At 45.4% G+C, this 287,500-nt stretch overlaps 4 protein-coding genes across 9 annotated transcripts in view; 3 read left to right on the plus strand and 1 right to left on the minus strand.

The window, feature by feature from the left end:
* Positions 1-21,572: 21,572 nt before the first annotated feature.
* On the minus strand, positions 21,573-126,586 carry LOC119436257 (RUN and FYVE domain-containing protein 2-like). 4 transcript variants are annotated; one of them, XM_037703051.2, is made up of 17 exons: positions 126,394-126,509; positions 121,352-121,494; positions 113,461-113,631; positions 110,965-111,082; positions 101,452-101,556; positions 94,797-94,920; positions 88,372-88,436; positions 83,556-83,627; positions 75,249-75,420; positions 71,922-72,038; positions 64,650-64,775; positions 63,904-64,001; positions 36,735-36,821; positions 34,867-34,996; positions 27,833-27,927; positions 24,642-24,768; positions 21,573-22,445 (listed from the first exon to the last, which is right to left on the minus strand). In XM_037703051.2, exons 2-17 carry the CDS (start codon positions 121,485-121,487, stop codon positions 22,305-22,307), a joined length of 1,884 nt encoding a protein of 627 aa, XP_037558979.1. In that variant the 5' UTR covers positions 121,488-121,494; positions 126,394-126,509; the 3' UTR covers positions 21,573-22,304. The 4 variants fall into 4 exon arrangements, with proteins under 4 accessions (XP_037558979.1, XP_049512502.1, XP_037558977.1 ...); XM_049656545.1 differs by lacking the exon at positions 126,394-126,509 and adding an exon at positions 124,480-125,169 and having other exon boundaries at positions 71,922-71,996; XM_037703049.2 differs by lacking the exon at positions 126,394-126,509 and adding an exon at positions 124,480-125,033.
* Positions 126,587-126,710: 124 nt separating this feature from the next.
* LOC119436258 (pancreatic triacylglycerol lipase) lies at positions 126,711-140,473 on the plus strand. Its single transcript, XM_037703052.2, has 5 exons — positions 126,711-127,452; positions 130,721-130,987; positions 137,026-137,272; positions 138,198-138,392; positions 140,077-140,473. Exons 1-5 carry the CDS (start codon positions 127,267-127,269, stop codon positions 140,319-140,321), a joined length of 1,140 nt encoding a protein of 379 aa, XP_037558980.1. The 5' UTR covers positions 126,711-127,266; the 3' UTR covers positions 140,322-140,473.
* A 65,955-nt stretch (positions 140,474-206,428) lies between these two features.
* On the plus strand, positions 206,429-222,972 carry LOC119436259 (phospholipase A1-like). The gene is made up of 6 exons (XM_037703053.2): positions 206,429-206,579; positions 213,497-213,687; positions 218,622-218,933; positions 219,330-219,582; positions 221,152-221,346; positions 222,554-222,972. The coding sequence occupies exons 1-6, from the start codon at positions 206,444-206,446 to the stop codon at positions 222,781-222,783; spliced, it is 1,317 nt and encodes a 438-aa protein (XP_037558981.2). The 5' UTR covers positions 206,429-206,443; the 3' UTR covers positions 222,784-222,972.
* Positions 222,973-261,158: 38,186 nt separating this feature from the next.
* LOC119436260 (phospholipase A1-like) overlaps positions 261,159-287,500 on the plus strand; it is a 32,459-nt gene continuing 6,117 nt past the window's right edge. Inside the window, exons 1-5 of one of the 3 annotated variants that reach the window (XM_049656607.1) lie at positions 261,159-261,366; positions 264,570-264,693; positions 265,043-265,082; positions 274,760-274,872; positions 280,482-280,808. In XM_049656607.1, coding sequence (XP_049512564.1) covers positions 264,607-264,693; positions 265,043-265,082; positions 274,760-274,872; positions 280,482-280,808 — 567 coding nt within the window. In that variant the 5' untranslated portion in view covers positions 261,159-261,366; positions 264,570-264,606. The remainder of the gene's footprint in view (positions 261,367-264,569; positions 264,694-265,042; positions 265,083-274,759; positions 274,873-280,481; positions 280,809-287,500) is intronic. The other 2 variants (XM_037703054.2, XM_037703056.2) reach the window with 2 other exon arrangements.

Below are 287,500 nucleotides of genomic sequence, written 5' to 3' on the forward strand. Positions count from 1 at the left end.
AGACGAACAAGCAATCGAAGGGATTGTGGTTCGCGCCGTCTGCTAGCAGCCTTCCCGGTTCGACAGACGACGCGCGGCATGCCCGGCGGCACGTGTTTTTTCTACGCGGCTTCAAAACATGTCTTCGTGCGAAGCTTTCCGTCCGCTTTGTCGACCAGTAATGTCGTACCATTCATGCAGCTGATTTCTAGTGTTTCAGTTCACCTCTGGGCGTGACGATGACGAGCCAAGAAGAACAAGAATACGCTTTATTCATAAAGGAACTCTGGTTTCGTTTCGGCGGCCTTTTTTGTTTCTGCCAGGTTTAGCTCTACATTTGCCGCTGCTTGGACGCACAGTCACTGACTGCTCGGTCTGCGGGTCGGTCAGACAGGTGAAAAAGTTATCGTTATCTGACAATTTATCAAGCGTATAGAAGCATTACTTAGAAAATCTGTGCTGATGCGATGGCTACAGCGGTGCATGCTGTTCTGTGATCGTAGCTAAAAAACCGATATCGTCGATATAACGGCGCAGCTAGCGCTGAAAATGATAACTTTGCGCGCTGTCAACGGCATGTTCTCGGCAGAAACTCTATAGGTTCCTTTGAAGTGGTACGTAGTTAGACGTTCTCGCTTTTTTGTCAACAATGGCCCTATCGCCGTCTTATTACGACTGCGCATTATCTACACGTGTGCTGAAGGAGCTAAGGAGGGCTAGTTGGTTACGAGTATTATATATGTATCTCGCTGTGTCCCGCTTAATTTCGCGCCATAAAACCTTGTTTCATAATACCTCTATATGTGCATGCGAGTACTGAAATAGTTCTGGTTGCTTGAGTCAATGTTAGAGAAAGAAATATCTTGGGGAATCATTCCGTGTCGGTCCCTTACACAGCTAATCGCCGCCTGATAAGTGGCACTGTACGTTCATTTTCTTTTTGTTCACGGATGGTCTCTGCCTTGTTACAGTTTGGGAAGTGGCATCCATTCCTCTGATGCTTGTGCACAGCTGACTCGGCAAGGGTTCCTGCAAGGCAGTCGTTACATGCGTTCACCTTTAACGCTTGAATTTGAGCAGCCAACGGCTGAACAGCCGACGATGGTTTGCTAGGCACCTGCAACCGGGTAATCTTCGAGTGGGACAAAGCCGGACTGCAAGCGCAAGTGGCTCAGTCAGCTAAGGCGTTACGCTGCTGAGCACGAGCTCGCGGGATCGAATCCCGGCCGCGGCGGCCGCATTTCGATGGATGCGAAAACGTCCGTGTGCTTGCGTTGTAGTACATGTTAAGGAACCCCAGGTGGTCAAAATTAATCCGGAGCCCTCCACTACGGCGTGCCTTATAATCAGAACTGGTTTTTGGCACGTAAAACCCCAGAAAAAAAAGAACGGGCTGCACGCGCATCAATTGATTTCAACGGCGAAGCGGTGGCGGCGGCTGCGCTGACTCGAACCGGAAACAGCTAGCAGACGAAACAAGCAATCGCAGGGAATTGTGGGGCGCGCCGTCTGCTAGCAGCTTCCGGTTCGACAGACGACGCGGCGGCATGCCCGGCGCACGTGTTTTTCTACGCGGTTTCAACTGCAGTCGTGCGAAGCTTTCCGTCCGCTTTGTCGACCAGTAATGTCGTACCATTCATGCAGCTGATTTCTAGGTTTCAGTTCACTCTGGGCGTGACGATGACGAGCCAAGAAAGACAAGAATACGCTTTTATTCATAAAGGAACTCTGGTTTTCGTTTCGGCGGCCTTTTTTGTTTCTGCCAGGTTTAGCTCTACATTTGCCGCTGCTTGGACGCACCGTCACTGACTGCTCGGTCTGCGGGTCGGTCAGACAGGTGAAAAAGTTATCGTTATCTGACAATTTATCAAGCGTATAGAAGCATTACTTAGAAAATCTGGTGCTGAGGCGATGGCTACAGCGGTGCATGCTGTTCTGTGATCGTAGCTAAAAACCGATATCGTCGATATAACGGCGCAGCTAGCGCTGAAAATGATAACTTTGCGCGCTGTCAACGGCATTTCTCGGCAGAAACTCTATAGGTTCCTTTGAAGTGGTACGTAGTTAGACGTTCTCGCTTTTTTGTCAACAATGGCCCTATCACCGTCTTATTACGACTGCGCATTATCTACACGTGTGCTGAAGGAGCTAAGGAGGGCTAGTTGGTTACGGAGTATTATATATGTATCTCGCTGCGTCCCGCTTAAATTCGCACCGTGAAACCTCGTTCATCATAATTCTATATGTGCATGCGAGTACTGAAATAGTTTCTGGTTACCTGAGTCAATGTTAGAGAAGAAATACTTTGGGGAATCACCCGCCGTGGTTGCTCAGCGGCTATGGTGTTGGGCTCCTGAGCACGAGGTCGCGGGAATCGAATCCCGGCCACGGCGGCCGCATTTCGATGGGGCAAAATGCGAAAGCGCCCGTGTGATTTAGATTTAGATCTTAGATTTAGGTGCACGTTAAAGAACCCCAGGTGGTCCAAATTTCTGTAGTCCCCCCCCTACGGCGTGCCTCATAATCAGATCGTTGTTTATGGCACGTAAAACCCCAGGAAGAAGAACGGACTGCAAGCGCATCAATGGAATTCACCGGCGAAACGGTGGCGGCGGCTGCGCTGACTCGAACCGGAAGCAGCTAGCAGACGGCGCATCCCACAATCCCTCGCTATTTTACGGGTGGATAGCAAAATGACGATGTCGTCAGCTAGCGACTTCCGGTTCGCGGGTTAGCGCTTCTGTTGCTTTGTTCAGCCTTGTGAGCAGTTTCTACAGTGCGATTTCCCGCTGTTCGCGAAGAAAACACGCTTCAGCAACGTGATTATGGTTGGCTGCTCGGCATTACGATGTGCGAACTCTTCCGTGAAAAGAAAAAAAAAAGTGTTTCGTTTTCCATGGAATGAAGCGCACAAATGTAAATGGGCAGTTGCCGTCAAACGAGCCACCGTGAACGGCGAGCTGTGGGTACCGAACGTAGGAGCCAGAATATGTGAAGATCATTTCGCCACAGGCAAGCGTTTTGGCGAATAACTTCGTCTACTAACGTTCTAGTACAAATACCCCCTTTTTAACAATCAGTTAAATACGCACAGGTGCACCCAGCAAGGATCCTCAGCACGTTGATTATGTGCCGCCTTCATTCCGGTACAACGAAAAGGCAACTGAGGCTGCACGAAAGTGGGAGGAGAGGTAACGTCAAAATAATTCGTGCACTTTTGAGATACTTAAATCAGTGCTTTCTCTCTGCAGTTATACACGACATGCGTCTCTTGACAAAAAAACGGGAGACTGCGAAGGCACAGCAGCCGACGACATGGCGCGCGCTGGGCACCGCTGCAGACAAAACAGCGGACGAAGCGATCGACTGTACCGTTTGTTATGGGAAGTGTTACCAACAGCCACTTATTAGGTTGACTTACCACTGATTAAAAACTACTTCTAAGTTAACGAACGTTTATATCCGCTCGACAAACGTTTGCGCTTGATAAACGTTATGACTATTTGGCACGACACAAACACGTTAGGGCATGAAATGCCTGCCACATAAAAATACACGAGTCTAACGACAAGCGACGCGATGGAGATGGCTGTCGCGTTCACTCGTCGCCTACAAGTCGTACCGCATACGAGCGACGAGACGAGCGACGACTTTGAGCGACGTCTCCCCGGTGTTGCCGGTATGAAGGCAGCAAATACTCGCCGAAACTGGCGTTACACGTGCTTTATTAATTTAAGTTGATGTGTTTTAGTGTAAAGAGTAGCATTAATATTTCTAAAGGTATTGCACTACGTTATTATCCTTACACGTATCAAAATCTAGTTGTTTGCTCTTTCCGTGCGACAATCGGTAGTACGTACTTGACTGATGTATATCCAGTTCTGACTTCGCGCTATTGGCTAGTCGCTCATAGCACTTCCGAGCGACGAATTCTAGATTTCCAGAACCGAGCGATCGAGAGAAAAGAACAAGCGATCTGTTCGCGCGACGGCCCGTTTCGTCACTCGAAGCCGTCGCTCGTCGCCGTCGCGCACAAAATCGCTCTCATGCGGTTTGGGCTTAAGAGCGCCAAAATAAGTACGAAGGAGCGATAGCTCACACCTAGGTTTTGGAACTGCCCAGCGGTGGTTATAGCGTGGTTTTTCACCAAAGTTCCGCAGTATATAAAAGACAAAGCGCGTGAAGCATGGGCATGAAGTGACGGCGGCATAGACGTCGTCGTGGTCTCGAACCGGAAGTTGTAGCAGAATACGCCGTACCCCACAATCCCTTGCGACAACCGAGATTTTGCTATCCACCTAATCTCCTCGGATTTCTCCCCGGGCCGGCGCGGTGCGCACGGCACGCTGAACCCTCCAGTGGCTCGCTGCAGCCGCATTAGAATCAATTCGTGCGCTTGTTTATTCGGCTCTTTGAAGCGTTATATGAAAATTTATCCATTGTGAAACTGTCGTGACGAAAGTACGCTTCGGTAAGAACGGCGTGACAATTTTTTTTTTTTTGAAGACGCTTCGATAAAAACAAGCCGAAGCGCTCCGAAAAAATGAGCACCAAGCAGTGGCTGAGCGGTTTGCTTCACCGTCGCCACTTGGGCTCTTCGTAACGCGGATGTGTATTGAGCGCATATAATGTAATCAGCATAGAATATACACCAGAATTTGTTTCATAATTGTGGCTCTTAAAAAGCTCAAAGAAGGTAACCAAGAAGACATGTGATAGTTTATTTAAAGCAAATTCGCGTGGGCCAAAAGTCTTTGTAGCAATGTCACTGTGCAAAATACGTGCTGTGTTTGTGAAATAAGCAATATAGAACTTAACGGACGCGCCTATATTCCGTAACGATGAAACGACGAGAAATTGTATTCCATCACCTCTGGGACTACTACCGTAAGTATCTAATAAAAGAGAGAAAAGAGGCTGATTGCTCACAGGGAAACTTCTAAGACTATGCCAATTGATAATCAACTTACAGCATTCAAGTTGTAAAATTTTCAGAGTTCAGGGAGATTATGAAACGCGCGTGGCTTGTACGTTATGAGCATCCGCGAATAACACATGCCAGATACGTATAATTAACTTCGCTTTCTTGCGTACGGCTATTTACTTCACGACTGCTGCCAAGATATCATTGAGCGGTTGTTAATTGACTTTTCGCTTAATCAACTCACGTTCATAAGCCTATATGCAGGCAAGAGGATACTTTTTTGGTTTAATTCAACAATTCGCACTTTTTCGCACGATTAAAATAGCTACCAGTGTTTTATAACTGACGCGACTAAACTACAGAATGATCTAGGCGGCGCCGAAGGTTGCGGACCGGTACGGTAGGTGGTTCGAAAAAAAGTGACACGTTAACTGCGAAGTATTTCAAATCGTATTGCCGAATGGTGGCTTGCTGGGCTAGCTGGTTCATTGCAACTTGTGTAACAGTGCGAAAAATAACAAGGAAGGGACGACGATAGAGACAGGGTGAAAAGAGCGCTGACTTCCAATTGTTTATTCTACTGACGTTGCTAGGCATATGTACACATACAAAGCGTCAGTAAGAAACGAAAATCAAGGAGATAAGGAAAGAAACATCAGTCAGCATGAACGGCACAAGGTGATATCAACATGGACCCAATCACCAACCATCTAAAAACCGTAGTTCTTCCTTAGTCAATGTTAGTGATGGCAAGCTCACACACCTTTCTCCCGCACGAGCAATCTTAACCGCCTCAATTATTTCTCTGACGCACTGATCTTTGTGTCGAGATACAATCCCTTTTTTCTTGAACTTAGGCTTGCATGGCTTGGTACGACGACGCGTAGTCTTATCACCACATTTACGGCAGTGTAACCCAAGTTGGCCCTGATTACCGTCACTTACATTCTTGCTGTGCTCTCTTAGTCTGGTGTTTATGCATCTGCCAGTCTGTCCAATGTATTCGCGTCCGCAAGCCAACGGCACGCGCTATACGACACCCTCGTCACAAGAGACAAAACGATCCTGGTGTTGAATCTTGCATGATTTCTTCTCTTTGAAATTGTACGGGTTTGTTTTCTTGCAAAGGATTGAAAGTTTTAAAAAAAATTATGGGGTTTTACGTGCCAAAACCAGTTCTGATTATGAGGCACGCCGTAGTGGGGGACTCCGGAAATTTGGACCACCTGGGGTTCTTTAACGTGCACCTAAATCTAAGTACACGGGTGTTTTCGCATTTCGCCCCCATCGAAATGCGGCCGCCGTGGCCGGGATTCGATCCCGCGACCTCGTGCTCAGCAGCCCAACACCATAGCCACTGAGCAACCACGGCGGGTAATTGAAAGTTTTAGCGGAGCTGAAAACACAACAGCAACGCCTACGCGTTTTCTAATCTTCTTTAGATTGTGGGAAGTTTGGTGGATGTACGGAATAACGGTTCTTTTCCTGCGCACGTCCGAACCTGCCACATCTGTCTTCTCAGATTGCCAAACTGCTCTCTTATTTTGCAACAAGCCCTCAGCCACGGAGACCACCAGGGGTTCCGGGTATCCCGCGTGAGACAGCCGTCTATTTTGAAGTGCTAGGCTTTCTTGGAGCATATGTTCACAAGACTTTGTTAGAGCATTAGTAAAGCAGTACTTACCAATGCTAAGCTTCACAAGCTTTGAATGGGCAGATACAGCCGGCAATAAATGCTTTTTTTGCTCTCGGTTCATAACCCCAACATACGTGACCATTAAAAAAAATTTAGTCGTAGCTCTAAAAACCTAATCGAATTCTTCTCCGGCAGTTAATGCGTCAAAATTAAGGGGGTTAAGTTGCGCTTGAAAATACCAAGCACGTTTCCAACTGAGTCGTAAAAATCCGCATTGGCGTTGTCAATGATGATTAGAAAGTCGTTCACAAATCTAAAAACTTTGATTACACTAGTTCCATCGAGGCATGTGTTGATCTTCCTGTCGTGCATAGCTAAAAACAGGTCGCTGAGGAGAGTGGACGACTTTCTAATCATCATTGACAACGCCAATGCGGACTTTTACGACTCAGTTGGAAACGTGCTTGGTAATTTCAAACGCAACTTAACCCCCTTAATTTTGACGCATGAACTGCCTGAGAAGAATTCGATTAGGTTTTTAGATCTACGACTAAAGTTTTTTTTTTTTTTTTTTTTTATGATCACGTATGTTGGGGTTATGAACCGAGAGCAAAAAAAGCTTTATTGCCGGCTGTATCTGCCCATTCAAAGCTCGTGAAGCGTAGCATTGTTAAGTACTGCTTTACTAATGCTCTAACAAAGTCTTGTGAACATATGCTCCAAGAAAGCCTAGCACTTCAAAACAGACGGCTGTCTCACGCGGGATACCCGGAACCCCTGGTGATTCCGTGGCTGAGGGATTGTTGCAAAATATGAGCAGTTCGGCAATCTGAGAAGAAAGATGTGGCAGGTTCGGACGTGCGCAGGAAAATAGCCGTTATTCCGTACATCCACCAAACTTCCCGCAATCTAAAGAAGATTGGAAAACGCGTAGGCGTTGCTGTTGTGTTTTCAGCTCCGCAAAAATTTCAATCCTTTGCAAGAAAACAAACCCGTACAATTTCAAAGAGAAGAAATCATGCAAGATTCAACACCAGGATCGTTTTGTCTCTTGTGACGAGGGTGTCGTATACCGCGTGCCGTTGGCTTGCGGACGCGAATACATTGGACAGACTGGCAGATGCATAAACACCTGACTAAGAGAGCACAGCAAGAATGTAAGTGACGGTAATCAGGGCCAGCTTGGGTTACACTGCCGTAAATGTGGTGATAAGACTACGCGTCGTCGTACCAAGCCATGCAAGCCTAAGTTCAAGAAAATCGGGATTGTATCTCGACACAAAGATCAGTGCGTCAGAGAAATAATTGAGGCGGTTAAGATTGCTCGTGCGGGAGAAAGGACGTGTGTGAGCATGCCATCACTAACACTCACTAAGGAAGAACTACGGTTTTTAGATGGTTGGTGTTTGGGTCCATGTTGGTATCACCTTGTGCCATTCCTGCTGACTGATGTTTCTTTCCTTATCTTCTTGATTTTCCTTTCTTGCTGACGCTTCGTATGTGTACATATGCCTAGCATCGTCAGTACAATAAACAGTTGGAAGTCAGCGCTCTTTTCACTCTGTCTCTATCGTCGTCCCTTTCTTGTTATTTTTCGCGCTGTTACACAAGTTATTTCAACTCGGCGCTCACTCACACGCACACATATAGATACGCACACGCGCATGCGCAGACACACACACACACACACACACACACACACACACACACACACACACACACACACACATATATATATATATATATATATATATATATATATATATATACATTTACAGAATAGGAGTTACAGCTATTAACTCATAAATTGCATACACTTGGAAAGTAACGCACGCGCGAAAACACAAAAAAATTTTGTCACGGCGCGAAGAGTCAACAAAAAGTTCCGCGACTCACTTAAAAAAAAGAAAAACTATATGCATAGTTAGAGGTGATCTGTATTGAACTGCACGAAGAGTCCAGATATACAAAGGGCATTAAAATATCCATGCAACTTCACCTACCAATATAAGGAAAGCTGAAACAATCACCTCGCAAAGAACGATGTGCTTGGAAGGGGCGAAATCCTTTCTCCCAATGTTATGGAGCCACTGCTTCCGGCGCACGACATTCCGTTCTTCCCGGGGGATAGAAAATAATGCTAGCCCTTTCTTTGACCTGCTGCTGCATCGCGCGCAGCAGCAAGGCATTTCCACGGAGAACGAAGCCCAGATTCCTACGGAAACACGGGAAAACTTATGAAACGCACGTTCGGAGCGGCAGGGCGACCACCGCTTAGGAGGCGCATGGCGGGCGGAACTTAAAGCGCGCGAAAGAAAGTTTCGCGCCGTTTTCGTGACGTCAGGGTCATCTGACAGGGTCGTATCGCGCGCCGCAGCCATTCAGCGTGGCAGATGCACTGGCTCCGCGAAAAAGGGGGAGAAAAAGAGAAGGTTAACAGCGCCGGCGAGGGTGTCGCGGTGTAGATCAAAGAGTGCCGCTACTTTCCAACATCAAGGAGCTTTAGCCGATTAACGTGGCACTTTTTTCGAACCACCTACCGGTCCGGTCCGCAACCTTCGGCGCCGCCTAGATCATTCTGTAGTTTAGTGGCGTCAGTTATAAAACACCGGTAGCGATTTTCATCGTGCGAAAAAGCACGAATAAGAATTATTTAGTTGAATTAAACTAAACAATTATCATCTTTCCTGCGTATATGCTTATGAACGTGAGTTGATTAAGCGAAAGTAAAGTCAATTAACAACCGCTCAATGATATCTTGGCAGCCGTCGTGAATAGCCGTACGCAAGAAAGCGAAGTTAATTATACGTATCTGGCATGTGTTATTCGCGGATGCTCATAACGTACAAGCCACGCGCGTTTCATAATCTCCCTGAACTCTGAAATTTTTACATCTTGAATGCTGTAAGTTGATTATCAATTGCCATAGTCTTAGAAGTTTCCCTGTGAGCAATCAGCCTCTTTTCTCTCTTTTATTAGAGACTTACGGTAGTAGTCCCAGAGGTGATGGAATTTTCGTCGTTTCATCGTTACGGAATATAGGCGCGTCCGTTAAGTTCTGTATTGCTTATTTCACAAACACAGCACGTATTTTGCACAGCGACATTGCTACAAAGGCTTTTGGCCCACTTGAATTTGCTTTAAATAAACTATCACATGTCTTCTTGGTTACCTCCTTTGAGCATTTTAAGAGCCACGATTATGAAAGAAATTCTGGTGTATATTCTATGCTGATTACATTATATGCGCTCAATACACATCCGAGTTACGAACAGCCCAAGTGGCGACGGAGAAGCAAACCGCTCAGCCACTGCTTGTACTCATTTTCTCGGAGCGCTTCCGGTTGTTTTTATCGAAGCGTCTTCAAAAAAAAAATTGTCACGCCGTTCTATCGGAAGCGTACTTTCGTCACGACAGTTTCACAAGGGATAAATTACTATATAACGCTTCAAAGGGCCTAATAAACAAGCGCACGCATTGATTTTAATGCGGCTGCAGCGAGCCACTGGAGGGTTCAGCGTGCCGTGCGCACCGCGCAAGCGCGCGCGGAGGAGAGTGGCGCACTTTTACTCTGCCAACAACCGCGCTCGTCGCTCGCTCGCACCGTCGCTTATCTCCACACGGCTCTGACCTTTATGCGCCGTGCATTCGCCGCTCAGTTTCCGTTGAAGCGATAGACCGCACGTACCTTCGCCCGTTGCGGCGGCGTATGCGCTTGCTGCCAGCGTTTTGACAGTCGTTGTCTGCAGTCATTCAGTGTGATCTATTCATGTTTGTTTGTGCGCGCTCACACCACGCTTGTTCAATCAGTTAGTAATAGTCGGGCACATTTTCCAACGCACGCTACACATGCAATGCTGCCCGGGTCGGCAGTGCAGCGCTATAGGTGTGTCCCTTCGCACGCGCTGCCCACGGGAAGCGCTTCTCATCAACACCACCGTTTCACACGCGCCTTCTCGTGGTCATCGAGTCTCTCTTCATGTCGGTCTACTTACGCCGCAGCACACCTGCTTACTTAACATGTTTACTACAATTCATATTGCTACCAAAGCCGCTCACCTTACTTCGTATGACATTGCTGTGTTGCTATCGCATTCATTGCTTCGCCCTTAGGGCGAAACTGTGACATTTTTTTCTTTATTTTTTGCTCGCGAAAGCAAGTCGACGATGGCGGACCTAGAGAGTCCACGTTGAAACTTTCAGGCCGGGCCATTATGGCCGGGCGCGCGTCGCCGCCGGCAACTGCGGCTGCGCAGATGACTTTCAACATGGCTCTGAGGCGGAAAAAAAGAAAATATAAAGAAGTGAAAAGCGCGCGCTATCATCGTCCAATAGGCGATACAGGATAACACAGGAGAGAGCGAAGCGGCATTTGTCAAAGGATGGCGGTACTTTTCTTATATAGGGATTTTAGCTACAGTGTACTAGAAGGGGGCAGTGGGCTTACTCTCCGGCGGAGGCTATGCGATGCGGCCGCTCCCCGAATGTCACAGCACGGCCGGGCTCGACTGGCGCGCGCGCTCGCTTCTTACGGCCTTCTCACCCGTCGGGGAAACAATGGGAGAGTTTCTCAGCACGTTTCGCCACCCGTCGACGGTAGGGGCGCTGCGACCCTGACCCTTCCTCCCCTGCTCCGCGTACATGCGCTTGCCTTCGCGCTTGCACGATCGTTTTCCCGCGCATTTTATTCGGTGCTTTGTCAGTGTTGTTCATCATCATCATTATCAGCCTATATTTATGCCCACTGCCGGACGAAGGCCTCTCCCTGCGATCTCCAATTACCCCTGTCTTGCGTTAGCGTATTTCAACTTGCGCCTGCGAATTTCCTAACTTCATCATCCCACCTGGTTTTCTGCCGGCCTCGATTGCGCTTCCCTTCTCTTGGAATCCATTCTGTAACCCTAATGGTCCACCGGTTATCCATCCTTCGCATTACATGGCCTGCCCAGCTCCATTTCTTCCGCTTAATGTCAACTAGAACATCGGCAATCCCCGTTTGTTCTCTGATCCACACCGCTCTCTTCCTGTCTCTTAACGTTACTCCTACGATTTTTCGTTCCATCGCTCTTTGTGCGGTCCTTAACTTGTTCTCGAGCTTCTTTGTTAACCTCCAAGTTTCTTCCCCATATGTAAGCACCGGTAGAATGCAATGATTGTACACTTTTCTTTTCAACGACACTGGTAAGCTCCCAGTCAGGATTTGGCATTGCCTGCCGTAGCCGTATGCACAGCAACCCAATTTTATTCTTCTGTAAATTTCTTTCTCATGATCAGGGTCCCCTGTGAGTAATTGACCTAGATAAACGTACTCCTTTACAGACTCTAGAGGCTGACTGGCGATCCTGAATTCTTGTTCCCTTGCCAGGCTATTGAACATTATCTTTGTCTTCTGCATATTCATCTTCAACCCAGTTCTTACACTTTCTCGATTAAGGTCCTCAATCATTTGTTGTAATTCGTCTCCATTGTTGCTGAATAGGACAATGTCATCTGCAAACCGAAGGTTGCTGAGATATTCGCCGTTGATCCTCACTCCTGCGTTGTTCAGTATGAAGTAATTTGTGGGCTCCTGAAGACGGTCGCACAGCCTTTAGTACACGCGGCCACAGCCAAGACTTGGCACCGTTCATTGCACATCGGTAAATAACTGCTGTGTGATGGTGTATTGCTGTCTTCCGTATTGCAAGTCCCGTTCCGGGAAAACACCCGGTGTTTCTTTTCACCAGTTCCCAAGCAATGAGTTTCTAGCCCGAGTTTCTAGCGCTTTTGGACAAGATATTTGGACAAGGTAGCATCAACTAACGAAGGGGAATTATAAGATGGACATAACAAAGATCGTAGCCTTCTCCTCCGCATACGCTACTAGGCAAATACATAATTTCACTATAACTCTTTTTTCCTCACGCAGCAACTCTTTTAAGTAGTATTTTTTTTTTTCGCGCACAATAGTGGACTGGAACCAACTAAAAAATGACGTCGTCTCTGCGCCAACATTAACTTCTTTTTTATCATGTTTACAGTAACATTATTTTGTTTGTGCCATGTTTGCAGTCACAGTGTTTTACTTCTGTAGTGTAAAGTTGCGTGTGCCCAACCTGTACGCTTTGTATTTGTTCAAACAACAGTTTTCTTTATTAACCTGTGCATTTTCTGTACATACCAATGTATTCGTTATGCTTGTACCAACCTGCTAAAATCACCGCATGGTGATTGCAGTATTTATAAAATAAATAAATAATAGCGGTTTTTTTTTCGATAAAGACTCCGAACACCTGCCTCGAAGGAATGTACTAGAAGTACTCGAAAGAGCAGTCCAGCCCTATTTACAACGCGCTCCCATCTTGAGCTGCCCTGAAGATGTTGACGACAGTCATGCGATACGATCCGCTAATCTGAGAAGTTTCTGAGAATACTCCTTGTAAATCAGTCAAACCAACTGACTGACCAAAACGACAAGCCTTCGGCCTATATACTCAAGCCGCCAAGGAAGCACTTTAGATTGTAATTGTGAATAAGACACATTTATGAGCTACTGTGTCCGCAAGGGTTTTCGCCGGAAAGTATGGCAACCATTGTAAGTGTATACGAGGAATAAATATTTATTTTCATTCCTCAAAATGCATTTGATGGCGGAGAGTTGTTGTCCCGGCGCATGCATCTCTAGTGGATTTAAAGAAGCTCGATGTATTAATACAGTTACACTGCATCCATTTATAAGAAGCCTAGATGAACCATTTACGCGTCCTCTACAATTAGGCGACTTGTTCTTGAATTCACGGTGAGGTAAGAAGCGCGCCCGACCCAATCTTCCAGCGTTGCGCGCGCTGCACAGATCGGCTGGGAGCAGCTGAGCAGGGTGGGGTCGCAGCGCCCCCCTCCAAGCAGCGGCGATAGGCATGAACTAGCCCCGATGCGAAGGCCGTAAGAAGCGAGCGCGCGCGCCAGTCGAGCCCGGCCGTGGTCACAGATATGAGCTTCTCCGATAGCCCGAGCGGCGGCGCTGGCGTCAGTTTCAATGGAGCGTGGGTGCGACGGCGCAGCTGCCCAGTGCCCGCCCAGTGCCCGATCATATTCGTTGGAGTTGCAGAGCTGCGTTGTTTTTGTTTTTTTTTTTTGTTTATTTGTTGTTGTTTTTTGTGGACGTCTTTTTTTCGCACATAGCCTTCAAGAGATTAGTATGCCTTGCAGTAACTGAGCCATGCCGCGGCATCGACAAAATCACTGTTACGCGCCTGGGTGCCAAACAGGCTATGCTTATGTGAAGGATGGGCCGAAGTTGTCCTTGTTTGGCGTCCCGAAGGATAAAGATAGGCGGAAAGAGTGGGAAAAAAACCTCCACAGAGCTGACAAGCCCCTGGACGACACGAGCGCAGTATGCGAGCTCCATTTCGAGCCACGTTTTGTGCTCATGTCCACCGCAGTTCCTGATCACTGAATTGTCTTTCTTTTTATGGTCTAGTTAGGTCAGTTAGCGAAGGAAACTGCGAGGAAGGTACACTGGGCTCCTTACTGGAAGTTGACTATCTCGAAGCATCATGTGACCGAAATGAGTGCAGTCACACTGCTGCTAGCGCTACTGCCACAGAGGCCACACAAAACGTGGTGCCCCAGCATTGCACGGGCCTGCGGGTTTCAAACGACCATAACCAGCACGTGGCCAGAAGCGACTCGAGACTCACTTAACACATTGCGGGCTATGTTGCGCGGGAGTATATTGTCAATTCCAGCACAAAATGCCAAGAATGCATAAAGCTGCTTACTATGACGCCACCAGGCGAAAGTTTTCATGCCCGGCTAACAAACTTCTGTGACCGAGGAGGCCTCCTTTATCCCTCCAGTCAGCTGTACGGCTTCGTGAAAAAGCTAGAGGATCTTTTCACAGAATGCTTCTGTCAGAGTGAGCCACACTCTGACAGCGTTATGGACATGCTGGCAGTTGTTAAGAGTAAGCTTCCCCTCGAATTTGGCTGCAATGTGCACACTCTTAGCCTCACAGCTAAAATAATTAGTTTTTACATTGTCACACGTCTGCATTTTTATGTGAAAGAAATTAACTGTGACAAGGCAGGAAAGCGGCAGAGGACCAAGCTGCTGAAGTTGAACCATTGCTTATGAGTTGAAGTGCATGAAACAATGGCTTGCTGTACTTGCAAATAAAAGCTTTGTGTCAGCAACAGCCCTGTTATTTTCATTTTGCTTACCCTTATATAGCTGTACATAAGCACAGGCCTGAGCCTAATTGTCAAGTGAACTAGTTTTCACTTTTTGTTCAGGCCTCCCTCCATTTCTTTATGGAAAACATCAACCTGATTTGACTTAATAAATGTGTGCCAGCGTAATGATGGTTAATAATAAACGCAGAAGGCTACTGTGAAGCAAGGAACAACTAAAGTGCAACAATGAAATATTTAAGCCATATATACAAATTCATTTTGGCTAAGCAAAGGCACAAACCTGGTTAGCATGCCTGATGTTTTTTTTTTTTTTTTTTTTTTTTTTTAAAGCCCAGCTGGGTAGTATGTGCGCACTGTTTTCTGTCTGACAAAATTTTACATTAGGTCGACACGGCATGAAACCGTATATTTGGTCACCGTCCCTTTCATTCAAAATTTTCTTTCAATTTTTTTTACGATTGCCCGATAATTCGGAAAATTTGAAGGCCCCTTCCACATAAGCCCAAGAGTAGCCGTCTTCCTTTTCCACAAGGTTATTATGGCAAATATCATGTGGCCTAAACAAATATAGTGCTTGCTAAAGATATGTAAGGACTGTCAAGTATGCCAAAATTAAAAACAAATAAGAGTGTGAACTGCTTCGAACTGAAACCGTCAGAAACGCAAGAAAAATCAAAGCTTCTGCAAGCAAAGCTTCCATTGAAGTTGCCAGTGGCGCCACCTCTTGAATGCGACGCTGACTGCGTCAGAGCAGCGGCAGAGTAAGCCCACTGCCCCCTTCTAGTACACTGTATTTTAGCCGATACGCGGCAGCAGCGCCGCTTCCACCACTGGCGGCTGCCGGTTATCCCACCGGAAATGATTCACAAACAAAACAATGCCTCCATGACGTCCCTGATGAGGTCAGAAGGTAGAGGGAAAGTACGCTTTTGTTTTTATTCACACATTCGGTACTGGAAAAGGACTGACCTCCACGCAGTGCGAAAGTGACAATCAACAGAAGCAATTTTCATTCATAACGGAAATTTGTACATATACATAATGCGTGAAAAAAGATTCCAGAAGATCCAAACCAACGCGAAAATTATTAACCACTACGGCTGCGTCTTTCTTTCTTCTTTTTTTTAACCTTGACTGTGCATGTCGACAAAGAGTGAACAAAATGTATAGCCCAAAAAGACGCACTCAATCTCTTCATTACAAGTACTTCACCGCCAACAGATGGGCTGCCATCATGACGAATGAGTCGAGCGACACGTGCTCTTATGTCAGTCCACTCAGGCTTGCACAGAACTGGTTTACTCATGCAAAAATGAATACCTGTTCGGAAAATAGAGTGAAATACTTGTGCTTACCCGCTCGTCATTAGAAAACCTGAAAAACTTCGCAGAACTAGAACTTCCGGTGTTCGAACATCACAGAGCCACGCAATATACATGTGATGCCCCGATTTAGCCATCTTAATTCGTCTAATGCTTGGTCGACCTGGTTTCGTGCGTCTTCCGTTCGTTGCACGCCTGATCAAGCTTCTCTGTCTTGTCTTTCCCATCTTCACACTTGGGACGACAACCGAAGCAGACGACCAAGCGCGAGAACACGCTGCGGTGGCTCAGTCAGCAAAGGCGTGCTGCTGAGCACGAGATCGCGGGATCGAATCCCGGACGCGGCGGCCGCATTTCCATGGAGGCGAGATGCAAAAACGCCTGTGTGCTCGCGTTGTAGTGCACGTTAAAGAACCCCAGGTGGTCAAAATTAATCCGGAGCCCTCCACTACAGCGTGCCTCATAATCAGAACTGGTTTTGGCACGTAAAACCCCAGAAAGAAGAAGACCAAGCGCGATCTGACGTGTGATATCGCTGAGCGATTGGCAAGGGATTCTAGCCACTTTAGCAAGGGTGAGCGGAGGCAAGCTCGACGGACGCACGATAGCGACCACTTCCCGCGCTTCGCCCGATTTAGAATTCACAAAAAAAGAGAAATAAGAAAAATAACTTAGGATGTCCTGCAACCGCTAGGAGCGCACATGTTCCTTGAAACCGAAACTAGTTTTACTTTCCGGGGCCTACCTCAATCTTCACGCTGGCTATGGACAAGGAAACACTACTGTTCTCAAATACACGCACATTCCCCGGTGAAATACTCAGGTTTCACATACTGAGGATTTTACATACTCAGTGCTCCCATTCCTGCGCCAGATTACGCCATACGAGATTTCCTGCGCCATCCTGATAAAAATACACGATTTTGCGCCGAAGTGTGCCAAAATTAGCGACTGCGCATTACATGTGTGGCCGCAGTGGCCCGCAGACGTGCACAGCGCGCATGACTAAAGCAGCTTCATAAATCGAACTTCACGCGACCGATAATTCGGGCTCGATGGGGACCGCCTAAAAGTCCAAATAATTGGGAGTCGGAAATATCCAAATTCGCCAGAAAAGAACTGAATTTATTCCGCCAGTGGCTAAAAAAAGTACCTTATCCTCGTTTGACCACTTTCGGGGATACATTCACTTTCGCGGGATTTCACGTCATATAGCGTCAGCGTCGACCTACTTAGTAGTGTGCCAGGAACGCTGTCATCCGTCGACTTGTCCAGTGCTAGTCGCGCGAAATGTCGCGAAAGTGAAAGTATACCGGAAAGGGATCGTCCAAAAATAAAGCCGAAGTTTGTCAACGCGGTTCTGCGCGCACGTACACTTGCCTACGATCTGGTCAGTCCATATCTCAACCAAATTGATATGCTGTCGCCACAAATAGACCAAAGTACAATTGATTCATGCACCAAATCTTCAACCTTTGGCAACAGCGAGGACCGCGATTTTGTAGCGATGCCTTTTCCGCTGCCACTCCTTGCGCTTCGTCAGTGGTATAAGACCGGCGCACCGCCTGTGCTATATGGCATCAACCGGCAGAGAACGGTGGGCGGTATAAGGGCAGCATATAGAATCGAGCGGAATGCATCGCTACAAAATCGCCGCGCAGGAGTCGGCCGCGCTATCATAGCCGAGGGACGGCGATTTTTTTTTAACAGTCACTGTCTTCGTCGGCGGGAGACATCGAGGGTGTAGTCGGCGCCGCTTAAACAGCTTAAGTCGCCGCGACTGTGTCGCTAGTTAACACGTCAATGAATAAACGCTGGACGCGCGGAGCCAACCCGAATGCACTCCCAAATGGCTTGCCGGAGTTCGCTTGCCCGATGGTTTGGGCGCGGTCGGTGCTGGATTAAGTAGGCTTCGGTGGTTTCGGTGTCCAGGAGGTGTCGGCGACATGGCCGAGCACCATGCTGCGGCGATGCCAGCGACGTATCAGCGCCAAAATATTGCTATTTCCGCTCAACTCGGCGGTCAAATTAGCGCGCAGTCGTGCAGGCGAAGTCCGAATTATATAGAATGGCGTACCTTAAGGTGTCCGAAATTTCGGTTGTACTTATACTTTAAATTTATGGGCCAGTGATGGTGCCTCAAAGTAGTCCGAATAATCGAGCTTGTTCGAATTACTGGTGTCAAAATAATCGGTCGACACCAGTTGTGAATCGGCCAGTTGCTGAACAGAGGCTGCAGCTTTACGAGGAAAAACAGACCATTGAAAAGTACCTGGTGTCGTCTGAAGCAATGACCGAGTGTTACGAGGGGCTCATCAAGGCTGGCCTGGTTCAGAAAAGAATTAATGACATTGAGTCTGGCCAGGTGTTTCTGACTGATGCTAGAGCCTTGTCAGTAGCGCACCCAGGATCTCTGCCAGGGGGGGGGGGGGGGGGGGGGGGTTGACAGTTTGCCAATACCATCTAAACAGCACTACTTCGAATTTCTTCACGGGAAATTGTCAAAAAATGCGCTTTTTGCGAGTGTGCTGACGGTTGCGTCTTACATCTTAGTTGCAGTACTCAAATGCGCAAGGAACGAAGAGGGGTTAAACAAAAGTTGTCGCAGTTTCACCTGAAAGGCGAAGCATCAATTGCGATAGCAAATTTGTAGAGAGCTATACGGAGTAATGATATTAGCTTTATCAGCTGTATAAACTTGGACATGCAGCAGCACCGGCAACACGCAGAACTATTGTCGACGCCTTCGGCGTTTTGCCCGCGTTCGCTCAAAATGCGTGCGGCGTTGGTGACTGTTGCCGGAGCCTCTGATATAAATAGGCACTTGGTGCCGCAGCTAAACGTCGCCTCCCCCTCCCCCACGGCCTCTCGCGCGTCGGAAGAAGGCGGGTTTGCTCTACATATATGGTGATTGTAAAGGAGGAAAGAGACGCTTACTTCTGCAGCCCTTAAGCGAGCACGGCGCAGAACGCGCGTTTGTTCTCCGCCGTGCGTTCACTCCCCGTGAAAGCGCGCGTCCCTCGCGCTCTTTCACTCGCACATACAGCGTTCGGCGCGCGGCGACGATTTCATCTCCATTGACGTCATACGGAACCTCACGGCGACGGCGACGGCAGAATTCTGCTTTTGAGTGTCCATATAATTGCTATCGCAATAAAAGGGGAGGGGGTTAAGTCGGCCTCAGGGGGGGGGGGGTTACAACCCCCCCCCCCCCCCCCCGGTCGGTGCGCCACTGAGCCTTGTTGAAAACAAAGTGTCAGCTGTCAATGAAAAAATCATACAATGTAAGAGGCAATATCTGAGCAGCTTCACTCAACTTGAAATAAACTAATTACAGCACACTGTGTGAACAGATTTGCTGTCTTCATTTAAATTGAAAGGAAACTCACATATTTAGAGGCAGAGCAACATTGTTTTACAGCAAGCAAATACTTTCTGGAATAACGCTTGTCAATTTTAAGTGTTTGAAATAGCTTAGGACGTGTCCAGCAGCTGGAATTTATTAGCGCCAATATGCTCCGAAATCTGTATCTGGATGCTCCAAAATAATGATTTTGCTGCTCCAAAAATTGCTCCAAAGCTCAGTTTGTCAGTGGCACCACTGCATACTTCACATACATTCTCAGGTTTTATGTTCCCGAGTCTTTCTTCAAAACTAATTTTGCTCTGTGATTCTCCGACTTCAAAACAGGCCCAACTCGCGTCACCTTGCACTGCCTCATTTGTGGTTTTGCCGTGGGCTCCCAAAGCCAACCGGCCTACTGATCTTTGGTTAACTTCCAACCCCGACTAGATGTCCAATTTTAACTATAGAATGGCATTTGCGAACGTTAGCGCGGGAACCCTTACTCCTTTCCAGATTCCATGCACCATGATACTTATTGTGGCCCCACAGTTCTCTGTTTCATTATTGCTACATTCCGCTTCTCCTTTATTTTCAGGTTATCTTGGTGGGTGCTTGAGTAAGTCTTTCCTTCGTTTATGTATACGCCGAGGTATTTATATTGCTTGACTATGGGTATGACTTGCTGTTGAATTGACACCACGTAATTACTTGTCTCTTCATTAAAGATAATTCCCGATTTCTTTGTGCTCAACTTAAGGCCTAGATTTGTCGGTGCGTTGCCACAGATATTCGCAAGTGTCTGTAAATCTCTTGTATTGTCCACTAGTAGCCCTATCAGTCTAGGGATATTCTGCTGCACCATTAGTCCATTACACATGTACGATAAATCAAACCCTAATTCGCTGTTTTCCAGTCGTATTTTTATGCCCTTAGCATAAAGCGTGAAAAACAATGGAGACAGAGGAGATCCTTGCTTCAGTTCTTTGTGAATTCCCACCACTTCATTACCTTTTCGACCTTACCATATATCTTGTACTTGGTTGTCTCTATATATCTCCCTCAGCAGTTCGACCAAATCGTGATCTATGCCTTCGTGCTTAAGAATATCCCATAACAATTCACTGTCTACGTTGTCTTAGGCTCCTTTAAGATTATCCCATAACAACTCACTGTCTATGTTGTCTTAGGCTCCTTCAATATCTAGAAATGCTATCCATAGAGGTCTATTCTGATCTACTGAAATCTCTATGCACTGAGTTAGTACAAACATATTGTTACGGCACAACCAAGAGTGGCGCCAGTCAGAAGAAGACGATTTAACGTGTAGAGGTATAGAATCGGTCTCGCCAGCCATGTTGTTTATGTATCGTTGCCTCTCTTGTAAATATTGTAAATACACCTTTATATGCGACTTCCGCCACGTAACAATATTATCTTCTAAACGTCTGCCTGGCCTGAACACATTCTGTAGTTCCCCCAGTACATCATTTTTCTCCACCCACTTCGACAGTTCTGATTTTATGGCTTGCATTGCCATTTTATATATCACCGACATTACTGTAACTGGCCTGTACGAGCTTGTCTTATCCTTATCACATTTGCCTTTGTAGATGAGGTCCATCTTGCTTTCACGCCATCCAACCGGCGTTGAATGCTGCGCCTGTTCAGCGCTGAACATACACCTCACAACCTCGGCCAGGTGCGCCTGTTCAGCGCTGAATAGGCACAGCAGCGCCGCCTGGCCGACGTTGCGAGATGTATGTCCTATGACACGGGCTCAAACGTGGTGTTGGTTCACTAGGTGTGCCCAGAGCCATTAGAAAAAATTCAAAACAACTTGTTCTTTCAGTGACTCTATAGGTGTGCCATGCCCCGACAGCCGCTCAGCCGGTTCCGCCGCGAGGCATCACGTTGGATCGACTGCACTACAGATGTTATATTGACTCATTTTCACTCACTATAATTTACCAATTGATTCGATTTCACTTGGTTTGTATGCCCTGTACTGAACACACGCACTTGTTCCACATGAACTCTCTGCCTTTGCTAAAATAGATTGTCTCCCTATTCTTGTTCCTCATCGTATACTGTTATCTGATCCGCACTACCCGTTCGCTTTAGCTCGCCATCGTCGACCACCACAAGACGAGAAGGACAACTGCACAGAGAACAGGCAAAGAAAAACAAACACTCGCAAATGAAAGGTCTTTATTCATTATAACAGTTCATTCAAAACTTCTTATAAACCAACATGTCAGCAAAGGCAACGGCACTGATTATTTTATCCTCCAAAAAGCGGGTCCCACAGACAAACTACGGGCAAAATAATAGCACGTCTGTATAGCTTTCACAACTTTACATTTCAAATATATACTGTCATATATAATTTTTCATGCAGTTCCTAAGCTCGCGCACTGCAATGTTTTCTCGAAATTAGCAGCGGCGTTATATATGAAATATAGAAATACCTACACCTCTGTGTGTCGTCCTAAAACATGTACCAGACACCACCATTCTTTCCCGGTACCATTTAGTACGAGGCGCCTTGTGCAGTGTGTGTATGAGCGGTAACTCCTATTGTGCCACAGTAGCGCTCGCGTTTCAGGAGTCGCAGCAATGTTTAAAAACTCTAAATGGGTGCGGCGGCGCAGTCCAAGCGCTACATCACAACGCGTTGTTTTCATTCGCTGGCGGCACCGCAATACACGTATATATGGGTGGGCCTTCACACAGTAGCCCAGTTTGTACCTGTGGCGTAATACTCCAGGGCCAGAACTGTCACCTGCACGACTTCCGAGGGGACAGCGCAAGACGAGAAGGCAGAGATGGAATGAATTCCCAGAGAGGGGAGGGGGGGAACTTGCCCCAAAAGGACAGCCACGGACGCAGCACATGCCCCGTAGTGAGGCCTGAATGCAGAACTTCAGGAGGTGGCTGAATATCGCTGCAGCAGCACAGTCTGACAGGTGTCGCACACGCGCACAGGCTTCGCCGATGACGGAAGTGGCATCGTGTTGTCCGAGCAGGCGTTGCAAAAGATCTCCCCGCAACTACGGCAATGGTGCTGCATGCAAGACATCATAACAGTTTGCAATGAGGACACTGATGAACAGAAGGAGCAGGAAACGTTAGAGACAGAGGAAAGTTGCAGCAGAACGCGCTTCCTGTTTCGGCACCCCGTTGGGCCAAAAGCATTTTGAATCCATGCAGCAAGACTGGCCAATGGTACACGAGTGAAAGTACACATATGAAAGCAGCCTTCATGGCCGAGAAGCGAAAGCACAACCTCATGTTCAGCAGCAGAACGCCATACTGTCACAAACCGACCGCGACGGGCACCGAAAAATGTAACAATACGTTCCGTCGCCAAAATACAGAAAAGCATTCGCTGTGACACAGTGCCAGCTATCAATAGTTGACTCTAGAACCTGACTGCTTCTTAACTGCTAAGCTGTTTAAGCCAGCCGTAATTTGCGGTGCTTATCAAGAAACTCCTAGAAATAAACGAAAACAAACTTTCTTGCCAAGGCGGGATTTGAAACCGTGTACCCCCGGTCCCAAAGCGAGCATCGTAACCACTAGGCTATACAGCCACGCTTGCAGAACATGCATTTATGGGAAGCATATGATTGCGTTCGAACGTAGCCGTCTTCGTCCACAGCTGGTGCGTTTGTATGCTCGTGCTCTGCGAGGTGAAGAGGTTTTGCACACTATGAGACCGGGAGCTACAGCGCACGCTCGCGCTGAGAGAGAGAGACGCATTCACGGAGTGGGTCTCCTGGCACGCGGTGTCGGCATCGGAACGCGGTGTCGGTGTTGCAAGCTGCGCTATGCAATGCGCATTGATGGCCATTAGTCCGAGACGCACGAACAGAAATTATCATCATGAGTAATAAGATGCAAAGTTTGCGCGCACTTCCGGAAAATGCTGGGCTACGATCGCCCAGCTTCGCTGTTTCAAGCGTTGCGCGGCCGAGTGCAAAGTTAAGCATTTTTCTTTCTGCTAATACGAAGGCAGCATTAACAGAAACAAAGGGCAAGCAGCTCTTTAAAATATGACAAAGACACGCACAACTAAGCAGTATCCTAAGTCGCTATAACGTAAAGCTATTTCAAACTTTTCCATTTCTGCAATCATCCCTCCAAGATTGGTCTAAATCTTTACGGGCCACCCCAACTTCGCCTGTTTGGCTCGTGACGTCAGGAAAACCGTGAAAGCTCCTCATCTGATATGACGTGTACGAACTGATTATGCATGATTAGACTGAACAAAAGAAAAATAATTACTTGCGATTCTACGCTTTTTTTTCACCATCAGCACCTCCGCAATTGATCAAAAGTTTTCGGGCAGCGCCCACTTCGCCTGCCTGTCACGCAACGTCACAAAACCGCGAAAAGTCATTGCGTCAAAGTGACGTGTATGCATTAAAGATGCACTAATATGCCGAGCAAAAATTTTTTTCGTGATAACCGGAGAGAAACTCTCCAAAACGAATAGAATATGGCTGCCCACCGATTGCTTTCTCACCGGCTACTCGGAGCTGCCAGGGAGAATGGATTTATTTGCGTATAATAAAATGTTTGCGTGGCAGTATAATGTTGTCGAGCCCTTTTGGCACGTATACGATATAGCTCTGCCAACTCTTCTTTGCTGAGGATCCATTTTAGCGGCATTTTAAACCTAACCGTTGCATGCCGCCGCGATTTTCACCCATCCCACAAGCTAAGCAAGGAGAAACGGACCAATGGCAGACACCGGCACCACCCTCCTCATCAGGTTATCTACTTTCACTGCGCTAGCTCGGCCCTAACGAAACCCTCTCCACTTCTGGGTGCTCCTCGCCTCTTGTAAGTCAATCAGGTCAGAAAAACATGTCAAAGTAGGCAATGCTCTTCGCTTTGAAAGCAAACAAAAGTGACCTCCTATAAATGAGGAGAGCGTTTCATTGGCCTGTTCAAATAACGCTGCGAGTCGCTGCCCGATAATTGCGTCGGCGATTACGTAAATTTGACGTCAGAACATTGGAAAAAAAAATAGATCGGAATGGTTTTTGTGTTATAGAGTCCTTGCATCGGGACATCATATTTATTACCTGCGCGGTCGGTTTGCTTGCTTCAAGGGCTGACATTGTTTCAATTTTCAACTAGGTGGGTAAAATGAATCGCACTTGCGAACACGTGAAAAAAAAAAAGAAGAAGTTGACAAAAGAAACATTGCAGGCACTACGCGAGCTGAAGTCTTTTACCAAACTATGCTCACTTTTCGCCTGGCAACTGAGAATGGCTTGCTGCACTGACGACAGCAGGAGGCGTCCTTATCACTAGTCCAGACAGCTTCCTTTAAGGACAAGTTGTTTTCCTTCAAGTCAGCCACTTGCAGCTTGGACCTGTGTTTCCAAGAGAACGCTATGCAGTCTGCCAGGACCATAAACAACTATGAAGCACTTTGCACAATGACCACCCAGATAGCGCAAAATACGGTATGCCATAGGAAGCCAAGGTCTGGGAACGTGTCACTCAAACACCGTATGATTTAAGTTAAAGGCCAACTGCAACAAAATTTTGGGCTGCGTAAAGAGCAGCCCAAATGACCGAGCAGCCACCGTTCAAGAATTTTGTGTTTGAAATAGGAGTGCATGCGTCATTAAAAGCTCGTAAAAGTAGATGTTTCTGATACCGAAACTCAGAAACTCCGGTATTACAGTTTGCCAGGAGTGACGCGTGACTCAGCGCGGCACTTCGGCTTGAACTCCGAGATTAGGCACAGCCCGCGGATGCAGCAGCGCGCTGAAAATTCACGGAGGTGGCGCGCTACGACTTTTGTCATATCCGCAAACCACCAGATGAACGCTATGTCAGTTTAGGTGGTATTTATAGGCTGCTAATAAGGAAGTTGGACAACTACCAGCCTTGCACCTTTGCCAAGATTGCTTCTGTAGTCCCCATACACTACTCATCTATAACCAAATTAGCCAAAGTGAAATTCCGTTGCAGTTGGCCTTTTAGGGCCCTTGCTGATTGCATTCAATGTCCCAAAATTTTCACAGAGGGCCATGAGGGCCGTCGTATATTGTAAACCGATTTACACCCTAAAGGGTGTTTTCTGTCTATAACTCCCGCTTTGCAACGTTGCGAGTGTAAAACTGCGTTATAGACCGATTTACACCCTGAAGGGTGTAAATCGGTCTACCGGGTACCAAGTTGTGGAATAATTCTGACCACCTGGGGTATTTTCACGTGCAGCTAAATCTAAGCACACAGCCGCTTTTGCATTCTGCTCCAGTATGGAATGTGGCCGCCGATGACGGGAATCGAACTCTCGCCATCGTGCCACAGCCGCCAGCCATACTACGGCCGGTAGTAATTAGAGGCTGCTCACTTCGCTCTGCTGTGAATCAAAATTTTCGGCAATACACGTTTCTATGACAAGGATTAAGCTTAATATGAGCGCATCATGCGGCACAGAAAATAAAACGTACCACACAACACAGTGGTGCTGTCTATGTGCATTTACGCATGACCAACTTGTAGCAATTACTGCAGGACGCCGTAGGCTCATACGCACTGGCATGGTTCGTATGAGCCCACCAGGGCTCCTTAATGTCAATGTTGCAAGTAAGTGCAGCTCGTTTACTTTCTGCGCCTCCTGCATGATCGAGCATTGAACATGGAATGAAACACAGTTATTGATGCAACTGAAACGCCGCTATACTAACTGGCAGCGGCGGCCTCGGCTAAACTATTTGCCAGAAGCATTATTTTGCAATTTCGCAACTTACGTTTACGTGCTCATAGGACGACGTCATCGTCTCCCCACACCCCTTTTGAAAAAAAAAAAATAATAATTATGCAGGTCCGATGCACTGTGGGAATCAGCGTAAGCGAAGCTGTGACAAGCTGGCAAGACAAAACGGTGCCTCACGATAAACGAGCAGCATATTTCGGAAACGAACGCATCCTGTAATCGTCATCAGCAACGGCGGTGAATACCACGCAGAAAGGTACACAGCAAAAAAAATTTGCATCCTTAAGGGCATGGAGGAAGGAAAAAGAAGGAGGGAACATACCGCAATGTAATTTTCGCCGACTGTGGTGGCCGAACACGTGGTGATGGTGGTGAAGCATGGAGGAAACGTCAGAGCATGCGGTAGGTTCTAGTACTCCCGGTTGATTTTTTTTTTCAATACTGATTCAAAACCATTTGAAAGTCTTGAAATAAACAAAAACAAAAGAGAGGAAAAGAAAACAAAACAAGGAAAAATCTTTTTCCTTCCTGCATGTGAGCCGCTGCCGGCCGACCGCGCACCGAATAAAAACTACCGGTAACTAAACGACTCGGCAAATCTCGATTCTCTGTGATCTGGACGCAAGAGGTCACGTGTTGGGCCACCACTGCTGGCTACACGAAGCGTTCGCTTGCCATGGCTGGCTGCGTAACGTAATGCTCCCTCCTATATTTTCCTTCCTCCATGCTTAAGGGTGCTGGTTTGTCCCATGGCCAACACCTCTACCCTTAAGGGGTAAGGTCGAATCGTTCATGGGTACAAACAACGTTTTATTTTTTTTACGATTTCATGTCGCAAATAAACACGATAGCTGCGACAGACGAAACGAAAACTGCGGAAAATTAATAACTACCGCTGTCAAGACCTCTTGCCACATATTTCGGTGTTCATCAGATAGAATAATTAAAACAGTTTACAATGGTTCTTTCATCGCAGGCGTATTTTGAGCTCGCTTTCGTGTACAGTAACAATATTTTACAACCTTAAAAATGGGGCATACCAACACCCTTAATGGCATAAAAATTTTTGCTACCTAGAGGTTATTGGGGGACGATATTCTCGAGATCATTTTGGGTGATACTAGCACTTTTGCGAGATATCTCGTTACTCGGCACCTCATGCGTCGAAGTAGACGGCCGAAGAGTTCATGGCAATGTGCAATGATAGTGAGCTCGGCACAGCTCCAGAAACGCGCATCCGGTGGCGATTAGAGCGAAACCTCACGAAAGTGACCACGACAGCAACCACTTCTACTCGGCGAGACAGTCGAAAGCGACGATGACACGCAAGAACACGAGAAGGTATGCCAAAAAAAGGCATCGCTTAAAAAAAAAAAGCGACAGGGAATAACATGCACATGTTACGCCCTTTGAGTAAGTGATCGACATAATCATCTTTCTTTTTTCCTAAACAATACTAATGGCTGCAAGAATGAAAAAGAAAGCTAGAAAGCAGGAAATTTGAGGCAGCCACGTTTGTTCTGCGACTACTGCAATTATTATATCGTTTCGGGAGGCTACTTAGAGGGTCGACCCTATTTCGCGTGTCTTGAAGTGAAAGGCAAACGCTATCCCATAACTGCAATTGAAGTACACATATGTACACTGTGATGGTTGTTTATCTCATGTTCGCCAAACAAGGCATGCATAGCGAAACCGGGTCTTACTCGCTCAGCTGGCAGCCTAGCTCTTCTAATGTGAGCTCGTGTTCGGCGCACTTTCTTTCCAGTTCAGAGAACTCCACTTTCAGCCTTTCGTGATCCTGAAAGAAAAAAAAAGAAGCCCGTCCAGCTTATGAGTGCAGTCCAACGTGAGCCTTTTAATGAGATACAAATGTAGGCAAATACACACTGGTCCCACCATGTCAGCATTCTACTTCTGCACATCAAGTACCATATTTGAAGGAGCCGACAGCAAAGTTCATACATACGCCGATTACCTCTGGGCGGCACACTAACACTGAAACCCGCCATGCAGACATATAGCACAACTCAAGCAGACATAACACTACATTCGGTTACTGATGGAATACTGAGTATAACATCGAATTTACGTGAACTATGAGACATTAATAAAAAGCGCGTAGCACAGCACACGACCAATCAGATGAAATAAAGTGAATAAAAAACGTTGTTTTAACACAAATGTTCTTGGCGCCAGCGAAAATATAACGTGAATAACTGTGTTTAATGAAACTCGAGCCTCGGTGCACGTGACCTAAGGTACACTTTGCGCCATCATCAAGATAACTGAGAGATGAAGGAAACAAGGGTATATGCACTACTGCAATATTGTTGTTTTAAGTACCTTGTGCCTCGCGCTCCGCTAATCACATTTCATTTGGCGCCAATAGCACGTACGTCGCGACAACCATTCGATTACGTTAAAGAAAAAAAAGAAAAAAAAAAAACTTGTCACTTAACAACACGACAACGTAGACGACGTCAAAGATGATGTAAACATTATCACATAAATTAATTTGTGGGGTTTAACGTCTCGAAACTGCACAGTGGGTTATGAGGGAAACCGTGGTGGAGGGCTGCAGATTAATTTTGACCCCCTGAGGTTCTTTTCGTGCACTTGAATCAGAGTACTACACGAGCATGTTTGCAATTCGCCTCCATCGAAATCTGCCTGCCACGACCGAGAATAAAACATGCGAAACTATCCAGTAAAACGTGTACACAACTTAGAACGGCAAGAACGAATATTAAAGTGAAATGACAATACAATTCTTAACAGGTTTATAGTTCTTTTTCTTTCTGGGTTTTTACGTGCCAAAACCAGTTCTGATTATGAGGCATGCCGCAGTGGAGGGCTCCGGATTAATTTTGACCACCTGGGATTCTTTAACGTGTACTACAACGCAAGCACACGGGCGTTCTTGCATTTTTGCCTCCATCGAAATGCGGTCACCGCGGCCGGGATTCGATCCCGCAACCTTGTGCTCAGCAGCGCAACGCCTTAGCCACTGAGCCACCGCGGCGGGTAGGTTTACAGTTGTGGGCGCTGTAGTTTATGAGAGGCTCACATGACCTAGGGTACTCGTGACATGCAGTATGCGCCCTATGTCAGCACGAAAACAATCCTGAACAAAACGACAAGTTGTGGTGCACTAAAACAGAATGAAGGGAGAACATATACACACAAACAGCACCGGTTGGTAATTGAATGCTTATTTCGCATGTCCAGGAATTTGGGCCATCGACTACTTGCGCCATCTGTCGGTAGCGGGTGCGGAGCAGTCGCGTCCCTCAATAGGTAACCATAAGAAGCCAACAAACAATAACACCAAGGACAACATAGGGGAAATTACTTGTACTTATTAATTGAATGAAAGAAATGATAAATTAATGGAAAATGAAAATGGATGAAAAAACAACTGTCCACACAGGTGGGGAACGAACCTACCGTCTTCGCATTACGCGTGTGATGCTCTTACCATTGAGCTACCGCGGAGCCGTTTTCCCATCCACATTCTGGGGTATTTATGTTTTTACAACTAGAACTAAACCAGGGAGTGTTAGCCAGCGCCACCACTCACAAACCATAGGGCGGATGTGGAACATCCTTCCTGCCGCAGGCGTCACGAGCACGTGATCATTTTGGGTGATGGCAACTGGTCAATAAACCCACATATGCTACCTGAAGGCATCATTGTTGCCGGATTCGAGCCCTCGTTATTTAGTGAACGAGAAGAAAGGGAACCGAGGGGCCCGATTTTTAATAAGCATATCATAAGAAGCCAACAACAAGAACACCAAGGACAGCATAGGGGAAATTACTTGTACTCATTAATTGAATGAAAGAAATGATAAATTAATGGAAAATGAAAATGGATGAAAAAACAACTGTCCACAGGTGGGGAACAAACCCACCGTCTTCGCATTACGTGTGCGATGCTCTCACCATTGAGCTACCACGGAGCCGTTTTCCCATCCACTTTCTGGGATATTTATGTTTTTACAACTAGAACTAAACCTGGGAGTGTTAGCCAGCGCCACCACTCACAAACCATAGGGCGGATGACTGCCCCAAAAGCTTTGCGTCAACAAACATGGCGGCACCCATCAAAGCGACGGCTCTGACCGAGCACCAAACTGTGCTCGATTTGTGGTAACTCATGAAGTTCGTAAGCTAGGAGAAGTGACTGCGGTTATTGCTTTCTCTTAGCTAACGTGTGTAATGAAGATTGATTCATTAGACGCCTCTGAATCCAAATTCCATTGTCGATTTCATGGCTCATAGGCCTAACGTGAATTAGCTTGGCTGGTAAAGGCTCGTAAAGTTGGTTACTCAAAATTAAGCGCAACAAATCATTTGCTGCTAATAGAATAACCTTTAAATTGTAATTAAACGCAAGAACACGAAAAGTCAAAATTACTCTTATCATAAAATGGTATAGTTAATTTTACTATTTACAGTTAAACCTGCTTATAACGAACCTCCATATAACGAATTCCTGGATATAACGAAGTTTTTCTATTCCCCGCCATTACTCCATAGAAGCACATGTATTTGAGACCTCTACGTAACGAAGTGGCAGCAGGAGACCCCCTCGATATAACGAATTTCCCCCTCCGACAGCCTAGAGATTTCGCCCCAAATATTGTCATTTTTGCGCGAGCGGCAACCGGAAGCACCTTGTCCGCCGCGACGGAATGCGAAGCGAGCGCACGTGTGCGTGCGTGCGTGTGCGAGGCGGGCCTGCATCCCTCGACCTGGCGGCGGGCGTGACCTTTCCCCCTCCCTTCATTCAAACCTGATCCTGCCGCTTGCTGCAGCTGGCCTAGCCCGCCAAGCCGGCACTCTCTCCTTTTCCAGTTGATGTTGCCGATGCGCTGGTACACGCTGTGACACATCACACTCGATGAGCGCGGACGCGCGCTGTCAAACGCTGGCGGCGTGTGGAAGTGCCGCTGGAGAAGCGAGCGAAGTGACCATCGTGCTGTTGTTTATCGCTTCAACGCAAACTGAGCGCCGAGAACACACAGCACGCACAAAGCTACGAGCAGCCGACACACCTACACTGTTAGACTCTGCCCCAACGCAGATCGCTTTCAAGATACGGGCCGCGCGACCGCGCGCCGCCGCGCAGTACGCAGTTGGTGCCAGAGTACAGTACAACGCCGCCCCGCTATCCCTCCCCCCTCGCTCGCTCGCTGGTGCCTCGAGCGCACGTGCTCGAGCGCAACGAAAGAAGGCGCGCTTCCTCCCTGCTTTTCTTGCGCGCGCGAGATTAGACGCGGTCGTCGGTCCCCTCGCATGTTTTCACTCGCACATACAGCATACGGCGCGCGGCGACTGCGTTATCGCCCTTGGAGTTTATACGGGATATCTATGAGCCAAAACCAATTTTAGGGCCACAACGCGTCATAGACACCATCTTTATGTAGCAAATACGGATCTCAAGGGCCATACTTTTTATGGCGGAAACCGAAAATACGTCATAGTTGTCGCCCCCGGCACTTTGGGCGGCCAATGCTATCGTCAAGCCACTAAGCCAAAGCGACATGAAAAGTCGAAATGGCCGCTCGGGCCGGCGCGGGGTGGCAGTTCGCAACGTATGATGCGGGAACGGTCCCACAGTTGCGACGCAACAGCGGGGTTACCAATGCATTGGGTTCTATGGGAGCTGTGTCGGGACCGGCCGAAAACGAACAGCCGGGAAAACGCAGCTCCCGGGAACGTAACAGCGGGGTTCTACTGTAACACTGTACGACGCTACAACGCGATCGTGACGCTCGCTCTTTGTTTCCGATGCCTCGCGCTTGTGCGAAACGACACGCGTCCACGCATCCGGTACCTGGTGAGACATTCCAAGGATGAGTGCTTCGACGAAAACGGAAAACGGGTGTGCGTTACAATTGAAGGCGCGTTAGAATCGAGTAAATACGGTAAGCGCTTCTTTTTCGAATTTTCATGCCGAACTTGCATATAACGAAATCCTCTTTATAACGAAGTTTTCGGGAATTTGTCAATTTCGTTATATCCAGGTTTAACTGTATAATAATTTTCCTTTGACACCGTAGTGGCGCCGCAAGCGCAAGACACTATTCGCAAACGCAAAGCCCCATTCGAAAACTTTTCACTCCTGTATGCCCCAACGCTAACACCCGCAAAGCTCTTTGGAGCCCCTAACTTTTGGGGCCCCTATTCTAAAACTTTCTATTGTAAACAAGGCTCCCATGGGGGAGCCAGGCGTCTTCTAAATTAAATACACTTTACCTTGTTCGACGCATTGTGTATTATTTACCCGGTATATTTTTTTCCCGTTTTTAAATAATTACAGCTGTCAGACAGCGCTCGTATGGTGCCTATTTTAAAGGCAAACTGCAACGAAATTTCACTTTGGTTAAACTGGTTATAAATGAGTATAGTACATACTGGAAGCAGTTCTGGCAGACCTATGGAGATGGTCATTTTCTTATTTTCCTATTAGCAGCATTTACATAGCACCTAAGCAGAAGACCCGTGCACCTGGTGGTCAGCGGATATGACGTAAATCGCATCACGTCGCCTCCGATATTTTCAGCGCGTCGCAGGCATGCAGCCGCGGGCACCGCGTAATCTGCCGAGGAGCCGCGAATTTTCTGGGTCGTGCGTCACTTCAGGCGAGCAGTAATGACGGCAGCTTTTTTTTTTAGTGCGATAGCAATTATGTGAACACTTCAAGCGGATTTATGCCGTCGCTGTCGCCATCGGCGTCGCCGTGAGGTTCCGTATGAAGTCCAAGGGCGATAAAATCGTCGCCGCGCGCCGTATGCTGTATGTGCGAGTGAAAGCGCACGAGAGATGCACGCTTTCACGGAGAGCGAACGCACGGCGGAGAGCAAACGTGACCGTCGCGCGAAAGGCTGCGGGGGGATGGGAGGGAGGAGGCGGGCGGGGGCGACGTTGTGCTGCGGCACCAACGGCGCAAGCGAACTAGCGACTCCGTCCCGCACGCGAAAGGAGGAAAGCGGGAAGGCAGCGCAGGAGGGAGGGGGGGGGGGAGTCTTCTACTCTGCTCGCAAGTGTGTACTTGTACTTTGCCCGGCTGCGGCGGTTGCCTGCACTGTATTTTGAAAGCGATCTGTAGATGGCTCATAGCTTTGTATGTGCTGTGCATTCGCCGCTCAGTTACCGTCGAAGCGATATACCGCATGAACATTCGCTCGCTGCTTCTGCTGCGCTTGCTCACGTCAGCGTTTTCACAACGGTTGTCTGCGGTCTTTGAGTGGGATTTATTCATGTTTGCTTGTGGGCGCTGACACCATGCTTGTTAATTCAGTTAGTAAGCGAATGTGTCAAAGTTTATACAGCCGATAAAACTACTATCCTTACTCCATATAGCTCTCTACTAATTTGCTATCGCAATTGATGCTGCGCCTTTCGAGCGAAACTGTGACTTTTTTTTTTTAGTTTCTCCAGCAAAAACGCGTATGTTAGGCGAGCTTCTTGTGGCGCATCCACTCCTGTTCAAAACGCAAAGCTTTACGCGCAGGCTCCTTTAAATATATATTATTATTATTATTATTAAGCTGTCCAACATTTTGTTGCAGTTCGCCTTCAACTCTCGCCCGCTATTCATATCTAAGGTGACCCAGATCGAGTGAAACACATACTCATGAAAGTGTCGTGACTTACTTATGCACTGGAAATTGCCTAATAGAATGAAATAAGTTCTAAATGTAAAAGACTCAATTGCTCTAAAGAAATGTACGACTGGCATGCAACACAGCTGAATCACAAGGTACAATAAATGAAGCCGCAGCGTGCTTTTTTAACGAAGGCACGCCAAGTCGCAGAAAAAATCCTCCCACAGTTGGTTGAGCGACTGGAGTACCAGATTTCCCTCTTTTATTAATAGCTGTTGTCATGCTCTCGTTATATGATGGTGGAAGGATGCAACACAAATGTCTGGCAGCGCTGGAAGCTCGCGATCCCGAACCACCAGACCCCTTGATTCTTAAGATATCCACGCTTTCTTTTGCGTTGCGCTATCTGGTTGCCTGCTCGCGCTGGCGCTGATTGGCAGTCTCCCCTATCCATCTTGCCTGAGCTTTAGGCGCACTTAGTACACGTCGCAACACATGCCGGCTGTAAAATAAACTATACTTCAAATCGTAGAGCTTCTGAACATTACTAGAGGAGAATCTGATGTTGCAGCTGCTCACGTCGTGGGAATCTGGCTTAGTAATTTTTTTTTTTTTTTTTTTTACCTGACTAGAATACAGAGAGAAGAAAATTCGTACACAGCGGTCGTCTCGTGAACCATGTTCATATCCTTGTGTTGTTGCTCTATCATTTTTATTTCTTCCCCGTACGAGTTATACGCAGATTTTTCCATAATTTGGCACAGATTCGTTAAGAACACACATTCAACTTATTTTGTTGTCCTCTGCAGTTCAGTTGTGCTGCACGCTGGCATCGGAATGTTACCAGTTACAAGTTTTACGTTGACGTTTTACATTTATTCGATATGATCACGCATTCCAGCGCATAAATGTGCTTCTACGCTTTTGGGCGTGTGTGCAGATAAATGTAGAAGACATCGGAGCTGTGAAACACACCATGATTAATAATTCCTGATATTCTAAACAACTATTTTGTATGTAATGTTCTGAAAGTAGTCTAATCATCAACGTAACAATGAAGATCGTTTTACTATACAGGGTCCCAGTTAGCAGTCAGAGAGGCACAGGAGGAGGAGACAGACCTGTGCCATCTGCTGGTAGGCGTCAATGCCACGCTGCAGCTTCGCGGCGTCCTCCTGCTGCTCAGCCACCGTGGCCTGGAGCGACACCCGCCATTCGCGCTCAATCTTCAGGTCGGATTCCAACAGCGACCTGGAGGCGAACGAGAGCAATGCATCTACGCACGTTTTCGACAAAAGTCTAAACGCTTGAAAAACAACTGTTAAGCATGTTCTGACGCACTTGCAACTGTGGCAGCGTGGAAATAAAAATTATTTAGCCTTTTTCGAGCTTAGCATGCAACATATATTGTGACCAAGTGAGAATAATATGAAACTTCCTGCCCCCAGCTACAGCGCTCCTTTCTGTTGCCCTTCGACAACCATTGGTTTGTGTTATATCCTCAGTTTCAGTTTCAGATTGCTTTGACGGCTAGCTAACTACAACTCACGGAAACACTCAAGTTTGCTTTCGATAAGCTTTCGATGGTTGTTGGGAGCCAGACATATACAGACACTACCGAAAGAGCGCCGAGGTTCGCATATACAAGCTATCACCTATAAGTAAACTTCTTATACACGACGATTGGACCCACCCTAGGGTCAACAATATTGCCTGCAGGTATCAAGCAGTGAGCACACAATGTATTCTGTTTGTTATCATTGGGAAAGGAGGAACTCCCGCATTTATCTCTTCTTCATCACCGGCATTTTAGGACGCACAGAACGAAGTAACACTTTCATTGAGGGAAAAAAAAAGAAAACGAAAGAAAACATTGTTTTGTGTCAATTTTGTCGTCCATAAGAAAGTAATCCATGTAACCAAAATAACCCATTTTAATTTGTGCGGTACATCTTTCGCGATTGAACGATAACAATGGATTGTGTGCAATGCCGACATGTTCATTTCGGTCTTATACCACGCTTAAGCAGTTTGTCTCATTCATGAATCAAAACATCACGATAGAACTAATATTACTGACAGAGACTTCTGTCCGATTTTTCTACGTAATGATTTTTTTAAACATTGTACTACATGAGAGCGGATGACTTCAAATAGAAAAAAGGCCGCAGCCATTGCACATCGTTGAAAATTTTGTTTAAACGCATCTTGAAAGCTCGCTAGCTGAGTTCAATGAGGGATAGGCCATGAGAGGTGTTGTGCGTTCACGGTAAATAGGTGCTCAGATCCAAAACAGTGCATGCACGTTTATGCCAGGTCATACTAACAAGGTGAGAACGCCTTGACAAAATTTTTTGCAACCTCAGAATAGAAAATGATGCACGTAGATGATCAGGTCACCAAAATCATCACTTTGATGGACTTATCATCTCATGGTATCATGATCTGCATTATCCTCTGTTAAACCAGCAGTAGCCTTTGCCACATTGGCCAATGAGAACAATATCAGCATATGAACAACTGAGAGCGACACTTTAGCAGCGAATGTCAGCTGCATCATTCACAGGCATAAACAGGATTTGCAAATTATGTGGTAGGTTTAAAAAAATTAGGGGGGAAAAGAACAAAAAGAATGTCTGCTGTTGTTAACAACCTAACCACCTTTGATCAAAATCCATTGCTGCATCACTGGTACACTGACAATCGAAGAATGATACACTGATGATACAAATGACAATAAGACGACCACACTACAAGTCCAGTCCTAAATCTACTGCCCCCCTTGTCCAATATTCAATGCATTATCCACCCTTCTCTTTTTCTCTTGTCATCTTAAAAAAAGTAGAGCCATATCTGTGTAGGGAACATATAGTAAGAAAAGGCGTACACACTACTGCGTGAACATAGTGTGTAAGTGGTTCATACCTGTAATTGAAAAGCCATCGTGGTATACATCACAAGTAGCACCAGGCAAAGATGAATTAGTTACCTTTTTTGATCTTTGTCAATGAGCTGCTGTCCTAGGCTTCTTGTTGTTTCTTCGAAAGCCTGCTTTTGTTTCTCTATCGACTGCGTTCTGAAACAAATTATTAGTCAAACAGTTATGCAACACATAAAGAAAGGTGCAAGAATGCCACTGAGCATGTTCTATGCACAAAAGGTACTCCAGTGTTAATAATACATTGCCCAGCACTGCGTCCTATCCGATGCTATGGCACCTTGGCTTACAGCAACCATATGGCGCTGTTGCAGCAATACTGCTCCTACAAGTGCCAGCAAAAAACAACCACTGATGCTGAACAAAGTGTGGACACAAGCTATGGCACTGTCAACACGCACTTCAAAAGTCATGTTAACAAGAAAACCTCTACCCCGTCTTTCACATTATGTATCGTTGGTTTCCTAAAAAAAATTGTTTCAAGTACACGTGCATTGACATTCAACGAAAAGGTGAATCAATCAATAAAAACGGAGTAAAATAAGAATAGTAGATGCCCACACATTGGTGTCAAGGCTATGACAAGAGAGACCGGTGACAGCAAAAGGTTCTTCCTGCACGGGTGTATACCTCCTACAGATAATTACGCGGTATTCGATGTTAAGGCTTTAAATTCGTTGCAAAAAAAAAAACTAATAAAAGAATGCTACCGAAACTGCACAACCGGCATTGGCGCCACTGTGTTTTTTGATCTGGCGGAGATTTGCAGCTCCTAACTTTACAAAAGCATAATTATTAAATACCGTAAAGTTTTAATTACGAACTTCAGCGATCATATCTGCACTATACAGTGCTGAAGCCGATCGTTATCCAAGGCAAATTCATTATTGCAATAGCAATTATGCGAACACTCGAGGCGCAATAATGACGCCGCCGTTGCCACGCTGTCCCGCTCGGTGGCGCATGCGTGGCTCATGCGCGGAGTGCTAGAAGGCCTTCAGAGATGCGGAATGCACTTGGCAGCGAAGCGAAGTCGACGCACATGTCAACGCTACGCCCAATCGCATCTGTGGCGGAGCCAGGGCAGCGTTCTGCCTTCCGCTGCTGGCATGAGCGTTGTGTGTACGCCACTGCGTTCCTGCTGAGCTTCTGTGCACATGCGCTGCTATGAGGGGAACCGGCAGTAAATACCAAGCTAACGTCAAGTCACTAGGCGCACACTAACTCCGACGGTTTCCTGTCGGTCTCAGCTCGTGCACCATCGAGGTGCGACACCACTGGCGACGCTCACCATCACGACAGCTGCCAGGGCACTTCTACCCAGCAGCAGTTCCCTTGCGTGCTGCGTCGCGCCAACGCTAAACCTTGATATCGCTGTCAGTACTTCGCCCTTCAGGCAATACTACCGATTTTTCTTTTTTTAATTGTACATGTTTTAAAAATCGACACCAAACTCTCGAGTTGCGGATTCCCCCCCCCTTCTTTTAAACAATGCTTCACACCAGAGCACTGCACTGGCCTAGGCATGAGTCACCGTTCAAAGCCCGAGCCTGGCCCGGATCCGTGGCTCCAAGCCCAGGTCCGGGAAAGGAAGGTGACTTCGCGCTCCGCTTGCGATCTCCACGCATCGCGTTCGACAGTAAGACTTGGCTGAGATCTTCACAGCAGCGTATGCTACCCACGAACTATGTTATTTCACCAAGCCCGAGGGGTGGTTCAGAGCCCCTTTAATGCCTTTTCGTTAAGAGTAATATATATATATATATCACCCGCCCCTAAATGATGTTTATTATGCAGCATGTAATGGTAGTTTTGGCCCCACAAGATGGACAGCGAAACGGCAGGTCAAACAGCAATCTAAACCTTCGGTCGCCACAAAGAAACCTTCTCCCAACATGGCCTACCAGCCGCAGCCAGCTTTGTCTCACCGAAGCTGTAGAATTGCGGTTCAACAGATATGGTTCCATCAAGAAACCCAAGTCCGATTTTTCCGAAGGCGTACAAAAGAGAGAGAGAGTGTGCATGTTTGGTACTACTAAAAAGCGGTCACGTACTGGAAAAGGAACAGTACTGGAATACTGGCTCAGGTGGTATATCGAAATACGTCAAAGTAACACTGCAGTGACAACGCATTGGATGCTTTATTGTCGTAGACGCTGTGGCTGCTTGGTGGCTATGGCATTGCGCTGCTAGTCACGAGGTCTCGGGATCTAATCCCGGCGGCCGCATTTCGATAGGAGCGAAATGCAAAAACGTCCATGTACCGTACATTGGGTGCACGTTAAACAACCCAAGGTGGTCAAAATTATTCCGGAGTCCCCCACTACGGCGTGCCTCACAATCTTATCGTAGCTTTGCCACGTAAACACGTTTTTCTGCTAAGCAAGTGTACAGCTTACATGAAAAAGTTGATCAAAAGCTAAGTCCGGGTTATATATTTCTGGCAGGGAGTTTTATTTAAAAATCTTGCGTATACTTTATGTTAACACTATGCGGATTAGTATACACAACTGTTAAATGTATTTTGATAATAAATAGTTCGTGCAGCAAGAAAAAAAGTGTAAAATCATATTAGATGTACAGCAAGCGAAAGGAGCTTAAATATAAAACGTGCATATTCCGACTTCTAGGTCAATTAGTCACAGATCAGGAGAAGGAAATTTTCAGAAGAATAAAATTGGGTTGGAGTGCACACAGCAGGCATCCCCAAATCCTGACTGGGAGCTTACCAATGTCATTGAAAAAAAAAAAGTGTACAATCATTGCATTCTATGTGTACAATCATTGCATTCTATGTGTACAATCATTGCATTCTAAGTGTACATATGGCGCAGAAACTTGGAGGATAACAAAGAAGCTCGAGAACAAGCTAAGAACCGCACAAAGAGCGATGGGATGAAACATGCTAGGCCTAACGTTAAGAGACAATAATACCCCTGACACACGGGCAAAAGTAAAGTCCTTTGCAGGAAACCCCTTTTGTTACTCTGAAGGACCCTTTCAAAAAGATTTTGCACCGATGACACACGGCATCACACTAACTTCTTTAGGTGGTTCCACAGATAAATGCCGCCAAAAAAAGAAAAACAAAAAACAAAAACAAAACGCGTTGCTTTTTCAAGCAGCAAGAGAGAAAACATTTACAAAAAGCTGCCCATACAGATTACATTTAGTGATTGTAGAACCTAAAAACACTTTTTTTCCATTTTTTTATTCCTTATAATGCCCATATTCGGAATTCAACATGATGGCGCTAGCGACGTGGTGCGAGCGTTTGAGAGTATAGGTAGAGTAAATCTTTACTGTTTGACAAATCACATTACCGCTAAAGATTAATACATTTTCCAAGGTAAAAAAAAATACTTACGGGGCACCGTAGTTATATAACACGTTTTCGTCTATTGATGAGTTGTGCACGCTGTATGCAAGAGTACACCTTTCCACTCGAAAAGTAGATGACCGATCTTCTTTCCCGCAAAGGAACTTTGCCTGGAGGGAGATACTCCTTTGTCGTGTGTCACTGCGCTTGAACGCCTTTCTGGTAGATGTCCCCTTACCTAAAGGACTTTAGAGCTGCCCGTGTGTCAGAGGTATAAGAGAGCGGTGTGGATCAGAGAACAAACGGGGATAGCCGATATTCTAATTGACATTAAGAGAAATAAATGGAGCTGGGCAGGCCATGTAATGCGTAGGATGGATAACCGGTGGACCATTAGGGTTACAGAATTGATACCAAGAGAAGGGAAGCGCAGTCGAGGACAACAGAAAATTAGGTGGGGTGATGAAGTTTGAAAATTTGCAGGCGCAAGCTGGAATCAGCTAGCGCAAGACAGGGGTAATTGGAGATCACAGGGAGAGGCCTTCATCCTGCAGTGGACATAAATACAGGCTGATTATGATGATGATATTCCGACTTGTGCACGAAAATAATGAAGGAGGCAATGGTCGTGCACAGTATGATTAAGCTATCCCAATATCATCAGGCTGTCACAGTTAAGAGCATTTTCTCCGTTATTTCATTTGAAATTGAAGGCAGCAAATTTCCTTAACACCAAAGTTACGTGCGGGTGAGCTGCCACACAGCCGAACCTACGACGAAGCACTTCTCATCCACTAATTTAGTGCCACGAACAACATTGCTCATGCAGTCAAGGTGGAAGCCATAGATGAGTACTGCACTGACCACTAAACTGCCTTCCATTTGTGCAATAAATAAAAAAAAACAGTAAAATGGGGCAATTGCTATAAAATAATCGTATTGAAAGTGGTAACAGTGCAATTGCGAAAGCAGTAGCAGTCAAATCGTATCAAGAGTGGCTATTAGTATCCCCCTTTTTTTCTTTAGAGAGAGGAAAGATTGTTTTTTGTTGAAACAGAAAGAAGAAATTAAACTTCTACCGCTTTTTTTTTGTTCCTTAAGGTAATCAAGAGCATTTTGTCCAACTCATCCCTTTAGTTTTGCACAAAATGCCTTGGGACTATGCAGAACGCCCGCATGCAGCGCAAAGGCCCGACCTAGGCCCATCAAAGAATGGACTCGGGCCGGGCCGGGCCCGGGGCCGCAAGCCCGAGGCCGGCGCAGGTGCGAGGGCATCAGGCCACGGCCCACCGAGAACGCTTTACGTGGCCCGTGCAGTGCTTTAATACACACCCTCTTAGGCTCAGCTCATTCACACTAGGCCGACAAGACACCGATTTTGGTCTGTTGGCGACAGCAGTTTACAGGATGGAAAACACTGTGGCTAACGGTTTAAAGAAAGGAAAAAGCTGTCGCCAACAGTCGGCTGACCAAAATCGGTGTCGTGTCGGCCTGGTGTGAATGAACCTTTAGACCAATGCAAGTGGAGTTCATGACAACATATGCCATGAGTAACTTAATATTCGACAGTTTCTACCACGCTATTACATGATTTCAATTTGCCACCATCAAGATTTGTAAGTATGCAACGGCACAAGGGTCACGTGAGCACACGCACAAAAAAGGAAAAAAAAAGGAAAAAAAAGGAAAAAAAAGAAACGCAAGAACAATAAGAAAAAAGTCCAGCGACAACCAACTGCTCAACCTCCAAACACCTCTGTACGACAGCTTAGGTCGAACGATAATAAATAAACGTTGGTAAGCGCCCAAGTAAGGGCGCTTACCAACGGTGCGTCTTGCATGATGCCTTAGTGGCTCACACACATGATGTCAGGTCTTTCTTCGATGCTGTAGTGGCCTCAAGACATGGTTCCTAACCACGAGGGGGCTCGGCCAGACAGAAGGTGGTGAAAAGTTCACATAATAACGACAAATGAAAGAAACAATCGAAAAGCAAAGATTGCATAACATAATGGCAACATAACATATGGGGCATACTTCACAAAATCATATTAGAATATACCACGGTCGGCACCCCTAGCAGCTTAATATTCAGGACGTTTCAATGAACTTATGCAGAGCTGCCATAATAGACCTGTAACTGGTACCAAACTGCTACGGACCAAAGGACAATATAGGCTTGATGTGGATAAAGTTAAACCAAGATTACTAGTCAGACCGCAGGAAATAAAAAAGAAGAAAAAAAAACTGAAAAAAAAACAAGATTAATTGTTTCTAACTCGTTCCATAAAAAAAAGGAAATAAAGGTAGTTATTGAGGAACCAGACCAAAGAAGGTAAAAATTTAGATGCGCAAGCTTCATAATGTCAGCTGACACGGTCGTGAAAGGCACTTCTTTGCCTACACCCCCAGGGTTCAGCCATGTCGCTGCCGTCGTCGGCTGTCTTGCCAAGTACAAGCTGTCGCTTAATGAAGGAGCGAGTTGTGCGTCTGATAGCGGTTTTCAAACGGCGAAAATCCACGCAGCAGCCCGATTTTCTATCCACTATGCGATGTACGCGAAACTACTGAACATTGTTTTATACGCTGCAGAGATGCCATCATATTTTGGGATGCACTTCAACAAGCTCTTCAAGAAGACTCTGACCTAAATCCGCATTCAGTGCGATATCCTGTGTAAACTAGTGCTGATAACATATCATTTGATATGTTTTTACTTATAGGAATACATAGCTTGTGTAAAAAAAGTGTTGGACCATAACACCGAACCTATAATTCCCTCAGCAACTCATTTCAAATTAATTGCCCAACTAAAGTATGTATACTATCAAATTAGGTCACAGACGCATGGACGGAAAGACAGACGAACACCCTTACCAGCTTTCCTCATGCAAGTGGATTCTTGGCGTGGGTCGCGTCGCAAAGCAACAATTTAGCAAAAAAAAGTCGCAGTTTCTCCCAAAAGGCGAATCATCGATTGCAATAGCAAATTAGTAGACAGCTATACGAAGTAAGGATAGTAGTTTTATCGGCCGTATAAAGTTGTAAATGTTCGCTTAATAACTAAATAAACAAGCACGGTGTCACGCGCGCACAAGTAAACATGAACACATCTCACTCGATGACCGCGGGAGCTCGTCAAAACGCTGGAGCGAGAAAGCGCGCCAGCGGCAGCGAGCAAATTGACCTTCGCGCTGGCTCTCGCTTCAACGCGAACTAAACGTCGAAAGCGCGCATACGAAGCTACCGGCACTCGATCGCTTTGAAGGCTCCCGCGGACGCACACTTCAGCCGCGTCGCAGACCGCTTTCAAGATAGCTCCGTGAGCAGCAGCCGCGTAAGCAGCGTCGCAGATCGCTTTCAAGATAGCTCCGTGAGCAGCAGCCGCGTAAGCAGAACGCACCCTCGCCCCCCCCCCCCCCCCCCCCCTCCCGTCTCTGTCGTCTCTTCCCCGTGCCTCGCGCGTGAACGAAGACCGTGCGCTTCCGGCCGCCTTCCTCTCTCGCGTGGGCGAGATTAAGCTGCTGTTGCCGGCTCACCCTCGCACGTTTTCACTCGCACACATAACGCACGTCGCGCGGCGACGATTTTATCGCCGTTGGGCTTTATACGGAACATCACTACGACGGCGACGGCAAAAAATGCGCTTGGAGTGTCCATATATCGCAATAAAATGAGAGAGCACGCCGTGCTAGCTAGATAAAAGTCACACCTGAAAAAGAAGCCAATGCCGCCGCGCCGCCGTTTATTTGCAACCATATTTGATGAACCACGGTTGTACAGTTTCAGTGGGACAAATGTGGCTGCGGTTGGGAGGCCGTGATGAGCGACGCTTTCTTTGTGGCGTCCGCAAGTTTAGACGCTGTGTTCGGTGGCGCCACTGTGTCACGTTTCTTTTAAGTTCGCGCCATGGCTGAGGACGGTTGCGGGACGCGTTCGTCGCCAAAATCCACTGCGCGTCTCGTATCGTGTCGTGGCGCGCCAATTTGTCCAGCCGGCTCACCGAAGCTTCGCTTACACCGCTTTCCACAGTGCGTGGGATATGCACGATTTCCTTCGCTAAGAGCGACATTGCGGTAATGGCGATATTAAGAGCCCTAGCATCTGAGTAAGCCAGCACACTATAAACTTTTTTAACATATCCTCAAATATGTTAATCGGTTTACCGCCAGACGAGCACTCTTAGGATGCTATTACGAGCACTCTTATTAGATTAACCCTTAAAGAGACACTAAAAAGAAAAATGATTTTAGCTGTGTTAGTAAGTTAGCCTTCCGTAGTAACTCTTACCGCGAGGAAGCGATTGGTAAGCCAGAAAAGACGCAAAAAAACGAAAGACCGGTGGCGACGCCGCCTTGAAATCCTCGCACCAGCTGGCCATGACGTCACCAACTTTGACGGCGTCTGCCTGGGCCTAGTTAGATTGTAATCGGTAAAAATGAATTACAATGCATTCTAAAGAGACAAAGACTGAACTTAGGAAGTTTCAATAACTTTTACTCAACCACAACGGCCGAAATGCGAAATACACTGCAATCCGTGACGTCACACTGGCGTATCGACCCTGAAATTTCGGCGAGAAATTCAAAAATTCGAATTTGGCCGTCATTAATCCTCCAATAATCAAACTATTACCACGCAATCAACAAAAGTAGCGTTTGTCATGAATACTATCTATGTATAAACAGAGTCAGCATTTCTCTTTAGTGTCCCTTCAAGAAAGGGTGTTCAGTGTAACTCCACTCTATATACGAAAAGCTTGCACCTTTTAACACTACGCGCCCGGTACTTCCAGGTCACGAATGGCATGCGTGTTGCACGCGTGACAGGAAAGCAGCGAGCGCAGCACTTACAAGAAAGGAAACACAAGCAAGACGGATGACGATTATTGTTTGGGGACAAGATACACCCCAAAGGGTGCAAACTTTCCTTAGAATATCATTACTTGTTGCTGGGATATGCTTTTATCGACGTTTAAGACGCGAACTATAAAGGAGGGGAAAAGAATGACAGGCGCAGAAAAGAGCGTCCTCCAGGGCCGCTATTTTGTAGCGATGCCTTTAAAGTAATAATGCCTTTTCGCGCTTATCGCGCTTTGTCATTGGTCAGAGCGACGGTCCGCTCACGATATCAAGGTTGATAACGCGAGCGGACCGTCGCTCTGACCACTGACAAAGCCCGATAAGCGCGAAAAGGCATTATGACATTAAAGCCATCGCTACAAAATACCGGCCCAGAGCACAGTTTCGCACGAAAGGGCCGTTTTTTGACCAAGAGGCCAGATAAATACCAGATCCCACGTACGGCGAAACCGAGTGAAGTCGCCAACGAAGAACTTGTCTTCGATACGCGGTTCGATCTATCTGCCATCTATCTTGCATTGCCGACAGCGTTCGCATCATTAGGTATATGCTTGCAGCAAGCCAGAAAGAGCCGCGTCTTGCTCCTAGATTTGACCGGTGTGCGAGTGAATCGGTGCTTTCTTTTTTTTTTTTTTTGCCGTGAGCGGTGGATGATAAGACTAGTATACTAGTCTTATCATCGACCGCTGACGGCCGGCTGATCCCGTTGATAACGCGAGCGGACCGTCGCTCTGACCACTGCCAAAGCGCGATAAGTGCGAAAAGGCATTAGCACCGGAAAGGCATCGCTACAAAATACCGGCCCTGGGCCGCGATATTGTAGCGATGCCTTCCGCTCGATTATATGCCACTCTTATCATCCACCGTTCACGGCCGGCTGATCGCTTTGATAACGCGGGCGGGGCGTCGCTCTGACCACCGACAAAGCGAGAAAAGTGCTCAGAGGAATATCGTCGGAGAAGGAATTGCTACAAAATCGCGGCCCTGGGCCACGGTGTAAGGAGTATATATCTTACACCGTGCCCTGGGCCGGTATTTTGTAGCGATGCCTTTCCGATGCTAATGCCTTTTCGCGCTTGTCGCGCTTTGTCAGTGGTCATAGCGACGGTCCGCTCGCGTTATCAACGGGATCAGCCGGCCGTGGGCGGTGGATGATAAGACTAGTATAGAAGTTAAAAAAAAATTATAGTATAGTATACTTTTAGTATAGAAGTCATAAGGCATCGCTACAAAATACCGGCCCCGGTGCATCGCGATACGGCGAGCATGTCTGTTGACCTGAGGAATTCAGCGCGTACATATATAAAAAAAGGTCGGTCAACCGACCGAAACTGTTGGTTAAATAAACCTAAGATAACCGCGAAGTTGCGCTTCTCATTTTTATATATAGTAACAGCATTTTTAAATGGGCCCAGCGTATTTAGAAAGATGAGAAGCACAACTTCGCGGTTATATTTGGTTTATATACACAACAGTTTCGGTCGGTGGACCGACCTTTCTCAATAGTATATATATATATATATATATATATATATATATATATATATATATATATATATATATATATACGCACACTATTCACAATTCTAACACAAATTTTGAGGACGCTTAAGCTGCGCCTTCAGAGTGGAACGCGATAGCATTCAAAGATCCTTGACTGTTTCTCACGTCTTCCCGGCAACTGCAGCTTATGTAACCGTAACGTTTACCGGGAAACGTTGGCGGTGAACGCTATGCACGAAGGCGCGCTTTTTGGTAGAAACGCGGCCTCTTTCGTGGGCCGGCCTTCTTTTATTGTTTGCACCTTTAATATTTCAGCCTGAGACGATTTAGTATAAAAGGCATGCGCTGTCAGTGTTTTGTTTCATGACAACTGTTTGTGGGCTGTCACTCTGAAAAATCCGAGGGATAACTTTGTAAAGAATGCAAGACAAAGTGTGAGCAACTTTGGTGGTAAAATATATTTGGAGGGCCTGCGTGGTTAGGGATTATTTTCTCGGCCGCGGGCGGCATTGCCGACGCCGTATTTTCTGCGACACGGCGCCCGAAACGCTATCGTGTTAAAATCCGCTACAGCGCACGAACGCTGTATAAACGCAAGCTACATTTTAAGTTAAGAAGCAGCTGTATTAGATCGGCACCACGATCGCGACATGCGTGAAATCTTTGAAGTTTTCTGTATAAAATAATATGATGGCAGTTGCGTAAGTCAACCATCGATGACTTTACACGAAAAAGAATTCGCTCTTTTCAACTTGTGTACCCGCCGTTAATATGCCGCCTTAATTTTTGCCACACATACACTTTCAAAATGTTGCTGCTGTTATCTTGGACGTGCCGATATTGCCACGTGTCTACGATACGGTGTTTGATAATCCTCTCACTTTCTCGGTTCTTATATACGTGGTGATAATTTTTCAGTTTTACGTTATAAGATCGCCTGATGCAGATAACATAATTCTAGTCCTTGAGCTGCATTATTCAGAGGCCGACACTAGTTTCACGAGAAATCGAAACACAGAATAAACTAATTAACAAAGATTTAATAGTTAACTTTTTACTTAATTAGGTTATGGCACTTATAGCAATTTGCAAATTGTAGCTGGTGAGTTTGCAAGGCGTATCTGCTTGGAATTAATTTGCAGAATGACACCAATTTGCAGATATGCGTTATCAAACTCGCCATAAAAATGAACTGTTGTTCCATTTACTTTTTAAACAAAACACTTTTTTATGCACTGAAGTCCAAAAGTAACTGGAACGCCCATGTATTTCGTCCCACACTCGTGGAAATATCTCGAAAGTGGTGCCATCCTGGAGACTCAAGTGTCGTCTTGCAAACTCACCGGCTACAATTCGTAAATTGCAATGTGTGACATAAAGTAATTATTTAACAAGTTAATTGGTGATCTTTTTAATTAGATGGATATGTGTTTCGATTTCTTGTGCTAGTATGTCCACCTTTTAGAATAATCCAGCTCAACAACAAGAATAATGCTTTCTGCCACAGGCGATCTTTAAAGATTCCAGAAAACTTCAAAATGATTTATTTCGGCAATATGGTAGTACATGTATAGCATGCACAAAATGCCGGGAGCACAGACTAAAAGCCCCAAAGGCTTGACGGGGTCTGTACCCAATAATTGCACTTTGACAGGGACAAAAGGAAATGTTCGTATGCGACAAGCATACAATGACAAACCTATACATGCGAAATACATATTTCATATATATACATATTTCACATGTATAGGTTTGTCATTGTATGCTTGTCGCATACGAACATTTCCTTTTGTCTCTGTCAAAGTGCAATTATTCGGTACAGACCCCGTCAAGCCTTTGGGGCTTTAGTCTGTGCCCCCGGCATTTTGTACATGCTATACATGTACTACCATATAATACCATATATAATACTGAGTGTCTAGAAAATACCACTAAAAAGGAAACACTAAAAAGGAAATACTTTACTTTTCTGCATGACATCAAAATTGATCAAAACTTGGAGAGATACTTCGCAGTACAAAATCAAAACTTAGCAGTAGCAGCACTATAGAAAACAATGCTGGTGGTTTAAAAGAGTAGGCAATGTATATGCGATCATTTGTCAGCCATAGTACGAGTCCGTGGCGAAAACCAAAATACGTTTCTGCGCGTATCACCCCCGTATAGGTTCTCTGAGCAATAAAATTCAGTTGGTATCGTCAGCACCTGTGTTTGTACTTCTGTTAACCACAACCATATATCATTGCACTTCAGCACTTTGCGCTGCATCCACCGTCCTGAACTATCAACTCGTCAAAATCGCTATCCTATAATTAAAAGTTTATTTATGTGTTTGTGAAGTTTATACTTGCTTTGTGTCCACACGGCTATAGACACTACAGCTGTACTAGGGCGGTTTGCGTAGTTTTCTCTGCAGTTTTTGTTCGGATCTTTTACGGCAGCAGTGTCTGCCGGTAAAAAGGTGTTTGCTGCTCTGCGCGAGGCTGCAAATTCGTTTCCCGGCCCTGGCTTGGCCGTATTCCAAGATGGAAGGAACCCTAAAATGATCATGTAGTTTAATATACTATTATGATATCAGTGGACATTAAAGACCCTCATCATCATCAGCCTATATTTATGTCCACTGCAGGACGAAGGCCTCTTCCTGCGATCTCCAATTACCCCTGTCTTGCACTAGCTGATTTCAACTTGCGCCTGCGAATTTCCTAACTTCATCACTCCACCTAGTTTTCTGCCATCCTCGACTGCGCTTCCCTTCTCTTGGTATCCATTCTGCAACTCTAATGGTCCACCGGTTATCCATCCTACGCATTACATGGCCTGCCCAGCTCCACGTTTTCCACTTAATGTAGACTAAAATATAGGCTATCCCCATTTGTTCTCCGATCCACACCACTCTCTTCCGGTCTCTTAACGTTTCGCCCAACATTTTTCGTTGCATCGCTCTTTGTGCGGTCCTTAACTTGTTCTCGAGCTTCTTTGTTAACCTCCAAGTTTCTGCCCCATATGTTAGCACTGCTAGAATGCAATGATTGTACACTTTTCTTTTCAACGACAGTGGTAATCTCCCAGTCAGGATTTGGTAATGCCTGCCATATGCACTCCAGCCCAATTTTATCCTTCTATAAATTTTTTTGTCATGATCAGGGTCCCCTGTGAGTAATTGACCTAGATAAACGTACTCCTTTAAAGACTCTAGAGGCTGACTGGCGATCCTGAATTCTTGTTTCCTTGCCAGGCTATTGAACATTATCTTTGTCTTCTGCATATTAATCTTCAACTCCCCTCTTGCACTTTCTCGGTTAAGGTCCTCAATCATTTGCTGTAATTCGTCCCCATTGTTGCTCAATAGGACAATCTCATCTGCAAATTGAAGGTTGCTGAGATATTCGCCGTTGATTCTCACTCCTAAGCCTTCCCAGTCTGAGAGCTTGAATAATACTTCGAAGCATGCAGTGAATAGCATTGGAGAGATTGCGTCTCTTTGCCTGACCCCTTTCTTGAAAGGTAACTTTCTACTTTTTTCGTGGAGAACTAAGGTTGCTGTGCAATCCTTGCAGATATTTGCCAATATATTCACGTATGCATCCTGCACTCTTTGGTTACGTAATGCCTCTATGACTGCTGGTATCTCTACTGAATCGAATGCTTTTTCATAATATCCCTTCCTGAAGCCAGCCTGTTCTCTTGGTTGGCTGAAGTCAAGTGTTGCCCTGATTCTATATGAAATTACCTTGGTGAATATTTTATACAATACTGAGAGCAAGCTAATGGGTCTATAATTCTTCAATTCTTTAACTTCTCCCTTCTTCTGGATGAGTGTAATGTTAGCGTTCTTCCAGCTTTCTGGTATGCTTGAAGTCATGAGGCATTGCGTATAAAGGGCCGCAAGCTTTTCAAGTATGATGTCTTCTCCATCCTTGATTAAATCGACTGTTATTCCATCTTCTCCAGCAGCTCTTCCCCTGGTCATGTCTTTTAAGGCCCTTCTAACTTCATCGCTAGTTATAGAAGGAGCCTCTGTATCGTGTTCGTCACTACTTCGAATGAAAGTAGCTTGGCTGCTCTGGGAACTGTACAGGTCAGTATAGAATTCTTCCACTGCTTTTACTATGTCAACGAAATTGCTGATGATATTGCCCTGCTTATCTTTCAGTGCATACATTTTTCCTTGTCCTATGACAAGTTTTCTTCTCACTGACTTCATACTGCATCCATATTTTACTGCTTCCTCAATCTTTTCCACGTTATAATTTCTGATATCCCTTACTTTCTTCTTGTTGATCAGTTTTGACAGTTCAGCGAATTCTATCTGAACTCTCGAGTTTGAGACTTTCATGTTTTGCCGTTTCTTTATTAGGTCCTTTGTTACTTGGGAGAGCTTACCTACTGGTTGCCTTGGTGCCCTACCACCCACTTCAATTGTTGCTTCTGAGATCAACCTAGTTACGGTTTCATTACCTCTATGTTTTCTTTATTTTCCTGTTCTAAAGCTGCATATTTGTTTGCGAGCACCAGCCTGAATTGGTCTGCTTTTACCCTTACTGCATCTAGGTTGGCCTGTTTCTTCTTGACTAATTTTATTCTTTCTTTCTTCAAATTGAGAGAAATCCTAGACCTATGGTCACTGCACTTTACCCTACCTAACACTTCTACATCCTACACTATGCTGGGATCATCAGAGAGTATGAAAACAATTTCATTCCTTGTTTCTCCATTAGGGCTTTTCCAGGTCCACTTCCTGTTGCTGCGCTTCCTGAAGAAGGTATTCATTATTCGGAGCCTATTCTTTTCCGCAAATTCTACCAACATCTCTCCTCTAGTGTTCCTAGAATCGATGCCGTAGTTGCCAATTGCTTGCTCACCAGCCTGCATTTTCCCCACTTTTGGATTGAAGTCGCCCATGACTACAGTATACTGAGTTTGCACCTTTCTCATTGCTAATTCAAAATCTTCATAAAACTGTTCTATTTCTTTATCATCGTGACTGAAGGTTGGGGCGTAGGCTTGTACAACCTTCATTCTACACCTCCTATTCAGATTAATTACAACTGCTAACCTCTCATTAATGCTGTAGAATTCATCAATGTTGCCCACTATGTCCTTATGAACTAAAAATCCTCCTCCGAATTCTCTCCTATCTGGAAGACCTCTGTAGCAGAGGACGTGGCCATTAGTCAGCACTGTATAAGCCTCACCAGTTCTTCTCACCTCACTAAGGCCAATTATATCCCAGGCAATACCTGATAGCTTGGCTCTCAGGTGGTCAAAATTATCTTGGAGCCCGGCCCTACGACGCCTGCCAGATGACAGGTGTTGCTTTTGGGACGATATGGCAATTTTTTTAAAGCAGCTATGTAGCTTGAAACTCACTTTACTGTAACATGGAAGTGGCTTCAGAGATACAAGCAGACAATTTACTATTAACCTAACGGAACAAACAATTTATTTGACGAACCTGTGCCTGTAAAACAAAATCAAGACTCAGCGGGGTCGATCATGGCAAGCACAATGGCCGGTCGTCGAACCAAACGCTCCGGTTTTGCATCGCACATCATCATCATCATCGGACATTCTCATCAACACAGTGCTGGGATTGCCAGGTTACCGCCGTGTATAGTTGGTTGAGTGATAAACGGCATTGTCGCATGTAAGACACAGTGCGGGTTGGAAGTTGACATGATGCTCAATTATAGTGGTGCCTCGATCAATAGCAATAATGAGCGTGACAAAGTTAATAAAAATAAGTAAAAATAATTATAAAACTGGGATCCTTTAATTTTTTTTAGTTCCTATGTTCTTGCGTTTTGTATGCTTCTGTTTCAGCAAATGATTTGAAAAGGCCATTACACAGGTTTACATGGTGTAAGCATGGCAGGTTCTGCGTTCAATACACGATAATTTCAGACTTCATTATGCAGTATACAGTTAAACCTCATTTTAAGTTAACAGCGAAGCTAAAAACTTCGTTGGATGGAAAATTTTGCAAATCCGAAGTTTCCATGTTTTACCAGAGCAGAGAGGCACAACGAAAGCAGTGTTGCCGTAGGGCGAGCAGGAGACCTCTGGTGTTTATGGCGCGACAGGATGTATTTAATCGTGATGGTTTGCTTGGTACGAAGCAATTAATAATAATCTCGGACTGCACAGTATGTTTCTAGCGCAAGAAAACGCGTCACGCCAGAATGCAGCGTGTCCCAACCCGCGGCAACAGCGCTTGTCAATGTTCTAAAACAAAATCCAGATATAAACACAGCAGGGCAAGCATGCAACTACGCTTCATGTTAGAAAAAAGTTAGGCGTGCAGACACGGACACAAGGAGAGGGAAACGGACAACGCAAACACCGACTATCAATTGAAAGGTTGCACAGTGACTGGAAAGAAGGTAGACACAAAACTTATCTGCGCATACTTGGGAATGACAACGCTACCTGTCAGAGCTATCTGAGCGTGTTCACTAGAGGCAGCGCTAACCGTCAATCAGGAACTCGCTTGGGCCTACGCGAAAGACTACGGTTTAGACAGGATATTTCATATTTATGCAAGATAATCGAAGGCTGGCTAACACACCCAATTCCACTATTATTGTCTGAATAAAATTGTATCGTCATCAAATTTTTTAGAGCATTTATAATAGCGACAGTGCAATGAAAGCTCAGACATGTTTCTGCGGTTAACGTCATACGCCTGCTGATACGCCTAACTTTTCATTGCGATATCAATTATATGGACACTCCAGGTGCATTTCCGCCAACGCCTTGATGTTCCGTATAAAGTCCAAGTGCGATAACATCGTGGCTGCGCGCGTATGCTGTGGGTGCGAGTGAAAGCGTGCAAGTGTGAGCCGAGAAGGATGGTAACTCGATCTCACGCGCGCAAGGGAGGAAGGCGGGGAGCCAAGCGTGCCTTCTTCTATCGCGCACGCACAAGGCAGCATGAGGCGTTCTACTCTTGTGGCGACTGCATATAGCACGGCCGCGCGGGCCCTATCTTGAAAGCCATCTGCAGTGGGTACAAGGTCTAATGGCTTCCGCTAAGGGCTGATGGCTCCGTAAGCGCTATGTTCTCGTCGCTTAGTTCATGCTCAAGCAAGAGGCAGCATGAAGGGAAATTCGCTTGCTGATGCTGCCGCTCTTCCTCACGCCAGCGTATTGGCAGAGAGTGGCCACGGTCATCGAGTGAGCCTTGTTCATGTTTGCCTGTGCGCGCGTGACACCATGCTCGTTAATTTAGTCAGTAAATGCATGTTTACAGGCTGTATGGCCGATAAACCTATTTTTACTTCATATAGCTGTCTAATAATTTGCCATCATAATCGATGCTGCGCCTTTCGGGTGAAACTGCGACATTTTTATTCTAACGTGAATCCCTACCAACTAGCTCAACTTTAACTATGCTTGCCATGTATGGCTGTGTAATTTAGTTTGTGCGTAGTAATGTTGCAACCAGTTCGTGCATTACTAGAAAACAGTCAACGTTTGCTAGTCCCAACGCTACGCCTAAAGTCCTAGCGTTAGGACTAGCAATCGAGGGCCGTTTTCACCCCGGGAACTGCGTTGGTATCTAGTGATTTCTATAGGCGTCCGTCACGGTAGCATGATTAACAAAAAACAAGCAGATTTTTTTCTTTTTTTTTTTTTTACATTGGGTACTTAATATTGCACATATGAACAAAATCCAACGCTATATGAACAATACCCAGAGCTACTGAATTGTGCTCATGTACAGCTCGGCCACATGGAGTAACTAACTGTTTATGAAGCATTCGACAGAGAGAGAGATAAACACAAAAACGGGGAGGTTAACCAGCGGATATGTCCAGTACCAAAATTTTTACAGAGATCATATGCTACTAAGTAGTTTGCTAGCATGACATTCCAGGTTGGCCAACTAATGGCACTGTTTACAAGGGCACCAGCGGTGGAAATAATGGCCCAGTGCCATGTATTTAACTAGCAACATACAAAATTGTAATCGGTGGGATTGATTGTGCAATCATTGCCTGTACTTTTACAAAACTTTGTTCCTAAATGCTTACAGACACGTTTAGTCACCAGATGTGTTTGCAAAGCCTTCACATTCTTTTTTTTTACTGCGTCAACATAAAAAGCTCATGCTTACAAAAATTTGGTTGAACAATGTTTTCAACTGCAGGTAACCCTGTTATATCTAGGTTTCACTGTACTTGTGACTAGGAATGTGTATGCCTTATAAATTTAGGCACCATGGCTCACAACCTTCAGACCTACCCTCAGACTAAATGGCCTTTTGTAGGATAACACCAGACAAAGGATTATCTAAAAACCTTAGCAATTAGTGCAGACTTCAAGAAGGAGACAATCGATGTACTTGTAACGATAAGCCAGAAGTTTGTAAACATGTTGTGCCAATGTTTAGCAATAGAGCAATTTTAAATGGCTTAAAGGCACTGTGCCTTGAAGATAACTTAAAATTGCTCCACCTGATTTAACAGAATACAGAGAACAGAAAATAAAAAGACTAAGCATGCAAGATAGCAACCATTACAGCATGCACAACAAAGCACTACTGAATTGCACCCAGACCTAGGAATGACTGCTCCTCTTGAAGTAGACGAATGATGGCATGCTGACACATTGATTGTTTGCACTTTGAGATTTGTGAATTGCCATACACCAGTAAAACCTCTGCCTACAGATGCACATGTGACACCAGCTACCACAAGTGATTATCAAGACATTGCTAACATTGTTCATGTGCTCGTGTAGCTGATATTCAAGCAATGACTTGTCTGACCAATGTATCACACATGATAAGGTAATACAGTATACACACCCCTTTAACGCATGGGACATACTGTTTTTAATGCTTCACTTTGCACTGCTCTTATATATTTCTACAGGATTTGTTAGAGCGCAGTCTTGAGAAATTTTTAAACCTGAAAACAGCACATTCACATCCACTTTCGATCCAAGTGTTTTTTGATTGTGTGACAATTTACGAGAGTAAGACGAGGTATGGCACAATCAGTATGTCAGTGTGCTGTGGGTTGATCTACTTCAAAAGGAATTATTCTTCCTAAATCAAGATGCTACATGTGCAGTGCAGTAGTGCTTTGTTGTGAATGAAGTTGCTATATTGCTTGCTTGCTTTTTGTGTGCATGTGTTATGTAACCATGCTAACTGTTTTACCTTCACAAAACTTAGTTGGAAGTTGGTACTGACAGTAAAAACGTTGCCCCACTGTAATGCCTTCAGATGCTGTAGGTAATAAAATAAATAATCTGTATCTCTCCTCTCCTGTCCCTCAAGCCACATAATTATGGATTATGAACTAGCCTACTTCCAATCTTTACTAAAAACACTCTCCTGCCCATGCAAGCCGTATTGCTTACATCCAGGCCACATCAGTTGCAGACTCTGACAACGCAACAGAGGGGAGGGGCTTACGCTGCGTATATAAGGACCAATGGTCGCAGCTGGTCAAGCAGCTGACATGCAAGCATGCGGAGATGGCAACATGACTCAGTACAGCGCAGGCTACCTGACAACTGAATGCATGTCTGCCAGCCCATTTGCTGACACAAGGGCTGAAAAACTGTTGTGTCACCCGACAGGGCAAGCTTTCGAGTTCACAAACCAGTCTGCGCTTTGTTTTGCTGATGCAGGGTGAAACAAGGTGTCGGTGACAGATGTGAATGCCTAATAGCACAAGCTTGCGTGTTCCCCTTTAACTTTATAGCGGAGTATGTGAACCTTTTCAGCAATCCAAGCAAGAGCAAGGCACTGCAGCATGGAAGGAAGCAGCCTTCACTCAGTTCTTCCAATAAAGTGACTTATTACAACAAGCTTTATTCTGTTTGCTTTTCTTGTCTTTTTAGCAGTTGGCCCAGATATGATGAACTACTGATTATAATGACTGCTTTTTGTGGAATTATTGTGTGCTATAAATGGGTTTGACTATACGTCACTTGGAAGGAGCTTTAATACTGGTTATTTATTGTATCGAGTTCTAGCACATACATAGACAAACTGTTTCTTGTCTAGAAATGGCAACAATTTCTGTTCTTTAATTTATATGAATTAAATGTCTACATTGTGCTTGTGAAGTGACCAGAGCAACCTCAAACTGGAACCTGAACTATTCTGTCTGCCATGTTGTAGAAATGTGCATTTGAACTAAGAACGATGTCACAATGCTCAGTGGCATGTAACTGTACTTCCTGCTCAGTATAAAATCATGTAATTTAGTGGGAGAGCCACATTACTGTTGCAGTACAATTCCAATGCTCCATGACTGGGCAATGTACTGCATGAGACGCAGTCAAAGGAAGCTGCATGATCAAGTGCTCATTTGTTCTGGCAGTCTGTATTGTCTGGCCTATCTATGTAATTTCACACTAATTATTGCACTAATATGAGATTTTCACAAGTGGCATAAGCTCTCCATCTAGATTGAACCTTGGGCCTGGCATGATCACTTGCCACATTCCGAAAGCAAGTCATCCAAGGAGAAAAATTCGAAAATGTGGCAGGGATTGGCTTGTGCTTCAAGGTTTCAGATAAGCACCTATGTGCCCCCCCCCCCCCCCCCCTTACTAACAGGATGCTGAGTTTGTGGTCTTTATTTAAGGATCTTGCATGCAGATGATCATGCAATATAGTACCAGCTCTGACAGCAGTGTAAGCCGTCAAGGGCAGTGACCGTGTAATCTGACTTTAAACGCCCCCACAAACAAATGGGGGAAAATAAAAGCTCCAGGGTCACCTTAAGCAAAATTACTTATTGATAACACTGGCTCTCCTCAAAGCATTAAGAATTAATATGAACAATAACATGTTACATTAAGCATAGCTTAGGAGATCAAAACTTCTTGCTTTTTAGGTAATTCCTCGTTAACTCAGAATTTGTGCATGGATATAAGCTGCTGACAGGTGCCATGCTGGTTTTCAGAGCAAAGCACACAGAAGCGCAATGCAGCTTTGTTTATTGGCTTTTCCTATGTACAGTAGAAACATCCACTGCAGCAAATGGATACTTCAGAAACCAGGAAAGTGCAGAACTTGTACACACACAGTTTTAGCAGACACACATTTTGAAACATTTCTTGTTCTGATGCTGTTAGCACACCTCACATACATACATACATACATAATGTTCTTGGTCAAATTTCATTCACACATTCAGCAGGAAATAAAAATGGCTCTTTTTTACATATGAAACAAAAGCAGTAGATTTGCACTGTTATCTACTACATTGAACAGAACCTACATTCACGTTTGCATCGAAGCTAGAATTGTATGCACAGCACTCATACATGACAATGACAGCAACAAATTTACATTATAACTTATACTCTTCATGAATGAGGGAAACAAGAATAAAATTGCAAACTAGAGACAAAAAGAAACACTGTCATGGAAAGGACGAACAATAAAACAAGGCAAACCTTTACACACTGTACAAAGTGCCAACCAGCTAAACAAGTAATACAAACATTCACAGCAGCTACTGTCATTGAACGATCACCCAGCTGTCAACTGCAACGATTGCACCACCACTTGAGGCACAGACGACATGTGATAAAGCTGCTACCATCATAGTGCATTTTCTATACCATGTGCTAGCGCCTTGAAGTTTTTTTTTTATTTTGTTTTTTTAAACAGGCACAATATGGATCACCAAGTGAACAGTACACAAGGGACTCCATATCACTATGGCCAGAGTCCTTCAATACTTTTCTGGTCACGAAACTTCTCCGTAACGCTATGGGAGAGCTTCATATGGGGACCAAAGCTCCCGCGCGGTGGCGCTACGAGTCTGGTGAAGGCGGCTTGGACGGCGGCGGCCGCATTTGCAGTGCGTTGGAGCGCGAGCCTACTGGTTTGTTTGTTGTGTGGTATAGCTTTCTACACTCATCACGGACGGCAATATATGTGAACTACCATGCCTCTGACGTGCTGCGTACCTGGTTGCCGCTCTGGCTATCGGAGTTGTACGGAAAAAGCTTCGCTGTTCTGCCTCCCAAGCGACCGCGAACAACGCGACAGGTGGAAGCGAGCCATTCCACGACAGGAGACGGGCGCTTTCAACTTCGAGTCGAAGGCCGTTCGTGTGTGCGAGAAACATTTCGACACCACGGACATTATTCGAGCCGATGAGTTCAGAATAAGTGGACAATCTGTGCTTCTGCAGCGCGAGAAGCCTAAGCTCCGCGTCGGTGCCATACCCCGGATATTTGAAAACCTGCCGGCGTATCTTACGAAGCCCAAGCCACGGTCGCGCTCACAGCGAGAAAATCCGCCTGCAAAACGTCGTCGCGTTTCGTCGCCGAACAACGATGGCACTGCAGCTTCTGTGAGCTCCAGCACAGAGCCCTGCGATCCTGAAGCAGCCGGAGATGATGGTAAGCCTCCATTCGCGTTGCCTTGTTTTCTTGTTTCACTATGTTGAGAGCCTGTATTGCCTGTGTCAGAGTGAAGGACTCTGCCTGTGTGCTGCGTGATGTCGCATTATATTGATCCATATTTATTCGTTTGACAGGTGGAGCGATAAACACTGGAAGCTGCACAGAGACGGCATGCCAGACAGAGGGAAATGTCTGCTCCATCTCAGAGCTCCACGCAGTTAAAGACCAGCTTCGAAGCACTAAGCAGCAACTTCGTTTGTGCCAAGTGAAGATTGCGAAATTGACGGCGCAAGCGAATAGGAGCAGAAGATCGCACCAAGACGTTCAGAAGCTTTCGGCTCGCGAGAAGCTCATTTTTGACCACTGGCTCATGAAAGCCAACGCGAAGTCTGCAACAGCTGCGCGGTAAGTTCCAAATACCCCATCACACAGTAACATTGCTATTGGATTGCCCCTTTTGCGTTTCAAAATGTTATCTCAAGGTGTAACCTTCATTTATTCATCATGTATTTGTATCTGTTGTACCGCAAAACAATATGCTATTGAGGCAGACATTGGTTTGGCCGTTTTGTTTTGTGTAGTGTTATTTCTAATTTCGGGAAAAATTGCAGGTTTGTTTGGGCAAATATACTGTCTTCAGTTTTTATAACACCATTCTCATTATTTTTTGCTTTGCATGAATAGTTTCCAACAAGCTCATTGTGGAAAACAAATATGCAATTCATTCTCTCCAGGTACAAAAAGGAGTGGATTTATGACTGCTTGCTGCTAAAGATAAAGTCAACAGCAGTCTACACTTTTCTTCACGAAAATGAATTTCTGCCCCTTCCAAATCCCCGCACCCTCTATGGCTACCTCAGAAATCTGAAAGCTGATTTTGGCTTCGACAGCACTTTGTTCACGGTTCTGTGTGAAAAGCTAAAATCAGTTCCAGAAAGAGAGCGTCGAGGTAAGAAGCAGTACTCATTTTTATAATTGTATTATATTCAGCAGCGCAATTGAGACAAGATGTTAACCTACCCAAAACTTTCCAGGGGTGCTCATGTTCGATGAAATGAGCGTTAGAAAAAGCGTTCACATTCGCGAGTCGGACATGGCACTGCTGGGCAAGGTGGATTTCGCCGAACACACACGACCAGGTGACCATAGCAAAGACGGCGACCACGTGCTGGTCTTTCTGTTTCGGCCTTTTCTAGGAGGGTGGTCGCAAACCGTGGGCACATTTTGTGCTTCTGGTGCTGCCCCAGGATCAATCGTGGCGAAGCTCCTTTTGCAGTGCATTGTTCACCTTACAAACGCTGGTGTTGTTGTTGACGCAGTGACGTGCGACAACTCCACATCAAACCAATCAGCCTTGAGATCTCTGGGTACGTCTTTTCAAATTTTATTTAGCTGTGGTTAGTGATGTAGTAGAAAAACAAGTGTACTATTAAACTGTTTTCTCTCAAGGTGTCAACGGGGACATGCACAAGCTTCAAACGTGTTTCGAAAACCCATGTGAGCCCTCAAAGCAAGTCCACGTGGTAATTGATCCACCGCACATATTTAAGTGCATCAGAAACAACTTGCTGAAAGTGGGCAAGTTTTTGGTAAGTAAAAAAAAGTTGCATATGAATATATGCATAAACTATTCAGTTTTAAAAAAAAATGTCACTTGTCCTTATGTTGCAGCTCCCTCAAGGACAGGAGGTGTTCCACTGTCACTACAAGGACTTACTGGACTATGAAGAAGGACAGGCTGGACTCCGGGCTGTACCGAAGTTAACGAAAGCCCATATTTTCCCCAACGCGTTCCAAAAGATGAGCGTGAAGTTGGCTGTCCAGGCAAGTCATGCACGCAGCTATGCTCAGTGCAAAGTGTATTTCAAAAACATCTGCTCAAACATTTTGGGAAGTAAACTTAAAACCCTTCTTTTCCACACATTTTACAGCTGTTCAGTGAGAGTACTGCTTCGGCCATGGAGTTTTATAGCGAGCAGGAAGACTGCAAGAAGCTCCATGGGTCGGCTGCAACATCGCAATTCACAAGAACATTGAACAAGCTGTTCGACTGCCTGAACTCTCGCAGGCCAGACCATGTTCGATTCAACGAAGCACAACACATTGCTGTGAGATTATTACATGTGTTATGAAGTGTTCTTCGTGTACTATAGATGAAGCATAATTTTATTCCAGGTGTTGAAGGACAGCATTGCATGGCTGGACAACTGGGAGAAATACATCAAGACATTACCGACCGAGAGGCAAGTCTGCTTTCTGAGTAAGCAGACATGTGGAGCCCTCAGACTGACACTGCATAGCTCAGTTGCACTCATCGAGAACTTGCTGTTGTCTGGATTTCGTTACGTTCTCGTTGGGAACTTCGGACAAGATCCTCTAGAGGTAAACATGATTACTTTTATGTGTATAAATGTGCTATGAATTTCTCATTGTTGCGATAAATTGATGTTTTCTTTCTAGAGGTTTTTCGGCATCGTCAGGCATGTTGCTGGTGATGGAGGGCAGCCGACTGTGCAACATTTTTGTTCATCTATCGGATGCTCTCTGTGAACAACCTAGTTCGACCGCCAAAACGGGCCTCGGTCGAGGGAGATGGACCCCAGCTGTTGCTCAAGCTCCAGGGCCTCTTTGACAAGGGAAAACCTGCCTCCAGTCAGGTGAAGCGCCCCTTGCTTTTATTTATTACGTCTAGTTTCTTTTTTTTCAGGAGCAGTTTCACTACACAAATGACCAAATAACCAAATGAAACATAATGTGTTTTTGCATTTATGAATCTCGGCTTATACATTGAAAGATTTGAAACTTGGAATGTATTTTGCAGGTTGACATGTTGGCGGTCCTCTTTGATGACGTTCTTGAGGAGCCGGGAGAGGCAGTGAACAATGCATCCGTGCCTGACGTTACGCTCTCCACCAAAGAGTGCATTCTTGATTATCTTGCCGGTTATGTGGTAAAGAAGTTTTCAACGATAAGCTGCACTGACTGCGTGGGAACACTCAAGAGCCAGACACGAGAGCCAACTGACCTACTCCAGAAGAAGTCTAGAGGATTCCTGCAAGTGCCCTCATCCCAGCTCCTCAGCCTGTTGCGCATTGTGGAAGGACATGTTGAAGAACTGACTGTGGACACAGTTGCATGTGCCGATGTGTATGCGAACATTGTTGAGCAAGTTTTGCTCGACAGCCGCATTGCTTCTGCTGGTGTGGGCTGTAGGTTGCACTATGTGGGTACCACAGCAGAGGTTGTTCATTTTTTCTTGAGGTGCCGCCTGCACTTTTACACCAGGGAAAAAAACAAGCTGACACGAGCGACGCGGCGAGCAAACTGCCCAGCAAGTGGTGGCAACAAGCCTAGTCGGTAGCAGATGTTCTGTTTGTCATGCTATGCAAAGCCCAACTGTTGTGTTTTGTGTTTGATAGTGACACATATTTGTGTGACGTTGTTTATTTCCTTTATCCGCCATGCTATTGCCGTAAACTTGTATGAATAAACACTTGCACCACAGCCGCGGCGCGTTTTCTAGTCATTTGCGTGCGCTTGGCAGCTGCCTGCGACGATCAGCAAGTGGTCAGTCAGGTTACTGTCATCTGTGTGGCGGAACCAAAATCCACGGCGGCGACATTTTGATTATCCAATCAGGTATTTTGAATTTGGAAAGCGGAGCATGGCTAGCTTTGCCTGCATTTCTTTTCTAAATTTTTTTTTAGTGTCCCCGCCGCGGTGGCTCAGGGGCTAAGGCGCTGTGCTGATGATGATCAGCCCAAGTACGCGGGTTCCCAGCCGCTTTTCTGATGGAGGCGAAAAGAGAAAATGCCTGTGTTTTAGAGAGTCCCGCGCATGTTAAAGATACCTGGATGGTTAAAATTATTCCGGAGAGCTACACTACGGCGCGCGCCCGATTGCCTGCATAGCGTCAGCGCGTTAAACCTCATAACCAATCAATCAATTAACTTGTCGTTTTGGTGGGAGGAGTGTGTCAGGCACTGACCGTACGAGTTTTTTTGTTGACACCCTATACCTATGTGGACAGTCAGGAAAGTCGCTCAAGTGTGTAGCATTTACTCCTACCCCCCTACGCGCGCCCATTATGCTGCTTCCATTTCGTGAGCGTTTTTCTTCATGATGTTGACGCTCACTTTCCAAACCTAGATTATTTTTTTACATTATTAGCGCGCTATAAAATCGCGCAGACACAGCGCTAACCCATCGTGCTGTACGTTTGCACACCTATTTACTCAGCGCAGCATGTCGCCCAGGGCTGTATATACCGATTTAAATCTGGTGCTAGTTAACTCAAATGCAGGAAACTGCAAAGACTAGTCAAAAATCGAAAACGCCAGATGTCCGCCTTCTCAAAGCGAGAACGTAGCGGCCGTGACTACCGCAACGAACGAACGCTGCAACATATACGACTCAGTAACACGCGTGGCCTTGCCTCTATTTCACAGCTAAGCTACGCGTCAACTGAATAAAAAAAAAACACGCGCACTTCGCTCGCGTCGCTCGCGTTTTTACAGGTGGAAATGAAGAGCAGATGAAAAAATTAGGCGCGTTGCCGACGGAGAAACAGCCGGCACGCAAGCGTCGCCGGCCGACCGCGAAGCCTTCACGCTAACAGGGGCGATCCTAGCGGCAGTTTTTGTCCCTGAATGAAACTTCGGCCGGAGTTTCGTGACCAGAAAAGTATTGAAGGACTCTGCTATGGCTAACAAAATACATTTTGCTGGCCACCCATAGTGACATGAACTTCAGGAAAACAAGTAAGCAACTTTGACAGTGCGCAGGTCAAACATCAAAGCAATTACCAGTAAAGTGAAAACAAATAAAGTGCTAGCTATATCTGTTCATGTATACTGGATGTGTATATATATATATATATATATATATATATATATATATATATATATATGGCACATACTGTCAACAGCACTCAAAGCTGCCAGGGTATACAAGCAGCAATCACATGGTTAGTAAAATGCAAGCACAAGTGCCTTTTCGGTCGACTGAAGACACAAATTTATCAAGATACTGTTCTCAAGAGGTTATTCGAGGGCATGATGCCAGATAGCAGCATCAAATAAGCAAAAAAAAAAAAAAAAAAGCCCACAGCCACCCATTGATTTCTCACAGAAAGGCTGCAACTTACTTCGTCTCAGCATCTTTTAGGCTTGCAGTCAATTGTGCCACCTTTTGCTCCAGCTTTGCAGCTTGCTCTGTCTTTGCTTTTAGTGAGGACTCACAATCCTAGATAAAAAAAATTTAAAGAACAAAGCATTTGCCATTTAACTCAATATTTGGTGACATGTCGTTCAATTTAAATCAGAAGTGAAATTGTTGATTGCACACAGATACTAGATTAAACTTTTATAGTACTAGAAGCAGTAGTTTGAACAGGGGTGCGATTGGAGATCTTTGTTCGTTTCGCGTTCTGTTCAGTTGCTGCAACGTCACAAAGTGGCAGTATGCAAAATTTGTGACAATGGGAGGGAGAGAGCAGCCAATCGGCAAGTGGGGAACTCCCCGGTCGTTGAGAGCGTCATTTTGGCGACGTCAAAATGACGACACACTCCTGTCAATCATTTTGATTACGAGCACGTCGTCTGCTAGGAGCAGAATGCGATGAGAGATGTGAAGTTCAAGTGATCATCCGCTCGCTACGAGACTGGCTTCGCATGGCACATCTTGTGGATTGGATTGGATCCAAACAGTGACTGCGGCTGTGGAATGGTTTATCGCTTGCTGATTGGCTGCTCTCTCCCTCCTGTTCTAAAAAGCCACTTTGTGACGTCGCAGCAACTGAACAGAACGCGAAACGAACAAAGATCTCCGATCGCGCCCCAGCTTGTAATAATGTCTTCCTTCATCCCTTAAAATAACCTAAGCTTTGCTTACCTGAAGCTTGTTGAACATTTGGAGGTTAATAGCTTTGATGTCCTCCAGTTGCCTGCGTAGGCTCACTATGCTGTCCTGCTTTTCATGGATGTCTTTTTCAAGCAATTTCAATGCCATCTCTGCTTCCTGAAAAAAAAAAAAAAAAAACACACATCTTAAGTGGCAAAAAAAAAAAAAAAACGGAAAGAAAGAAAAAGACCAATGATTGTATTAAATTAATATGTGATGTGCAATCAATGCCAGGAGTTATTTGAATAAATACTGCAAATGTATAGTGCATATGGCGCTCATGGAGCACATGTTTGGTTTGCATTTAAATCCATAATTAGTCCGTGTAAACTTGTCTTCTACGGTTAAGCCCCTTCATACCAAAAACGGTTAGTATTTTGAATTTTTGGCAACAGCGTAAGTAAGCATATCTTTGAATGTTCTGTGCAAAAGTATAGGATACAAGTATATGCCTCTATTGTAATGTATATCCACTGGAAAATTAGGCACCCCATGGTGTGTCATTGCTCTGTATGCATGACGCACTGGCAGAGCTTGAAGAGGCCCCACTTACATTCTGCACATAGATTACGGTTGCCACCTGGCCAATTTTTCACCTCCTCACTGTACCAGCTGTTGGTTTGTCCCCCACATCGGCATGCCATTCAGTTCTCGCTGAATCTGCACATTATAAGCTGTACTGCAAGCACTCTTTCGGACTTTAACCCTTTGCGGTCCGTTGTCGGGCAGGGCCCGACAACACAACATGGCCGTAGCGGTCCGCTGTCGGGCACCGCCCGACAAGGGTGTTCGGGGTTAAATTTCGCGGTTTTTCTCAATGCGATTCATGCACATTCTTTGTATACACGATGCGCCATCTCTTGAGGGATAAATAAACTTTGTTTGTTGAAGTTTACTTCTCTTTGCACTAGGGTGCAGCACACTGTTCAGCACGGCTTCTGAATATCAGAGCGTTCTCACTTGCACGTGGAACAGCATGTTCGCGCGCAATAAACACGATGCATCATCTCTTGAGGGATAAGTAAACTTTGTTTGTTGAAGTTTACTTCTCTTTGCACTAGGGTGCAGCACAATGTTCAGCACGGCTTCTGGATACCAGAGCGTCCTCACTTGCGCACGGTACAGCACGTTCGCGCGGTTCGCTGAAGCATGAACACTTTTTCAGTGCGTGCGTTTTACGGTGGCACATTTAGTGAAAGCTTCTAGAGGTTTCCATTGTCAATAGCTTTATTTTGAGGTGCACACAGCTGCAGAATCATGCTGAGAAAGAACAGCGACACCTGCAGTACCGCCGCAACCTCTTCCAACAGCTGGTGGGTGACGTGGGGGCTATAGCCAAAAAATGGGGCCCGTCTGCGCGGAAGGAGTGCGAGTAAAGGCTAGATGGGAGGAGCCAATTCATCTACAAGCTCCCAGGTGGAAATAGCAAAGACTGTGCTGTTTGTAGCGATCGAAAAACAAACACGGAGGCAGGAGGGAAACTGTGTTTTTCTGCAAAACCTGCAGTAACAACCCTGGCCTGCACCCAGAAAAATGCTTCGAGCGGTATCACACGTTGCTCAAATATCAGTAAAGGAGTTGCCTGCAGAATGCAAAAGAAAAAATAAATATCCTATGAGTTTTTCGTCCACAGTTTGTGGTTTTTATCGCGGCGCTATAAACTGGCAAAATAGTTTCGGACCGGGACAGGTGGGTAAAAGTTTCGGACCGCAAAGGGTTAATATATGTAACAAGCAACGAAATTGTCGGAAGCAGATTCATTCCTAATTCCTTGAACTTTCACCATAGTGTTATTCAAAGTTACAAGACTGAAAGATTCATCCTTTCACTTTTATTTTAAATGCGTAAGCATTTCAATGCTTACCCAACAAGAAAACTGTCCGTGCGTCCACCCGTCCTTCCCGTAAGACAATCAGATCACTTTCAAGATAGGGTCTGCAGCAGCGAGCGATGTACTTTCGCGCTGCCTGTCGCTTCAACACGAACGAGGCGGCGAGAACACAGCGCTCACGAAGCTCTCAGCACATGCCGCACTCTAGCTCTTTCGCAGATCGCTTTCAAAATATGGACCTGCGCGTCTCTCAACGCTAAGTGAGCGGCGAAAAAAGCACTTCGAGCTATCAGCAGTCGGCCCTCTCTGTCAGCATCGCACATCCAGGGGTTGGACTGCCCAAAGTCGCTTTGGAGCAGCTTGGAGCAGTGTAATTTAATTTTGATGCAATTTGGAACAGATAAAATTTCATTTAGAAGCAGTTTGGAGCAGGCCAATCCGAATTTTGGTAAAATAATGGAATATCGCAGTGCACTTCGAAACCACCACGAAACACAGAATAAACCAACACGAAGTAAGTAGTAGAAGTGCGCTTTGTAGCTATAGCTTACTAGAAAAAGCTTACTAGAGTGGGTCGAGCGGCGGCACGAGGCATGCTTTCCTGTAAAGCGGAAAACACCAGTGGCACTACGATCGAACTACATATTCGCGCGCCGACACTCATGATGATCGCGGAAAATGTTCTCAAATTATGCCGTCCAATCTACGCAGTAACATAATTTCTGGGTCACCATATGTCACTGCAGACCCAGAGAGCTGAAATAAACTCTGGGCTGATGCAACTTAAAACTATTTCAATCTGTTTTCATTGCGATAATAATTATATGGACACTCCAGGTACATTTCTGTTGTCGTCGCTGTGATGTTCCGTATGAAGTCCAGGGGCGATAACACTGTTGCCGCGCACCGTATACTGTATGTGCAAGTGAAAGTGTGCGAGGGAGAGCCGACGATGACAGCTCCATCTCAAACACGCCAGGGAGGAAAGCAAAGAGGAAGCGCGCCGTCTTTTGTCGCGCACAAGGCACCGTGGAAAAGGAGGGGGGGGCTTCAACCACGGCAGCTGCTGCATGGCGCGGTCGCATGGGGAAAGAGTGCGAGTGCTGATAGCTTCATGTGCGCTGTGTTTCCACCGGTTAGTTCGCGTTGAAGTGAAAGCTAGCACGAAGGTCGATTCGCTCGCTGCTGCTGCCGCGCTTCCTCACTCTAGCGTTTTCACAGAGAGTTTCTGCGGTCATCAAGTTAGATGTGTTCGTTTTCTTGTGCACACGTGACAGCATGCTTGTTAACTTAGTTGGTAAGCAAATGTTTAGAAGTTTATACGAGCGATAAAACTACTAACCCTACTTCGTATAGCTAGCTGTCTACTAATTTGCTATCGCAATCAGTACTTCGCCTTTCGGGAGAAAATGCGACTTATTATTCCAAATCTGCCATTAGCGCTTCGTGATAGGTCAAAATGGCCAAGGACTCGTCCATATGGGCACAAAAACAGATTGGCATAGTTTTACGTTATTCCTGCCCTGGGGACACAGACGCCCACCCGCTGAACCTGCTGCAGCGCGCGCCTCCCCAACATCTAGTTTGCTCGCAGCATCCTCAGCCTACTTTTCGTTGTTTTGCGCCTCAGCTAGGGAATGCCATGCTGCTCGGCCCACTCAACCGTACTCTAGCACACTCTAAACACAGCCGCCCTGCCGTTCTGACAGCAGTGACAACAGCTAGGAGTGGCCACGCGTGTGCCTCCCACTTGCCAGAAGCGCTGAAAAGTCCAGTGTTATAACGTGAAAATTATGAGAAACTGTGCAGGAGGCGCCGTCGCGTGGTGTGCAGAATGTGAATGGCTGCACTCTTTTTCGGAGAACAAATCGACTCGCCGTTCATGGCCACTGCTGGAGCACATATGCCGAAGCCGTTATGGCAGTGTGGCGCAATTTCGGTCAATTTTCCGTGTTTCGCGCAGGAATTTGCGTTAGTATCAAAAAGGCGCAATTGACGCAGGAGTCGCAATCCTGCACATCGCTTTCAAGATACGGCCCCCATCGCCGCGCCAGATATAGCCGCCACCGGAGCACGGTTGATCACAGTTCATAAAGGTTCGACGGGGGTGGATAATACGCTAAAGAGCAATAACGGCTTATACTGATCAGAACTTCATCAGCGCACCTGGTGCCACCACCTGCAGTAGAATCAACCAACAAGAATAATAAATGTTGCATACAGTTCATTCATTTCCTACATCTCCCCCGTCATTTCACCCGATGTCCAGATCTGCTGCGGGCTATCTATAACACGAGTGAACATTGCTTCTACTCTCCTCTTCTACGTCGTCCCGTGCAGGTCTCACTTAACCCTTTAAGGCACACTGTACAAAATTGTGTACACCAAGATTGTGCTTCAGCTGCAAAAGCATTGATGAAAGGAAGTATATTTAAAATGTGTAGCAGATATCTTGAAACACTTCTTATTGGAATTGTGTTGCAAGCTTGAATAAAAAAACCAAATGTTTTTAGTAAAACGAATGAGAAGGTAGACGGTTAGGTATTTTTGCTCGCCGTGAGTATGTCATTGCATGTAGTGGGCTCACTTTCATTGTTTTACGCAATGTTTTCCACCAGGTATAATTTTAAAGAGGCTGGAAAGGTGCTTTTTAACCCTGCTAGACATGGAATAGTTGATGCTCCCATATCTGATGTTTCTGTAGCGAGTTTTCAATTGGAGTCCCACATTTTGTAAGCTTGACTAAACTCACTAAAGAATTTTAAATTCTCATTCTATTCTGCAGCTGTACACTTTTTAAAATTCTGAAGATGTAAGTAATTCGGTGACATTAAGTTTTAAATCAACAGAATTATTTGGCACCCGAAAGGGTTTGTTCAGTGTTGCAACCACGCTTCTCTGTTTCATGATTCTTTCGCGATCGTTCTCGCAATTATATGAAACATACCAGCGTATGGCCACTGAACACCACATCGTTACTACGAAATGCTCACGCATCTTTCAGATAACTCCCACAGGAGATTTTTCTTCTGAACTTTATCCTACGAGTCCAAGTGCAACCTCAGCATCTCTCAGACACGTTTTGCTGGCAATCACCCATTGTTGGCAGCTATTTCATTAGCTGGCATTACTCAGTATATCGCTACTTTAATCAGTTTTCATTTTGTTTGTATCTTTGCATACAGTATGTTTCACAAAATGCGCCCCCCATTCTCGGTGCCAATTATTTTTTTTCTTGGAAAAGGAGGCAACCACAGCATAGATACAGCAGAACCCCGCTGTTACATTCCCGGGTGCTGCGTTTTTCCCGGCTGTTACATTGTTTTCGGCCGGTCCCGGTACAGCTCCCATAGGACCCAATACATTGGTAACACCACTGTTGCGTCGCAACTGTGGGACCATTCCCACATCATGTGTTGCGAACTGCCACTCCGCGCCGGCCCGAGCGGCCATGTTGACTTTTCATGTCGCTTGCCTCGGTGGCTTGACGACGGGATTGACCGCCCAACGTGCCGAGGGCGTGTTATGACCTATTTTCGGTTTCCACCAGCAAAAGCATGGCCTTTGAGATCTGTATTTGCTATCTAAAGATGGTGTCTATGACGTGTTGGGGCCTTAAAATTGGGTTTGGCGCATAGCTGTTCCGTATAAAGTTCAAGAGTGATAATGCTGCGCGGCGTATGCTGCACGTGCGAGTGAAGGCGTGCGAGGGTCAGCCGATGATTGCGGCTCAATCTTGCACGCGCGAAGCATAAAGGCGAGGTGGAAGCGAGCTCCTTGTGTCGCCCGCGAGGCACAGGGGGATGGGGTTACTCCAGCGCCGTATCTTGAAAGCGATCTGCGACGTGGAAAAAGTGCGCGCCCCATAGAGTTAATATAACCAACTCTAGAGGAAAAGCACCCCATAGTGCCCATGTGTTGAAATCGGGAACTGCAAGGGCGCTGCCATGTTGATACCCTATGCAGGCGCACAGGCGCAGACGACGAGATGCGACTGAGATGAGGCGCGCAATCAACACGAACCCGAGCCTCCGTCAGTAAGATAGCACCATCTAGTTAAGGCGCCTGCAAACGCAGCTTTCTAGACAACGTAAATTTTACATCAAAATTTTCTAAATAGCCATATGATCTTTTTGAAAAATATACGGAATGAACTTCAAACATTGTCCATGCCAACATGCTATGTGTAAGTGCTTGCTTTTGCATAATATTTTGAATAAATTTAGCGCTACAAAAATTAGTCGTAGCAACATGACGGCACCTTTGCGGTTCCCGCTTTTTTCGCCCAGCTTTTCCTCTAGAATGAGTATATTAACTCAATGGCACACCTGTGCGACGTTGTACTCTGGCATCAACTGCGTACTGCGCCGCCATGCGCGATTGCACGGGCCCATATCTTGAAAGCGATCTGCGTTGGGGGCAGAGTTTAGGCAGTGTAGGTGCGTCGGTGGCTCGTAGCTTTGTGTGTGCTGTGTGTTCTCGGCGCTCAGTTTGCGTTGAAGCGATAGACAGCACAAAGTCACTTCGCTCGCTGGTGCTGCGGTGCTTCCTCACGCCAGTGTTTTGATAGTGAGTGTCCGCGCTCATCGAGTGTGATGTGTTCATGTTTGCGTGTACGCGCTGACACCATGCTTGTTAATGTAGTTAATAAGCGAATGTTTACAAGTTTACAGGGACGATAAAACTACTATCCTTACTTTATATCGCAGTCTACCAATTTGCTATCACAATCGATGCGTCGGCTTTCGGGTGAAACTGCGACTTTTTTTTCAAACGTACGAATTCAAATAAAACTGTGTGCAGTTCACCACTACTCTCATTTCTGATTTTTCTTTCCTTTTTCTCGACTCTTGCGTTTCTCGGCTCTTATGTTTTTTTTGTTGTTTTTTTATGGTCCCGTGAGAAACATACCAGCGGGTTGTTTTAAAGGCAGTAGCCCCACCCTGTAGTCGGAGCTGCTGAGTATTTTAAGCTCTTTTATGGATGGGTAATTAAAAATGCATTCAAACTATGACATGCACAATAAGTGGCCCTGTCGTCTTTTAAGTACTGTGGGTGCACATCTTGGCAGCCATTGCTGAAGATGATGATGCAGGGAGGCATGTGATGCATGGTCAAAGCATTCTGCACATGCCCAAACTGTTTGGCTGGCAGAGCTCAGCTGAGTTTCAAGTTATCCATAGTAAAATATTTAGCACGCACAATTGACAAGGACACAGTGAAGGTGGACACATGAGTGCTTCACTGTGTCCCTGTCTATTGTGCGCGCTAAATATTTCACTATGAATACGTACCAACTCGCCCAACTATCAGTTCTGCTGCCGTTCAAGTTATCAATATCAACAGCCTAATTTATGTCCACTGCATTTATGTCCACTGCTGCCATGCATGTTGTGCCACAATGCCCCAAATCAACAAGTCCAGAATATTACCTGTCTCCTGTCCACTTCCTCAGACAACTGCCTCCGGACCTCTGTGTACAGCGAGTCCAGACCAGCTTGATTTGCCTGCAGTGTCTCTCTCTCAGCACACATATCAGCCTTTGCATTCTGTTCACATAAAGACAGAGTAAAAGATGGAAGAGACAATCGATCCTCGTGGTTTTCACTAATTGCAGTGACTTGTTCACAGTAACATAGCCTCAATAAACACACAATGTGCACATTTATAGCCACTGTACTTCTGCCTTCCATGTGTTACATCATTAAGGCTCATTCACACCGGCAACTGACAGCGGTCGCACGACCAGTTGCAAATGGTCGTTTTTCTCGAAAAGCAACCATTTTGGGCCAGTCGCTTGCTGCTTTATTTTTCAGTCACACGACCGTGGTCGCAAAGCTCCTCGACCAATCAGCGCCGCGCCGAAAGTGATGTTATGTGTTTTCATGCGGCGGCGTCCTCCTGCGTCACGCCAAATGCGATGTTCACGCCATGGCAGACTACAGGCCTGTAATTAGTGTGTTGCCTTGTGATGTTGGGACGCAGCAGTTGCAGCAACGTGTTGAATGTACGCGGTGGCATTCGCTCGAAGCTAAACAGCAGCAAAAGAAAGCAAAACAAACACAAAGCCCTTTTTCCAGCTGCTGTTCTTTGGATGAGCACGCCACCCAAAGGTGAACAGTGGGTGAACAGCTTCGCTTAATTATTATGCACCGATTCCCACGCAACACGAACTGGAAATTACAACTTACTCTTGATAATACTCCTCGTTCGGGCTGGAGGTGGCTTGCGTGGCCGGCCACTTCTCGCGAGGGGAGGCACGGGCGCACCCACCAGCGTTGCGTTTTCTTCAGTGGCTTCCACGCTGCCACAGCTGACACCACGGCAAAACACATCAGCACATGGACGATGTCTTTCCTTTCGCTCGAATCAAAATCAATGCCTGTTGCCGGAATGCGAAACCAGTGAGCTTAGTGCCACCGAAGTGCGCGTGAACTGGGTAGATTCCTAGAGTTCTCGCTGAGAACGTTAATCTCCGGGATTGCAGCTTGCAAGTCGCACTCTGCCGGGCTTGCCGGTGTGAGCATTGGTTGCCATCAGTCGCTTTTTGATCGCCAGTCGCAAATGGTTGCGCGATCACCTCAAGTTGCCGGTGTGATTGAGCCTTTACAGTTCAATGTTCAAGACAAATGCTAAAAAGAAAATTACAAGTACTGTTCTCTGCATAATCACAGAAAAGGAAGCGGGTAGGTGGTGAAAGGTCCATCCCCCGATCAAAGACCAATAAGTTTAACGAAAAAAAGTGTGGCCCTCATATGAGAATATACAACATTTTTCAACATTAAGCTTACCGTGTGTGATGAAGAGAACATTCATTAACATTTTTTTAGTTATGTTGGACTTATCTTTCAGAAGCTTCTTAGCTAACTCAATGTCCTGACTTACCGTATAGACTCGTGTAAGGGCCGCACCCCCAACTTGGCAGCCCAATATTTGGGAAAAAAATGACCAACAGAGAAGCAATTGCGTTCAGTGCCCCCATGCTGTGTGTTTACATGGGCGAATTTTCACGTGCTGCGTACTTCCGTGAGCCGCTACTATATGGCGATAGCTGCGCATTGACCTCTGATGCAATGGTTCACCCGGGGATCCTGGGAGTGCACAATTTTGACCAAAAGGCGCGGTCCCGTGCTAGGGCCGCACCTAGTCAAAATTGTGAAAAAAAAAAAAATAGTGCAGCCCTTCCCCAAGTCTACACGGTATATCAACCTGCTTTAAAGCTGAACTAGCGTATACTGACCTATGAGAAAAAATCCAAGGACACCTAAGCACTTATGAGTTGTGAATGCAAAAGCATTAGTGACCAATTGAACGCTGCTGAGCGGTCCTTCAAGTTTGGCACTGCGAGTAATGTACCATAGTGGTACGTGCTGCCCAAGCCAGCAAGCAGCAGCAGCCTGTGGTGCCAACACAGCATGCCACCGACATCCTGCATGACGAGAGACCGAGGAACAGCAGTTGCCAGCAAGGCTGGCAGGTGCTCGCAGCAGCTAAGCCCAGTGGGGGTACGAGTGAGAGAAATATGAACCACGTGCCGGCTTCCGAGAGCGAGAGTGACGTGGCGTTGCAGTGATGCCCTCTCCCGTCCCACAACACCTGGCATGCTACCACAGCAGCAGGTGTCCCCTCCCTTTTGCTCGCTCTGCTCCGTTGAAGCACGCTCCTGACATGGCGTCACAGCAAATGGGTCTTTGGGTGCCGGTTCGCTGCTACAGATTACAGACGCCAGCTTTTTTGCTCAAATTGAATTCTGGGGTTGTACGTGCCAAAACCAGGATTTTATTATGAGGCACGCCGTAGTGGGGGACTCCGGATTAATTTTGACCACCTGGGCATCTTTAACATGCTCCCAATGCATGGGACATTGAACCACGTTCAATGCGTAAAATGTGCGTTTTCTACTGCTATGGCACTCATTACATCACAAACCCGAAGATGGATGAGCAAAAGAAGCTAGAAGGTGCGTCATGGGAAGATGATGCAACCACGGACAAGTATGAATTAGATAATATTGAAATAGGTCTCAAACAAAAAGGAATGCAACCATAAAAAGTACTTTTTTTTCCAAGCCTTGGATTAAAAAATAAAAGGAGCGAACAAAGGCCATGTAGACAGTTTTAGCAGAAGTGGACGGCTGCCGCCATCATGGACTGCTTATAATATGGAAGCTGTGGGACTACACTGCTGCACTGAAGGGCCATATGAGCATGCAGCAGTCAGCTGGCATGTTTGCTTATCGTGGATGGGCACTGCTGTGGTGGATTGGCGCACTGGACTTATACACCCAAGAAAAACATTATTGCAAATGAACTCTTTTGTACAATAGCCTCATTACGTTTCATTGTGCTAATTTGTCCCCTCACTAATTGCAGACCTGTGCCCTTTGCCACCAAGAGGTTGCCTTTTCCGCATAACTTAGTCATCCAGTAGCTGAGACTACCTCATGCGCTAAATTCTGCCATGGTCGGAGCATGTAGCACAATCCTATAGGGCTCACATTCAAAGCTTAGATAGTAACAAATGCAAAGAATCGTAGCTGCTTCCGCACTTCCAACAATATATTTGATTTTTTTTAAATATTTGTATCACTTAATAATTGAAAAATTGTAAATACTTATTTTACAACTTGAATATAATTGTTTAATATATTTTATTCGACTGGTATTCAAAATTTTTCGAATATTTGACCACCCCCTAAAAAGGGTCTAATCTTTTCCTGATGGGGGAAAGATCCTAAGCATGGTAAAGGTGCAACCAACCTGAAGCTTGCGCTGATGGTCTTCGACAATTGAGTCCTGGTGCTCTCTGAGGACGCGATTCTCTTCCTCCAAAGTGAGTATCTGATTTTTGCTTATAGCCAAGTCTTCTTTCATCAGTGCATTGGTTGTCTGTAGCTGCTCCACTTTTTGCTGGAGGTTTGTTACCGTAGCACTGAAACAATACAGACAAACAAAACCATAAGCGAAACTAAGATTGTAGCAGAACTGCCAAAGATAATCAGCAGCAAAATCCATCAATGATCCAAAACCAGCAATGCATTCCCTCCATGGACACAAAATTCATTACATAACATTCTGCTTGCATCTGAAATTTCATTTTTGCATTTTCCTTTTAAGCAACATAAGCATTTACTCAAAATTTTAATATCTGTGCCAAAATTTGTGCAAGCTAAATACAGTGGAATCTAGTTGATATGATTCTGTATAATACTTTTGGGATAATATGTTTCATTTTTCTTATCCCAATAATGCAATTTGGTTGGATAATACCTTGTATGATACGATTTTCTAATGATACGCTTTATTTTCTGGTGCCCATGAAGATCGTATCAACGAGCTTCCACTGCAACTATTCACACTTGAGCACCAAGCTACAAATAAAAAAGAGGTGCAATTGTGTGTTGAAAGCATATCATATCATCCTGTATGTTTGTAAAATTCATATTTCATTTGATTTAGTAGCCCACAGGAGTTCCATGGGACATGGGAGCTGAGAAAAAGCAGAACTTTCTCACAGCTAAGGCTTGCAACGTGGAATTGAGGGAGGTGCATTTTGCAATATGCAACTGCATTTCTCAATACCATGCCTAAGCTTTGATGAAATTAAGTTTTTTCAGTAGCACCCTTGTACACCCGGCCACAAAATATTTCGGACCATAAAATCTGAGAAAAAGCTGAATATCTCCGCAGCCTCACAACACAGCGTGGTATTTTTAGATTGGGCCTCGACTAGAATGTGTTAACATTGTCGTGTACAGTTTTATTGGCTACTGTAATTACAGGCTGATTGGGAATTGAAAGTTTTCTGAGATTCCCTGGTGCGTAAACTTTTGTGGCCGGGTGTACACATGGGAGATGATGTTGGCTTCAGAACAATGCAATATAAAGAAGCAGAACCATAAGCTTCTGTTGCAGCAGAAGATACAGAAATGGTAGTTATCGCCTAAACGAGCCTGTTCCCACTAAGTATGACCGATTGGAAATGGCCAGCAGATATGTTATTTTGATCACGAAGTGCACAAATTAGAGCTGCTCAAACTGCTGGACATGTCAAAATCATCAGCACTGCAGTGCTCTGAGATGCAAAACCTTATGACACAGAGTGGTTTCTGTGTATGGCATGTGCAGCTAAGAGAAACCTGAAGCAACCTGCTGTCATCAACCACTGTAACAGCTGCAGTGTTGTGTCTTCCTTCAGAGAGGACACAGCATACTGTGACATGTTTATGTCACGTGTAGCTCCTTGCTCCCAAAAACTGAATACAAGTAGGAATTGTAAAAAGGTATTTGAGGTACACTACACACACACAGTGCTTTTCAATCTTTCTAATAGAGGGCAATTAAAATTTGGTGACCTTACTATTATTGTTTTTGCAGCGAGCTTGAAATAAAAGGTGACTTATGCAATTATCTACATCGTAAAACAATTGCTGCAATAAATGTCTTAATTATGCATTTTAGAGGTCAATTGTGTTTGACAAATTGAAGCCTGTCCTTGACATTATCTAAGCAGGCAATGAGAGTTTAACCCTTTGAGGGTCGAATTCTTTTTTGCCAAGTGCGACCCCCCAGGGTCGATTTTTTTATTGCTGATTTAAATTCTTCAAAAGAACCTATTTCAAAAAAATATGGTTGCAATTTTTTCAAAGTGACAGTGAAGTGAGGAAAAAATCATTTGTGTTGTAAAAAACACAATGTTTTTTCATGAATAAGAAGATAAGCTGACTGAAACATAGTTGAGTGCACGTCCGGAATCCGAAACAAGTGAGAAGCCTTCGTCTTATCGCCACCAAGATACGATAGAGCTTTTGTGGTCTCCAAAAAAGGAAACGCAAGAACGGCAGCATCGCTTGTGTATATACGCGGCTGCCTGGGAACAGGTGTAATCGTGCCGCGGTGGGCGATAAACGATCGAGTAACAAGCGGTCACCCTTTGAGAGATTTGAAACCAGATAGCCATCAGTTTAGCGCGTGCAACAAGCGGGATCCGCCGCAGGAGAAAACCCTAACTTGCCGCTGGTGCCGCGCGCGCGCACGCTCCCGGATGCGCGAGCAATAGCTGACGCGCCGTTGCCATAAAAAACGGAGAGGCATTGGCGCAAGTAAAAAATTTCATGTCTTCCTGTCGAGTGGCAGCACATACCAAGCGAAAGAAATGATCGAAAGAGGCGCACTTTTTAAATTTACAAGCGATACCGTACATGTACGCCATTGACCATTTTGAGGGTGTTCACGGAGGCCGTACTTGTACGGTATTGACCCTGAAAGGGTTAAAGAATGGAGCTATCAAGGAAGCTATACTACCAATGAGGTCGTATAGCTTCCTGATGTAGGAATCAGAATATACCGTAAAATTCCGAGCAAGCGCCCCCCCTCGAGCAAGTCGAAATTACCGGAAAAGTTAGGGGGGGCGCTATCCCGGAACGGCACCAAAATTCAAGATGGCCACGACAAAATTTTCCCGAAAAAAAAAAGAAGCGCAGTGGGAATAGCATTAAAACTTTATTGAACATGAACTTTATTAAGCCAAAGATTTGTTAGTGGTGTTTATCACTCTCAAAACCACCGTTACTCAAAACCACCGAAAGAACTACAGAAAGAGCGCATCGACGCTGCACCGGCGCGTTGCCGCGACCGGCGACACGAACATTGGTTATTGGTTATGCAGCTTCTATTCCAGGCAAAATTATATCCGCTATAGAGTAAAGTGACGCGTAATGTTCACTTTATTAAAAACCATATGTCCACGGTGAAACGTTTAGCGCTAATGAGAGTTCCGATACAAGTGAAGCTCAGCTGCAGTCCATGGGTACCGACGGCGGACAGCGAACCGCGGCTCGGCCATGCTCGTATCGCAGCTGGTGGCGCCGCAAATATCAGCATGTTTACTTCATCGTGAGAAATTATTGCGAGGAGAGGGTAAAGCGGCCACGGCGGTAACAAAACATTGCTGCTTGGGAGCGTCGGCGGTTCGTGCTGAAGCGCCGTCTGCTACAGATTCGAAGTGAACTGAAAAAGGCCTAGCGACGATATCGGTGGCGAGTGATTAGCAGCGGTGAAGCTGCCGGCGATGCCAGAGCGTAGCCGCGACCACTCCTCTGTCGCCGAATTGTCACGTCGCTGTGCCGCAGGGAACTCCTCTGCGCCGTGCGAGAGGCAGATCTCGCCGTCGGCCGGCGGTCCGTGAACTACAGACCGCCAGCTGCAGTTCGCCCGGATGCACTCGTGTGCCCACTGGGGCGCGCGGGTACGACTATGATTCGATAAATGGCTCATCGGGGCGCCCCAATGCGCATCGGTGCGATTTGCCATTATTTTCGTGAACTGGATGTGGCAGGCCAGTGTTGGTGCGGAAGCGGGGGGGGGGGGGGGGGGGCGCTTTCCCGGAACGGCGCGGAAATTCGAAATTGGCAGTGAATTTAGGGGGGGGCTCTTGCACGGGTGGGGGCGCTTGCTCGGAATTTTACGGTAGGATATAGGAATCTCGATGATAGAAATTTATCTCTCAGAACGGCGAAAAAAATTTGAGTCACCCAAAAACATAAAAAATTAGAAAACTAAAAGTAACGAAATGCAAGTACACCTGAAATTTCTTTATTTGGGGCAGAAGAAATCTCAGATGTCTTTTTACATTTTCTTCTTTGCATGATCCACCAGAAGGCATCTTTTGAAAGCATAAAAACGGTTGCAGGTGTTGTCGCTGACCACGTCGGCACCCATAACATGCCTTAGAACGTCAAGTGCGAGTAGTGTATAGGCTGTTAGTGGTGGTTGCTAGTCGTTGCACATGTTTTCATCGTCGTCTTCATCATCGCTGGACAATGCAAGCTCCGACACAACTTCATCTACATTGTCTTCAAAGGTGTGCACACCGCAAGTGACAAGGTCGTTATTAGCAGTGATGAAGTCTTCCAAGCAGCACTCAGAATTCAGCTGATCCCATTTTGCGATTGTCGGTTGGCTGGCGCTGGAGAGGCCACCACAGGACTGAAAAAGCCACACTTGTGAAAACAATTGGCTACTGCGTGGCCTGTCCAAAGCCATGGCTACGAAGTGTATGATGTCCAACGAGCTTATCTGTAAGTTGCCGTCTTTGTGGTAAATTTTTGCGAGAAGACAGTAGCCCAGAAGGGGTTCGAATATGGTGCTTGGCGTTCTGCATAATACCAGCGTCAAGCGGCTGCAGAAACACGAACTTGATGTTCTGGAGAGCCACCTGCTTCAGATGAGCGGCACACAGGCAGGAACCAGGATGATCATTCTATTCTTACCAGACATCTTTCTGTCAAGTAGGGAAAAGAATTCCTAGAACAGGACTGCTGTCATCCACGCCTTTTTGTTGGCCTTATAAACCCAAGGCAAATGACGTTCTCGTTTGAAGCCACCGGGGCTTCCCGTACTTCCCTATTACTGTAAGTTGAAGTTTTTCGATCCGTCAGCATTGCCACAGAAGAAGCCCACTATACTTTCCTTGTTTTTTTTGTCTACCCTAGTTTGTCTGCTCCTTAAAACACAAGCTCTTCTCAGGCTGCATGTTGAAGACCCACCTTACCAACATTAAAAAAAATCTCGAGGCTTGTATACGGCTATAAACGAAGGCCATCCAATCACTGATGATGGATTGGTCGGCCTTCTGTGCCTCACTGCTTACGCCAGGCCGTGTCTTGCTTTAAAAGGGTCCTGAACCACTCCTCGAGCTTGGTGAAAAAACACAGACCGGGTATAGCATACACTTCTGTGAACATCTCAGCCAAATTTTGCAGTTGTGCGCGGCAGGTAGAGCTCGCAAGTGGAACGCAAAGTCACCTTTCTCTCAAATGCTCTCGTTTCAACAGAAACCAGCTCCTCACTCTCTTCTGAACGCTTCATTTTGTAATATAGCAGATTCCCATACACAGCTGCTATTGGCCAATAGCTGACGTCAATCAAGAAGGGTGTTTGCATCAGTGTGCTTCTTACTATTGTTACTGTGTATATTTATTGACTCCGTTTAATAAACAGGCTGAAGTAAGCGAAAATCTGCTTTCGAATTTCGATAATCATTACGCTTTTCCGGAAGAAGCCCACTATTGTCTGCTGTGCTCCACCGCGCTGCCCGTGTAGGAATAAAACTTTGGCCACCTTGCTTATCAGTGCCGTAGCCGTCGGGTCTCACTAATTTCGACTAGTTTTGAACATTCAACTAGCCTTGAACCATGTGAAGCTTAAGGTCAGACCACACTCACACCTGCCAGTGCGAGCTCACTCCTGGCCGCTCCTGGTTAGATGCCTTGGCAGACTTTGCTTCGTCTGAGTTATTGATAGCGCTTCAAAATGCGCAAGTTGGATGTGGCTGCTATCCGTCGGTCAAGTTGGTGCCAGGAAGCTGGTCTTCACAATGTACCACTGCCAGACTAGAGCCTATGAGTGCGAGTGCGCACTCAAGTTCTGTCGTGCAGAAAGCAAAAGCTGCAAATACGCACTACAGTTACATGTAGCTGCAGTCTGCCGCATAGCGTAGATACGGCAGCTGCCACGGGGTGCCACAACGAGTCCGCTGACTAAGCGCACTGCAGCTCGCTAAGGACAACCGCGTCTGGCTGCTTTTGGAGTGTCGTAAGCGGCAAAATTTAAGGTAGTGCTGTCTACGTGAACATCCAAAATCAAACTCTAACTGCACCCCATGGTGATGCTCAGTAGGCGGAGCGTTGCAAGCCCGCCCTGCTCTGCCATAGCCTTCGCAGTGCAAGGCATTCAAGAACGAACGGGAGCACAGCAAACAGGATCATAGGCGACCTTTGATTGCCAGTAACTTCACTTCTTCTGAACGCATTGATGAACTTTTTGTGGCAAAGTATTTCTATTTTAATTTCAAATGCATTTGTCGACTTCGATAAAAAGTGGTTCAGGGCCCGTTTACGGCAGTGGAGCCACCCACCCGAGGCCTGAAAACCCTCAATGCTTATATAAAGAAAGCACGATCTCGTTGGCTTTCTCGTGCACAACCTCGCCATCTCTATTTACACTGAACACACTCGCATCTTTGAACCATGCCATAGAAATGTCTTAAGCTTGACATGCTGTGCTGTTTTGGCTTCCTTCGTGTAAATGTTAAAGCACTGCACATTTTTCATAATTTGGTAGCGTTGCTTGACAATCGAGCTCAGTGTCGATGTAGTGAGGTAGCTCCTTTGCTATGTTCAAGTGCTTTCTCTTCGAGTCTTCATCCACCTTTCTCAGAATATTGAGCTTCTCTTTGAAGGAAAGGGCTTTCCGCTCCTGAGAAGACATCTTTGTTGAGTCCAACTTGCAATAATATCTCCATACGTGTAGAAGCAGCTGAAGCAACGAGTTCGCTTACGCACACGCCAACTCATCACTGCACTGCCACACCAGAGCACACTGGCCAAGCCACCACCGAGACAGCTCAAGAGGTGTTGAGACAGAGTGTGAGAGGGGATGGGAAGAGAGAGAGAGTGTGCGAATCCATGTACGCACACACGGAGAAAGCAAAAGCTATTTTTTTTTTTTTTGGGGGGGGGGGGGACACGTGGGGGCGAAGTGAAGGCGGAGTGACATAGGTCGCGCTGGAAACAGGAATGCGACTGGTGCATCGGTGCCGCCGCTCTGACAGTCTGACAACAGCCAGTGCCTGGCTTTACCGACTTGCTGGCAACTCACGCTTTATCAAGCCAGTTTGAGCCAATCGGGGCTTCCTCTCCGGCTCCATCGGGGATCAACACGGCAGCTTGGTTGTTTGTATCATTTGCTATGGCATGAAAAGTGGTTTGCAACATCCGAAATTTAGCACACTGTAAGCTAATGGGCTTGGGCCGGGACTTTTGAAAAATTTGTCTCATCCCGAAATTCGTATTAGGGGTGATCGTATCACCGAAATTCTACTGTATTTCACTTGGCAGACTTGATATAACCCAAACTGGTTGGGAAAAAGAGCTTTCACGATTGTCTCACGACTCCTGCCTTTCATTATGCTGCCTCCATTACCACTGGCATGGATCTGAAACCGACGCCTTTCCGGGGCAATCGCTCTACCATTTGAGCTAACCAGGGGGCTAGCAGATTGCAGAGCAAAGACGAATTAGAGCAACAGCGCCGAAAAGGAGTTGGTCCCGTGTTCGATACCAGGACCACGATGAATGTTTCTTTTACTGCAAAGCTTTATTTTCTGAGAAAGCCGTATGGGTTTGTTTCCTTTGTAGCTTTGGCTACTGTCAAGTGGATGACAAGTTTTCCCCCTTCGTGGAGCCATCTTGGTGCACAGTGGGATAGCCACATGGCCATGCGACCACCATAACCACCACAGCAAGCTTCTTCCTCCCTTTCTCCCCCTGCTTGTTGCTTCAACATGTTTTCCAGCATGTGCTGTTGCATACAGTATGTGCTGTTGCAACCTTTGCATGAACACAAGCATAAACTTTAACGTTCACATGTGATGTCTTGACCTTCCAGGTGATGGCATGCAAGAAACTAGAAAAATTGTGTGCATCATAAAACCCATTCAGTCATATGCAAAGCTTCAGCCTAAGTGAACTTTCCTAATTTGCAGAACAATGCTAACCCATTAGTGACGTCTTCTATCAGTGCTGAAATCAGCACATATCTGCCATGAACATTTTTTTTTTTTTCGAAAAGCATATCCTCCTTCCCCCCCCCCCCCCCCGTCAGGTGCGCCACTGCCTTCATCCACAATCTCCCAAGTCCTCCACTGCGGTGTGCCTCATAACCAGATTGTGGTATTGGCACGTAAAACCCCAGAATTATTAAGCTTTCAATAATGCAGAAAACGTTGGTACACGCAAAGGTCCTTCCTTCTAGCTTCTTTTTTTGTTGGTGTCTATTAAGAATACAAACTAATGTTGTAATATTTCTTGACCTGCTACTTCCACATTCATTTCATAGATGATTCTATAGAATAAGTAACATTCTAAAATATCCCACTGTGCATAAGGACAGCAGCTATCAAAAGAAACAATACATATCTAAAACAATATGTCTGAAAATCAGCTCATTTTTCCACATTCAGGTGAGCTGGGGCAAAAAATTGATGACAAAATGTACAACACTTACTTTAGGTGACGGTTCAGCTCCTCGATATAATTTTTTTGGTCCAACACAGCAGTCATGCTTGCAGGTTCCACCCTAGTGAGGAAAAAGCGAACAGGTTAACAAACACTGCACGTGCACAAGGATGCTCATAAGAGAACTTACAAGCAGAATTCGAAACAGTGAATACAGTAGACCTTACAGTAATTCTACCCTGGTTAATTCGATTTCTCGGTTAATTCAATCCTGACCGAACGTCCCAGCCGTCTCCCATGCATTTCTATGGGCCCAAACTTTCATTATTTTCGTTTTAAAATTGGTCTTTGCCAGATAATTCGAACTTGACCAACCAGCACACACGTACCTAACCCCTATGATGACACCCCCCCCCCTTAGTGGCAGCGTCTGTCTCGACGAAGCTGTAAGGGGCCCTGAAACACTTTTTGAACATACTAAGAAAGCGTTGCTGATCTATTAATGAGGCTCCTGTGAACATGTGAGCCAAATATTATTGCACTGCATGCAGCAGTGAACTTACAGTCAAAAGCAGTGAAAAATCACTAGCTCTCGCTTCTGCAATGCTGTCATGTAGTGTCATTGAAAGCAACTGGATCCACTTTGGACACATAGAAAATGGGCATGCGTTTGATTGAGGGGCATGTTAGAATCGGGCAAATACATACTGACAAATGAATTAGTAGTGTGTTCTACGTTTTTTCTGCTTCATGTTTAATTTGATCCACCGGATAATTCGATCAATTTCGGCAGTGCGGTCAAGGTCGACTTACTGGAAGTCGATTGTACTACCACTATGATGATTTGAAAAGACGTGTCAACATATGGTAGCAAACAATGCTGTTAAACAGCATGACAGAAGTGGACATATAGGCTTTTTTTTGCAATATACAGTAATCCCTCGTTATAACGGAGTCAGCGGGACGGCCAAAAAATTCGTTATAACCCGTAATTCTATATAAGCGACCACTCGAAAAAAGCTAAAGCAGTCAAGCTTTAATTGCACCATAACTGCGAGGAAGTCAAAATACAATGTATTCAGTGAAGCAAAACTTTATTCAGGTGCAAAAAAGGCAGTGAGCTTTGGCTGCTTCAAGCTCTTACCGGGCGCAAGCAACCCCTGCTCTAATTTGACCAAGCATTGCATGAGGCCATGGTCGTTGCCCATGCATTCAACCTTATTTCACACCAGGCGTAGGTACTCCTGCGTCTGCACCATAGTTGCCACTTCACTGGGTTTTCGTCCGCCGGCTCTACGTCCTCGTCGGGGCCACCAACAGTGTCAATTATCTCCGCATCCGTTGCTGGGGCGACCACGGGAGAAGCAAGCGTCAGCATATGCGAATGTCTCAAAGTCACCTTCTACCTCTTGGCCAGCCCTTTTATGAACAGCCTCACACAGATCGCTGCAAGTAAGGTCATCGTCAGGCTGGTCATAGTCAGGGTTGCTCACGAAGGCACGGGAAAAGCCGGCGTGCGCAAAGCCGTTGGCAACCTTCGAAGGTGTGAGTTCAGCAAATGGATCGTAACAAGCAAATCAATGTTGTACCTCTTACTGACGTCGTACGCTGTGAGCATGCGCTGTGAGAGAGCCTTGCAGTACAGCTTCCGGGTGGTCTCAATGATGCCCTGATCTATCGGTTGCAGTGCCGCGGTTGTGTTTGCAGGCAAAAATTCCACAGCGATCGCCTTGATGTTGTCGATCTTCCCATGGCTCGGACTATTGTCAATTATGAAAAGCACTTGCCGATTCTTTGCGTCGAACCGTCTATCTGAAGGCGCACGTAGTCTTAAAAATAGCAGAAGTCATCCATGCTCGCTTGTTACCTCTGTAGATCCATTCCTTGGAAATAGCTGTATTTCGGAAGTACCACGGCTTCTCCGCCTTCCCCAGTACCAACAAGGGAAGCTTGTCCTGACCTGTTGCATTGGCACCAAATAGCACCGTGACACGCTCCTTGCTATTTTCCTCCGGATGAGGATCCGCCAGCTGTAGTGAACGTGCAATTCGGTAGCATCTTGTAGGAAAACGCAGCCTCATCTATGTTGTAGATGTCTTTGTCTTCATACTTTTCAAGTAGAGTTTGGAGCAGATGTTGGTGCCATACGTCTACAGTGTCACAGTTGTTGGGACTGGGGGTAGTGTTTAGGCCGGTGATCCTTCAGCCAAAGGGATGAGTACGTCCGGAAGTAAGGGTGAGAAAAAAAAGGGTTTATTCTACATATTTACAGTGACTCCAAATATGGAAGCCCACTCCATGGGGGAGCCCTTTGAAAGTCTCAGCTCACTACATGTCTGAGCACATATCAGAACACGTCAGGACACACCACTGCACCCAAGGTGTCCGCTCATAAAACAGTCGTCTTCCCTAGTTGACCCTACTAGGGAATCGGATGACCTTGGTGTGGCCAATCAGAGGGGTCGTATTGTTCACAGAACTCTGCCTCTAATGTTGCACCTTCGAAGGAAAGACGAGGCAATCTGGAAACAGGGGATTCACACTCCTTCCACGAAAGTTGTTGACTTGGTTTCTTGCTCTCCGTGACGTTCGTCTTGCCAGGGTCGGGAGAGTGAATTTCGTGCTGGTCCCCGCTTCCACGAAGGGTGGCGGTTGGGGTCGCTTCTAAGTGAGCTTCTTTGTCATCACGTCACAGCCGGTGTCACGCCGTGTCGTCAGGTAGGTGGCCGCTGATGAAGGGGGTGGCATCGGGGGAAGCACCCAAAGAATGCACCCTGCCTATTCGGGATGCAACACAGTTCATGGCTGCGCTTTCACCAACGATCGACTTCCGAGGTCACGCCGCGTTGTTTCTTGAACCGCTCAAGCCAGCCATTGCTGCACTTGACATCTTTATGGCCCATCTGGCGGGCGAGAGCTTCAACTTTTGCATACGCGAGGCACACCTAACGAAGCACTCCGAATAACACCCAATCACATGGCCTGCAGCATGGTTCCAAATGCACACGCCGTCGGCACCAAAGTGACTGAACGCGGCGGGTGACGCAGAAGGCAGAAGCTTCAAAATGTCATCAGGGCCTCTCGCTTTTCTCGTCAGTGCGCGCTGGTGATGGCGATGGTTGCAATGACGGGCTTGGCATCGGCTTCACGTGAAGTGGAAGAAAGACGATCGGAGTCGTGGAGACCAAGAAGCAGGAACCGCGGAAGGGCACCTGTTGGTGGAAGATTGTGCTCGGGAGCGCAGGCCGGAAAAGGGCAGCTTTGGAGGAGCAGCGACGTCGAAACTAGCAGCGAGGAGGCGAGGAATTGACATGAAGGTGAGTGAGAGGAGTGACTGGCGTTCATACGGCTTACAGACTGAAGAGTAAATGAGGAGGGAAAGGCAGTGGCCGCTTTTATGGGGGGTGCGGAGGTCACGAAAGACTACGAGAGTATCGCACTGGAAAGCGCCGCAAATGTCGTGGCTCGAGTCTGAGGTTGTGTTTGTTGCGCTCAAAAAACAATTAGCCACTCATTGTGGGTACGCAGCACAATCGTGAAAACTGAACAGTTTTGCAGTAGGGGCTTTGCATGATCACTAGGCAATTTTTTCCCAAGGTGTGCAGCCGTGAAGTTCGCAAAACGACAGTTTTTCGGCGCACCGTTGCCGATGACACTGTGCTAATTTTACAGTTCGAGTGTCGGTGTTCGCGCACCGTCGCGTCCGTGCCATTCACAAATGTCTAGGAACAAAATTCAATGACTCTACCACGCATTTAGACCATTTGTATAAAGTCCGATGGCACAAATCGAGCATAACCGGCTCAAGAAAATTGCCAGGGATGCACCAGCTTGCGTTGACCCGCTTTGTTAACAGCCTGACTCGCCGCTGGTGACGCTCGGATGTTATGTGATTTCGGCAAGTTATCGGTCGATTTGCACCATCAGAAGTGCAACGAAACTAGGGGCGGTGTTTTATTGCGACGCAGGCCGATTATGGCGAGCGGCGAGCAAATTTCTAGACTGGCTTCCCCAAAGTCGTCTTCCCGATTTGTTAACGTAGCTCCTCGCGTCGAACATGGCACTTATAATTGGAGGGACACTTCTTTTGTGCTTTTCGGCACATTTCAGTGCCAGAAGTGCTCTTTATAGCAGTAAAACTTTGCTCATCAAGCGCACCCCATGGAATGCTACGGCGCGAGTCTGCCCGTGGTCTTTTGGCCACTTTTCTGCATTCTAGAGACTGCGGTTTTGTGGCATCGCAAAGCGTGAGGAAAACTATATTTTCGTGTGGATTCTATCACGGGGGACATCAGCGATGCGATTGCGACTGAGATTAATGGTTTGGGTGTGCTGGCTCATGGAATTTGACAGCTTCCGTTCGCTCCGCAGTAAACAGCTCGGAGCACTCGGCACTCACTTGGTGCCAGTTAGTAGGCGGTCATCGGTCGTGGGTTTGGTACATTTGTGGCCTGCTCTGTGCCTGCATGAGACTAATTCGTTGGCGGTATTAATTTGACATTGCATGCAAAAACGGTCGCCGCCGCCAAGGGGCGGCGATGCCTCTGCTCGCCACTTGGCTCTAAGGGGGTCAAGCTCTTTGTGCGCTTCGAGTAATGTGGCTTAAAATGCATGCGTTTGGGTCGGGACCGGAATAAATTTCAAATAAAGCGATATTTCGAGTAAAGCGATTTCACTATAACGAGGAATTACTGTACAAGTAATTGCAACAACCTACAATTGGTTGAATAAGACAACGATGAAGTGCATACAAAGGATAACAAGGGTCTCGGACAAAAGCTTTCAGCAATCTGAGTCACAGTTAAAAGCATGCACACTTGCCCTAAGTGTTAGGATGAATAAAGATGTAGAAAAACTAAACTTACCCTTCTGCAGATACATCACTGTGAGAATTTTCTCGAAGGTAAAGGCCAAAGTCGATGACCCCTTGCTAGAGTTGAAAGAGAGACAGAAATGAAAAAGCGGAGTAAATGTGCAACAAATAAGCCAGGAGTTCTACACATGTGCATACACATCTCTAAATCAAAAATCCTCCTGACATCTTGAAGCACAGAACATCTTAAAACAGCACAACTGCAACTCTTTAGTGCATTTCATGTTTACCAATAATTAAAATAAATCCTTCAATAAGTGCTTATAGGGTCATTCCCATGCTAAGTGATTTTTGAATGACCTACTGCGGTAGCTTATTGGCTATGGCGTTGTGCTGCTGAGCTTGAGGTAGCATGTTCAATCCTGGCCGCGGCAGCTGCATTTTGATAAGGGCAAAATGCAAGAATGCTTGTGTACTTAGATTTAGGTCCAAGTTAAGAATCCAAGGTGCCCACTACTGCATGCCTCATAACCCGCAGTGCAGCCTTGGGACGATGAACTCCATAACTTACTTTTTAAATGTTAGTGAATGCATGAATGTGGATTTCTCAGTTTTTCTTTGCCATTAAAAATTTCACATCAAATTGTGAGGCCTCCCTTTTTTGTGAAATCATGCGCGGGTGGTACAGTGCGACATTTTCTTTCAGCCATAAGTTAGATGGCTAATATATGCTGATGCCATCTTTTTGCAAGCATGAGAGTTTGCTCAGACTTTTTGAATTAGTTTGCTTTGAATATTAAGGCCCCCCAAAAATAACAATCGCATGGAAATGTGTGGTCAGAACAGAATACGTATTTCATTTATTTTTTGCGAAGGGAGGCTTCATAATTTATGCAGTGACGAAAATATTGCAGTAAATTAGCTTGCAAGTACACTAGCATACTTTAAAGACGTATGTTTGGATAAATTTATTTTTTGTATAAATGAAAATGTCAATTTTTTTTTTCTTTAGAAAAGAAGCTTCGTTGGAGTTGACTAAAAATCTGCAATAAAACACTGTGCCTATTGTAGGATGTACCCCAGAAACGAGAGAAGGAAAGAAAAACACAATTTTTAAAAAGAACGAATTCTTTAAAGTTTCGCCTTATCACTAGCATTTGGTCTCCCTAGACAAAGTGTGCTCCCTGAACTCACAGTACCTATTACAGTACACAATAGCATTGTGAGTGAATAGCAAACATGTGGTTGGTTCATATCCTAATATTTTTATTGACTAAACCAAAATTCCCTGCAATCATGTTTTACTGCATCTTGATTGAACACATCCTTGCCTGTATGTAAGGTGGCTTTAAAAAATGCAAAAGTAAACACATCAAACCACCGGTTTTCTCAAGTTCTTCCCTGATCAGCAGCATTGTGCAAAACTCAGCCCGGGCCTCTTTCAGTACTTTCTCCCGTGGTTTATAAAATCTGTACTAGAGGTGGAACGACGAATCTGCCTGCTAGGAAGTGAATCTGGAACTCTAAAACAAGAACCTGGGAACTGCAGCGGGGAGAGACGTGCACAGTAATCTGCATTCATACATGCTGGAACATTCAATGTCGACCTTTTGTGTTCACTCTAGAAAGCAGTCATAGAAAGCCTGACCCATGTATCGAATATGCAACAGTATCTTGTGCTCAGTGCAAATCAAATGAGAAAATGTGAGCCTTGGATTCATGTGCAAGCACCTCTTACCGTATTTACTCGAATCTAGGCCGACTCCGATTCTAAGCCGACCCCCCAAAAGTTCGAAGCCAGAAAAAAAAAAAAAAAAAAAACTTGCTTCGAATGTAGGCTGAACAAAGAAGCGAGGACAGCATTGTAAAATGAAACAGCGCTTATTAAATATGAACATGCCGAGCTCATTCTACGTCACCATCGCTGCTAGCCTCGTCGCTAGCTTCCATCTTCAAACAGTGCACTATTTTCAGTACCATCAAGCGCATTAGAGATGCTGCACTTTTTTAGGGAGCGCACGATCAATGTTTGCCATCCTTGTTGTGGCACACGCAAAAAGCATCTCCCGTGGCCCTCTCCAAGGACGGACGTGGCCCCCTCAAAGACCCGCCCGGCTTGAACGTTTGACGATGCCTCTACAGCTCGCACAACTACCATATTTACTCGATTCTAACGCGCCCTCAATTGTAATGTGCACCAGTTTTCCGTTACGAAAAAAAAAAAAAAAAAGCCTCTACAGTAACGCGCACCTCATGCTTTCAAACAGAAATACAACTTTCTGTTATTTGGAAAAACAGATTTCCTCCCGATGCACTGAAGTTGCGTTGAATGAAAAAAGTTGCAGTTTCATCGAATGCGATAGCAAATTAGTAGACCGCTATACGAAGTAAGGATAGCAGTTTTATCGGCCATATAAACTTGCAAACATTCGCTTACTAAATAAACTAACAAGCATGGTGTCACGCGCGTACAAGCAAACATGAACACATCTCGCTCGTTGACCGCGGAAACGAACTGTCAAAACGCTTGAGTGACGAAGCGCAGTGAGCGAATTGACCTTCGTGCTAGCATGCCTCTCGCTACAACGCAACCTATAATCGGCGAAAACACGGCGCGCCGCGGACTTTCCTCATCGCAGATTGTTTTCAAGATAGGGCCAAGGTGATATCGCCGAAGTGGATCGTCGCAGGCTTCGCTCCACTGAAACTGTTCTGCATTGCTCTGCTGGCGAAAATCCTCTCCTTCTGTTTGCGCTGTCCCGCACGAAAGTTTCAGATTCTCCGAACACCCGTGATGCGGCCCGATTTCCGTCAGTCTCCGCACACATGATCACTTTCCTTTTAAAATGCGGCAACATGATGAACTCGGTACTTCATGCTGATAGAGCAGAGGCAGAGAACGTGAAGACAGATGGTAGACTATTACCTAAGCACTTGTACTGCAGCACACAGAGGAAGCCACGGTAGCTAAGCTCGATGCGGTGCGAGGCGGCCATATTGAAATGCCGACGGCTATATGGTAACACAGATGTAGGGTCGTGTTAAAAGTGCGCGTTAGATTCGAGTAAATATGGTATCCGTTAGAAAGTGGCACTATAGTGGCATCACCTGTTTGGTGCCATTACAATAACGCCACGCCGCGCGCCGATGCTATGCCATACCGACACGACACACGTCAAAATGGCGACGTCCCTTGTGTACTTCAGTTGGCTACTGGCGCAGCTAGTAGCGGCTGCGATACTGACTTTTCTAGATGGCGCTAACTATGCACCATATTTATCAGTTTCAGCTAAAACTGGCGCGTTTTTTAAAATCCTCGAATCTAAGCCGACCCTAGAGTTTCATATATGATTATTTGAAAAAAACTATCAGCCTAGATTCGAATAAATACGGTAATCCACCTATATATGCTGGGAAACGATAGCTAACCAAGCAATGTAACACAGATGAACCAAGCCAAAGGCACTGCATGTCTTTGATGGCACTCATTGTAATAAACATCAGTACCTCCAATCATGACTCATAAGACATCCTTTTCCATTGATACGGTCTTTAAGAAAATATAGCTTTAATATATTAAAACTCAAGGTGAAACGTGGTGCAGGGCAAATTAGACGAAGTAAGAAATCATCTTTTGCGTCCCTGTAAAGGGGCCCTGAACCATCCCTCAGGCTTGGTGAAAAAACGCAGTCTGCAAATAGCATACGCTGCTGTGAACATCTCAGCCTAATTTTGCAGTCATGTGCGGCGCGTGGAGCTCGCAAGCGAAGCGCGAAGTCACTTTTTTCTCAAACAGTCTCTTTTCAACAGAAGCCTGCTCCTCACTCTTTTATGGCCGCTTTATTTCGCAATATAGCAGATTCCCATACGCGGCTGCTATTGGTTAATAGCTGACACAATCAAGAAGGGTGTTTGGATCAGTGTGCTTCTTCTTCCTACTGTTACTGTGTATATTACTGTGTATACATATAGATGCAGTTTAATAAACAAGCTGAAGTCAATGAAAATCTGCTTTCAAATTTTATAAGAATTACGTACTTCCGAAATAAGCCCAATACCGTCTGCTCACGCTCGGCTGCAGCCGCCCGTGTAGGAATTAAACTTTGGCCACCCTCCTTATTGATGTCGTAGCCATCAGATCTCACTAATTTCGACCAGTTCTGAACATTCAACTAGCCTTGAACCACGTGAAACTTAAGGTCAGACCACACGCACGCTTGCCTGCCAGTGCGTGCTCGCTCCTAGTCGCTCCTTGTTAGACGTCTTGGCAGACTTCACTTCATACTGAGTGTGATAGCGCTTCAAAATATTTATATTGAATGTGATAGCACTTAAAATGCGTAAGTTGGATGTGGCTACTATTCATCGGTCAAGCTAGTGCAGGACAAAGCCGGCCCGCACCACGCAGCATGACCAGACTGGAGCATGTGAGCACGAGTGCACACTCAAGCCCTGTCATGCACAAAGCAAATGCTGTGCATACATACTACAGTGGCATGTAGCTGTGGTCTGCTATGTAGCGTAGATACCACGGCAACGAGTCATCTGGCTGAGTGCACTGCGACTCGCTGAGAACAACCGTGTTTGCCTACGTTTGGCGAATCATAGGCACCAAAATCAGAAATAGTGGCGTCTACAGGAACATCCAAAATCAAACTTGAACTGCGCGCCACAGTGACGTTCAGTAGGCAGATCGTTGTAAGCACACTCCACTCCGCTGTAGCCATTGCAGTGCAAGGCATTGAACAAGGAACGGGAGCACAGCGAACGGGAACAAACGAGACCTTTGATTGACAGTAACTATGTGGCAAAGTATTTCTGAAACAGTCAATTTTAACTTCAAGTGCATTTCTCGAATTCAATAAAAAGTGGTTCAGGGCCCCTTTAATGTGCAGTATATTCACTTCAACCGTACAATTTATGGGCATGTAAGTTAAATATACCAACTACCCAAAATTGAACAGCAAATACAGCCAACTTCCATTCATGCAACCCATTGATGGGGTCATGATCTTGTGGACAAGTAGGAGGGTGAAACCTGTCAGAACTTTCTACTCCTATATTTATATACCAAGTAATCCATGATCATCAGCCATACAGTATTTAAATGCACTTAGCATTGCTCTAATTAATTAAATTCTGAGGTTTTACATGCCAAAATAATGACTGGGGGCTTCAGATTAATTTTGACCACCTGGGGTTTTTTCAACTTGAATTGGCCTCATGCACCAACATCAGGCCTAGCTTACATTACACTTGGACACCCATAACACATACGTATCTTCAAAAGAATCCTTGTGACGTTGTCATCATAGCTAATCGTGCTTTCTGCACAGGTGCACACAATGGCACTACTTGTCAAAGGGCTACAGACCATGTACTTCACTGTTTCCCCCTAGTGTCATACTCATTGTCTTGACTAAGTACACAACACAAAAACTGCTATGATACAAAATTTTTGCTGCCAGCTGTAGCTTAGCTGCAGTTGGCCACCTGATGTGTCTGACACATGTAACTTTTAGGATGAAAACAATGACATGCTGCTTATTAATCTTGTAGAAATGTGTTCCTGCCAGCAAAATCTCCTGACAAGGTCAAATTGAACAATGAACTGAACTGACAATCCTGAGTGAAATTGATGGACATGAACTTACTAGATGAACATGAACATAAGGTAAAAAAATGCAAATATAAGTCTTTTTTACCGTTCGAAAGAAAATCACATTGCCACGCTGTAAATGGCATGCATACATGTACTGGTCCTTTTTTTTTTTTTTTGGACCGTCGCCGCACGTAAAGTGGCAGTGCACTTTCAGCAGATTATCAAAGGCTACTTTACTACAATGATGGCCACAAAAATTGAATAAGAATGTTATTTTTTTAACATGACAATTGTACAGAGCTGACAGATATAGCATACAGACAATGACATCAAGCAAGTCTTCCAAATACAGTCGAACCCATATATAACAAAATGTTGCGTATAACGAACAACTGTAAACTCCCCTTGGAAATTTTTGTATTAAATGTTTATTTTACATATTGAATTATTGATATACCGAACTATTTCGCGATCCCCTTCGAGTTCGATATATCCGGGTTCGACTGTACTAAGAAAGTTAAAAAAAATTAACAAGTGTGGTGTCACAAGCGCGTAGGCAAACATGAACACATCTCACTCGATGACCGCAGACATTCACTGTCAAAATGCTGGCGTGAGGAAGAGTGGCAGCAGCAGCGAGCGAATTGCCCTTCGTGCTGCCGCTCGCTTCAATGCGAACTAAGCTATGAGAACACAGCGCACACGAAGCTATCAGCCCTCGGCGTGCCTAGACTCTGTACCCATTCAGATCACTTTCAAGATAGGGCCCGCGCGCCGTACGCCGCCGGAATAGAATGCCAGAATGTAGACAAGAATGAAAGCTTTGTCCAAACCCAAATGAACAAGAAGAAATATGGCGTCAACAGACTACACACCTGCGAATCGAGGTCTTCTTCTTTCACACAAAGGTTGCAATCAATGACATTTAGCCCAACAAGAAGGCCACCAATAACAACAGCTTCTTCAGACAGAATCAAGGCATCATCCTCGTAGAAGTCCCTGAAAAAAGTTCATTCTTTTGGCTGACAATGTAGAAAAAATACACAGCACAATACATAAAAATAAATACCTGGGGCCCCCTGGGCTTTCAATAACTGGTAATGAAATAGTAGATTGGGAAAGGAATGGGAAAGAAGGCTAAACTGTAGCAGGAAACATGGCAGAAGTTTTGATTCCACTGCAGTTGTGCTATACAAAATATGCTCCTACCATTTTTGCATGTTTCCACAGAGCTTTCCTGAACAAAAAACTAATAAAAAACAAACATTTAAAGATAACGCAGAAGAAGAACAACAAAAATTATAAGTGCGGGAGCATCGGAAGCTAACTGGTAGTGGGTCACTTGCCAGCAACTGAACTAGGCCGAGTATCTGTACAGAAGCCATCCAGACATCAAGGGTGGAGATCACACCAATCACTCTTGCCCCCACTTATGCCACTAGACAAATGACATGAAGAGGAGAATTTAAAAGGACACTGAATTGAATTTTAATTTTAAGAACACATTATATGAGTCAGTACATCACCATTTGCAACACTTCAGAGCTCAGAATTAATTATCAATAAAACAAAGAAATAGAAAAACTGATGATAGTGACGGCTCAATCAATAAAGTGCTGTCTGCTACAGGTGAATAGCAAGCATGTGTGATTAACTGATGTCCTATCATTTTTTTGATTGCACCAAAATTCACTGCAATCATAATTCACTGCATTTTTATAGAAAGCATCAAAATGTCAATATTTGTATGCATGACGGTTTTAAAAAATGCAAGAAAAGAGGCAAGTTGAGGCACCAGTTCTTTTAAGTAACTCTTCGATCAGCAGCATTGCACATGTGAAACTTAGCATCGGCCACCTTCAGTGGCGTCTCTTGTGCAGTGAAATCTATACCCTATGTGGGTGCTACAAATCTGTCTGCCAGGAGGTGAATTCGAAACTATGTAATAAAACATAGTGGGTACCCATTTCGGAGAGATGCGCAGAGCGCTCGGTATTTATCTGCAGTGGAGTCTTTGATGCTGGCTTCCTGTGTTAGCTCAGGAGAGTATTCATACCAAGGACAATCCATCTGCTCAGTACACAGCATTATTTGTATTCAATGCGACTCAATTGAGAAAATATGAGCCTTGATTGGTGCACAAACATCTCTTTATCGGCCTCTATCCTGGGCAATGCTTGTCAGCTAGGCCAAATAACATAGCTGAGCTTCTGAAGGCTTCTGTGGCATCTACTGTAATAAATATCACCAGTACCTCGTTCACGACTGGTAGTAACTACTGCCAATGGGAGAACAGAAGGCACAAACATCCTTTTTTCAACAGGTACTTTTCCAAAAGTATATAAATAAAAGACCTTGGGGCCACCTGAGTTTCAATGACTGGTAATGATATATTTAGTATGAATGGGAAATAGGAAAGAAAACTGGGTTGTGGAAAGAAACCCGGCAGAAGTTTTCTGGTGTACAGGCTTTAGATTAGACCTTTTTGAAGCAATCAGAGGAAACTATGTTTAGTGTTCCTTTAATAAGGAAACCATAGATTGGTTTGGAGGTCAAGTTTCCATTTCAGCACAAGGTCATCAGTACTATACATGAGACCCTTCTCATGCTAAGAAACTAAAGAATTTCAGCAGCTGTACAGTTTCCCCATGCTTAAATAACACCAAACAAATGTTAGCCAGCTGGTTAGTCTACACTATAAAATGGTACTTAGCGGTAAAAGGGGCAAGGAGTGTGCATGTGCACACAAAACAAGTGCCCCTATCACCATCATCTGGTGAACTTTTCTAATGAGCACGAAATGGTCCCTGCATAAGGTGTATGCTTGGGTCATTGCAGACTCCGCATATAAGACTTACCATATAGTATTATAGTCGACTTCCTTTAATTTGGCCCTGACGGGACCAACGAAATTGATCGACTTATCCGGCGGGTGAACTAAACAAGATACAGAAAAAAACCAAAGCACACCGCCCGATTCATTTGGCAATATTTGCCCGTTTCTAACACGCCCCCCAAATAAAGCACGCAGCCACTTTCTATGCGTCCAAAGTAGAAGCCTAAAGTAGAAATGATCTTAAAGCTCCTGAACAAAGTAGCAATCAAACGCGCACCCAATTTTTTAGCAAGAAAAATGGGCAAAAACCAGGACTGGTGGTTTCCTAAGGCCAGCTTTGCTGCAATGCATCCCTGTTATGCGGTAAAGCAACCGCACGCTGCAAAGGCGGTTTTGGTTTTCATATATGATTGCACCACGCATTCAATTTACGGCCCAATTTTCTCTAAAAAAGAAAACAAATAAAAACAAAAGAAACAGGTGTGCATAAAAACAGGGTAAATACTGTAATCAGACATTGTGAGCTACTTTTATTGATTGAAAAAATCTTCCTAGAACAGGCTGAAAATAGGCGTTTTTGATGGGAGATGACGTGTGTTCAACGCACTCACTGTTCCAGAGCTCTGCCAAGACAGACACTGCAACTAAAGGGGTGGCTATTGAGGCCATCATAGAGGTCAAGCGTGAGCGTGCTGACTGGTCAAGTTTGAATTATCCAGTGAAGGCTAATTTTAGGATTGAAATAACAAAAGTTTGGGCCCATAGAAAAAATGCATGGTGCAAGCCAGGACCTTCAGTCAGGATCGAATTACCAAAAAAATCTAATTAACCAAAGTCACATTAATGGAAGTCTATTGTATAGCTAGTCTTAACATGCACATAATTTTTGCGACCAGTGAAATGTTACTCATCACTAACTTTCATGACCAATTTTCACTCACACTACCTTTCAAAGAACTCTTTACTGCATCAATGGGCCACAGCACAATGTCCTCTGTGCCATAAAATGTGTCTGTTACTTCGCTAGTGTGATATTAACAAAATTTTTAATTTTTTTGTTTTCAGCACGTGGGTACAGGGCTCTCGGATGCCAAAAGTACACTATGTGACTCTGATGGCACTTCGCGTCAGCTTTCAGCCCAACTTCCTCCTTAAAGGCCAACTAGAACAAAATTTTGTACCTCGTCAAAAGCCTAGCTTCAGATAGCAGATACACAGCAGCTTCCATGTGAAACATTTGAAATACAAGTGACTTATTCTGAAAAGCTCGCAAAAATATACAATTTTGATACCAAAACAGAAAAAAAAAATGAATAGGAAAACACTGCCATTACTGCTCGCCAAAAATGCTGCATGACCGAGAATGTGTGGTTTTTCGCCATGATGTCCGAGGTTCGGCAATGCCCACAGTGCACTGTAATATCCCGGAGGCAACATGCTGGGACTTACGTTATATCCACTAACCACTAGGTAGACACTTCGCCTGCTTTGATGCTGTTTAAAGGCGGTAAGAAAATTATGCAATGACCAGCTCAACAGCTTTGCCAAGATTGCTTCAATAGCATTTGCAGCTTTCACAACCTATAGGTGGCGCGGCTGCACATCCAACATGGCAGTCATTGATATGATCGCAACAGTGCTGGAATGACTACATTTGGAGAATAGCTGAGTTCATTGGGCTGTAGTTCTCTTCCGAATTGTTATTTCATCAGCAGGGAAACGATAAGATCCTGCCATAACTGAAAAAATTTTAGGCTCATGGATGCAGCGAAATTAAGCACATACGAGGTCTGTTAGAAAAGTATCTGACCTTATTTTTTTTTTGCGAACACCTGATGGATATGAAACAAGCGCGCTTGCATCAGCCGACCTTGAACCTTCGTGCGCATGTGCGAATTTTTTCCCACCTGCCGATAGTGTCAGTCGCTAGGACGCAGCGTTTGAGTGAGGTAGTGCGCCGTGCTCTCGTCGGTTTTTTTATTACAAGGAAAATGATGGAGCGACTGGAGCAGCGCTACTGCACCAAATTTTGCCATCAAATTTCAGGTTTAAAGACGGCCGCACATCGGTGGAGAGCGAGCCACGCTCCGGTCGGCCATCAACATGCCGAAATGACCAGGTCATTGCCGAAGTGAACGCTGTGGTGATGCGGGATCGTCGTGTGACTATCCGAGAAATTGCGGAAGAGGTGGGCATCAGCACTTTTTCTGCACATTCCATTATGACCGAAGATTTGGCCATGAAGAGAGTTGCGGCGAAATTCGTGCCGAAGCTGCTCACGGTGGAGCAAAAGCAACTTCGTGTTGAAGTCTCACAGGACATGCTGGATTCCATAAACAGTGATCTCGACTTCGTGAACACCATAATCACTGGTGACGAGTCTTGGGTGTACGGGTACGACCTGGAAACCAAACCCCAGTCGTCACAGTGGAAGCATTCCACGTCACCAAGACCAAAGAAGGCCCGCCAAGTGCGCAGCAACGTCAAAGTGATGCTGACTGCTTTCTTTGATTCCCGCGGTGTGGTACACCACGAGTACACACCACAGGGTCAAACAATCCCCAAAGAGTACTACAGGGATGTCCTCCGTCGCCTATGTGATGCTGTGTGGCGCAAGAGACCGGAGTTGTGGTCAACAGGAAATTGGTGCATCCATCACGACAATGCTCCTGCACATTCCTCGCACTTGATTCAGACTTTTTTGGCAAAAAACCAGACTCCTGTAGTTCAACAGGCTCCTTACTCTCCTGATATCGCCCCCTGCGACTTCTGGCTGTTTCCCAAAATCAAGAGGCCATTGAAAGGAGTGCGATTTCAGACAAGAGAGGACATTATGGCTGCAACGACAGCTGAGCTAAACTCCATTCCAAAAGAGGCTTTCTTGGAATGCTTCCAACAATGGCAGCACCGCTGAGAGAAGTGTGTGGAGTCCCAAGGAGACTACTACTTTGAGGGTGATTAGGTTTCCAACGCTCCAGTTATGCCAGTTTTTTTTCTTCGGCCAAAGGTCGGATACTTTTCTAACAGACCTCGTAAATGGAGAAAATTGGAAATACTGCAAACACAGCAGCCTGTTGAGTCGTTAGCACAGAATCATTGATGGGAGTTAGTCACACAGTATGAAATGAACATGCATGCGGCTCTCAGTAAAGTGAGAAAAATTCTGAGACATGCTTTCTCGTGTTCTTGCTGCACAGTGTTTAGTTCCTTTCAGTGTTGGTCAAGGGCTGTCAAGTTTGGCGGCAGTGTATGGAGAAGTTCCGTAGTGAAGTTGAAAAGGGATGAAGTGGAGTTTGTGCTTGTGTAAGCAAACAAAGTCAAAGAACCATGTTTTGCACTTTGTGACCAAAGAGCAACTCTGGAGGCACATCTGATTACCGGCGATGTGCTTTAATTGCGTTCCCTTGATCAGGACAAGAAGTCGGCCGGTTGGACAAGAAGTCGGCCAGTAGTGAACAAAACCAACGGAAGGTCAAAATAGGCATTCTTAAAAGAAATATTACCTCTCTTACCGATTCTACATTTTCGGTATTTGAGGAATGCGAGGAAAAGGAAGATAATGGGCAGAGATGACAAAGACATCTCCATCAGCAAAGCAAACCAGACAGAAAGACAGGTGACTGTGGGAGATATGAAGGTCAGGAATTATAAGAAAGGCGCTTGAGACTCAGAATAATGCAACAGGCATTTGGAAAGGGGACCATTCCTCACCCTCCCGACAGGAGTACTGTTCAGCAGGGCAATGGTATCGAGTGGAGAAACGACACACGATAAGGACGAAATGGTCACTATTGCAAAAAAAAGTCCCTGGGCACAAAATGGCCACTGCACACTTTCATGGGCTTGGCTACTGGTTTGCGTATGAGAAGTCTGATCACCCACGCCTTTTAAAGGCGCTCCTTCAAAGGGAATTAATGTAGGCTTACTTCACCTCTCACTGCACAGTGTGTGCACTGAGGCAAGCAACAAATCCGGTTGATTTTATACTTTTTGTTCATTTTCAGTAACTCGAAGTGTCACAGAAAAATGAAGGCGGCGCAAAATGTTGGCTAAATGAGCGCAAATGAGATCGAACAATGACAACATCTCCTTTATCAAGCAGGTACAACATTTCGATAATCTCTATTGAGATTCTGGTAGCCGTGCTCGGCGGAGCCATGGTACGTGAAAGCTGCGAATAGACTACTCATATACTACACCCAATTTAGCATAAGTAAAATTTCATTGCAGTCAGCCATAAGTAGCACTGTGAAATGCTAAACAAATATGGTGCAGTTTACACTAAAGTGCAAGAGACTAGCAGTGGCTGCTTTTCCACAACTATGGTTGGTAGCACATAGCAGTGCCTGCTGACATACAGCAAGCATAATGCTGCCCTCAAGACAACTGTCTCTTGAGTAGCTGTGTACTCTCAATCTTTTTGTCACTACCATAAACAATTTTCGTAGAGACCTGTCAACTAGTGGTTGGGTGGAGTTATTAAATATTTTAATGGAAACTGCACACAGAAAGTGGCTCAAAGAAGTGCTATTTATACTAAAATAAATCCTGATCCACAATTTTCCTTCAAAATTGAAGAAATTTGCCTTCAGCATTAGAACATTAGGTGTCACATGCTAAGACTGCATTTGAAGATTGTCCGCTTCTCTGTAACCAGATGAAGAAAGAAAGCTGACAAGTAAGCCATCACTTACCTAAGAAGCTCATCTTTCTTGTCAACAACCAGGCGAAAATAGTCGGCAAGCTTCTTCTGCATCAACGCAAGCCTCAACCATGCTCGGGCTCGGCCCAACTGACTCCTGTTTAAAGTGCAAAAAAGAAGCATGAATACTAGGTAACGGAAAATGACACGCAAGATGCAAAAATATGCTCTTCAATGACTGAAAATGAGATATTTATTAACACAAAACAAAAAAGTTTATAATCAAGGCAACATAGTTCTGTATGGAACCTCTAAGGTTATAAATCTATATAGCTACAGGTAAATAACAGAGCATTTCTGGCTTCCATAGGTTTCCTTATTACCTTCTTCTGCCTCTTGCACCTTTCTGCCCCATCTTGCATTGCATTTCATGCTTTTATTTGGTTATTCTTAATGTAATTGTCATTATTTAAATTAAACTGAAATGCTCTTAAAGAACCTCTTAACAGATCTGGACATTATGAATAAACAATGCACAGTGCATGCAGGGCATAATCCTGATCAGCTTGGCCAAACATTACAGCTCAACACCAGTACAGGGGCTCATAAATGCAAACCAATTATACTACACTCCTTCTCTGGTGGTGGCACCAACCATTTCTTTTGCTGCCAGTTACTTCGGTATGAGGGACCAGCAATAGCTAGGCAGTGCTACGAGTGTTTCAGTGCTACTTAGAAGTGACAGTACTGGCCACTCAGACTTCCATGAAAATGAGACAACATTTTAACTGAGAAAAAAAATGCATGTTTGTATTATCACTTGAATAGCTTGATGTGTGCAGCCATGGCCGATCGATGGCCGGCTTGATCAATGCAGGGCATGCCCTCTGAAGTTCAACAGCATCATTGCACAGCCATGTTGAACATGCATGGTTGTATTTGCAGGAGAAGCCAGAAATTTGTGCCTTTAGGTCAATGCTGAAGATGGCATTGTGAAACTGCAATATACACTAATCCTGAAATCTTGTTTCTTTCACTCACTAGTCTGTGTATTGTGGTACTTATGATGGTACAGGAAGTTTCTGCCAGTTTGTTATACAGATTGTGATATTACAAAAAGAGCACTGCGCCACATGTTACAAGAAAGTATGTGGAGCTTGCAATGAGAGTTCAGATACAATTTACACAATGGGTGTGTCTAGATGCATGAACTAGGGTAAGGGTGAGCAATGATGGGAAGGCATACTTGTGAATGTGAAGAACTCTGACTGCTTCAACTACCTGTGCTTTGGATATTATATATAGTTACTTTTGAACTCACTGTGACAGGTCAGCACTTCTTCTATGGTGCCTCAAACACATCAGTGCACATTTTAAAATTATTATAGTTTAGGTGTTCCCTCGCAAAGGTTCGTATTAAAGTCGAGCTCACTTATAACAATCACAGTTATAATGAATGCTCGGTTATTACCACAAACAGCACGATGGTAATATAGTGGAACCTCGTTGATACGATTCTGCATAATACGTTTTTCGGGATAATGCGTTTCGTTTCTTTTTCGCGATAATACGATTTGCCTGGATAATTCGTTGGATGATACAATTTTCGAATGATACGCTTTATTTTCTGGTTTCCGTGAAGATCGTATCGAGATTCCACTGCAATTCCCATGCAGTTTATGGCAGCACATCTCAAATAAAACGAATATGTTGCGGCTCCAAGCTCCTTTAGAGCCAACTTGGAAGTACCTCTCAGTCTCTCTAGAAGGAGTTACTCTCCTTGTATTCCCGCTTTCTAGCGCGGTTCTCAGCTGTGCACACCTGGGAATGACTGCAACAGCACTTCTCAGATGCCGACGAGTGATCAAGCCCATGCTGTTTCAAACTGAGCACTCAGATGCCAACATCCCGCTATGTGTGACACTGTCCACGGCTGTGGAAATGATAAATGCGCTTGGATGGAGGTTAGCATGCATTGCATCAAAAACTGTTTTCACAAGGCTGGATTCTTGTACAGAGCAGGAGAGTCTAGAACTGTGGAGCTCGAAAGCAATGACGACTCGCCTGCGGAATTACACTGTGTTGTACATTGCGTCGCTGAAACAGTTCACCTACAGCAAAGCTCTCAATGATCAGTGCATGACAGCTTTCAACGATCCGGAAACGCAATTATTCGGTTGGCATTGAAGAATCAAAGCAAGCTTAACAATTACTTTGGAAAGCAATAAATGTTTATACCATTTAATTGACTTACTTACTATGAGCGCTCTGCTATTATGCACCCTGAGTGACTGAGATGTTTTTTGTAAGTGGGCTCGGCTGTATACCCTAACCAGATGGTCCACGTTAAGAGCCTTATGTTAGTCAATGCCATTACTTCTAAGACAGGTGCCATGTGTGTGCTGTTAACGTAATTATATGCCCTGATTATGGCATGTCGAGTCAATTGAACAAGTTAGCTTAGCTTAACAATCAATTCCACAAACGAATGACAGCTGGGCCTTGCTCCAAGCTACTCTCAAGCATGGCTTAATCCTTGGTTCCAGAAATTAAGAAACTTAGGAGATATAAAGATGAACCCGAAGCTTGTGTAGGAACACCACTAAGAAAACAGCATCCCTGCTGTAATTCCTTGTGTGCACGGCGCCTCGTGAAGTATAAAGAGGCATTAAAGGGGAACATTAAACTAGGCTGCCCTGGCAAAATCACATTAATGAAATACCAAAAATATCAGTCTTATTAGAAAACTGATGGCACGACCTTGAAGTTCTCACACCAGCTCTCCCCAACATCCTGAATTTTGACAGTGTCTGCTGGGGAATAAGTTAACCCACTGGCTTCCAAGTATTATGCACGCCAAGCGGCCCTCCACTTATTTTTGCCCCAGACACACGTTACTCAAACCTCTGTAGTCGTGTTTGTTATACAACGCTCTACAGTAATAAATTCTGAAAAAGCGCGAGCAAATAGCTTTTATTTACAGTATGAATAATCAGCCAAATCATTTTTTGCATAGAAAAGCTTGAAACACTCTGGCATGTGGAGAGAAGCACTGAACTTCTCACACTCTCTTACTGCTCATATTGGAAAGATTTTAACTGCGCTAGAAACAGGGACTACAGTATGTTTCTTTTGCAACGGGCTCTGTTTTTACACTGGGTTTCTTCTCGGATCCTGCTCGTCTCGTATCCTTTGTGGCACTATGCGTCTTCAAGGCCAGGGTGGCAGCCTGGCATGTCAAGCATCCATGTCAAGCAAGGAACCGTCGCCACGGATATGCAACATGTTTTCCGTTTTCTGCAGTCATCGGTGGGGCATGCCCGGAGAGTGCACCGCATCATACGCTCTGAATGGTGGAGGCAGGCGCAATACTTTCTAGACTGCTTTCTTGTGGCTTGTGGCAAGAATGATGTGGACCCTCGGCAACAGTAAAGAGACATCAGGGACTGGAGGCTGGCAGCGGCAAAAGCTACAGAGTATTCGTGGGCATCTACTTTTACTCTCTCACCCAGAAAAAAGAAAAAAAGAACTTTTGCACAGCCCCAAAAGGTTGTATCTGTGGCTGGTGCCGAACTACCGGAGCATGTGAATGGGATATTGCAACTAGGCCCGAAATTTTAAGAGGAACCGGTGCTCTCCCCTGCTGAGAGGCTTGCCCAATCGAGGACCATCTCCCGCCAAGTACCAGAGGATGTTCGCCTTCGAAGTACGCAAGAATGCATCAAAGTCCTCAATTGTGCTCCAGGTAGGCCACGGAACTCTAGAGACCTGAAGCCTCTTGTTGAACATTTAACGTCTTCCAACTTGTGCCTTCTAGAGTCCGATAACGAGGGCTCGTTTGTGGTGATTCCGGAGCCTGTGTATTTTGATAAGGCTCATACCGTGCTGAAGAAGAACTTCGCACCGGCCTCAGTCAAGTGCAGCAAGGTAAAAACCAGGGCCTTAACGCTCCCAGAGGACTTGAACCTCAGCAGGTTGCATACTAATGCAAAGAATACTACGAATTCGGCCCCACTTCAGCTTTTTTCCTGAGTTAAAACACATAAACCTGGCCTGCCTTTTCGCTCAATTGTTTTGGAAAGAGGAACATGGCAATATGTAGTTGCTGGGTTTCTTCAGGGACACCTCTCGAAACTCAAGCTTGATGATCCATTCCTGGTACCCAATTCCACGGTGATGGTGCAATTCTTGCAGGACAGCAACCAAAGCATTCAGCGTTGATGTCAAAGATTTGTTTTATGCTATTCCCCAACCAGAATTAATGGTCACTGTAAAAGAGTGTATTACAGAGATTAATGATGAGCAGAAGCTTATTTTGCAATATGCTATTTTTGTGGAAGCCTTTTTAGAAGTGTTATCTATGTATTTGTCGTTCACTTACGTATCATGGCGGGAGCAGTGGTACATTCAAAGGTGGGGAGCATGCATTGTCAAAAGTTGGTCGGGCCGTACATGACGATCTTAGAAGGATTGCTGTTCGAGCCTTTTGTTATGTGGACGATTACCTGGTTTTTGTCAATGGTGTACTGGAGGACCGCGTTCTTGAGGCTCAAAAGGCTTTTACTAAATCAGGGCTGGGCCTCAATTTCACTGTTGGAACTACCCCGCGACAATGAACTACAGTTTTTAGACATTCGCCTGCATTTCAATGTGACCCATACTTGCTGGTTTTTCCAACCTCAGTCCTTAAAATGCCCCTAAGCTTTTCTTTGGCACACTCCAAAACCGTAAAAAATGGTATTGTTCTGTCCAGCATTAGTTCTGCTCTACGAAAATCTTGCACCCATGTGGTAACAGATAGCGCTGAACACCAAGTAACCAGATTGAGAAGATTAAGTGCAGTGTTACTGCTTCACCTCAAGATAACGACCAGCGTAGATGTTATGCTGTGATTCCTCACCAGCATAAGGTGTCACACAATCTCAAGAACGCTACGCAACGTTACCCTGTGGACATTGTGTTCTCCGCCCTTCAGAAAATGGCACGTTTGTGTGCACGTGTATTGAATAAAATTGACAGGTCACCTAGCAAAAGCTCTTTGGTTTGCCATATTGACCACAAAAAGCCAGAGTAAGTCCCCTGCGATCGCACTGTAGTATATAAATTTCCTTTCACTTGTGAGCATGTGTATATAGGACAAACGGGCCGCTGCATTAATATTCATTTAAAAGAGCATTCCATGAACTGTTCATCTGATGGTTATTCCCACGTGGCGAAGCACTGCAGGGGCTGTGAAAAGGAGACAAACAAAGCATGCCCCTCCCGCTACTGAAAAGAACTAGGATTTTATATCGCCATAAGGACCACATCACGCGGGAGCTCTTCATGGCTTATGCAATAAAGAAAACACGTGGGTGCATCAGTGATCCGTCAGTGGTGCTTGCAGATTGTGAAGTGCAATATCTAGGCGCGAGATTGTAATTGAAGCGTTCATGTGACCATGTCTTGCCAATCAGATCATGTTGTTTTGTTATCCTCACTGTATATATGTCATCTTTCGCCCATTAAAATTTAGTTGTGAGTCTGTGCACGTGGTGTCTTTTTCGTCCTCCTTTGTCCCTGCTTCTAGCGCAGTTAAAATCTTTCTAATATGAACTTCAACCAACTAGCCCAACTTGGTGCACTGCTACTCTCTTACTGCTGTTGATGATTTTTTACCTCTTTGCACTGCCCACTTTCCACTCCTATGATCGATTTTGTTTTCCAGAGTTGGGCAGAATCTTAGGTAAAAAATGCTCCCACTGCACTCCTCCAAGGTGCATAGAGTTGGAACACCATGAGAAAACATTCTACAAATATCAACTAAAAAAAAATTTTAAAAATTCCCTCTCTTTAAGTGGACATCCAATCCCCTAGTATCACCTATTGACAACATGTCTAAACTTGACCAGCGTATATTTACTGCCGTTGCATCAACAAATTGCTCTTTAAACCAACAATACCTCCCGTGCGGCGAATAGTCGGCTTTGGCAATATGGCCACCACTGTTGCACTTGGCGGTTCGCCGGCTTTGGCAGCTAATTGGTTAATAGTTTATCAATAAACAAGAATTGCACTGCATTCTAAAGGAACATGACGTCCTCTCTAGCAAATTTTGTACATTTTTTCAGGACAAGAGTAGCCCTAGACTCTAAAAATAATTTCAAATATGGGACATCACACTGACATACTGGCATTGCAGTTTGGGGGCAAAATTTAAAAAGGCCTACTTTGCCCATCATTTTCTCCACTAGTATAACCAACTTTTTCACACTAAATAAACAAAAATAATGCCTTGCAAGAATACTTTACCAGTCTAAACTTAGCTAGCTCAGTGTTAGCTAATAGCATGCCTGTCAACCTGTGAACTTTAATCTTCATAAAATGGTGTGGACACACCTAGTGTGAGAGGGGGGGGGGGGGATGGCACACATTATTGTTTTTATAAGCTTGCCTTTAGCACATGCCTTTTCAGGGAAACAATGCACTTTATTAAAGACGATTTACCTATAGATGCAGCACAGAAGCAGTAACAAATGTGGCACAAGTACCACATTGTTTTCTTTAGAACTTTCAATGACTTTGATTTTGCCTGCTACAGGGACTTAGCTGCATAAACTTGCTCAAAGCAAGTACCCGCATCCTTTCACCATAAGAAGACAACAGAAGGTTCCGAGACCAACAAGCGAAACTCACTTGCAAATTGAATTTATTTTCGTAAAACTTGACAAATATTCCCAAAATAGTAAAACAAGCCCAAATTCATTAGCTTTACGTATTCGAGGAGTTGGCAGGTATGCTTTTAGTGTACCTTTAATAAAATAGACTCAAAAGGAGGTGTGAGGGTTCTCTTGTCAACCCCAGCAAATTGAAATTTATGCACTGACACTAATCAGGGTGATGGGGAGTGCATCTGCAAGCAGGAACCTGCCATGCAATGCATCAAATGCAAGAAAGGTGTTGTGTAGACAAGTACAACATACCACTGCCTGCCATGGTGGTTCAGTGGCTATGGTGACCTACTGCTCTGATCAAAATTTTGGGCTCTACTTTCGTTACGAAGCAAAAGTTAAAATAAACTCTGGAATTTTATGTGCCAAAGGCATCATATGATTATGAGGCACACCATAGTAGGGGATTCCGGATTAATTTTGACCACCTCGGTTTCTTTAATGTGCACTAAATGCACGGTACATGGGCGTTTTCGCATTTTGCCCCCATAGAAATGCGGCCGCCGTGGCCGGGATTCGATCTCGCACCCTCGGGCTTAGCAGCTCAACGCCAAAGCCACTATGCCACCATAAAGGGTGTTACGGAAGCAAAATTCCGATGAAGGTTGTATGAAAAAATGCTCACATATACCTAAAGGCATACATCAAGGTCATCAAAATTAATCTGGGGCCTCCAACAGCAGTGTCTTTCACAGCCCAGGTCTGGCTTTGAGACATAAAAACCTCAACACAACATTCCAATCTCCTGTGGTTGGGGTTATATACTCGACAAACAAGCAGGTGTTGAAACAACTATATTTCTGAAAAAAAAAAAAAAGAACACAGGAAGCCGCCTGGCTGGCCGCTGCATGAGTGAGTAAACTGGCACATATGCGAAGATCAGTGAACTCACATGAGAATTGTGAGGCATTTGGTATCATCGAAAACCAGATGCATATATGTCTGAGTTCACCCTTTGCATCAGTACTTCATTCAGAAAGTGCACTGTTAGCAATGATGCATTTGTCTTTTGTCTTGTCCCTTTGCTTGTCATCCAGCAGGTTAACTGTGGCTGATGATTGCCACTCTGTTGGTCTTTATAGCATGTCTCTCATTCGGCGTGCAGTGCATTCACAATGTTACCAAAGCACCAAGCACCCCCTTTGCGCACCATCCATAGATGTATGCACCTCTGCTGTTAAAGGGACCCTGAAACAATTTTTATGATTTTGTACAAATGTACCGAGTCATTACGGTAGGTACTTCTGACCATTAAGTGACGCATTTAGGTGCTCTACGTAAAGTGTGTAACTTATTATAACATGTTAAAAATGTGCATTGCTACCGATTGCAGCGGTGCTGCTCCAGAGTTTTCAGCCGCCCCCTTACAGTTGATCTAGTTAGCCTAATTGACGTCAGTAGGGCGAGCTATCCGATTGGCTGCCCAGGGCGCATCATCGATAATTTTTCCAACAGTATGGTGAACAAACGTTGTACGTATGTTTCTATAAAAAAGAAAGTAACAGAAAGAGAATGCGCAAGGACAATTTATCACTAAACTCAAGCACTTCCGGCACACAGCAAGTGTCATCTGCTTGTGTTACTAAGTTCTCCGTGTTGACGCAAGCTGCGCGGTCAGTGTTGGCATCAAGCTTTCTTTTCGTGAGCATCATGGATTGCCCTTGTTACGATGTGGGCTGCAAATCTCAATTGGCAACATGTCAAGCTGCGACATCATGTCCCTCTGCAAGGCAACATGCGAGCAGAGTGACTGCAGCGCATCGGGCTGCCGGTATCCGATCTATGCATTTACGCAGCCAGCATCTACGCATTTGCGGCTGTCACTTCACGCCGAAGGATTACTGCCACAATAGAGAATTTTAGCATGTCTGGTACTCAGGTAAATGCAAGCGCAAGCGTGAATAGTCTGCACAGTGCCACCACCTGGTGAAACAGAGCTCGACCAGACAAACACACAGCTAATATAGCAGAAACCAAGTTTATTCTACTTTGCTGCTCGTGTAAATTTTCAGAAGCACAATCATGAACACATTGCCTTTTTAAATGCTTAAAATGTTTTACACTTGGTTACAGCAATATTAGCTCTGTGTTTGGCTGATTAAGCTCTGTGCCACCAGATGGATGGACCGTGCAGACCGATCAGGCCGCTCACGTATGTCTACGCTAAAGCTCTTCCATCACAGCGGTAGTAGTATGGAGGGACTTTATGCCTCCGCCCATCCGTCCAAATGCCCAGCTCGCCTGTGGTTACCAGAATACCGGAAATGCTCGCAACGCACGCTGCTTGAATAACTTTCGCTGAGGATCGACGGCCGGGCGGCTAGCGGAGAGGTTGGAGAGGCTTCGTGTGCTGGCTCCAAGACAACCGACGGAAGTAGATGACATGACGTCACATCATGACGCAGAGCCAGTGAAGGCCAAGCTTAGCCCCGATCACTCGGCGAACAAGTTGAGGAGAAAAAGCATGGCTAGGGAGGAAGGTAACTTGAAATCGGCCATAGCTTTCTTAATATGAGACGCTTCACTTAAATTGTGGCGTGAATGTTTTACTGTAACTATACCCTATGCATCTACAAAATTTGTGCACAACGTTTCAGGGATCCTTTAAGAATAAAGCGTGTGCTAAAAAACTTCCACATTATGCGTCATGATTAGCAATCTTTGTCCTATCAGGCCCTCAAAGTGACGAAGTTGAAATTACAATACAATCAATACCTTCATCAGTAACCTTTAATTTCCGCAGGGGGCAATTTAAAGGCAGAAGGCTCTATAAACACTTATTGGCCACAATGTACGCTTGACATGCCCTGTAACATGCATGAACAAAAGGAAAACAATAAATGCCAGCAACTAACTTGACAGTTGGGAGATCTCGCACACTTGTTGTAATGTCAGCCGCTTCAGGTACAAACTTTTCAACTGCCTCAAGAACATTCCAGAGTTCTTTCTTAGGTCCCAGAATGCCTTTTTTAGCTGCAAGTAAGATAAAGGTGCTTTAGCAAGCAAACCCTCGCCACACACACTTTGCATGGCAATAAAAATTTTTTTTAAAAAGAACATTAATACCATCTGTAAATGAGTCACTTTTGTCTACCGATGTTCAGTTCCTGTAACCAGAGAGGCTTATTCACTCACAAAAGTATTAATAATCAGCCAAATATACTAAGAATACAAAGAAAACAATGGAAAGGGCTGCCATATTACAAGACCAATTTTATAAATATTTATTGTGTGTGCACGCGCACACACACAAGCTGTCCCAGCTAACACTGCTAACATTGGCCAGCATTGTCAAAATATGAGTTCAGTCTATGTGGACAAACCTAATATGATAATGCTTGCAGTCAAACTGCATAACTCAGCTTCTATTTTTTATTGCATTTAATTATTACCAAAAATTGTGACCTTAATAAGTATCAACCTTTTCAGCTATGTTTAATAAAAACGTTTCAGACTTCCATCTATAACTTCAAATTAAATTGTTTGTGCCATGCTTGCTTTCTCTGCAGGGTTTATTTTTTGTCTACATTAAAAGGAAAGTGGCCATAAGCATAAAGTTATCGCTGCGCCAGCTGGCTTGCACATAGCTAACGCACTGCTCTCAAGCACTTGGTGTACAAATTTCCAGGATGGAAGCTTGAGTGAGTTCGTAATTTATGGTGAAACTAAGCAAAGCACGGAAGATGAGGACACAGAAAGAAAGACACACACACAGTTTAAAGTCAGTACTGCGTGAGTCTTTTCTTCTGTGTCCTTGCATTCCACACTGCGCTTAGTTTTGCCATGAACGAACTTGCTTACGTGTCTTACCCGTTGGCCCTAACAATGCATCAAGGCCGTCATTGTGCTGATGTCATTATGTGTCTTATCCAATGGCCCCAACAATGTGAGGCCTCGATTATGCTGACCAGCCACAAAATTCTTGTCCAGTTACCCTTCCAATGCGACATTGTGAGTCGGAACAGCCTACGGTGTTTTGCACTACCGATAAGGAATTTATAAGAGTGTAGCTATCCCACATTGCCTCCAAGTACCAACAGTTACTGGTGCCCTGTTGTTTCAATGAAAATGTTGCACCAGGAGAAAAGCTGGGTTCGTTCATTCACAAAGCGTTCGAGTACACTGTCATCTCGATGCACAAAGTGGGCGTCGCAGTGCCACTGTCCAGCTACTAACACTTTATATTTAATGCAGGAAAAATAAACATAGAAGACTACATGAAAGGAAGTGCAGTATAAAAAATTGAATTTGATGTTTTCAATTAAACTCGTTTTAACTTTTCTGGTATAAACATCACTAAAATATTCAATATTTAAGAATATGATCACTGCTAGCTAAGTAGGCAATCAGCTATAATTAAAAATACACATCCTGAGTAACGCAAGACAATTTATGTGTGCATGTGTGTACATGCTTGTCAAACTGACATTCGTGCCGGAGCAACATATATTTAAAAAATGAACATAAAAAACACTAACTACTTGGAACCACCATAGGTTCATGGGCTTTCGCATAGAATCCTCGAAGCCGCAATTTTTATACCTCAAGTACACATGTACAACCATGGTTAATTAGTTTCAACACAAGCATATTCTATCAGAAATATGCAGTTGGTCATTAAAAAAAGTATTTCCTAAATCCTGTTTGTGCAGTAACCTTCAAACCAACATGTCATTTATGCAGTAGTATTTCTGCAGTATGCAGCATATTTATGTCGACCAGATGGTTAGAAAACTTGTTGAACTACAAGTACAAGGCTAGAAAAGGAAATGTTTACATTTAGCCAATATTCCAAACGAAGCTGTGACAAAAAAAAAAGTATGTTTAAGAAATGCAAGTTCAAGGAGAAAAGAACTTACAAACGACTCGCACTGACATAAGGTTACACCATGTTCGCATCATTTCATAAGCTGTGTATGTGTCGATGTTAAATTGAATGTTCTCTGGATAAAGGAGCTTGCCTTATCACAAAGTGCGACAAACCAAATTACATTCATGGTTTATGCACTTTATGCTATTTACGATAAGAAAAAGTAGTTGTTCAATGCTGTTGATGAACACAACAATATACCGTACAAATTAAATTCCCTGAAATCAAGTTAGCAGCAGAAAAGTAGTACGTCATACTACAATACGATGGTGTGACTGCTATTTAGAGCTTGTTAACGCATTGAGGCATATAACCCCAGCCATATATGTCATATGCAGGGTGAAAAGTGGCTTCATTGAGTCAAGTTAGCACCATGCCCTACTTTGTTACAACAAGTATGCCTGTGCGACTGCATCACCAAACTGAGAATACTTACTATTAAGTCATTTTAACATTTTTTAAAGAAAAATGTCACACTTACGCTTCAGGCCATGTCTTAGGACATGCTCAAGCAGGATAAAAAAATGCTGCAATGGAGGGTGGTCCGAGTCGAGCATACGCCCAAACTTCAGCGATGATTCTATGAGCTCTTTCACAACCAGCTTGGTCAAGTTCAGCAGGTTGGAGCGCTCTATAGCCACAGGATCTCGATCTGGAGTTCAAGCAGGGATCAGCAACATCGAAATGGAAGAAACAACCAAGATAGTGCTCAACATGTAACTGTCATTTACTGAGCACCACCACTAAATGCTGAAAGAAAAGCTGGTACCTGAAAAGCAATACAGCAGGCCACATCCAAACAGTCTAACTATCCCCTTCTAAGAGGACAAAAAACACTCTCAAGGGTGCCATGCAAAGGTCGCCGACAGAAGTGTTCACAATATGAAATAGCTATGACTCTATTTCAGTTGTTCAGTATGTTCTCCCAGCACCTGCTCTGCCACATGTTATCCAGCAGCAGTAATCACCTGTTCACTCCTCACTACACTAATAAAGAAGTGCTGTTAGTGCCCTACAGCCTAAATTACACATAACAGCACTCACCAATGCCCAACAAACATCACAGCGTCTGTGGCTAGGCTGCATTTTACAGTGGTGCTTTCGTGATCAAGCTATTTGAAATTTCCTGAACTTTTGAAATTTTGAGGGTTTCCTGAAGTTGCTACAAAATTCAGCTACTCCTAATTCCCATGGCTGACAGCCACCATAAAATAGTAACCCCATATCATCAAACCATAAAAAAAATGCAGCCACCACACCCCATAAACCATAATAAACACTCTTTTCAGGAATGCAAGAACGCATGACAAAGCACATGACAACTAAAAACAACTCAATTTAAGAAATATTCCTTAACCCCTTAACTGCCAATGATGAAGCAACTCATCATCACAAGTATCCTCTGGTGGTAATGACAATGGTAATGACAAGATAACTTATCGTGAACTTTTCGCAATTGTTGCACATGTGTATATGTGCAGTTTCTTGTAATTATGAGAAATTATTAGCACACAATGACTTTTACTAATTTTTTTCACCAAGACCAGTACAAATGCAATAGGCATTCTTGGTATCATATTTTTTAGAAGAAATTGGCATAAATATGCAAGCCTAAGTAAAATTTGTCATGGCAGTTAAGGGGTAACAAAAAAATAAATAAAAAGGTTTGAGCAAACCCGTGCTCATATGCTTTATCTAATTTGCATAAGTTGGCTGCTCATTATTACATACAGCTCATGAAGACATCATCAAATAACGACAATATTGCACTTTGAAGGTGCACTTAAACATAATAAAACCAGCGGTTAACCATATGAAGACCTGCATTGTACAAAACTCTCAAATAACAATAGTGGATGAAGAGAATAAGCATGTGAAAAAAGCATGACGAACTCCTCATTTGAAGTGCCAAAAAGGCTAAAAAAATTCAAGTTCAAAAATGTGTTTTAACCTATGTTCAATAAAACACATTTCCTTAATATGTAAACCAACAAATGACTGCAAATATTAAAATGTCTTTTAAACAAAAACTGAATTTGCCAAACATGCGTGAAGATTTGTAAAATAAGGTTTGCAAAGAGCTCAGTTTTCAAAGGTGCCCTCGAACACTTTTCAAGCAACATTCTTTCTATTGCAGGTTGTGTAGACTGATGGTTGGAGATGCTTCTAGTGCAGGTCAAAGCACAGATATCAAAATATCTAATATTTTAATCACACAAACAAATCATTACATCACAGCCAACAGCATCATTGCCCAGTGGGGCTCACCAGCATCATCATCGTCGCCACTCGCTCATCCGTGATTGGTTTAAAACTAAGTTGCAGATAACCATTGCACTGATGAAAGAAGTGATATATTATGATTTGGCTTTAGTTTTAGTTTTTTTGCTTGTAATTTTTATATTAACACAAATACACACTGGTAGCCTCTGGCCTCTAAGGATCGCTCTAAGTTACAGATAAGTGCGCACACGAAAAGTTCACACAAAAACTTCTCTTTTCGCTCGTGAGTAGCCTTGTCGCCTTGATGCCTCATTTTGCACGTGCAATACATTCGTGAGTTGGTCACGCGGTGCTGAACATTTGTTCATGGTGCTGTGCTGAACTGCCTGCACAGGCTATGAAAGAAGAAAGAGACATTGCGGAGTCCCAGGATGCTCAACCAGTAGTGCTAGAATGCACAAAGGTAGCTTGCTACCATGGTACAGCGCCACCAGCACATTGGAGCAACCGGAATCCATGAACATAGACCATGTAGGCAACAACCATGGCGTGCAAACTTCCGCTACATAGGCGCTTTGAGCTCTTGCCATTGGGAGCGAGTGGTTACGTCAGTGGGTGAGAGAAATGGGGACAGGAGACTGCGGAAAACTTGAGTTGAAGGCATGCATTTCTTTTCCTGTATTTTGAAAATTTTCGGCTGAATAACATCAGACTGCGTACCCCTATCGCTGCCATTCTTGTTGCATTTATCTCTCCAACTGTCAATCTACACAACCTGCAATCGAAAAATGGTTGCTTGAGATGTGTTCTGAGGGCCCCTTTAAATACCACTGTGCCCCTTTGATCAAAAAGAAAAATTTATGAAAACTTTAGAAACAGACACCTTTACACACAAGCTTTTTTGCCACTATGTTACGTAGAGATGCAGTTGGAGGCTGGAGCAGCACAACACCTGAATGCAATGTCCCTACAAAATTAGTCTTTTTGTCGAATAGATATTAGGTTTCTGAGGACCACGTAACTAGAGCCTGGATGTCCAGGCACTGAAAATGCTGTTTTAGGTGCCTATAACAGGCACCAAAGCTGTCACTTATGGTATATTTAGGTGCTAAATATTGTAGTTTAGCAAGAACTGCTCTGCATCTAGAATTATTTTCGAAGGAACACAGCCCACTAAACCCCTGTTTTGCAAAATTTATTTTCTCATTAAAACGAAATGAGGTAAGTTGCATAGCTCACAAGATTTATATAAAATTTCCGTGTGACAAGACACCACGAGAAACGTTTTGAAAGTAGTGACAAACAAGCACTATCTTAAGATTTTTAGCTTTCAAGTTGAACCTTTTTTCATTGAGTATTGGTTTGTATGCCGAAAAGGAACGCTCAACATCCCCTGAAGCTAGCGGCACACATTTGTACTTCGGTATGTTTGATGATCCAATGTTCTCCGGAATTGCATAATATTGGCAGGTCAGAATCTTTAACAGTTCTTTCAGTACCGAAAACCTTGTATTTTTGACCAGGATGAATTGAAGTTCCAAACTAACTCTATCAGCCACAGGTCAATTGGATACGGTGGTGAACTGTTCCTGGACGTCCAATATGAGCCCTGCATTTGAGGTCACAACCGAGCATTCAAGTTTCTCGATGATGTTGGCTAAAGACGTGAAGTGAGTGCACAAGTATGCTGTCACGTTTAAGAGTATGGTTGCATAGAGCCGTTTGTACCCTTGTCACAGCAATGCTATTGTATGCTGCAAAGCTGTTAACAACAGCTTTTACAGTGGCAAGTTGTTTTTGATAATAATCAGCTACCTACAACAAAGTTCCCCAGCAGGCGATAACATTTCAAGCAAAATAAGGCTAGGACAAATCGCGAAAAAAGGAATTTTTAGGCTCTGAAAATTCAATATAGGCATCAATATCCAAATCGGAGTTTTATAGGCACAATAAAAGTGCCACTAAAATGTTTCTAGACCCATAGTTTGTGCTTATATGTTAAATAGGCACGATAAGTATGTAAGGAGAAAAAAAAAGGCGTTTTGGCTACAGTTCCGGTCTCTACTTTGAACAGATGAGTATTTGTCAATGACATAAAATTATTTAGAATCAACATAAAGCAAGTGTTTTTAATGTTCAAAAGTACAAATAGAACCCTTAAGAGCTAGATGAAAATATTGTAGGGTCTGTGGTACTGATTTTCCAAACATTCCAGGTGTTTTTTTTTTGTCCTCGTAAATGTAAAATTCCCAAAATTTAAATGCAATTTAATATGATTTATGTTATTACTAACCCTTTATTATAACCCCGTGCTGAAGGATTATTTGGAGAATGCTTTTTCTTGGTCCCCGAATAGATGATGAGATTGATTTAGTGTAACCAAGCGCTAGAGCATGCATATTTTGCATATTTCCAGTAATTCTAACCCAGCTTTTATATGTTCCTGGTAACATTGCAGTGGTACGATGCCTCTTACAAATACCTCAGAATTTGTGCAACTAAGAGCCGTTCCTGAAAATTGCACACAGACTAGATAAGTAACAACACTAATTGCACAATAGGTTTCTATTTGTGCAATTTTGACTTTTCTACTGTCCCTGTTTGTCTACCTTTGTACAAAGCTTTAATACACTCTAAACTTGAATAAGGATGTTCTACATGGGTTCCTAAATATGCCTCACTTGGAAACATTATCAAACCAATTAAGTACCACGCTACCTGCTTCATACTTTACAGCTACTCCTTTAGTGCCAGCATTGCCTCCCTAATACTATCTTTTGGTTTAGTGATCATACCTTGCAATGCGAGAATTCATGTTTGCATCTCCTTCATAAAATTTACCCAGTATTCCTGCTTTTAAGAAACAACTCCCCGCTTGTCCATTCTATCACTCATGAATTTACCATGAGTTCAAGGTCGGGGTATTGGCATGCCACACATACAGGGTGTCCCAACTATCATGCAACAAGATTTAATCATCATCATCATCATCATCATCATCATCAGCCTATATTTTATGTCCACTGCAGGACGAAGGCCTCTCCCTGCGATCTCCAATTACCCCTATCTTGTGCTAGCGTAGTCCAACTTGCGCCTGCAAATTTCCTAACTTCATCAACCCATCTGGTTTTCTGCCGACCTCGACTGCGCGCGCTTTCCTTTTCTTGGTATCCATTCTGTAACCCTAATGGTCCATCGGTTATCCATCCTATCCATCAACAAGAATTAAAGATATGCAAATGCCCCATAGCTGGACAGAACCAAGGCAATGTTGTTTGCTGTCACTTGTAGATACTCAGATTATTTTTTGCATTCTGCCTAATTACATAATTAGTCTTAATTAATTATTCAGATTTTCAAATATTATAATTAGATGAAAAGAGTCAATGAGAAAATTGTAGAGCAACTTGAAAAACTACCGATACAGCTTTCTATTGCTCAATACGTGCTACATAAAAGCGTCTTTCCAAGCGTGAAAGAAGCCAGCGAATACACGCAAAGTGCCTCGATCGGCCAGTCACGCGGCAATTTTGCATGTATTCGAGGGCTTCTTTCACGCTCGGAAAGACACTTTTATGTAGCACGTATATATACTTAAATTTGTCTATAACCTACTGTGCCTCTCAATCTAATGGTACAATCTCTCTGCATTTACCGCTGCAATCACTAATAGCATAACTTAAAAACGAGGAATTGATAAGAAGACATCATGTCTAACCATTCCTCTTTCTAAAATGCTCTCTGGGCCTCGAGTACACTGAAAACAAATTAAAACTTAATGAAACAAAGCGTAACATTGTACCCATATACAGCTCATGGAGATTCTACAAATGTGACAAAAACTTTATGGGAACTTTTGTAGTGATGACATCTCTTCTGGAAATATTTTGAAAGCCCTTCGATATTTATTCTTCGAGAATATAAATTTGGTAGAAATGTTACCTTTGTCTCGAGAACTCCTCCAGCACAAAGTAAGCATATATATAACGTAGCAGTAAAGAAAGCTTGTATGTGTGTAAACAAGCACATGCCTACATGCATGTGAGCTCATTACACATGTTTTCTTGAGTAGCATAGAACAATAAAGCTTACATTGTACATATCGTAAATGCACAAAGGCTCCTATTTCCTTCGAAAACATTGAACACAGCAATGCTATGCAAGAATATTACAGTAACATCACAACAGTTCCAAGAAGATTTTGTACCTTTCAATGTTCAGGGAAATCCCAACACACTGATTGAATAGCATTACTTTAATGACAGAAAAGCCTATCTGCATAGTTGATACTCATGAATTGAATTATTAGAAGTGAAATGAACCTCTTCTGAAAGTAGAAGTCAATGAACAACAAACATAGCAAGTAAACATCAGCAGCATGAGAACTAGTGCAAGTTGATATGATAATGGAGCTTTCAAAAGCAAAATGACAAAAATGCAGAACAAGAAGGTATAACATGAGCAATGATAAGCCAACTTAATGACTGAACGAATCAGGTAAGCCATTAAGACAGCGTAGAATAGAGAGTTCAGTTCTTTATATATACATATCTTCCAAGAAAAAAATGGAATCATTCCCTGGTTGGCCGATCAGCGTTCACGGTCTTCATGTTCTGTCTTTATTACTGTGGGTGCACCATAACACTGAACATACCTACATAAATGACAAGACACATGAAGACATGTAGCGAAATATACACATTCGCTCAGATATTAACAGAAAGCACATGCAGCAGGTGTGTCTGAATAGCAAAATTTTCGAATCAAATATGAATATCAGAGAAAACCTACTTTTGAATATTGAATAAAATACAAAATATTTCCAACTTCTGAACAAGTTGAACCTCTGTAACGGCCTTATGAACAACAATATTGTAAGTAAACAAATAAAATATCGGTTGCGTGGAGTCTCTGTACGACAAAAAAGGCTTAGTTATGTTAGTATTTAATACATGTAATGGCTGTTAAGTGGATATTACACCAATGGAGAAGCTGGTATGTAAGAAACAGCTGAAATGTGTTTGTATCAGATGCACCAAAAAAGGCATTTCTACCAAGTGAAAAGGCTAGCCAGAAAAGACGCAAAAATGAAAGAGGGGTGGCAGTGCCGCCTTGAAGTTCCCACACCAGTTCATCGTGACATCATGGATTTTGATGGTGTCTGCTACGTCCTAGTTAATTGTGTATACGTAAAAATAGAGTACACTGTATTCTACATAATGCAAAAATTAAATTTGGGAAGTTTCAGGAACATTTACTGAGCCAACATGGTTCAAATATGAAAAGATACTTTGAAATTCGTGACTTTCTACAGATATACCGGTGCTAGGGTATTGGTGTGAAATAAAAAAAATTGAATTTTTGCCTTAATTTTCTCTTCTAACAATCAATTACCTATTATCCTATTATCACGAAATTAACGAAAATAGTTTTCAAAAAATACTTTATCAGTATAAACTGATTAAGTGTTTCTCTCCAAACATGGTGAGATTGGCCAAATAATAAACTGAGTTGCATAAATTGAGACAACATATTCGTGCACTGCCTGGGACGAGCATGCCTATGTACTGACTGGACACTATTGTACAGAAGTGATTCACTCTATGCGTTTGTTCAGGAACAGTTGCATCTGCGCAACAACCACTGTTCTCTTGCAGCAGAATCATCTGTGAAAGCCTCCACTTATGTAGGTCTTTCTTCCTGTTATACATTACGCAATATTTGAACAGAAACAAATAATTGCCAACTTTAAATAGTCAATTCTCAAATAATCAATCGAACTGAAAAAATTATTTGATTCGTATTCGAAATTTCAGATATTCACACACCCCTAACATACAGACATAAGTCAACTAGTAGCAAAAATAAGCTGGAAAATAATGTTTTAGAAAAAGCATACCATAAAAAATGCAATGTACAACATGAGGTACAGAAGTATTCCCTTCATCTGAACTCTCGCTATCAGAATGCAGTATTGTTAAAACCTCAAACATAAAAATGGTAAGACAGCAGGATTAAGTTGACACTGAAAATAGTGATAGCACACCCAGAATAACTCCAATCCAATAAAGACACTCTAACGGCAACAATATTGCTTCAGTGCTACAGAAGAGTACAGCACGAAGGCAGGGTCCAAATGAAGCACACACCCTCGAAGGCATAAGGAGTTGTGACTGCAAGGGGTTTCTGGGTGTCAAACTGGACATCGGCAAGCTCCTTGAGGCACAGCCACTCCCCGTCAACTGAGACTCGAAAGTTGCAGAGGTAGATCGTGTCCTTGGCCATCGGCCGGCTAAGGAAGCATGTTAAGGATCTTCGATGCACAGAGCAAACAAAAAAGTTGCAGAAATACAAGATGTCACAACGCGGGGCAAATTGAAGGTAAGTTTACATTTCATGTTTCCTTATTGCACCTGACACAACAATGACACCAGGTGTTTGGTATGCCAAAACAAGTTCACAAGGTGAAAGTAACGTAACGGATACAGTTCATTAATTTCATCAACCCTGGTTCTTTAGAGAAAATCACAGCGTTACTCTGAAGGTACTTTTGCATACTTCTACATACAGACTTGGACATGACAGCCGCAAGTCAACCCTACAAAATTGATACTTTAGCCAGACAGTTCAGCCAATTTTCTAAAACAAATGATATATTGGATTAAGCAATTAGCAGAACTTAAGACTATTACAAAGTGCAGGTGGCAACAGTTATGTCATGGCAGCCCTTAAAGCAACCACTGGCAATGTGTTTTTAATGTATTTTCAGAATGAACATCATGCTGTGTTAGTGGTGTATAATAAGCGATGTGATGGTCATGCTTCACAATCACGGCCAAAAATTCTCCATGTGCTCATCAATTAAAACGATAACCGAAAGTGTAAATGTTTTCGCAATGATAACAGCAAAGGTGTCACACAGTGTTCAATGGACAGAGATGTTGGGCGATGCCAATTCCTAAAATATGCCTGAAACATGTTTCATGAGGTCAACATTTAATTCAAGTGCAGGGTGGAAATAGCTCAGGCACACAGCTTTAAGGGACAGTAAAGAGAAACACTAAATCAGTTTAGACTCGTAAAGTATTCATTCATCCCCAGTGCCAGTATGTCAGTGGGACGCCACAGATTTCAAGTATTTTATTGTATTTGGATCATTGTGGTTAAGTAAAAGTTAGTAAAACTTGCTAAGTGAACTCTTTGGCTCATTTAGAGTACAATTAAGTTTATCTTCACCAATAAAAAATTAACTGGGGCTGAACAGACACCGTCAAAATCCATGATGTCACGCCAAGCTGCTGTGGGAGCTTTAAGGTGGTGTCGCCACCCGTCTCCTTTTTTTTGCATTTTTTTCTGACTTGCCATGCCTCCTATCATGGTTAGAGCTACTTTTTTGGCATTACAAAAGTGTAACTTACTAATACAGCTCAACTTTTCTCTTTAGTGCCTCTTTAATTGATAAAGCAAAATTGCCAGGTATGTGGTACATAAACTAAAGTGAGCAAGAAATTACATAGAGAAATAAATGACCATAAGCAATGAATAAGTAGAAAGATCGCTCTCCACTTCTACATGTCTACAGAATCAACTGCTTTCTTGCCATAATGATGATACTCAATTAAGGACACAAATGTGCATCTTAACAAAGAAGTGATTAAGAATCATTCTGTGTGAAGGATTTTATAAATTTAACAATGCATACTTTACATATATTGTTTGATGTCTAATAATGAGTCAGCCTGTGGGCTTAAAGATATCAGACACGACACCAACCGTATCGACACATTTTGTTAAGTGCTGTTAATGAACTTTCAGATAGCATCATCAAACTGTTTTATCATTCCAAATGAACTAAATATGAAAATGAACAGAGTAGTGTGGCTTATATGCTTATGCACAGCATGTATGTAATGTATAGCCATCAAAATGTACCCTCACGAGCAAAAGTTTCGAGACTGCAGCGTCAACAAAAAATACAAATTTCTGTAAGTACATTGCATTGGTCAAACCTGAAGGGCTGTACCATTTTATTTTCTGCTCCACAACCTAGGCTGTATTCCTTTTTTTTTTTCCAACATTTATGGCCTCCAGACTTTTGTTTGTGAGTGTACCAGTAATCGGCATGATTAGCAAGGAAACAAATTATACAAAAAAAAAGAAAAAAAAAATCTATTCTGAGCAGCTAAATTCACTTTGTGCAAAACTTTCTCACAAGTAGCCACTGCATTTGGAGCAGTGATAGAAGGGATATGTTTATCTAAATGGGTTTCATTTGCTTATGGAGAATGATACAAAAGTCAATGCCAACTGATCTGAACATTTTCCAATGACTTGCTTGAACCTTGTGGAACTTAGCTATAGGCAAACATGGATTCATAAAGCTACCAGGAACTCAAGAGGACAGCAGCAGTTTACTGCTCCTGGCTCAGCAGCAGTAACATTCAACATATCAGTCTCTTTCACGCAATAGATATAGAAGCAAGGTACTTAACTTGCATTTTTTGTTTGTTTTTTCTGCCTGATGATGATGTATCAGCCAGAGGAGCCTTAGCTTGTAGTCACAGGCTTACTATTCCAAACAGCGGTCTAAACGCACATAAATTGCATTTCGTTAAATGGCCACACGCTTAGCTCTAGTTGATCCACCGCTTTTAGCGCACAGATCTAGACCCCCCCAATCACATTGGAACAACACGCTGATCTCATGCATAATGACTCATGATGCAGTAGCTGCGAAGCATGTACAAACATATGGAAATGGGCTAGTCATTGTAGACATGTTTACTACTGACAACAGGCCTGATCAAGTTCAATGATATCCGAGGTTAACATAATTTTTAATTTCTTTGCTCTTTCTTAACTCGTTACAAATGGGGATTGGATAACAAATAATTCAACTATACCAGTTTAAAACATTCACATGAGACTGAGAATGTAGCAACAGGTGTCAGGTTCTTGCAAATTACTTTGTATAAACAAACAAAACGAAACAAGAACCTTGGCTGAGTGTTGTTGGGAAACACCCTAGCGCAAGTTGCTTGCACGAATCGTCACACGCGCGTAGATTGATCACTTCGGATGGTGTTGCCGCATGACATAATTAACGCTTGTAAATGAAACAATCACTAGCGGGAAATACAACGATTAACGCAGGTAAGTGACACGAATGACGCCGGCAAGTCAGATACAGCACCGCAACAAAAGCAGCAACTGCGGCCTATCGACTTCCCTACCTGCCATTTTGAATTTCCGACAACCTCGTAGGAAACAAGGATACGATAGCTCGGCGCTCTCGGGATGGTCTTCGCCGAGCGGGCTACGAGTGTCGGCGGCGCTTTGCGAAGTCGGCATATACACAACAATCGCAGCCCTCGTTCACGGAGCGTACGGGTGAGCGGCGGCTCTCAGAACTACCAACATGGCTCCTCCTTTCTGACACAGCATGGAAACCTCCGACGGAGAAAAAGAAAACAAAGCCGTCGAAACGGGAGGGAAGGGAGTAGCGGGAGAAAGCATCGATCGGGTCGCGCTGCTACGTAGGCGCGGCGAGTCTGCGCGCCAAACAGCTGAGCGGCCAGAGTGTCGATCAGATAAAAGGGATGACGGGCACAAGACCGCATGCCGTCTCTCTTACGTAGTTCTTCAGTATGCCAACAGAAATATTCACTGCTGTGAACAAGTGAACCGCGAGCACGGCTGCGTCTAGCGAGGCTACACGTGGAAGTGCCATATCGAGAACAACGCTCGCCTGATAGATGACAAGGCCAACACGATCACAACACCACAGTCAGCACTGACATACACGTAGACCACAGCGTGCACGCGATTTACAGGTAACAAACAAAAGTTATAATAGCACACTGCTATCTAAAAAAGAGAGATGAAAGAACTCATTACAGCGCGAATGGTGCCTGCACAGTAACTGTGCCGCAATCTTGAAGACAATATCAGTAGCTACACTAGCTTTAACCAGGCACTACATCTACACTTCTGGTTACACGAAGAGAGAAAGAAAATGAAATGACGATATGTAGTTTTGATGCAGGCCCAATAAAACATTTGCACATAGGTCACTGAAACGACACAGTTAACACGTAGACCAGCTGAAATGCTGGCAAGGTCAGCGAGAAACCAGCGTCACCAATAAATGCAACATCAAAGGTGACGCTTGTACAGAACTAGGTCGATAAAACGCAGTTTCAAGAAAGCAGGAAACATCAATAACCTATGGCAAGAAATTATGAGCAATCAGTTCAGACGCGTGATGTCACAGAACATTGGTCAGTGATCTGTGAAATCACGATGGACAGATATCGTGGCAAGAAAGTATAAAGATGACAATGGGCCGCTGAAAATCTGAAATTCAATACCACGTAACCTCAAACCACTTAGTGAACGCATGACAAAGACAGTGAGAAGAAACAAGAGACAGGACGCAAAGCGACATGCAATGTCAGTTTACAAACTATTCTGGGTTCATATTTCGAAACAAGAGGCAATTTGATAAAAACAGTTCATGAAATCACACACCAGAACGTGTCAAAGCATAACTTATAGAAGGAAAAAACGTTGTTTGCGGTTCACTAAGTGTGGAAGGCAGTTTAATAGCCCAAGCAGTTGCACAATGCGCGTTCTCACTGGTTTCGTATATCCTGTAGCCTTTACGCTAGAGCTCTGTGAACGACAGAAGCATTCAATAGCGAGCTAAACCCACTTAGGATTTTTTGTCTCACTTAAGCGAAGGTGTATAAGAGATATGAGTGAAGGCCATATGCATCACTAGCAACGTAAACAGAAGTACTCCGACACCGCAAGACAGCAGATCATACGTCACTTGACTGTTCGAACATCATTTCGTGCCGCAGTTGCGGAGAACAACATTGTAAAAATTCATTTTGAATCACGAAAATGAACAAACGATTAAGCGATGATAGCGTAACATACTTGGTACGGAACTATGCACAGCACTACAGAGAAAACACCCACCAAGTTTGCAGCTCGTCAGAACCGCGGCTAACATACTCACTATTCTGTTAGCCGCGATTCATTACGTATATACGTGACCTTTACATGATAGCAAGTGCAATGAAACTTCTCGCTTAAAAATACATCTTTTCCCCTCTCAAACATCTCCGCAAATAACGCAGGCTGAAATCGAAGTCCCGTTGCGGTACATGGGAGACGGACTTACTTGGTCGATAGTACTTTTCGCGGCGGCTGTAATCCGCTGACAACAGAAAAATTGGATGTCTTTCGCTAGCAGACGCCTGGCCGCCGGTACTGATTACGGGAATGGTGCTCGTAGATCTGTCACCTTTTAAAACATTCGTTTTTTCACCAGTATCAACAAAGCTGGTCACTGTAGAAGCCGCCATGACACTTGTGGATTGATTTGGCTCGGCTGGCTTGGCTTCAAAATAAAAATGATTGTTTTGGAAACAAAAACCAAAACTTGCAAAGCAATAAACAAGATCGCGACATTTGCCAATTGTTTTCCTTTACGTGTTTATGAAGTGGCGGCTGGAAATGCTGCGAAAAGTGAGAGATTTCTTCAAGCTTGCCAATGCGTGATCTAGAAGCCTGGAGGATGGAAGCCTGATGACCTAGTAGCGACCGCGGTGGCTCTTGTTTGTTCACCGCTGATGCAGCAGGCGTTCTTGGAATTCGACAAAGCCGTTATCGCCCATCTAAACACAGCCCCCAACGCTCCCACCTTAATGGTTAGCCCGGGTTAGCCCACCCGTTGGCTTTCTCGGTAGAAAAAGGGAGAAGCACAAACAAGTCGGAAGGGACCACCTCAAACTTCGCTTGCTTTTCTCCTTTTATACTTCAAGACGCGTTTTGAAAGTAGCGAGCTCTGTACACCTCCGCAACGCGCATACACGAGAGAGAGAAAGACCAAAGCTAAAATCAGTTTCAAGAATCGAATGCTTTCGACAAATTCTAACCCCCGGAGTTTTCTTCGGCTTGCACGACACTGAACGCGCTCAGTCACTTCCAGTACCTTGGGAGGGAAGTCGCTTCGTTGTGAAGCAAGTTTGTGTCACGTATTTCGAAAGAGAAAATGCACATATTTAGGCTGTCGTACGTTAATGTAGTTATTATTCTGTCTTTAGCTGTGTGCCTGCTGTTTAGACCAGGAGCGCTTGCTGAAGAGGGCAGCGTTGCCGAGGGAACGGTGATGGATTTCGAAGTGATTCAAGAAAACATCGAGCATGTCATGAGTCAGCAGATGCCCCACAAAGACAAGGTAAGAGGGAGGAAAAGATTCAGTTAGTGTAGCAGTCAAGGCAGGACCATCAGCGCATTCTTTAATAAGTTAATTACGTCAAAAAGATTCACGGATTTCATTAATAGTTGCTTGCGCATTTGTGCAGTAGAATCTCGCTATTTATCAACTGCATATGCAGCAAAACTCCGCCTACAGTAAACGATATGTGATAGTCCCGAGTTAGTTCGTATGATTTCTCTTCTAAAAAAAGAAAGAGAAAGAAAAAAAAAACTGTAATAACCAGCTAAAACCCGAAAACACGCGTCGTAGTATATATACTGACCGAGAATAAACAATGTTTGGAATGATGTCTTAATTGGCATTACGTTTAGATTAGGCTGCAATCGTACATCAGGCACAAGATTACATTGAATGTATTGATGGTGATATGCCCGTGCCACGACACTGCCAGAAAATGTTGCCACACATCACCTCACTTCGCACAATGCCTTTGAATATACCGTATAGACTCGTGTAAGGGCCGCACCCCCAACTTCGCAACCCAAAATGTTGAAAAAAAAAAAAAAGTTTACAACGGAGAGGCAATCGCGTTGGACGCCCCGGTGCCGCGCGCGCGCGCGTAAGCGAATTTTTGCACGCTGCGTACTTCCGCGTGCCGCTAATAGATGGCGAGAGCCACCTAGTAGTGGTAGGGTGCCTCGATGCCCAGCGGCGCTGGGCATCGAGGCACCCTAAGTAGTGACATCTAGTATCTAGAGCCATCTGGTAGTACGGTTACACGGTACCGAACCAAAAGGTTTGGTCCCGTGTAAGGGCCGCACTTTGTCCAAATAGTGAAAAAAAAAAAAAAAAAAAGTGCGGCCCCTAGACGAGTCTATACGATACATTTTCACCCACCACATGGGCAGAGATATTCAAGGCAATGTTCATTTTAGCTGCCATCGTCATGGCTATATATTCACTGGCAAAGGAAAAGCTTAATTTGCTTGTGTCTTCTCGTTCTGGACAACAACGGGCGTGTATATAGTAATACTTATTCACGCAGTGTAATCACTCTGAATAACGATATGTTTTAAAATTGGGGTTATGTGTAAAGCTGGATTCACCCGACGGACCGCCTTCCGCGGACGAGCACAAAGTGGATTCGTGCCGCCGAACCATGCCGCACATATATTCTAGGCATTATACTGAACACAAGGACGTCGCAGACGGCATGCACGCGGCGCGATTCGTTGCAGCTCAGCCACGTCACACTCGTTTGCCGGCCGAAACAGCGATCCGGCTCCCCGTGTGAACTCCGGGGGTGGTTGTTTGCAAGGAAATTGAACAGATATGTTTTCTTTTTTTTTAGTTATATAGTTTTGTGTTTTTCGTAGCTTCTTAACGCTAGGTTATCAATTATTGCAAATACGGGGCTCAAAAATCAAAACAAAAGAGAGAGAGAGAGAGAGAGGGGGGAACGAACGTACCATAACCCTGGAAGCAATTTTAACTGCGTGAATTATTTTACACTGAACGCAGCTGTACATGTCCCAGCCACACAAACATGCTTGTTCAAATACAGAACCGCATCTTAAAGCATGCAATAATACCAGTTAGGACTCTGACTGTAACGAATTCAAGCATAACGTTCATGTCGTTTTTGGACAATTCGCTCAACTCTTGCATAGGAAATGATCCTTTTGCACTATACAGCACAAAAAAAAAAAAAAAAGGAGAGGGGGCGGGTGGCCTAAAAAAAATCTAATTCTGGGTTATTACGCGCTAAAACCAAAAACGCTCGTTTACTTAGATTAAGGTGCTTATTAACGAACCCCAGGTGGTCAAAATTAATCCTCAGTTCTCCACTATGTATGAGGCATTCGGTAGTGGAGAACTCAGGAGTAATTTTGACCAGGAGGGTTTTTGCATTTCACTCCCATCGAAATGCGGCTGGGATCGAACCCGCAACTTCGAGCTCAGCAGCGCAACGGCATTGGGCTACCGCAGCGGGCAGAAAGAAAAAAAAAAAGTGGGCCTATAGGTCTTTTCACACGCTATCCCGTAAAATCACGCCGGTTGCGCTTACCAGTGGAGCACCGACGGGGAGGGGGGGGGGGGGGGTTCAGGGGTTGTCTTGTATGTATAGCCACCTATATACATATGGGCTGGTTAGTGGCTCTGTCCACTACGGAACATCGCGATAAAACAACAAACACTTTTTCTTGCGCTGTATCCTTAATGTTCCTCTTTCGGTCTCTCCTATTTTGGTTGCGCTGCATAACTGAAGCAGAAAGAAAGACATTTATGCATTTGAATAAAATGAAATCTCGTTGCCTTGCCATATAATTGTGAACGCGAGCCGGAGCGAGAGTCAAAACGTCGCAATGTCCTGCTGCCATGTGACTAGCTCCTGCGCCATGACTTCACGACACAGTAACCCCGTGAGCAACGAAATCAAAACTGGCTGTAGAAAGCTATTACAATACATTATTTGAGGCGCTCTGAGGCATGACGGTATTTTTTTCTATGGTTTAGACGTCCCTGTCCTTCATTTAATGCAAAAAAAAAATGAATATTCGAAATTATCATGTCATTGCTCCTTCAATAAAGCGAATAGCTCTCCACAGAAGCTCGGTTATTCGCTTACACTGACAATCATCGCCGATAGTTCCTGCACAATTTTTGTATTACAGTTACTTCTTTTAAGAAACGCTGTTTTATGCATTGAAGCACAAAAGTAACTTGAACACCAACGCACGTCATCGGACACTTTGAAAATTAATATCTCGAAACGGGTGCAGTCTAGAGAATTCCTTCCAAGTGGACACGTCTTACGAATTCACCGACTATAATTCGTACATTAAATATGTGCCGAAAAATAATTAAATAAAAAGTTTGGGTAATTATGTGAATTATTTAATTAGGCATTTTGATTTCTTGTAGAAGTAATGGACGCCTCATCGAGTAGTTTAGATCAAGGATTAGAATTGTGCTGACACAGGCAATTTTTTTAAATTTTGCGCCTTCTAAAAAAAAAAAGAAAAAAAAAGACACCTGGTACTTTATATATAGTATATAGAAGTGTAATCCGCCAACCTAACTTAAGGTAATATTTTCTTCTCTCCACTAAATACAGAATCTGGACCCTTAATAGAACTTTAGATGGGCAATTATAGACGTCAATAGATATCTCACCCTTTGCTTTCTCTTATAAGCGGAAGAACGCCTCAAGGCACGGACTGGAATTTTATGTGGTCCAGCGCGACTGAAGAAGCTGCCTTTGTTGCGCAACCTGCCCACACAGGTCTGCTACGACGTCGTGGGCTGTTTCGACCAGAAAGGACTGCTGGCGCACATCCGACTGCTGCCCAAGCCACCTACCGAGCTTGCCACCAGGTTCCGGCTGCACTCGCGCAGTGGCAGTGACCTACTCGACATCTACGCCGCCGGCGGAATGACCCTGTCCAGGGCCTACCGGCCGGGTGCCCCGCTTAAGATCCTGGCACACGGCCTGGGTGGCAACGGTAACCTTACCTACCTGAACCAGATGAAGGACGCCTTTCTCAGGATGGTGAGAAAAACTCAATGCGCCAAACGCTCCTGTTATGCGTGACGCCAATTTTTTTCGCATGTCAGTTGGTTTACGATTGAAGAATAAACTGCTGCTAGGCACGAGGATGGGGGAAGAGAGGCACAAAAAAAAAAAAAAAAGAGAACAAAATCCTAGTTTAATCTTAGCAGCGATGCTGCGTGGCAGGGATACACACGGGGCCCTTCCATTCGAGAAGCTATCTTACCCTGAGTTTGGCAATTCTAAAGGCTGTATGGGGAACGTATACATATGGCTGTTCTAAAACGCTAAATAAGCTTGCTGTATTTTCAATTCAAGAGAAAATCATAGACGGCAAAGTGAGCTTTGACTCACGCCGTCAAGGTATTAAAGGTGTTTTTTGAAAAGGAAGAGTTTGCTTTCATAGTATTTTGAGTACCTATAGGTTAATACAGCGGTTGCTTAATCATGCAGTGCATTCGCCCCCGGGAGACGCGCGTGAAAAGCGGAATTTAGGCTGAACGAAAAGCTTTAGGCAGAGCGAAAAGGCGCAGACGATCGCAGTGTTGTATTAGAATGCAAAGTATTGTACAGATAAGTCGTAAATTTAAACTGTCGCATGAACTTTTGGTTGAGCTAGTAAGTACATACTGCATATGCATACACACAGTAAGTACATACAGCAGACATACTGGCACAAGGACTAAGGCTCGAAAAACCGAGGACAAACAGCACACAACGACATGACAGGCGCTAGTCCTGTCAATGTGTGCTCTTTCTTCACATTTTTAGTGGCTTTATTCTTCTACCAGTATATTTAAATGCCCGAACCCTTCTTTCTTGTTGACTTCTTCCGTTCATATCTTCCCTCCGTTGGTTACCGTAATTCAGTTTTGCAAGTTCTCCCAAGTACATTATGAATAAATTTAGCTATAGGCGCTTTCACAGAGGCTGCCAAAATTCCTAAGAGAAGAGCAATAAAGATAAAATTGCGATATTTTCGAAACCAGAATTTTAGAAACAGCGGACGTTGAAACAAATCATGGGTTTAAATTTTCACTAATTAACTGTAATAATAAGTTTTAGTGTGGTTAGGTGGCTGTTAACAATTGGAAGTTTGGAGCTGCTGACTATATGACCTGATATCAACTGTCACAACGCGCAAAATGTCTCCATAAGCCTCGCGTCACCTTTTTTTCATTAAAAACTGCAACTGAACGCGTGGGGAGCGCAGGGAACCACGTGCGCAAGAAATATTAGCTGATGACGTCTTATGTCACCTTCAGGCCTGCTGTGCACAAGCCGAACCACCTCCTTTATTTTGATGTAATGAGTTCAGTTGGCAGCCTTGCTGGACGGCCATTTCAATGCGAAAGGCAAAAGACTTACTAAAGGCCACTGCTAGACATAGCCGACAAAGCAGGGTAGCCTCTCGTCGGCAGAGTCCAGATGGGATGCGAAAGCGGGACGAAGAGTACAAATTGTGCAGTCTGTTGTTTTGAAAACTTGAGGTGTTCCACACGGAGAACGTGGTGTCTCGTGCAAGCACGCGAAATTTTGTAGCGGCATTTGACCATCACAATGGCATCGATTCATGTGTGCTGTCTTCAAGGGCTGATTGAGCAGAGTCAACAGCGTGCCCTTTACTTATATGACGCTGCAGTTACTTGGAAGCCACTGAAATGACATGTGGTGTTCTTTCCCGGCTAAAGTATGTATGAGTTTTCTAACCTGGAAGCAAGTTGTTCGTCTGGTCCTCGCCGCAGGGCTGATAGTATAGACTGCAGTGCTGCTTTCGAGTCGCTGAGTAGGGGCCATCTCAGGGGTTGTTCTTGGCTGATGAGACGAAGTTCAGCGCGAAGTGCTGCAAGTTCCGCAGCCGTCGATGCGGATATGGTTGTTTAGAGCAGGAGATAGAAGCTCAGACCACTAAGAGGAATCGTTGGTTTAGTTGCGGGAGTGAGGCCTCATGGAACGCTGGTGCAATAATCAGAGGTTATAGCATGAAACGGTGTCTGCGGCCTTTCTGAAGGCAGTGCTGCAAGATGGTGGGAATGGACTCGGGCAAGGCCCTTAAAGTTCACCTCAGCACTACCACGACAATATGTGTTCGCAATCGATTTTTCCGGAAAATTCAAATAGTTGCCGCTGTTGATGCCCATCGTGGCACACCAAGACAAACTGATAACTCGAGCATGAATAGCCTGTAGTGCTCGAAGATTTTTTCTGCAAGTATTTGGTGGGTACGGGCAAGTTGTATTTCAATAAACCAAGGTAGAGTGCCCTGTACAACTTCAGCATTGCCTGTACTGAAATCCCCCAACTTCTTTCGCAAGGGAAGCAGAAACTTGAACAGCTGGAACATTTCTGGCAGGCGCTGTTTCAGGTAGGTCACGTGAACGGTCCATGAGAGGTCACCACCAATCAATACACCAATAAATTCATGAGTCTGCGTAGAAAATGATCTGTCCGTTGATAGAGACGACGTAGGGTGTCATTGGTTAGCGAGTGAATGCAACCAGAGTACGGTCTGATGAGATTTTGAGGCCTCGGTAGCGAAGGTTCACCGTTTTTAGAGTAGCAGACTTTTGAAGTGTTGCGCGTATCTGAGGGCGTGTCACTATCGAAGTCCAGTCGCATATGTCGTCTGCATACGTTGGTATACCTTTGTTGCAATTGGTAGATGTTCAACAAGGTCAATGAGCGCAAGGTCGAACAGGGTACGTTGGTGTAGTGAACAGTTTTAGTGTTGTGTGGTTGCGCCGTGTTCGATGCACACAAAAAACGACCTGATAAGGAATTAACTAGACTTAATTGAAAGACTCTAACTGCAAGGACAGTCGTCTCAAGAGCATCGAGAATGGCCTTGTGAAATACATTATCATATACCGGGTGTTTTATTTAGCTGTACCAAATTAAAAATATTGCTTTGGCAGATAGCACAATTGTAACCCTTGAGCTAAATTACTCAATGTGGCGGCCATTACTTCCACGAGAAACTAAAACGCTTAATTGCATAATGAACATAATTACACGAATTAGCGTTTCAATTAATTAATTTGCGGCACATATTTTAATTTACGGATTGTTCCGGTGATCGAGTTCTCAAGGTGTGCGCACTTGGAACGAATTCTCAGGAGATATTTACAGTTCGAGATATTAATTTTCAAGGTGTCCAACGAAATGCATTGGCGTTCCAGTTACGTTTATTCTTCAATGCATAGAACAGCGTTTTCTGAAAAAGTAAGTGGAACAGCCGTGAATTTTTTACCAGAAGTTTGACGGTGCATGTCTAGAAACCGGTGCAAATCTCAGAATTCGTTACAAGTCGATATGCCTTGCAATCTCACCAGCTACAATTCATAGATTTAAATATAAAGTGCAATTATGGTAATTATTCAATTAGGCATTTTGATTTCTCGTAGAAATAATGGGCCGCCTCGTCAAGTGATTCAGCTCAGGGGTTACAATTGTGCTATTTGCCACAGCCAATTAAAAAAAATTGGTGGAGCCAAAAAAAAAAAAAAAACACCGTATATATGCTTTGGTGACACCTAGTCACAAGGCAGCAAATAGTTGTTTACGTTATTTTTGATGCTGGACGTACGTAACGATATGAACAACATTATTGATCGATGCACGGTCCCGTCGAAAACCAGCCATGGGAGTCTGGGTAAACGTTGTGGTGTTCTATAGATACCACTGCAAGCAGCCGAGGATCATTACTTTCCCCACACAGCTGGCCAGCGCTATTGGGCGGCACAAGGCGAGTGGAGACTAGCCGTGCTTCAGGAGCGGGACCAAGCGGCTTGACTTGCATTCTTAGGGGACATTCTGCCAGGATACGTTGTCGATATCTAACGATTGTCTTCGTACCCACTCACCCCGGTTGCACAATATGATTTTCCGTTTGGTCCCGGCGATGACGAACGCCCGCAAAAGAGCGAGAGGTGCCTCAAGCTCTTCTAATGTAAAAGGAAGATCCATGCGGCAATTACGTACGGGAGATGGGGATGTCTCTAGAAGCTGGAGAGCTTGGAGAGGTCCTCAAAAGAAGTGATGCTTGGTAACTATATCGAGGCGCCACCTTGAACCATGTGCCTGATTGGCACACGGTTTCTTTCAGAGCACTGTTTGTTTATCCGTCGCCGTTATACGACAGGACAAAAGCAATGAGAATTCGGGCATTAACACTTCATGGTCACAAATGTGCTAAAAGTGTTTTCCGTCTGTCGCAATATAAATAAGGAAATGATTTTTTTATGCTTCCACAGAATGCACAAGCATGTCTCGTGTAACGTTTTCGTATATTAAACACACTACTTCAGATCGTCGAGAATAGCGGATTTTAACGCAAGAACGTCTTTTCCCATAAGGCCAAAAGAAAAGAAAATGAAGATGAGACAGATCTGGCGGCATTAGTGGCCAGGCATCGCATCCGCTTGTTCTTATCGGCTGGCCCGTTGCGCTTTTCGTTGTTGCGGTTTTCCAGTGGTCCTTACGATTTATTTTACGCTTACATGTGAATTATTGCTGACGTACGCTAGCACAGCAATGTCAGTAGTGCTCATCATGGGTGGCAGAACGTTTTCTTTTCTGAACCAGGACAGACCCGGAAGAACGGAAGAGGTTGAATACAGCCCTGAGCTGTATACACGCAAGCACCCGGTGATCTAGATGTTCAGCCTCGTGCAGAACAACGTCGGCGTCTCCGTGAGCGCTCACGTAGGCGACGACGATGTCCTCGTTTTCGGCTACCGAAAACTGACTTCGTGCACGTATACGACCATTTGACTGATGAAAACGCTATCCTTTAGCTCACTACCCACGCGAAGGGGCCAAAGCGGCACTTTCACAGGCCTGAAAGTGCGCCGGTGTGCTCGCTAAGCTCGATATGGCGGGGTATCACTAGTACATAAAAGGAGAGCGTCATTCAGGCTAATGTGCTGAGCTGAACTTGCCGTGCACCTAACAAATTAAAGTAAATAACTGCAGTGCTCGACTATCAAAGCGTGACTAAAGAAGGACACTTCCGGTTTAGGTCAAAGCTGCGGGTTTTTGTTGTTTAGCCCGTGGTCATCCCGTGTAAAGAGGCTATAAAAGCGGACCGTCCTGAGTGAGGGCCAAGAAGCTGGTGATAAGCTATGTTTGGAGCGTCGAAAGCGCACGCCGCAAGCCACAGGCGGATAACGGCTAAATAAAGCGGACGTTTATGCTTGTGTATATAGCACAGACGGAATAACATCGTAGCGTATAACTCCTTACACTTCCTTTCCTTATGGTTTCATGCGTTCCTCAAGCCCTCAGTTTCAGTTTTCGGCGCAAAAAGAGTTTTTTTTTTTTTTTTTTTTTACGCTGCAGAATTCTAGACGAGAACTCTTGATCCGTTTTAATCGCTAAAATCAACTTGTTTATTATAAAGAAACCTATAAGAGAGTGATTGTGAATAATAATTGCCCTGTAGAAGTGACAATATAAATTAGCACTTTTCATTAAATTGGTTGCAAATTAGTTCGTCCGCCATTTATTTGACGTCCATTAGTCTTACGAATGCAATCGCGAAGAAATCCCCTGCGCAGTTCCAATTCATTGGGCGTACGAATTCTTAGCAGTCTTTGTGAAGACGTCCGATAGACTCTGCAATACCCCCCTGTATGGCGTTATTTCCCAGCTTTTCTTGAGTTTTTCGTCTTATATTTGGTTGATGTTTATTATGTACGTGACGGCAACATACGGAAATATATACCGGTAGGTTGCTTAACATCTTAGCATCTCAGCATATTAGGTGCGTTTGCTCTAGTTAATATGAACATTGTGCATTAAAACGTGAAATGCAGGCATCCGCAGCTGGAATCAGCAGAATAACACGTTGTAAACCCTTATGGTAATTGCCCAGCACCTGTCTACTCTGGGTAAAGGTACTCTGATCACGGAAGTATGTACACTTTGAATGTCCAAGTGCCTGACAAAAGAATTATTTTTTCCTTCGCTTATGATGGCATACTACTGGCCTCCGAGCGATAGCTTGCTTGAGTGCGCGTGTGCCGGATTGCGCGCAGGAAGACGGCAACGTGGTGGTGGTGGACTGGGCGCGCGGCGCCTCTTTGCGGGACTACGCGCAGGCGTGCGCCAACGCGGAGCTGGTGGGTCGCGAGGTTGCCTTTCTGGTGTCCTCGCTGACACACAACGGCCTCGTGCTGCCCTGGAACGTGCACCTGATCGGCTTCAGCCTAGGCGCCCAGCTGCTGGGTTTCGCTGCCAGGAGGCTGGCGCGCACCTACGGACTCAAGGCCGGCAGACTCACCGGTACGAGGCCGCCCTCGCGGCGCCGTCGTGCGCCAAGCGACAGAAGGCCGTAGTCTTAGAAGTCGTACGTGCACTGTAGTATACAAAGGGGGGGGGGGGGGGATTAGGGGGTGCCTGGGAGCCGTGCAAGGTTTGTCTATAGAACACTAGACGCCATCTTTTCGATTCTGCTTGCGTGGACTCCCAAAGTGACATTGCTTGCCTTGAGCTGGAAGGTGTTCTCTGCTGCAGCTAGTGCAGAACAGTGAGGCCAAAGAGCGTGAAACCTTGACGGCTTTAACGAGGCACTTGGTGGGTCAAACTGAGCGATGGGCCAAAGAAACAAAAATGGCAGTATTGGAAATGAAATCAATCACAAGGTTACATTGGCGTTCTCGAGCCTCCTATTAACCATTTTTCAGAGTACCGAGATGCAATATGTGCGGTACAACTTGCCTCCTGGCAGTCGAAACGTGCAGTGAAAACGTGAAAGCTAAGTAAGCTCAGTGTCCACCATGATGCCGAGACAGCCATGCTCGAGCAGTTGCCAGCGACAGCTGATTACGCATTTTTCAATCGCAGTGTGAGACTGCGCTCTATATCAGCTGGCGCAAATGTTTCGGCTGCCAGTTAACCTTTGTAAATCAAATTTTCACTTTTTCTGCTTCGAGGGAGTCATGCAGCATGGGAATGTTCCTTACGCATTCTGGCTGAGTAATGTCTCACGAAGACTGAAATAATGAAAAAAAAAAAAAAAATGGCGTCACCCGGCCGCTGTTCGGATATGTCCGGATGTAACGTTAGTATTGTTGATGCTAATACAGAACATCACGGTTAGTACTTGCTAACAGTAATACGGTTTATATTGCACTGTGTGCAAAGTTCTTTTTTTTCGCTTTACGATGTGGTGGTGTTACAGTGTGGTTGGTTGAACGTCGTCTCGCAGCCCTGGACTGCGCCGCGCCATTGTTCGAGTTCCGCGGGCTGCATCCTCGCAAGCAAGACGTGCTGTACCTGGACGCTCTGCACACGAGTGCCGGCACCAACTTGCTCATGGGCCATGTAGGGCTGCGCCGACCGTTCGGCCACATAGACTTCTATCCCAACGGAGGCATCCAGCAGAAGGGCTGCGAAGGGAATGGTATTTATACACCCACACAGCTGTGTTTACCACGGCTCTCTTTTCGCGATGTGCGCAGCATGCGATACACGTGATATAAGAATGCCTTTTTTGGGCAGGCGGGCAAGCTGGACAGGCTGGTGTTGTCGCATGTAGTTTTTTTTTTTTCGGGTATTCTGATACACAGAAATCTCGGGGGAGGGGTGGGGGGGGGGGGGGCACGTGACTTCGACCTTAGTAGAGCTACGGCATAGCCGTTAAGCTACCGCGGTGGATTGCCGAAAATTGGAAAGATAACACAAAACAACATTAAGTTTACAAATCCGATATTTTGAATCAAAAACAGATATCGCAGTTCTGCAAACCGAATCTGTTCGTGTTTTGCAAAAGTCCTACTCACAAATTAATCACATATTTCTAAGTAGTGTTAAGTAAAGCAATCTTGTCCTCTTTGGATGCATTATTATGTGCAGTTTACCGAATCATGTTATCGTTTTTTGTTGGTGAGGTACAGAGCTGTAAACTTCATGCTAGTTGTTTAATATGTTGCAAATTTCAAGAATTAAAGAAAAGGTTATAACATAAATTGAAAATCCACTTTCTATAGTTACTAGATTTGTACTATTTTTCCTTTTAATGCGCCAAACCTTATGAAATTCGGTACAGTGGTTGCCGAGAAAAACTATTTTGCCATTACCATGTATTTAGATAAGAGCTCTTAGGAGGGACTTACACAACGAACCAAACAGCCAATCCAGACCGCGTCCGCGTCATGACGTAGCCCACCGGCACCGAATGACGACGCGTAAAAGCGCGGCACCAGCTATAGAGTAACTCACGACACGATTCAGTGCTGATTAGGCAAGCCACGCTTGGACCGCGGACTGAATCAGATATTTGGTCCATCGTGTAAGACAGCATTCACCCATTCCTCTGCGAGAAAGGTAATTACGTAGTTGTATGGCTAACGGGAGCCCATGTGGAGAGGATGGAAGTAGCCCGATTTTGGCTATAGTTTATTTCAGTGATGAAGAAAATAGTATAATATGTAAAAAATCACTTTCGTTCATAGGACAAATAAAAAATAAATAAATAACCAGTGGATTTTTTCGATAATATATTTAGTTTTCACATTCAGTATATCCATATTCATAACATACTCAATGAAGAATGTGCAAAAGCCAAAAACAAAATTAGTATCTAATTTATAACGTTACTTCACGTGACTTCAGGTCTATACGTGATGCGCACGTGAGAACATCATGCGAAAATTTGACGTGTGTGTGCTATACAGTAGAAATGGGCATGTTCGAACTACATGTGCCAGTTCTATATTACCACATCCAGAATTGTGTGTGTCTCGAAAGCGACGTTTACGTGCACCTGCTGTGTCATGCAATGTGTGCATTTGAACTGTGAGGCCTCAGCATTGCGTTTCATGCTGCCCAACTTATGCTATTTGTCATTTTGTTTTCTATTGTGTTAGCGTTGTGCGTATATTTTATCTCTGTAAAACTGAGACCTATCTGGCATCTACCAAGATGCCAAAAAAAGTGAGCGCAGCACGAGCTTCACTGGAAAGGGAGAATCGATGTTTCACTAGCATGCGAGGAGGTTGTGATGGACGTTTCACTCACTCGCTCGAGGTGGATGGAGCTACCTTCTAAGACAAATTGCGCTCACTAACCAGCGCGTTCCTTCCCAGGCCTGGCTTGTTCGCACGAGCGTGCCTACCTCTTCTTTGTGGAGTCGCTGAGCCAGTGGACGCGCTGCCGCTTCAAGTCCATTGCGTGGGCCGAAGGATGCCGTTTCTTTAGCGGCAAGCGCTGCGGCCGTGGTCCAACGACGGGGCTCGAGTTCGGCCGCATGGGCTACTTCAGCCCGTCGACTAAGGCTCGTGGGGTCCACTACCTGGAGACCAATCCGGAGCCGCCCTTCTGCAAGGAGTAGAGGGGCCCTCCGACTGGGGTCAAGCTGAAAAGGACCGGGAACATCCGTATCGTTCGTCTGAAATTCTGCTGTGGGAGCAGATAGGCAAAGTGCAGGTGTTAGCAGATTCACCAAGGAAAAAAAAAAATGCTTTGGTGTTTGCAAAAAAAAAAAAAAAAATAAATAAATAAAAAAAATTAAAAAAGAAAGGTCTCAGTTAACAGAAAATGTGGTATCTAGACCGTTGTGTAGTCCATTACGCTTTTCTCGCTCTGTATAAGGCAATAGTGGTTGGCGGCTCGGCGTCACTGATCATGTGCACATCACTGCCTGAGGGGGATTACGCGGGCAGCAGCAGCAGGATGGTTCGCTGGGTGTAACGGACTGGAAAAAAAGTCGGGTGTTCTTTGTGAAACCCGTCGCCATATAGGACAGCGCGTGCTGGAAGTAGCCACCAAAAATACAACAAAAATACAATATCAGTTTTAAAAAGTCTACTCAATGAGAGTTCTATAGTGTACGGCGTGAGCTCTGCAAATTGCACGAGATTGGTTGTTTGGTTGGTTAAGCTGTTTGTTGTAGGCAGGGTTAGCCTGACAGTCATCATCATCATCATCATCATCAGCAGCAGCAGCAGCCTATATTTATGTCCACTGCAGGACGAAGGTCTCTCCCTACGATCTCCAATTCCCCCTGTCTTGCGCTAGCTGATTCCAACTTGCACCTGCAAATTTCCTAACTTCATCACCTTACCTAGTTTTCCTGACACCTAGTCTGACAGTATGACCCGACAATTGCTAAGCCTGTATGTCTTTTTCGCTGTTCAGGAATCGGCTACCACATGTCAATTAGTGTGGTGTCGCGTAGATATGTGAGTAAAAAGCGTGAGACCTCCTTACGCGTTATCCTCACCCATTCGATGAATATTATATTTTGCACACACTCGTTTAGACAAATACGTGTGGCCCCTGGTTCTCGCCCGTGATCGCACTTTCCGAACGTTGGCTTGCACTCTCGTGATTCGCCAGCGCCGTGCTTTCATCAGCGGTTGTCTGCTCGGCGAGTCGGGAACTCGGTGACGTAGGAGGCAAAGCGAACGTTCGGAAAGCTGCAGACGCTTGCGCGATTTCGCCCCCGGTAGTCAAGAATCAAGAAGTCTTCCTATTGACACTGAAGTGCCGACAGGACCAAATGCACGAGACAAAGCGCGACATTTACATGAGTGCATGGCATATCACGTACTCGAAATGACCAGAGCACTAGCTAATTGAGCATGCTGATCTACTGCGCAATTTACACGCACAAAGGCACAAGTGAGCTATCTGCTACAGGTGATAAAAAATGATCTGTTTGTTATTTAGGAAAAAAATAGGTTGCGTATTATTTATTTCTTTAGCGTTGCTTACTATGCAACACATACAGCGGGATTCGCAGATAAAATATTTATCCGAATGCCTATTAAACATGTTGTGCTCGTGGATGTGTACTGCGAGTCCACAAACCCTATACGCACTTGTATAAAACCGACACCTTATTCTTTTAATTTTTACATTGAAAGTTCTTTCTGCTCCGCTCGGACCAGATCCTGTACGGTTTCGGCTCGTTCCTCAAAACCCCTTACTCCGGTCTTAGCTTCTCTACTGATGGTAAAGAGGATGTGCAGTACAGCACGCGACGTTCGCGACGGTGCGCGATGGTGCGAAATACAGTTGTAAACGAGCAACGAGGTGAAAATTTAGGAAATACTGGCAACTGTTCGTTGTATATGGTGTGTTGGGGTTGAAAGTTGCGCTGGTTTTTTGAAATTTTTTAAGAGATCGGAATGGTAGCACCCATATAGGAGTCACACTTACGGCTAGTTGGTAACGCTGCTTATTATTATTATTATTATTATTATTATTATTATTATTATTATTATTATTATTATTATTATTATTATTATTATTATTATTATTATTATTATACTCATCTATATTGTCACATACACTCCGTGATGAAACCCTCGCCGTCCTACTGCGCATCGTTCTGTGTAGCCGGGAATCTGCTCAGTCGGGGATGGAGACATTCAGCCCCATTATCTGAGCTCATAACTGCTGTTCGCGGTAAAAATTTTGGTCCACATTAGTTGTGATGACCTGTAGATAGGTGGTGTAATGTGCGACTGGTGGTTATTGTGCTCGGGCATTCGATGCCATGCTGAGTTTGTTCTTTCACTTTTATTTAGTGGTCGTGAGAAACAAGCAATTTCTTCACGACAGCGCTATCCTGATGTGCAAGAAAACAGGTTATATGCCGTTTATGATGGACTCGTACTTTATTTACACTGCAGGGCTCAGACGTCATCTTGTAAAGCTTGACACATCTGGTGGGCATATATACTTTCTTCGAATCAGTGGCATAGCCAGAAATTCTGTTGGGGGGGAGGTGGCACGTGTCTGGTGTGCCACCCCATGGCGACGCCAATGCTTTCAATGTACTCTTTTTCTCTCCTTATAACTATGCGAGGAAGTGTGCTCCACTGATTAACAAAGATGTGCAAATACACAGAGAGATACAAGCAACAGACAGTAATGTCTTACTTAGCATACCATAGTTCATTGTTTCAGTTATGAGGAATAACTGGGCACAAACAGCTGAGGTGTCTACTCTGAGTTTAATGATTTAAGTTTATATGACGGATCATTGCATAAGCTTGCATCATGAAGCAGTGGTTAGAGTGCTTGGCTTTATGTCTTTTCAGCGCCGGTTCATCGGGCACTACCAGTGTGTAAATCAGGGCCGCGATTTTGTAGCGGTGCCTTATGACTTATTGTATACTAGTCTTCTCATCCACCGCTCACGGCCGGCTGATCCCGTTGATAACGCGAGCGGACCGTCGCTCTGACCACTGACAAAGCGGGAGAAGCGCGAAAAGGCATTATTGTCGGAAAGGCATCGCTATAAGATACCGGCCCAGTTCCCTGTGTCAATTGAACCGGCACGTACCCGCTCTGTGCGTGCTCTGGGCTGCGGAACCTACTTCAGATGTTTGACTCAGAAATCTCGAGGTGGTATCATAGCTATAGCAGGACGCGGGAAGTTTACGTTCCTCCTGTCTACTCTGTAGTTACTTTCCTATAGCGGAGCGTTCTCCAGCCGGTGTCGCCGCGTTGAGCCTCAGAATGCCAGAAGTCCGTGGATATATCATTGAGATGCATGCATCTGTGCTGTCCTACCGGTGGTGTGCGTTTCTGAAGACCCGCGATGAGCCCTCCACGTATTGTTCAGTACGTTGTTAATGCCACAGTCACATATCGCTCTAATTGTGCATGTAGTCAATTGGTTTGAAACATGACATGGTCGTCGTTAGCTTTTCTGCTACTGTCTTTCACAGTTCGTGTACACAGATGTTTTGCAATCGAGCTCTATGCGACGGGAAGCCTGAGAAAGCAGTCCTTTTTATCTACGATTTCCTTCTTTCTCCTCACCTCTTTGCTTTCTCATTTATTATGAATTATTCGCATTTGGGCTTAAGTTAACTGGTGACACAACAAACTACAGAAACCACTGTTATTTCTGAGTTAGGACTAAAAATAACTTGCTTTTATCTGGATCCTTATTAACTGACTGCACACAAAGCATTGTACTAAATAGGTCAATGCTGATAATGTCGACGGTGCGTCCTTCACAGCGAACACAGAGGACGGAAGCAACGACTCCGCACCCTGTTCGCGTACGCTATCTATGAGCGACTCAAGCACAGGGATGAGTGATTATATTCTTCGGCCAGATGTCACAGAACATTCTGTTTCAAGCTATTTTCCGACAGCTGGTCAGCGTTCCATCAGCCGTTGTTATATCAGCAGCCGTATCACGGACACTTGCAGTGACTGTATTACGCTTTCGCGTGGTGTGATAAGCGATCTCCTATCACGATCCGCTTTCGTGAGGCGACCGGTGCGCATCTGCACGTGGCATTTCGCAGTGACAGTATCACGGCAGCGCATCGCTCTATGCTCAAGCAATCGTCTGTCCCTTGTATGGTATCACCGAGAAGCGGAAAGTGTGTGCGTGACATTCCCGTGGGAACACCGCAGGAACGCGTGGCTCGCGCGGAGCGCATTCACTAGCGGCGGTGTTTTGCGCGTCGCATACGAATCCGCCTATCGTCTCACATGAAAATATCATTATCAGGTTTATTCGCTCATTTCATATTTAGCTTTATTTCCCTTTTTGCCCACTCTCCTCTGGAATCTTTTCATCCCCTTTCTCTATGCAGAGTACCACGTCAGCGGTCGTACGCACATCGGCAAAACTCTCTGCCTTCCAATAAAGGGCCTCTCTTTCTCTATCGCCACCTGTTCTACAGTAAGGCGTCAGATGTGTTACAGCAGAAACGGTAACGTAATGTAAGAGGTATAGTCAGAAAGTGGTAACGTAAAGTGTGAGGGGCTTCAGAACTCCTTTTTCACTACAATAGAGAAAACAAATTTCCTGAGGATTACGATACTTCCTAATGCGAATTATGAGCGGAGTTGTTTAGGTGCTTTGAATTTGCGATATGTTGTGGTAAAGAATTTGATTCTGAACGACAAGATCCTCTCGGCGGTGGCGCTGAGCCTCTGCTGGGGCAGCTCGTTTAGCAGCCGTGGTAGATGAAGCGTTTCCACCGGTTGCGTCGTTCATTGTTCAGAAAAGCGTGAACACGGTACCGCGCGGCTCGCGTGGAGCGCATTTTCTAGCGGCGGCGATGAAGGCGAAGTAGCGCATGCGCAGTGGGTCCGAAGCCAACGCCAGCGCTTTGTTTCTGTATATGTCATCGGTGTACGCGCTCGCCGCATGCCTGGTCGCCGTCTTGAGAGAGGGAGAGTGATTGTGAAGAGGAAGAGGCGCACGTCTCGCGCGGCACTCTGCTTTCCTCCTCATTCTTTAGCCATACTCTCCACCGCCGCTTTTCTCCTCATGCTTCCGCTGCACCCTCCTCAAGAGTAGCTTGGCGGAACTAAGGGCCGAGTTTGAGGCATTTCGTAGATCGGTCGCTCACAACGATACAAATGCACGCGCACAGGCCGACACAAACAGACAGGTGATCACAGCGACAGCGCACACACAGGCTGAAACTAGCTCGCCGACGATGACGCTAGACCAGGTAACCCAAAATGTACAGAGGCTATTCGCTGAGCTTCACACGCTCAAGCGACATGTAGATGACTCAATTGCCTCGGTTCGCGTGGGATTCCACAAGCGGACGAGCCCGGGAGCGCCGACGCGGGGACCATAGGGTATGGAAACGACCGACAGCGATAGCGCCATCCATGGCTAAACTAGGAACACGTGTCGCATAAAGTCTTGAGATGTGGCAGTGGAACTACTGCACGTTTCGTACTAAACACGCTAATTTCATACAATATATGGAGTCGGTGCCTATTCCTCCGGACATCATTTCTTTGCAAGAAACAGGAAAACACAAGAGAAATCTTAAAGGGTACAACTTGTACACCCATCCCGATTACCAACAGGTCGCCACTTTCGCCAAAAAGGGTGTCGCGCTAAGTGTAGAATACATCCATGGGAAGTTTATGCAACATCAAATAATCACGATATGGCCACATAAGCGCGGCAAGCCGAAAACAGTGATTGTAAACATACAGGGTGTTTTTTTTTTTTAGCTGCACCAAATTTTTAAAATTAGAAAAATATAAATCTTGGTCACGTTATGCTTACCATTCGAGTGTACGGATTGGCGGCCTCTAGATACAGAGCAATTTCCGTACTTATGTGCGTAATTAGCGAAGTTACTGTAATTAACTTTCTAATTATCAACAACAGGTGGCTACAGCAAATGAGTACTTTGGGGCCCGTCTTCGACACTACCTATCCCAACGATCAAGTTTTGAATAGCCGAGTTCATGTGGGAGCTACACGAACAATTAGTTCCCCTTGGCAGGCTCCTTGAAACCGAAACTGGCCGCAAAAAGAGCGTCTGTGTCGTCGATGTCGCATGCAGGTCCGATAACGAACGTCAGAAAATGGGCGAAGCAACTTCTCAACACGCTGGCGGGGGTGACGAAGGTTGTTGACACAAAGCGAGACGCTCCGGTAGTGGACAGGCACCTGCTACATTTATGGGAGGCCCGCCATAGCCTCACCGAGAGATGGAAAAGGCAGAGGTTAAACAGCTAGGAAGCTTAAAATCCGCATTGCTCAGTTAGCTCAGGAGGCGAACACGTACGCGCAGGAATTATGCGACGGTAACTGGCGCCAGTTCTGCGATTCCTTTAGGGGGACCCTCAGTACCAAAAAGGCATGGCACATTCTCCGCAGCATGATGAATCCTGGGGCAACCAAGACGGCAGTGCACACGACGCTCAAGCTACCGGAGAATGAATTCAAGGGAAACGACGATGAACTCATTGATCACTTAAAGCAAATTTATATAGGAACGAATTCCAAAGAGGCGAGGTAGTTATACGGGGCCGGAACAACCGAATCTGGACGCACCGATAACTACGATGGAGGTTTATGCCACGGCGCAGTCCTGCAAAAGAAACACGGCGCCAGGGCCCGACCAAATTACTAGCGCCATAATTCGAAACTTGAGCAACGAAACCATAGAGCAGTTAACTAAATACTTTAACGAGAATATATGGGTGGATCAGGGAGAACTACCAGCCGAATGGAGGGAAGCAAAAATCATCCTCATTCCAAAACCAGGGAAGCCCAAAGATATTCGAAACCTACGACCTATATCGCTAACGACATGTGCCGGAAAGCTCGTTGAAAAGGTGATGCAGACCCGGTTATCGCGCTACATAGACAGCAACAATCTTTTCCCCACAATCATGTTCGGATGTGTCGGCGCAGAACGTTTTTCTGATGCTTCAGCAGGATGTTCTGCATCCGGTAAGGGGTTCGGAAGACAGCACTGTGCTCGCTCTCGACGTAAAAAAAGGCATTCGATACGATTTTCCACGAAGCAATACTGGAAGGACTAGAAGCGGTAGGTTGCGGGACGCGCATTTACCAGTACGTACGCAGCGTTCTGAGAAACCGTACGGCCACCATCGGTCTGGGCTCAACTAGGTCGAAACACTTCGTGGTTCTCGATCGAGGAACCCCACAAGGGTCCATACTCTCCCCTCTCCTATTTAATCTGGGAATGCGTAAACTCGCACTGGAACTGGATGCGAAGTAAGCCCTAGGGAGCGCCATTTGCGCTGACGATATTACGCTGAGGGCAAATCGGGGATCCTACGGGGATTAGCAGGAGCTTCTCCAGTGGGCAATCCAACAGGTCGAGACCTTCATGCAAGGAGCCGGCATGACATGTGCCCCAGAGAAGTCCGAATTTATTCGAATAAGAGCTAAGTACGCGAGACAAGAAAATCGCCCGAGTTTCGAACTGTTCTTGGACGGGGGGCGTGTTAAGAGAGGTGAATAAACTGCGCGTCCTGGGATTACGGAGCCAATCAAACGGTCGGAGTAGTGCACACGCTCCGCCTCCTCGAAGGTACTACACAAAACGTAGCTAAGATGATCCGTAGGGTTACGCGAACCCGCGAGGGCTTCTCGGAAAAGGAAACGATCCGACTGTTACACGCCTTTGTCATCAGTATATAGCATTACGTATGCACTCCCCTTCCAAAGCATTACCAAGCAGGAGCTCAAAAAGCTTGACGTCATCATCCGGCGGGCATTTAAAGCTGCTCTATAGGGCTCCCGGAAAATACCAGTACAGAACGTTTCGAAAAATTGGGAATCCACAATACGTTCGAGGATGATGCGACGGCCACCCTCATCGCGCAAAGGGAACGGCTGTGCGCATCAACGCAAGGACGGGCCATATTAACCAGACTCGGCTTTGCACTCCGCCCCCAGTTCAGTGTAGAAGAGACAGTGCAGATGACCCAGGAAGTCAGGCAGCTCATAAAGTGTCCCCAATTCCGAAAAATATGAGTCCGAGATATCATGTAGGGTGCCGAAAGGCCTGAGCGAGAACCTTGCACCAGAGATTTAGAGGACAACCGGACGTGTATTACACAGACGCGAGTCAAACGGGCAGGGACAAGTGTACGGTGGTAGCCACGAACCAAAATCGTGTGATAGCTGCATCGATCAGGGCAAAATCTGCCAGCACAGCAGAAGCCGCAGTGATTGGACTTGTAATTACGGGCGCGGAGAATAGGGACGTATCTGCGGCCATACTTTCGGACTCACAAACCGCCTGTCGCCTGTATCTCTCCGGGACGGCGCCGCGCTTAGTACTAAAAATTCTAGGGAGTCAAATTACCGGATTCCACAACCTCACTTGGTGCCCCGCACACGAGGGCATGGAGGGCAACACAAGCGCGGACCAGCTAGCTCGCGTACTAAGCATCCGAGCTGCGGACCGACCTAGTGACGAGCCTTCCTTTACACCGCGCGACATCCTCGAACACCAAAGACAGGAGCGCAGGCAATATGGACGCCCTCACTCAAAGTTAAACAGTGAACAGGCGAGGAATTGGCGCCGACTTCTAACACACACATATCCAAACCTGCATACACTTAGCCGTATTCACCAAACACGATACACTGACGAATGCCCGTGGTGCGGGGACACGCCAACGTTACCGCACACCGTATTTCGAGCGTGGCGCAATGGCGCAATGTTTTCGACGTATTTCAAGCGTGGCGCAATGTGGCCAGATCCTTGGCCCCGAATTTAGCCGGCCAGTTTTTCAAAATGTTCCACTAACAGAACAATTGTTTTTACTTCGTAAGGGCTTCTTGTAATTTTAAAACTTCATAAAAATTGTCCGTAGTTCTAGTGAAAACATATACAGTATTTTGCTGGTTGTCTGTACTGAAAAACGTAGCACCAGTCACATAGCATGGATAGCATCACCAGCAGCTTCTGTTCCTAGCAAAATACTTTCCACTAGATAACGTGACGCGTAAATTCTACATTTATGAAAAACGATATCCACTGTCGAACGTTAAACACGAACGAGAGCTCCGATACTTGTCGAGCTCAGCTGGAGTGCACGGCTACCGACGGCAGACGACCGGCTCGGTTGTGCCCGCATCGCAGCCGACGGCACCGCTAATATCAACGCATTTTCTTCTTTGTGTATAATTATAGCAAAGAGCGACAACAACGGTGAGAAAATATCGCGGCTTGTGAGCGTCGGTGGTTCATTCTGAAGCGCCGTCAGCTTTAGCTTTCGAGTGAGCCAGAGAAGGCCTAGCGACGATACCGGCGTCGCCGAACGATCAGCGGCGGTGAGGCTGCCGTCGGTGCCAGAGTGACCACTCCTCGGTCACTGAATGAGCATGCACTTAGCTGTACGACTGCCGCACAAATGGGTCCCGGTCCCAGCCTGTCTACGTCAAGGAAATCTCGCAGCTCGCGAGTGAAACCGCCGTCAAACAGCTACCCGCAAACGACGTACGGCGAGTTACCGTGCCGTGCCGGTAACTTGGAGGGCTTTAAGTGTGCACTTCGGCGTTCCTTGCATGCCCCTGTCTGAGAAGAGAACATCACTATCAATGATACCGTACAAAGCTGCACCATTTGCAAGGACCGGAACACGCGCGAGCGATCGGCTGCTTAGGACGCGGACGAGTCACTCGTGGACGGCACCGCCGGAAGCTCGCTTTGTAAATTGCCTCCAAGCTCGCTCACATAGCGCGTCGTGCCGTCTCGGAGGCCATAATTTGTTTGCCTTTTGCGTCTACCGCCACTTCCGCCGTCGGCGCTGCAGTCTGGACTGCTGTAGGATGATGATGATGATTTATTGGCATCCCCTTTGAAACGGGGCGGCGACGAATAGTCACCTAGCCTGCTTGATTTAATCAGGTATACTATACATGTTCTTTATCTAGCATTTTTGTATACGTCTCATTATTATTTTTCTTTTTCAAAAATTTACCTTGTGCCGCTGCCTATGATTTTAAGAGATCAGGTCGTATCCATCTTTTCCCTGCTTTTTTTCCACCAGTACTCCAATCGTCTCTTGCTGATCTCTACGGCTGATCTGTTTATGTTTCCTTCCACTTTGAAATAAAGCGCTTCTGGGAGTTGCACGTTACCTACGGTTCTCGCTGGGTGGATCCCGTCGCATTCCATCAGGATGTGCTGAGTGGTTTCTGGATCTTTACTGCAGCATGCACATGTCTCATCTAGTTCCGAATATTTGTTCCGATATGTTTTCGTTCTTAGGCAACCGGCTCGAGCCTTAAATAGCAAGGCACTGCCCTTTGTGTTATCGTACAGATTTTCCCTTCTAATTTCTTTCTTCTCATTCTTGTAAATCTCCATTGTCCTTTTCGTTTCCATTCTTTGCATCCAATTCACGGTCTCTATTTCTCTCACTTTCTTTCTGGTGCCTCGATGCCAGCGCCGCCGTTCAGGGTGGTGCCATCCTTTGACCGCCCCCGCGCCGCCGCTTTCTCGCTGCGACGCCATCTTGAATCACAGCCAGCGCTTGCGATTGCTTGGTGCCGGTGCTTAGTTCGAGACACAGTGCGCGCGGATGCTTCGCTGACGCTTCTACTTGCTGGACAGTGTTCAGCCGCATGAATGACAAGCTTGTCAAGTGCATCGAGTCGACATGACGGGCTGTTGTGTTCCCAAGTGCACCGGATCGACCCGTAAAGGGCTTCGTTGTTTACGCTTCCCCCGGGACCCAGAGCGAAGGAAGAGATGGGAAGCCCAAGTAAAGCGGTATCACTGGAAGGCAACGGATAGCTCCGACATTTGCGAGGTAAGTGTCAAGAAAGTTTAGACTATCGCACCGTGTTTTTCATTTAAATAAGAAAGTATTCTCTGATCCTCGCTCACGTACCTACGTTCGCTCACGAACTAAGCATTGCACCGATGCTGTCTGAGTAGCCTATGGTTTGCGAGCGCGCGTCGCATAGGCTTTTGCCGTTTTGATCGGCGCAGTCTATGCGAGTAGTACCCTTATTTTAAGGACTGACGAAAATGCTTCGCCGCGAAATAGTCTTACATTAGCTACAAATCGTCATGTAAACCACCTATTTTTACTTTTTCACGGAAAGCACACATCGTGTGTCTCTTGTTTCTTTTTTTTCCTCCGTTTTTTTTTCGCTACTGGTTATTTGGGACTAAAGAACGCAGTGCTTCTTCTGGGGAGAGCGGCTGTTGTGTACGTGGCAAGCGAAACATTGTGATTTTCTCTGATTTCTCAGCAGATATCTTGCGGATCTCAGGTTGTTACGTTATATAGCTGATTTTTTAGACGAATATATTTGTAGCGTGGTGCTCGTAAGCCGATGGTCATTCGTGCTCATTCCCGATCGTAGTGGGTACTGTGACGGTCTTTCAATGCCTGTGCACGGTATGCCCAGGTGTAGTAGAGTTAAGGGGCATCATGGGTCCAAAATGTTTCGGCGCTTTCTCGCATGGTGTCTGTTGTAGCCTGTGCATTTCCTCGAAACGTGTGAAGCGAGGTAATACAGCAGTACTTCTGCGATAAATTTATTTTTAAGCACTGTAATGGGTTCTCTGTATTTACAAGGCAACTTTTCATATCAATAATCACTTTTGTTGTTTTACTTGTACTTAGAAACAATTTGAAGAGGACCAGTACGAGGGAAATCGACAGGATGGGCGCCGTCTGTTAAAGTCAACAGCCCTACATCATCATGGACTATATTTTCGAAGTGAAAAACATTGCTAATCTGTATTTGACTGTCTTAGTTTCATTTACGGTTTTTGTACGCGATATGTATGCAGTGTTGTTTATTTTTTCAATGTAGTTCTCAGTGTTCTAATGGTTATTTATAAAATTTTCTGTACTCGCCATCGATCTGTTTGGCTGATGCGACGTATTCGATGGTAGCTGATGTATTCTGGCTCGATATCTTGACTAATATTACCCGCGGTTGCGTTTTCTTGTTTATATTCTTGTTCTAGATTTATATTGCGTGTAATAAGGTGGATGTACTCGCTTGAACCCCCCCCCCCCCCCATGTAATGAATAAATAAAAAAAAAAACTCTCCCTATCCCGAATTGTGTGTGTCGAGCCTACCTTGCGAATTTTCTTTATCTCGTCTTTCAGCATAACCTTCAGGTGCCACACTGTACATATCATTTTTCATGTACATATCTATTTCATGATTGACTGTACTAGACATTACTAAGTAAATGTATTTAGTGCATCGTTTGGTTTCTTGTGTGTACTACGCAAGATTGACACAGACAAGTTACGTCACATTTTTTTCTACAGCACTAACTAAACCTTATTTTCACATCGCAGTTATTTTTACACCAGCTTAATCCTGTCAGCACACAGTTTTGTGGGCAAAAAAAGCTAAATTGTGCGTAGATATCGTCAAATAATTGCAACGAACGCGAAGAGCACGCGCAACGCAAGGGAAACTAACCGCCGTGCGCGAGTGGCTGGCTACGGTAAAGTTGGCGTGACGTGTAAACCAATATACAACAGCGAAAAAGAAAAAAACTTCCACACGCAGGGGTCGCAAACCTTATATACCAAGCATCGAAGCGCAAAAAAATAGTGCGTATTTCAAACATACACACGGCATATTAAATGTGATTGAATTAGGCAACTTGGGGCATGTTCCCGGCGCCATACATTTACGTCTTCGACCTTCGACGAGTTAACGGCTATTGGTTATAAAGATGTGCAGATGCGATACCGATAAAAAAATCCTCAAGGCAAAGCACTTGGAAGCGCGCCGCGAGTAACACTATTTATGAATGCAAGCGTAGCTGAGTCTGAGCTCGTGTGATTCAATATGGCGGCGCCAGCGGGGTTGTCTCTACCCTTAACGGCGGCGCTGGCATCGAGGCACCCTAGACTGCTGTAAAGCCCCTCAATCTAAAACCCCTCTTATTGAGGGGCTTTAGAGTGCTCTAGGGTGCCTCGATGCGCGCGCCCCCGCTTAGGCTGGTGCCAGCCTTTGAACTAGTACTTTGAACTAGAGTGTACTAGAATGTCTAGTACACTCTACTTTGTACCAGTCGACGCCGCGTCGACCGGCTCTTGCGCGCTCCCTCCGTCATTTTTTTGCCCGCATTGTCGTCACCGGGCCGCTGTGCGGGCGTACGCCAAGTGCTGCTGCGTTCGCGCTGCTTTCTTCGACGTGAAATGCCTGGATGTTACGTTCCCCCAGTTCATGTTTATTTTCCAAGAGACCCAAAAAGGAGGCTTCTAAGGCTGGTGCGAGTCAAGCGTGACAAGTGGCGACCGACCAACTAATCGTGGGCAAAGTTCTAACCGGTGTTGTAGAAGTCTCTTGCCAGACTTTGGGGCCAATATTGCCAGACTGCCTGCCAAATTTGACGGAGAAAAACACCGTCAAATATAGCAACCGCATTGACGCCATTTCCAAAGGCGCACAGAGTTACCAGCTCCCAGTAGTACCGCAATTTTACTCCATAACCCACGCGTTTGTGCGGGCCCAGTTCTCTGACAGTACGAAGCGAAACCGATACGTGTCGCATAACATTCGGACCGCTTTCTTGCGCGATGGGCGCTACGTGCACGTGTTGAAGTTTTCGCTGGATCTGAAACTGAGACACGTCGCACAATCCTCGGGGCGCTCTCTCGCGCTGCGCGCGCTGGCTGCGACGGGACGACGCGTCGAAAGCTTCAACACGTACACATAGCACCCATCGCGCAAGAAAGCGGCCCGAGTGTTATGCGACGCGTCTCGGTATCGCGTCGTCCCGTCGCAGCCAGCGCGCGCCGCGCAAGAGAGCGCCCCTAGGATTGTGCGACGCGTCTCAGTTTCAGATCCAGCGAAAGCTTCAACACGTACACGTAGCACCCATCGCGCAAGAAAGCGGCCCGAATGTTATGCGACGCGTCTCGGTTTCGCGTCGTCCCGTCGCAGCCAGCGCGCGCCGCGCAAGAGAGCGCCCCTAGGATTGTGCGACGCGTCTCAGTTTCAGATCCAGCGAAAGCTTCAACACGCACACGTAGCACCCATCGCGCAAGAAAGCGGCCCGAGTGTTATGCGACGCGTCTCGGTTTCGCGTCGTCCCGTCGCAGCCAGCGCGCGCCGCGCAAGAGAGCGCCCCTAGGATTGTGCGACGCGTCTCAGTTTCAGATCCAGCGAAAGCTTCAACACGTACACGTAGCACCCATCGCGCAAGAAAGCGGCCCGAGTGTTATGCGACGCGTCTCGGTTTCGCGTCGTCCCGTCGCAGCCAGCGCGCGCAGCGCAAGAGAGCGCCCCGAGGATTGTGCGACGCGTCTCAGTTTCAGATCCAGCGAAAGCTTCAACACGTACACGTAGCACCCATCGCGCAAGAAAGCGGCCCGAGTGTTATGCGACGCGTCTCGGTTTCGCGTCGTCCCGTCGCAGCCAGCGCGCCGCGCAAGAGAGCGCCCCTAGGATTGTGCGACGCGTCTCAGTTTCAGATCCAGCGAAAGCTTCAACACGTACACGTAGCACCCATCGCGCAAGAAAGCGGCCCGAGTGTTATGCGACGCGTCTCGGTTTCGCGTCGTCCCGTCGCAGCCAGCGCGCCGCGCAAGAGAGCGCCCCTAGGATTGTGCGACGCGTCTCAGTTTCAGATCCAGCGAAAGCTTCAACACGTACACGTAGCACCCATCGCGCAAGAAAGCGGCCCGAGTGTTATGCGACGCGTCTCGGTTTCGCGTCGTCCCGTCGCAGCCAGCGCGCGCCGCGCAAGAGAGCGCCCCTAGGATTGTGCGACGCGTCTCAGTTTCAGATCCAGCGAAAGCTTCAACACGCACACGTAGCACCCATCGCGCAAGAAAGCGGCCCGAGTGTTATGCGACGCGTCTCGGTTCGCGTCGTCCCGTCGCAGCCAGCGCGCGCCGCGCAAGAGAGCGCCCCTAGGATTGTGCGACGCGTCTCAGTTTCAGATCCAGCGAAAGCTTCAACACGCACACGTAGCACCCATCGCGCAAGAAAGCGGCCCGAGTGTTATGCGACGCGTCTCGGTTTCGCGTCGTCCCGTCGCAGCCAGCGCGCCGCGCAAGAGAGCGCCCCTAGGATTGTGCGACGCGTCTCAGTTTCAGATCCAGCGAAAGCTTCAACACGCACACGTAGCACCCATCGCGCAAGAAAGCGGCCCGAGTGTTATGCGACGCGTCTCGGTTTCGCGTCGTCCCGTCGCAGCCAGCGCGCGCCGCGCAAGAGAGCGCCCCTAGGATTGTGCGACGCGTCTCAGTTTCAGATCCAGCGAAAGCTTCAACACGCACACGTAGCACCCATCGCGCAAGAAAGCGGCCCGAGTGTTATGCGACGCGTCTCGGTTTCGCGTCGTCCCGTCGCAGCCAGCGCGCGCCGCGCAAGAGAGCGCCCCTAGGATTGTGCGACGCGTCTCAGTTTCAGATCCAGCGAAAGCTTCAACACGCACACGTAGCACCCATCGCGCAAGAAAGCGGCCCGAGTGTTATGCGACGCGTCTCGGTTTCGTGTCGTCCCGTCGCAGCCAGCGCGCCGCGCAAGAGAGCGCCCCTAGGATTGTGCGACGCGTCTCAGTTTCAGATCCAGCGAAAGCTTCAACACGTACACGTAGCACCCATCGCGCAAGAAAGCGGCCCGAGTGTTATGCGACGCGTCTCGGTTTCGCGTCGTCCCGTCGCAGCCAGCGCGCGCCGCGCAAGAGAGCGCCCCTAGGATTGTGCGACGCGTCTCAGTTTCAGATCCAGCGAAAGCTTCAACACGCACACGTAGCACCCATCGCGCAAGAAAGCGGCCCGAGTGTTATGCGACGCGTCTCGGTTTCGCGTCGTCCCGTCGCAGCCAGCGCGCGCCGCGCAAGAGAGCGCCCCTAGGATTGTGCGACGCGTCTCAGTTTCAGATCCAGCGAAAGCTTCAACACGTACACGTAGCACCCATCGCGCAAGAAAGCGGCCCGAGTGTTATGCGACGCGTCTCGGTTTCGCGTCGTCCCGTCGCAGCCAGCGCGCGCCGCGCAAGAGAGCGCCCCTAGGATTGTGCGACGCGTCTCAGTTTCAGATCCAGCGAAAGCTTCAACACGCACACGTAGCACCCATCGCGCAAGAAAGCGGCCCGAGTGTTATGCGACGCGTCTCGGTTTCGCGTCGTCCCGTCGCAGCCAGCGCGCGCCGCGCAAGAGAGCGCCCCTAGGATTGTGCGACGCGTCTCAGTTTCAGATCCAGCGAAAGCTTCAACACGTACACGTAGCACCCATCGCGCAAGAAAGCGGCCCGAGTGTTATGCGACGCGTCTCGGTTTCGCGTCGTCCCGTCGCAGCCAGCGCGCGCCGCGCAAGAGAGCGCCCCTAGGATTGTGCGACGCGTCTCAGTTTCAGATCCAGCGAAAGCTTCAACACGTACACGTAGCACCCATCGCGCAAGAAAGCGGCCCGAGTGTTATGCGACGCGTCTCGGTTTCGCGTCGTCCCGTCGCAGCCAGCGCGCGCAGCGCAAGAGAGCGCCCCGAGGATTGTGCGACGCGTCTCAGTTTCAGATCCAGCGAAAGCTTCAACACGTACACGTAGCACCCATCGCGCAAGAAAGCGGCCCGAGTGTTATGCGACGCGTCTCGGTTTCGCGTCGTCCCGTCGCAGCCAGCGCGCGCAGCGCAAGAGAGCGCCCCTAGGATTGTGCGACGCGTCTCAGTTTCAGATCCAGCGAAAGCTTCAACACGTACACGTAGCACCCATCGCGCAAGAAAGCGGCCCGAGTGTTATGCGACGCGTCTCGGTTTCGCGTCGTCCCGTCGCAGCCAGCGCGCGCAGTGCACGAGAGCGCCCCGAGGATTGTGCGACGCGTCTCAGTTTCAGATCCAGCGAAAGCTTCAACACGTACACGTAGCACCCATCGCGCAAGAAAGCGGCCCGAGCGTTATGCGACGCGTCTCGGTTTCGCGTCGTCCCGTCGCAGCCAGCGCGCGCAGCGCAAGAGAGCGCCCCTAGGATTGTGCGACGCGTCTCAGTTTCAGATCCAGCGAAAGCTTCAACACGCACACGTAGCACCCATCGAGCAAGAATGCGGCCCGAATGTTATGCAACGCGTCTCGGTTTCGCGTCGTCCCGTCGCAGCCAGCGCGCGCCGCGCAAGAGAGCGCCCCTAGGATTGTGCGACGCGTCTCAGTTTCAGATCCAGCGAAAGCTTCAACACGTACACGTAGCACCCATCGAGCAAGAATGCGGCCCGAGGGTTATGCGACGCGTCTCGGTTTCGCGTCGTCCCGTCGCAGCCAGCGCGCGCCGCGCAAGAGAGCGCCCCTAGGATTGTGCGACGCGTCTCAGTTTCAGATCCAGCGAAAGCTTCAACACGTACACGTAGCACCCATCGAGCAAGAATGCGGCCCGAGTGTTACGCGACGCGTCTCGGTTTCGCGTCGTCCCGTCGCAGCCAGCGCGCGCCGCGCAAGAGAGCGCCCCTAGGATTGTGCGACGCGTCTCAGTTTCAGATCCAGCGAAAGCTTCAACACGCACACGTAGCACCCATCGAGCAAGAATGCGGCCCGAATGTTATGCAACGCGTCTCGGTTTCGCGTCGTCCCGTCGCAGCCAGCGCGCGCCGCGCAAGAGAGCGCCCCTAGGATTGTGCGACGCGTCTCAGTTTCAGATCCAGCGAAAGATTCAACACGTACACGTAGCACCCATCGCGCAAGAAAGCAGCCCGAGGGTTATGCGACGCGTCTCGGTTTCGCGTCGTCCCGTCGCAGCCAGCGCGCGCCGCGCAAGAGAGCGCCCCTAGGATTGTGCGACGCGTCTCAGTTTCAGATCCAGCGAAAGCTTCAACACGTACACGTAGCACCCATCGAGCAAGAATGCGGCCCGAGTGTTACGCGACGCGTCTCGGTTTCGCGTCGTCCCGTCGCAGCCAGCGCGCGCAGCGCAAGAGAGCACCCCTAGGATTGTGCGACGCGTCTCAGTTTCAGATCCAGCGAAAGCTTCAACACGCACACGTAGCACCCATCGCGCAAGAAGCGGCCCGAGCGTTATGCGACGCGTCTCGGTTTCGCGTCGTCCCGTCGCAGCCAGCGCGCGCAGCGCAAGAGAGCGCCCGTAGGATTGTGCGACGCGTCTCAGTTTCAGATCCAGCGAAAGCTTCAACACGTACACGTAGCACCCATCGAGCAAGAATGCGGCCCGAGGTTATGCGACGCGTCTCGGTTTCGCGTCGTCCCGTCGCAGCCAGCGCGCGCAGCGCAAGAGAGCGCCCCTAGGATTGTGCGACGCGTCTCAGTTTCAGATCCAGCGAAAGCTTCAACACGTACACGTAGCACCCATCGAGCAAGAATGCGGCCCGAATGTTATGCGACGCGTCTCGGTTTCGCGTCGTCCCGTCGCAGCCAGCGCGCGCAGCGCAAGAGAGCGCCCCTAGGATTGTGCGACGCGTCTCAGTTTCAGATCCAGCGAAAGCTTCAACACGTACACGTAGCACCCATCGAGCAAGAATGCGGCCCGAGTGTTATGCGACGCGTCTCGGTTTCGTGTCGTCCCGTCGCAGCCAGCGCGCGCCGCGCAAGAGAGCGCCCCTAGGATTGTGCGACGCGTCTCAGTTTCAGATCCAGCGAAAGCTTCAACACGTACACGTAGCACCCATCGAGCAAGAATGCGGCCCGAATGTTATGCGACGCGTCTCGGTTTCGTGTCGTCCCGTCGCAGCCAGCGCGCGCCGCGCAAGAGAGCGCCCCTAGGATTGTGCGACGCGTCTCAGTTTCAGATCCAGCGAAAGCTTCAACACGTACACGTAGCACCCATCGAGCAAGAATGCGGCCCGAATGTTATGCGACGCGTCTCGGTTTCGTGTCGTCCCGTCGCAGCCAGCGCGCGCCGCGCAAGAGAGCGCCCCTAGGATTGTGCGACGCGTCTCAGTTTCAGATCCAGCGAAAGATTCAACACGTACACGTAGCACCCATCGCGCAAGAAAGCGGCCCGAGTGTTACGCGACGCGTCTCGGTTTCGCGTCGTCCCGTCGCAGCCAGCGCGCGCAGCGCAAGAGAGCACCCCTAGGATTGTGCGACGCGTCTCAGTTTCAGATCCAGCGAAAGCTTCAACACGCACACGCAGCACCCATCGCGCAAGAAAGCAGCCCGAGGGTTATGCGACGCGTCTCGGTTTCGCGTCGTCCCGTCGCAGCCAGCGCGCGCCGCGCAAGAGAGCGCCCCTAGGATTGTGCGACGCGTCTCAGTTTCAGATCCAGCGAAAGCTTCAACACGCACACGTAGCACCCATCGCGCAAGAAAGCGGCCCGAGTGTTACGCGACGCGTCTCGGTTTCGCGTCGTCCCGTCGCAGCCAGCGCGCGCAGCGCAAGAGAGCGCCCCTAGGATTGTGCGACGCGTCTCAGTTTCAGATCCAGCGAAAGGTTCAACAGGTAAACGTAGCACCCATCGAGCAAGAATGCGGCCCGAATGTTATGCGACGCGTCTCGGTTTCGTGTCGTCCCGTCGCAGCCAGCGCGCGCCGCGCAAGAGAGCGCCCCTAGGATTGTGCGACGCGTCTCAGTTTCAGATCCAGCGAAAGCTTCAACACGCACACGTAGCACCCATCGCGCAAGAAAGCGGCCCGAGTGTTACGCGACGCGTCTCGGTTTCGCGTCGTCCCGTCGCAGCCAGCGCGCGCAGCGCAAGAGAGCGCCCCTAGGATTGTGCGACGCGTCTCAGTTTCAGATCCAGCGAAAGCTTCAACACGTACACGTAGCATCCATCGAGCAAGAATGCGGCCCGAATGTTATGCGACGCGTCTCGGTTTCGTGTCGTCCCGTCGCAGCCAGCGCGCGCCGCGCAAGAGAGCGCCCCTAGGATTGTGCGACGCGTCTCAGTTTCAGATCCAGCGAAAGGTTCAACAGGTAAACGTAGCACCCATCGAGCAAGAATGCGGCCCGCGTTTCGCGTCGTACCGTCGGAGAACTGGGCCCGCAGAAAGCGCGCGGGTTATGGCAAAATTACGGTACTACCGGGAGCTGGCAACTCGAAAACGGCGTCAATGCGGCCGCTCTATTTGACGGTTTTTTCCCCGTCAAATTTGGCAGGCAGTCTGGCAACGTTGGCCCCAAAGTTTGGCAACAGACGCACAACACAATTCAGAACTTCGCCCTCCTCGTGTGTCTGCAGCGTAAGTTCCGCATGTCGGTTCCGTGCTACGTTTATTGTGATTTATTGATTTTCAGTGTGGGTAGGTAAAAGCCGTTCACAGGAAGCAGCGGGCACATGTGCTATCTGCACTATTAGTCTTGCTCGACGGAAAAAAAAAAAAAAAAGCTCCGCGAAAGAGTGACAAAGATATGAAGATACACTATAGCGTGCGGGGCCGGCAATTGCCTGCGGCATGTTTGTTTGCGTCCGAGATTGTGCGATACGATGTTGCCGCTTCACAATAAGTGCCAAACGTGCTTTCGCCGCTTTCTTTCACTAAAGTTCATTGCTTTACAAGGCGCTAGTTGGCGAAGCGTGGTCGGCGTCCAAACATTGTATCAGGCCATTGCCTGCCGCATGTTTGTTTGCGTCCGAGATTGCATAGCAATACAATGTTTCCGCACGGGAACGCGTGCCAGGCGTGCTATCGCGGCGGATTTTTTAAAATTAAAAAGTCATTGACTTTACAAAGCGCTAGTCGGCGAACCGCGGTCGGCGTCCAAACATTCCATAAAGTCAGAGCACCAGGACAAGAATGGGCAGATATGCTGCGGCAATTAGTGTGCAACTAGGTTGTACAGGAACCAATTTGAATTAATGCTCTATCGTTTTCTTGTGATGATTTTGACAGGTATAAGGTGTTCGGTAGCTTTCCCTGCCTGTTATCCCGACGCTTCGTCTTAGGACGCTGCGCTAAGTCAGTGAATGGCATAAACAGGTTATATTGTTATGTGCAGATTGAGGCTCTCATTCGAGGAATTCGGCTGATATTTTGGATACTATGTTCGTCTTATGTATTCTGTATTCTTCTTATGTATCCTGTATTCAATGTTATCATTTTCGTGCCGTAAACACGCCGCTGATTTCTGCCTCAAATTCATCTGCAGGCTCACTTCGAAGACAGCAGCTTCGAACAGAACCGCCCGGATGGGTGGAAAAAGCTTAAACCAAACGCTTGTGCCAACGCTGTTCCCATTCAAAGGTAAGAAAGCCTCCTAACCCCGGTATTTGTTACTTTTACTTATTGCCTCATTATCTGCATTTGAAAAAGTGGTGTCAGGAAACGATTTGTGCACATACATAATAAATTTGCTGGCGCGCTTTTTATCATGCGTCAAGGGGCCACTATTTTAATGCTTATGTAATGCGCATTCTCTTTTTATTTATCTGCTTGCAGAACTTCCTAAACAGCGAAGGCCACCAAGGAAACGATGTGTGCATGTGCCTGTATTAATCAGTGATGACGCAGCCCTACAGGATTCACCAGAAATGGAGGACACCCTTCCCTTAACTACTCAAGAATTTCCACCTGTTGATACTTCGTCATACACGGTGTCTGTGGAGTGATCAGAGAGTACAGAAGTCAGGAGTGCTAATAGGCAACTTTCTTCGGTCTCCGAGGATGTACGCCTTGAGGAAACTGCATTGGTTGTTAGTGCGACTGATTCAATAGATTCCGAGCCGGCAGAGCTTAGAAAGAAGATTGCAGACCTCACAGAAGCCTACAGTAAGCTGAAAGAACATCATGGCAAATCTAAAAACAATGTCAGAAATCTACAGACGCAGATTCGTAAGCTTCAGAAAGAGGCAACGGATTTCTCACGAAACATGAAGTTTTTGAATGAGGACCAAATTCGCACGCTTTCCCGCAACAACAATCTAGGCAATTCGTGGTCAGCGCGAACAGTAAATCAAGGTCTGCAAATTAAATTTGCTTGTGGAACCACCGGGTACGAAACACTCAAAAAGATGGGCTATCCCCTCCCATCAAGCATAACTTAAGCGAGAAGAATTTAAGGACTGAAGTTTCTGCCAGGTATCCTGCATGAAGTGATCGACGTAATGAGGTGCAAAGCAGAGGGAATGGAAGACGTGGAGAAAGACTGCGTTCTCATTCTGGATGAAATGGAGATAGCACCGGGATTCGAACTGGATCGAGGCGAAGACGTGCTTCTGGGAGGAACGACGCTGCCCTCAAAGCCTGAGGAGCCAGCCAATCATGCTTTGGTGTTTATGTTGGGTGGATTAAACCAAAGATGGAAGGAAGTGATAGCCTACTAATTCACTGGTAGGCATGTGGACGGCTCTGTACTCAAGTCGTGTGTACTGCAAATAGTGCAGATATGCAGCCAGATTTCTCTAAGAATCCGTGTTTTCACATGTGACATGGGTGCAGCAAACTGTGCTATGTGGCGAGCATTTGGCTTTTCCAGCCACTGTCACTCCGCAACTTCGTGCTCAATACCCCACCCAACTTTAGGAGGCAAGAAACTTTTCTTCATCTCAGACCCAGCACATGTCCTTAAGAACCTGAGAGGAGAGCTTCTAAGCTCTTAAGTTTTCACACTCAGTGATGCTACAGTAAGCCAGAATGAATTGACGGCCTCGAAGGTGAAATTGGAGCACGTACAGGCCATCCTAGATTACGACACTGCCAATGAACTTAAGGTAGCACCAAATTTGCCAGAAGTTCACATTAGTTGTGGTCACTTCACCAAGATTAAAGTTGGAGTCGCTGTCCAGCTCTTCCGCGAAGCCCCACCAGCTGTTCGCTTCCTGATAAAAGAAATCAAAAAAAGATGGCTGACTAATGGAGTAGCACACGAGGAATAAGGATTATAAACAGGGATAAGGTGCCTCAGAAAGGCTGGCCAACGTTTCGATAGGAGGACCTATCTTCGTCAAAGGCGGCCTCGTCATCCTCGGCGGGTTAGTTTTAAAGGGTTAGTGGAGTGACGTCACGTCGATGTCCGCTGTGGCTGTCTGTAAGGGGGGAGACTGAAAAGAAAATGAGCGCCGGCGCTTGACTGGCTAGGCGCGGTTTCTAAGACGAGGGGACAAGAGCGGGAGAGCGAGAAAGTGACAACAAAAAATTATATATATATAAAAAAAAGGAAAACGCGCGTTTGAGAGAGAGAGAGAAAAAAAAACCGGCGCAGGAGGGTGACAGTGTAGAAAAAATATAATTAGAAATTTGAACCTGGGGGTTCAAATTTCTAATTATATTTTTTCTACACTGTCACCCTCCTGCGCCGGTTTTTTTTTTCTCTCTCAAACGCGCGTTTTCCTTTTTTTTTCTTCTTCTCTCCACACGAGATCCACACCGAGACAGTCCAAAATCCCAGACGCCAGGATACCTTTTTCGGCGCCTTGACCACTCAAGGTCTCGCCAATTCTGTATACCGCCGCGACGACGCCTAGGGCGAACTAGTGAGGCTAACGTCCCTTGACGGACCAAGCTGCTCCCTGTCAACCACAAAATTACCCGATGCCTTGATGCTACGCTACTCAAGTCATGCTTTCAACTCGTATTGTGACCTGCACACTGACCGGCTCTTCAGGGACCCCAAACGCACGCCAACCACGACTCCTCCGAACGCTCACTCGCCTCTCGCTCCCCCAACCCCCTCTGACGGTGGTTTTCTTTTATATATATATATATATATATATATATATATATATATATATATATATATATAATTTTTTTTGCCACTTTCTCGCTCTCCCGCTCTTGTCCCCTCGTCTTAGAAACCGCGCCTAGCCAGTCAAGCGCCGGCGCTCATTTTCTTTTCAGTCTCCCCCTTTACAGACAGCCACAGCGGACATCGACGTGACGTCACTCCACTAACCCTTTAAAACTAACCCGCCGAGGATGACGAGGCCGCCTTTGACGAAGATAGGTCCTCCTATCGAAACGTTGGCCAGCCTTTCTGAGGCACCTTATCCCTGTTTATAATCCTTATTCCTCGTGATAAAAGAAAGAGTGATCGAACCAGAAGCTGAAACAACGGCATGATTTATGGACCTCATTTCCAGGTGGTATGCCCTTATGTAATCGCGTCATCCCACCATGGCGCTAAGCCGCAGAAACGTAACAAAATACCATGCGGCTTTAGACACTCTACGCACGGCAACAGACACCATCAGAGAAATCCGAATGGGCACGGGCTCCCAGTGGAAGCCATCGCAAGCAGGAGCCCTAATTGCGACGACGGCTGTCCTTCGCCTTCAGGAAGTGCTTCTTGGCAGTGATGGGTATGAATCCCTTCTCACGAGCAGGTTACTGCAAGATTGCCTAGAAAACCTTTTTTCTGTGGTGCGGCTCATGAAACCAGTGCCCAGTGCGTATGACTTGAAGTGTGCACTCCGACTCGTCAGTGTCAGCCAATTTCTTCACACTCCCAAATCAACAAGCTATGAACTTGATGACCGTGAATACCTTGTTGATCTGCTTGCACAAGGCAAAAAGGAATGTACCAAAAACAAAGTCGCGAAAATCAATGACTCCGAAGTTCTCTTCATTGAAGAGCTCACGTCAACCGAACGTCGCATCTTGTTTTACCTTGGGGGCTTTATTTTGAAAGGGATTTTGAAATCTGTAATTTGCGCGCCGTGCAAGGCTGCTCTCCTTGGCTACCCTGATGACGAATATGCTTCCCTGACTGCACTCAAAGAATACGTCAGGGACGGGCAAAATCTCGTCTATCCAAGCAATGATGTCATGAAAACTTTGAAAAACTACGAGGAAATTTTTACCGCTGTTAATTCATGTTGCCCAGCCAAATTTTTCACCATGAAGTCGCCGCTTCGTTCTCTTATAGCATACCTCGAAGAAATAGAAAAACCCCTCTATGAAGACATGCATGACTCACAAAGAACGAATAAGCAAAATGCTGGTTGCTTTGTATGCAAGAGTGAGGTTACGAATTCATCTTCGACAAACTCCCAGTAATTATCTCAGTGGACACGGAAGCAAGACTTGTGCAGGGGTCAGCCTTGCGTAAGCAAGCTGGAATGTGAAGTTCAGCGAATTTTTGCTCTGTCTGAAGTCTGCATCTATGTACACCCGTGAGCAAAAGTATACGGACCAGGGATTGCGTGATAAAGCAGATTTTTTCAACTGCCAGCGAATGCAACTTGAAATTGAGGACTGCAGTCCAAACTTGGCATTGCGAACTTTCCAGTGTACTCGTAAATTTCAGTTTATGCGTGTTAATTACAAATAAATTCAGTTTTTTCGGCGACCCTGTGGTCGGTATACTTTTGCTCACGGGTGTACATATGTCATCACAATTGTTTTATAATTTATTGTCTTCTATTTAACATTCATGTTCAATTTTACAAGTGCTATAATGTTACGGTATCGTTAAAAAATGTTGGTCACCTATTATCTGTGTGTTAATGAGCAATCAATAAATATTTTCTTCTTTGCTTGGGTAACAAATTTTGTGCTCATTCAGAAACACAAACTGGTCATACCTCGACGAACAGGTGATATATTACATTTTATTACTTTTTGATGGGTTTTATTCGTTTTTATTCTTTCAATAACCAAGCTCATTTTTTTACCGATCAAATAGCAGTGCAGGCCAGTGGGCTTGCATTGGGACATTCATAACAGAAATATTAAAAAGGCTAAACACGCTGGGACAGGTATTGGGTGATGGGTTTCATCAGTGTGGCTCCTACTGTATAGGTGGAAAGAAGCTACAAAGGAATAGGACATATTTAAATGTTTAGAATGGAGAGCGCGGGCGCGGTTGCAAATAAAATCTCAACCAAAACATTAGTGGATTATGACATTTTAAAACTTCTTGTTTGCGCCGAGACAGTTAACAACGTGTTAAGAAGGGCGCCGACGGGCCTGCCAATACCCGCGGCGATTCGTGGAATATGCGCTGACCTCAGCAGCTGTCACCGAGATTTAACCCATTGCTGCGTTTGAAACTGTCTATTGCAGGCTCCGCAGCTTAGTTAACGGCGCTTTTTATCGCAACTTAGCCATAATAAACCTCGGGCGCATAAAAACTTTCAGGAATTATTTTTCGCTGCTTCTTTGGGAAGATGGGCGCTTGGCGCGAGTAAGTTAACAAGTATGGCTTTTTGGGATAGTTGGTTAGATACATAAGAGGTGGTGATAGCGCTAGAAGACACGGACAAGAACAGGATCCATTTGATTCCCTGGTATTCTGCAAACCGCCTCACTGACGCCATTGACGCATATCGTGCAGGAGTGCATAGCAAGCAGGAGTGCCTGTCGACGCCGTTGACTTTGGCTACTGTTGCCCCTTTTTTATCAGCAATAAGGCTAAGCGAGCGGCGCTCCCCCTGCGAGAACGAAACCTGTATGTAGTGGGGGCAAGAATGGCGGCCGCCGTATAGCTGGCCACGCAGTTGCCCTCACCCTAAGCGGGGGCGCGCGCGTCGAGGCACCCTTAGGATGCCTCGATGCCAGCGCCGCCGTTCAGGGTGGAGACAACCCCGCTGGCGCCGCCATATTGAATCACACGAGCTCAGACTCAGCTACGCTTGCGTTCATAAATAATGTTACTCGCGGCGCGCTTCCAAGTGGTTTGCCTTGATGAGGATTGTTTTAATCGCTATCGCATCTGCACATCTTTATAACCAATAGCCGTTAACTCGTCGAGGGTCGCAGACGTAAATGTATGGCGCCGGGAACATGCTCCAAGTTGCCCAATTCAATCCCATTTAATATGCCGTGTGTATGTTTGAAATACACACCATTTTTTTGAGCTTCGTTGCTTGGTATATAAGGCTTGCGAACCCCTGTGTGTGGAAGTTTCTCTTTTTCGCTGCTTTATTTTGGTTTACACGTCACGCCTCCTTTACCGTAGCCAGCCACTCGCGCACGGCAGTTAGTTTCCCTTGCGTTGCGCGTGCTCTTTGCATTCGTTGCAATTATTTGACGATATCCACGCGCAATTTTCCTTTTTTTGCCCACAAAACTGTACTGACAGGATTAAGCTGGTTTAAAAATAACTGCGATGTGAAAATAAGGTTTAGTTAGCGCTGTAGAGAAACATGTAACGTAACGTGTCAGTGTCAATCTTGCGTAATACACACAAAAAACCAAACGATGCACAAAATACATTTACTTAGTAACGTCTAGTACAGTAAATCATGAAAGAGATATGTACATGAAAAATTATATGTACTGTGTGGCGCCTGAAGGTTATGTTGAAAGATGAGATAAAAAAAAAAAATCGCAAGGTAGGCTCGACACACACAATTCGGGATAGGGAGTTTTTTCTTTTTTTATTTATTCATTACATTGGGGGGGGGGATTTCAAGTGCGTACATCAACCTTATTACAAACAATATAAATCGAAAACAAGAATACAAACAGGAAAACGCAACCGCGGGTAATATTAATCATGATATCCAGCCAGAATACATCAGCTACCATCGAATACGTCACATCAGCCAAACACATCGATGGCGAGTACAGAACATTTTATAAATAACCACTAGAACAGTGATGTAAACTACATTGAAAAAGTAAACACTGCATACATATCGCGAACAAAAACCGTAAATGAAACTAAAACAGTCAAATACAGATTAGCAATGTTTTTCACTTCGAAAATAGTCCATGATGGTGTAGGGCTGTTGACTTTAACCGACGGCGCCCATCCTGCCGATTTCCCTCGTACTGGTCCTCTTCAAAGTGTTTCTAAGTGCAAGTAATTCAACAAAAGTGATTATTGACCTTCAAAATGATATAAAATGTTGCCTTGTAAATAAAGAGAACCAAATAGAGTGCTTAAAAATAAATTTTCGCAGAAGTAATGCTGTATTACCTCGCTTCACACGTTTCGAATAAATGCATAGGCTACAACAGACACCATGCCAGAAAGCGCCGAAACATTTTGGACCCATGATGCCCCTTAACTCTACTACACCTGGGCATACCGTGCACGGATATTTAAAGACTGTCACAGTACCCACTACGATCGGGAATGAGCACGAATGACCATCGGCTTACGAGCACCACGCTACAAATATATAGAAGTCTAAAAAATCAGCTATGCAACGTAACACCCTGAGATCTGCAAGATATCTGCTGAAAAATCAGAAAATCACAATGTTTCGCTTGCCACGTACACAACAGCCGCTCTCCCCAGACGAAGCACTGCGTTCTTTAGTCCCAAATTACCAGTACCTAAAAAAGAAAAAAAAGAAAAAAAAAAAGCAATAGACACGCACGATGTGTACTTCCCGTGAAAAAGTAAAATAGGTGGTTTACGTGACGATTCGTAGCTAATTTATGACTATTTCGCGGCTAAGCATCTTCGTCAGTCCTTAAATGCAGGGTACTACTCGCATAGACTGCGCCGATCAAAACGAAAAAAGCCTATGGGACGCGCGCTCGCAAACCACACGCTACTCGACAGCATCGGTGCAGTGCTTAGTTCGTGACCGAACGTAGGCACGTGAGCGAAGATCAGAGAATACTTTCTTATTTAAATGAATAACACGGTGCGGTAGTCTTAACACTTACCTTGCAAATGAAGGAGCTATCCGTTGCCTTCCAGTGATCCCGCTTTCATTCGGCTTCCCATCTCTCCGCTCTGGGTCCCGGGTGAAGCGAAAACAACGAAGCACTTTATGCGTCGATCCGGCGCACTTCGGAACACAACAACCCCTCATGTCGACTCTATGCGCTTGACAAGCTCGTCAGTCATGCGGCTGAACACTGTCCAGCAAGTAGAAGCGTCAGCGAAGCATCCGTGCGCACTGTGCCTCGAACTAAGCACTGGCACCAAGCAATCGCAACCGCTGGCTGTGATTCAAGATGGCGTCGCAGCGAGAAAGCGGCGGCGCGGGGGTGGTCAAAGGATGGCACCACCCTGAACGGCGGGGCTGGCATCGAGGCACCCTAGGCACCCTGGACTGCTCGGTCTTGCGGCGCCGAGCGAGCGTGAACCGGCGGCGCATTGTTCTCTATGCCGCCGACCGCCGCCGTGTGCTGCCAGTTGCCGCCGACGCCGAAAATCCGTCGATTTCTCCCTTGTGGTTGCGTCTTAAATGGCTGCAGAAAATAGCGCCTCTTCCTCTTCACAACCGCAATCTCTCGTGGGGGGATGCATAGGCGGAAAGTTTTCATTTTTACGCGGGGGGGGGGGGGGGCACCAGCTTCCCTAAACCTACCCATATATATATATATATATATATATATATATATATATATATATATATATTATCGAACTTTGCGGAGAAATGCATTGGCCTTCGAGTTAGTATCTTAACAAAACTTCGCTGTATGCACTCAAGCACAAAATTAACTGGAACGCCAATGCATTTCTCCGCAAAGTTCGGTAATTAATATCTCGAAACTGGTGTCACCCTGAGAATTAATTCCAAGTGGATCGGCCTTGGGAACTCCCCTGCTACAATTTGTAAATTACCCCCCCCCCCCCCCCAGAGATCCGTAGCCTGTAATTTAAAAATTGTTGTAACTTGTGCTCCGGAACCAACTGCGCATTTAGCGACCCGGCTAGGGTGGCTAGAATTGGGAGGTGTGAAAAGCGCGGCGCGCTTTTCACACCTCGCACGCTAACATTGCACGCTGTTTCGTGCACTGTCTGCTAGCGCTATGCCGTGCTGCTGCGCATATAACTGCAGCAAGAAGCGTGATGATGGTTATGCAGTTTTTACGATACCGCAAGGAAAGCGTGATGGCTTGCGCAAGAAGCAGTGCTGCACAACATTGACCGAAAGAACTTTGTTCCGACAAGGAACAGTATTGTTTGCGAGATAAGGCGCCTTTCTTATTGCGCATATCAAAGCATCGCCTAATGTTGCTTTTTTATTGCGATAGCAATTATATGGACACTTCAACCGGATTTCTGCCGTCGGCGTCGCCGTCGCCGTCGCCATGAGGTTCCGTATAGATAAAATCTTCGCCGCGCGCCGTATGCCCCAGAGGCAGCGTGCGGGGACGCGCGCTATCACGGAGAGCGAACGCACTCAATCTCCCACGCGCAAGCAAGGAAGCGCGGAAAGCCAGCGCCGGAGGGAGCAGGGGGGGGGGGGGGGCACTTCTCTGCCAACAACCGCGCTCGTCGCTCGTCCGCACAGTCTCTTATCTCTCCCACGCGCAAGCAAGGAAGCGGGAAGCCAGCGCCGGAAGGAAGCGGGGGGGGGGGGGGGGGCGCACTTCTACGCTGCCAACAACCGCGCTCGTCGTTCGTTCGACCGCACCGTCTCTTATCTCCACACGGCTCTGACCTTTATGCGCATTCGCCGCTCAGTTTCCGTTGAAGCGATAGACCGCACGTACAGTCAACCACAAAAGTTTGCGGACCACGCGAGCGCGTGCCAGACTGCCTATCCGCGCCACCTAGCGGTACGCCACCTAGCGGCGACAGGGGCGCTCTCCCGGATATGAGCCCTCTTGGTACTCGCCTGCCTGTTAATTTTTTATTCCCGTGCATGACATTGTTAGTTCGTTGTGTTGACGCAGAGCGCTGTCTGCGATAAGACCGCCACATATCTGGCTTGATAGCAGTATCGGAGCAATCACTGCAACCTTTGTCGACTGGTGTGCCAGTGGGTAGATAAGTTTCACGAAGCGCTGCGACGATTTTTTTACGCGACGTTTACTGGCGCACTTTGGTTGGCAGCATCTTGGTCCAATGAGTGTTGCTGCTTCTGCGTCTTGAGAGAAAGGGTAGGGAGGTGTTTCACTGTCATCAAAAATAAAGAAAAAGCGGATGCATAGAAAATTTTCTTTCACACATAGGCGCATCTTCGCATCAGTCGCTGAAAACGTAGTAGACTTGCTTCAGGCCACGTGGTGATTGCCTATTTGGAAAGATGCCGCTGCGTGTTCCACTTGACGAAAGAAGGCACATTGTGCGTTTATTTATAGAGGGAATACCTCAGCGCGAAATCTGCCGCCGAACCAACAGGAGCCGGACTGCCGTGAATAGGATTATTCAAGCTTTCCGCGACGATGACAGATTCACAGATATGGAGCGCAGTGGGCGTCCAAGGGCCACGACTGAAGAAGAGGACCGCCTGATTACGGCCGCCATCGTGGCTGATCCTTTTCAAAGTGCAGAGTATATCCGAGAAGCGCTCTCGCTCACGGTATCGTCTGAGACTGTAAGAAGAAGGCTGAGTGAGCTTGGCCTGCAGTCTTTCGTAGCAGCACAGAAGCCCTGCCTCTCAGACAGCCAGCTACAAGAACGACTCATGTTCGCTACAGCAATGAAAGATTGGACAACAGAGAAATGGGGCGATGTCATCTTTAGCGACGAGTCAACTTTTTCCACGCGCTGGGACCAACGGAAGCGGGTTTGGCGTCCACTAAACTGCAGGTGTGGTTACAGTGTATTGGCAGTTAATTCACGAAGCTAATTCTGCATCACAACATGTTTCACGTAAAATGAGCTTTTGGACATTACGAGATTTTTCTGTAGTGGTATTATGTTGAAAACATTAACGATTGTTTCATAGTACTACTTACTCTGAAGCTAATTAAAAGCTGCCAGTGGGTCTTTCAGTACTATCTAATGATGTTTGCACGTTTTCTATTGCAACTCTATAACAGCATTATAAAGTTCATACGCAAGAGGAATTACAACATTTTTAGACGCGCCGCTGGAACCCAATTGTATGCTATTTCTTGCAGATATCTGCCTAATTACACACAGAGTGTTCTATCCAGTGGACGGTGTTCCGTGAGCGTGTGGGGAGCAATCAGCAAAGATGGCCTTGGTCCCCTTGTGCGTCTGGAAGGGCCCTTCACTGCGTCACGGTACTGCGACGTCATCACTAGACACCTCGTTCCGTATGCGCTGGACGGTCCCTTCAGCGACGGCTGCTATTTTTTTCAACACGACCGCAGCCCGATCCATAAAGCACGTATCGTCCAGTCATTGCTAGAAGAACATGCTGTTTGCCAGCTTGAGTGGCCTCCATGTGGCGCCGACTTGAATCCCATAGAAAATGTCTGGGGCATGTTGAAGAAACGGCTGTCCACACGAGCCAACCGCGGCCGCACGGCCGATACGCTGTGGCAAGCGATCGCACAAGAATGGGAAAGCCTGCGCGGTCGACCGGAGATTACTGAATCTTTGTACGAGTCGATGCCCACACGCATCAATAAGGTGCTAGAAAACGGCGGACATTTCACTTCCTACTAGATCATTGAGAGACCTATGTTTCATGACACTTCTGTAAATGTCTTGTGAATAAATTCATCCCCTTCAGACACGAATTATGATGCACTGTCTGCAAATGCGTCAAATGCGCATGGCATCATTTCAAGACGCTCACTATTACATTCCAAGAAAGAAGACGAAGCAATGTGCTGTTTTGTGCGAGTTTCAGTAAAAAAAATTAATTAGCGTATAACTCATTATCTAATTATTCTGAAATCCGTCAGCTTCAATGCTTGCATAAAAGAATCAACTATTAGGCCCGACACGCATGCACACTTGCTTTTTCGGTTGTATTCGTGTCGACCGGAGAAAAAAAATACTCTTGACGTTGGTCTTGGAACGCGGCACGTCGAACGATTGTCTAACATGGTAGTGTCTCCAGCAAAGTGATCATCTGCAGCAATACGCAGGACAATGAAGTTAACTGACCGCTAGTTGTCCCATCAGGAAGCGGACACGAATGTGCACACTGAGTTTTAGGTCATTTGAAGAAACACGTGGCGTGGGACGCGCCTCCGAAGTTCGAGTCCCCAAACGAGGACGCCGTGTCGCAAAGGGTTATAAAAAGAGTCATCGCACCCGATTATTTCTTATTTTTCTAAATGTAACCACTATAGCAGCGCGGTGGTTCGGGCTTTGCGCAGCAAAACCTGGGCGCAGGCGATCAAATCCCGGCCGCTACTGTCACTTAGCGATGGGGGAGGAACGGAAAAATTCTGCCTACTGACTGAGCATCTGTGTCCCATGGCTGCCTCACCGCTCACTCACGCACTCACGAAAAAAAAAAAAGAAAAAAAAAACAGCGTGGCTACGCGAAAATAGAACTGATAACAGCCGAAGAATACGCTGTCTGATTACTTGTACTGATATTCTGCTCTCAAAATATAAGCAAGTAGCCCTGGCTAACAAAGAGCGCGTCACGTTGAAAGAGATAGGTAGAAAATATTTGCGCACAGTGCGAAAATAGACAGGCCATAGATTTAAGGAGGGATGCGTCTTCAACGTAGCGCTGCTGTCGATCGCTGGTGACGTAGCGGAAGTGTCGCGAAGAGGCTCTTGGCCACGCGCTCGCGTGGTCCGCAAACTTTTGTGGTTGACTGTACCTCGAGCGGCCAGTCACGCGGCAATTCCTAATATCGAATCTCGAGAATCCGTCAGCTTTGATGCCTTCAGGTGGCATGTGTGGGTTTATTGACCAGTTGTCTTCACCCAAAAAGTTCACGTAGACGTGACGCCTACAGTAGAAAGAATGTTCCACATCCGCCTCCAAGGCCGTGAGTGGTGGAGTTGGATAACACGCCCAGGGTTAGTTCTGGTAGATAAACATAAATACCCCAGAAAGTGGATGGGAAAACGGGGCCTTGTTACCATAGCACGCGTAATGCGAAGACGTGGTTTCGTATCCCACTTGCGGCCAGTTGTTTTTTCGTACACTTTCATTTCCATTTATTTATAATTTCTTTAATTCAATTAAGAACTGCAGATAGCTTCCCCTATGCTGTCCTTAGTGTCATTGTCTGTTGACTTCTTATGACATGACTATATAATAATAAAGATCATCATCATCAGCCTATATTTGTGTCCAGTGCAGGACGAAGACCTCTTCATGCGGTCTCCAATTACTCCTGTCATGCGCTAGCTGAATCCAACTTGCGCCTGCAAATTTTCTAACTTCAGGCGCAAGTTGGAATCAGCTAGCACATGACTATATATATATATATATATATATATATATATATATATATAGAACTGCAGATAGCTTCCCCTATGCTGTCCTTAGTGTCATTGTCTGTTGACTTCTTATGACATGACTATATAATAATAAAAATCATCATCATCAGCCTATATTTGTGTCCAGTGCAGGACGAAGACCTCTTCCTGCGGTCTCCAATTACTCCTGTCATGCGCTAGCTGAATCGAACTTGCGCCTGCAAATTTTCTAACTTCAGGCGCAAGTTGGAATCAGCTAGCACATGACTATATATATATATATATATATATCGCTCCGTCGCACTATTGCTCCGTCTGAAATCTATTATCGTAACCTCTTCACCGAACAGATTGGGCCATTGCGTCACTTCTTCACTGTTGAGCACAACATCGAGGATTCGATTTCCAGTTGTGGCGGCCACTTTCAAGGGGGGCGCAATGTGGAATGCAAATACGCTCGTGTACTGATGCTTTGGATACACGTTAAAGAACCTCAGGTAGCCAGAATCAATCCGGAGCCATTGACCGCGGTTTCTTTTATAGCCCGAGTGCTGATTTGAGACGTTAAATAGCGTAAATATATCAATTCGAAACGACAAATACATGAAGATCCAAGATGAGGATTAATGCAGTTTCCCATTTATTAGAAGCGTTTCTCAGCGACTGAAGCGTTCTTTGTCATCCGTTCGCTATCACAGGTGATCATACGAGCGGATTGTGTTATCATTGCCTTGATATGGGCAGCCGCCAAGTACTCGTAGCTCCGCGCTCTCGTTGTGCCTGAGAGAGGTTTTAGGTGCAGCTGACGGTATCACATTTACACAGAAGTGCAGGGCACTCTCAGTCAGTCACATTTCATTGAGGAAGCAGCAAGAGATGTGGATTCTTTTTTTTTTGTATCGTGAACAATTAAATTCGTTGGTCAAGCTGATTACAGGCAGCGCACAGTGACAGCTCTACTTATTTATAGCTTATCATACCCTGTACGGAGTAGAATATTCAGTGCTTGCAGTCAGCAAGAAAGACAGCAGAGATACATTCCTATTGCGATATAACGTCGCTTAACTTGCTCATTATCCTCAAGAATATGCCACGGGCTGTCTGTATAGCTAAAAGCGGGAGTGGACCCGAGTGATGCCGCAAAAGTAAAAATGGCTGCTTTTGTCCATGAAAGTCGCGATAGCATTTGACGCGCGATGATCTCTGACAGAGTTGCGACTTCCACACTGAAGTCAGTATATCACTGATATGCGCCGGAGCAAACGGCCATTCTCTTTTTCATCGCCTGCACCGGGAACTTGTATTTGGTCGCTGTAGACGTGCCCTAAGCCCTATTGTGTTTAGTACAACAGCACTTATTGCGTTCATTGTACGAGCCTCATATCCGATAGCTTCTTGAGGGATATGTTCGAGAAATCCGCTCGCCTCAGATTTATCATCACCATAGGGCGAAGAAAAAAAAGCTTGGCCCTCGCCGCCGCCACTGGGACTCGGTCGAACCCATACCGCTGCAGCAATGTGCTTGTGGGAATCGAGTGCGCTAATAACTGGGCTAGGGTGCTACTTTATTTTCTTTCATGATATTCGTTAAAATTGTTACAATGGTTTATGTACAGGAACTATTTCCGGTAGTGCGAGTAGCAGATGGTCATAACCAATGACAGGACAGCGAGCGGTACATGCCAAGAAAATCAATGTCATACAAAGCAACTCATTTCATCGCGCTAAAAAATATAAAAGAAAAGCTAAACACCTGATCAAAAGTCGATAGCAATCTGGCTGACATTCATTTTGATCACAAATGTCGTTCAATTGCATAATATTTTGACTGATATGAACTTTTAGGAAAACTCTTCTTTCTGCTTTACGATCTTGCATACGAGTTTTCCTTAAGCTATACAGCTTTATCAGTAAATACGTATCAGACAGTAGCGCACCCAGGATCTCTGCCAGGGGGGGTTGAGAGTTTTCCAATACCATCTAAACAGCACTAATTTCAATTTCTTCACGGGAAATTGCCAAAAAATGCGCTTTTTGCGAGTGTGCAGATGATTGCGCGTCTTACATCTTAGTTGCAGTACTCAAATGCGTACGGAAAGAAAAGGGGTTAAACAAAAGGGGGGTTAAGTCGGCCTCAGGGGGGGGGGGGGGGGAGTTACAACCCACGAACCCCCCCGTCGGTGCGCCACTGGTATCAGATAGTACGTCGTCACACAGTACAACAAGATATCGGATACTGAGATAATTTAGTTGAAAGTCTGTCTGCAAACTTCTATAGAGAACATCCTGGAACAAAATGGCATATAAAAGCAGTGTTCAATAATAGTGTCAGACAGTTACAAAGCCGACAGTCAAGAGACGAAACGAAAATATCGTTTCTGAGAAGCCATGTTCTAACTGGCAAGGCTTCAGTGTGTAATTTGTAAAGGAAAGCTCTTGTGGAAGGGGAGACTGACATTTTGAGAACTTTTGCAAGGTACATTATGTCCTGGTAATCCGGCATACACTGAACGATAAAACGACGAAGGGAGCGGCAACGATATTAACTCATTTCAAATATTTTCTCGCGACACAGTTACCAAGATCTTAAAAAATAAAACAGACAGAAATGTGACCGAAAAATAAACCTCAATCATGAGCCCCATAAGCAAGGTCTAAAAAGGAAATTGAAGACACCACCAAACCTGGCAAGACATGGGCCAGGTTAAATTGCAAGGCTCGCGATATCGGACGAGAGCTATCTCGAAAAAAAAAAGAAACTAACTGCCCCACATACGAATGCACCAAACCTAGCCCTCCCGCTCAAGCTGGTCGAAAATGTTATCGTGTCTCATAGGTTCGAAATTGGAAGACGAAATAAATGTTGAAATATTCTGTGAAAACGTTGAATGTAAAGCTTTGCACAATAAAGAACCCGATAGAACTAGATAGTTTTAGTTACCAAAAAAGTCACGTTTCGCTCCAAAGGCGAAGCATCGATTGCGATAGGAAATTATTAGACATTTATACGAAGTATAGTAGTTTTATCGGCCGTATAAACTCGTAAACATTCGATTACTAACTAAATTAACAAGCATTGTGTCACGTGCACACAGGCAAACATAAACACAGCGCACTCGATGACCGCAGACACTCGTTGTCAAAACGCTGGCGTGAGGAATAGCGGCAGCAGAAGCGAGCGAATTGACCTTCGTGCTGCCTCTCGCTTCAACGCGAACTAAGCGGCGAGAACACAGCGCGCACAAAGCTATCAGCCTTCGGCGCACCTAGACTTCGTACTAATCGCAGTTCGCTGGCAAGATAGGGCCTTCGCGGCCGCACTCAACCGCGCCGTACGCAGCCGCCACCGGAGTAGCACGCCCCCCGGTGCTTTGCGCGCGATGGAAGACGGCGCGCTTGCGCTCCGCCTTCCTCCCTTGCGCGCGCGAGATCGAGCCACCATATTCGGTTCACAGTCGTACGCACGCTTTCACTCGCACCCACTGCATACGGCGTGCGGCCATGATGTTATCGCGCTTGTTTTTATACGGAACATGCGCCTGGAGGGTCCATATAATTGCTATCGCAATAAAACATGTTTCAGGCTTCTGCTCTGCCAGGTATTGAAAGACGGCGCGGAAGAAAGGTATGTGTGCAGCTGTCAAACGCTGCAGTCTCTCCAGTATAATGTGTACTTAACACAGTAGACATGCAGTAAAATCACGAGATATTTAGGCGGCACACAACACCATTCAGTGCCAGCATATTGTGATGGTGTAATAGCCCGCCATCCAAACCATAGACCTCAGATCTTAGAGTTATTAATTTGCACACCACAGCCAGCACAAAACTCCATTATCATAGAAAGAGCTTTATCGCTACTGGGCATATCCGCGTCGATGAATGCCAGATCATTGGTATTTTTTTAACAGTTTGACCTCATTACCCAGAACATTGAAACCATGAACGTCACTGCAGTTCAGAATGCTCAGACAGAGTGGTTCAAAGTATAGGGTGAAAAGGAGCGGGGACACAGGATACCCTTGCTTCACGTAGAAGCGGATGTGGATGGAATCTGAGAGGCTATCCTTGACAACGAAGCAGGTTGTACAATGACAATAACAAAGCCGAACGCCATTAACCACTGTGGAACAAACATTAGTATGTTTTAGAAGAGAAAACAAAAAGGAATGGCATACGCGATCAAATGCTTAATTTTATTTTCAGCCCAGTGCAACACTGTATCCGAGAGCTGCCCAAGCGTTAGTCAACACATGAGACGCCGATGGTCTGAAAAGGACGAACAGGATATGTACACCTCGCAACACAGAACACTACAAGCATTTTTCCACCTAAAAGAGTGGCAGCGACAGACAACTGATCAAGATATGTTACCATGCAGTTCGGTTGACACTTTGTTAGGTCATATATGCCCTTCAAGTGAACAATCATTTGGATGTGTTAAATTTTACTTTGACTCTGTGAATTATGTGTCTCATAATATGATCGCGGAGTTGGCACGTAAGATCCCCAAATTATTATTTGACTAAACTGAAATTTTGGAGAAACAATGGACTCCGCGTTGCGGTCATGGAAAACGCGCATGCCGCGCAACATTATTGCTGGGTAACTACTGCAAGGTCTTATGATCTACACAGACTCTGAGAGCGGTGGCGTCTGAACATTTATTTCGGAGGCCAGAACAAGCAATACTGTTGTGGTACGAGGATGACATTATGTGCGCAGCATATAATTGTTCTTGACAAGATGGCGGTGTGTTGGCGTGCAATTTTTCGTTGCCATGCTTCTGAAAATAGCGTCGACAGTACAAATAAGTACGTGACAATGATGATGATCAGCTTCAAACACGGAACATACAATGGAGGATGCACCGAGTATCAGGTGGTTGGTGGAAAATAATGTCGAAGGTATCGACGGGGTGAATGCCAACAACGACGCCACACCGATAACGCCAGATAAATTGTTTTACATATTATCTAACAGATTCGCACTGCAAATGTACTTGGAAAAAACATTCTGCTCAAATATCGCAGGTGGCACTGCATCATTCCGCTCGCGACATCAGCTGTAGTAGTCTTATTAGTCTTCAGATGTCACCTTCGTAACGATTCACGGAGATTGAAAAGTAAAAAGCCTTTAACCCTTTCTTGTCCAATTTTTTTAAATGAAGTGAAAATTTCCTCAAAGTTCTGGAATTAATACCTCGAAACTGGTGTCATCCTGAAAATTCGTTCCAACTGGATCCGCCTTGTTGCGAACTCCCCGGTTAGAATTTGTAAATTGCAATATGGGCCTTAAGGTATTTAGTTACAAAATTAATTAGTAATTTTTTTAATTAGTTGATTATGCATTTCAATTTTTTGTGCAAGTAATGTCCGCCTTTTCGAGTAGACCAGCTCATGAACTAGAATTGTGCTATCTGCCACAGGCAACATTTAAAAAGTTTTGAAAGTGTTCACTGAAACACTCGTGTAGTATTACATATTTGCATATGTACAGGGTCGTGCAGTGTTAGAGTAAACGCCTTATTAGTATTCAAGCTGGTGTAACTTCAACACGCCGTCTACTTCACGGGGGAAATGTGCCGAATACGGCGCCTAATGAAGATACCGATAAATGAAATAATCACTTGCTTTTGTGCTGAACATCAACTGCTATAGGCTCTTGAATACTAATGAGGTGTTCACCATAAAAGTGGCGGGCACTGTACATGGTTATTGTTTTTCAGAATAGGTTTTATTAAATGTTCATGTCTTCTTTTCTTTCGTCCTGATTTCCTACTGATAACTCTGCAATCAGACCCTGATGATATTGCATGCAGATCCAACGAACATGTTGAAATCAACGTGAAGCAAAACTTTATTTATTGCTGGTACCTATGTGATGCTATGCAAAGACTGGTTAGTTTGATGAGGTTTATGTAAAACTCGTAGTGGGACATTCTGGAGGATTGGCCGAGAACGGGAACACACCCAATGGCACATACTAAGTGACTAAATAAAAAAATTAAATAAAAGAATACGTTGTATATCACTCGCCATTCTATTGAGCATTGTAAAACTCTTGAAGTGACAGATAAATTCCCAGACTATGGGGAAATAAGGTTTCTTGATTTGAAGTTATTCTTTTATGACGATAGCATTTGCTGAATGTATCAACCGCGTAGCCAAAAGCCGCTTGCGTCCATGGATTCAGCGCATTTCCATTAAGCTTGTGCAATGTAGCAATGTTAACCTAAAACATCCTGCCCACATAAAATGATGGACAGCTGCTGGCAGCAATCGGGGCGCTTGATTGACGCAGGATACCTAGTGCAAGTGCAAGCTTCAGTTGCTGAAAACTTGTTAAAAAGTGAACAAGTGACTCAGCGCAATAAAAAAGACAGACACAACAAAGGGAGAAACAGGGACAAGCGCTACTCACAACTGTTTAATGCAAAGGAAGGATTGTCCACACATATATATCCTCTTGTCACGCATGCGCAGGCCATACGATAAGAAAGGCACGTGTAGATTAAAGACGGTTGCGCAAGAAGTCAAATTCGACGTCAAGTAAAGAGATAGACGGCTCACTTACACACCGATCTCTGTTCTGCTTGATAAAGGAGGCCTCCAGTGCAAGACGAGAAGAGGCATTGCCACTCCTGCCCAAAATGGTAGTCTCATGAAATCGAGCGTCACAACCGCATGCGGTAACATGGGCCACCAAATGCGCGCCCTTATCCTCCTTTTTGTTTATCTTTTGCGCATGTTCCCTTAAGCGGTCGTTCACGCAACGTTCAGTTTGGCCGATATACAACTGCCCACAAGGGTGCAAGGGGATGGCATAGACAACCCCTCTGGAGCACTTCACAAAGGGCTTCTCGTGCCTAGTACGGCAGCCTCGCCTGCTCTCACAGCAAACTCGAGAGCACAGCTTAGAAAGCTTGTTGGGCGCAGAAAAAACAAGAGGTATACCGTGTCAGTTAGCAACCTTTTTAAGGTTGTGTGACACTTTGTGCTCATAGGGTATTACCTCCGGCCTCAACTTCGGTTGTAGGACCTCTGCTCTTGCCCTTCGTGCTCATTTTGTTAAAAAGATTCTGCGGAAACAGAATTGAAGGCTCGGACGAGCTACCCCAGGAAAGACGAAGTATGGCCCTCATCGCATACTTGCATACGATTTCACATAACCTGAAGATGTTTATGGAATGTGCGGAAAATGTGGTTTACCAAATTTTGCTGTCATGTGGTAAGCATGTTGAGCAGCCCGGCCGATGTGTGAACAACGGGATTAGAGAGCTTAGTCACAATGCACAATTACAACCGCATGATTTGCAGCCCACTGCAAAGCATGCGGTTGCTCCTCACTTTTTGATGAATGTGCCATTTTGTATAGACATTGTGATCGTCGTCCACGCGAGATATATGAGGTACAAAAGATAGCCCGATAAGGTAACGCATGGCTGAGTATGTACGCCTTCCATAGCCCTCGCTGTGCTGGAGCTCAGCTATCTGTAGAACACGTGCAGGCCATAGGTTTCATTCATTTGTTTTCATTTTTTTTCTTAGACGCCGTAGGAATGTGTGATTACCGGAAAGAAAAATGACAAACACGTATCGCCTGTTTCAAATAAAAATTTTGAAAGTAGAGCACTGTGGTATTCAGCTCCGTCTCTGCACATTTCCTGCTCTTACATTTAGCAATGCACTACCAACACACCCAATCATTCATTCTTGTACACAAGGTATCATTGAAGAAACATAAACCTCAACACATTGATTAAAATAAAATGTATTCTTTTAAGGCAAATAAGATAACACCAGAATTCCAGAAATTAGGAACCTCAACAGCGCGTCTAGCGTCAGCGTCGAGCGAACTATAAACAAACGCTGTTCTTATGGAAGAGCACAGTTTTTCACTATTCACAGAAACCAGCATTAAAATATGTCCGAAGGCCTACATCCCACACGAGTGGTACTATATTTCGCGACCGAAAACCCGTTCTTAATTGGGGCAACGGAAGTTTGAACTATGTGGTACATATTTACAATCCACATTTTGAGACATTTATTGTACACAAAAAATAAAGAAATCGGTTTGCAAAGAAACTATGGAAGCCGATTAGAAGATCCCAGCAGTTTTATAAAGTTAGAAAACTCTGGTTTCAGCTTATTTCAACCCTGCCTCCCGAAACGGTAAAAAAATTGTTAAAATTGCTGTGCTCATAGCACAGGGACAGAACCAAGAGAAAGAACCCGAAGGCGAAGGAAATGTACGAAAGTCAATTACACTTCATCCAGTTAGTTACTGTACACGTGGAGAAGGGAATGTGGGATGAAAAAAACCGAGAAAGATGAGACAGGTGCTCACCGTAATCACATGCACTAGACAAGACACAGCCTGTCTATAAGTTCGGCGTTCTTGTGCGTTTCTTTCAGGCACTGCAGAAGCGCCTGCGTGCCTTTCTGGGCCAAGTATTTGGGCTAGGCTAAGCACTACGAAGTCATCCCCAGCATTTCCCGGAATTTATTGATTATTTGTCGATTATCGATTAGCTATTGATTGGCTATCAATTGGCTATCGCAAAGTATTAGCCACGTATTTGGGCTAGGCTAAGCACTACGCGAGGTCATCCCCAGCATTTCCCGGAATTTATTATTTGTCGATTATCGATTAGCTATTGATTGAATATCGATGGGCTATAGCAAGGTATTGGCCACATATTTTGGCTAGGCTAAACACTACCATGGCATCCCCAGCATTTTCCGGAATTTCTTGATAATTGATTGATTATCGATGAGCTATTGATTGGCTATGAATTGGCTATCGATGACTGGCTAAGCGTAAGTAGTTCCAACCATGCTTAGCTAGACTTAGCCAGGCTCAGCTTCGCTAATTCGGAGGGGTATGTGCCATTGCACTTGGACCCTTTCAGCACTACCGCCAAGATCGGCCCACATTTCCTGTTTACGCGTCACGGACTTGCGGCCGGCTTAAACATAATGTATGCAGCCCATGTATGCAGCCTAAACAGCTTCGCTGGTAACACGTCCCCATATAAATGTTGCGGCCCCCCGAATTTTTTTCATAAGTGACTGGTATTACTTGGCGCAGGACTCGATAGGGCGCAACATAGCGGGACAGGAGCTTCTCGCAAAGGTCAACACGACGAGATGGGAGCCAGAGAGAATACGTGGCTAATACGAGAGAGCCCGGAGGGAAGTAGGCATCTTTGTGTCGACGATCATAAAGGGACTTTTGTGCGACCTGCGATGAAAAGAGCCGATCGCGGGCTACCTTGCGTGCTATGGCCTTACGGGTGATGGCGTTATGAACATATGAAGTGGTTGATGCTGAATCACACGGAAGCGTTTTATCGAAGGGCACAAGGGGGTCACGGCCCAAAAGAAGATATAAGGGCGAGTAGTCGGCTGTTTCATGACGGGATAAATTGAAGGCGAAGATGACAAACGGCCGAGCAGTGTCCTAATCACTGTGATCATCAGAAACCTACAAGGAGAGCATGTCGGCCAGTGTACTGTTGAGACGTTCGATAAGGTCGTAAGTCTATGGATGATATGAAGTGGCAAATTTGTGAAGAGTAGCAAACGAGCGGAGAAGATCGTCAACCACGCGAGACAAAAAGCAGCGATCACGGTCTGTGAGTAGCTGACAGTAGCGCCATGCTGAAGGATGATGTCTAAGAGCAAGAAATCAGCGACATCAGTCGTGCAGCTGGTCGGCAGCTGGTCGGCAGCTGGTCGGCAGCTGGTCGGCAGTGCTCGAGTGATCGTGTAGCGCGTGGTAGAATCCGTAGCGACCGCAACCCATTTGTTTCCCGTGGTCGATGTGGGGAAGGGGCTTAGCAAGTCCAGCCCCACGTGATAAAACGGCTCGGTAGGGACTTCAATTGGCTGAAGCGACCAGCAGGAGGTGAGTGAGTGAGTGAGTGAGTGAGTGAGTGAGTGAGTGAGTGAGTGAGTGAGTGAGTGAGTGAGTGAGTGAGTGAGTGAGTGAGTGAGTAGTGAGTGAGTGAGTGAGTGAGTGAAATAACTTTATTGAGGTCCAGAGAAGACGCAAGGGACACCCCGCGCCACCCGGCTAGTCCCACGTAGGGACCGGCAAGCCGAGCTTGACGGCCCGATCGCGGGCACTCTGGACGGCCAGGGTTTGGTCGTTGAGTTCGGGGCTGCCCAAAAGCGCAGCCCAGGAGGTGTCGTAGGTTTATTCCGACGCAGGCACCGGTCGCAAGTAGGAACATATCGGGGAACGGAACGATAAAGGCTTCGCCAGAAAAAAAAAAAAAATAACGTCGTCGTACGCGGTCATATGTTCTGGAGACGCCTAAATGTCCGGAGGTTGGAGCATTATGAAGTTGTGTGAGGACATCCCTGCGCAGATGATGTGGGACGACGAGGAAAAGTTCCGCGCCATCAAGGTGCATGTTGCGCTGGTACAAAAGTTGCCTTGAAGCAAGAACATACTGACTGAAGGGTCGGGATTGCAGGATCCGAGACAGTCAATGAGGGCGAGCAACGACTAATCGCGGCGCTGCTCGTCAGCTACATGAAGAAAGTCCGTGATGCCGAAGACGCAGGCGTTAGCTTCAGGTTCTGTGGACCTGGGTGGTTCAACGGGGTGGCGGGATAAGCAGTCGGCATCCTTGTGCAACTTTCCAGATTTCTAGACTACAGAGAACGTGTGCTCCTATCGCAATATGCCTAACGGCCGAACCTTCCCATGGGATTTTTAAGGGTTGACAGCCAGCAGAGCGCATGACGATCTGTTAAAACAGCGAAAGGCCGAACATATAGGTACGGGTGGAATTTTGCGATGGCCCAAACGAGAGCTAAGCACTCCCGCTCAGTAATCGAGTAATTTTGTTCCGATGGAGAACGAAGGCGGCTGGCGTACGCTATGATACGACTTGCGCCACTCTGTATTTGAGCGAGGATAGCACCAATTTCATGGCCACTTGCGTCGGTACAAAGCTCTGCACTTCCAGCTGGGACAAAATCAAACAACACTGATGGTGATATTTCTGGCTGATATCAGCACTGTAAAGGCATTCGCTTGTTCTGCAACCCAAGAAAAGGCAACATTATTTCTGAAGATGTCAGTGAGTAGCCGTGCAATGTCTGCGAAGTTGATGACACGGCGCCGGAAATAAGAGCAGAGCCCAAGAAAGTGTGGGCCTCTTGGGAAGAACGCGAAACCGGGAACTCGCGGACAGCACGAATTCTGTCAGGTTCCGGTTGGACACCGGTATAGCGTCGACAAGGTGGCCAAGAAGTTTGATCTGACGACACCTGAAAGTGCAGTTGGAAGAGTTGAGCTGGAGGCCAGCGCGGCGAAAAACGTCAAGAATGGCTGACAGACGAGGGAGGTGGCTTTCAAATGTGGACGACAAAACAATCACATCGTCCAGATAGATGAACTTGATAGAATAGGCTAGACAAATAGATGAACTTGAGAACAGAAGCAGGCGGTCAAATTTAATAGTATTTGGCATTACTGAGACCGGAAATGAGACTTCGGCTACTCTCGAGGCGGAAATTACCGGCAAACTTCTCAGAGACACCCTCGGGGTGACAATATCGGGCACCGAAAGAATTCATCGCCTCGGTGCAAAAAAACCAAACAAAACAAGACCAGTAATATTCAAGCTTGTTGACTTCAGAGACAAATCCAAAATACTCAGAAATTGTTCGAAACTAAAAGGCTCCAAGGTATCTATCGGCGAAGACTTTTCAATGAGAGTACGGAACATAAGAAAAAATCTTTGGGTTAGCAGCAAGACAAACAGAGATAGACAAGAAAAGGTTACGCTACACTTCGATAAAGTTAAAATCAATGATCAGTTATTCACTTGGGATGAGGAGACGAACACCAGAGTAGCAGTCACGAAAAACTAAGCAAAGCACGTAACCACTCAGCCTACCAGTCATATGATAACTTTACCGTCATTAATACCAATACCAGAAGTGTCGTAAACAAGGTGGTCGAACTGGAAGCATTCCTTCTTGAGCATAGTCCTGATGTCGTCACTATCACCGAAACATGGCTCTCCCCACTTATATCAAACAGCGATATCTTTCCACCGGGCTACGTAGTACTACGCAGCGACAGAAATACACGTGGCGGCGGAGTTGCAATTTTAGTGAAGGGTAACGCCCCTACCACAAATCGACGGCGCCGAGGCACTTTAGTGTAAGATTAAGAAGGCGAACTTATTTGCTGCGGTTGGAACATTGTATCGCGCACCTAACTCAGGAGTAGATGGGTTACAAGCTTTGTCCGAATATATGCAAATTCATCTCCAAAACGCAAAGCAAATCATTCTTACTGGAGATTACAATCTTCCTGACATAGACTGGAATTCGAATTGCAGTGGGCAAACAGAAGTAGCCTCTGCAGAAACACTGCTCGAGATAGCATTCAACTTCGGTTTACGACAGATAATTCGACAACCCACTCGCGTAACTTCCACAAGCTGCAGTATTCTGGATTTGATATTTATAAGTGACAATGTCCTTTCAGACAGTGCCACGTGGGAAGTATTGGACGGCGTATCAGACCATAAAGCAACTAAATGTTCTATGTTATTGCAGATAGATAGATAGATAAACTTTAATCCAAAGATAGTTTTGTCTTTCCCCAATGGGGCATCGCTAATGGTCAAGAGCCCGCGGAGCCCTAGTCCAGGGCTCCGCTGGCTCTTGCCATCTTCTCTGCTCTCTGGATCAGCTTGAGCTGGTCGTCGAGGGCCGAGCTGGACAGCAGTGCCTCCCATTGCTCCCTCGTGGTGTTCGTGTCATGGTGTTCTATGTTGTGTAGCGTGCACTCCCACGTAATGTGGTATAGGGTTGGTGTGGCCCCACACCACGGGCATTCGTCCCTGTAGGCTGTGGGGTGCATGCGATGTAATATGTGTAGGTTCGTGTAAGTGCCTGTCTGGAGCCTACGCTATGTTATTGCACTCACCAAAGCGTAAGGATGAGCGTTTCACGAATGTTTTAGACTGGTCAAATGCTGATGACATCAGCACTATTGATTTCCTTGAAAACTGTTATTCGGCTTTTCTTAATGATTACCAAAACGATACAGTTCGAGCAGATGACTTATGGCTATCTTTTAAGAACAATGTTCAAAACTGTTTGACATAATTTGTACCCGTAAGGAAAAAGAGAGTGCATAAAAAGAACCCGTGGATAACCCGTGATATAATACACATAACGTAGGGTTACAAGGCTAAGAAAAGCTAAAATTAAGTCTGGCGAATCCCACTTAACTGAACTAATCCGCAAGCTCTCCCATTCTCTAAAAGCAAATATAAGAGCAGCTAAAGATAGATATACCTTAATGTTACTTTAAATAACTTTATCAAAACGGCTCCTCATAAATTCTGGGGATATTTGAACTCCCGAACTCATAAAGAAAACAACCTACCTCACACTGAAGCTTTAAAGAAAGCGAAAATGTTTAATGACTATTTCAACTCTGTTTTTACTATTGATAATGGTGTTTTACCTCTAATAGGAATTGATGAAGGGACTAGAAGGGAACCAATGGGTGAGATAATTATTACGGAACCAGGGATCTTTTCACTGCTTCTTAATTTTGATGAGAAAAAATCCAGTGGACCTGATGGCATTCCGAATACTTTTCTGAAAAGATACGCCGAGTGGATAGCGAAATACCTTTCACTTATTTATCAAAAATCTATGAACACTGGTGAATTACCGCGTGGATGGAAAACTGCTAAGATTATACCGATCCATAAATCTGGAGATGCTACAAATCCCTGTAACTATCGTCCAGTTTCCTTGTACTGTCTGCAAATATTTGAACATATCATACTTTAACACATTATGCAGTTCACAGACGACAACAAACTTCTATGTGAAAATCAACATGGGTTTAGAAAAGGCCGGTCAACGACAACGCAACTAATTGAAACAATCCATGACCTCGCAACCTCCATTGATAACTGCGGACAAACTGACGTTATCTTTCTTGATATAGCGCAAACCTTTGACCGGGTATCGCACACTAAGTTATTCTGGAAACTTGATAACTTATTTGGTAATTGCAAGGTCACAAAATGGATTAAAAATTACCTTTCAAACAGGACCCAGTATACTCACTGCAACGGCTACTCATCCGAACACTCACCTGTTCTATCAAGAGTACCGCAAGGCACAGTACTAGCTCCTATTCTTTTCCTCATTTTTATTATTGAATTAGCTGAGAACTCGGATGTGACTGTCCGCATGTTCGCAGACGATTGCATAATATATAAAGAAGTCAACAATACTACAGACCAAGTTACTCTGAACAATGCACTTAGAAACGTTACGAACTGGTGCCGATCATGGCAGATGAATATTAATCTAGATAAATCTGTCTGTATGACAATATCAAGAAAAAAGAAGCCTCTGTCGTTCACCTATGTATTAGATCAAGTACCGTTAAAAGTCGTTGACCATTACAAGTACCTCGGGGTAATTATTTCCTCAGACTTAAAATGGGATAAACAGGTGTCATATATTTCATGTAAGGCCTTTTCCGCTCTTTGCTCGCTAAAACGGTCACTCCGGACTGCTTCACCAAGTACAAAACTATTAGCATATTAGTTCATTAACTATTAGCAGCAAGTACAAACTATTAGCAGCATTAGCACATTAGTTCACTCAATTCTTGAATATGGTATTATAGCTTGGTTTCCGCACACGAAAAGATGTATTGATAAATTAGAAGCAGTACAAAGAAAAGCAATTATATTTGTGTACAACAAGTATCGACGCCGTGATTCGCCTTCTGAACTCCTTGCAAGAGCAGGTCTTTTTACAATAAACAAACGAGCAAAGCTTCTACGTCTCAAGTTCGCATTCCAGCTCTTAAATAATGAATTAAACGGAAATAGCCGCCGACTTCTATCGTTCTAAGACACCAGGCCCACTAGAACAAAACACAGTAGATACTTCAAAGAGTATAGATTGCACAATGATACATTTAAGTTTTCATTTTTTCCACAGACAATAACAGAATGGAATGCACTACCAGAACACGTCGTTGGTAGCAGTTCAAGTGATATGTTTGTCTCAAGACTAACTAATTATATTTCTCTACTGCCTTAGCTTGAAAGATTAAATGTATGTATCAGTGTTTTTCATGCCAGTGATTGTTCGTGAAAAGGTTTCTTTTTTATATTTACAGTGTTATTATTATCTTTGTGTATACGAATTGCATACATTTACATGACTTGCAGGAAAGTGTCTGTAATGCCTTTATTCTTTGTCCACAATATTTGGAATTGTTATTAACAGGAACTGTTAACTATGTTTGATACCACTCTTACAGTTGTATTTGTGTCCCGACCCAGCTACAGCCTTACATATAAGGCTAGCAGTATGTATTAAATAAAATAAAAATAAAATAGCAAAGGCCGGTCGACGATTTAAAATCACGCAGAAGCGAGTCCATCATGCTCTTGAAAATTGCAGGAGAATTACACAACCAGAAAGGCGTGACCCTAAATTGGTAGAGGCCGTTAGGGGTGATAAATGAGGTCTTCTCGTGGCAGTGGTCATCGACAGAAATTTGCTACTATCCATACCGGAGGTCGAGGGATGAGAAATACTTGGCACCATGAAGACAGTCGAGCGCATGGCCAATTCGTGGAAGAGCATAAACGTCCTTCTTAGTGATCCGATTGAGATGGCGATAATCGATATAAGATCGCCATCTATTGTACTTGATTTTAACAAGCATGACAGGTAATGCCCAAGGGCTGGAGGAAGGCTTTATAACGTCTCTGGCAAGCATTTTCTTTACCTCCTTCTGTATGACTTGGCATTCAGAATGAGACACGCGGTAAGGGCGTCAGTGAAGAGGACTGGCGTGGCCAGTTTTAGTACGGTGGGTTACGGCATGTGTTCGGCCCAGAGGATGGTCATCGACGTCGAAGATATGGAGGCAGGACGCTAGAACAACGAGAAGTGCTTCAAAAAAGGTCGCAGGTCCGGAGATATAATTTTGTCCGGAAATTATTTCATTGGCGCGGTCGTGGAAGGTAGGGCCGCAGGCTCAGCGCTAGAGGTGAGAGAAGAAATTGTGCAGTCTTCCAAGGAAGAAAGCTCTGCGAGTAAGATACTTTCAGGAAGAACTCAGACGGAAGTAGAGAAGTTGATGACAGGAAGGAATCTTCTGTTGTTGGCAGCAGCTACAATGGTGTGCGGAAGAGCGAGGTTGCGGGCGAGGATTAGATAAGTAAGCGGAACTACTACATAGTCGTCAACAGGGAGTGACGCGAACGGTGATGGCAGCTTGAGGTGGAAGCCGAATAAAATCTATAAAACGTAGGCGACATCATGGCACAAAGGCAGTTCGAGTTGTAGAACACCGGTAAAGCAATCGATGAGGGCTGAGTGAGCGGTCAAGAAGTCGATGCCAAGAATGACATCGCAAGGGCAATAGTCGAGAACAGTGAAGAGAACTGAAGTGTGGTGACCAGCAACAGTAACGCGGGCAGTGCACATACTAAGAGCGGCTGTTCGGCTTCCGTCAGCTACACGAACTGTAGGAGACACGTTTTTTAGTCAGTGTGGAGCGCCGCACTCATTGCAGAAATATGAGCCGCAGTGTCAATAAGAGCGGTAATGGTCAGCCCATCAACAAGAACACCAAGCAAGTTGCCTCTCGAATTAACGGTCAGCAGAAATTTTTATTGCGATAGCAATTATATGGACACTCAAAAGCAGATTTCTGCCGTCGGCGTCGGCGTCGCCGTCGCCGTCGCCGTCGCCGTGAGGTTCCGTATGACGTCATTTGGAGAAGAAATCGTCGCCGCGCGCCGAACGCTGTATGTGCGAGTGAAAGGGCGCGAGGGGCGCGTCTTTCACGGGGAATGAACGCACGGCGGAGAACAAACGCGCGTTCTGCGCCGTGCTCGCTTAAGGGCTGCAGAAGTAGGCGTCTCTGTTCTCCTTCACAATCACCATGTATGTAGAGCAAACGCGCCTTCTTCCGACGAGCGAGAGGCCGTGGGGGAGGGGGAGGGAAGGGAGGCGACGTTTAGCTGCGGCACGCAGTGCCTATTTATATCAGAGGCTCCGGCAACAGTCACCAACGCCGCACGCATTTTGAGCGAACGCGGGCAAAACGCGGATGGCGTCGACAACAGTTCTGCGTGTTGCCGATGCTGCTGCATGTCCAAGTTTATACAGCTGATAAAGCTAATATCATTACTCCGTATAGCTCTCTACAAGTTTGCTATCGCAATTGATGCTTGACCTTTCAGGTGAAACTGCGACAACTTTTTTTATTCCGAGTTCTACCCCGAGATATACGCCAGCGATATATGCAAGCTATGCAAGTCTGCTAGAGCCACCCTTCAACACATGTTGTGGGGATGCACAATATATCAAGAAAAAATGGCAGTCTCCCCGGAAAATCTACGGGCGCGGTGGTCGGCCACGCTGCTCAGCTCAGAACTCCAAGACCAACTTTGGGCCGTCCAGCAAGCCATGGATGCCGTGCGGGAGCAACAGCTCCCAGTGGCCATCTAGGCGGCCCCAGGCCCGGGCCTCCCAATCGCCGGATTTAAAATAAAGTTATGTCACGAGTCGTCAATGCAGCTTCACCTCCGTAAGCTGTGCTGTCTAGTTTCCCCGAGAGGAGTCCGGAGCAAGCCGGGGATGGTGAGTGGCGCCGTTGTGGTGAGCCCGACTGACGACCCTTCAGTGACGACGAGCGGTTTCACCATTCTCTCTGAGCGGTGCCTTCAGTGTACAGTGGGTCTACAGCGTGAAGACAAACGGCGAGGTTCAGAGTACTGGCCGCAATCATCATAAAAGCTGGGTCGGGAATACCGTCGGCTGGGACAATGACGGGTAGTTTGGGTTAGGCGAGATCAAGAGAAGCGGATTGGTCTATCGTCTGGCCATTCGTCTATTATCTATCGTGCACCATCAGAAGGATTTCTGTAGTGTGGTGGGAAACGGGGAACCGAAGAAGCAGCAGCAGCAACAACTGGGGCGTCGTGGTATTGAATGTTATGACCGGTAGGACACATGGGTTGAAGGGCGTGACTGGCAGTACGTTGAGGTAGAACGTCCATATTTTCAACGCTTTGACACACGACGGCTTTTGCAAGATTGCCGTGCACAGGGGTCTTGTAAGCGGCGGGAGCCATGACGTCTAGTTCTCGGCGGACAATCCTTGTCCGGTTGTCAGAAATAGAGAGCGGATGTGGTGTCATCGGATCGTCGCGTGAGGAAGTCGCATCGGTATTAGGGAGCCGGTGAAAGAGCTGAGGAATCCACCTGCTTGTAGCCTGTTCGAACCACCAACATTCAGTGATGGTGGACTCAATCGTGGAGCAGTTCTTACAGAGGACCAGGTTCAAATGATCGTCAGCTATGGCTTGCCCGACTTTGTTCGCCTACGGCATGTCTTTGTCAACTTTGCGGCGCAGGCCTAACGCGTCTTCAATATACGCGACGTATAGGATTCCGTGGAAGACTGAGCTCTTGACACGAGTTATTGTCTCACTGCCAGCTGTCGTCCAATTAATCGGCCAAACAAGTCGTGTTGTTTCTGATTGCATACGTCCCAACCTGCCAGTTCCTTGTGCTTGTTAAATCAGATGCGCGCTGTACCCAATAGATAAAAAATTATGTTGGCAAGCATCATCGTCTTATCCACCTGCTGTGGTCGCTGACGTGCTCGCACAATGCGAGCCACTCTTTCACGTCAATGGTGTCCGTGCAGCAGAATGTGCCGGGGTCGCGGGGATGTGAAAGGATGACCGTTGACGGAGCGGATGCGGACTGCGTAGACTGCGCACTGTCTCCAGGCATCGTGACGGGACAAACGTGGTGTCCGCTACGGAGATCCAGGACTGGGTTGTAATTAGGCATACCCAGCAGCGTAGACCATGAAAGTCAAGTAACGAACGCAATCTCGATTCGGACGATGTCCTCTGAGATCGCAGAGCAGGCTGCAATAGCGATGGCCTTATTGGATGACAAGAGGACATCAATCTACAGTGACTCGAGATCAGCCGTTCGGGCATTTGCCAAAGGAACCATATCCGAGCTGGCCCTAGGGATACTAGGAAGCAAGCAGATCAAGCCACACACAGTGATCTGGTTTTCAGCCCACATGGGACAGATCGAGGGTCACATCAGCCCCAACCTCGAAGAACAGTTATGGGCTGTTCTTCGAGCGGAGAGGTTTGGCCTCTCTGTTCCGACGTGGGAGCGGCCCGCTGCGCGCTAGCGCGCGCCCTAAAGGACCCTAATAAAGTTTTTCATCCATCCATCCAAACCCAGCAGCTTGTACCTAAAGGTGTTACTAGGAGCACTTAATCGGCAGTAGCTGGTTCGTACTTGTCGATCTACAAAGCACAAAACATCGCCTTCCGCCTAGTTCCAACTTTGGTTTGGTTTGGTGCCTAAATGTATGGCACAACCCACTACGGGGGATTGGCCATCAATCGGGCGGCAGTGTGTATAAAAGGAAAGAATACTTGCTTGCTTCCTATACCATTGCGCATACCCACTACGGGAGATCGGTCAAGAAGCCAGCGGTTAAGCGGGTGGGGCGGGGGGAGAAAACTTGAAGGAAAAAGTATTGTGAGGGAACAGTTCAAATTATCCATTGAAACAAACTGGTGTTAGATACATCTTTTTTTTTTCTTATAGGGAAACGTGTGCTTTTTGAAAGGACAGCAAGCTAGGAGGTAATAAATTTTAATCATTGCAATTGGAATTTTCTAAATTAATAAATAATATAAAACAGTAAATTAACGTAAATTGGAATTTTGTAAAATAAAAAAAAATAAATAAGTAAATTAACTAGGTATTCTCCTTGTGTCACCAAGGAACTCGCATACGGCCCTACATACGTTCCTGTGGCTAAAACCCAATGTGGATGCCCCAAAGGATAGAATGTTTTCAGTGTTTATAGCAATGCCTAATTTTCGGAATGGAATTTCGAAGTATTTCTTTAATTGGATTGCGAATCGGCGGCAGATTAAGAAAAATGATCAATGGTTTCAGGTTCTTTGTAGAAATGACATAGAGGGGACATCGCCAGACCAGACCTGCGTAGATAAAAATTGAAGGGTGGAATACGGCATCGTAATTTTGTGAGGGAGATTTCCAATTTACGTGTGGGGCATCATTGATTGTCCCAAGGGTAAAGAAAATGGTTTAAGTCTGTTATTTGGAATGTATGTTTTGCGGAGTATTTTAAAAGAGATAGTTTTCTAAACATAGCCGTGGTGATATAAGCAGAAGTCGGCAGAACATAAATGGCTGGTCCATGCAAGTGTGTACGTGCAAGTGTTTCAGCCATCTTATTTAAAAACAAACCACGGTGACCTGGCACCCATATCAAGCGCACCAGACATAAGGTCGAAGGGATTAATGTTTTTAGTTCATTCAATACTGTACTGTCTGAGGATGAGGTGAGTGCTGTGCACACTGACAACGAATCAGTTGCTGTTACAGCTGTCGAAGAATTTACAGGAAGTTTTCGAAGAGTTAAAGTAATTGCTAATAATTCTGATTGAAATATACGTGTAAAATCAGGAAGTCACATTGAATACGACCAGGATAGCGCCTCAGAAAAAATGCCTACACCCGCTTTCTCTTCACACACTGATGCATCCGTCGCTATTGCAGTATTGATTTTGAATTGCGCTAAATGATCTTGTAATAATCTGCTTAGATATCTAGTTGGCAGACGTTTAGCATTTGAATACTTAAATAGGATTTAGTGTTCAGTCATGCCCACATCGTTGTTGTCTTCATCGCTCAACCGTGACAATATGTACTTGGAACTGTCTATCCTTAATTTGTTATTTGTGATCCTATCCTTATTTGTGTTAGTACATGATCTTCAGTCGCGCAAGCTCGGCTCGATTTTCTGACGAGGATAACAGAACTGTTGTTCTAGAACCCAAGTACTCTTTTGAGGAAAACATGAAGCCTGTACAGGTTCTAAGCCTACCGTTTGGCATAACCAATTTTGTTCCTGCAAAAAAAAAAAAAAAACATCTTTGTTTTGTTTAGTACTGGACCTATAGCAACAGGGCCTCTAGTGCTTGTCTAGGTGGTTCTCGAGGTATGAGGTGGAATAAAGCGTTCAGAGGGAGCTTAGACTTGTAATATTGGGCAAGAAAGTTTTTTTATCATTTGCCAGAGGACATGTCTTGAGAAAAAAAAACTGTTGGCAATTTAGAAGAAGTTTAAGAATGTGAAAACAAAATCATCCGTTGCCGATCTGCTGATCAGTTGGGAAGATATATACTGTATAAAAGCGCATACAGGTGTTAAGAAGGTCAACTTTGTCGAACGAGTTCAATGTGGACCAACCAGCACATGGCCACAGAGGGGTAACAGACCACACACAGATTAACCTTAAATTCCAGCAATGTTTGATTTCCATGAAACCGCCATAACCGCACGTACCAGAATACGTGTCTAGCCAAAAGGTTAACAAATTGACGCTGTAATGGCAAAAACATTGTAGAGCACACACACAGAGAGAAGGATCAATGATAAACAGGGAGGTTAACCAGGATTTACACGGTGGGTTACCATGCACTGGCGAAAAGGGGATGAAAAGATTAAAGAGTAGGAGAGAAGTCGTCAAGTGCTCATGTCAACGACGTAGTCAAAATTCTGAGCGCTGTAGCACAGACGGTCGCTGAGCCTGGTTGCCTTCAGGAATCGTGGCAGTGCTTTTGCAGCCTTCTGCAGGTGTGGTATGTGCGACCATAGTCCCAAGATGTTGAACGAGAAAGGTCTTCTCTAGTTTCGAGTGATGCAGAGGGCAAGCTTTTCATTTTCAAACTACGGGCAGCACAGAAGGTGTTCTGTAGTCTTTTCGCCACCACAGACAATATATTCGGCGCTGTAGGTCATTCCAATCAAGAATGAGTATGCGTTGGTGAATACAATTAACGCCCAATCGCAAGCGACAAGTACTGTTTCTTCACTTTGGGGAAGACCACGTAACAGGCGCAGTTGCGTAGAAGGGTCGAGTGCATGCAACCGATGGTGAGTAAAGTCAGGTGTGTGCCACATCTATAATGCCAAATCATGTGCTAGCTTGCTTAGGTCCTGGGTTTCATCAGTTCTCAGTAAAGGTAAAAAAATGTTTACTTTATGAGATTTTCGAACAGCTTTGTCTGCGAGGTTATTGCCGGAGATACCGCAATGATCAGGCAGTCACTGAAACACGATATTGTATTCTCGCGCCATCATGTTTCTCAATCGTGTGGTGGTCTCATGTCGTACATCCGACAGGAGTTGTTCACAGGACCCGCGGTGAAAAGCTGACAGAAACTGCAGGGCCACCTCTGTGTCGCAAAATATTGGTCGCCTCTAACGTATGTGTAAAAGTATACTGCGTAAAAAATGTATTTCTTTTTTTTACAGTAATAATTAAGTCCTACTAACACATGCATTACCGTATTTAAATGTTTAGGCTGGGTTCATTCACACTAGTTTTTTATGGTAACTGTTGTTAAGCGGTCAACTTTCGCAAGCTATGTACACGCCAGGATTTGAACCATGTTTTATCAGCATCTTTGCGGGAGCACATGGTACGCATGCTCGGAGCAAACGTTCGAACATAGAAGCACTAGGTGGCCACTGTCGCACGTGCAGTGGCACAAGAGATATGGAGCAGCCACATCGGCAGAGGCAAACGGAGCTTAGAAGAGGTGTAGTGAATACGTGTTGTCCTGGCAGGGCGTCAACCTCCAGGAGGCCAACTGTCGGAGGGAGCCGGCTGAACACCAACGCCCGATAGGGCTTTAATGTGACACGTATGCGCACGAGTAGCGGAAGTTGTCTGCTTAATTTTCGAAAGTTGGCAATCGGCCACAGACAAGATGACCAGACCCCAAATCGTGCTGTAGAGACATCCGTGCATTAATTAGTTACATTACACAGCAGCGGGATATTTGACCCATGGTTGCGATAGGCTCATTTTTAAAGGGACTATTTTCCTTCATCACCCCTCATAACTCTCCTTCTCTCTGCTTTCCCTTCCCCGGCGAAGAGCAGCGCAGGCTAGAGGGGTCTACCTGAGGCTCTGGCTCCCCTTTCCGAAATAAATTTACTCTTTCTCTCTTTGGGCATATGGCGCTTTACTTCGCGAAGTGAGAGAGACAATAAAAAGTGAGAAGGCGGGGATGGTAACCAGGAAAGCGTCTGAGTAGCTATTCTAGGCTGGCGAAAGTGAAAAAAGGAAATGCGCGAACTGCGTAAGGCCGTCAAAGGCATTCGCACAGGCCAGTCATCCTCAAAAAGTAGGCAAATGTCTTCCCTGGAAGATGATTTCAGAATTGCTGCCAAGTATTCCCCACGTAAATCATGCAGATCCCACACACTGTGGGAAGTGGTGTGTAAGCGAAGCTGTCGCGTCCGCTTGCGGCAATTATCGCTTGCGCCAACAAGCTGGAGTGCGTTACCACTCCCCCCCCCCCCCCCCCCCCCCCCCCGCCTTCCTCCTGAGTGCCGGCATTGTCCTCTCCGCAGTCCGACCCCCAGCACCACCGTGGACCATAACATCTAATCTAGTGGGACGCCATAAAGATAGCTTTGCTTTAAAACACAAAAATTGCTTTCAGAGCCGTGTGGTCAATGAAACCTTTTGAGCACAATCACGATGTACTCCATTATGGACCTCGTCAGGTAGTACGTGCTAAACATCGTGAAAGCTCTAGGTTGATTCAAAATCACAACTTGAGATCCGCCGAGCTTATGACACTGAACGACGTGCATGTTTTACGAGGGCTTTGTAGCCTCAGAGTGAAAGGTCGTTCGCTCTGTTGGCTCTTTGACTGCCTTTTCCCGCGTAGTATTCTCATGAAGACAAGTAATGTTTAAAGCAAACATCGTGAAATAAATTGGCGAAGTTTTCAGCGTAGCGTCGTCCGAAGGCGTAGACATTGTAGTCTGTGGAGGTGAGCGGACTATAACTGGCTGCGGTTGGGAGACCGCGTTTAGTGAAGCTTTCTTTGTGGTGTCCGAAGACGTACAGGGGTGTTCAAACGTTTCCAGGCCACAGCTTGCGTGAACACGTTGACTTCGTGCCCTGTGGCGTGTCATGTATCGGAATATAAGAGCTCCAAGGTTTTTGTGAAGAGGGTAAGGGACACCACCACCCACAGTTTCTCACCACCCACAGCTTCTGACTGCCAAAGTTACTTGAGGAGCCCCGCCACTAGTTTGAGAGTGAACGTGTTCGCGCAAGCTGTGGCCTGGAAACTTTTGACCACCCTTGTACATGCTGTGATCTGTGGTGGCGCGGTGGCGCATAAATGTATTAATGCGAATAACGTTCTTAGCCTACTTCCCCCACTGCAGATTGTAAATAATGGTGGCTTCAGCATTGCGGTTTGCCGCCACATTACTAATGTTAATCGCATTAACGTCGACATTCATTGTGAGATGGGTTCTGCCAAAATTTTGTTATCTATGTTTTTCGCAGCACGGCGCACATCCAGTGGTGGTTTAGCACGTTCTGCATTGGATGGTTTACCGAAGTCACGTGCCATGATCGGTGACGATCAGTGACGTTTGTACGCATGACCTTGATTTTCAGGCTGGAAGTGGAGCTTCTTCGAAAGGAAGGGCGCACGGACGTTCGTTTGTATATTGAGCTGTGCTCGCGTCATGGGGCAGTTTGATACTTTGGAGACAAAATTGACCACGCGTGATCTACGCACACTCCTTGCCTGTATGCAGTGCCAGGACCTGGTGAGGCGCCCTTTAAGAAAGACTAGATATGTTTTTCCTATCGGCACGCCCAGGGCGCTATCCCAGGTGCATGTAATGATCAATGAAATTATAGACACAAGGCGTACAGCAGACACATATATAACACACAGGAAACACACAACATACCGAATTAAAGTGCGTTGTCGAGACCATGTGCCTAGCACAAAAATTAAAAACGCCTTCGTAGCGCGGCGCACACCGGAGGCACTAGTCCATGGTCCATGTACATTTCGTAGCCGAATATTAAATCCCACAAGATGTCATCTACTTCGACAGGGCTGTTTGGAATTCTCCAGGTTGCAAGATACATTGCTGTCAATGAATTCAGTAACTGGGTAATTGGTAATTGTTTCAATATTATTTTTATGCTGATTACTGCTCACTTCATATGTGGTTGGAAATACATTCACCATTGTTACACTGTCCTACCATTGAGTTAAACTTAAATGGATCCTTATTCACATTGGAATAACTGGAAACAAGGTGGCTGACCGGCTGCTGCTCACTCCTTGAACGTGATGACTTATCTGGAATTCCCATTTGACTCGAAAAACTTTCTACGTATGATATTGTCTGGATATTATGTTATTGTTCAATAAATCAAGATGTCATTGTTGTATCGAGTAGGCCCTACTGTGTGGTTTTCTGCAAACATGAAAAAATTCTATTTATTTGTTTCTATTCTGCTCCGTTTACGACTGACGTGGCCTGCACATTTCGCTTTTTGCCCCTAGTGAAAAAAAAAAACAACAACCTCCAACTGTCTCTATATACTGTGAGTCTGTGACACTCTGTACACTTTCGTAGAGTACTTTCTCTACGAAAGTAGAGAAAGTAGAAAATTGGCCTCCGGAGCGGGGAGTTACCACACCCGAAACTCCCTCCGTCGGTGCGCCACTGGTCGTCATGCTGTCATTTCACCATTCTCATCACTTCACCATTGTCATCCCATTTTTTTCACGCCATCGTCGTCATCCGCCTTCGTCGTTGCATCGACGTCATTACTTGTTCGTCAATCTATCGTGATCATACTGTCGACCTAAATCGTCATTACGCCGCCGTAGTCATGCCATCACCGTTATTGCGTCGTCTTCACAGAGACACTATCATGCATCCGTTGTCAAGCGCCGTATTCATGCCGTCATGGTTGTGCCATCGTTGTCATTCCCGCTTTGTCATACGGTTGTCATCATACCGTCGTCGCCACGCCATTCTTGTCATACACTCGTCATCATCACACTGTCTTCGTGCCAGTGACGTCACGCTCTCCTCGTTATACCATCGTCATCATTAGAAACAGGATTACAGGTAAATGCCTATTATCGCGCGCCAGGGCCCCTCACTTTTGATGTATGAACACGAATTATCGGTTAAGAAGTGGCTTAGCAGTGACTTTGTAAGTGCCTCTAATTGCTTATGTTCGTAGTTTGCGCCTATAGATGCCTATTTTTGCGTTCAGCGCTTGTAAACGTTTTTTGGCGTGCTTTTTGTTGGAATAGCAATTATATGGATTCTACAAGCGAATTTTCACCCTTGGCGTCATGGAGGCTGCTTTAGCCCTTTGCAGGCGTTCCTCTTCGCCGGGATCCGACAACATAACGTAGGCTGCTCTCCGCCACCTTGACCATGAAGCACGAGAGATCCTGCTGCATCATCTCAATGTCTCATGAAGTGACGTTGTTGTTACCTCTGAGTGGGAGCGTAGCCGTCTTGTACCAATCTTAAAGCAAGGAAAGTCTCCCCTTGAACTGAAATCATATCGGCCTATTACTCTCGCCAGCAAGTTGATGGAAATGATGATCCTTACACGCCTCGAGTGGTTTCTTGAACATTACAATGTTTATCCAGATGCGATGACAGGTTTTCGACGTGGTCGTTCGTCGGTCGACAATGTCATTGGTCTTGTGTCTTCGATTCAACAACAGAAATCATCCAAACGCCTCTCTGTGGCGCTATTTTTAGATGTGAGGGGCGCCTATGATAATGTCTCCCATGAAGCAATTCTTGACGCACTTTTCGGTGGATTCGGAGCTACCTGACCCAAAGGAGCTTCTTTGTATTCACCGAGGATGATCAAACTACCCACAACTACACCAGTCGTAGGGTTCCACAAGGTGGCGTTTTAAGCCCAGTTTTGTTCAACCTGGCTCTGATTGGGCTGGCGGAATCCTTGCCTCAGTCTGTCAGTCTGTCAATTTACGCAGACGACATCTGCATCTCGGCTTCCGGAGTAACTCGCCCGCAAGTTCGCCCAAGGTTACAAAAGGCTGCAACGATGACGTTTACTTATCTTTAGAGCCAAGGCCTCGGCGTTTCAAACTGAAAAATGCGCACTAGTCGCCTTCACGCGAAATTCGATGGCTGAATACCCTGTGTATATTAATGGCCAGCCTATCTTGTACAAAAGAAACATCGATATTTAGGGATCACTGTCAACCACGACCTCTCCTGGAGCCCCCATGTATCCTACCTAAGGAAGAGACTTCTCTCGATCAGTCGCCTCTTCAAAGCCATCGCCTGAAAAGCGTGAGGACCGTCGGTGCGTTCTATGCTGTAACTATACAAAGTGCTCTTTGTGGGTTTCTTGCGTTACAGCACTCCGGTGTTGTCAAGCGCCCGGAGGAAAAACCTCAGAATGCTTCAGAACATGTAAGCTCAAGCACTTAGAACTTGTCTTGGCCTACCGCGATGCGCTTCAACAGCCGCACCAATTGCCATCGCGACGGAACATCCCATCAGTACGTATGTCGCCACAGACTCGTTTCGAAATCATCTTCGACACCTTTCCCGACTACACTCTCAACGCTTTGCTTCTCTCTCGGAAAGTAGACCAGATGCAACTTTTTCGGGCATTGTAAGCTCCTATTGATCTTCTCTTCCATCAGACTTCACACCTGCAGCGAGACCACCTTGTCCTTTGTGGTGTCTCCGGCAGCCACAAGTGCGGCTCTCCAATCCAGGAGTTACAAAGAAGTCCGACTTGCCTACTTGTGCCCTCAATCAAGTCGCTCTACATCTGCTGCATGATTCCCTACTCTGATCAAATTCACATTTTTACAGACGGCTCTCCGACTCTCACCAGCTCTACTGGCGCTGTAGTTATTCCGTAGGCATCAAAGAACGAATATTCCTCTATGAAGAGCGCGGCACATCCGACAACTCCTCCTCCTCTGCCCCCTAGGCCTGGCGGAGTCGAGTCTAACTCTGACAAGGTCGTGCCGGAGAACACCAATACTGAAGCCTGGCCCGCGCTACCAAAGCTACAGCCGCCGCCACAGCAGAAGCCACAACCGAAGCCACAACAAATACCCCAGCTGAAGCCACAGCCGAAGCCACAGCCGAAGCCACAGCCGAAGCCACAGCCGAAGCCACAGCCGATGCCACAGCCGACGCCACAGTTCAAGCCACAGCCGACGCCACAGTTCAAGCCACAGCCGAGACCACAGCCGGAGTCACAACCGATGCCACAGCCGGCACCACAGTCACATCAAAGAATACAGTGCACCGCGATAGAGTCCACAATGCCGACTCCCGATAAATTGCCCGAAGAAGACCGGCAAGTGGTTGTGATGCTTCGGTCCCTTGTAAATACCCTACGTATACTCTTAAGCAAGCTGCATACTCTGTCAGCGCGAAGTGCAGTGCAAGTACTGGATGCTCTCAATCCAGTGCTTGCAAGTCTCGAGTAAGCCCCATGGCTCACCCGCAGCCTCCTTTTCACGCAACGACCACTGGCCCCTGGTTCATGTCAGATGTCTACAACGGACATCACCAGCTATGGTACTTGACTTTGGTGTTATGGTGCTTCGCTGCACACACAATGCTCACTCTCCTCCTCTTTTCCTCTTTTTATTCCCCCTTTCCCTTACCCCATGTGTAGGGTAGCAAACCGGACGTTCGTCTGGTTGACCTCCCTGCCTTTCCTCTTTTCGCTTTCTCTCCTTCCCGTAGGCATCATTCTGCAAGAAGTTCAAGATCAGCCACGTCACAACATCGACAGGTTCTGAACTCGCCGCCCTCCCTAGCGCAGTGCTTTATGTGCACGGAAATTTCCAAACCAGTGGGTAGCAGAGATATGGTTACGCTACCATCAAGCGGTGGAAAGAGGCCACGACATTGTATTCCAGTGGCTACCTGGGCACTGCAACATCACTACCAATGAATGTGCCGACAAAGCTGCCCGTGAGGCACATGAAGAATGTGAAAAATGCTCAATACCATTGTCAAAAACGAATGCAATGCGGCACCTCAGGAGTCTTGCCCATATTATAACTATAAGAAAATATAATACACGAAAATTTACCAACTAGTGCCTATATTCCTAGAAAAAGCGTGCGAGGGTGAGCCGATAAGGATGGTGGCGTAATGCACGCCGTGTACTCATGCGCGGAAGGGGGTTGGGGTGGAGGTTGGAGGAGGTGCGCACGCGTCTCCTCTTCTAGCCTGGCCGCGACCAGACATGGCGGGCATGACCATGTCTACTCAGGCGAGCCGAGCCAAGACTAGGCGAGCCGAGCCAAGACTAGGCGAGCCGAGTTGGCTAGTAACTTCACGTGTGCTGTGTTCTCGCGCGCTTAGTGAGCATTGAAATGAGGGACAGCCCGAAGGGGGATTCGTTCACCGTTGTTGCCACTCTTCATCACGCCATCGTTATCACAGTGAGTGTTTGCGGTCATCAAGAGAGATCTGTTCATGTTTGCCTGGGCGTGCGTGACATCATGCTTGGTACTTGAATTAGTAAGCGAATGTGTACTGCAATTTACAACAACGAAATTTACTTCATCTTGTCTAGTACTTCGCTACAGCTATCAATGCTTCGCTTTTCTGGCCAAACTGCAACTTCTTTTTGTTTCACTTCGAAAGCACATTGTTTCACTTACTTTCATAAGACCTGACAGCATTAACAGACCGTGTTGCTAATGGCAAACGCGCCTCGCAATGTGACTTAGAAAATAAGCCCTTGCGTAGAAGAAGCTTGCGAGGTCCTTTCACCATATGCGTCACACTGACTGGTTAGCACTGCCAGAGAAAAAGAGCCCCGAAAGTATCCTCTTCTTCGGTAGTGGGCACGCAACTCCACGTTACATTGCAGGCGGGGATTTGAGGGAGAAATGTGTAGCTTTGAGAAAGTTGTACTGCCGACTGCTGCTTGAAAGACTATTCACTTCAGACTGCGCTGCAGTTAGGCGGAAGCGTGCAAAGTTCACTGGAGGTACTGTCGACTGTAATTACGTGGGCACCTTCTTCGGCTTCCCAGCTTCTTTTATGATGGTACAGATATATCTCCTAATGGCGGCTCACCTGAACTCTGCACTAGACCAGCATTAAACTCGTCTCCTATGCAATAATCTCTACCTATATACAGAGCTTTCACCCTCACTTCAGCCACTTTCCTGTCGTATTTTGTACTTTTCCTGCTTGCTCCACTTGATGCGTCAGTGTAAGCAATGAAGTTTTGTTATTGAATGTATACTATACCTGCTCATAGTGTCTAGACAAACATATTATGCACGTCAGCTGCAGTACGCGGATTGACAAAAGCACAGCCTTTCGTCTGCTCAGTAAAGCCCTGTGAAGCGATGGCTTGCACAATAAGGCTGCTGCCTTTCAATCTCACAAGTGAATGCAACGTCAATTTCCTTGCGACGAAAATGGCCTATACGCATTCAATACGTAAAAGAGGTCGTCATTAGGGAGCAGTTTATTATAACACCTATTTCGGTGTTATAATAAATGCGCCTTTAAGTGATTGTTTTAGGCGCCTAAAAGCCACATTATTAGTGGATAAAAATCCGGCCTCTAGACATCATTCAGGAATCATTAGCTCATTGTTATCAAGCCGCCCTCGTCATAGCACATTTGCCGTTCCATCAACGTCATTCCGTTTTCGTCTTTCTGTCGTCGGCATTGTGTCGTCGTCATACAGCCGTCGTCACGCCATCATACTGATTGCAACTTTGGCAAACGAGTGCCACATTATAGTGGGCCGATGCCGGAGTAGGTGGCATAGAGCCGAAGCAATGAAAATCAGAATTACCATCACATGTGTTAAATAAAGGTCACTTCTGGAATATGATTTGTCGCTACCTTGCTCGATTGCTATTCGCATTACCGTCGACAGTAAGTGAGGTGAGTTCTGCCGGAATTTTTTTTTTTCATTTGGTTAAATTGACGTTTTTTTTGTAGACTCTGTGTGTCTGTGGTGTGCGCGTGTTATATGCGGAAAGGGATTGCTTCAGTTGACTGTCTTGAGATTACCTGCTCTATTGCAGTCTACCTTCCGATCTATTTATAGTTAATAAATAACAACAGCAGAGCAGAACTTTCAGAACTGCTGCCGGGAACTTCTCGTGCAACATTCTACCCCAATGAGGAGTAGCAGGCTAGAGATACGTTTTCCAGGCCGACCTCTCCTCCTTTCTCTTGAGTAAAATCTACTCCTCCTCATTTCTAAGAACGCGTCCATTAACCCGAAGATTATTCATAGACCTAAAGAGTTCCGTTACTTCTGTATGACGCCGATGCTGATTGACATGATGCGCTTCGATGTGCATTTTATTTGTTCGACGGCAAATCCCTAACTCTTCATTGATGTGCGCTTTTTTAGTCCTTTACATACCTCGATTCTTCTTGAAATTTGATGTTGAGTCGTTCAGTGTTTGATTAGCCAGTTATCGCCGTTATCGCTTTATTAGCATTCCAGTTGTCCTTGCGAAGTATTGTAGGTCACACGGCTGCTCACTGTTTGCCGTTATATTCGTAGAAGGATTATTACGCCTGAAAGGTCTCAGGTGCATATGAAAAGGCAGTGGACTCTCGAGCACCCCAAGCTCTTCTTTCTAATTTCAGCAAGCATCCTCATCCTTTCCTTTTTACATTCAAGGTTTATGAACATGCTCACTGGTAAAGTTAGAAGTTGAATGACGAATCCTCAATAAAGTAGAAGCAAGGAAAATATCTCGGTGTAATTTCTCCGGGGATGCTGGCAAGATTCCGCGTCGCAGGTATCAGTGTATTGTAGAAGCTGAAAGTCATTCAAATCTGTGCTGTAGGCGTGGTGTCGCATGAGAAACTCATGCGATATAATTTTTAGAAAATACCTATACAGCGGTAAAAGGTCACAACCCAGTTCTCTCGGATAAGAAAGAGGCATTCCTCATATTGTTTTTTCAGAGAATGGGGGGCAGAATCAGCTCCATGAATGCGTTCGTGCGTGCCAACGCGCAGTGTAAAATGCGTCGACTCCCCAACACTGCTGCTCGGTTGCAAAAATTTGCGCTTGCTTACCGTCTTCCAGCGCTATCTTACGCTCATACGATCATTTTAGTGTTAGCTGATTACGGGGCGCCCACGGTAAGTCATGACACTTTTGTTTGTACAACCGCCGCTGCCCTGATATTGTGCAAGTTAGGCATATAACCTTATCGAGAACACGCCACGCTTCAATTCCTGCAGTTGCGTGTCGTCTGACGCCCTGCAAGCACGCCAGAAAAAAAATACCATAGTTCAGTTCGCACGACTGATAATGAGCTCGTGAGAAACAGAGGAGTGCCAATGTGAGATAACGAAATCGCCCATTATCATGTGCTTTATGTCTAGTCCCAGGGAATACCCCTCTCTCTCCATGGACGCAACCGGCTTTAAGGTCCGCCACGATAAAAAAGCTGCCAGTAACGGACATCTGTCAGGCTCAGTAGACTCACAGTCCTGTCTCCAGGAAAGCCCGCAGCCGCTGGCAATGTTTCTCAAGCTCTTTCTGTGTGAGTAGATTGCGAACTATATATCCTACTTGTCACGCCAACTCTCTTGTACGCCTAGTACTGTTTGATTCTGCCAATTTAAACGTGCACGATGTCCTGGTGCTCATTCGCACAATCAAACAGTATGGCGCACAAGGTCGGCGAACTTCCTCGACAAAAGCAAACTTATGTTCTTCAAACAAATGCTTAAATTACTGTCCATTCTCTTGCTTATGCAAGTTACTAAGGCGTACATTTCAGCAGGATCAGCAGGCGTTGTCTCAAAGATGAACCAACGTAATGTCTTCGGTGTACGGCATGCTCCGGTTTAAATAGTTTATTTTTGGTGTGGTTTCACCGAAAATCTAGAAGTCCTGTGCCTAATGAGTAGAGAGAAGAATTCCGCTTTTTGCGGGATCTCTGCAAAGGCCTCTATAAGCGGGATCGTGACTCATATATTGCGTTCTTGGAAAAGAGCGACTCCGACCCGCCGGCGGAATTTTGGAAGTACTATATACGCAAGCGCTCTAGTAAAGGTGGAGAGCGTTTTCGCCGGTTTGACTCTAGCGGAGTAGAAGTCGATGCAGTTGCGGAAAGTTTTGCTGCCCGTTTCTCATCCTTATAAAAAGCTTCAGTTTTCAACGTTGGTGTCACTCAGTAGCACACGACGGTTCCTACATATTGTGCTGTGTTGTTTAATGAAAAGATCATCGACGAATGCCTTAAGCGGTTGAAGCCTTCTCTATCCTGCGGCCGTGATGACATCCCCTCCACAATCCCTCCGCAATTTTACATAACACTGACCACATATTAGATGTAATCGTCCTAACGGAAATCAACATACATGCCAGTTTGGTTCCCCTATTTTTGCTTAGGCAATATTCCAACTATTCTTTCACCCGGCAGATAGGGAGTGGAGGTGGCGTCATGGTGTTTGTGCATAAAAGGTTAAAAGCTTCATCTTTCGCCACAAAATTCAGCTCTGCCGAGTGTGTTGCGCTAAAAATTTTAGTGCCTGATGCCGATATCAGTCTAGTTTCTATTTACAGGCCTCCCTCAGGAAATGCAAATTTATTTTTAATAGAATTAAACGATCTTATTCACTCCTTATCACCAAATAGTCTACTTTGTCTGATTGGGGACATTAATATTGACACTCTATCGCCATCAAGGCCAGTGGTTTGCGAGTACCTTAACACTCTATCAAAATGGGTGGGGAGTCAGTCCAACGATTACTGCCTACACGCGAGAGAAATATATTAGAAGCAAAATGGTGTCATCTTGCCTTGACCATGTGAATGTAAGAGCCCCATCGGCTAGCACCGTTTCAGCGGTAATCAAGTGTAAACTGGCTGATCATTACATTGTTGGCTGTCATCTTGCATTGCAAGTTCCCTTTGGATCCCACCCTAACGTTCATCGCCTAAACATAGTTGATATCGCTAAATTTGACAATCTTGTGGCCAATGATGGTTGGACCAAATTTCTACGTAATGTCACGACGTCCACCGCTTATGAGCATTTTGTTGATGTAATCCGTTCTTTAAAAATTACCGCCCAGAAAACAATGGCCGTGAAAAAACGCAACCCCAAACTTCCATGGCTAACGTGCGATATACTGACGGCTATTAAAGAAATAGATGCCCTTTGGGCACGTTGTAAGCGCTCGCCAAACAATACACACCTTAGAGATCTGTACAGATCGCTCCGCAACAGGGTAAATGCCATGATTCGATCGGTAAGACGGCAGTATTATACTATAAGACCTTTCGTGAAAGCAAATACTCCCCCAGGAAGACATGGTCAGCTATTAATGAAGTATTTGGACGAAACACCAACCAACCTCTAAAAGATGTATTCGCAAAACATTTTAGCAACCTCACGTTAGCCGTTCAAGAATTTAATTACTTTTTTACTAAAGCGTCCTCACATCTTCAGCCTTTCGCTAGCGTTGCGTCTCGTGCTTTTCCTAATACTGTACGATCGGCATTCCTGCCACCGGTTACTGCAGAAGACTTGCACAGCATCGTGTTTAGCTTTCGACCTAAGAAACCACCTGGTATAGACGGTATCTCCATACATGATATTCAACGTAATTTTTCTGTGCTTGAATCAGTCCTTCTCTTCATTATTAATGGGTATGTGGATCATTGCGTTATTCCCGATGATTTAAAAGTGGCTGTGGTCAAGCCGCTTTATAAGAGTGGTTCTCATAGCAAAGTAGAGAACTATAGACCAATTTCCATTCTGCCTGCAATCAGTCAAATAATTGAAAAACACCTTCTCGTAACGATGACCAATTTCCTAAATAAAAATAATGTTCTCTCATAGACAAAGTTTAGTTTCATCCAGGGAAAAAGCACTATTTCCCTACTAGAAGAATTTGCGGACACTATCTATTCAGCTTTTGATAATAACGAATTCGTATGTGTTCTTTTTTTGGATGCAAGTAAGGCTTTTGATTCTGTTATTCACATATTACTTCTTGATAAGCTAGAAAGAATTGGTTTCAGGGGTCCATTTATAAATTTATTGTCTAGTTATTTCAGTAACCGCTCTCAGGTGGTGCGCATAGGTGACTACTCCAGTACAAAAATAATGTTAAAATCGGGTGTTCCCCAGGGGTCTGTTTTATCTCCACTTTTATTTAACCTGTACGTGAATGATTTGCCTCAATTTGTATCAAAATGCCGCATATTCCAGTACGCCGACGACATTGTCCTTCTGTCGATCAACTCAAGCATCATTTAATACGTGCGTTTATAACCTTCAAGCAGATGCCACGTCTGTAATGGACTGGTGTACAAGTAACAGAATTGGAATTAATAGACAAAAGACTAAACTAGTTTGCTTTCATAATCCCCATAAAAAAATTGATCGTCTTGTGACAGTTTTTGTTCACGACTCGAGTTGTATAAACTGCAAATACATACCATTAGAGTTCTCAACTAATGTAAAATATTTAGGCATCATGTTTGATTCTGATATGACTTGGAACACTCATTTTACAGGTATTATCAAAAAGCTTCGTGCAGTATCTTGTCTTCTGTATAACTCTAGATACCTGTTCCCGTTTTCTGCCCGGAAAATCATTGTTCACGCACTTGTATACAGCTATCTTAGATACGGAATTATCTTATTTCATCACTGTTCATTTACATGGCGTGCAAAATTGAATTCTATTCTGAAATCTGTTCTTCAAAATGTTGCATACAATGAGACCATTCCCCCTAACAATAATCTATTTTCCTTTTTACAGTTGCCCTCATTCGACGCACTATTTTTTCAAACTGTGGTGATAAAACATTTCTGGAACAGTCATTTTCTTTTTCCTTTGATTCCTGCCAGACCACTGAGACACCATAATAAGTTCACTACCCCGTGGTGTTATACCGTTTTGGTCGTTATACCAGAAAATATTATGTTCCTAACGTTTTTCATTCTTTAGCCACTGAACTGTACTCTATTTCATCAAAACGGACACTCAAACTGTACCTCAATACCAATTTTTCTTCTGTTTAGTTGTCATAGAGCCCGTGCCGTAGCTTCGATTAGTTTCGTTTGGTCTAGATTGGTGTGTATCCTTGTCTGTTTCACTTTATTTTTTTATAGTTTGCTTTTGCTCCTAAGTGGGCTTCTTTTTTCTTTGGTACTCTGCCTTTGTGTTGTAGCCTTCTTTTTGTGTTGTAGTTTGCTTTTTGTTTTGTAGCTTGCTTCAGTTTAGCGGTTGCTAGCCTTGCTTTATTTTCTAGTACTTGTCGCTGACTGCCGGGTACAGCCCGACAAGCCTTCATGGCTTGGGCTGACCGGTTATTGAATTTGTAATATTTTTATGAAATAATGGTATTATTCTTATTATTATTAATTATAAAAGCAGGCGGTAGTGTATTTGCCCCAATATTGACATGTAGATTTAATAACTTTTTGAATAATTCCGCTTTCCCTCACATGTGAAAATTAGCTCGTGTGATTGCTGTATTTAAGTCTGGCTAAAAAAAACCGATGTCTCGAATTATCGCCTGATTTCTCTTCTCTGTGCCGCATCTAACATTTTTGAGCTTGCGCTTCACAACATATTGTCTGTTACGATTCCGAATCAGCATAGATTTCTCACCGGCCGCTCCACTATCACAAATCTCGCAAGTTTCATGACACAGATCTCCGCGCCGGTACTTCAAAGGGGGCAAGATGACACCATTTACTGTGACTTCAGCAAACTTTTGATGTAGTCAGCCACTCACTGATTCTGATCAAGCTTCCAGCAGTTTGTTGTTGACTCGTCAATTGTCCCTTAAGTTCTTGATAGATCATGTTATATTAACGTCAATGGCCGATTCTTCATTTTACATGGCAACTAGCAGTGTCCCTCAAGGATCAGTATTTGGACCACTTCGTTTTTTAAATTTTTATAATGACGTTCTTTCGGCTATTCGGAATTCTTCATTCCTTCTGTATCCGACTGACATCAACATTTAAAAAAAATTCATACTGCTGATGACTGTTGCATCGTGCAGTATGACCTGTTTTATTTTTCTAAATGGTGCAAGGACAATAAACTCACCTTGAATGCTACCGAGACCAAATTCATGACTTTCACACACAAAACAGCAATCATTTCTTTTTCTTATTCTGTAGTTACTGGACCATTCTGTAAGGTCCGTGAGATCAATGATCTCGGTGTACTTTTTGATCCAATCTTACACTTTTCAGCGCACACTAAACGTGTTGCAATGAGGGGTATGCGCTCTCTTGGCACTGTTTGCAGACTATCGAAAGAATTCAATTCTCCTACACTGTTCCTCAAGTTTTACACAACAACCAGCTTTCCTCAACTCGAATATGTGTCGGTTGTCTGGAGTGGCATTTATAGATCCAACATTATAGATCGAGTTCAGAAAATGTTTAAGCATATATTATTACCGCTTTGCTAGCACGGGTACTGGTCCTTCTTCTAGCACTGTTGGATTATTTCATTGCCCTTACTTCGCTGCCGGCGTAATCGCTCTGACCATTTGTTTATTTTCAAACTCCTTCACGGTATCCTCACCTGCCCCGAACTCCTGAGCTGTATCATGTTTCGATTCCACGCAAGATCACCTGAGAACATAGACCTTTCTATGTTCCTGCCTGTCATCACCAACACTCAACCATCTACAGAATACTGAGTCTTTATAATGCTTATTTTCATGATCTCGATATTTTTTCATAACTCGCGGTGATTGTTCTTTTCCGAGCTTTGCGTTATTGTGTCATAGTTTCAAACATTGTTGAACTGCCCTTCTCGTCCTTTTTCTTTTGTATTCCCCTTGTTCTTTGTTGTATGTACACTCTTGTTTTCAAAATTGTTCTTTTTATCAATTGTTTTTTACCTATATTCTCCTTCAGTGTTTTTTGTCTTGTTTATTAATAAATGTAGGCGTGCGCCAGCATTCAGACCTTAGGGTTGTTCTTGGGCACGGTAAATAAATGAATTGTTATTGCCATTATTATTATTATTATTATTATTATTATTATTATTATTATTATTATTATTATTATTATTATTATTATTATTATTATTATTATTATTTGCCTACCATATTGGCCATTTTCATTTTCGACTAAATTTCGAAAAATTATTTCAGCTGTTTGATGATCTTAGACTTAACAAAAAGAAAAACAGAACCATGCATAACTTAGCAATAACCCTTTCGGAAAAGCGTGACAAATATTCCAAACTGATCGAGTGGCACCATCACATTAAGGTTTATCCAGAAATAGCGCGCTGTGATGCAGAGAAGTGGCGTGCCGTGTTGCAGTCAACGGCGTTGAATAATGCGCTTGGGTGCTCAAGTATTCACTCCTCGATAAACGAGCGCGAGCATCGTGGCTTTCACTTACATGTGCTGGAGAACAGAATCATTGCGACCACGAGTGTCTTGAGAAAAAAGAGTGCCTTGAAATGACAGAAGCATTTCTTCTGAAGGGACGGCGGAGCGCGATTGGTATAGTTAGGAAGAAGGGAGGGAATACATATCAGAAGAGTAAATTGAGGCTGACAGAAATTGAATTTATTAATCCATCCTCCCTGTAGCATGATATACCGCTACAGAGCATAAAGAGAGAAAGGGGGATATAAAGAAGGCAGGGATGTTGACCAGTCAAGACTCCGGTTGGCTACCATACGCTGGGGGAAGGAAGAAGGGAAGAGAAAGAAGGAAGAGAGAGAGCATAAAACAATAAAGAAACACAGGAAGATTATTACCTGCAGTGTTGTTAAAGTATGCATTGCTGCTTGAGTGGCTGGACAGTCAGTTTAGTTTTTTTAATGCACGCAGACGGAGGCTAAGTAGATTTAGAGAAATGCATAGTCAAAAATAAGAAAACAGAAAATGCAAAAAATGCTCGCGTACTGATGTGATTGTAAAGGATAGTTTACATGTGACAGGTGGCGAGCAATTATGTACTTCTTTCAGAAGATGAGTAATGAACGGCGCCAGCTGCTGATCTTATGACTCAGTTTATGACTTTTAACTCGTTCGCATGCATTGTTTTTACCTGTGAGTTTACAGTGCATAATAGAGGGAAAGAGGGAGAGAGGCCAGCAGCTGTGGAGTTGTTCTTATGGGTGCAAAAAAATAGCAACGAGTGAGTGAATGAAATAAATTTGAAGAAAGGATGGCTGCGTGGCTTATGCTGGGTTACGAGCAACTCGAAATTTTCGAAAGTTTTGTGAAGTTTATGCTATGAAAAGAAGATCGAGAGGATCGAAGAAAACAAAGGGGAGCATTGTGTTAAAAGGACCAAACAATACAAGCCATTTAGTTTTTATGTCTTTGTTATTGCCCATAGCGACTATTGTCACTATTCTTGTCACCGTTTTCGTTGCATAGGGCGAGAACGTAGCAAGCGAAAAGCGGTAATTCATATTGTTTAATGTTTTTTTTTTGTTTCATTAGTTGCTCTGCTAGCTACTTCGCATGCTGCCACTCAAGAGGCCAGCAAGAAATTTCATCGCGACCAACAGAAGTCCGATGCGAAAGAGAAAAGGGAAGGTTGCTGTTCGGACATGGAAATGATTTCCATCGAAGAGCTGAAGTGGGGGAAAAGGATGCTTCGAAGCATTCACCTCGCTAACGAAGCAGTCAAGGTAAGAAGAAAGAATCGGTGTTGAAATACTGAAATACTAGACTCTAAATTATAGCAGTATAGAAAAACATATTCGGAAACAAAATAATACTGGTAATAACCAAGGTTACTTAGACATACTAAATTGTATGTTTCCCCTAAACTGCCCGCAGAAGAAACAGTGGTATAAACTTGGAATGTTGTTGAACGCTGTGTCTGATGCCTTCTGTTGAGAAATGAACACTACCATTTACATCGACGTTGGCATGCCATTTGATACACGAATAAAACTGTTAATGAGCTCCGCAATAAACTTCCTAATGTGCGATACGATGAGCAACACGAGAACAAGGTGAAACCAGGAGCCAGGCTGCTACTTTCAACTTGTTCTCGTCTTGAATTTCCATCTCCCGTTTTCCCTAATGTGTGATACGTATGATATTAAACTACGTGGCTTTTGCACTGAGTAACAATACTTCGGACTGTATGTTTCTTTAGTAGTCCTTTTTCGTTTTTGCATTTGTGCTGACCCGAGGGGATGTTTTTTGCTGTTAGTACTGGCGTGCGCTATTGTGTGCTATTGATGTTTTTATTTAACGTGTGATTTGTCATCTTGTTCTTTCTTCCATCTTTCCTTATCCATTTCATATTCCATTTATATGCTTCTATTTCTTCATTCTTGAAGAATAGCCAGGCGTTGTGTCCCTTTCGGTGGCAGTTGCCAGCCTGATCCTACTTTTTTTTTCCTTACTGTGTATTTGTATATTTTTGTGTTTTCAAACGAACTGATTATAGTTAACCTCGAGTCACATTGCAGCAGCCTAAACTAGTCGCCTATAGTCATGACCTGTTAGTGCGACACAATGCCGTTTCGTTGTGTTGCTTGACCGAATTAGAGTTGATCTCAAACACAGACTCACACCTGCTCCAAACTAGTTCTTATCATTCCATGTGCAGCGGCTGTAGAGGGCATCCAGAGAATAAATTACGAGAAATTTGCTACAAGGTTAAAAACTACATATTTATATCAACGAAACGAACTTTATTGTAAAAGAGAGGGTCAGAGAATTTTTCCACTGTGACGATGATAGTAAAGAACGGCTGACGGAGGGTTCATTATAGGAAAACAATATATAATCCGGAAATTGCGCGGTAGCTTACCGTGCGTGACTGATCTCCGCGGGGTCACAGCATCACAGCCTTGATCCGGCGCCATACGACTACATTCGGGGGCTGTGGGAGGACTAAGGTTATCACAGTACTGACCATAGATGAGCGGAAACTGTGAATCCAAAATGTTCTTATTAAGAACGCTCCATTGTAGCTGGGTGGAAAAATGCGAATGCTCCACAAAATAATTTGAGAAATAGGATTCCAAAATACTAGGGCCATTCCATTTTCGAAGACGGCGTAAAAATAGCAGATCATGTTCTGTAAAATAAAACACGTTTCTCAAAAAACGGTTCTTAACTTTATAAGCAATTAATACTTTTAAATAGCCATTGACTTTCCAAATGTGCTGCAGACGTTCCTTTGCAAAGGATAAGAGTACGTTCCGGGAATTCAGCAGGCACTTGCTTTGACAACGCAGAAGGAAGACGACACATTGCTGTACGGTGTCGTTTTTTTCCCGCGTTGACAAAATAACTGCCTGCTGAATGACTGGAACGCATGCCACATCTAGATAAGTTGAGAATCATAAAAAGAATACGGTCCCTTCTTTACAATAAAAACTTCCGGACGCTTTCCACGGGAGAAAAGAATGAGAGCTGAGTGTCAGGCCGTGCGAACACGTTGGACAACTTCGGCAAAGGCAAGACACAAAAAACAAGGGAAAAAGAAAGATGCGCCAGTTAATGCGTTGCCTATTCACGTCCTTTTTCCGCGATGAATGTGAAACCACGCATTTATTGCTCTTATTGCGCACCAAATTACGCTCCTCAACGTGACTGCACTGGAAGCTGGTCGGGCACATACCACGATGCGTCAGACTACCCAACGAGTGCCCTAAAAGATGGCGTCCTTGTGTACTGAGCGTGCTGAACCCCGATGAGGTTATTGCCGTGAGGAGGAGGGCCTAACAGCTTGGTTCTTAGCGCTATAGATCTCTGACGTTACTGCTTTTCGGTGAGCTCGGCGCAGGAAGAAATGCAAGAGCGCAAAACCCGTTTGTTTCTTTATACGCTGGGGATCACACGCAGGCACTAACACTGGGAGGAAATAATCTATTCTACCCTATCAAGCCTTTTAGGAGTCAATGCCAATGAAACTCGCTTACAATACTCGTGTCACCTGATAAGCATGAAAAAATAAATCGCTCCAGAAATAGAGCAAGCAGATTGCAGTTACTGATACAGCGCAATAAGATATGATGGATGAAAGGGCGATGCCTCGTGTCGTGCTTAAGCTACAGTAACAGGTACTTCGTGAACAAAAATGATGTAGAAAGTCCGGACATCTAACAGCACAGTGTTAAATAGTGTGCGACGCAGTAGTTGAACGCACTACTTTGTCGAATGCCGCCATGAAAGGTCTGGCGTTGAATACTGTGTCATACCAAAATGACAGCTACACAACTTCTGATTGTGTTTGGGCTCTGAATAGTCAAATTTTACGTTAGTGCATGTGCAAAGACGGACAAATTATGAACCTGTGTGCGAATGCGCTCTATTTACGCTTTGGTTCAATAGAATATCATAACATTATTTGCAAGAACTGGTGCTGCCAACAGTGACCTGTTGCGTATAGTTCATGCCGTCACTAGTGGGTGCACATACCATAAGGCATCAAACCTGCAACTAAAGTGTGTTAGCAGTGATAGAGCCGAGGGCAGGGCAAGGTCAAATCAAGAGACATTTTGGCAGCAACAGATTTTTCATACTCTAGCGCACATATAGTTTACGGAAATTAAACTTACGAAGAAATATAAGAGCACGTAGGAGAAACAAAGCCACCGGGGGAAAATCCAGCAGTCATTGATTATCAGCAGAAAAATCACGTTTTACTTTTCTAAAAACAAGAGTGAATAATTATGGGGCATAATGTGACGTTGTTGTCTGTATAGGGGTATACGTATACAGTAGTCTGCGCGGATATATCAAAGCTCCCAAGAAGCTTTACGTCGTAAATCTAGCAGTTACTGTATTTCTTGAAACTTGTTTACAGCAGCCTGAAAATTAGCATTGATTGCCCTATATGAGCAGCGGTATAGCGCCCACTACCGGCAACATGGGTGTTCTCTGTTGTTTGCCTTTTCTTTCTCTGGAATAAGTTACTTTTGAAGTCATGTAGCCATGACGCAAAACTTGCAAGCGCCGAAAACACAAGTGTGAACGTCCGAAAGCTGGCTAAGAGGCGCATACTGAAAAACCTGTTAAAGGAATCATAGGAGAACAGACTGTTGGGCTATTTGGTCATGCCTAATAATTATGGTAAATTAGCGCAGATTAATAAAGGACACAAAAGAACAAAGTGGGCAAGGACATAAGCGCCCGTCCTTGTCTATTTTGTTCATTGCGTCCCTTATTAATTGGCGCTAAGTTACCATAATTATTAAGAAATCACAGGTTTTCGCTGCTCAGGCAGCAAACTGGAACTTGCATACCCGTGCGTCCTGAATTTCTGTCTGTTCTTTGTTTCTTTTTTCACCTTCACTTTTAGTTTCTTTTTGGTTCGTTCTGCTTTGATCCAGTCAGCGTAAATTTTTTGGTTCGTTCTGCTTTGATCCAGTCAGCGCAAAGCTGTCTGGATCGTGCGTGCGTAGATGGCGAACTAGTATAGTCCCTGAGCTGATTTCCGAACCACTAAATGACGGGCTCTAATTATCAAGCCCTGCTCAATCATGCATCGATGGAACCAATGTATTGTCTTTTCAAATGACTAGAGAAATAATGTTAACTCAACACTTTTATTTTTAAATTGATCGATTACCGAACAAATATTTTTTTCGTATTTGCACTTGCCCTTAGCATGTGTTACCTCCGGTATAGCCCATGAATAGAGAGCCTTGACGGAGTATCCAGTTAGGGGCTGTTTAGCATAAAATGGCTTTTTCATATATTGATTTCCTTCTGCTAGGTGCATTTTGAGTGGGAAGTGTCGAACCAGCATTGTCACAACAACTGCTGAAAACTCGTTGACGTAACGTAATATGCCTGGTACCCCACTCCTTACGCCCACACGAGAGCAACCCCCTCTGTCACACCTCCCCCCCCCCCCCCTCACACACACCTCTTATATGGCAGTGGCTTAACAGACACAGGTGAAAGATATGCTAACGCCTTCGAGCAGGGTAGCAGAGGCAGTTCTGCTAAATTATCTCATAATTTATAAAGAAAACAGCTGCTCATATATTATCACTGCCTGATCAAGGAAAAAAAATATCGCACAGCCAATACGGTACAAAAACAATGAATATTGAACATATTGTTGCTGCTGATTACGTATTTGGATGTTTCCGAAATGTGCTTTTTAACGTTGTACGTCTCCGATGATAACGCGGGGTAATTCCGTGCTCCTTCTACCTAATTTCTTAGCACTGTAAGGTTATTGCATGTCAGCCGCCATAGTAACTACACTTTTCATCTTTTCAAATGTTCAACGCGTGAGTTAACAACCCCATCTACTTTTGTATTGTTTCAATGCCAATATAATTATTTGCAGCACTTCCCATGGAAACTGACAAAAAGAAAGACAGACAACTCAGTACTGCATTTTTATTGCATACAACAGAAAAATGTTCTTGGATAACTTTTCTACTCGATTCTCTGGATATAGGCACTGTGTATTCATTTCGCAATCATGTATGCACCTCATGCAAACAAAAATTTCTCCGCCGGCTTTTAACCTGAAAGATCTTTTACGCGAAAAAGAAAAAAAAAAGCTTTCAAGCAATCCGACATCTTGTCAGTGGGAACAATGCCACTGTTAAAAACGCTCTACCTTTAATTTGCGCAGAAACTTCCCAAGAATGCCTTCTACAGCGATGACACGGTGTGCTACGACAAGGTCGGTTGCTTCGATCGCCTAGGCGGAAAATTCTCCCATTTCGCCTCCAGTCCGAAATCGCCAGAAGTCATAGGGACCGAGTTCCTGCTCCACTCGCAACTTAACAAGGATATTCCGGTGCTGTTAGACTACGCTGACAACGCAACGCTCAACGTCGCTCACTTCAACGAAACCAAGGAACTGGTGTTTGTGATCCACGGCTTCGGCGCTTCAGTGAAAAAGAAGTGGGTGATCAACCTGAAGGAAGCCTTCTTGAATCTGGTGAGCTGTTCAAAACAACCACGCTACGCCACCGATAGTCCAACGTGCCCTGACTGTAGTGTTGACGCTTTTTCTTGGTCGAGTTAAAGTCTAAGACACCGCTGTTAAATACTGGAGCGGCCTGCATAGTTGCAGTACATGATCAATACAGACGCATGCCGGAAGCATGTGGATGAAACCAAACCGCTGGTTAAGAGTGTAGGTGCACTTCGGTCTCTCAAAACCTCACTGTTGCTTTGCGACATTGAGTTCCATCTATAAGCTTCAAGCGAAATAAATATATTTTTTGCTTTTAGTACCCCCATGCCTGAACGCTTACGCAAAAATAAGTACCCCTGTGCAGAGGATTTCTTTATTTTTCCTCACTCATGCTTGACTGTTTGCCAATACTTGCAGAATGATGTGAACCTGGTACTGGTCGACTGGAGCAAGGGCAGTAAGGCGCCAGACTACGTCTCCGCGGCAGCAAACGCTGCTTTGGTCGGCCGCCAGATGTCCTTGCTGATCCAAGAACTCATACATGCTCATCCGGACACCGTGAATGCCACACAAGTCTATCTGGTCGGCTTCAGTCTTGGCGCACAGGTTGCCGGATTCTGTGGACGCCATTTCTTCAACGCAACAGGAACAAAAATTGGGCGTATCACCGGTATGCATACAATTTTCGTCCCTCCTCGATGCTTGAGCAGGTCAGAGATACAAAATAGGGAGGTTGCCTAAATCGTCGTCTAGGAACTCTCTGCAATTTGCAGGCTTTAACAAGCGCAAACTTTAAGACAAGGACGAAAGAAAGAAAGATACAGGACAGGCGACAACTCACAACTATTGTTTATTCGGAGCAGACAACAAGCATAAACAGAAGTATCAGAAAGTGCACAGACCACACTGTGAATAAGCGGAAAGGAATTTCACAGTCATGTTGCAACCCAGGAATTCTTCAGCACTTCTGTAGTAAATGCCGCTTTAATTCGGCCTATGCGAGGTTCTCCCAAAGTAAAGCATCTACTTTTACAATTTAATAAATGTGAATTGGCGCACATACAGTTTCGCATACGATGACTCACAGACGTTATTAACAATTAAGCACATTATGTAGGACCACTTGCGTTCGCACTTTGTAAAGGGACACATACGGCCAACACGAAATGAGTCTATGTTGGCCGTCTTCAGAGTATGATGGGATGAGTGTTGTCTTGTTGGCTAAGAAAATTGTAAGGGAAAGCCACAATTCAGTTTCACAATTCCCTTCGCTACCAAACAAATACTGTCCTTAATTATTTGGCTGGTCATTACCACAGTCTACGAGAGCACAGGAAGCCGTTAATTCTGAAAGTGGTACCGTCGCCTCCCTTTTCATTTACAACTTCGTTTCCGAGCACATCAAGGATATGTTTTCATTGTAAGTTATCTGTCTTCAACCTATGAAAGTACCATAAAAATGACGAACTTGGCTGAGAGTAGTGGTTATTATTAAAAAGATGACTAGTTTCCTAACAAACGCTGTGGAACCATGCGAATGCCGGTATGTAGGTGTGCAAGTCTTGTTTCGAACGTGGCTTTGCTTAATGCGTAATAATATTCTCACATATATTGCTTTTGGAACGAAATCATCATATAACGTATCTATTTCCATTAATGCATATTTTACGTTTTACGCACATTAAATATAAAAGCGAACGAAGAAAACAAAAACAAAAGATTTAAACGGAGGCACTGTGACACCTGACCTTGCAGTTTTCTTCCAACTTTAGCGGCCGCCGGTGTACTGCTCATGCTCCATAAATTGCACAACTAAGCTAGAGTTTTCATGGTTTATTAGAAAAATAACTTCCATAATAGTAAAGAACAATTGGCATTTTACATGCGGTTTCAGTAAGAAATGAAACATTTTGACAGACGGAACGCTGCTAGCCAGACGCATCCTCAGGGTGTCTGAGCTCTCTGAGAAAATGTCAATGCATTCATATGCATATACAAGCGCTAGTTTTTCTTATAGGTGAATAAAAAAGAACTCTATAGGTTAACCGATCGTAAACCAGCCACAATTTGAAAGAATTTTGGCCGCAGCTCCTGAATATGTATGATATGAATCTGCTTAAGCTTGCTGATATGTTTGCGAAATCGTCTAAGTCAGGCAGAATGTAGCTCTGTAAGGTGCTTTTCCACAGGCACGGGTCACAATAGAGACATTTTTTTAACGGACGTCACTCTCTTCCAGCGTTAGACGCAGCTGGTCCGCTTTTCGAGTCCTATGACTTCCAAGTGTGCAAGGAGGACGCATATTACGTAGACGCCATCCACACGACAGCCGGTAGCAACGTTCTTGCAGGCCTACTGGGTATAGAGAGCCCCTTCGGCCATGTTAACTTCTATCCAAACGGTGGAAAGTCACAGCCCGGTTGCTGGTTCTTCGGTAAGCATACGTCTACATTAGTGATTTGGTGTTTTGAAAGGGTTACCGTTATTTCAGAGTTGCACAGGCAATGTGTCTCTTCGATTTGTCGTCCTGGAACTGTCCAGGAGTGCCCGAGACGCTGCATACGCCAACGCTCATGCGATGAAAGCAGCGCCTTGGGCAGTACTGGGCAGTCCGGGAGATATCCACAGCGACGTCGGCGTTGTAACGCAACAGGGGCTGGTCTCACAAGGCTCTTACTTCGTACAAATAACGTCATTGGTTGACGCCTGGATCATACTTTGATTCACTGTCGGGTTTGAATTGCACTGGTACTTACTAAACCATGATTCCATGCGAAGTACTTCGCACGTCCGGGGAAAATTTGTAAGCTATGTTCCACCTATCTTCAAATAAAAAAAAGCGAAAATAATTAAGGAAATGTTCATCGCGTCGTGAATATTCGGCAAGTCAGTATGATTCATGGAGTTACTATACCAAAAAAATTACCTAACAAGGGCAATTTTATACGAAATTTTATTATTGAATAAAGCACGCAAGCCTGAATATTTCAGCAGCTGAGCCTTACAACTTGAGGTTGATGTAAAGCTGAAGGCCGGATCAGCACGTCTGCGGGGAGGTCATCAATGTACATCAACCTCTTGTGACCAGCAGCTTAACGTCATCAAACTCAGGGACGTGCACCAGGATTGATGTCATTGTGGGAGGCAGTTTGCACACGTGCGAGACAGAGTGCCTTATATTGCTACCAAGTCTCGTAGGAAAGGGTTCAAAATTATTACCGGCGAATGGAAAGAAAGAAAAAAGAGAGAAAAACGCGGATGGTGGTGCACAGTAGGCAAAGTAGGCTTGGGAGAAAAAGGCGCTCCGAAGAAAGCGCAGTGCAATTACAAGCAGCACAAGCCCGCTCGTACCCGCCATGGTGGCGTAGTGGCTACGGCGTTTCGCTGCTAAGCCCGAGGGCACGGGGTGAAATCCCGGCAGCGGCGGCTGAATTTCGATGGGAACGAATTGAAAAAGAATGCTCGCGTACCGTGCATTGGCTGCAACCCCAGGTGGTCAAAATGTATCCAGAGTCCCTCACTACGGCGTGCCTCACAATCAGATTGTGGTTTTGGCATGTATAATACCCCAGAATTTTTTATTTAATCTGCTCGTATGCCAGCAACTGTTGACGACGCGGACTGTACACTTTCTTTTCCAGATCTGTTCTGCCATCACCGCCGCTCAGTACAGTACTTCATCGAGTCCATGCACGAGAACCGACACTGCCTATTCAAGTCGAACCCTTGTGACAGCATCAACAGCTTTCTGAATTCCAAGTGCAATTCTACGGGACCTCATGGCGAAATGGGTTACTTCAGCGACAACGCCGAAGGCCGTGGCGCCCAGTTCTTATGGACCAACGAAAACAACCCCTTCTGCAAGGCCTGAATCAAAACTGCATCTTCTAGTGCAGCACCGTCTCATGCAGGACGGAGCTATATATATGGCCCCGAAAATGATAGCACTAGCCATCCCAGTGGCTTCCTCTTAAGTGCGGCAGAGATTCCAGAAGCGGCACGCGCCAGAGAAGCTGCACTTTGCATTTTTACACCTTATATCATCTGTGAAATAAACATCGTCAATAACTGCAGTCAAGTGTATATGTCAATATGCGCCGTCCAGTCTGGTGCATTTAAAAAGGTGCTTTTGTTTTTTAATAACTGTTTTTGGTGGCAGAATTTCTTTCACCTGCTGATATAATATATATATATATATATATATATTTACACTGTCGATCCCATCAGGGATCATAAACAAAAAGGCATGTACGTACATAGTTGTCTCACAATATAACAATACAATTAGCACAATATTTAGTTTACAAACAATACATTGAGCAAAGACAAACAATATGGTTGGCAGAAAATAATAAAGCAATACATCGTATATAATAAAAATGAACGAGCGTAAAAAAAGGAGAGTAATCAAAAATCGTAGGGTTAATTACAAGATATATGTTGCAGTATGCTTAGGAATAACAAGAGGTAATCAAATAAGCTAGCAATTAGAAGCGGTAAAGAATGGTAGGCAGTAATAACAGAATAATACCAATCCAATAAGCTTTGTAATAAACAACTGGTAGAGGTAAAGAGTTAGCATAAATAAACAATGGAACTCAGCAATGACAAAGTACAAAGTATTAAAGTTGCGACAGCAGCGAGAACACAAGAGGTGATAATCTATAAATAAATTTGGATTAGGTATACAATACAATAAAATAAAATGGCAAAGAAAATGGTCACACAGGTAGGTCAGAATTGGGAAGCATGTAATTTGTTTTCGACTAATGTTAAAAAAGTAGATATGGTTGGGCTGTTTGTAATGGTACGGTCCAGCTTGTTCCATTCACGCGTCATTAAAGGAAAAAAGGAATGCTTATGATTTTCCGTATGAACTGGGTGTTCATTTAATGATAGTGTGTGTTTATGTCGGGTGGGTCGTGTTTGTGTTATAGATGAGTATTTTGAGCTGTCTACTTTTAATTCGTTATGAATAAGTTGGTACATCATTTTAAACCGTGCAAGCTTGGCTCGTTTTTGTAAGGTAAGGATACCGGCCTGCTTTAGCAATTACGTGGGTGAGTCTGTTAGCCTATATTTATTGTAAATACATCTTAGTGCCTCCCTTTTAACTGCTTCCAGTTTGTTAATGAGTTCTTTAGTGAAAGGAAACCAAACAACATTAGCATATTCTAATACTCATCTGACAAATGTGTTATATGCTAGTAGCTTTGTGTTTGGGGGTGCTAGTCGGAGACGTCTGTTTAAAAAGAACAATGTTTTTGTGAAGTCGAGGTAACGTTGTTAACATGGCGTTACATCTAAAGTCGTGTGTTAATGCTAAGCCAAGGTACTTGAACTCTTTCACTGTGTTAAGTGTAGCGTGATTTATAGTGTAGTTGAATTCTGATCTGTGTTTTTTCCTCGTAATTGATAGTGTAGACGATTTTTTAATGTTCAAAGTCATTTGCCATTCGTTATACCATTTGTATACTAATGATAAAGCGTCGTTCAAAGCTAGATGGTCATTATATGAATTGATTACCTGATACAGAACACGATCATAAGCAAAAATCTTACATTGACAGGAATATTAAAAGGCAGATCATTATTGTATATAAGAAATAAAACTAGAGCCAGAACATTTCCTTGTGGAACTCCGGATCTGACGCTCGATTTAATGGAATATTTCTGAATTGCATGTACAAATTGCGTGTGGTTAGTAAGATATCCCTTGATCCAATCGAGAATAGGTCCTTTTCCTAAGGTCAGTCCGAGTTTATAAATTAATTTCTCATGTGTTACGCGATCGAAATCTTTTGAAAAATCTAGAAACATAAGGTCAATTTGTTTCCGTTGATCAATGCGTAATGATACATCGTGAACAAGCTCAATTAGTTGTGTGACCGTGGAAACTACTCTGTGAAAACCATGCTGACAAGCTGTTAGTATTTGTTCCTGTTCAAGGTGTTCGGTTATGTGATTTAAGATAATGTGTTCTAGTAGTTCACAGACTGTACATGTTAGTGAGATTGGCCTGTAGTTAGAGGGTTCTGTTTTGCTAACAGATTTTTGAATTTTTTTACTTTAGCTGTTTTCCAATCCTTAGGGAGGGCGCCTGAGGACAGTCATTTGTTAAAAATTATTAATAAGTACTTGGCCATCCAGCTAGCGTATCTGCGAAGGAATGCATTTGGTATACTATCAGGTCCAGGTGATTTCTTTGGGTCTAAGTTCAGTAGTAGGTTAAGTATGCCTGTTTCGGTTAGTGTAAACAGCTCTAGTTACTCATTTCTAGTAGAGCCTGCTTGTGGTAGTGTGCCATCGTCCTCTGTGAAAACGGAGCAGAAGTAGTCGTTAAGCAAGTTAGCAGAGTTTCTATTGTGGGCGCTTCTGTTGTGCGTGGCGCTCGTAGATGGCGCCAGTTCTGTGCGAGTGGGGCCGGCCGGTGGTTTCGGCGGCCGTGTAACTTGAACCCGGAGTGCCTGGAGTGAACCCCCTCCCGTGCGCATGGGCAGAAGAGGGACGGCTACGCACCGAGCGAGGCGCCGCATTCCAGACTCCCCGTCTTACTTTTACCTAAATAAATGTTGTTTTCGTTAAAGTAACCGCTGTTCCAGTTTCCCTCTATCTCCTAAAAGCGTATTTAACACTTCAGAAGTGGGATAGCGTACGCCCAGAACGTAAGAAGTCCACCATGGAGCCCTACCATGCCTGTCACTCGCAACGGAATATCTTTGACGGCTCCGACAAGCGAAGAAGATGGCGAACGGCGGAGCACCGATGGCGGGGAAGGCAGCACAAGCCGAGGCGTGCCCGACAGCGCATCGACCAGCGGCACCACTTCGACACCCGGACCAATGTTTGACATGTCGGCAGTCCTTCAAGCAACCGTGCAAGCAGCAGTGAGGGAAGCAATCAACGGGATCGTGCACCTCCAGTCGCATCAGGCAGCGGCCATGCCTGCAATCGGCGCGGGAGAGACGTCGCGCCTAGCTGGTCCCTTTGTTTGACCCTACTTCGTCGGACTCGCCAACAGTCGATGCGTGGATTCGACGGGTGGACGACCTCGCGGAAGTCTACTGTTGGTCGGACAGACTAACATCTTGTAACGCGCTCGCAAGGTTGGATGGACCGGTGAAGATGTGGTACGATTCCCTCCAGTCTGTCCACAAAACCTGGCCTGACTGGAAGGTGGAGCTCAAGCGCGCTTTCCCCCCGACATCGGGAATGCAGCGACTTCACCGAGACATGGAGGACCGTATTTACAGGCGAGGTGAGCCCATCGAATCATACTACTATGACAAGTTGGCAAAAGCACGCCGTTGTAACCTCAGCGATGAAGCTTGCATTGAGTATCTTATAACCGGTCTCAATGATCAGGACTCCATCAGAGCCATCAGTACTCGCACGTACGATTCGCCGGAGGAGCTTCTCCGATGTCTGAAGCGTCTCGAAGAGTGCGTCGGAACCGTTAGCTCCCGGGATTCAAACCATTCGAAGGTGAGCGGAATTCAAAATCTTGCGGGTCATGGCAACAGGTGAAACCGAGCGCCGGAAACGACCTTGAACGAGAGCCGACAGAACTCTCCGTCCGAACCGAGGAGGAAAACCCTCTCCAACGAAAAAGGAGGGCCACGGTGTTTCAACTGCAACAAGTACGGCCATCTCTCTCTCAACTGCCCGAGTCCGCAGCGGAGGGCGAGGTGTGGCGTTTGCAACCGAATTGGACACGAAGCTCGAAACTGCAAAGAAAAGGAGAGCGGGCCGCGCCTATTTCAGAGCGTCGTAAACCTTGACATCCGTGCAGCGGACGCGGCCAACGAAAAATATTTCATGCTTGCTAAAGCTAACGGTCACTGACGTGAGAGCATATGTTGACCTCGGCAGCCAGTGCGTTACTATTTGGCGTAAGGATGCAGACCGAATCGGAGTCAAATGCACTGCGATAGACAAGCCGCTCACCCCATCGGAGGCTACGGATCAGGGCGTGTGACGCCGTGCGGTGAGGCAAACGTTAACCTCACAGTCGATCAAGCAACAGCTGACGTTCCCTTGCTGATCGTGCCGAACGAGTCACAAGCGATACCTCTCATCGTGGGACAGCCCTTCACCGAGCAACCTGACGTTACAATTGTACGGCGAGGGAACACTTTGAGGATCTTTGAGGAACAGAAGAACGTGTACGAAAGTGACGGCACACTGCGGTCCATTGAAATCCAAGATCTTCCGAAACGCCCAGTGTGCCTTTGGGCCAGGGAATCCACAGTGGTTCCACCAAACTACGTTGGATTTGTTAAGCTGTACGTTACAGGCGGCGAGCCCAACGCGGATGTATTCGTGGACGCCCAACTGAGGTGCCAAGAGGGGCGCGAACACTGTATTCCGCGTTGCGTCGTCAACGTCGATGAGGCGAACGAAACATGCATTCCCGTCATGAACGTATCACATCACGAATTCAGCATCAAAGCACACGAGCGGGTAGCGCGAGCGGAAATCTGCTACCTCGACGAAGAGCCAATGCGGGACGAGGGGCCAAGCTGCAGTGCCACTCAACCACGTCCAGTGGCGAACATTAACTTCAAAACGGGCTCAAGCGTCACCCCGGAGCACCGTGAGAAACTCGGTCAACTCATCGACGAGTATCGCGACTGTTTTGCCGACAGCATTTCAGAGATTGGCTACACGAATGTAGCGGAAATGAAGATTGAAGTAACGACTGATGAACCTGTAAGGTTTCGCCCGTATCGGCTTTCCTTTGCGGATAGCGAGCACACGAAGGTGGTCATCGAAGAGCTAAAGCAAGCGGGCATCGTCGTTGACTCAAATTCAGGCTCTGCAAGCCCTATCCTCCTGGTGCGGAAAAAGACAGGAGAGCGACGACTTTGCGTGGACTACCGTGCGCTCAACCAAGTGACTAAAGGACCCATACCCACTGCCTTTAATTGATGATCAGCTCGACCGTCTGCGAGGAAAATGTCTTTTCACGAGTCTCCACCTCGCATCGGGCTATTATCAGATTCCTATTGCAAAGGAGTCCCGACACAAGACTGCGTTCATCACACCCGACGGACATTACGAATTCACCCGTATGCCATTTGGTTTGGCCAACGGCCTGGTAGTATTTCAGAGAATGATCAACGCCGTTCTTGGTCCACTGCGATACACAGTGGCACTTGCATACATGGATGACATCTTGCTACCAACGATAACTGTGGAAGAAGGGCTCCAGTCACTGCGAATGATCTTGTATGTTCTCCGTGGAGCGGGACTTACCTTGCGATTGAGCAAGTGCTACTTCTTCTATGACCCAGTGGTTTACCTTGGATACGACATTTCTGCGGAAGGCGTGAGACCAGGAAGTATCCAAATCCAATGCGTCGCCGATTTTCCAAAGCCCGCTGACGTACTTCAACTGCCTCACTTTTTGGGTCTCACTAGCTACTTCAGAAAGTTTGTTCAGGCTTACGCTAGTATTGCAAAACCTTTGACGAGGTTGACGGCCAAGAATGAGCCCTGGGTATGGACCACGCAGCACGACGCCGCATTCGTCGAGCTCAAGAAACGGTTGGTTCAGAAGCCTGTCTTGGCACATTTTTCGTTCGAAGCGAAAACTGAAGTCCATACGAATGCCAGTAAGGATGGGCTCGGAGCAATACTGCTGCAAGAACAAGCGAGCGGAGAGTTTCATCCTGTTGTTTACGCTAGCCGACGAACGACTAAATGCGAAGAAAGGTACCACTCCTACGAGCTAGAAACGCTATTCGTTGTGTGGGCCCTGGAAAAGTTTCGGACGTATTTCATCGGTCTGAAATTCACGGTAGTCACAGATTGCAATGCCGTGCGAGCAACGTTGAGCAAGAGGGATCTCCTGCCACGAATCGGCAGATGGTGGCTCCGTCTTCAAGAGTTCGCCTTCGATATCGAGTATCGGAAGGGAACAACGACGGCGCACGTTGACGCGCTGAGTCGCTCACCATACGACCCTCCCGAGGAAACAGAGGTTGTCGGTGGCCTTCACGTCCTCGCAACATGCATTGAGATCGACGACTGCCTCGCGATTGCTCAACAGAACGATACCGACATTCAACTACTAAAGGAGCGACTGAGCAGAAAGCAGCACCTGTCCAACGAAGACCGGCGCGTTCAAAGCGAATACCATCTCAGCAACGGCAAGGTGTTCAGAAAGGTGAATGAGGGCAATTCGGCGCCACGACTTCTTTGGGTGGTGCCAAAGCACGCGCGCTGGCGCGTGGTGAAAGCTTGCCACGACGACATCGGACACTTCGCTGTGGACAAAACAATGGCGAAATTGAAGGAAGCGTACTGGTTTCCAGGCATGAAGTGCTATGTCAGACGATATATCGCCGCGTGTATCGAATGTCTCTTTCACAAGATTCCCGCTGGAAAGAGACCGGGCAAGCTGCACAGTATTGACAAAGGCGGCAAGCCCTTTCACACGATCCACATCGATCACTTCGGTCCGTTCGTGAGAAGCAAGTCCGTCAACGCCTACATACTGGTAGCCGTTGACGGCTTCACGAAGTTTGTGCTACTACGAGCAGTCCGGAACGCATCAGCAGGACCGCCCGCCCAGTTTCTTCGCGATGTGGCTAGCATTTTTGGGCCACCAACCATGGTGATCACCGATCGCGGGACTGCCTTCACGAGCGCCAAATTCAAGGCAACCTGTGAAACCTTCAGCATCAAGCACGTGAAAAAATTGCCCGCCAATCCACCCTGTGAAGGTGGTTGGAAAGCGAAGCTTTTTACGACACCCTCACGGTGACTGCGGCGCACTTGATATTTCACACACTACAACGTAACTTTAACCACGGCCTTTATTATTATTTACTTCACAACAATGTTCACTACTGATTTATGATCGGTGTGATATACACTACTAGACTACCCCATAGTGGGGTAGTCTAGAAAATGAACCGAAGCAGTTACTAGGCTGGAAGGGTTTCGAATGAGGTCAACCCTCTTTCAAGCAGCTGCATAAGCTTTGCAGCAGCTGCAATCTAATCTTACGGACCACGCCGAGCCTGTTTCCGTTGTTTGCCCGCAGCCCTTATCATCCATCATGTTGGCCCATCACTTTGAAGCTTGTTCTTGTGGTTTTTCTTGCGAAAACGAGTGCTTAGTTGTACGCTGAATGCCTGAATTCAAGTAAGCTATACTGCTATACCTGCAATTGTTAGCGGTTCGTCGGCATCGTTTTTTGATTACAACGACGGACACGACAGAACCCTTGGTTGGTAGAGGTACAAAGCTTCGCTTTATAAAACTATGCGGAACTGTCACTGTGGGCGCTGTCACACAGTCTGTGAAGGCGCCACATAGTGATACAGAGTGTGAACGTACCACTAATACATTCAACGTCACACAGTGCAGAGTCGCGATTTGTGGCACAGTCCGATATTTCTTAAGTGACGAGCAGCATCTTCATAGCGTCTCGCGCTGATGTTCGTGTAGGCTAGTTTGCAAGAATGTTGTTTTCCGTGAGTGGGGGCTTGTGCAGTTGGTCTAGCGTGGCTGAGAGCGGAGTGCTCTTTGCAGGTTGAAACAAGGGAACTCGCAAAGAAGGTGCGCGACAGTTTCGCTGCACCCGCAGAAGTCACAACTGAACATTCCTATCACAAAGGAGTACGCATTTGAAAATTATATTCCAAGCCATAGACGGGCTAGAAGGATGCAGGCCTGTTGTGGGAGGTCGGACGGAATACGAAGTTGTAAATTAGGATCCAGGGCATGAAGTTGTAAATTCGGATAAATTCCATTGATCCAATGCTAGGTTACGCGCAGCTGACCTAAAGATATTGTCACGAGCGGCGATCCTGTGGTCGGTGCTTGGACGACGACGACGATGGGTGGTTTTCTGGTGTGCACGCTCGTATGTCCCGGTCGTGATCAGCATCTGTTTATATAAAATAAGTCTGTCATTGAGCTTTGTGGCTCAGTCATGATAAGACTTAAATGCTCGAAAAAGGGAGGACGTCTCCACGAAACTTCATAATAAGGAGTCTTCTCAAAATATTGTGTGCATAAAGGATCCCAAGCTCTATGGCGGACTTGGGATGCTACTAGTGAAATCGCCATCGTAGAAGCCACACCCCAACTTCTTCCTTTGAGATTTTTTGCGCTGACACGAAAGAGCAATGGGAGGAATCCCTCAAGAGCAGCAATCTTCAAATACAACACCAGGCTGTCCAGAGGGCCCACGACATCGCGACGGGACTTGGTCTCCCGGTCCCATCGTGGGCGGAGCCACCGACTTAATCTGGGGGAGCCTTCGGCTCGCCTAGATCTTAGTTCCTCAGGACTCAAATAAAGTTCTTGTCATGTCATGACACGGTTTGTAATGTGAAGGCGCAGTCTCCTTTCTCAACAACAGCACTCGTGTTTGTTCATTGTGTTACGTCCTTGTCTCGAAGTGCGCTGCCACATTACATCGTGATTGACCAACTAGCCCACCAGTACGTCCTTTCTCAAACAGTTCAGGCCTGATCAAAGATGGCAGAATACGGGGGGGGGGGGGGGGACGCTCGTGCCCGTCTTTTACCGATGGGATGACCGTAGCGTATCAATTGTACCCACAGCCACCGAGAGCCGAGGCAGACGTTCAACCAAGAGCCCGTGACATCTAAGATGAGGTGGCCTAGTGGCCCCTTCATTGAAGATATTGTTGTGTACAGCAAATACAAAGAGGGCTTACCACCATGACGAGGCGTCGCTTGCTGGGCGAGTTCGTGATACTTTGAAGAATAACCAGTGCAAGAAATGCCGCAATCACAAAAACCAACAACGTTGGCAGGAAAAACGCAATGCAAATGCGTTTATTACACTTTTGCGCGCAGAATCAAAAATATCTCACGCGTCGGTTTTTGCGCTTTCTCTATTGGGCTTTTTTTAATCAACAAACTTAACTAGTAAGTGCAGCGTTCGCCCCGTTTCCTCTTTCATGTACGGGTTGTTTTTACGCTGACTTAATTTTCTAAGGCGTGAGGGTATAAAACTAGCATGTGCGTCTGAGGGGGTTGAATGCCTTGCATATCAATGTTTCGATCAGTTTAGTGGTGCGATTTCACCACGTTCCACCTCTCTCTCTCTCTCTCTCTCTCTCTCCAATTTTTCTATTCCCCCATTTCCTCAACGTAGAGCAGCCAACCAGGCACGTTTTTGTTAAACATCCCTGCTTTCTCTCTTTCGTTTCTCCTCCTCCTGATCCTTATCTGTCGATGAATTTGCTCAAATAAAGGTGACTCAGTAGTCAGCTCAAATAAGAGCTTTCAGTGGAAAATATAAAAATTCAACCGACAGAACAAATGCCAGCAGCAGTGAAAGGCTGCACCCACAAAATATTAAACGCAGAACGATCACCTCCACACTTGTAAAGAATCCAATTAAAGTTTGCTTCTTCCGCATTTCAAGTTTGCAATTACAGTACCATGATATTAGAATAATGTGTGCTATTGAGTGCCAGAGTCTTCATTCGAATAGATCATGTTCGACTCCGCGGAGGTAGTATGCAACAGGAACACACGCCGCAAGTTTCCACAGTAGCCAGCCATTAAAGAACCAAGCTTTAATGTTGACTCTGAACAACCTATAACACGCTATTATCGCTCACAGGGTAACCTTTATTTGTATCAAGATTAGGTGCATGAAGAAACACACTAGATAGAAATCAATAGACACCTTTGCGTCGTTTTCACTTGTTGCTTTCTTCTTTTACAGGAACTGTCTTCTGTTGTAGCTTTCCTTCTATACGAAGAGACTGAAAACGTTGCACACAGTACTACAAAAGACTTTACGACGCCTTTGCGGCAGCACGTTTCATATAGATTGTAGAGCTCAGCTTGTCGTCCCTAGTGTGTTTTGTCAACAACGGCTCCCTTTGACAACCAGCCTAAATATATCGGTGAATTAAATGTCAATATCAGCAGCTGCGCTTAGCAAAAAGAACAGGTCCGAAAAACAAGACATGCGTGGGCAAAGAAACGCTGTAGTTATCTAGGTCACGGATAATACAAAAATAAAAGAAAGAAAGCCTGAACCTTGACGCAAAAGAGAGGTGTGATCCAAGGCTGCGTTACGAAAAGTTCTCCGTGTTCACAGACACATGAGCACAAAGGCAAACAATACGTACGTCAGCGAGAAGTACAGCGAGAGCCCAAAACGCGATGTGTCCTGTTCAGCGTGACCTCCGGGACATTGTGGCGCGCACTGATTGATTCTCTTATGCATGCAGCTCTAATCTCGTTGTGGAAGATGCGGCAGAACACTGACATACACATGTAGTCGCCCGCATGGATTCATGTCAAGAGCAACATACGTTGGGCAGGAGAGATGCAGGCAGGCGTAGACGTGTATATATGAGGTTTCAGCGCTCGGTAATTCGGAACTCTTTTACCCTTGTCATGTCCACTAAACACGGGCCATAAATCTGCACGGCAGCATACGGGCCACCATTTGGTCTTAGCATTTGACAATCTCCCGTTTTAGCTCTCAGAGAAAAGCAGGCCTGCTTCTGCGAGGCGCGTGACACGCGCTCCACTTTTCGTTTTGACCACGGAATTTGGTCTTTGATACTGCAAGAAATTCACCACAGTCATCGCTCTGAAGGCTGTGTTTGTCGCACGGGGAATTATACGAGGTAAGAGACTGTGTATATTCTATTTGTCGTCTTTAAAAGCGATGAACTTAGCGTGGTAACAAGGTAGTTTCGTAACTGAAGCTAGACGTTAAAAATATCCCTGTTGTAGCAATTGATATCACGCAAAAGTATCATTCAGCTGCCCTTAAAGGAATCTGTATTGTACATGGACTTCAAGCTATTAAATGCTTTCCATCTGAAAAAAAAATTGTGCCTGAAATTGTTTTTTTTTTTTTGGGGGGGGGGGGGAATGACATCAGTGCTGATGTTACATTGTTAGAGCGGATGCATTACTTTCCAGCGTCAAGGGAATTTGATTGTGTGATATCCGCGCATATCACACCATCAAACATAACATAACGTCATCATAACAATGAGTCACTGTTTAGAGTCACTCACTGTTACAGCCAGAAAGGTAAGTCTTCTAACTCCTTTGCGTGAAGCTCTTTAGAATGCATCATATTACAAAAAGTACTGAAAGTTGGAAGCCAGTATTTGAAAGCCCGGTGTTTTTCTGCTCTTGAAGAGGTACACGCACGTGATAAAGTATTACAGCAATGGATGCGTTTCATTTGCGCCTAATTTTTAACACCGCCCCTGTAATAGCGGTATAATATTAACCTTAGTTGCATTGAAAAGCAAACTTCCATGACGGGTATACGGATTAATTTTCACCACCGAGCGTTTTTTACCGTGCACTGACGGCTATGGAAAAGCTGCTGTCTGGGCCTTCATGAGGCAGCGACGATGTAGGATTGCGATGGTGTTGAGTCAAAATTTGAAGAAAAACACGAAGCGGTTTGTGGGGAACGGATATAAGTATGGAATTTATGCGGGCCTTTTAACACTGCAATATATAAGGCAAGGTACAGCGAGATATGCTCCAGCATATGGGCCGCACCCGCGCTTGCATGATTTCCAATGTGCGTGAACGGCTCATGTTTGATAGCGCTGGCTCGCTATACGTTGTATATAACCCACAGAGGGAGCCTAGTAAAGTTGGAGCAGGGAATACTCTGGGGAACCCCATTTAATGCCTTCAACGAATATCAGGACGTGCGAAAAGGACACTCGTGCAACGTAGCATTTGGAGTGCGCGACGACACTCGTTATTTGCGTAGTTCAGTAGTATGGTTGACAAAAATACAAATTTAGGTTAGCTACTATCAATTGCCCACGAATACACACGCAAGGCACCTCGAGTGACCAGTCGCGCGGCAATTTTCGTGTATTCGCGGGCTTCTTTCACGCTCGCAAAAACACTTTTATGTAGCACGTATTGAGCAACAGATAGCTGTATCGGGAGTTTTTCATGTTACTCTACAATTTTCTCCTTCACACTTCTCATCTAATTATAATATTTGAGGAGTTGATTAATTAATTAAGATTAATTATGTAATTAGGACGAATGAAAAAAATAATCTGAGTATCTCCACGCGATGCCAAACAACATTACCTCGGTTCTGTCTAGCTACGTGACATTTGCATATTTTCAAATCTTGGTGCATGATAGTTGGGACACCATGTATAGACTAGTGTGCAAGAACAACCTAACCTAATTCATCGATATTAAATTTACACGACCTCGGTGTTTGTTTAACGATTGTTTAAAAATGTCCTTAATTAATCCGGCAACATGTTAGACGTGCTAGCGGCACCGGATATCTTATGTTTAGGGCTGCCCGCCGTGGTTGCTCAGTGTCTATGGTGTTGGGCTGCTGAGCATGAGGTCGCGGGATCGAATCCCGGCCACGGCGGTCGCATTTCGATGGGGGCGAAATGCGAAAACACCCGTGTACTTAGATTGAGGTGCACGTTAAAGAACCCCAGGTGGTTCAAATTTACGGAGTCTCCCACTACGGCGTGCCCGATAATCAGATCGTGGTTTTGGCACGTAAAACCCCATAATTTTTTATGTTTAGGGGTCCGTGTTCTCGGATAAATCCGAAAAACAGTATCTCGTAGACCACACCCATCGCATATTTACCAAAGTATAAGTTGCGCACGGAGAGAGAGACGTATGACCGCTCAACGACTGTCGCAGACCTTTATGGACACTACGCTGCTGTCGCTGAAAAGTGGAGACAGACAATTGAGAGGAACCTTTTCGATGCACTCCAGTACGCCACTGAATCGTTTTGGTATACTATTCAAATTGTGTATCTAAATGTGAAGCATGAGTTAGCCCGCACATTCGAAACCTATGCACTGATTTTTAAGTTAGTGTTTCTTGAAACTGACGACATGAGCAAACTCATGAGTGATTTTGCGAACTATAAGAGCTAATTAATCAGTAACATTGTTGAACTCCTCTCGCTTGGGAGACTTCACACTGTCCAGTGGCCAGTGCTTTCTCGCTGCGTGCTGAGTCTTCTAGCGCAAACGTTGAAAGGGCATTTTCATAGCTGAGAGTCATCAGTTGAAAGGAGCGTGCTTCCATCAGTGACAGCTACCTCGTAAAGTATGATTGCGTCTATTACAGCAAGCTTTAAGGTTGTAATATGCACAAACCTAGGTGCTTTGCATTCAAGTATTTGTGCTTGTGTGTATATGTGCGTGTGCGTTCAAACCTTCCAGACAACAAAAATACGCTTCGTGTGTTCTGATGTTTTCGTGTTCTGGTATCATTCCATCTAAGATTTTGGTGTATTGAGAATAGTGGAAAATTAAACTCCGAATTTCGGAGAATTGAGGATTTACGAGAAATAAACTCCGATAAACTCCGAATTTCCGCCAGAAAATAAACTCCGAAAAACACCCTCCGAATTTCAAGAAAAATAAACTCCGGAAACACGGAGCCCTACTTATGTTCCCGTCCAAACTTGTTTCCCTGGTTTGTTTCATAAATTATTTAAATTTGGTTTAAAATTGTTAAACAAGCGTTCTGGACTCTGCGAAGTCTGGTATGTATGAAGGCATTGCCCTCAGGTAGAAAGTTTCTTGAAACTTGAGACTTGTAGCCTTCATAGCACTTCTTCCGAGTTGTTAATAATCTGTAAAATGAAGTCACATGGTTGATAATGCATCTTTACATGGCGAAGTATAAGTTATTTCTAGGGTTTGCTGGTTCATGGCCTCGATCGAACGCAGCCGCTGTTGCTACTGCGTTCGGGCGCAGTCGTGGCTGCCCGTTCTTAGTGATGGCGCAGGCGGCGTTGCAACACCACGACGTCACCGCCGCAGCCATAAAAACTCCTAGCCGACTTCCAACATGGTGCCGGTGTTAGGTGAAGTGAGAATAAAGAAAATGTCGGTTATTGGTTTAAAAAAATTCCGCATCTAGTTGTCTATTCGAACGAGATGTAAGAAAGGTAAATTTCATTTTATAATCATTGGTGATTACGTGTCAAACCTATTTCGGGCCTCCGGCACACGTTGCGTTGCATTTGCCTTTAGTATCGACCACACCGTCACACGCCGCCCCACAAAAACCATTGCGGAACTCCCCCTAGTAGCTTCGTTTTACAAGAGAATCACACACGCCATGCTAGCGTATGATATTTGCAGGACAAAGAGGCCGATACGAACACGCCGGCAGGCCGAAACGCTGCCTTATCTTTCTCTTGTTCATGCCAACTCCACACGTGCTGAAGTAAATGTGATTATGATTGATATACACCTCCAATGTCTCTTTGCATCATAGGTTGAAATTCAAGGCCGGACAAAGAACACGCTTGTACCTCCCTGGCAGTTCAAAATAATGAAGATCTACTGGATATTGTGTAAGTGCTCAAGAGCCACTGTCAAGTAACGTGCGAGGAAGCGGACTTTCAGTCTGCTCTTGCGACTTGAGTACTTACTCTACGGTGATGATTACGACTACATTTATACTTTAATATACACTGTGCAAAACAATGGGCGGAAGAAATCTTGTCTAATTACTCTGCCTACAACGTTCAAAAGTTTCGCAGAGCAACAGAGCTGCGCCATATGCAGCATATGCGCACCATCTGATATATCAATGCACGAACAAAAGAAAAAAAAAGAGCGTGCACGGGAAATTGTACGGAAGGTGTGAAGTTGAAGTGAATTTCTCTGTATATGTTATTTAATCTTTCGGCATCTTCCTTCATTTCAGTATAAAAGGAAAAGTATTTTACAAGTTAGCTGTTAAGAAATGTGTGGTGAAGGGTAGAGGGAAAACTCATGCTGTTAACTTACAAAAACATAAATCTTCAAATTCTTGGTCCATCAGGATGGAATAAACGGCATATTCTGACATCCAAACTAGAAATGCGATATCGTTTTGATTTTCGCAATTTTCGCATTGTGTAAATACTAACGTTTGCGCCGTCACACAAGTACTCACCCAATAATAAAGCGAGAGAAATATCAAATAAACTAAAAAATAAAGTGTCAATTCACTCGGGTTACTAAACTCCCTGTTTAGTAACCCGAGTGATATAATGTTTCAGTTTGTTAGAACAATCTCGACCTGACGATCATTATATAAAAAAAAGGCCGCTCATGTGAACATATTTTTTAACCCAACCATCGCCACACAAGCGGGACCGAGTTTTTTGGTGACTGTGCTAGCAACAGCTGCGGTCTTCGCTTCACACGAAGACTACATTGAACTGGGGAAGAGCCAGTCTGGGGATGTTGAAATAGTCAAAGCCATCGACTACTACACTGAAGTTGCAAAGGTGAGTTCACAACAAATGCTTACTACACGTAAGACATTTCCAGACTGCCGCCAGTGAAGAAAAAAAAAGTTTGGCCAATGTGGGCCCGCTTATCAACAAAATAGTGGGGACGCTAGAGCATTTAGTAAGAACATGCCCTGACCAACCACGTGAGCGAACATTATGTTAATAAAGGCAACCGACCAATCGCAAACGGTAATCATATGCAGATCACAAGGCGCAACACATCTTGACTTCTTGGGACAATCTCAATGGGGTCAAGGGGGGAGGGGGATACACATGCATTATTCATGCAACTATGCGGCATATCGAGTCTCCTTACGCATACGAGCTACTGTTCCGCTCTTAATTGCAAATATAATACATTTCTTCGAAAGTAAGAGCCTCACAATTTGTGCGAACAACTCCATCCCCAATGAAATCCTATGAAATACGACTTGTTTAAATGGCTGTCGAGGATTATATCCCTATGTCCACTACTCGGGAAATAATTATATTTACTAGATAATTTTAATTAGATGTTGGCGCTTGTGTACCTGGGACCGAATTCATGAAGCTTTTCGTTCTAAAGGGCAGCTTTCCATTGACCGCCCACCGTTGGTACTAACATGTCCTAATGACCATTGGCTTATGTCTGCTTTTACGAAAAATTCTAGCGTAAAAACGATTTTTGTGAATATGGGTCCTGATCAGAGAACATTTGTAGACTCTGGGGAAGGCTACAAACGTATTTTTTTATCACTTTCGTTTTGATCGCATTATCTGCAGTGTTTTCTGGTATTTTTAAGGTGCCATAGAAGGGCAGTACACCCACTGCCTTCTACCGCCAACAACGTCAGCCTAAATGTCTCTAATAAAAATATTAATAATATAATAAAAAAACGTTTCCTACGAACGCTTGCATCGGCACAAGCAATCTGCTAGTGACGAAGTCGGTAAATTAAACGACAAAAAATTACGTCATATGACAGATAAAAATAATTATTGTTCTGATATCATTAGCACATTGCAGAAAGTAAATTGCGGATATATATTTGTGCTTGGACTGTATCTACGACACTTTGCATGGAAGCCTTCCCCAGTGACAGAAGCATCAGAACACGCAGCTAAGCCAGCCGTGGAAGTAAAATGGGAGGGACACATTGCACATTCGCGATACGACATGATATTGCTTATCAAGAGACAACTGTGCTTTGTTCTAATAATACGCAGGGTTGTTCGTTCATTCCTAGGGGAAACATGGAGTTAGCTTTCTAGTGCTTTAAAAGCATTAATTTAGAATTATCTCCCTAAGAGTAACCTTGATTATATCTGTGACGGGGGGGGGGGGGGGGGGGGAGGTCAAAAGGTATTTTTCCCATAAAGTTGAAAAAAATGTATGAGACTGAATTATTATTTTAGGTGTTTCCCGTAAGAGTGGACGAGCCTGTACAATTTCTTATGAGCCTGCACAACTAACACGGCTGCGTTTTAACGTAAAAGCACGAGCATCCTTACTTTCGTATATGTTGATAAGGCAAAACTCCAGAGACGGACGGTACAGACAAAATGCGATGCTCTTCCTAACTTTCTCTGTGCCTTGGGGCTATAAACATACTAAGATATCCCACCCAACAAGACTGAATCTCTGGCCTGAGCATTCGCATGATATAGCGCTGCGATGGACCGGACAAGGCTTGGTGCATCTTTTTGGCATCATGCCGAAACGAGGGATGAAACAAGCCCGCTTCTCGATTCATTCATAACGTAGGCTCATTTACCTCGAATCTCATTCGACCGACATCGGAACGCTCGGGTGATAAATGAAACATTCGTAGGGCCAGCAGGCCGGTGCAAATTGTCTACATATTTCTGTACAGAATGATGCGGAGTTTGTTGTGACAAACTTGCCGGAGCCGATTATGTCTGCAAATAGCGCTCTTTGTTGAAAGACACGTGTAGCGTGTAGTATGCGCGAGTGGCCTTTTCTGAGATGCTGACGCGTTAGTACCCAAACCAATAAGCAATTAAGCAGACAACTCCTGAGACATAGCGCCTGTGCATTGCCTTTCAGCAGCAACGAAAGAAGATAGAGTTGCTGCAGGAGAGCGTCTGTTACACCGGCGTGGGGTGCTTCTCGAGGTGGGACCGCATGACTCACCCGATAGCACTGCCCCAAGACCCGCAAGACGTGGGCACGCAGTTCCACGTGTACAGCAGGCAAAACAACGACATTCCGACAGTATTTACGGAAACTGGGCCGAGGTCCATCGCTTCCTTCGCACACTTATTCCGGGAGCCCAGGAAGCTTGTGGTCCTCCTGCACGGATTCACGCAGTCTGTCGCTTCTCCGTGGCTCCATTACACCAAAGCGTCTCTGCTCAAGAAGGTACAGATTTGCACTTTTCGAGGGGAATTTGAATTCTCCTGGTTTAGTCTCCGCGTGGAGACCAAACCAGGAGACCAATCGGGTCAATGTTACGTCTCCGATTTGGTGGGGGTCATGCTGCACCAGTTATAGCGCACCACTTTAGGAGTGACTAGTGATTTGTTCAAGCACTATGGTGAAACACTGTTGCAGCACTTTCTTAAAGCAAGCCTAGATTCCTTTTTTTCTTTCTTCTTTACTTGCTGTTGCGTCAAATATCACAGGATACTATTTCCATACTCCTTGTTGCTTCTCCCGTGACTGAGGCTCTCGGCTGCGCAAATGCGACACGCAGGAGGATGCCAATGTGATACTGGTGGACTGGGCCAACGGCTGCCGCTCCCCCAACTATTTCGCGGCCGTCGGCAACAGCGCTCTCATCGGGCGCCAGGTGTCGCTAGCGCTGCAGTCACTGGTGCGCCTGTTTCCTGACGCTGTGGATCCGGCCAACATCCACGTAGTCGGCTTCAGCCTGGGCGGCCAAGCGTCCGGCTTCTGCGGCCGCCACTTTCTCAACTCGACAGGACGCAGCTTGGGCAGGATCACTGGTGTGGCCGTGTACCTTCTATTGCGCTTGTAAAGCCGTCTTGCGCACCAGCGGCCGCAAAATGTAGGGCCGCTATAATGCAAGGATTCCTATGGCCAGATTCTATTCCCTTCCTATCATTCAACGCTCACGACGGGCCGGTTCTGCTTATAAATAACATAGGCGAAGTGCCACTCGGACCACTGATGAAGCGCCAAAAATAATTGCATTGGAATAGTATAGTCACATTATCGCGGCTCAGTGCCCGAGAACAGCACCAGGGAAGACATAAGTACACAATATAACAATGAATGGCAACGGAATGCTTTATCCGAAGGTCGAATTTTATATATATATATATATATATATATATATATATATATATATATATATATATATATATATATTACATATACATACATAAGCCATCGTAAGCAAGTTCATCCGAGCCTTTTTACTAGCCATTACAAAGCTGCGAGAAGATATTCCATTTCTTTTTCAGGGAGACTTATCAAGAGACGGCTGACACAATCGGCCTTGTTGCGTTCAATTTTGCAATCCTCTGTTTCTCATGTTAGCTGATATGGAAGCTTGCGCAGTAACGTGAATTCGTGGAAGGCGTGGAAGGCAGAATACTAAATTCCCATTGGCGGTAATGAAGGGTAAGATTACAGGGTACAGCAGTGTTTCCAGCATTTTAGCTATGTCATATTAATCTGTCACTGACACATCAACTGGAATGCACGGCACGTATATTTCTTCGCAGGACAATAGAAACAAGTAGATATCCTGTTGCGTGCATGCCATTGGTTTTGGCTCCTAATCTTCCATTGTAATCTACCGGCGCTGGTTCGGCGTTCCCAATTTTATCTTGGAGAAGATAAGAAGCCATTTGCGCACAATTGCTTCACAGAAAAAAGGAATTGTCTAATGGTCTTTGCGCAAGCATAAAAAAAGAAAGGAATAAAGGAAAAAGAAAAAGACGACTGGATGCATATTTCACAATCATGCACACAAGCTATTGAGGAAAATACTCTAAACTTGAGAAATTGACTGTTAACAAAAGTAATTGTGCCAGCAGCCTCTTCGGTGAGCCTCTATAAAAACTATTCTTAATTCATCTGCGCAGCTGAGCAATGGGTGAATAAGAGAGCCTCTTGTGCTTTGAATAAAGCATGCACCTAGTTGCCAGTCAGCGCTGTGTGTGTACGTAGGTGTCTTCTTTTGTCGTTTCTTAAAAAAATTACATCAAATTTAGAGCAAGCAAATTATATTTATCTATGGGTTTCAATAACGTTGGGGCGTCAGGGATAGAGACACAGAGCGTATGATACTTCTGCACATGTACTCATTTTACATTTATTTTACAATTTTCTTGCGATTCCTGCCAAAATGACACACCCGCCGGGGTGGCTCAGTCAGCTAAGGGCTGCTGAGCACGAGGTAGCGGGATCGAATCCCGGCCGCGGCGGCCGCATTTCGATGGAGGCGAAATGCAAAAACGCCCGTGTGCTTGCGTTGTAGTGCACGTTAAAGAACCCCAGGTGGTCAAAATTAATCCGGAGCCCTCCACTACGGCGTGCCTCATAATCAGAACTGGTTTTGGCACGTAAAACTCCAGGAAGAAGAAGAAAATGACACGCTGAGTAAATATACACTATCCATTTCAGTTGATGGCTTCAGTTTCTATATAGCTGTATACGAGGTGCTACCCAAAAGTTCCAGGAATTCAGTCGTAAAAAAAAAATGTTGACCATAACGCCTAATCAGCACTTTCTCCTTCAAAGTAGTCCCCTTGATCATGTATCCATCGATCCCCGCGCTTCTGCCGCGATTTCATGCGTTCGTGGATCTCTCCAGGCGACAGTGTGTTGAGCACCGCCTGCGATTCCGACTGGATCTCTTCAACAGTGTGAAACCGACGTCCTTTCAGCCTCAACTTCAACTTTGGGAGCAAGAAAAAGCCACAAGGGGCGAGGTCAAGTGAATAGCGTGGGTGCGGAAGTACTGTGATTTGTTTGGAAGTTAGGAACTGTCGAACAACGAGTGATGTGTGAGTGGGCGTGTTGTCGTGATGAAGCCCGTTGTTCTTCCACTTCTCCGGACGCTTGCGACGAATGCTCTCTCTTAAGCACATCAAAACGTCGCAATAAAGCTCGCTATTCACAGTTTGTGAAGGAGGTAAGAATTCTTTCTGGGCAATTCCATGTGGGTAAAAAAAAAAAAAACAGTGAGCATGGACTTCACATTCCCACAAAATTGACGTGCCTTTTGCGGCCGCTGAGAATGTGGCGACTTCCAATGCGATGACTGCTATTTGGTTTGAGGATCGTAGCCATAAACCCATGTTTCATCCCCGGTTATTACACTGGAGAGGCATGTGGGATTGTCTCTGACTTGTTGCTTCAGTTCCGTACAGACAGAAACACGGTGCAGCTTCTGTTTGTCCCTGAGCAGTCTTGGTACGAATTTTGCAGAAAAGCGCCTCATGTTCGAAACATCCGACAAAATTCGCTGAACTGTGCCGTATAACTGTCCTACAATGTCACAGACATCCTTTGTAGTTAGCCTTTGATTTCCAAGGATAGCCTTACGAACTTCCGCTATCGTTTCCGGGGTTGTGCTCGTTCACGGGCATCCACAACGTTCATCGTCATCAACACAGAATCGACCCTCTTTGAAGCGTTTATGCCATAAGAACATTCTACTTTGGCTCATGGCGTCGACTCCAAAAACGTCCTCTAGCATATGATGAGTTTCTGCCCCAGTTTGGCCAAGTTTAAAGCAAAACTTGATGCAAATTCTTCGCTTCTTGAAGTCTGCCGTTTTGGTTGCTAAGAAATGCACCAAATCAGTGAAACATTGCGTTGCAAAACAACACTTCGCAAAACAGTACTTCTCCGTAGATGCAAGTCGGTTGGCACACTGATCCGCAAGGCATACTGCTAGCCACATCTAGCGGCGAAAATGTGTACCACATTTTCAAATTCCCGGAACTTTTGGGCTAGCACCCCGTATATATATATATATATATATATATATATATATATATATATATATATATATATATATTACTGCAAAAATTATTTGTAACCTGAGACATCAGCGGATCTCGTTCGTTCGTTCGTTCTTCCCGCCGCTTTGGTTCAGGTACCACACGACGTAACGTAAAAAAAAAAAAAAAAGAAACCGAGTAGAGGTACCTGGAATAGAAGAAACTGGGACACGGTTTAAGCCTGGCGTCCTAACCACCCCGCCGCGGCCACTTTGCGCAAGCGAACAGCCTAGAATGAACAAAATTATTATTGTCGTGATATTCGTTGTCTGTATACTTGTGTGAAGCTAAGAGTGTGTATGGGATATAGCGAATTATTTTGCTGAGGTATAGCGAATAATTATACAATATATAATGTAGGTTTTAACGGTTACTCTACAAACGAGGGGAATAGGCTGTGTACAAAGGTCATTTCATAGAATCTTGGGCATACTCATGAGGTTCGAAAAGTGACGTCAAATGCACTGTGCCGAAGGAATTTCTAAAACTTCCAGTTGAGCGCTGTTAGGGTTTGCTGATATTCCAGGAGCTTGACAGATTGTGAATGGGATTGTTAGATTATTCCAGGAGATTCCAGAAGTTATTCCAGTGGCACAGAAGTTCTGTCAGTATTTTAAGCATCGGTGGCTCTCAAGATCCCGTGGGAGTCACTTCGGAGGCTCAGAGAGCGAGAGATAGAGAGAGAAATGGGGTGGGAAAGGCAGTGAACTTAACCGGAAGAGCTTCTGGTTTGCTATCCTGCACTGGGGGAAGGGCAAAAGAAAGACGGAATGAATAGCCAAGAGATAAAGCAAGGGCGCAAAAAGAAAATACAGGAGGTGGGAAACGTCTGTGAGAACTACAGGATGGTTCAGGTAATTCGGGCCAAACTTTTAAAAATCCACGTGTGAGAAACAAGAAAAGTACCAACTTAGTCTTGTTCACTGTCCTGCTGAGCAACTCAAAGTATTTTTCACTATGAGCTTAGGTAATTAACTAACTGTAATTTTTAACCAACATTTAAAGTATCAATTCAAAGGCGAACTCTTCTATACAGCCAATTGATAATTGTCTTAAAAAACCTTTTTTCCGGGATGATAGCTGCTATGGTTCTCATTTTCCCGGGCTGTAAAGAAAGCGCGCGAGAGTTCAATAAGTACCACGTGAATACGCCCTTACGCATGCGATATTAGTGTCTCAAACATGCCCTGAACGAATGCTCGACGATGCACGCACACCGAAGGCCCGAACAGGCCTTGAGCAACTGAGATGGATCGAATACAATGGTCTTGGCATCAACTTTTGCTGAGATATCTTGCCTGTTGAAAAGTTGTAATACGCGATAAATAACGCATGACATTTCTTGAAGCTCTGCCAGTCTATTTGCTGTTGACAGGGCAAAGGGCGAGGAGAAGGGTGAGGAGGTCACACCCATCATCTCCGATAGTGATGTATCGGTGATTAAGGGTGTGACTATCACCTATAATTTCTTTCTAGCATCCTATACAGGCTTACGCTTTGCGTGCAGCGTCGATCCTTGGTTGGTAGAATGTTGGACACTAATGCGGCTGCGCGCAAGCGCGTGGTCACGAGGCATTTTTTTTCACTATCGCGTGCTTTCTTTGCAGCCCGGAAAAACTAAAACCACAGCAGCTATCAGCGCAGAAAGAAAATATTTGGATTTTGTACAATAGGCTCTACAGCTTCTACATTTTGCGTTTAAATCAATGCTTTAAAAGTTGGTTATGTAATTATTTTTCATTAATTACTTAAGCTCACATAAAATGTTTTTCTTTGGTCAAGAGGACTGCGAACAGTATCAATTTCGTTGCATTCGCGTAACTCACACGAGCATTTTTTTTTAAGTCTTGCCCGGCTCAGCTGAAACCCCCTGTATAATATCTCTAATAGGTCTTGAAGTTTTTACGGAGGCTCAACACTGCAGTTCACAGTAGTCGAGTCAAGGGAATCAAAGCGTCAATGAAGCCTATGGCTAATTTAAGGTTGCGTGTGCAGTTATATGAGTTAGAATTCATGTATAAATAAAGAAATGGTGGAATGTGGCTGGTCAGTCTTTAAAGTTTCTTAAATGTGGCTTTAAGGATAACACTACTCACGCACGGGCGACCAATAGTATGCTAAGAATCGACAAAGAACAATGTCGATCCAGGAAACAGCAGGCAGGAGACAAGCAATATTTCCTTGTGAACAAACGATAACTTAAATCGCGCAAGTGCGTGGTTGTTCGGAACTGGTGATGTGGTTAATGGAAACCGAAGCTGCATTCTAAAGCGTAGCTTACACTAAGAAAAGTTGCCATTTTTTATTCATAAAGGCATTTTTAAGCACAAATGTCCTAAATAGAGGCCCCATCGTCAGATATAGGCACAGATAGGCGTTAGCAAAACTATAGCAAACTTCTTATTAACACTTGATATTCTCATGTAACAGGAAGCGGATGTTCACGAAAACAAAAAGACCGTTAAAAATTACTTCTAGTTGTAATTAAATAAAGTAGCTCCGGAGTTCTTATGCAACATATAAATACATTAATGTGACAAGTTAGTCTCTTCTTCAAACGGCACAGCACAGTCTCGCTCACCGGTGCGTCAATCAATTTAATTAATATTAGCACTATCCCGGCTGTACCGGAATGGCGTTGACCGTCGACCAAATTCAAAATGTTTGATCAAGAGGAATTTGATTGACCAGAAGGGTGATACTGCAACCGTAGCAGTCTACTTCAAATGCGCTCTATAATTTAATTAGCGGAACGACAAACATCGTACGAGAGGTTAACAGTCCGTGTCTTTACTGCGCAGCCCTGGATCCGGCGGGTCCGCTCTTCGAGGACAGCGACGTCCACGTGAGCAAGGCGGATGCGATTTTCGTGGACATTATTCACACCAGTTACGGATGGAACGTGCTCAAGGGGGACCTTGGCATGCAAGCTGCCGCCGGCCACGTGGACTTTTATCCCAATTTCCAGGAGAGGCAACCCGGTTGCGACTCTTTTAGTGCGTATACGGAGATCTAGCGATAGCGTGCGCGCAAGAGCGATTCTCTTATAGCTTATCGTTTCTTCCGGTCAGATCAGTGAGGTCACACTCAAGGCGATGAGTGGCGCAAGAACGTTACTGCTGACTTTGATTCTCCTGAAGTAACTCTTTTCGCCTCAGCTTTTCGGTGGAATAATCTTTAAATGAGCATTTTCAAAGAGAAGAGTGATCTGCGCTTGTAGAAACGATAGGAATTCTAGATGCTGCTGTATTTATTGTTGCTGTCTAAGCGATGAACGTCTGAGAAGATAAGCTGCTGGACTGGCGGCACGCAATTCGCATTCTTTTCGTACTGTTTCCTGGTGCTCACATGCTGTGTGGAAATCTATGTACTCCCCTGAGCAAAAGTATATGGACCAGGGATTCCGCGATAAAGCTGATTTTTTTCTTCTCCGTCAATGAATGTAACTCGGAAATTCAGTACTGCAGTCCAAATTCGTCATTGCGAACTTTCCAGTGCAGTGGGCAATTTCAGTTAGTGCGTCTGAATTACGAACAGGTAGTTTTATTTTTATTTTTTTCGTTGAGCCAGTGGTCCGTATACTTTACCTCATGGGTTACGGGTTGTTCGAACCGCGTTTTACTGAATGTCCAGCTGCGGTCAAACGGCAGTGCACCACTCTCATTTCGCTCCAGGTCTTTCATGTCGCCACCGGAGGGCGCACAAATACTTCGTCGAGTCCATCTTGTCTGATTCGTGCAAGTTCGTGTCCACTGCATGTCGACCGGGCGCTACTGACCTGCAATGTGAGCAGCTTCCCAGAGGCGAAATGGGCTACGGCAGCGAGAGGGCACCCGGACGTGGCGAACAATTCCTGACAACAAACAACGAACCACCCTTTTGCCTGCCAGTAGAGTCGGGCAGTGCAGTGTCCAGATACGCCGAACATCAGCCTGAATAATACAATAATAAAGGAATTTGGCGGGCTTATTAACAATCTCATGATTGCAGTTCACAAATTATATGGAGCAATTATGAAATCCTGGTAGCAACTGCGGTGTTCGTTGGACGAATCACGCGTGTATCTTGCACTCGCAACCACTTTGCGAGACGACGGTGAATAGAACATGGAGAAGTTCGACGAGAACTCACGAGGCAGACGCGATGTTGTCTTCGATCTCGGACGTCTGCCAAGCAGCCGGGTGCGAACACGGAACCCATCATCGTACTAGTGGCATGGTGCAACTGACAGTCTCCGAGTCGTTAATGACGGGGTTAGCGTAAGAAATGACAGGCCACATACTGGAGTTGCTGTACGGTATTTTTCATTTCAATGCTGCAAGAAAAACAAAAAAAACAACAATGCAATTATTTCGATAGCCTTCCTAACTCCCCATATACTAGTACACTCTTAAAGGTCACCGCGTTGCCTTTTAAATACATATAATGTCGCGATTGAAGCATGTTTTTCACGCTGCGACTACAGCAAAAAAATTCGGTGCAGTCGCATGCGTCGAAGTGTGAATTGTGTTCAGTGCTTTCACGTGTCTTGGCAAAAGTGCAATTTTACTACATATCTGTGACATGTAAGCTCGATTTGAACTCTCGAGGGCTGTGGGAACAAATTCACAAAGGTTTTTGTTCATAAGGTGCTTCCTATCGGACAGCCGTCTTCTCTAATGATCTGCAATAGAATGTAAAACTGGGCGAGTTGGTTGATAGTCATAGTAAGGGCAGCGCAAAAATAACGGCAACCCAAGAAAGACACAGACAGACACAGACAGGGCATATAATGATACGCTCAATGTCACGAATTGTTGACAAGGTAAATATACCTGGTAGCGAAGCTTCCATAGAAGCCCATACGGTGAAAACATGGCGGTTCATCGGTGGTTCGTGGGGCTTAGCGCCATCTGTATGATGAGGGAACACTTCCGGTGGAACAATAAAATAATATGACGCCATATCCGTTACAAACAGAAGTGACGTCATTTTATTTTTTGCGGTCAAAGGCGCGAAATTTGTTTGTTTTTTTTGTGGCCTGCCATTAGAGCAGTATTTACAAACGCCCCTCCATTCGGCTTGATGGGCGTTTCGAGCTTTTAGCACGGAAAGCAATGCCGTACGGGTGTCGAAGTCGCCACCATGCACAGAGTTTTTTGTTTTTTTTCCAGGCCAGAAAAAGCTTTGGTCATTGAGTGCCGTTCAAGCATCATCGGAGCCCAAGCACTTCCTTCAGTCAGCGAAGTTACTCACTACTTTTGACCGAACGGGTTGAACAGCGATAAAACAGCCTAGGAAACACCGCGCCACCCGAATTCAGACAAACGTTGGCAAGCCAAATAACACAACATGCGAGGGGAGCGTATAGTAGCAGGAGAACTTTAAGCACGCGCCTTTCTGAACACATCAACAACGGCACCTTACTGCAATTGATAGTGGCTTAAACACCCCCTCTTACAGCGAGTGCTCTAAAAGAGGCAGTTTTTATCATAAATGTTAAAGTACAACAGAGTTCTTTATTTTCCTCGCCACACGTATGTAACATTCAGTAGGAATTTTATTTTAGTTCAATGGAACAAAAATGTCTCGGTTTAAATAAATAAAAACAAAAACGGCGTTTGCTTCTCAATGTTTCCTCCCTTCTCAAATAGTCGCGCTTCAATTTCTGTTTCCATAACCACCCTTGCTGATGTCGGTGACAATTGGTTGTGGACCGCTTTTTGCCTCAAGCATCGCGAGACATTTGGATCGACCTTGTGGTTGGCACCTGCCTTTGAAAAGTTCACGCGTAAAAACGTTTGTGAACACGGGCTAACGTCTTAAACTATTCTTTAAGCCAAAAAGACTCAGTATTTCATATCTGTCTTACTTTAAAGAGAAATACATCCGGTATTTGAAGAAGGCACTTGCAGGTCCGTTAAGTGCGCGGCCATTTAGGTGCGTGAAGTGTTACGAAGAGAACACGGGGGCACGTTTATGGCAGCAGTCTTTTTTACTAATAAATGTATTCGCAAGAAGTGCCGCTTCGTGGCATCTAATAACAGCCAAAATTCGGCAGAACAGATCTCACGATGAATGTCATCGTCAATGCGATTAGCATTGAAGCAATGTAGCAACCCAACCTTTTGCCAACGCCGAAAAGCAGCCGAGCTTGTCTCTCGCGCTTCTTGGTGCACACGCTGCTCCATCTAGCGACGCCGCAATAAAGTACGTGGATGGCGCGGGATTTCGCCATGCATCGTAAAATTTAAAGCATCATTTTTGTCAGTGTAGGGCGCCACATAACCAGTGACACATACCTATATAGTTACTCAAGTCAACGTAATAAAGATTCATCGAAGACCGGCACCCACCTATTCGCCCATACCCCGTGACACTGGTTGGTATCAATGAAGTTCATTGAAGAGCAGCACAGACCAAGTAGCCCATACTCCGCAGGCTCGAGTCAATGACTGAAAAATAATACGGTGCTGAGTACCAAGCACCTGTTAGCAAGAGTACCAAGCACCTGTTAGCATCAACTCCTAAAACTAGTAACACGACTGAACGAATGTTTACAAGCATACACACGACATGTCACCTAAACTTCCGGAAGTGCAGAACTCGAGTAGCCTACCGCTGAAACAGTCATTACACTTTAATCTGCTGCTGAGGACGAGACGGCAGCTTTGATGTGCGGCCGTGGTGGCCGCATTCCAATGGCAGCGGAATGCGAAAACAGTCGTGCATTGTGCTTTGAGCGCACGTTAGTGAAATCCAGCTAAGCAGCAAAACGCCATAGCTACTGCGCCGACCCGCATGTTTCAACTTTAAGCTACTATGAGCGTGGAAACCGACGAATTGCTACCCATAAGAGGGAATGTTATTCCAGTACACCCAGTAAATGCAGTGTCATCGGTGCCTGTATTTGCTCATCTGTGTTTGCGCAAGGATGACATTGCACGTTTTACTGTTAATGGCTAAAAGAGATCGTGTTCCTCTCGCGAAACCGATCAATAGTACTGTAAATGACATTCCTTTGTCTCGCAGCGTCTTGCCAGCGCACTACCGAGCGACAAACGGGAGCACCCAGCTCAGCTAAGTCCTTCAACGAGCACCTTTCTGCATATGCAGCCTCTGATCCTCATTGTGAAGTTCTACGTAGGTGGACAAGGAGACGAAGCACAGCGCGATTGCCCTTGAAGCTTCACCTTTCCTCGCATACTGCTGCTTTCAAGACACGCCCCGGTCACTGACTTCCCTCTAGTACACGGACATGCGGGACCTGCGCTTCACATCTGGGCGAAATGACCGCTATGTGAACTGCACTCTTTCCCCGCATGCTGCAACTATCGGGCCTTTCACCTTCACCCAAAGTGCGCTGAAGCAGGCATGTGCCGTATAAATCAGTGCTAAATCTATCTGTCAGCACTGCCTTAAACAAATGCTATAGTCGCCGCGGACAGCTATAAGGAATAAGCATAACGCTTATTCGACATTCGCAACAGCTTTGGAGCAAACATGAGTAAATTATTTAGTTCACAGCAGCTTTTCAGGTAATATCTGCCAAAACGGAATGTTTTAATCACGACTAGAGATGCACATTTTTTTTGCCCATTTGGAGGCTCGAAAAGCCATAAAAAACGCCAACAAAAAAGATTTTCCGGAAGGAAAAATTTCTTCGGAAATGGTACCAAAAGACTATAAAAAATCTGTGCAGCCAAGCAGTCACTAGTATTATTTTAGGGCAAGCTTTATGATGTCCTTTACTATAAAGTATTAGCGAAACCGTCATTGTTTTCTTTAACTCCCTCAGTAATCTGGCCATTATGTACGCATTTCTTACTGTTTGAATTTTTATTAGTTATTACAGTTATCCCGAGTTAAGTCGTAGGCTTGGTTTGAGCGGTGAATTAAATTTTGTGCGTAAGTGTTAAATGACCCATTGAGCGAAATGCAGCTCCCCATAACGACGACAGACGAGAGGTGAAATTCTACGCTGGAATGATGAGCGGCAACGCAGCCAGCTAGCTGTGGAAGGCGACGACGACGACGAACGCGGGAGCAGTGGCGCGAGCGCGTGCCGAGCGCGAGCACGAGCCGCTTGCTTACCGTGACTACGACAGGAGACGCCGACAGCCCGGGCGCATAAGGTGCTTCGGACCTAATATTACGAACCACAGAGATATGAAAGTAACTGCAGAGGTAGAAAAAGGGATGCTTCCTCTGACTGCGGCAGGACGTTGGAACATTGTACGCTTTCTTCTCAGCTCTTCACTCGTTCTCAGGCTCCTAGTGGCTTTCACACTTCTCAGTCATTCTCTTTTGCTTGTTCACAAAGTGGAGCGCGATGCCAAAAACAAGCACGCTGTAGTGGGCTTTATTTATTTATTTATTTATTTATTTATTTATTTATTTTATTTATTTATTTATTTATTTTTGCGATGAGTTTGAGAAGACGTTCTGTTCGCCTTTTCTGAGGAGGTAGTGCACGTAGTTATGTTTATTTAATGTCCTAAGCTCCCGTGGTAAGACTAAGGTCAGACATCTGGGCTGATTTAAACGGCCAAACGTCTTCATTTTACTCGCAACTAGCGGCGTCCCTCAAGGATCAGTATTAGGACCACTGCTTTAAAAAATTTTTAATAATGACGTTCTTTCCGCTATTCGGAAGTCTTCAGTCCTTCTATATGCCGATGACATCGAGATATTTAAGGAAATTCATACTCTTGATGACTGTCGCATCCTGCAGTCTGACCTGTTTTCTTTTTTTTTTATATGGTGCAGAGATCATAACCTCACCTTGAATGCTGCTAAGACTAAAGTCATGACTTTCCCACACGCTGGCATTTTTTTTTTCTTTTTCTGTAGATTCTGTTCCATTGTGTAAGGCCTGTGAGATCAATGATGTCGGTGTGCTTTTTGATACAATCTTACACTTTTCAGCTCACACTAAACCCATTGCAATGCGGGGTATGCAGTTTCTTGGCTCTGTTTGCGCAATTCTCCTACACCGTTCCGCAAAATGTACACAACAATCTGTCTTCCTCAACTCGAATACGTGTCGGTCGTCTGGAATGGCCATTCTAGGCCCAACAGTGACATTATAGATCGAAACCAGAAAAAGTTTCCAAGCATATATCATTACCGTTTCGCTTACTGTTACGTCTCAAACTGGAAAAGCGCGTTCCTTGGACGTTTAGCACGGGTCAGTCCATCCATCAGCGCGCGCACCGACAGCGACCGGGTGTGTCATAGACTGTGACGCGTTAACCAAGGAGCTCGCGTCGAAGCAACCACAGCCACCTCCATTCGTGGATACGGTAATTGTCGTGAAGATGACTCTATCTAATCCTGATCCTGACAAGAGGGCCGTCACGCAGAGCCCTCTAATTGATGAAAGGGCCATCATCGATCAACACCGTGGGAACCGCGTCGAGTTCAGTTTCCCAGATGGCCACGCAGGTTTAAGAATGCGGGGGCGAGGGTGCGACATCGGAGGCGGGCTCGACGGAACGGTGCGTCTACACGGGAGGGATATTTCGATCGATTCGACGATTGTCATTGGCCGAGATACCGTCATCAGATTCCCGAGTGTAGTTTCCTGGGGAAGACGACTGTATTAAAAGCGGAGACCTGTGGTGTAGTGGGGGAGGGGGGGATTCTGACGTGTCCTGATGTGTACTCGGACGTTTAATATGCTCCTGATGGAGTTGACTGCCATACCAGGTGAAAAGTACTGGAATTACACCCATATATACACCGACGGCTCCGCCTTGTAGAACAGCTCTACCGCCGCTGTGGTTATTCCAGAAAAAGACACCACTATCAAGATGAAAACATCTCTCTTGACAATGTCGACGGCAGCAGAACTCGCAGCGCTTCGAGTCGCAATACACTTTATTAACGAACCAACAAACAAATGGTCCGTTTTCTGCGACTCGAAGACGATACTGCAAAGTTTACTGACAGCCTTACAGCGCGGTCCGCAGGAACAGAGAGGGAGAGAGAGAGAAGTTTAATGATACGAAATGCAGATAGGTCGGCCTGAGGTATATTCCTGTAGCCAGCTACTCGGCGTTGGGGGAAGGGGAAGAGGGAAATAAAGAGGGAATAAAGAGGCACATGATGGGTGATGATGACGAGAGAAGGAGGATGTAAAACCAAAAGTATATAGGAGGCTATGGTAAAACATATGGCAAGCAATTTGGCATGCTCAAACCCTACAGTCCAGGTCTGGTTTCATATGTTCATACTGAACATATGAAAAAGTTCAGTAACGCCTGGAAGGCCTTGAAACTCGAGTGAGCGTCTGGCCAAGGGCCTAAAATAACGTCCTCCGACAACGGCGGGCTGTCGAGACGCGTAAGGTCATTGTTCAACTTTTGACGCGCTTCCACGTACTTAGGGCAGTCACAAAGCACACGACCTATAGTTTCATTCACATTGCACAACTCACAGTCTGGCGACTCGGTGCGTAGCATGAGGTGAACTTATCCGCGCGTAAACGCTACTCCCAGCCTTAGCCTGTGCAGAAGAGTGGCAAAGCTGCGTTGAATTTTCGGTGGTAGCCTAAATTTCATGGTAGGGTCCAATCTCTGTTGTCATCTGTGTCGATTATCCGGATTGTCCCAGTGCTTCTTTTGTGGATTTTCGGATGACACTGGAGAGGAGGCAGTTGGCGTCCGTCTTGAAAAAGGAATTGCAAGCTGTGACTCTGGTTCTTCGAGTGCTTTCTTCGCTTCGACCAGTTCGCTGCCGTGTATACCACAGTGACTGGGAATGCACTGAAATGTGAGGTGGTGGCCGTTTTCTTGCGCTAAAGTGTAGAGCTCAGCAGTTTGAAGAGCCAACACTCTGTAAGCGCTTTCTTACAACATCACTCTAAGTATTTGCAGAGCCGATTTTGCGTCACTGAAGACTGCCCATACTTGAGGAGGCTATCGCGAAATTTATTGAATGGCCTCTCTGATTGTCACTAGTTCCGTAGATGTTGTAGTCGTCTTCAGTGTCGTAGCCAGAAATTTTGTTTGGGACGGGGGGGGGGGGGGGGGGGGGGGCTCAGGTTGCAGCGCGGCCTCCTCCTTATAGAATTTGTCGAGGGATCAAATGAATGATTAATAACTGCATTGCCAATGCCATTGTATATTAGATGCTGCAAACGAATTAGTGAACGCTATGCACTGTCACGTAAAATATGTATTTTTTCATAAAAGAATATCTTCGTATGACCCCAAAATTGTGGAATAAATAACTGACATCAATGCTTCCGCTTTTTTTGTCTATTTAATAAGTAAAGAAAACATCACACGAACTTTATAACTCTATCCATTCGAAACCAGCAAAGCAGTGCATGCAGCTCATATGAAAAACGTAAAGGTCATGAAATGAATAAGTTGAGGACAAATATTTTGATGAATATTTGTCATTCAAGAACCTTGTTTACATTTTTGTACATATGCAACGGGCAGGAAAAAAACCTCAATGACGCTGTCCCTCGTTGCAATAGATTGCGCAGGACCAGCTGTAACCGGTCGTGTATTGTAATTGCACCGAGATTATACTCGCAACAGTGAGTACAAATAAAAAGTAGGAGTTTTGCAAAATATACATTACAAATGAAAAGATAGAATGGAATAAACAAATGCGAAGATACAACTCGCTAAAGGGCAAAAAAGAGTCACTGGAAACAAAGCTCACTGCTTGTATACACAGAACCTCGCAACAAGATATTTAAAAATACGCGTAAGTCTCCAATAAATCTACGTATTTAAGCAAACGTCACTGCATATAATGCGTCAAACAAGACAAATAAATATGTTGCGCAGTCACAGATAGTAAACTTTGCGCACAGAAAGACAGATGATCCAGGCAAGAAGAAAACTATGATCGCAGAAATCGTGATATGTACTCGGGCCATGCAGCGGTCGCGACAGCGCCATATGGGTAGAATAATAGAGGAAGAATGCAGAAATCAGTACGAAAATGTGTATTTTAGCTGCCTGCACAGCGGAAACAATTATTCTGCACCCCAAATTAAATAAGGGTATTGCTTCGTTTCAAAAAAGAAATAAAAGCAGGTAGCTGAAAAGGAAAGAAAAGGACAAGCGAAAGCCGCAGATGGTGCGGCAAGGTGGTTTACCCAACATCCGAGTTTTTGGGAAACGCCGCGTGTGCCGGGCTTTCAATGAGCAAGGTCGGTCAAAATTGGTTATTGATGTCCTCGTAATTTTCGTATTCGCATGATAATTTTGATCATGATGCTAACTGCTAGAATAAACGACGAAAATTTCTGCGGTTTTAAAAGCTAATGAACAGTCATACGTTTTCATAATTAAGAGCTCATGGACCTGAAGGAACAGAGCTTTTTACTTGCATTGATTTTTGCTGCTTCGCTATCTAAAGGACAAACTTCTCTCGGCGGGGAAGTTGAGCGAAGCGTTCAATGACTTCGGACACGTTGATGCCGACGTCTCTGTGGGTGTATAGAAGCGCCAGCCTAACCATGCGTTCCACAGACATTGTATAGCGCAAGTAGTTTTTTAGCAAACTCTTGTTAAAAAATATTCTCTCTGCGCTGGCAATGGTCACTGGAAGGGTGATTAGAATCTGCAGCAGTATTTACACATTTACATAGAACCTGCAGTGGCAGTCAGAGATGAGAATCTATTCCGGTGCTAAAACCTAAAACACTCCCTCGATGTCGTTGGCATACTTGTTTAGGTACCTTGCACAAACAGTAGGTTGTTCGATTCCAGCGATGTCCGTCGTTTCATAAGGAAGTATGGAGAAGCAGCCTGCTTTTGAATCTAGGCTTTCTTTGATGATGTCACCACAAATTTCTATAATTTGGTTTTATGCATCTGGGCTTAAATACGCGGCATTACTGGGGCCCCTTTCCAAATGGTTCCTTAGATATGTATTTCCACAATCAGTTCGCATGCGAAGAAGCGCTCTGAAAGTACCTGTATTTTCAGCAGGGGCTATGCTAAAATTCATAGGGCCATTGTCCCTGTGGCCACGGAGAGCCAGATCTTGTCGCCCGCAAAAAAAAAAGTCTGAATAATAGGCCGTTTACTTTCTTCTGTTTTCTCATATTTTACTTTGCCTGCCCTGGTCCAGCTGATCGATCACATTGGGCACGCTTCCTGAAAATGTCTGGAGAAAATTATCAGCTGCTAGCTGACAGTCATGGTGATATTTAGTATTTTCGTGAGTGTGGAAGATTGCGAGCGTGTGCTTCTATTTCTGGAACAGCTTGGACACGAGGGCTCCAGTGCGCGCATGTTGGCCCAAGTTCATAAGAACATTAAACCCATAAAGTTCCAGAATTGAAAATCTAAAGCACGCCTTTGGAAATGTCAGTGCACCTTTCACGTCAAAAGTTTGAGAAATTTATACCTATAAAGTTTCCGAATTGAAATTCATGTGCTCCGTAGATTCCGCGACCGCTGTGAGATGCCGCAACGCGCCCGCTCGCTATCGAAAAGCCCTTGAAAGTTTGTGCTCGGATGGGGCTCCTTGCGTTACGTGACTCCATGTGCCAGGGCGTTGCCACGAAATCCAGCCCGAGTTGGCAACGTTCGTGCCGAAATGTCTTTTCGAGCGTGAAAAAGACATTGCAGACAAAATCCAGAATGATTCCCGGCGTCGGTGGTCGTTTTGGTCGGCGGTGCATGCCAGCACGAAAATATTTCGGGGGGGGGGGGGGGGGGGGCTGAAGCCCCATCAGCCCCATCCCCTGGCTACGCCCCTGGTCGTCTTGTTACACAGACGAAACCGTCGAATGACTTGATGCGCAGGCACGATGAAAGCCGCACCAGAGGCAAACGACGAAACCAATCCGTCTGCATACACATTCACCGAGGAGTCATATTCTTTCGACATATATTCAAGTGTTAAATGTCTGAGGCCGACGGTAGGTATTCGCGATTTTGTAGAAATTCCGGGAATAGATAGACGGTACCCGTATTTTGGACATTACCCATGGGGGCATACGTGGAAGGTCAGCAGGGGCAAAATATGATGGTATGGCAGATTCTTGGCATTTAATGGCTCTGGAAAAAGTGGAGTCCGGCCGTATGTCGGGAAGTGTCGATAAGGGGTGGTGTCCATGACGGTACAGCACTCGTTTGAATACTGGAAGAGGTTCGCATCGTAGATAGACAGGTAAAAGGGTGCCGCGAGCCTCCTCAATGGTTCCGTAGGTTGAGGTGCAACGCAGAACACCGATACATGTTTTCAGCATCTGTGCCTGGACACTTTCCAGCGTACACAAACATGACCGGCTCATACTTGATACAACTGGCAGGCTATACCGAATGTAGCCGGCGTAGAGAGCCTGGTACAGCCGGAGTAGCGAATGCTCAGATGGACCCCACTTCATACCAGCCAGAAAGTGGTTTCTGAAATCACAGAGGCCATACACCACCTAACTGAGAAAATACATGAAATCATCTTTCATTGGCTACCAATTAAGTCACTGTGGAATCATTGGCAATGAACGTGCCGATCAAGCTGCTGGTTCAGCTCATGAAGGAGACAACCGCCTATCGTTTCGGCTGTCTAGGACAGATGCTGCAAGGATGCTCCGCCTATACTTGCACGCCAATGCACTTCGTGAGAGTGGAAGAAACCACATTTTATGCACGCCAAATTATACACCTTGGATCTAACCTTAAGCCTTCGACTTCCACCAAGACCTCCCCGAAGAGATGCGACCCTTCTGTCTAGGCTATGATTGGGCGTCGCGTTTACCAATGCCTACACGTTCCGCATAGGGATGGCCGACAGCGCAGCATGTGGCGATTGTGGGGACGCGGAAACGATTCGTCATGTTCTTTGTCAGTGCCCACAATACAGTGTGCGGAGACAACGCTTTCCGTTGTGCTGAACCAGTTGGATGACCAGCCTTTATCGGAAGAAAGAATTCTGCAACATCGACGCGACTCAACATCGCATCAGAAGGCCATGCAAGCGCTCCTGCGCTTCCTGAAATCGACTGGCCTGTGTGAACGTCTGTGATCGGAACGCCTGTTCTGTTACCTATGCATGTGTGTCTTTTTTCCCTTTTTTTCTTTTTTCGCTCTCTTTCTCTCTCTCTTTGCACTATTTCCAACCCCTATACGCCCCCCCCCCCCGTGTAGGGTAGCAAACCGGAAACTCGCTTCTGGTTAACCTCCCTGCCTTTCCTCTCTAGCTCTCTCTCTCTCTCTCTCTAAATGAAACCCTTTCTCCTTCATTCCTTCTACCGGACGTACTCATGAATGGGCTTGGTGGATTCCTTGCCCAAACATCACCTCGAGCCGCAACATTACATGGACACTGCACCTTGTTCTATCACTGTTCGATTACTGTCATTGCCCTTACTTCGCTGCCGACGTAATGGCGCTGACCGTCTGTTTTTTTTCAGTCTCCTTCATGGTATCCTCACCTGTCTCGAACTCCTCAGTTGTATCATATTTCGTATTCCACGCAACATCACCAGAGAACATAGACCTTCCATGTTCCTGCCTGTCATCACCAACACTCAACCGTCCACCGAAATACTTGTACAGAGTCTTTATAACGCTTGTTTTCATGACCTTGATATTTTTCATAACTCACTGTCAATGTTCTTTTCCGAGCTTTGGGTTGTTGTGTCATAAATTCACATATTGTTAAACTACCCTTTTACTTTTTATTTTGTATTCACCTTGCACCTTGTTGTGTGTACACTCTTGTTTTCAAGATTATATTTATTAATTGTTTTTTTACTGATATTCCCCTGCTGTATTCTTTTTTAATCACGCGTGCGCCAGCACTTAGACCTCATGGTTGTTCCTGCGCACGGTAAATAAATGATTGATTCATTATCATTGTAATTATTATCATTATTTTAAAAAATGTTCTTGTTCCGAATCAGCATGGATTTCTTTCTGGCCGCTCAACGACCACCAACCTTGTCAGCTTTATGATGCAGGTTTCCACGCCCGTCACACAAATGCATGAAAAGGGCTAGTTGACGCTGTGTACTGCGACCTCAGCAAAGCCTTTTACATATTCAGTCATCCCCTACTGCTCTAGAAGCTTGCACTCTACGGTGTTCAAGCTGCTATTGTAGGTCTACTACGTAGCTATCTCCTAGATAAGTTATGCTTCGTGACAATTAATGATCAATCTATTTTTGTTTTTCCGGTATCTAGTGGTGTGCCTCAAGGTTCCGTTTGCGCTTCCCTTCTTAATTTTCATCAATGACTTTTACTCAGCAACACAGAAGTATTAATTTCTTCTTTACGCCGACGACATCAAGTATGTCGACGGACTACCGCACTCTGCAGTCGGACCTAACCTCATTCTCCGAATGATGCTAGTTAGAGCCTAAAATGATGCCTTTCGTATTAGTCACTCGTCACGCTGACTATTAGCTGCGTCCATGTGGGTCATGCCGTTGCAGGGGGAGGAATTTCGAGAGGACTGCTACCTATTATTGCAGTAAAAGTGCTTGGGAGTTTTGTAAATTTTTGTTGTTATTCAACTTTGAACCAACTTTATCATGCTTCAAACCAGTATTCATCATAAATAAAGAATTGCGAGCGTGCATTGCAGGGCTTATGTGACGGTGCCCATTTACTGCACTAAACCTTGTTTTTTTTAGATTGATCCAATTAGTTCAATAGCTTCCGTTTTTAAGTAGTTCATACTGTTTAAGGTGAAGGTGAACTCTGGCTATCTTCCTCGAACAGTAAACACTGAACGGTGAATTCACAAAGAGGGAATGACATTACGTCAAGTTAATGGAGACACTTTTTTTTATAACGTCGTCGCACATCTGTTTTAAGGTATTGCCATTGCTACTTTTTAGTAACGCGGCAATGCAAAGAGCACGCGGAGAAAGTATTCCCTCCAGAAACAAACGCCAATCACAAGCTTGCTGAAAGGCCCCAGACATGCTCTCAACAATGCGCCTAATTTTAGGACAAGAAACAATCGCGCAGTCGCAGATGTGCTAGAAGGCTCCTACGAAGGACAGATGTGCGGTGTGCGCGTAGAAGAAGGCAAAACAGTGGTTCATCGCTGGCTTCTCTGATCAGACCCACAGTGTGAAGAGCTACTACCTACTGTTTTTGTAGGCTAACGGAATGTGATTCTATCTCACCTGAGAGTATACTGTGGAGGTTACTGCCACTTAAGGCTTTTGCGTAGGAAGTGCATCCTAAAGAACTTTGCGTTAATATTCGTAAGTAGTCGAAAAACTTATTGTGTTCATGAGCATACATGTAGGCTGTAAGCACAAAGAGATGCAAATGGACGAGATAGAAATTTCAAATGAAACATAGAGAAAGCCTTGACAAGCCACTCAGTGCTTTATTCAATGTACTGCTTCGTTTTTAGTTCCCCTATAGCTTTCTCTGTAGCCTGTTTTTGTGACTGTTGTTTTCTATGCTTGAGCCTTGCATGCGGCAGCACGTTCGAGTGTGCAGAGTAATATTTGCACGCATGTCTATCCATACGCCTTTTATATTTTTCCTAACATTTAAAACAGCTGTTAGTGACTGAATGCACCGCATCTCTTTTTTGCGGTAGTTATCTACTGAACATGAAGGATATTTGGCCTTTTGCTCGATGCGTGTCTTCCTGTGTGCGTGTTTGTGTGTGTTCGTGCACGAACACGTGTGTGTTTTTGGCAAGGTACTCTTTTATAAAATATTGACCGAATTACACAGATGTTAACCCGTGTGAAGCAAGGGCACGCATGTCTTATTTGCACCAACTGGATCCTAGTTCACGTGACCGTGCGCGCTCCCAAGGTGCGAGCGACACCGTTGACGTCTTCAAACTCTGTCTTACGCGGACCATCTTCTAGTGAGTTTGAGCAGTCATTACTGTGGCGTAATCTCTTATGACTTGAATTTGATTAAGAACAAGAAATACGTTTTTACTAGGTTTCACTAGGTTGAGTTAGGGCTTGGCCATGTTAGTGAACAAAATACCGAAAGCTTTGATATATTTCCTGGAACTTCGAAGTTAGGAAAGGGTTGGCATTGGCATGCTGATTGAAAAATTACTCAAGCACAGTGCATTGTCGCGTGACTTTTTTTTTTCTTTTTCGAACGGCGTAGCTCAAATTGCTTTGTCCCCCACATTCTGCATCGCCTCTTGCAGTGCGCGTTAGCATGGTGCAGGATGCGAGCAGTTGGGGGTGCTACTGAATGCCCTAGAGTGTCTAATCTTTATTGCACCTACCTAAGCATGAACTGGTTCACTTCAATGTGGAAAATCTGTTCCGGCTAAGTGCGAAAAATTAAGTGAAATTCATGCTTGCCAGAGGGAGTTTTCCAGATAGAGTAAGCGTATAACAAGCATTACTGCTACCTTTCCAAGTCACATGAAAACACACATACACACACATAAAGGGGCATGGAACAGCATATCTAACATACGCCAATTATCAGCTGTCCACTCTTATTAAGTTTGTTACGATACGAATTAGAATCGTGACGCATCCTTTTTTAAATACTCGTCGAGCTTTTGTGACAAAAGTACATCCTGTCATGGAATGGTCCTCAAAGCTCCTATATTCGTGCGCTGGTTTGGTCAATTCTCCTAAGTTCATTCCGAATTCCCATCTTTTCATTTTTTTTTCTTTTCGATGTAAAGTTCTTTTGTCATTTACCTCAATATTGCCTCGCTAAGTTAGCTACTGCTAGCTTTGGTTATGTCTTACACAGTAATGTTAAGGTTGAGGAACCTAAATTTAGGGAGATATGTGCATTGTGAGCTGAAACTAGAACACGACATATATAACGCATACAGACCCGCTGCGGTAGCACAGCGGTTATGGCGTTGCACTGCTGAGCTCGAGGTCATGGGTTCGATCCCGGCCGTGGTTTTTACACATAAAATCCCTGAATTTATTTAATTTAATTTCAACGCATAAATATCCAATACTTCAAATCTTGATAGCCCAGCGATACGTCTTGTAAGCGGCGGTTGCGCCTTGAACCACTGTAAAACACACCCAGGCTGATAAAGAAAGCTGTCAGTAGCAGCCTATTTCATGCCCTCTGCAAGTGATGACAAATTACCCGTGTATACCGTTACCCGACCGAACTCATCGCGTGTAAATTTCCTAATCACAATCCATCACGTAATTTTTCACCATCCTCTACTGCATTTCTTTCCCTTGGTAGTCATTATACAGGTTATCGTATTTCAACATTACATGGCCGTCCAACTCTACTTCTGCTTCTTAATATCCACTGGAAACACGCATGCTCTCTACTGCAATGCTGCTCTCTTCCTGTCTCTAAATGTTAAAGTTACACCTATAATTTTCCGTTTCATGGCTCGTTGCGCAATCCTTAGTTTCTTATCATGTTTCTTTGTTATCCTCCAAGATGCATTCAAGGTTAGTACAGACAGAACGCAATGATCGTAATTTTTCTTTTGAGTGGATAACGGTTAGGTGCCGTTGATGTCTAGAAATTGCTCGACGTATACGCTACAACTGTTTTATTTATCTGGAGATTTCCTTCGTACTATCCGTGTCCACTGTTTGACCTAGGTGAATAGATAAACGTAGGGTACTCTTGTGCAATTTCAAAAGGCTAGCTACATCCTACAATTTTTTGTTCCCTTGCCAGGCTTGTTGAACATTATCTTAATTTTTACATATTAATCATGAATCCTACACTTGACGTTGCTTGTTAAAGTCATGAATGAAGTCATCTTCAACGTTGCTGAAGAGGACAGTGTCATCTGTAAACCGTAGGTCTCATTGGTCCCTACTGTTAACCTTTTAAATCAAGCCTCTTGAATACGTCTTGGAAGCATTCACTCAATATGTTATAGATAATGTGCCTCCTTCCCTGGTACGCTTAGTGACCGGTATTTTCCCGCTTTTATATGAAAAATTATATTCCTTTTGAATCTCTGAAGATACTTTCTAAAATACTGGCGTATGCTTCTTCTAATCCTTGGATGCGTAATGCCTCTTATGAGTGCTCGTATCTCTACTGAAGTGAACATCTTTTTTTAATTTATGAAGGTCATTTAGAGGCGCGTTTATATTTCACAGATTTCTCAATTACCTGGCTCATGACATAAATGTGACACATTACTGTATATTCCTTTCTAAAGCCGGCTTAACCCTTTAACTGGCAGCTCAACGATATTGTTGACCTAACAAAAGTATCTGCAAAAACTAGACAAATCCAAATATTAGGCAAAGAAGTATCTCATATTTGGTAAGGGCTTTTAATGGAAATTGACATATGCGAACTCCTTTATGGACCTAAAGTGGTAATCTCGTTTGGAGCTTTTTACAACAGAAAACTTGACAAAACGCGATGGTGCCTTACTAATAAATTTAGTACTTGCAAAAACATGTGTTGAACTTATCAGTGACGCAATTTATATCGCAGTGAACTTTTATTACAGCGATACTCTGATACCATCGTCGTCCTTGCCACAATTTATGGTCGCCATCGTCGCGTCATACTGGCCTTTGGCAGCCTCGTCACTCTATGGCTTCGTCCACATCCAGCTTGCATGGGACGACATGGTTCGCATGGCTTTAGTTTTGACAGGGTTTGGTAGCACCGTGTACCTTTAGCTCTACGGTTAATGTCCGCTCAAACCGGCATCCCAACAACTTGCACCCAGCTGCATAGCGGGGACACTGTAGTGCCCGTTCGCACAACACTCATTCCCCCTTACCCTTCCCACAGTGCAGGGTAGCAAATCATAATCGCTTCTGGGTGCATAGTAAAGCATAGTAGCCTTAACCTTAGAATACATGAGTATGTTGCACATGGTAACCTTAACTATGGTTTTAATTTTAAGCATAAGAATGCGGATATCCGTCGGCCTTCCTTAATGTAGTCAGTAACCAATTTTTCATATGTTCACAGGACCTAAAGCTTGTGATAATGTCCGTGAGACTACCAAGACGTAAGTAATTCTTTTTCTTTTTTTTTCAACAGTAACCCTTGGTTTCCTTGTTTATTTGGCTTTGCCTCTGCAGATGCTTTTGTTTAAACGGTTTAGACGCAAACTAAGAAAATTAGGGAATGCGGAAGCTGCGGCACAAACTACCAGCTGGTTTTTAAAACACTGTTAGCATAACGCGTCTACCGGAGCTAACGACTTTTTAGCTTGCATATCAAGTACGCACATCTAGGGTGTTTTGTTTTTGCTGCAGGTACGTATTACCGTCTATACATCTTGAAGGAAGTGCATCGTAGTTTGTGGACAAGTACGCAAAAATGCTTTCAGCCCTATGTCCCGAAACATAAGTGACCTCATTTTCTTTAACATGACATCGTAGACAGTACTAAGGTGGAGTAGCTTCGTCTCTCTTTTTTTTAATGTTGCAGAAAGCAACAAAACGAGCCGTGTGTATTTTGATAATGAGCTGATAGTTACGTTACGTTTTTACGCTGTTCATTTCGCAGACCAGGCGCTCTTAGAAACGACGTTTTATCATTACGCTCATTTAGTTATATGATTCTGTCACGCAAAAACAAACAACAACGACTGCTTTAGCGTATGAGCCGTCATTAGTTACAGAACGTAATCCGAGGGCACAAAATCCGTTTAGTTCAGCCGCCCGTTGGCAGGGCCATTCAGCGGGTCGCCTGTTCTTGCCGGTGAGGAGCGCCTGGGGCTGTGTCTCTTCCCAGCAACAGTAGCGCAGTCAAAGTGGTGCGTGTCTCCTTAGTGAGCTAAGAGACCTGATTGCAAGCGCGTCTTGCCGAAAAGAGCTTCGGGCCCCTGATCTAGCAGCCGATTGCAGAACCCCTGAAAGTGGCGTCATTTCTTGCACGAGCCCTTGTGGATTACATTAATTTGCGCTCTCTCTCCGGCAACGTCTACCGATCTACGCGAGTCAACGGCCGGCGACGCGCCACCGTCACTGCAATGAACGAGCAATCGTCGCCGCAAAAAAGTGGCCGCAAGTCGTCCATCGGCCAGATATATCGGTCAAAGGAAGTGGGCCTTGAAAGCTTATCAGGTTGGCTTATTTGTCGAACACAGGCTAAGCGTTGGCGCACTGGTAAGCTTCCCGCTTCTTGGACACTTGCAATTCGCTCTCTTTAGCGTACACATCGATTAGTTCATGTATTTTTTTGCGAGATATACGCATAAGACACGTGATAAAAACGTTTCTGTCAGCATCTTTAAATAGTAGACAGTTTGCTCCAGTAGGGCGGTATTTTATGAGTTAAGTGCGCCGATACAGTGAGAGAGGAGAGGAGAGAAACAATTTTTATTTGGATCTGCCAATTTGACCTTGGCCGTGAAGGCCTGGCCAAGCCTGCTTCACCCAGAAATTTAGCATGAGCAAATGAGGAATACCTGTACGGCAATATGGGACTTTCGACAACACAATGCTTTTAAAGGGAAGCTTACTTTTGGAACCCTAGCTCCCGGACTTTCCTCACTATGGCTACTTGGTTCTTTTAGGTACTGCTGCCGCCTTGCCGTATAGCTCACAATTAAAACAAAAAGAAGTACGTGCCCCCGATGCTGGGATCAAGCCTCTTTATCCCAGCCAAGCAACCCCACGCTCTAACAATTAAGCCGCAATTGCACGTATACTTCTATTGTGCCAAGTATACTTCTATCCTACTTGTATCGTTGAACGCCGCGTGTGTCCTTTACGTAGCACGGGTGCATGAGCTCACATGCGCCAGTTTTCTTGACGGTAAAGACGCAGGAAAGTAAAGGGGGTAAATTTATAGCATTTTGTTGACCGCTTCACGAAAGCTCGCTTCACATAGATTGCAAGATATGCGTTGGATCTGTTTAATTTTTTTCCAACCTGAAAAGCATGCCAAGTTTTTGTCAGAATGACATGGTCAGAGTAGTTTTTACTTGGTTCACCACAATTGTATGCATACGTCAGCTTAGAATAGTACTAATGGCGACATGCCCCACTTTTTGTTGCTTTTCTAGCGAGCAGTGCTTTTTATAGAGCTAAATAAAATAAAACTTAAATCCACGTCTATAACTCAAGAACCCGTTCATATTTTTCAGCATTGTACTGTTTAGATTGCAATTCTTTAATTGTGCATGTTTTCACTGTCCGGCACTTACAAAAATGTACTAGTGAAATTTTCTGTGCGATATACTTTCAATTTGGAGCGAGTGTGAAGGAACCGATGATAATTGGAACCAACACTGCCAAAACATAAACTGCTCTAACATAACATTTCGTATAAAACTCACACTTGTTATATAGGGACCGACTAAAGGCGGGATGGTAGTAACCTAAAACAATCGGCTTTTACGGAAAGCAGCATGCCTTTAGGGAGGGTAGTCGTAATCACATCTGTTAGAAACAAGAGTAATATTTCTATATTTTATCTGCTCGATGGGAATGGCAGCTAAATATGTATATACAAATATTTTACGAACAGTGTTGTCGTAGAAAGCAGTCGTTTTGCAAAAATCTACAAGGATAAAGCATTCACATCAGCACCTTAAGATCAATACGTGCGGCCACATGAACAGATTCCGAATAAATGAAATTAGAAAATGCTCCGTTACAATTTTCATCGACACTGTGGCATGCACAGCCATTAACATATAGACTAAGTCAGACTATATATTGCGTACACAGAGGAACTGTAAACAGTACATTGCAAGCAATAAATTATTAGGGATATTCGAATAACGATACGGCCGCCGGCCAGTTGACCTCTATGCTTTGTTAGACAAGTTCGTGGCAAACTACAACTCTCCGCCCCCCTAGTTTTCCGGTCCATCTACATTGGCACCAACCAAAGGGGGGGGGGGGGGGGGGGGCATGACGCAAATAGAGATTGGTTGAATACGGCTTGCGAATACACGCAAAATTGCCGCGCGACTGGCCACTCGGGACATTTTGCATGTATTCGCGGGCATCTTTCACGCTCGGAAAAACACTTTAATGTGGCACGTATTGAGCAAAAGTACGCTGCATCGGTAGTTTCTCATGTTGCTATACAACTTTCTCATTGACACTTTTCATCTAAATATAATAATTGAGAATTGGTATAGAATTTAGAATAATTGAGACGGCTACTCCTTTTCGTATAACAGAAACAACAATATAAAAATATAGGCAGTAAAAAAAATGAAAAGAAACAACGTCACAGGGCCAGAAATCCACAGAACACAGTCCTATACACCCGCAAACATATTAATATAAAAGGCAAAGGCAAGTCACACCACAATGAGTTTGTAAACAGTCACAAACACGCACAAGCGGCCGCGATGTAGACTGTGATGAGCATGTAAACAGATGAGACTACACAGAATAGAAAAGAGTATAACACGTGATAAACAAGCGCTGATAATTACAAATAATAGAAGCAAGTTGTTGTTACACTGTGTGGCTATTCAGTGCGATATCTATAGTAACTGGATGCCTGTGTCCTCGAAAAAATGTTCGAGTGCGTTCAATGCTTTTCACTGAGCGATTTTCGATGGCCATGGGCCCAGCAATTTTGCGAGAGAGAAAGGTCGGTAAGGATCTATGGAGTGTAGCTCTTGTTCCAGTTGCCGTCTTTGCGTCGCATATGGCTCTACCAAATGGCTCTACCAGATGGCCTCTACCAATTTAAGGTTATGCCGTTTGGTTTATGCAATGCCCCCGCCACGTTCGAACGGATGATGGACTCTCTGCTTCAAGGTTTCAAATGGTCAACTTGCCTTTGTTACCTCGACGACGCCCTTGTGTTTTCTCCTACGTTTGAGACGCACCTTGAGCGCGTCAAATCAAATCAAATCAAATCATTTTTATTTTTTCCAAAAATACACATTGGAATGGATGCTAGGACAAAAAGCTGGTTCAAACAGCTTGACGAGGCCCTAGCAACCTATGATGTGGCAGTAGTTTCGACATGTCACATTTCGTTGTTAACAAAGGAACGTAAAAACACATACATATTATAAAGGATAACAAAAAAGTTGAATATTTACAAAGTACTATAGTAATTATACATTAGTGAGCATATGTCAGTAAAGCAGACAATGATGACAAAGCTATCAATTAAAAAAAAGAAGGAAAAAAAAGAAAGGAAAAGCACAACAAAACGATCAGAAATGATATGTTTTTACAAGGTACTCTTATTATACAACAGTGAAAGTTACACACTAATATAAGTAAAGCAAAACAAGGATAACAAATAACCGTTTGATTACACCAGGAATACTAGTGATTGAAAAACAGGAAAACAAAAACAAATAGTCAGAGGAAATGTGCATCAATAAAATGTTGTCTTATTTCGCTTAAAGTGTAATGATTAATGTCGGTATACTTATTTAATATAAAGGGTAAGTTGTGTTCCAACATCTGCAATTTATAATTTGTGCGGAAGCTTGGGAGGAACCATGTAGGATCACTCCTAGTGTTAACCCGTTTATTGTGAAATTGTAGTGATGCGAGTCCTGTTAGAAATTCCCTAAATGCAGTAGATGAGAAGCGGAAGGAACGTAAAATGCGTAATTCATACATACATGTTACAGGAACAATACTGTATGTGCGAAAAGCATACTCTGTATGCGAGAGGTAGGGGAGATTCGCTATGTAACGAACTACCCTCTTTTGAAGTGACGCAACTATCCTTCACGTCTTCCGCAAGGCTGGGCTCCAATTAAACTCATCGGAGTGCCACTTCGGGCGCCGGCAGATTACAGTGCTCGGCTATCTCGTCGATGCTTCCGGAGTACAACCCGACCCGGAGAAGATTCGAGCAGTAACAGCTTTTCCTGTACCTCAGTCTGTCAAAGACCTCAGGAGTTTTGTGGGGCTCTGCTCTTATTTCAGACGGTTTGTGAAAGATTTCGCAGCAATCGCCCGACCACTCACTGAACTTCTGAAGAAATGACGTGCCTTTTACGTGGGGTTCCCCTCAGGCTGTCGCATTTTCACACCTTATCACGATTCTGACCAATCCACTGATCTTGGCCCACTTTGACCCGTCCGCACCTACAGAGGTCCGAACCGATGCCAGTGGTTATGGGATCGGCGCAGTCTTAGCGCAACGGCAACACGGGCACGACCGTGTTACAGCCTACGCTAGCCGGCTCCTGACAACTGCAGAGCGCAACTATTCGATTACCGAGCGCGAATGTCTTGCTCTCGTCTGGGCTGTTTCAAAGTTCCGCCCATATTTATATGGCAAGCCCTTCTCAGTAATCACAGACCATCATGCGCTGTGTTGGCTTTCGTCGCTCAAGGATCCTACTGGCAGGCTCGGTCGTTGGGCTCTCCGACTACAAGAATATCCCTATACAGTGACGTACAAGTCGGGACGCCAACACCAGGACGCAGATTGCCTCTCTCGCTACCCAGTCGAAGACCCGACCTCTACGTCTGAACCTGACACCGACGCCTGCGTTCTCTCTGTTTTCCCACTGGTCCATGTCGCCGACGAGCAGCGCCGTGACCCGTCCTTGCGTATCACCATTGACCGCCTGGAATCGTCACTTGCCGACAGCTCCCTTCGCTTATTCACACTTCAAGATGGCGTACTCTACCGCCACAACGTTCACCCCGACGGCCCAGCATTACTCCTTGTGATCCCTAAACACTTTCGCTCGGCTGTTCTCCACGAACTTCACGACCTCCCCACTGCCGGTCACCTCGGTGTGTCACGTACCTACGAGCGGATCCACCGACGCTTCTTTTGGCCAGGGCTTGCTCGCTCCGTTCGAAGATACGTAGCTGCGTGTGAGAAATGCCAGCGACGCAAGACACCGTCGACGCTCCCTGCTGGGTGCCTTCAACCAATTGGCATTCCCGCGGAACCATTCTTTCGGGTTGGTTTAGATTTACTTGGTCCTTTTCCTCTTTCTACCTCTGGGAACAGGTGGATCGCTGTGGCCACAGATTACGCCACGCGCTACGCCATCACCCGAACGCCCCCTACAAGCTGCGCCACAGCTGTTGCCGATTTTTTTCTATGCGACGTGATTTTATTACATGGAGCTCCGCGACAACTTCTCACAGAGCGTGGCCGGACATTCCTGTCAAAAGTTATCGTGGACATCCTGCAGTCCTGTGCCACGAGGCACAAGCTATCCACGTCATACCATCCGCAAACAAATGACCTCACGGAGCGTCTTAATCGCACTCTCACGGACATGCTCGCGAAGTATGTCTCTTCCGACCACACTGACTGGGACCTCGCTCTACCGTTTGTCACCTTTGCGTATAATTCCTCGCGCCACGACACAGCCGGTTATTGGCCCTTTTTCTTCCTGTTCGGCCGAGAACCAGCACTGCCCCTCGACACAACCATCCCTGTTCACGCAGCACCCACCAGTGAATATGCACTTGATGCCGTCGCCCACGCTGCCCACGCAAGGGCAATTGCCCGTGACCGCCTTCTGCACTCCCAAGAGAGTCAAAGGCGTTTGTACGACCAGAGACACCGAGACGTGCACTTCCCGCCTGGTTCTTTGGTGCTTCTATGGTCTCCGGCGCGTGAGGTGGGCCTGTCAGAAAAAAGTTGCAGTGGTTTAGCTCGGCTATGCCAGGATATACGTAGCGTTAGCAAAGGTTCAGCTGATTATTCTTAGCTTTCCTGGTTGTCTAGATTATCAAGGATTAGCTTGATTGTCATGCTTACTGCTGCTCCAATGACACACACGCGGTATACGTATTATGTGGCACATGTATTCATTCCTCCTACGCTCAACCGCTAATTGCCAGGCAACTACTTCGGGATCCGATGAGTCAAGCTTCTCCGTTCTTCTGCGCTGTTGAGCAGCATTTGCGCTCTCCTTCTCCATGGCTATACCACACTGGCAAACGCCAGTCAGAAGCGCAGCGGCTCCAGCGCAGTGTCAGACGGCTACTGCACAGCGAGCGCGCGCCGGCGCCAGTGCGTCTACCACGGCTACGACGTCACTCCTATGGAATGCGCAGACCGGCGGCGGTGAGTCGCGCGCGGCGGCGGCGGAGTGCGCGAGAGGTGCCGGCTCCGGTGGCTCCGGTGCGCAAGCCGTGTGACATCACTGATCCTTGCGCATGCGCAGCACGGCTCTTGATGTGCCGCGCGAAACGGGCTTGGCTAGGCCAGTGTAGCTAACGCTACAAAAACTGCTGTCTCGTTACACAGGCCCCCACCGATTGCTTCGTGCCGTGACTCCCGTCACCTACGAGATCACCCCTGACGCCCCATCTGCTTTCCAGTCCAGTGATATCGTGCACGTTACACGACTGAAGCAGTATCCCCCTCCCAGTGATGGCATTTAGGCGCTCCGGGACGTCGCTTCTGCCGCCGGGGGATTATGCTACACGAGTGTGGTATTTGGTTGTTTGAACGAGGCGCGCGGGCGCCATCACTCGAGAAAAGAAGAGAAAGAAGGTGCTGGGCTCGCGCTGTGAATCTAACCGGTCAGCGCTGCAACCGCTATTGTAAATACAACCTGTAAATAGTTGGTAGTCTTACTGACTCGTCCTTCGCGTAACAATATTTACATTTAGCTGGTATTTGAGTTCAGGGTCCACTTCATAAAGAATTGATTCCTTAGTATTTTCCTTAAACCAGGTTGACATACACAAGTCTTTCTTTAGTACTCTTAATATTTGTTACGTGTCCATTGGTGGTAAATAGATTAGATGGATTTCTGCATCTTTATGGGCGAATTTTGCAACGAGTCCGCTAATTCTTTGCCTGTTAATATACCAGCATGACCCGGAACCCACTGTTATATCACTTCGTTGTTTCCTTCAGTAGCCTGAGTTAAACTGTTTAGAACTGCGTATGTTGATCGTGCGTGTGGTTGGCTGTAATCAATATTTTCAAGAGCCGGTAAGGCGTTAAATATTTTAAACATGTTAAAGTCGATAAGGAGTCCAAAATTTATGGATTAATTGAGACCTATTATCCTATTAGGCTGAATGCAAAAAATTATCTGAGTATCTCCAAGTGACGGCAAACAACATTACCTTGGTCCTGTCCAGCTACGTAGCAATTGCATATTTTTAACGTTTGGCCCAATTTAACTGAAAAACCCTGTATATGTAGATGATGCACAACCATTTTTATGCCACGGGGAAACAAAGGAATTGAAATAACACAACAAAATTTCAAAAGCGGTTGATCGATTCAAAATTACGATATAAAAAGGGCGCTTTCGCTCGGGGGCTCCTATCTAAATAGATGACAAAGTAGAAATCGTTTTGCTCGGAAACCACTGTATCATTATGACGTTTGTTGCATTTGAAAGAAAAAGTTGCAATCTGGTGACTTTTGGAAGCGGACTTTTTATTTAGACCATCGATTTTTTAATAAATATTTTTGAAAATAACAAAATTAAAAAAAAAACGAGACTGTCAAGTTTACAACTCCATTACTCAGCAATGAGAAATGATGTGACAATACTGTAAATTGCATCTAATAGTACATCTAAAGCGTACAAAATTGTGGATTATACATGGATCTCGAGTAAATCAATTTAATTGGAGTAGAACTTTTGCAAAAGCCTTGTAAACATTGCAACATATTCACGTAAGCTGTAAATTCATATGTCAAATTTGTGCGCTTTGGGTTTTCTAACAGGTGCAGTTTACAGAACCACGATATCTGTTCTTTGGTGCAGAGTTATGCATTTCTAAACTTCGTGGTTCCCTTTTTTTTCTGACCAACAAATTTCTGGCAATTTCTGTAAATATTGTAAGCCCGAAATCAAAACTCCGTTTCTGACAGTTCCTATATTTAACTTTTTCTCTCAAATGCAACCAATTTCATTAAAATAGGTCAGGGAGCTATCTCAGAAAAGCATTGCTGCGCTTTACATGTATTTCAATAGGTGGCATCGGAGTTGGGACCACGCTAAAGCTTCCTCTTAAAAAGTATTCGATGTGTGTTCGGAACTTCGAATTTTCGCACACGCCTATAAATTATGCATAAGACTGAACACCTTCCAACGTACACAATGCGTATCATTATGATGCATGGGACGCATTCTGCAGCAATTTTTTTTTCTTCTCGTGCGCTTGCATTTATTTACGGCATATGCACATTTCTATGTAACATATCCTCCGTGGAAAACAGTTTACCGCAAATGCGAAACACACCAATGCCACATGAGCTACGAACACAATATACAGGTTTATAGTAATACACAGTAAGCACACTGATAATTTACGCTAGCATTTCTTCACAACCGACTTTATTACCTCCGATGAAGAAAAAAAAAGGCGCATTTCGCCGCATTGAAAGCGCGTCCGACGTACGCGAGCCAACCGAAAGGTCGGCAAGAAAGGACTATCATGCATATAGCGCCAGTCTCGACAACAGCTGCTAGATCTTAAATAACCATTTCTGCATCTATCCCGAGAAATAGCCGGGCAGTATGCGGTCGGCACTCGTTTGTTTTGCTGCCAGCAGATGGTTCATGTGCCTGCTGTTCAGCTTCCAGCCGTAGCTTAAGATATGTCAAGATGTTTGTCGTTACAGCGCAGAGAATTGCAACAAATGTAGCACGGTAATCATTTCGCAAAAAATAAACTAAAATAAATAAATACATAGTGACGTCATTACTTCGAAATTCGTTGTTTGTCTTGCAACTACAGCTACAAGTCTATACTAACTCTAGCTGTTGTCACTTTCTCCTTCTCTTTCTAGCCTCCATGGCAGTCATCGTTTTCGCAGTGTCCGCTAGCGTGGTACAGATGACAACCGCTAAAATCTTCAGTTTAAGCAAAGGGGGTGACAAGGAGGATGTCAAGAAGGACAGCGTAAGCGGGTTACGTTTTCTACCAAGCACGAGCACATTCAACTTCTCACAACGGCACTGACCGACAACGCTGGCGTCAATTCTGGCAAAAGACCCGCTTAAAGAGACGCTAAAGAGCAAAAGTAAATTAGTTTAGACCAGTAAAGTATTCTTCGAAATGCTCCATTTTGATTTATTTGATTGTTAAAGGTTGATGCTTACAAAATTAAGGTCAAACTTTCCTTTTTTTTAAATTTCGCGATAAAATTTCACCGCTGTACGTCGGTGTGACATTGCGAATTTCTTTTGTATTTGGGCAGTTTTGTGGCACAGGAGAAGTTCTGAAAACTTTCTAGGTTGAGTCTGTGGTTGTTTTAGAATGTAATGTAGACCTTCTTTACCGAAATACAGTTAACTTGAGCTGAGCAGACGTTGTCAAAAGTTTATGACGTCAAGGCAAGTTGTGCGGGAACTTCAGGGACCCGTCTTTTGTTGTTGCATTTTATCTGCCTTACCATTAAGTCTCCTGTCACAGTGAGCGTGAAATTTTTGTTGTTGCAGAAGCGCGATTCAATGGTACAGCTTTACTTACTTTTGCTCTTTAGCGTCTCTTTAAATGGACACGGCAACCCATTTAGCCGAATCGACAATGTCTGCGAGGACTGGTGGCACAACGTTCTTTTCTGACCACATTAGGGAACACTGTAGCCGTATAACAGTCACTTAATTTTCCGTGGACACGTGCTCACTGTCAAACGCACAGTGATCATATGCCGGAACCACGAAACGGAATGAATAGGGAAGGGTGGGTGGAGGGTAAGGGTAGTCCTCAGAACAGAAGCAGGGTGCTTTAAACAGATGCTGTGCGTGAAGTAAATTGTTTTATGGATGGAAGTTTCCATTTTGTAAAACTATTCCCTCCTTGCATATTTAAAAAAGTGATTTGGTTTAACAGAGCTCAAAACAATGCACTGCTTTAGCTGCACGTATACGTGTTACCGTGCTGCATATCTGCAGTTATTTCTTACGCTGCTGTGGAGTGGCCTGCCGAATACTGAAATTCAAAATCGAATTGTATGCCATTAAATTTAGAATATCAGTACACGTGCACATAGCTAAACAAAATCAAATGGTGATGGCAACGAATCGAATCAATTTGGGAAACGTATCGAATAACTTTTCAATTCACGACCTCGTTTTTAGTGTGCTTGCGAGCTAAGCATTCTTTTTAAGGCGAATACATATTAAGCGAGCGTTTTATTTCTTTCGTCCTCACTAGGAGACATGTGAAATTAAGAACTATTATATTGAAGCAACCGCTAGAGCGATTTGAGCGCATTTTATTGCCTTTAAAACATTATTAAAATTTCAGTGACTACTATAGCCTGATTTTTTACAACCTCAAATACTTTGTAACAGTTGAGCAATTTAAGAACATTTAATTAATATTAGAGCAACGTGTCTAAATTCTGCTACTCTTCACCGAATGTAGATAGTGCAGTTTAGCAAAAAGCAACTAAACTGATAGTTTGCTTAATCTGAACAAAGTTACTGTATTAGCTTACTGATAACGCAAAATGCATATTCTGTGTGGGTTTTCCAGAGATCCTATTCACGAAATAGAGACACGCATCCTACAGAGTCATATGTAATATATCAGTTCCAATCTGCCTTAAAAGCTTGAGCAGGCAATATCCGCATTCGTGGCACATTTTCAAGTGCCATGCCATAATTTTTGTGAAGTTTGACGATTTTTATAAATTACTGGAAAATAATTTAAGAGCTAAGTGAAGATTCTGCTTCAAACTGTCACATAACTTGGATGTCTTATAAAGGCAGTACAGAGTACAAAGGGTACAAGAGGGTACAGAGGGTACAAGACCTGTCTAGAACACGAAAGCTGCGTGCTTGCGACTACGCGTGCGACATCTAGCGATGAAGCCTGGTTCGAGGCCGGCTTGATAAGAGCATTGGCGCCTACATTTACGGGAACCCCTATCTACTGTAGCACTGTTTGTCGCCTCATGTTTTGACACCTGGGGTGCTATTCAAGACATGATCGAAATCCGCCATATTGTTGAATTCGCAATTTTGTCAGCCCTGATTGACGCGCAGGGCTGTTACGGCCTCCCTGATTAGCTTAAAATGCCGCAATTACAGCATTTTGGCTGAACTTGAGAGTGTTTAGAACATAGAGTTTCTCACTATATCCTAGAGGGAAAACTGGCGCTGCGGCGCTGTGGTATCCATGGGAATGCCGGTATATTGTGACTTCGGATTGGCATCGTTCTCAGAGAGCCAGAAAGCCTTGAAGACGCGCCTGGCTAGCACCATTTCGTCTGTCACAATGACTCATTTCCTGCTAAAACAGCACGTATTGAGCTGCCTTAGCTTTATTATTACACAAAACATGTTTTGTGTGTAATTTTGAGGACTTACTATTGGATGTACAATTATAACAAACGTAAAAAGTATCAGTTGGCCGCTAAAGTTGGAGGGCAGACGACAAGATTTTCGCTCGCTTCGGAACAACTTGTCGTCTGTTCTTGTCTTTCTTCGCTTGATTCTGCATTGTGGGTGAGTAAACTTTATTGAGAGATGTAATATGGGTGAATGAAAGCCTTTTATGTAAATTTCATTTTAATAGTGCGTTATTTTCGTAGCCATATCCACGTTTTAGACGAAGCCTCGTACAGCATCAGCCAACACAAGCCTCACAGACACATATCTTGTCATTCCCATGACGGCACATCGCCCTTTAAGAAACTCGCACAGACGGTGGCGCAGGTTACCCTCTAGGTGTTAAAGTGAGAAACTCTATGGTTTAGAATAAAACACATGCTTCCGCCGTCAGAATTACTGTCTGCAGTGTCGCGCCACGAAACAAAAGCGTAGATTATGTGATTAAGAACGCGCTTTCAATTTTTGTGCGGAATAGGCTCTGAACTCAGCTATAATTACGCCATCGTTCTGTCAACCGGCACATCTGTATCGCGTGCACCACGCCTCTGATTCTGAGCATGCGAAACAGGTGAGCAATGGGTATAGGTGGCTTTCACTGACGTCATCGTAGCCGCCATGCTGGTGCACCGGCACGGTGCAAAGCTGTGTCCATGACGTCACGTGAAAGCAATCAATAGTGCTTTTTGTTTAGTTATTTACTTTTTATTTTTATTGTTAGTATTATTATTACCTTATTTTTATTCATTTTTTTGCGTGAGGCTAGAGAATAGGTAGCGATTTTGAGTTGTGCATCATCGAGTCTCGTCTACAAGAAATCACAACATACAATAAACGGTACACGCATAACCGAGGCCATGAACTATCACCGATACGTGAACTCTCATCGATACTTCTCGATGGAGAGAGATATAATATTTTAATGTTACAAAAGCAGAGATGCCAGCCGGAGGAGCTTGGTCTCGGGCCTGCTACTGTGCTTATGGGAAAGGGGAAGCAAAAGGTGAGAGAGGAACTGCGGTTGACGTTGGTAGTGTACAGTGAACTATGTAGACGTGCGATACACATACATGTTCTGCGCACACACCTTGCCCACGTCACAATACGCAGGCGCCTGTCATGTAGTTCTAGAGCCTGGAGGTGCTCTCCGTTAAGAATGCCAACAGCCCTCTCGTTGCTCGCAGTATACTTTTATTGCTGCTCCATGGCCGCAAAAGGGGTCTATCTCCGGAAGGGGTATCGTATGCCCTTCGCCGTACCGAAACCTAGATAATTCAAAGTAGAAAAATTATATTTTTTGTTAAAAATTGAACTCTGGGGTTTTACGTGCTTAAACCACGATATGTTTATGAGGCACGCCGTAGTAGAGAACTCCGACCTAGTTATGACTCAACCACATGGGGTTCTTTAACGTGCACCTAAATCTAAGCAGACGAGAATATTTGCATTTCACTCCCATCGAATTGTGGATTGAACCCGCCAGGATTGAACCCGCGACCTCAAGCTCAACAGTGAAACGCCATAGCCACTGGACTACCGCGGCGGGTAACGAATACAAGGATAAAACAGTACCAACATTATGAAACAGGGTTTAGAAGAGCCATATCTAAAATAAGATCAAGTGTTATGAATGCGTATAAGTTCTTGAAACTTAGCTATATCTGTTTCTATGGCGATGTTTGATGGAAGGTCATGCCTATTGAGTATTGTGCGTTGCATAAGTGATCTCGCTTAAAGGGATGCGCTACACATTCAATGTTTTATTTGTCTGGATGGGTCTTGGCGCTGAAAAACGACTGCCGATTGAACGAAGAAGCCCTCACGAAGCGATGCGTTATGATAACGCTTGTGAAATAGTGATAAACGCAAAAGTTAGCGCCGTAATGATAAATATTTGATGCCGCATGTTTTTTAAACGCTGTAATGCTCGTGGGGCGCGAATGACCGGAAAAAATAAAACGAACCGCAAGGTTCTACAATGATTCTGTATCATTAATAATATATGTGTGTATTTTTGTTCGAATTAGTGTTGTGTATATGGCGTGCTTGCGAATGCTTAAGTTGTCTAAGGTTTCGTCTGAGAAAGTCGAGTGAGTGGTTAGTTGCGGCAAAAGCGAGGTTAATGTGGTAGTTATATGTTAAATCAGGTTGCAAATGCACACCAAGGCATTCAGAGCTATCAGTGAGTTATGCGGTACTGTTGTTTAGCATGTAGTACGACCTACTTTACGACTGCGGTGTGTAGAGGACATTGTTTTTGTTTAAAAAGGAGGGCTTTTGGCGTCATCAGCCAAGAGGAGCGCTCCACGTGTTCACTGCATCCAGGGCAGATTGGAAGGCTAGCCGGTCGCTGTCAGAAATAAATGACAATATAATACACAGTCGTCTGGAAAAAGCCGTATCTTAGTGCTTACAGACTAAGTACGTAAAAGATATAATAAACCAGGGAATTCATAAATAACTTAGGCCCGTGGATACAAATTTGGATAGCTTGTTATCCAAGTGCGTATAGCAATACGCCCAACACACGGAAATGCTTATATGTATACGCCGCTATGTATGTGTTGAACCACACAAATAATGAAGCATGGTTTAACTGGCGAGGAAGTATTTGGGTGCGGTATAACTATTTCTTAGACATGCAAAAAAAGAGTAGTTACGTGTATGTGCGTGCATGTGTATGTATGTGTGTACGCGCGCGTGCGTGTTCGTGCATTTGTCTACCTTGCAGGGTGTGCACGGGTAGTACTCATGAACTGACCGCGCCATAACGAGTTTCTGAGGTCATCGAGTTCGACGATGGTCCAAGAAAAGAAACCTTTTAACCAGAACTGCTCTGAGCTGGGAGCTATCTGACATAGTGCTGAGTATAACAACTCTTTGTGAGCAAGGAAAAACGCATGTGACTGAAACTTGCTTGCAGGCTCCAGTAACGAATACCAGTCACACGGGAAGGGTAATGAGGCAAAAAAACGTGTTTACTATATTAACAGCGTCTCTCAAACATCAGACATTGAGTCTTGTACACCAAATAACCACCTAAATAATTTATACCTAACAAATAACCATGCTGTCCCCAACAACAACAAAAAATGTCTTCAAAACAATAGTGTTTCTGTACATATATCCTTCGCTTCGTAAATTATGTTTTTCTGTTCATTCCTTGGACAGATATGGCCCCTCAAGTTTCCGCTCAAAACTATTTCGCTGATCAAAGACATGCGCTGCTACAGGGGTGTGGGCTGTTTCCGCAAGGACGATAAGTACCGGCTGACGCATCCGCTCTCGCTCCCCAAGAGGCCCAGGTACGTGAGGACTAAGTTCTACATCTACTCTCGTAACAACACGAGCGGTCGGAGATTGCGAACGAGATTTCTTCGGCGAGACGGGAAGGCCTTTTTCCAGGAACTTAAGGATCTCATCATCCTCGCACATGGCTACACCCAAAATGTCAACAGCAGCTGGCTGCACGATCTCAAGGAGGTTCTGCTGCAGGAGGTACGCCAGACAGCTCTCGTTTCAGTGTTCGCATGCTTTCGGCCTTCACTTCCTTTTCACTACCGCATTAACCTGAATTAATGTCTGTCAGTGCGCGTGTTTGTATGTGTGTGTGTCTTTGCCTACGCACGTTAGTGTAGTTCTGTGCAGGCGCGTACGGGCTCTTGAACTAACACAGCCTGTCAGAGTAATCAATACGTGATTGACAGATGTGTTTCCCACAAACTGCTCCAGAAAGCCATATATTTCTGGTTGACAACCGAAAGCACTTTTGCACACAAAGCTTAAGGTTCTTTCGCATGTGCATACAGATATATACTTAACATAATACAGTATATTTATTATACATATATAAATTTAACATATTTGAGGACGCATGGTGCATTATGTTTGGATAAAGGCTGCGGCGCATTGCTTGCTGTGGTTCTGTTCCTAAGCAGGTGCATTGGAACACACGAACAGGTCTTAACGCTGTGCACGCCATAACGTTTTAGATGCTATTTCATGATTTACTAGAACATGGTCAAACGGGTACCTAAATGCCCCATGAGCGCGTTAAGGGGTCCAAGCCTATTTAATGTTTGAGAATAACTGATTTTGCACAGTGAACCATGAGCCCCCCCCCCCCCCCCCCCCGAAAAAAAATGACCACGGGAATGAGAAACCTCTGAGAAACATTGCTTGCTGTTTCAGACTGGTCTTCACAATTAATTTCAATCTTTACACTCCATGGATCTTCTATTTCTATACCTATAAGCCAGGCAAACCTTGCATTCGCTGCCTCTCGTACGAGTTGGCTGGTGTGCTGGCAGGGCAAGCATTTATGTCTGTACGGAATCGTAATGTATGAACAAATGAATACGCTGGAGTACAGACGTCCTTCTGTTGGTAAGGAATTTTGAACTTTGCAATGATCAGCGACGAAAACAGTAAAGAACTGATTAAGCGACTGAGGGTGAAAACGTGGACTTTGTCGGCAACCTAGCTGATTTTCTTACGAGACAACGTGCGTTAGAGACTTCTTGAGTATAGACTACATCAATATAAACTATAGTTACCTACAAGTAAAATCAATTCGGCAAACCGAAAGACGAAGCACCTGTCAACAGACTTATGATTCTGTCAAAAGTTGGTGGCACCAAAATCAGTTGGGACACTGAAAAATAGTGCCCCTTGCATAATAGCATTGTGGTGATCAACAATACAAAATGTGGCCGCACTGAGTTGCATTTGACTCGGTGATCACTGACCGGGCTTGTTGGATATGTTGTTGTTTTCTATATTGTCAGCCCCCACCAAATTTCTTCGTTCTTCATACACGAGGTTGTTAAAAGAACAGCTTGTTTTTAAACTCATCGAGCCGCTAAGCTTTCTTGACTGAGTAGTCATCGTCACGCGCCATCATTTCATTAGGGCACTTAAATCATGGGCTACCAGCGCTGACACTTAATGCGCCAACAGCAGCGCTGTAACACAGCCTAGCGAGCGGAGGAAACAGTTTTCCGCAGTTCATGCTACCGATTTCGCATCAACAAATTCACCGCTCATGACCACGGATGAAGCTTGGCTGGTTGAGCAAACGTTGATACAGGTTCACTAACGTGGTTATTTGGGTACGTTGGTATGACATGATTGAAGCTTTTAGCGCACAAGACAAGGACGAGAAGTAGACATGAAACACACGATCGCTGTATGTTTCATGTCTACTTCTCGTCTTCGTCTTGTTGTGCAATAAAAGCTTCAGTCATACTGATACAGGCTATATGTGCTGGCGCGCGTCTGTTATCATTCAAAATGGCATGCCATTCATGGCCTCCCGACGGGATGGTGTCAGCATATTTCAGTTGCACACACAAACTACCGTAGCACCTCCTGGCCAGCGCTGGTTCTCCGTATGTACTCTACATATTTGCGAACGCTGTTCAACCTAACACTCATTGGACTCGCCGACATCCTTCCATGCACCGTTAGGCTCTCCATCTATGCCGACGACATTTGTATTTGAACGTCGGGTGTGACACGACTTCAGCTTCGCGCGCGTATTCAGAAGGCAGGCACTTTAACATCATCCTACCTTCGAGAACAAGGACTTCGAATATCATGTGAAAATTATGCAGTGGTGGCATTTATCAGGAAACCAATGTCTCCATACGTGATATCCGTAGACGGACAGCTGATCTCGTACAGCACAAGTCACATATTTTTCCGGGTGGTTATTGACAGAAATCTCTCCTGGACCTACCATGTGAATTATGTGAGAAAGCGTATGATGGGAATTTGGCATGTGTTTAGGTTCTTAGCAGTAATGACCTGGGGAGTGTCAGTACAATCTATGCTGAAACTGTACAGGGTCCTCTTTATTGGATTTCTGCGGTACAGCCTACCGGTCTTCTCCAACGCCTGCAGAACTAACCTGTATATAATCTAAGTCATCCAAGCCCTAAAGATATGTCTTGGTCTACCGCGGAGCGCATCAACGACAGAAGTTATTGCAATCGCTCAAGATTACCCTATTAGAGCGCACAATGCCATTGAAACAATGCATGTGCACATACGACACTTCGCCCGGAGACCTACCCACCACCTCGCGAGCCTCCCTGTAGAAAGGCCCCTCATGACATTCAGTGCAATTGTATTCACGCACCGTGCCTCTGTTACGTCAGGGTACGCACCTGCGGCAAGACCTTCGATTCCTCCATGGTGTGTGAGCCGTACTCAAGTGAACCTCACAATCCCAGGATTTCAGAAAAAGTCGGACTGCTCTGAAGCAACTTTGTTTACTCCTCTTGTATGAGAAATACAGCGAATGCACACACGTCTATAGACCTACACCACGGCGCTACGTCACGAAAATGCGGTGGCGCTGTGGTCGGAATTTAGTTTCGCTTGGTAGGCACTCCGCTGCCGAGCCGCCGCCCGAGTCGCGCCTACCACAGCAGCCGCTGGGTTTCGCGGGTGGTTGTGCGGTTCCATCTGTGAGGTCTTTATTCTATGATTTTAGAATTAAAGAAACGCAGTATGTGGACGAGCTGAGTTGCGTCGAAATATACGCAAGAGGCTAAAGTTTTCCTAGGTTTCCTGTTGATGAAAACCGTCGCAAGCAATATGGGCCGCCGCAGTAAAAAGCGAAAGTTGAATTCTGCTACCAGATCATCCATTATGCGCAAAGCATTTCGTTACCGTTAAGCTTCTCTTTTATTTTGATTGGCGTGCATTAGCCAACCTATATACACGATCTTAGGATCGTTATTAGCGTGTCATTACATTTTCTTGCCGCACTGTGGGAAAGCTAGATTAGGATTAGCCTTGAATGTATGTCGAGCGAGCAGATGCCCCACAAAGCACGTCACATTCGAATTCGTTTTCATCTCAAAGAATTGAGCCACCAGCAGTGTAGACATCCTATCCCACGTTCACATACACGGGCAGCACGGTCACTGCTGCGTTTATTGCAGTGCGGATGTCATAAACACGCCTAAACGTGTCAAATAAATTTCGAGCGCGAAATAAAATGTACGGTATTAGTGCAGAGTTGGAGCGATCGGACGGCCGTGGCCTACAGGTCAGACTGCGCGGTCCTACATGGCCGGCGTCGCCGTCGCGATGTACCTCGCCGGTCCCATCACCGAAGCGATCGCTTCTGTCGCCGCTCACGGCGACGTAGAAATCGGCGACAGCTTGTTTTTAACATGAAATAGTTCTTAATAAAAAATATCTCGAATTGGCGCGTGTTTCGTAAAGCAGCGCCCTGTACTAAACCACTGGCGCCATCGGGAGCAACGGTCCGATGGCATTTCGTCTCGCGGACGGAAACCCAAGCACCGGCCGTCTCGGCGAGGCGGCACGGCTGGCTTGCAAGTATACTATGTTTCGTTCGCTAATCGCACCCAAGACACCGTTTGATATTCGTTTGCTATTCGCACCAATTCATTTAAGCGCACGTTAATCGTGTTGTCAAACATAAGCGCACTATGATGAGTTGCAGGCCAGATCGCAAGCGCTGTCGGCCGTCACTGCGGCGGTCAGCGAGCTAGGCCTACCGTCTCGTTCGGCCGTGTTCCGATGGGGGCGAAATGGAAGAACGTTTCCCTGGGTGCACGTTAAAGAACCCCACGCAGTCAAAATTACACCGGCGCCCCCACTAACACGTGTGCTTCATTATGAAATCGTGTTTTTATTCCTATCCCATTAAAAAAAAGCGCCATCCTCGCGTGCAAGCGGGGGCGGCGAAAGTGGGTGGAGCCTACGCGACGTCGCTATAGGGGCTAAAATATATCGACGGTGCCTACCACTGTTTACAAACATGGTGTAGGTCTATACTGACGGCTCAACTACACCAACCAGTTCCGGCGGCGCTGTAGTTATACCAAAAATGGGAATAACTCAACGATTCAAGATATCCCATGTCATTACGTCTACAGGTGCAGAGCTCGCGGCTCTCCGCGGTGCGCTTCATTGGATAAATACAGAGAGCGCTGGAAAATGGGCAGTCTTCTGCAATTCAAGGCCGGCCTTACAATCTGTACAATCGTTACTCCGACATGGAACTCACGATCATCTGAAGTGCGAAATCACGGAACTTATCCATCACTTGAAGGGAAAAGGCCATGATATCTCACTTCAATGGATACCACACCATTGCGGTATCATTGGAAATGATGACGCAGATAAGGCAGCTCGGACGTCAAACCAAGAAGACCGCCGCGTCCCCATTCCTCTCTCACGGACCGGCGCTGCGAGACAGCTTCGCTTCTAGCATGCACACTTTCGTTAGCTGAGTGAAATACTGCACATCCAAGGCGCACCAGAGTGCACAGACTAAGCCCTTCGCTGCAACTCGGACCTCCGGCTGGACTGCACCGACCCGAGGCGTCTCTTCTGTGTCGCTTTGTGGTTGGGAGTTGCCTTTACGAAAGCTCATTCAGCACTAATTGGAATGGCTGACAGTCCGGCATGTGATGTCTGCGGATGCGAGAACAACATTGGTCACTTATTGTGCCGCTGTCCTCAATTTGAAGCAGAAAGACAATCTATGCTCAACGCATTAAAGAAACTAGATAATCGTCCTCTGAGTGAACAGACTATGCTAGAACACCATCTCTACTGATCATCGGCTCAGAAGGCAATGAAGGCACTTTTGTGCTTTCTGAGGGCGCCTGGTTTGTACGAGCGCCTTTGACTCTGCAGTACGGTCCGTGCGCTTCAACATACCCCCACCCTCTCTACCTCTCCCTTCTCTCTTCCCCTTCTCTCTTCCCCCGCGTAGGGTAGCCAACCGGACTCTTGACTGGTTAACATCCCTGCCTTCCTTCTATCCCTCTCTCTCTTTGTGAGCTATTGCTTATATGCGCATTAAACACATTAAAACAACACATTAGCAAGCAACACATTAAAAGTCTTCATAAATTTATCCAGCCTACATGAACAAGTAGCCAGTGGAAAAGTTGTCCTCAATACATGACGTGCCTTTAGTGGCAGGAGCAAACGTAGCTTAGCATTTTTGGGGGACGTTATGACGTTATGAAGCTTGCGGCCCTTTATACGAAATGCCTCACAACTTCAAGTGTACCAGAGAGCTGGAAGAACGCCAACATTATACTTATCCATAAGAAGGGAGACGTTAAAGAATTGAAGAATTACAGACCCATTAGCTTGCTTTCAGTATTGTATAAAATATTCACCAAGATAATTTCCAATAGAATCAGGACAACACTTGACTTCAGTCAACCAAGAGAACAGGCTGGCTTCAGAAAGGGATATTCTACGATGGACCATATCCATGCCATCAATCAGGTAATCGAGAAATCTGCGGAGTACAATCAACCTCTCTATATGGCTTTCATAGATTATGAAAAGGCATTCGATTCAGTAGAGATATCAGCAGTCATAGAGGCATTGCGTAATCAAGGAGTGGAGGAGGCATACGTGAATATCTTGGCAAATATCTACAAGGATTCCACAGCTACCTTGGTTCTCCACAAGAAAAGTAGAAAGATACCTATCAAGAAAGGGGTCAGGCAAGGAGACACAATCTCTCCAATGCTATTCACTGCATGCTTAGAAGAAGTATTCAAGCTCTTAGACTGGGAAGAATTAGGAGTGAGGATCGATGGCGAATATCTCAGCAACCTTCGGTTTGCAGATGACATTGTCCTATTGAGCAACAATGGAGAGGAATTACAACAAATGATGGAGGACCTTCATCGAGAAAGTGCAAGAATTGGGTTGAAGATGAATATGCAGAAGACAAAGATAATGTTCAATAGCCTGGCAAGCGAACAAGAATTCAGGATCGCCAGTCAGCCTCTAGAATCTGTAAAGGAATATGTTTATCTAGGTCAATTACTCACAGGGGACCCTGATCATGAGAAAGAAATTTACAGAAGAATAAAATTAGGTTGGAGTGCATACGGCAGGCATTGCCAAATCCTGACTGGGAGCTTACCACTGTCGTTGAAAAGAAAAGTGTACAATCATTGCATTCTACCGGTGCTAACATACGGGGCAGAAACTTGGAGGTTAACAAAGAAGCTCGAGAACAAGTTAAGGACCGCACAAAGAGCAATGGAACGAAAAATCTTAGGAGTAACGTTAAGAGACAAGAAGAGAGCGGTGTGGATCAGAGAACAAACGGGGGTAGACGATATTCTAGTTGACATTAAGCGGAAGAAATGGAGCTGGGCAGGCCATGT

The sequence above is a fragment of the Dermacentor silvarum genome, chromosome 1 (genome assembly GCF_013339745.2).
Source record: "Dermacentor silvarum isolate Dsil-2018 chromosome 1, BIME_Dsil_1.4, whole genome shotgun sequence".
Taxonomy (NCBI): domain Eukaryota; kingdom Metazoa; phylum Arthropoda; class Arachnida; order Ixodida; family Ixodidae; genus Dermacentor; species Dermacentor silvarum.

What these genes read in the sequence shown, in the direction of transcription:
- LOC119436257 (XM_037703049.2), bottom strand. Translation starts at nt 124,553, where the DNA reads ATGCCGACTTCGCAAAGCGCCGCCGACACTCGTAGCCCGCTCGGCGAA. An exon ending in CCTACCAGCAGATGGCACAG is followed by an intron (nt 27,928 to 34,866) that starts GTCTGTCTCCTC and finishes TTTTTCTTTCAG; the next exon opens with GATCACGAAAGGCTGAAAGT. An exon ending in TCTCAGTTGCCAGGCGAAAA is followed by an intron (nt 22,446 to 24,641) that starts GTGAGCATAGTT and finishes TCTTGCATGCAG; the next exon opens with CACCATTGCCGTAGTTGCGG.
- LOC119436258 (XM_037703052.2), top strand. Translation starts at nt 127,267, where the DNA reads ATGCACATATTTAGGCTGTCGTACGTTAATGTAGTTATTATTCTGTCT. An exon ending in AGATGCCCCACAAAGACAAG is followed by an intron (nt 127,453 to 130,720) that starts GTAAGAGGGAGG and finishes CTGCCCACACAG; the next exon opens with GTCTGCTACGACGTCGTGGG. An exon ending in AGGACGCCTTTCTCAGGATG is followed by an intron (nt 130,988 to 137,025) that starts GTGAGAAAAACT and finishes GATTGCGCGCAG; the next exon opens with GAAGACGGCAACGTGGTGGT.
- LOC119436259 (XM_037703053.2), top strand. Translation starts at nt 206,444, where the DNA reads ATGGACGCAACCGGCTTTAAGGTCCGCCACGATAAAAAAGCTGCCAGT. An exon ending in TCGCTAACGAAGCAGTCAAG is followed by an intron (nt 213,688 to 218,621) that starts GTAAGAAGAAAG and finishes TAATTTGCGCAG; the next exon opens with AAACTTCCCAAGAATGCCTT. An exon ending in GCCCGGTTGCTGGTTCTTCG is followed by an intron (nt 221,347 to 222,553) that starts GTAAGCATACGT and finishes TTTCTTTTCCAG; the next exon opens with ATCTGTTCTGCCATCACCGC.